This window comes from Canis lupus, chromosome 28 (genome assembly GCF_011100685.1).
Source record: "Canis lupus familiaris isolate Mischka breed German Shepherd chromosome 28, alternate assembly UU_Cfam_GSD_1.0, whole genome shotgun sequence".
Lineage (NCBI taxonomy): Eukaryota > Metazoa > Chordata > Mammalia > Carnivora > Canidae > Canis > Canis lupus.
The window spans coordinates 28,019,990-28,308,347 of record NC_049249.1 but is presented as its reverse complement, the minus strand read 5'-3'; the positions used below and the strand labels follow the sequence as shown (position 1 = coordinate 28,308,347).

Here is a 288,358-nt window from a genome sequence, read left to right as displayed (position 1 = left end):
TACCCTTTGGGGCCCTGGCAGGGTGCTTCCTCGGGGCCAGGTGGCCCAGGGTGCACAGGGCCCCTGCTCCCTTGCCTTGGAGGGGACTCCCACCTCCTGCTGGGAAGCCAAAGTCTTACAAACCCTGGGAAACCCCTACAACAATAATAAGCAAGGTAAAATAAAAAGAGACAGGTCCCTGACTCCCTGTACCTAGCCAGTGCAGGGAAGACCTCGTTCCCTGCCGCAGCAGCTTTCTTGTGCAAGGCCCAATGTGCTTCCTATTTTGCCTGTTTCCGCAGCATTGCCTAAATATAGCGCCTCCTCTGCAAGGCCTCGGCCTGGGGTAGGCAGTCAGGATTTGCCTGAGCTTCCTCTTCCTTGCCCAGGACTCTTGCAGGTGAGCAGGAGTTGGGGGGTGCAGGAGTACTGGAAGAAGGCGAGGGGATGGTGGGATGCAGAGGCCTGGGGACCAACCCAGCTGTACATTTCCAGCTAGGAAAAGACGCTCAAAAGTGAAAGCTTCTGAAAGACCTTTGGATAAAGAGGAAGTGAGAGAGAAACTAAGAAAGAGGAGAGGAGAGGAGAGAAGAGATGGAGCACCCTCATCCCTCCCTTCCCCCCCCCCATCACCCCCAGGACCCACCAGGCCCAGGCTCCCACTCTGGTCACATCACTTCCCAGCAGAGTGGGGCTGGTGGCCTCATCTCCCCAGAGCAGCTGCTAAAGGTCTGGGGAGCAATGATGTGGGGCTGCGCTGCAATCCCCATCACCCCCTGGGAGAGCTGGGCAGCGAGTCCCCACTCAGCCACCAGAGGAGACACCAACGTTGTTGTCCCACCTTCCCACCAGTGTGGTACAGTGAGGGAAAAGCGGGTGACTGCACCTCCCCTGCCCCCAGGCCGTCCAGTCCCCAAAGCAGCAAGCAGCCCAGGCCCCTGAAGCCCTCGCCACTCCCTCCTTTTAGAAGGCCGGCCCAGGTCCCGGCTTGCTCTCCCCAATGCCCCAGTCCCCCAAAGTGCCCCATGAAAAAGCCGAGCTGGAACAAGGCTGAGTTTAATTTGCTTTGAGTTTGCTAATTGAGGGGGAGGACGGTTCATTTCTCCCCGGCGCTCGCCCAAGGCGCGCGTCGGTGCGCTCGGGGCTTGACACGCACACAAAGACTCCAGGCAGCGTGGGCAGCGAGGCGGACAAAGACCACCGCGGCCTCGGCTATCCAGGAGAAATCAGCCGGGCCGCGCCTTGTGCCGGGCCCCGCACCAACCCGCGAGGCCCTCCTCGGTTTTGTCCAGGGGGACGTTTTAAAACAAAAGCCTCGACCTCTTTGCGCCTCCCAGGAAAAGTGTTACAACTTAATCTGCCCCAAAACGTTACTGTTTGTCGGGAACTTTGACCCCGCCCTGCAGCTCCACGTACAGTAGCGCCTACTGTAGCCCTAAGCCCCCTCCCCGACCCCAGCAGGCCAGAGCCAGGCCCGCCTCCGAGCCCCGTGGCGCCGCAAGGATCTGTCCCCCGAGGCAGCCCTTCTCCACAGCCTTCAGCTCTGTTTCGTTGATTTAGGGACGCACCTAGGATGTCTGGCCTCTGCCTTCTGATTCTCTGATCCCCTCAAGGGGAGAAACCGGAGCCACCGGTGTGAACCTTGGGTCTGCAGTGGCACAAAACCCGCGCTTAACCCACTCGGAGACACCTCCAGATTTGAACCTCATGCATCCACTCCGCCACCGCCCCTCACCTCCTGCCTCTCCTTCTTCCAGTACTCAGCCGAGTCCCCAGACTTTAACTGAAAGTGTCACCAAAAGTGCACAGGTGCCTTAGCCAGGAACTGTAAGTCATGCCCAGTGGACAGAAGGAGCTACTCCGCCTGTCTCCCCAGAGCCTGGGGTAGGTCGGCTCCTGCAGTCCCTTGCTGGAGCCCAGGGAAGCCAGGCGCCTCCAAACTTCTACATTATGAACTCCAGCGTGCAGCCAGCTCCCCGGCTCTTCGCCAAAGGCCCTCTCCGAGCTCCGCACTTGTGTGCTAGCTGCGTGGGGCCAGAGTTGTGGGCTGGGTTCGCAGGGTGCACGCCTCGCTCACCTGAGTTTCCGTGAGGCTGAGGCTGTGCGCCAGCTGCTTCCTCTCGGCGCCCACCACGTAGTGGTTCTTCTCGAAGGCGTGTTCCAGCCTCAGAAGCTGGGACGGGGAAAAGGCGGTTCGGATCCGCTTCGGCTTTCGGGCCAGCGCGTTGTGCAAAAGGAAGCTCTCCGGGCTTGTGTCGTTCCCTGCCGGGGACATAGCAGAAGTCCCGTTAGAGGGGGCCGTCCTGGCCCGGGCCTCGCGCTTCTCCCGAGCCGGGCTGGTGGGGCACAGCGCTCGTGGCCTTCGCGCAGCCGATGCGACACGGCCCGTGGGGACCCGGGGGTGCGGGAGGAGGACGACGGCCCAGCCTCCCTGCGCGGAACACCGAGCCTCTACCTGTGCGGCACCCACCCAGCAGCTGCCTGGCGGGCCAAGTCCCCAGGCTCCTGACCTCCGCGGGCTTTGCAGCCGCCCTGGCGCCACGGTCCTCACCACCTCGGTGCCGCGCTCTCCAGGCAGAGGAGGGGCAGCAGATCCAGGCCCGAAACTTTCTCCTCTTTCTAACCCCGGGGAACTTTAACCCTTGGGTGGGGTGGGGGGTGGCCCGCTATCCAGAGTTTTCTCGGGGACTTAATTTTAAATTATTTAAGGCTCTTCCCCTCCAGGAAAGTGCAGCAACCGGGCGCGTGCTTGCGGCCCGGCCGGGACCGAAATTTCGCCGGCGGGTGCGCGGGTTTGCCGGGGCCACCGCGGCCCGAGGACCCGGCTTCCTCACTGCCCCGCTCCAGAGAACTAGCAGACGCGAGCGAAGGGATCGGAACCCGGGGCTGCCGAGCCGCGGGCGCCCTATGGGACTGTCCGCGGTCCCAGAAGATCCCGGCTACTTCGGGCCTGCTGGGGGCACCAAGAGCGAAGCCGGCAGAGAAGGAGGAGAGGAGCCAGAAACTTTGTGGGCAGAGCTAGAGTAGTTTCGGGTTCACTCTGGAGGGTGGCTAATCGATTCGCTAAAAACCCAAAGAAAAACAAACGGACAGTTTAGGCGAGAAGGGAGGCAAATCCGGCCCCAAAATTAGGATGAAAGGTCGTTTTTGTTTTTGTTTTGTTTTGTTTGTAATTGGGGGGTGGAAGTGGCATCTCCCGGATTCTAGGCTCTGGCAGGAACGCAAAGGGTTAATGGATGGACCAGCCGCGGAGTATTGATCGGCTGTCGCGGGGAGGAAGGTCTCTTCCCGGTGCTCCGACCGCTAAACTAATTACTCTTCCCCTTTTCTGGAGTTTTAACTTTTCTCCTACCTCCACCCAGAGAAAGAATAAATAAAATTTAAAAAAAATAGCAGGAAGGGAAAACACCCAAAGAGATCTTTTTTGTCCAGCCCGTCTCCCGATCCGGTTCGTTTCTTTTAAAACAAAAACAAAATCAGAAACAAAACCCAGAGCGAACCCGCCTCCCCGCCGCGGGCGCCCCGCGCCGCGTTCGAGCCGCCGAGGTCACTACCCGCGAGGGTTCCAGGGCCCTCCCCGGGCCGACAAAAAAAAGGGGGGAAGAACCCCCTTAGACTTCGCCCTGTGGGCGCGGGGGTCTCCTCGCCGCCCGAAGAGGGTCGGAAGCCGAGAAGTCGCAGGGCTGGGCTCGAAGGCGCGAGGAGTGGGTGACAAACTGGGTCTTGCGCAGGCGACGGCGAACCTGGCGGCCGGGCCGTGGCCGTGCGCCCTCGGCGCGAGGGCAGCCCGGGCGCCGCGGAGGAGGCGGAGAGCCTGGGTACCCCGCGGGCTCCGGGACTGCGCGGAGGCCGGCGCTCCGGGAAGGCTGCCCAGCCTGTCCCCAACGCGAGGGCGCCCCGGGGACAGCTCCTCCGTCTGCGCCCCCTCTCTAAGGGGTCCAGCGGCCCCAGGCCGGCCCCCCAGCGCGGCCGCAGCTCCGGAGACCGCGGCAGGCGCACCGGGCCCGGCCCCTCGCCGCCCAGCTCCCGCACCGGGGCGCGCGGGCCCGCAAGCTGCAGGCACCTCCTCCCAGGCCTTGCCAAGCGCCCACCCGGCGCAGGCCGAGGGCAGCGCAGGACGCGGCGCGCTGCAGCCCCGCGACGTGGCACGTACCTTGGAAGCGATGGCCCAGATACCGGTAGCGGTGGATGAGCCAGGGGTAGAAGGTGGACGGGTCCCGCTGCTGCGAGGCGAAGAGGGGGTGTGGCGAGTGCGAGGAGGGCAGGGGGTGGGCGGCCAGGGCGTGCGGCGGCGGCACCGGGTGCACGGGCACCGCGGGGTTGGGCGGGTGCGAGACCGCCTCGGCGAACACCAAGTCCGGGTTGGAGTAGACGCCCCTGCCGGCGGCGGCGGCGGCGGCGGCCGAGTGGAAGCCGTTGAGGAACGGGTTTATGGGGCTGGAGTTGGCGTAGCTGAGCGCCGCGGGACGGATGGGGTCCTCGGAGCGCGAGGCGGGCAGGGGACTGTCCTTGGCCACCAGCGACTCGATGGTGAAGCAGCGCTTGGGCGCCGGCTGGAACATGCTGCGCCGAGGAGCGGGCGCCCGAGGCTCCCGGCTCCCGGCGACCGCGGCGCGCTGCCTCCGCCGCCCGCTGCCCGCGGCGAGCACGGACGGGAATTGGGGACTTGTTTGTTTGGGGTGGGGGTGGGGGGAGGAAAGGAAGAAAGAAAGGAAAGGAAAAGGAAAGGAGGGGGGAGGGGGGAGGGAGAGGAGGCAACGCCGAGGATCCCGAGAATCTTGCACCAAACGCGCCCAACCTGGAGAGAGGGGGGAAAAAAATCCTTCCAGAAGAATTTGCAGGCGCGGATTGGGGTAATTTTTTTTTTTTTTTTTTTTTTTTTTTTTTTTTTGGCGAGATGGCGTGGGGGGATCGGAGTTACAGGCAGGGAGGAGGGGGGGGAAAGTTTCTCGGGGGAGGCAAAAAAAAAAGTTTTCTCTCCTCTGCAAAAGGCGGGCAGGGCGCCCTAAGTCCAAGGACAATCCATGGAAGTGTTCGCTTCTTCACAAGTTGTGCAAACGATTTGTTAGTTCATGAGCCTAATTAGTGCGGGGATCACATAAACAGCTTCCTCCGAAGCCTGGTAAATGGCTTGATGATTGGTCGCTATTACTCGCCCTGAGGTGGAAGGGGGGAGACTCTTTAAAGTGCGTCAGAGGGAGGCGAGCGCCTGGGAACCCGGAGGCCTGGATCCCGGCCGAGAGTGGAACGGAGTCGGCGCCGCGGCCTCGGCCGAGCTCCCGCGCCCGCCAGGCCGCCCGCTCGCCGCGCCTTCGCCCCGCGCTCCTGGCCCCGCGCTCCGCGGCGCCCGCTGCGGCTTCGCCTCCTCCTCTTTCGCCTCCTCCTCTTCCTCCGGCCTCCTCTCCTCCTTCTCCTCCTCCTCCTCCTCCTCCTCTTCCTCCTTCTCCTCCTCCTCCTCTCCTTCCTCCTCCTCTTTCCCCACCTCCTCCCCCTCTGCCACCGCCTCCTCCTTCGCCACCACCACTCCCTCCGGGGCACCCCGGTCCCTGCAGAGTCCCCGGCCCGCGCCGCCTCTGCCGCGGCCCCCTGGATCCCGAGCCGGTGGGACGCACGGACGCACGGACGGACCCGCGGGTCCCTGCGCCCAGCTCTCGGCCGCCGCCCCCCGCGGCCCCGCGTCGGGGAAGCGGGGATCGCCCCCGGAGCCCCGCGAGGGTAAGCAAGGCAGGGGAGGATTCCGGGCGAGGGCTAACGGGGCCGCTCGGCTTCCCCAGTCCCCACCCCCCGGCAGAACGCGGGGCGGTCTCCCAGGTGAGGAGGGCGCCCGGGCTCGGGGGTGGGGGCGGAGGGGGTCCTGCAACCGCGCCTAGCCTTGGGGTCCCAGGGTCGCCGCGTCCGCGATCCTCCACCGGGTTCCTTCGTTTGCAACTTGAGACACGAGTCAGCGACCCTGCCCGGGGGACGCGCTTCCCACCGGCCCCACGGGCTCCCGGCTTCTTTCTCTCTGGGAGGGTGCTCCCCTCCTTCCCCCAAACTGTTCCTTTCTGTAATATGTGGGACCAAGGGGTCCAAGGTCAGGGGAAAGACGGATGTGGTGTTACTCTTATCGTTACGCTGTCGGTATCACTTGCGTTAGTTTTGGCATTATTATTATTGCTGCTGCTGTTGCTGTTGTTGTTGTTTTATTATTATTATTATTATTATTATTTCTATTATTATTCCGCCATCTGTCGTCCCAGGGGCGGGTTGCTGAGCAGGGTTTGCAGCTAGGGACTGCAGATCGCGTCTCCGGTCCCGGGCCGTGTCCGCATTTTCGAGCTCGCCTTCGGTTTTGGGATGATTTTAGGGCCGAGTTCCCTCGTCCCCATTGGCTCGCGCCGCGGCATAATTATGATCACATCCCCCAGGCTGCTGGCGCTGCTCTCTGTTTATTGGTGGTTAAAGATCTATTATCTATTCATCAGCCGCTTCTTTTTTTTTTCCTTTTTTTTTTTCTTCTTGCCAATTGCATTCTTCCTAAGTGAAGTACCAGCAGGTATTTTGCACGTTTACAATTAATGAGGGAAAAAATCCGGCATCCTTTAAATCTATCACTTAGAGGTCCGTGCCATTTCTCTTAAGGAGGAAGAAATGCCAGTGTTTGGTGACTAGGTTGCCGTGAGACCCAGGAAAAGTCGATTTGGGAGGGGGAAGAAGAGCAAAGTCCTGAGAGGGAGATGGCTACCACCACCAGCTTCATCAGTGGAGGGTCTGGGTCTTTGCACTTAGCCCCCTGCTTGCCCAACCACCCATCTCCCTGCCCTGGGATCTCCCTTGACCCTCTCTGGTTTCATCTGATGTATTTTTATGTTCACATCAATCTCTTGACTTCTTTATTCCAGGCATAATTTGTTTCGGGGTAGGGAGGGAAAACCCTTTAGGAAAACTCTCCAGGCAACAGAAGTTAGAAGTGTGTTTTCTGGGGTTGTCTGGGCACCTGACCTTAACTAGCAGAGATCATCTGCCGCACTCCCCACCACCACCACCAATTTTCCCAGAGCATGCACACATGCACACATTCACACACAAGACAGGTGTGGGCCTTGGCTTTGCCCTCATGCCCTGAGAAACCTGACCCTGTCTCAGACTTCAGACCTCTGACGCCAGCTCTGGGCTGGGGTGGTGGCTGGGTTTTCACCCTTACCAGGTTCCTGTGGTTTTGCTTTGCAGCATCCCCCTATCCTTTTCCCCAGGCCCAAGGATGCAGGGTGTTCAGTCCAGCCTCTTGTAATGGGGTACATTTGGAGATGTACCTGCCTGCCTGTGGCGTGAACCACCGACCTCCTCCAGAAATATCCTCTCCTCCAGAAATATCGTCTCCAGTTCAGAAATCTCTCCCTCAGTTAAGCTGTAGGGACACAAACCCCACCATGCCCAGGCCAGCAGGGAACCTGAAGCCACCTGAAAAGGCAGTTGGCTCTTGCTAGCCAGAAGCCTGGGGGTGGAGGGTAGAGGTCAGCCCTCCATTTCTAAAGCCAGAAAAGGACACCCAATTTAGGTGGGCTTACATCATGGATCCTGGAACCAGGGGGAAAGGTCCTCCTTCTCCTGGGCAGGCTCTCCAGGAAAGACGAGGGTCCGAACTAGGGGCACTTAGAAGCCCTGCCCTGGCTGCAGGGTGGGGAATGACAATTTATTCCACAGTATTCGTGATCTTGGCTAGGGGCATGAGAGTAGATGACCTTGAGGGCAGATGGGTTCCAGTTAGTGTCTGGGAGGTGGAGTGAGGCCGCAGTGGCGTGTGAAACGTAGGGCGTTTGACCTTTTTTAAAAGTCAGAGGCTAGGCGCTCAAGTATTGGTGGTACTCCCTTAAACTCTTTCCTACCTTTGGCTAGAAGCAACCAGAGTGCCGAAGGGAGTGAACCACAGTCTGGAGCCCAGACCCCTCCTCTTCCTGCCGCCGGAGGCAGGAACGTTTAGCCCTGGGGCAAAGGGCCCAGATTGCTTGGAGCCTCCTCTCTGGTCACGGTCACGCAATATCCTCTGCAGGCCACCCGCCTCTTGCAAAGTGCCCAGAGATTTGCCTCAGGGTCTCTTGTGGCGGCAGGTGGGCAAGGGTGGAGGAGCAGCAGGGTCCGTTTCCTCTGGCCCAAGTGCTGGGGGCCCCAAGTCTCACTCAGACCCACAGGAGGGACAAATGAGTTTGAGCCTCGTAGAAGCCGGGGAAGCCAGATAATCTATGCTAATTCATGCGGCCAGAGACCTGAGGAACTCGGGAAGGTTCGAAAGGCGGCCCGACATACAGGAGAATTAACGAGGACAGTAACTCATTAACCAAGACCAGTGGGAGAGGCTCAACAGGGCACTGGACACTCTGATCTGGACTCGGACCCTGGGCCAACTCTACCCCTGCTCCTTGCACCGCGGCTGCCACTTACTTTCCTCGAGCCTTAGGCCTTTGCAGAATCCGGCCCCTCTTTGTTCCCTAGCTGCCCTAGCAGGATGGGGGTTTGGTGAGGTATTGGAGTATGCAGTGAGCCATGAGGGGATTTCTGAGGCTCCCTCTTAGGGCAAGGGGCTCTTTTTCCTACATGCCCCAAACCACCTCAAGTGGGACTCTGTAGATTCAGGAATCTCCACTAAACAGGCAGTGGGACTAAGAGACACAAGATGAAGGTTCGAATCTGAGATGTGTCACTTACTGTCTGATGAGGGATCTGGGGCAGACACCCAACCTCTCCCGACCTCCATCTTGTCATCTGTAAAAATATGGCCAATGCTGCCCCCAAGACAGTGGAGCCTAGAAGTCAGGCTTGTTTTGAAGAGTGATAGAACCCTTCTATTTCTTGATGATGGTGGCAATTACAACTCTAGGAGCATTTTCCAAAACTCATAGAGCTCTACACCATAAAGGGTGAATTTCACTAGATGTTAGACCTTAATGAATCTGCCCCACCCCAAAACAGCAGTCAGATCTGGGTGACCTTGAGCAAATTACCTGACCTCTCCGTGCCTTTCTCTCCTGTGAACTGGAGATAAATAATAGTATCTTGGCCCTTGGGGTTGTTTAAGGAGATAAGCCAAGCAAAGTGCTTAGGCTGTGATTAGCACATCATGAGCTGTAATAAAAGTTAGCTCCTGTTCCTGCGTTGCTGTTATTATTACCTGCCATCTCCAGGGCTTGTTCCTGGGCTTCAAAACTGAACAATATAGTTGTGCAAGCATAAGCCATTGCTGGTCTCACACTCTTGCCACTAGCTTCTCCATGCTCCCCCAAAAGGCCAAGGACTTCCCTGGGCTGGTGCTGAGGTGAGAGAAGCCTGGATTCCTGGCTAGTGGGAGGTATCAAAGGGCAGAAATGTGTGTGTGTGTGTGTGTGTGTGTGTGTGTGTGTGTGGAGAGGGGAATCTCCCACAGCTCTCTGCCCTGAGTTTCCTCCCTGGGGTGTATTCACCGCCTCCTGCAATTCAGGATAGACGCCCAGGTGCTGCCTGGGATCACTACATTTGCGACCACCTTCTCGAGGAGTCTCGGTTGGTTTTCTTATCCGTGAACAGGAGATAGCATTATCCTAACAGTTGTTGAGGGGTATGTGAGCTAATGTTTGGCGTAGTCACCGTTCGTCAAATATTATTGTTAGGTCATGGCTTGGGGTGGTCCAGCCGGCCTCGTGCACCCCGCGATGTCCAGGGCCCTCCCTGGGAGCCGGTCGGGGGTCCGTGAGCCCTCCAGGAAGCATGAACGTCGGCGAAGGGTGAGCCCCTTCCCCGGAGAGCCCCTTCCCGGGCCCAACACAAGCAAAAGGTACCTGGGGATGGTCAGGGCCTCGGGCTCCGTTAACAACTCCTCCCACCCACCGTGATTCCCAGTAACCCGGCCTCTTCGAACGCGCAGGGAGAGGGTGGGAAGACGAAAAGAATTCATACCTTTAAAAACATGTTTTTTAAAAATTGTTATTAGAGCAAAATCCCTCCCTGGCGTCCTCCCCAGGCTGCTCCCTGGGCCGGGATCCGCGTGCGCGCAGCGGCGCCTAGTGGCGAGGGCCGGAGCGGGCTGCATAGCCGCGGCGCCCTGAGCCCCGCGCGCCCTGGGGAGTGCTGGGGTGCGCCCCACTGCCAAGCTCCTGCGGGGCCCGCCATCAGGGCCGGGAGAGGCGGTCTATGGAGGCTCACTGACTACACAGTAGACAGGACGACGTGGAAATGGGTCCCTCCTCCCTCCATCAGCTCCAGCTCTTGCAATCTCAGCTCCTGGAGGAGTCGGGCTTCTTTCCGAAGAGTGCAAGGAAGGGGGAACGGGTTCAGTTCTCAAAAGGACCAGGAGGGCCGTGATCACCTGGGCCAGGGCGATGGCCAACTACTGCGCAAATGCACCCACAAACCCGTGCCTGAGGTCCCAGATCCCGCTGCCCAACTGCGGTGGTTCAGAGAATGGACCCCTGTTCCCCAGCGCTGGCCCCACGCGCGGTGGAGTCGGAGGAGCTAGGGGCGCGGGGCGCGGCTCTTCCGGCTTCGCGCCCCCTCGTGGGCGGCCAATGATCGCTCGAGACTGGGGTCCTGGTGATTATAGCCCAGGCGGCGATTGGTCATCAGACGAAATTAGGTGGCCCCGCCGCCGCGGGCCGGGTGACAGGCTCCTTCTTCTTGGAGCCCGGGGACCTCCTCTTGTCTCCGGGGCAGGCTAGCCTCTCCGGTGAGGTGAAGCCGTGGCATCCTCGCGGGGGTCTCTGGAAATGCGAGAGGCACTCCCCAGGTAACTGTTCAATGCGTCCACCTGGGGGCCAAGCCCTCACCGCAGTGTCTGGACCCTGGCCTCGGCCTCTGCTGTCCCGGGCGACTGCAGGAAACTGGTGCTGCCCTTCTCTGGATGTTAGCAGGGGCTTGTGAACCCCTGGGGCTCCAGAGATCTATCCAATTTTAGATCTAACATTTCACAGCCAGGAACTCCGCACTGGTTGGAGCTACAGGCAGGACCTGACCCTAGAGATTTACCTCACTCATCAATCCCTCAACACACAGGCTGTCTGGACTCACTACTGAAAGCAAAGAAACAGAATCAGAGGAGATGCCGGTCTCTGTCTCCCTCAGCTGCCTTCAAATGAGTCTAAGGCCAAGCAAAGAAGCGTGAGGGACAGACTTATGGACACAGACTGGCAAGCGGGGATTAGGAACCACTGGCCTTGCTCTAGGGACTGCTCCGCAGGGGTGGAGATAGTCCTGTCTCTCCTGCACTGCCCCCTCCCTGTGTAGATAGAGTTGTCACACTCCCCTCCTCCCACCCCTATAACTATGTCTCTTTTGGGACTCAAGGGCACCAACTGTTGCCAGGTGCTCCAGGAAGCTGGACAAGATGTCCAAAAGGCCACGGGGCCAGCATGGAAGGTGGGGGACACACCTTCTAACTCCTCTACTGCCTTCTTTGGCATCTTTTGCTTTGAGACTCTGCTCTTGCCACCTGTGACCGACCTCGTAAATTGGGGTTCGGTCCTTTTAGGAGCTCCTTGAGATTGTCAGCACTAAGGAACCATCAGACCTGGGGATGGCTTCTGAAACACTGGAGCCCCACCAGACCCTCTTTCAGGAATTTGTGTCTTCTCTCGGTATCTCTCCACTTTTTTTGGACTCTAGGGGCCTGCGGTAGGGCTGAGAAAGGGATCCTGCCATTTGAGGAAAGAGGTAGACTGGAAACTTTCTCTTGAAGGCTGCAGCTCTCCTTGAAACCTGGAGGGGATGCCTGGAAGGTTTAGAAGTTGTAGCATTTAAAAGCCCGTTTTCTCACATTGGTAATCTCAGTGAACTTCAGAATCTGATGTGGAAGGAGCCATAATACCCGTTTTCCAGATAAGAAAACTGAGGCTCAGCGCAGCTCTGGTGGCTCAGCGGTTTAGCACTACCTTCAGCCTAGGGTGTGATCCGGAGGTCCCTGGATCGAGTCCCACATCAGGCTCCCTGCATGGAGCCTGCTTCTCCCTCTGCCTGTGTGTGTCTCTCTCTGTGTGTCTCTTATAAATAAATAAAATCTTTAAAAAAAAAAAAGAAAGAAAGAAAGAAAAGAAAACTGAGGCTCAAAGAGGTGACACAAAGCATTCTCACCTCCTAGCCGACCATGCTGTGGCCCTTCCAAGAGGGGCCCTGGGACCGACCCGTCCACCCCCACCCCCCAGTGTTGCCAGACACCTACATTCAAGCCAATGAGAAAAGAAAGCGAAGAGCCCCACCCCCACCCCCGCTGGCAGACCGGGGGCGCCCCAACCGTGGCGGCAGGGAGGTTCATCCAGGCTCCAGTTGGCGGAACTCTGGCGCCTGCCTGGAAGCCACTTGCCCACCGTTGTCATCCAGGCCACCTTTTCAGGCCTCGCCCACACACCCTCTTTCTCTTTCCCTGGTCCCTTCTGGCGATCCAAGCTCAGGGCCGATATCGGCCTCACTGCAGCCGGGGAGCCGGAGAGCTGTCAGGGCAACGCTGGTGGCCCGGCGGCGGCGGAGACTCCGTGCGCCCCGCACCCTGGGGTGGCTCTCGTGGGGGACTCGGAGAGGCCCTGCGCCTACAGAGCAGCGCCTGCGGTCGGAAAGGGCAGAGCGTGGTCCCAGCTCCCCTCCCAGGCAGCAGGGCGGCCTGAAGGCCCCTCATCCAGCTACCCCTGCCTCCCTAGCTCCTCCGGCGAGCGCGGACCCGGCTAGGGGACAGAAGAGTGCCCAGGGACAGGGAGCTTCCGAGGAGGCCCGCAGAGACGGCCTCCCCCCACCCAGCCCGGGTCCTGATGAGACCCACTCCTGGAGCCTGGGCCCCCGCGGCCTTTAATTACAGGCGGCGGCCAGGCTGCCCCCAGGACTGGTGGGAGGGAGCCCCTCCAGCTGGGGCCCCGCAGCTGCACCCCTGCCCACCACATTCACATTCCGGGACTCCTAGCGCCCGGGGGTTGGACGCATCGGGCCCGGCTCCCCCGTTTGCGTCCGCTCCGCGTCCGAGCGCGGGGACCGGCTGTGCGCCCAGCATCCGCGCGGCCGGGTGGCCAGCCAGCCCCTGGCGGCAGGCGGAGTGGCGCCCGAGGAGACCTCCGGGGCGGGCTCCGGGGCCTCCGCGCGGGGTCCGCCCGTCTGCCCCACCCGGGCGGGGACGGGGAGAGGCCGGAGCGCAGCCGCCCTCCGCTTAGCCGGCCGCCCGCGGCTCGCCGGGAGCAGCGCAACAAAGGGTGGCATCGCGGCGGCGCGGGCAGGGACCTCATTGGTTCAATATTAGCTTTTCATTCCAGTCTATTGTGCCCATCTGAGATAATATTGACTCTGAGGTGAGAGCCCACAGACGACAGAGCTTGCCTGACGCTCCGCGGCAGGGCGCTCGAAGGGAAGAGAATCAGAAATGGAAAGTTAAAGGGACGGCAAACAGAAGCCGCCGGCGCGGCGGCGCGCCCCGGGACGGAGGACAAGCCCGCAGCCGGGCGCTCTCCGCGGCGCGCCCCGGGCCTCCGACCCCGGAGCCGGGGTTCGGGAGGCCGCGCCTGGGGCCCGGCCCGCCCTGGGGAGAGCGCTGCGCCTTCCCACCAGAACCACCCTCGCTTAGCACACGCTCCCACCTCCCAGACGCTGGATTTTGAGGTGCCGCCTCTAGGTAACTGGAGAAAAACTGGCTCCCATTCACACGGCTTTGGCTTGCCAGGAAGCCAACGTCGGCCTGTAAGATATTTTCCCCTTTTAAAAGATGTAACTCTTCAGGGTAAACTTCTCTGTCAAAGCGTTTCTCCTATTTCTCCGGCATGAGAAGAGTAAACACTCGCAGCAATTATCATTAAGCTGCATTACTTGGAAGTGCGCGGTTAATATCAAATTTCTAACTGTGCGTTTTGCTTTGCTTTGAATCGTCTCCTTGCAGCCCATCCACGGGTTTCTTAGCTGCCTTTCTGACCGCAGCTTTAAAGGGCCTCCGAAACGTCAAGTCTTGCATATAAAGATTCGTTTCAATTTCCAAATTGCCTCTAAATGCCGACATTCGAAAATGGCACTTTAAGTTCTTACGTGTCTGAGACAGAACACTTAGGTTGACGCTGGGGGGACCGAATGCCAAGTGCTCAGGGCTTTCAGGCGACGTAAGGAAGGATGCCCTAGGGTCTCATTTACGGAATTTGTGTCGCCCCACCCCCCTCATTGGAGACTGACCTCTATAAGAGATAATCTGTTAACTCCATTACTCCAATAAGGAGCTAGTCATCTGAAATCTTTATGTCCACCCCAAGACACGTGGGCTGGTGGGGAACTGGGATGCGGCAAAGACTGGGGCTGGTGCCACCAGCATCCAGAACCATTGTACACCTGCCTCCTTCTCAGGCTTCCTGGGGGCTCTGGGATATTTCAGAGGAGGACATTCTGTTTAATCTATGTGACCCATCATGTATTACATTGTATCTGGTCCGTTTGGATTATGCATCATTCCTATTATTATATATAATATATAAATCATGTGCTATATATTACATATTATTTAACATAACATGGATTATATGGTTTCATCATATTACATGCTGTTTGACGTATATTTAACATCTAGTTCTTATGTTACATTATATTACTTATTAACGTGTGTTTAATTACACAGTATGTATTGTATGCTGTATACAGTTCTGGATGTATAGGCACATATACATACATTTATTATATATGTGTCGTGTGTGCAAAAAGTACTTGGGGGAGCCTTATAATCTCCCTGAAAGCGTATATTTGATTGTTTAATGCAACGTTACAGAGTTCTGATCGAAACCACCTTGACGCCAGCTCTGTCTTTATGACAAATACCCGGGGGTCCAATTTTGGCCCTGGGGACGGGAGGGAGGACGGTCCCTCTCTGGAGCGCGCTTTTCCAAACGCCCCGTTCCCCCGGGGGACGGAGGAGACTGACGTTCTGGACCTTGCATTTGCGTGGCGGTGGCTGTTTTGGTTTTGAGAGAGGCCGTTTAGAGGCTCGGACGGTCCCTAACCTGATGTCATGAATTAAAAATGAATTTGGGGAGTGCGGCAGATGCTCCGCCGAGGCCTGGCGGAGGTTCGGGGCTGCAGACGCCGCAGCGGCGGGCTCGGGCCTCGCGGGGGGTGCGGCGGCGCGGGGCGCTCTGGCTCCGGCGGGTCCCGGCCTCGGCCGCCTGCGGGCCGCCGCCCTCCGGGGCCCGCGCTCCGAGCAGCTGCCCGGGGCTCGAGCGCCCGCCCGGCCGGTGCTGCCCGCGGCCGCCCGCTTCTTCTAGGGGCCGGGGTGAGCGGGAGTCGCCAGCTCCCGCAGGACGGCGGCGGCGGCGTGGGCCGGGGAGAACCGGGTCGGGCATCTCACAGGTCGCACGCGTGCGCCCCTGGAAGAGGCAGGAACCGCACCCGAGCCCCACGTCGTGGTGGGAGGGGGCGCGGACAGAAAGGAAAGGAAGAGACTGTGGAAGCCAGGTATGGCCAAGACAGCTTCAGACCTGAGAAACGCCCGAACTTTCCAGCTGGGGAAGCGGCAGGCGGCTCCTTCCACTCCCAGGCCTGGGAGTCCGGGAGAGGGGCTGGGTTGGGTTGGGGTGTGGGGGGAGCAAGAAGACCTAGCGGCCAGACGGAGGTTCCGAGGCTGCCAGGGTGCGTGGGCCATTTCTTAAAAAGAGCCCCCACCCCCACCCCCAATGGCTACCTGGTCTTGTGAAATAAAGCAGTGAAAGTTGTAATCACACACACACACACACACACACACACACACACACAGCTCACCAAGAGATTTGGGTTTCCCATTTCCAACAAAAACCTGAGCTCTGCGAGACCGAGCCCAACTCTGATCTGGGTCCAAACCCCAGCCTTCGGGAAAGGTTTTGGTGGAAGTCACAGGGGTGGAAGATTGCAGGTTGGGGCCTCCCTGCTCGGTCCCTGAGGGGGCTCCTAGGACGAGCTGGGGACCGGGAGTGGGAGAAAGTCTTCATGTTGCTAAAAATAAAACAGCCGACCTTCCCCCTCCCCAGTGGTTGCAGTCTCCAGGCCTGGCTGCATGGCGAGGCGTCTGAACACGCAGGGGATGCCAAGCCTTCCAGATGAAGAGTGGATCACAGTGCCAACCATGTGGACGTGGATCTCCCCCAGATGGGCTTCAGCACATCTGGCCCATCTGTAGCATTTTCTCCATCCAGGTGATCCATCTTGCCTCTGCCCAGCGTGGTGGAAAACTTGATTCTCATTGTGTAAGCATGAGAGTTCCATATTTCTGCCCCTTGCTCTGAGCCCTGCTGACTGATTCAAGGGGCAGCTGCTCAGGTGTGCTGGGAACAAGATAGGGTCTATTTCATTGCTCATTTGCTGCGGGGGCATCTTGCATGAGAAAGTCCACTTCTATCACTGATGGCACCTGTATAGATGCTGTGCTACGCATCCATTACAAGGTTCTATCTTATCCAGTCTTCTCAGAAATTCATGGAAATATCAGTCTATTCCCACTCTCCAGATGTGAAAACTGAGACTTCAAAAGAAAGGGATTCACCCCCAAGATCACACACACACACACACACACACACACACACACACACAGTTAGTTAGTAAATGAAGTTAGTAAATGAAGGGGTTTGGATTCTAACCCAGGGCTGTGTGATTCCAACAATTTGTCCTCCTCCCCCTAGCCCCTGCATCCTAACATAATGCTCCTCTTCTCCCCAGTGAGGAAATCAGGATAACACTTTGTGAGAAAAGGGAGAACACTTTGCTCCGAGTCCCCCAGTAAGTGAATTATCACAAAATACAGATCCTAGATCCCACATTCTCTCCGGAGCATTTATTCCAGATCTGGAACAGACAAGAGAGATGGCATATGGGTAGCATATATGGCTTGCAGACAGCCTGCTCACACCTTGCTTCAGCCACCTTCCCACATGCCCAGCGAGGTGGATACTGCTGTTACTAGCCAGTTAGAGAGGCTCAGTGAAGTTGAACAACGTGTTCACTGCCCAGGCAGTTCACGCAGAGCCCTGGCACTGGCCCGGGCCAGCCCATTCCAAGCCTCCCAGCTCCGCACACCACATATGGGACCATTTAACCAACAGAGTCAGGCCTTGCATTCTGTTGTGAAATTGCTAGGTTGTTTTCTCTTTAAGTGTTCCTGCAAATATTATTTGGGGGATTCAAAACTTTCTCTTCATTTATGCCTCTCTTGTACTCATTCCTTCTCCATGTGTGTACCCGGCTGTGTCACAGAGCCATCAAAGAAACAAAACAGGGAATTGCTTCTTGCCTGTGTTCAATGATATTCAGAGATGACCATGTATAGATTTTACCTACACTTATATATTTTGCTCTATAATCATTTGCCCTATGCTCATCACTGAAGCTCAGATGTATCATAAAAATTCAAATTTACGTATGTGTGTATTTTTCATGATTTTAATGGAATTTTTAAACCTTGGTTTAGACAGTGTTTCCTATTTGCTAAGATCCAAAGGGAAGAGTTTAAAGGAGGAATCTTTTGGTCAAATGATTCCGTATCCAAAAGCATAACCAAGAATCCAGACAGGAAATTACTTGAGAGGTCTCTAACCTGGAGGGGATGTACCAAGTACCCTGCCACCAGGAAGAGCCTTGCCAGGGAATGGCATAAGCCTGCAGACAGCCAGGGCTCCATCTCCATGCCCATCTGAACCTCACTTCCGCAATTCTCCAGGAGCCATGTCCTTCCATTCCATGGAAGAGCTTTGTCTCATTATTTATTATAAAATTACATGAATATTTTCATACAAGAACAGAATGTGTGAAGAAGTAAATAAGAGCACTTGAATTTCCCCTAGCCAGAGGCCACCACTGTCAAACATTTGGGGATGTTAACTTTTGACACCTTGAAAAAGAAAAGAAATTTGATTATGTCTACACATTTTCATTATTGCTGTTCCAGTAAATAAAGAAAGAAAAGAAACACGCCATGTAGTTCTGTTTTTATGAAATGCATAACTGGATGTAGAAGTCAGAACAGTGGTTGCCTCTGGCAGAGGTCTGGGTACAAAGAGGCACAAGGAAACTTTGAGGGGTGTTAGATATGTCCTCTTTCTTGACTTGGGTGATGGTAACATGTATGTATATAATTGCCAGAACTCATTGAACTTAAGACTTGTGGACTTTACTATAGAATTTTATACCTCAATAAAGAAAAAAGAAAGAAAAGGAAGAATCTTGGGCAAATATCATAGCCAAAGACCAAGCTGGGGAGGTAAAGGAAAAAAAGCATAAGATGCTCAGCTAAGACATACCATACACAGAACCTGGACCTTTACAGAAAGGAATACCAGACTTGGCCCCATAAAGCAGCCGCCCCCAGCAGCCCCCTTTTGCAGGCCCACGGCTAAATCCAAGAGGACCGGATCCTTAACAGGGTAAGCAATCTTAAGATCTTGCTGGGACCCACCATCTACCAAACTCTCTCTTCTTTGATGCTGTTTCTCCTCCATGTTTGTAGTCAGGAACTGCATTTCCTGATAGAGGCCTGGTGTCCCTTGGATCCTAACAAGAATCTGTGCTGAGTCAGGAAGGAAGCTGGAAGGCCTAAAGTTTCAAATAGATTATGTTCCAAAAGTTTCTCTCTTCATCACTGTCTAGGACTCAGAATGTTGTCCCTCACAGCAACAGTGTTAAAAATGGTAAACAATAGTCAAGGTTTCAAGTTTCTCCACCCCTCAAAAATCTATTGGCTGCCTACTCCTAAGATAAAGGATTGTAGGCTGGGTAGGAATAGAAGTGTGTTGAATTGTACTGGTTGTACTGCTATGAAAAGCAAATTCCTTCCCCCTCTCCCCGCCAAAATGTGCCTGCTCTCTGCCAGACACTGTGTTAGCATTTGGGATTCAAAAATGAAAAATCTCATGATCTTTCCCCTTAAAGCAGTTCACTGTCTAGTAGAGGAAGATGACCTTGTAAATAAATAAGATTCATAGATGTGGTGACAGAGGTTGTCATAATTAAAGAAAACAAAAATAGAAGTGAATGCTAGTTGGCAGAGGAGAACACATTTTGAAGCAGTGTGAGTTGTTGGGACAAGGAATTAGATGAAGCTCTGTAGGGACACCCTTCAGGTCCTGGGGCACTTTGAAGGGTTGTGGTCCTAGATCTGATTCTACTTCAAAATATATGTCTTTCCTTCTCTTGGCAGAGCATGACAGTTGGACCTCTCAGTCATGTTTGGGGTTGGTTGGTTTTGACTTTCAAATTAGAAGGGAGCAGAGGTGGGCAATACCTAATATTCCAAAGAGAAAAGTAATGGGAATTTAGAAGATGTGTAAACCTCGGAAAAGGATTGTCACAGGTAAAACTTGACCCAGTGGTGAAACAGGTAAAAGCATCAACCCCAACACAGGGGAAGAAGGAAAGGCCATTCCCCATACCAGCCACCAGGGGGTGAAGTTGGGCCAGGATAGCTTGGTTGCTGTGTTGAAAACAAAGTGGGTTAGTAGACTGTGCCCACAGATGTATGGCACCACTTAAAATCACATATTTAGGGGCACCTGGATGGCTCAGTCGGTTAAACATCTGCCTTCAACTCAGGTCACAATCCCAGTTCCTGTGATCAAGCCCCACATGGGGCTCCCTGCTCAGCAAAACCTGCTTCTCCCTCAAAAATCAATCAATCAATCAATCAATCAATCAATCAATCATGTATTTATAGTATTTGGGAATCATTTAGTCATTCAATCAATATAGCGCATTTACCATTTATAAGGAAATTTGCACCTGACCAGCAATTAACAGGGCTTAAACAATTTAGTGGATCATGATTCTTGCTCTCAAAGATTATTTGGGAAACTAGATAACTACTATTTAGTGTGCCCAGATATAAAATCCCCTATGTTTTTTTCCTCCTGATGCTGTTCTATCACCAAGTTGGGGGTAACAACAATGTAGGATCTACTGACTTCACACAGTTGTTCCAAGGACAGAATGTGATTAGGAAGCAAACATGCCTCTGTAAAGTTCCAGCATTAGACAAGCATTAATGTTAAAATGGTTTGCAGCTATGTCCTTCTCTTGCTGGTCAGTTTTTCATCCAACAAATATATACTGTGCACGGCTGCCGAGCAAGCACTGGGATGGGCGCCGAGGACATAGAAGTAAAGAAAATACAAAATCTCTGCCCTTGTGGAGCTGACATTCCCCAATAGGACAATCTGCTGACATGAATAAAAAGATTCATCAGCCACGTGATAGAGGCAGAAAGCTTAAGGCTGAACAAAGCTGAGAATATATATATATTCTGTCGTATATATACCTGCCCCTGTCGTAGGGCAGGTCTATTTTTAACTCTGAGGAACCTCCACAGTTTTCCAGAGTGGCTGCACCAGTTCACATTCCCACCAACAGTGCTAGAAGGTTCCCCTCTCTCCGCATCCTCTCCAACATTTGTGGTTTCCTGCTTTGTTAATTTTCCCATTCTCACTGGTGTGAGGTGGTATCTATGTAGGATATTGAAAAATTGGAAGAAACCCATGTGTCCTTCAGTGGAGGCCTAGTAAAAAATTGTGTTGCTTCCATACTACAGAAAATCATGTTACCATTAAAAAGATGGGAGTAGCTATCTATATGTAGTATTATAAGAACATCTCCAAGACCTGTTACAGGGGGATAAAGCACATTCCAGAACAATACATAATATGATCCCATTAATGTTTTAAAAAACATTTACCTAATATACAGTTACATGTATATACTCAAATGAGATCTTAGAGAAAAATTCTGGAAAGATACACAAATGACAACAGTGCTACTTCAAGGGAAGAAAGGGGAACAGGTGGGGGAATGGTGTGCACCAGGCACGATTACTGACTCCAATGTATGTATACAACTATACAATGTATACTTCTTGATGGTTTCGCTTCTGACAATGAAAGTACATTGGTGTATGGCCTGTGTAATTAAATAAAGTGTATGCATGTGGGTACAACTGAGTTATAGCAATATGATTATGGATGACAATTGTTGCTCTTTTAATCTCCTTTAATGTTGTTTTAATATGTCTATAGAGAGATATATACACGTAGATGAGATGATGCCAAAACATAAAAGGTGGAATTAAAACATGGTGCCCTGGCTCAGAAATCTTGCCTCTCCCCACCCCACCTGCAGTTTATAGTGAAACCTTTTTTTTAAGAGCATCATGGGATGTTGGATAAAAATCCTTGATCTCCTAGTTCTGAGGCACATGTAATTATTTCACAGGTAAGTAGCCTCAAGGATCTTTTCGATAGATATGACTTCATTATGAGAGCATCATGCCTCTCCCAGCAGTAATTGAGCTTTGGCTGGAGCCAATGTGGGGGTTCTGGTATGTGCTGGGTGACTCCCAATCAGGTTCCCCTGGCTCCCAACCCAAGCCAAGTGAGCTGGCCTTGGCTTTGGCTGATCTCTGAAAATCAGCTTGTTCATCCTGCCCAGATCTCCTCCATTGCTTCCCTCTCCTTCTCTCTCTGGGATCGTCGGCAAATCTGGGTTCCAATGGAGGGAGCTGGCCTGTGTAGCCTATAGTGTCATTTATACTCCCAAACTTTATACTACCCAAATTCATTTCTACTGTGGCAGATTGTTACAAGAGCCCACATTCATTCACATGCACCTGCCATGCGCTGAGGACAAACAGAAGCAGAAAAGCAAGGTCTCTGATTTTAAGGGGCTGCTCTTGGTGGAGTCAAATTCTGGGGAAGTTGAAGCCAATGAAACTACTAGAAAGGTGGGCTCGGAATAGCTCTCTGGATACCCTCCTGCCATTCTCTGCAGCCTCTGGCTCTATGTCTCTTGCACAGAGCTGGCCTCTGCTCCTCCAACCCCTTTGTTCTGAATGTAAGCTCGTAGTGTCCCTTAGCCATGTGGCATTGCTTCAAGTCCCAGAGACTGGCCCACACCCATGCTATATTGGGGGAAGAAGAGTCTCAGGGTGGGGACAGGGATAGCCTGAGGTCAGGGTGAGATCCAAAAACCTGGAGTGGGTACCCAGGATCTTACCAATCTACTGATTCAGCAAACCTTTCCTGAGCACTTGCTGTATGGCAGGCATTATTCTAGATTGATGTAGCACAAGTGGGAACCAATGCCTCTTGGGGCTCCCAGACCAGGTTCTGGTGGTTAGAAGCCTTTCCTGGGCAATGATAACCTCTGTTGGAGAATGTTCAGATCTGTGCACTTCTCCTGGGCCCCTTAAACAGTCAACTCAACCAGTCTTAGCTGCCAAGGAGAAAAATGCTGGCAGAGAAGACCCAGGCATGCTAGGCACTGGGGTAGGGGCTGGGGCCAGAAGTCATCCTAGACCACGCAGAAAACTCCACAGTGTCCATGGTCAAGGCCAATCTCCAGCAAGGGGAACTTGCTTCCAGGCACCGAGGGTGGGTGGGTGTTTTTCCAGAAGAGAAGCAGCAGTGTGGCAGGAGCAGGGAATGAAGGCCAAGCTGACCCAACCTCTCATTCCTTCTTCCCCACCTCCCGGCTGTATGACCTGGCCAGTGGCTCAGCCTCCTGAGTCTCAGTGGTTTCCTCTGGAATGGGAATAACAGTCCGCTGATTCTTCTTTCAGGAGATGATTCTGGAAATCAAATGAGGTAATCGATGGAAAAGCACATTATAAAGCACTTTACAGTACAAGCTGACATCATGGACTTTGAGGCCCACCTCCACCACCCCACCAGGAATGCCCTGTGCCACCAGCTTTGTGAGGTCTCCCCATATAGCAAATCCAGGAACATTCGTGTGGGTGGCAGAAGGAATCCCTAGCCGACTCACCACTCCTCAGCTCAGAGAGTCCTTCTATTTTTTTTAAATAATAAATTTATTTTCTATTGGTGTTCAATTTGCCAACATACAGAATAACACCCAGTGCTCATCCCATCAGGTGCCCCCCTCAGTGCCCATCACCCATTCAACCCCACCCCCCGCCCTCCTCCCCTTTCACCACCCCTAGTTCGTTTCCCAGTTAGGAGTCTTTATGTTCTGTCTCCCTTTCTGATATTTCCTACCCATTTCTTCTCCCTTCCCTTCTATTCCCTTTCACTATTATTTATATTCCCCAAATGAATGAGAACATTTAATGTTTGTCCTTCTCCGATTGACTTACTTCACTCAGCGTAATACCCTCCAGTTCCATCCAAGTTGAAGCAAATGGTGGGTATTTGTCGTTTCTAATGGCTGAGGAATATTCCATTGTATACATAAACCACATCTTCTTTATCCATTCATCTTTCTAAGGACACCGAGGCTCCTTCCACAGTTTGGCTATTGTGGACATTGCTACTATAAACATCGGGGTGCAGGTGTCCCGGCGTTTCATTGCATCTGTATCTTTGGGGTAAATCCCCAGCAGGGCAATTGCTGGGTCGTAGGGCAGATCTATTTTTAACTCTTTGAGGAACCTCCACAGTTTTCCAGAGTGGCTGCACCAGTTCACATTCCCACCAACAGTGCAAGAAGGTTCCCCTCTCTCCACATCCTCTCCAACATTTGTGGTTTCCTGTCTTGTTAATTTTCCCCATTCTCACTGGTGTGAGGTGGTATCTCATTGTGGTTTTGATTTGTATTTCTCAGGGGGTCCTTCTAGAACCACAGACGGCCTCACAGGATTTCCTTAGGAGGCAAGTGGGCAAACTGGCCCTGGCACTGACTGAGCTGTCCCATTACAACGTCCGGCTCATGGCCCCACTTGAAACCCATTAAGCCAATGCCATGCATGGCCGACAGGTGGCGACAAATGGCATTTTTCAGGGTGCTTCATGGGTTCCATGGGGGTGAAGCTCTTCCTCAGCAGGAAGAAGGAACCTTGGGGGCAGTGGGAGCCTGGGCATTGGGACACCCAGAGCCGCTGGTCTTCACGTACTGTCCACCTTGGGCAAGTTGCCTCACCCCTCTGGGCAGAGCTGTCAGATGCGCGTTGCTTTTTATTATAAAAGCGATACATGATCATAAAAAATGTAAATGTGACAGAAGAGGAAAGAGTCAATGAAGACGCCTCCCCCATTCCACTGCCACTGAGAGTCCGCTGTAGAAATTCTTCTCAATACACCAATAGTTTTGCCTACTTCTTTTTTTTTTTTTTTTTTGCCTACTTCTTAAACAGAAATTGAGATCACAAGGATATTGTCTCTTGGACTTTTTTTTAATCTTCACATAGGTAGGTCTGCCTCTTTCCTTCGACCAACTGCAGAATGTTCTACATCTCTTGGGCCATTTTGTAATATTTCCATTGGATCAGTTCCCTGTCATGGGTCAAAAATATTTCTCCGCATCCTCAATACGTTGAGTACTCTCTTCCTTTTTAAGACTTTGATAGTGATGAGGGAAAATATTATTGTCTTCTCATTTTAAACTGCTAGTTAATGAGGTTGAGCTTCTTTTTTTTTTTTTTTTTTTGGTACATTTAGTGGCTATTTGTATTTCTTCTTCTGTAAAATGTTCATTTCTGTCTCCTGATCTTTTTATTGATGTGATGGTCTTTTTCTTATTGTAATGCAGCCCTTTATATAGTAAAGCTTTTAACCAATTGCTTGTCATATCAGTTATAGTATGTCCCTAGTTTGTCTTGTGTTTATAGTGTGTATCTCCCATACCAAAGATTTGAATATTTATGCAGGTAAAATTGTTAGTTTCTTTTCTTTTCTTTTTTCTTTTTTTTAAGATTTTATTTATTTATTCATGAGAGACACACACAGAGAGAGAGAGAGAGAGAGAGAGAGAGGCAGAGACACAGGCAGAGGAAGAAGCAGGCTCCATGCAGGGAGCCTGATGTGGGACTCGATTCCGGGTCTCCAGGATCACGCCCTGGCCTGAAGGCGGGCACTAAACCTCTATGCCACCCAGGGATTCCCCTAGTTTCTTTTCTTTATGGATTCTGAGGCTTGTCTATTTTCAAGGAAGGCTTTTCACATTTTTAAGATTATGGAATTATTTTTATCTTGTTTCTTTTGCAACTTTTATAATTTTGAAAAATGTGTGCATCTTTAAAACATTAGGAATTTTTTTTCTGTAAATGTGACATGAGGTGAAAACCTATTTTTTTCCCCTCTTGAATGGGTAACTGATTATTCCAGCACCATCGATGCACCGAATGTAGCCTTTCTCCACAAATACAAATTACAATCTCTTTCACATCACTTACATTTTATTCCATTAGCCTATTTTATTCTAGTCTACATTCTGTTTTATTTCTTTATCTATTTGATATTTGTACATTAGCATACTGCTTAATTATTCTGACTTTTGTAGTATCTTTTCAAGTCCAATGGGGCAAGCCCCGTCTCATTTTTCTTCTTTTACAAAAATTGTCTATCCTCATGTATCTGCCCTCTGTAGGCAGATAATACTAGATAATATTGCGAGTCAACTTGCCAGTTATTTTAATCAGAAACTTTATTGAAGTTGCATAAAATTTATAAATGAGTTAACTTGGGGGGAGAACTGAGATCTTAACAATATTTCGACATTCCAAGCAGAAACATATTTTATTTAGATTTTCCTTTTGTTTAAGATTTCATTTATTTATTTAAGAAATCGAAAACAATGAGAGCATGAGGCGGGGGAGAGGCATATAGAAAGGAAGAAGCAGACCCCTGCTGAGCAGGGAGCCAGATGTAGGGCTAGATTCCAGGACCCTGGGATCATGACCTGGGCTGAAGGCAGATTCTTAACCGACTGAGCCACCCAGGTGCTCTATTTAGATTTTCTTCAGTATATTCAAACTTGCTTCTAAACAGGTCTAAGGCATTTCTTACACAAATTAGGGTATTTCCAATTTTTTGGTGATTTATGCTTTGTTTTGTTTTTGCTGTAGCGAAAGGAACAATTTTTATATTTTCAACTGGCTATTTCTATTATATGAGAAAACTGTTTAGTTTGTGTCTGGGAATCCTTGCAAATTCTCTTATTGTTTCTATTAAGTAATCTGTTGAGTCTCTTGGATTTTCCACTTAATAGCTGCTTTACTTATTACGAAAGGGAAACATATCTATTGTAGAACATGAAAACACACAAAAGGAGAGGGACAAACAGGACCTGTAAAATCTACTCCTTAGGAAAAGTTATTCTTAGCACTTGATGAATGTCTCACCCCCCAAAAAGATACACTATACACATATACTGTATATATTATATACATTTATGTATATGTATATATATATATACATAAAATAGTATAACATATATGACATTGCACATATGTCTACTGAAGTGTATAATGCATAGGTCTAAGAATTAAGTAGGTATATGTATGCAGAGTTGTTCAAATAGCATCATACTATGCATAACATTTTCTAACCCACTATTCCTATTTAATAAACTATCACGAAACTTTTTCCACAGTGTTGTTATTCTACATTACCATGTCAACAGCTGCATTAAATGCATGAATTTATTTAAGTAACCCCCAACTGCAGACATTTAGAGAGTCAATTTCTTTAATTTTAGAAATCTATAGAGAACATCTTAATTACTGCAAACTCTCTGAGTATTCATGATTGTTTCTTTAGGAGAACTTTCTAGGAGTGGATTTCTGGGTCCACAGGCATGCAGAAATCTAAGGCTTTGGTGACAAGTTGACAAATTGCCCTCCAGAAAGCTTGTACCAATTTATTCTTCTACCTCCACTTTTCAATACATATTTCTTCTTCAGATCCCACTTTCTTCTGTAAACATTTGTACCGTAGGCATTTCCTAAGTCTTAAACTCCCAGGCAACGTCATTTTAATGGTAACAGAGTGTTTTGTCAGCCACCAACCCTCTGTTGGAACCCCCACAGTTCTGCTTCTGGGATAAACCCCTAGAGTTCCCAAATTCCAGACCAAGCAGCTTCTTTTGAGAATGGAGAACCACAACTTTGGGCTCCAGTTTCCAGAGGAGAAATAAAATGGTTAAATCAGCCTCAATTTCCTTTGCGCTCTGCTGCAGGAAGGTGGCCAGGAGGCTCCATGAAATGTTAATCATTCTGAGAGATCACTAGCTACAAGTAGCAGAAGACCCATTTGTGCCTGAAATAAAAATGCCCCTTCCCTGTCGTTTTTTATCAGTGAAAAAGGTGTCATATTTCTCCCCATCAGGTGTTCACTTGGCAAGAAACTCCTAATTCAGAAACCCTTCCAGCAAGGGGATAAGTTTTTCTAAGCAGCAAGTGACTACAAACACATCTGCATTGACAAGTCACAACTTATATCCTTCTATGGTGTTTCTGCTCTTTTGAAAATGTTAATAAAAACTTAATGTGGAAAAAAAACAACTTTTTCCAAATATGTGTACCAATGAGCCCGAGGCAACTCATACTTTCTTATAAAATAAAGTAGGTCACTCACATCAATCATGTTGTCTTAGCACATTTTTTCCAAATTAGGAATTCTCAATCCATCATACCACATTATGGCATCTCTTTTCCAAACATTTCCTTTTAATATGCTCTTTAACATGATAAGCAAATCTAATAGAATACATTAGTGTCACTCCTCAGTGATGGAGTGTTTCCTCCTGTTGCAATTCACGATGGGTTCAGGGGAACATTTTTACTAGCTCACCCTCTAACAGCAATCACTTGTTGAAAATAGGACGGTGTCCCCAGAGCTGCCAAGGCCACACTTGGGTGTTGGTCCACAGACTCCTACCTCACTTCTGCACATGTTATATATGTAGAAAACCCCAAAGATGTGTGTGTCCCAAAGCAAAGTAATAAACCCAGATTCTGTATGGGAAAGAAGCATTCAGTTAGCCTGTCGATTCAGGAGGGTTGCACATGCACACATACTGTCCTATATAGATCAAAAGCTTGTACTGGGCTTCGTTTTAAAACCACATTGCTCACAGCACAGTGCCAAATCTCCTGGATCACACAGAAAGGGAGGATCCTTGGCTTCATGTGTACGAGATTCTCCAAAACCAGTTACCATCTTTTTGTAAGTGAACTTGGACCTCGAGGGAGATGCATGCTTTGTTTACAACCCACTTGAGATAAATATATTTGCATGTTCCTATATTTGACAACATCTACCTGGCAAAGACAGGGTATTTATTTCCACTCGGATCTCTGGTTCTTGGACTCATGTGTTCAGTGTTAGCACTTGAGTTTCTTTAGGGATTTTTTATTTGGACAGAGTTTTGGAATAAAATATTTGGGAAAGTTGGGGATGGGAGAGGTTTGTAGAGCGCCCAGGAATTCAGCTGTTTCAGGCTTTTGGCCACCCAACAGGAAAACATCTGAGTAGAAAGGGGAAAGTTCAGTTTGTTTTCTGGACCCTTCGTCTGGACACGTAGAATCCTGTGGACACTGGTTTAGATTCCCCAAACTCTAAGCCACAGCACTCCCTCCTCATGTCTTGGGGAGGGAGAAGTTAAGTTTTGGATTCTGCTCAGCATAGCTTCCTGACCGTGCCCCATTCTTGGGCAGAGCTCATGACATGAGGCTGTGTGTGCCCAGGAAACGTCATGAACTCATTTATTGCAGAAAATGAGGCACAGCTCCTGCCCTTATGGAGCATGAAGTCAGGCTTGATATCAAGTCTAACATGATGAGGAAAAGAAAAAAAAAATGCCCAGGTTGTTTGGAGGAGGTAGAGATCACTGCCAGGTGGGGGTAGACGTAATAAAAGTCTGACAAGGAGATAATCTTTGAACCCAGCCCTGACTGGTGAGTAGGCTTTGAATCTATAAGGTGAGGGAGGGGCATTTTAGGTCAAGGGCTTCTTGAGAGTAAAGGGACAGGCATAGGGAAAGCATGCAGGGAATGGGATGCATGAGAAATAGTTTGGGACCAATGGGACGCAGGCTGCATAAAAAGAGGCAGGAGGAGAACTCGAAGGAGGAGTTTAAAGCAAGTGTGTGAGGAGTCTTGAGTGCCAAGCTAGGATGCAAAGGCTCTGGGCAATGCTCCCTCTCCCATGCCTCAAAATCATTCTCACTACATCAGCACATTTACCAGGAACAGCATGTGATTATTAGGGTGACAATATTGACATTGGCACATTGGAACCCCCTCAACCTTCCGTCTCTTTCACACGTCTCCTGCTATACGTAAGCAGTAGCTACAGCAAATTAAAGTTTCCGATTGTTGGAGACCCTGAGCAAAAGCATTGCTCACAGAGGTTTAGGATTCTCCCCAGTTTCAGTGTTTTCCATGAGTTGATTAAAATGTGTAGAAGTGGCCTGTTTCCTGCTGGCCCATGGACCCAGAGGGGACTCTGCAATGCCAGGCTTCAGTTGCCTTGGAAAATTCGTTACTTTGTTCCACAGACACCTACGGGGCAACTACCATGTGCCCTGACATTGCTCTATTAGCTGGGGACAAAGTGAGTAAATGGCACCAACGGGGTCCCTGTCTTCATGGGGCTTACTTTCTGGTGGGAAAGACAAAAAGTGAATGGTAATTTCAAAGTGAGGAGGAAAGAAAGGAAATCGGCCCCAGCCACTGGAGGGTGGAGGAGCGCACCCATGTCAGAGAAGGTGGTCAGAGCAGGCTGAGAAGGAACCAGCTAGATGGGGAGAAACAGGCAGGCAGAGGATGCAGCAAGTGCAAATGTGTGGAGCTGGAAGCAGCCAGTAGGCAGGGGAGAGGCAGCAGGTGAGGCTGGAGGGCAGCAGGAGCCGATCTGGGATTCGAGGTGCAGTGTTTTAAGCTGGAGGGTGGCCAGGCTGTGAATGTTGGGGGACCCACTGTAGAGCCCCCATCCAACCACCATCTGCTCCGGCCCCGCCGTCGCTGACTTTCCCTACAAAGTCAAAACAAGCGCTCGGAGTGCATCAGCTTTTATTTTTACAGCAATCTTTGTACCCAAACCACCGTAGCATTTTTAATAACAAACTGGCAGGGAGTCAGACATCTGTACTTGAAAAAAACAGCACAAGCCAAGTATTTCTAAATGTTTTATATTTACTTGTAACATTAGAATAACCATGAGGTTGCTTTTTGCATAATCGGAACCATTCTCATTAGGGTTCGACAGATCTCGTCCTTCATGGGCTTGGGTGGTGGTTTTCATTAGGGCACTGACATTGATCTGATGGGAGTGAATCTTTCCTTGAACGTTTATGGAAAAAGGGAAGAAGTTGAGAGAAGCCAGGACAAGCTAGGAAAATAAGAACTCCGCAAAGATAACAATTGGCTTGGAATTGGGGTGCCATGGAAAAAGGCCAGGCTGGGCAACCTTGGGCAGGTCACTTAACCTCTCTGAGCTTCCATCCATTTGTAGGCAAAATGAGAATAATAACAGAACCCATTTCATGGAGTCGTGGTAGGGTCTAGATGAAATAGCACGGGTAAAGGGGCCTGAGCAAGGCTGTGTTCTGGTTGCCTATCTTCAAAATCAGTATTTAACATGCAAGACGGAAATGCTACCCTCTACGGATTTGTGTCGTTTTTCTAATTAAGGTTGTAAGATTCATCAAATAAAAATACACCATGCCCAGTTGAATTCAAACTTCAGGTAAACAACAGTTAGGCAGTAAAAGGATGGCCCATGCAATATTTGGAACATACTTACAGTACATAAGTATTTGTTATTTATCTGAAATTAAAATGTAAGCATTCTGTATTTTATCTGGCAACCCTGTTCTAAAGATTTAATGGTCCTAAGAAGGGAATAAAGGGGAAAGGAGAAAAAATGAGTGGGAAATATCAGAAAGTGAGACAGAACATGAGAGACTCCTAACTCTGGGAAACGAACAAGGGGTGGTAGAAAGGGAGATGGGCAGGGGGGTGAGGGTGACTGGGTGATGGGCACTGAGGGGGGCACTTGATGGGATGAGCACTGGGTGTTATTCTATATGTTGGCAAATTGAACACCAATAAAAAACATAACTAACTAACTAACTAAATAAATAAATACCTTAAGAAAAAGTGTTTTTGAGACCCGGTCCAGGGTTGGTACCCTAAAGGAGCACCTGTATCGGAAGTGGTTTAATATCCTTGCCAAGACTGTGTCTTTCTTGCTCACTGAATCCCCAGCACCTACAACAGAACCTGCCACACAGTGGGTCCCCAATAAAGACATACTGAATGAGCCGCTGAAAGACTGTGAGACCTTGTTGTAAGTCAGACTGGGTAAGAAGGTATATTTTAAACATGTCTGTGGATCAAGCATGTGCTTTACCTGAAGGAGGTTAGAAGACAGACCCTGCAGCTGCTCCAGCCCTCACTCCCCACCTCCAGAGTAGACCTGGAATGGGAAAGGAGGCCAGGCTCCATGCTCTCGTCTTCCCTTTCAGCGACCTGCGACCAACATGAAGCCAGATCTGTGCAGCATACTTCTCGGCCCCTGCCCTGAACCCCCCTCCAGGGCTCCCCGCAAAACAACGTGGGCTACAAGAATATTTCACACCAAACTCACTTCATACTTCATTTATTTTATTAAAAAAAGAAGATGAAACGTTGGGTTCAGCGTCCGTTCTTTTCTCCCTCTTCCTTCTGGCGACCAAAAAACATCTGGGCTGGGAACTGGGGAATGGTGGGCTTTCAGGCTGGGAGAGGCTGCGGGGTGGTGGCGAGGGGGGCAGGTAGTCAGGTGTGGCCCCTCCTGGGCTTCCCAGGCCCGGGAATGTCTGCATTCCCTGGGAAGTCATGAGTGCAGAGGATTTCCCCAGGAATCTGGGCTGGGCTTGTAAAGATATGATCCCAACATCAAGAAAAGAAACCAGCCAGTAAATTCCTGGTTAGTTCATTTTCTAAGACTTCTGAATGTGTTTTGAATTTTCTCTAAATTAAGATAATCATAAAAGGTTAAGATATTTAAACAGAGCCCCACCTGATCCCAGGGCTTGATTTGTATGCTTAATTAGTTCCCGAACATATGGTTCAGAGCTTCTTATAAAAACAGGGTAATGACTCGAGGTATATTTGGGTATTAGATTGAACGATGTTAAAGGGACATTCAGACCCATCTCAAAGGCCTTAACCTGCCCTTGATCTGTGCTGGAAGCTTTTGTTGACATCTGTTTCAAAGAGATATCTAAAAAACTTTCCAGTGGCCTCATGATAAAACAAAAATCCATACGGAGATAGGTATCAGGCATTAAAATACTTAGGATTCAGCATGGCCTGAGGAATGTGCGGCCCCAGAATATAACAGTGGGGTGGGGGGAGCGTCGAGGAGGGGCTCATGCAAAGAGGCGACAGGGCCTCTGGGAACTATTGACAGTGCAGTGCCTGGGCTCAGTATGGAGACAGAGCAGCTGAGTCACAAATGTCCCCAGGGCCCTTTGTTCTTTCCTGGGTTTCACTCCCTGATAATAAATCAGGTGCTCCTGTGTATGGCGCATAATTCAGGTCACCCCCAGCTCCCAGGCAGTCCGGCTGTTCCCCACTCCCTCCCAGAAAGATACTTTTAGAGACACCCCATCCCTCAGGCGTAGAAGCGAGGTGTGGCACGGACTCATCCCCAGCCCCTGGTCTAGTTGTATGGCCAGGCCCGCCCTTCACCCGCATGGTCAATAAGGGGAGATCTCTCTGTATATTTGCTCTGCATGACACGGCTTCCAGACAAGTCCCAGCCCCAGCCACCACTCAGATTTCTGCCCTCAGCCCTTCCTAAATAGGCACCCTGGGTCCATTCTGTTTGTGAAAATGTGGGCCCATGGAGGAAATGGCTGTCTGGGCTGGACAGAGCCAACTGGGACCATCCCTTGGCTGCATGGATGGGGCCCATCTCCGACCTCAGGGCTCCGTGACTCTGCCCAAATGCGTGCATTCGTTCATACAATCACCTGCCCCCTCAACGAACACACATCGAGCACCCAGTGTGGGGGGCTAGGTGGAAGACCAGAGCTGATTCCAAGGTAGCCTTGGCCTCCAGGAGTCCAAGGAGACATACGGCAGATGTTGGAAGACGGGGATGATGTGAGGCTGTGCCCGGTACCCTGTTACCCTGCAGAGACGTGTAAGCAACACGACACAGAAAAGCCGAGACAAGAGATCAGCTCAGGCAGGGCGGCAAGGGCAGCTTCACAGGGGACGTGGCGTTTGCCTGGGCTCCAAACACGTACCCATTTGGACGATGCTAAGCGGGGGGTGGGGTGGGGGGGGGGTGGGGACGAGGCAGACCGGAGGGTGGAGGGAATGGTGAGAGCAAAGCCCCAGGGAAAGGAAACCATCGTGCAGCCCCCAAACAGCGAGTTGCTTTCCAGGTGGACACACGCCACGCATCTGACCCTCAGACATCCTTGTGAAGTCGAGAAGGCAGGTGCAATCATCCCTGCTTTACAGGTAAGGAAACCCAGGTGCGGAGAGGTTCTATACACGTGCCAAGGGTTCACAGCTCGGATGCAGTAGAGCCCGACCGCATTCAACCTCAGGCTGAGACTCCCCAAGTCCATCTCTGGCCGGAAGGTTCAGGAAGGGTCAGATGGCCAAGGGTCTGAAAAGCTGCAGAGAGCTGAGCAGACTGCCCTTTCCCCCTGCAGTCTCGGGGGGCCGCGGAGGACTTGCCACAGGGCTGGGACATCCTCGGGGCAGCCGGGGGCAGGAGGAGCCAGAGCAGAGACAGGCTGGGTCCGGAAGGTGAAGGAAGGGCCAGTTCCCTAGAGGCCATTCCATCCAACCCGGACCGGGAGCCAGAAGAGAGAGGACAACAAGGATTTGAGAAAGAGGAGTTACACTTTTTTCATGCAGAAGGCAGGTTAAGAGGCTCCAAGGACCAGTGCAGCTCTGTATCCAGAGGGCTGGCTCCGATTCCCCCGCAGTCGGCTGAGACGGAGACCTCAGTGACAGCTAGGGTACAGTGTCTACCATGAGCCACCTGCCGTCACATACATCCCTTCATTCCATCCCCATAACAAACCATGGGAAGTGGTTTATCCTCCCAACTCCATTTTACAGATGAGCAAACTGAGGCACACAGTGGTTAAGGAATGTGGCCACAGTTGCTCAGGGAGGAAATGGCTTAGACTGGTGTGTGAACACGTCTCCCCCTTGTTCAGGCATCTCTGAGCCTGAACCCCTGACGACTACCCCTCCACCCCTGAGCCTGAACTCTTACTACCCACGAGCTTCCCCACTGGGTCTTACATGCCACTCGGATGGTCATGAATGGGGGGGCTCTCATTGCCCATGGAAGTACGTCTGCTTAGCAATCCTCAGCCTGCAAAACCCTCTCCAGTCTGGCCCTAGGTTCCGTGTCCCCCCTGTTACCTTCCCCTGGGTCCCCAGGGATCCTGCTGCCACAGCCCAGCCGGCAGGAGGCCAGATCCAGGCTATGATATAGACAAACAGAGAGAGTCCCTGTGAGCTGGAGACCCCGCCTGGGGCGTCACAGCAGGAGACCTCAAAGCTGGTCCAAGCTCCCTGGGACCTAGATCAAAGCCAGACGGGGGGGGGGGGGGTGCCACAGCGGCGAGGAACAGAAATGAGCAGGGGTGGGACTGGTCCGATATCATTCCTGTGGCTGCATCCAGCTGGGCTGGGGCTTCTTTGAAGGCCTGGGACACCCCCGACTCAGGGTACAAGGCAAAGGCCCCCTCTCCTCCCTGGGGTCCCACGTTAGGGATGGGGGGACCCATGACCTGGGGGTTGAGAAGTTGTCTGTGAATAAGTGAGAGTACAGTCTCCCGGCCTGGCTTCGTTGACCTCTCCTCCTGGTCCCTTCAACATGCTACCTGTTGGTGGCACCTCTGGAGGCTGTGTCCCCATTCAAGCTCTTGGGTGTAGCTGCTTCCATTTTTCTGCATGGGTGTGGATCCCTCGTGGCTCAATCTGTTAGGCTTATCATGGCTGTGAGCACAGCACCGGGCACATTGTAGGCCTTCCATGAATCCCTGGGAGCTGCCTGCTGGAGAGACACAGGCTTTGTGTGGCCCTAGGTCTGTAAAAGCACTCGGAAGGGGCCTTTACTGAGAGCCAGAGTGAGACACAGCAGGGGAAGAGCACTGTCCAGGGAGTCCATACCCAAGGCTCTACCCCGGCTTTGCTACCAGCTTCCAGAACAAATCACATCAACTCAGCTTTCCTAAAGAAAGGCTAGCTGGTCCTAAAGTTTCCCCAGAGCTCTGACCTGCCAAGTTGAGGCATCTATCTATGCACCCTCATCTTTACCTTGTCCTTGAAAGATGGTCAAATGCAGCTCCTCCTCAGCTTCACCCACTGGCCACCTCTTGACCAGGTCTTAATCCTGGGTCACCTCCTCTGAGAAGCCCTCCTTGACCACTCAGCCCACAGCATCCCCCCTGCCCCAGGCAGTCTCTACTATCACCCTGTTTGTTGTCTCCATCTGATCTTTTCCTGTCTGGATGTTTTTCCACTAGTTTATTAACTGTCTCCCTGAGGAGGATATAAGTTCTAGAACATCCGGGAGCCTGTCTGAGCTTTGCCTCTGCTGCTCCCTGCCCAGGAAAGAACCTGCCAGAGTAGGTACTCAACTGATGTTTGCTGAACAAGTGAATCAACCATGAGCACTTTTCTGTGTCATTAGCTATTCTTCAAAACCATGTTTAAAATGGTTATAAAATACCTGCAAGTGTGGGCGCATTAAAATCTATTAAACCAATCCTCTATTGTGGGACATTTAAATTGTTTCTAATTAATAACTACCACTTATTAAGCACTGAGAGAGTCCCTTTCGTTTCCCTACTTACTGTCCCTCTCCTGTGGTAAGCACGTCAGCTCCGTGGGAGCAGGGACCCTCTCTTCTTGTGCGTCACTGTCCCCACCCCCAAGGACATGACCCGACATGCTGTGCCATGCAAAGATATTTTTATTAAATTAAGGGCTTTCCTCCCACCAAGAACACTTTCAATTATTTTCTTCTCCCTACAGTTCTGCACTTTGAAAACTGTTTGCCAAACTAATGTGTTTTATTAGGTACGAATCGCTTCCCTATTTTAAAAAGTCCGTTCTAGCTGCAATCCTGCCATTAGGGCAGCTTCCGATCACCACGAGAGAATCAGCGTCTCTGTGTCCAGCTGATGTCATTCCAGATCACTGCAAAGGAATGTGAAGCGTCACTCAGCCCGAGTGACTTTGTTGGGAGTCACTACACCGGTCCATGAGACTCTTAGAAATTGCAAAAATGCTCAGGAATCCACAGAACAATCTCTGCTAACCCTGGAGCCCTGGAATCACCAAATTGTCCATCCTCGGGCCCACCAGGGGTGCTGTGGTGTCCTAGGGACTGGCCAGCTTTGATCTCTGCCCCTTTACCCCACTGCGGGCCATTGAGGAGACCTACAGACCAAGTACTGAGACCAAGCAGGGAGGGAAAATAGGACAGCTTCTGGGGAGTGGTCTGGCCCCCAAAACCATGGAGGGCAGAAACCTGGCTGCACATAGAGGCCTCTCTGCAACTGTATGAAGCAAGTCCAGATGGCACAAGATACCAAGAAACCCTGGGGGTGCCCCTCTAAGGGCAGCCAGAGTGAGGAGGGCACGGTGCCCTTCTGGATGGATGGCCGGATGAGCACAGAACCACCAACCTGTAAAGAAGGTATGCTTTAAAAAGAAAAAAGAAAAAAGAAGGTATGCTTAAGACTGTTACATTATGGTAACCTGAATGTGCTTCCATAGTAGTAATAGCACGTCTTGGAGGTACCCTCTGACTTTTCAAAGGCTTCCCAGAGACAGTATCTCTTTAAGCCTTATTCAGGAGGAAGAAAGATATGGTGACAAATTTGAAGCTAACCAGCAAGGTAGGGGTGGAGAGGCCAGGATGGGAGTCTATTCACATCAGGCTTCCTCCCAAGGATGCAGATGGGGACTGTGTACCGTGAAGGGGCTGTCAGAAGTTAGGACCAGGATCACCCCATCCAGTTGGGCAGATTGTGCACTGCGTCAGGGCGGCCTCACTAAAGGAGTACCAGGCACATCTTGCAGAGCGTAGATCTGTCTATTTATTCCATTTCTCTGGATTGCAATAAAGTGTCTATTCTAAATAAAATCAGTTTATTATGACACTTTTCCAAAAGACAGAAGCAACATGTTTTGAGGAAGCGGCCCTTTTCCAAAGACGCTCAGAGGTACCGTATAATTGACAGCAATCCCGAGAGAAGCCACTTAACTTTGGGAAGCCTCTTCCTCTCCGGGCAAACAGAAAGGAAGAGTGGTGGTCTCACCACGCCCAGAAAAAAAGCTGCCCTAATGGCAGAGGGGATCTGGGAAAGGGAGTGTGCAGGTTAAAGGAATCTCCAAATAAATATGACAAAAGACAAGCTGAGAGGATAATGGATGAAGAGCATGATCCACTGATTGACAGATGCAGAAAGGGGCATTGACCGTACGAAGGTGGGTTGTGGACACTTGTCATTGTTCCCACACAGCATCCCAACCCCATTCCTCCTGACCCCCGGCTGATCTTTCAGGGCACTGTGGCCTTTCTCCACTGCAAGGTATCATGGGGAGACCCAGGCTCCCCCCCTACTATGGAAAGCTGAGGAGGCAATTCCTGCTTCTTCGCACCCCTGCGGCCACGGGGCCGGGCATAGGAATGTGCTGGGCCTTTGGAAATTGGGCTAGCTGACAGATTCCAGAGATGGCACGCAGATGCAATGCTCAACTTCATGTAATCAAGGGAACATGAATGAAATCAGCACAGATTATTTTTGAACCCACGGGAATCACAAACTGATAGTAGGCACTGCGGTGAGGTTGCAGAGAAACGCATACTGTCAGGTGCCCACCGTGACATGTCAATGGCAAAGCCTCTTTGGAGAAGAATTTGACAGCATTTCTTACTTTTTTTTTTTAAGATTTTATTTATTTATTCATTCATTCATTCATTCATTCATTCATTCATAAGAGACACAGAAAGAGAGGCAGAGACACAGGCAGAGGGAGAAGCAGGCTCCCTGCGGGGAGCCCCATGTGGGACTCGATCCTAGGACCCCGGGATCACAACCTGAGCCGAAGCCAGATGCTCAGCCACTGAGGCACCCAGGTGCCCGAGGGAGGAGAAAATAGCACAGCTTCTGGGGGGTGGTGTGGCCCCAGGTGCCCGACAGCATTTCTTAAAAAGCACCTATTCTCTCAGTACTCATTTCCAGGGATCCGCCCCAGAGAAGAGGTCACAGGTGCACAAAGACACAGATACAGAAATATTCATCATAAGAGTGAAAATTTATAAATGAACCCAAGGTTGAGAAACAGGGCCAGGAGATGTAAACAGGAGTAGCTGGCCGGCCCATGGGGTAGCCGGGCAGGGGGTAGAGACACAAGTGGTGCTGTGTGCACGGACATAAAAGTACGACAGAGACACATCTGTAAATGACACCGGAAAAGGCAGATCCCTTTTATGTTTCACCTCCGATGAGCATAAACACAAAAGAGGATCTTATTCCAACTGTATCCGTGTTCTGAATACAGGGAGAAAGGTCTGAATAGACATTTTACAAACCGTTGACAGTAGTTGAGCCAAGGAGGAAAAGTGCAATTTTGCTGGATTTTTACAAATGCTCACAAACGAGCCTCCCCTCCCTCTATCTGTAGGTTCCTGGAAAGCCAAATGGGTAAGCCCATTGACTCTGCGGTTGAGCTGTCTTGAGTTCAAATCCTTCTCTGCTTTCTCTTAGCCCCCCATCTCTCAAAGCCATAGGAGATGTTAATAAATGTTTGCTGGGTGAATACTTTTGCTGATGACTGTCTTTCTGAGGTCTGCAAATATGAAAGAGTGTAGGCTAGGGACCAGACCTTACTATTTTCACATTTCCTCCAAGTCAGTGTTTTTCAAACTCTAGGTCATAATCAACTAGTGGATCATAAGTCAATTTAGGGGGTAGCAACCATCATTTTAAAAATATAGAACAGAAAATATCCAAGTATAGGTAAGAACAAGCATTGTTTCATGACATTCATTTCAGGGATGTGGGTATGAGGTTGCAATGTAAAATGTCTTTCTTACTGTTGAGCACAGTCAAGATTACATGGGGAAACCCTGTGTCAAATGCAGCCTTCCTGAATAGTCTGGGCGTATGGTACCCAGCCCATTGCTGCCCGATTCCATGCTCAGCGTCATGGGCCAGGGAGAGGCAGTCTCCTGCAGCAGCCTCATGAGCCTCTATGGTGGGACAAAGTGGGACCACATGGTAGCCGCCTTCTTCCCTCCCTTCCGGGAGTCTTTCTTGAATCAAGATGGTTCTGATGCTTGGGAGACCAGAAGCCTCATGCCCTCTATTAGATTCCCAGGGCTGCCGTAACAAAGTACCACAAACTGGATGGCTTAACACAGAGGAATTTATATTCTCTCACTTTTTAGGAAGCTAGAAGTCCAAGATTGAGGTGTCATCAGGATTGGTTCCTTCTGGAAGCTCCAAGGGAGAGTCTGCTATGCTTCCCTCAAAGCCACTGGTGGCTGCTATAAATCCTAGGCATCCCTTGGTTGATGGCAGTAAAACTCCGATGTCTGCCTCTTTATATCGCTAGGTGTCTGTTTCCAAATTTCCTTCATCTTATAAGGACATTGGATTAGGGCCACCCTAGTCCAGTATGACCTTGTCTTAACTTGATTATATCTCCAAAGACCCTATTTTTTTTTTTTTTTGAGAGAGAGAGAGCACATGAGCAGGAGGAGGAGGGAGAAGCAAAGGGAGAAGGAGAATCCCAAACAGGTTCCACGCTCAGTGCAGAGCCTGACACTGGGCTCAATCTCACAACCCTGGGATCATGACCTGAGCCAAAATCAAGATCATGACCAGAGCTCAACCAACTGAGCCACCGAGGCACCCCTCCAAAGACCCTATTTTTGGGGCTCCTGGGTGGCTCAGTGGTTGAGCATCTGCCGTGGCTCGGGTGGTGATCCTGGGGTCCTGGGATTGGGTCTCAATCGGGCTCCCTGCATGGAGCCTGCTTCTCCCTCTGCCTGTGTCTCTGCCTCTCTCTGTGTGTCTCTCATGAATAAATAAATAAAATCTTTTTAAAAAAGACCTTGTTCTCAAGTAAAGTTGCATTCATAGGTTCTGATAGATATGAGATTTTTGTTTGTTTTTCTTTTTTTGGAGGGGGGCAGGGAACAAGAGCCAACCCTGGGCCTCCAGGTCCAGAGAGTGATTAAGGAACCACATTGATGCTTCAGTCAGGGAGGAATCAAGATAGGGGCGCTAGCGAGGTTCTTCTCTGGCCCGGGTGCTGTGAGCTTCAGCTCAGGATTCTAAACTCGAGACCCTTGGACTAGAAAGGATAAGCTCCAGGCTTGTTGAGCCTGTGTCCACACTTTTGGAAAAGCCAGAGTGGCTTACCTAGCTGACAATAAGGCCTGGGCCATTATTATGGACACTGAAGTGTTTTGCTCGAAAGATAGCAATTAAACCCACTACCTTCTCAGTTTTTAATGGAAAAATGTGAAGTTTAATTATTTTCCTTAAGTCTGACAGTTGAGATCAGCTGGGTCAATCCTAGATTCCAGCACTGGACTCTGTTCAGTGTTCTTTGTACATGGCCTTGGTCTTAAATACCTACTTCTAACAACGGTAGCAGGTGGGGGGCTTGCAGGAATGAGGGAGACTCCAATTCCTCTATAATCTTCATCAGCCTCCCCTCAAGGATACTTCAAATTTAACAATAATAATGTTGTTATTTGGTATAGACAAGCCCTCAACCTTACGAAAGTGTGAATATGAGCATCTTTAGAAAACTTTGCAAATATCTTGATGCTGTAGGGCATGACCAAAGCAGAGGCAGTAGGCTTGACATGCAAAGGTTGCGGCGTCAGTACATGACCCCTAGGCACCCCTCTTTCCAACCAGATTGTCCCCCCCACCCCTTCCAGCATGGAATTCTAGACGCTAATGGAATAGTGGCAATGCCCACTGCTGTCTCCTCAGCGCCTAGGACATGCTAAGCACAATACACGGATCGCCTCATTTTTCCTCCTAACAGCCCTTTGAGGGGAGGGGGGAGCTTCTATCTCTTCCAACAGATGGGGAAGCTGAGGTCAAGGCCGGCCTCCAGGCATGTTTTGGGTCTCTTTAACCTGAATGTCTCTGGCAAGGCAAGGAGTCCCCTGCTGTCTCAGGCACTGCCATTTTCTGTTATAACCACATTCACTCAAACACACTCGTAAGACAGGTTTCTTCTTCCCAGCAGCATTGTTGAGATATAAGTCACACACCGAATAATTTGCTCACGTAAAGTGTACAATTCAGTGGTTTTCAGTATATTCGCAGCTATGGGCAACCAGCACCAAGGTCTGTTTTAGAACATTTTCATCATCTCATAAAGAAACCCTGAATCCTTTTAATGATTAGGTTATTAATGATCAGACCTTTCTATCACCTCGACCCCCCAACCAGCCTGCGACAGTCATGACTCTACTTCTGATCTCTATAGATTTTCCCCTTCTGGGCTTTTCTTATCAATGGGACCATGCTGTGTATGGCCTTCGTGTTTGACTTCTTTCACTCAGCATCATGTTTTCCAGGTCTTTCGACACAGTCCCATGTATCGGTGCTACGTTTCTTTTTAGGGGTGAATAATATTCCACTGAATGGTTGGATATACCACGTTTTGTCTGTCCGTTCATCAGCGTGGGAGATACAATTTTCTTGCTACTATGCTGTCAATCCCCGTTATAAGTGCTTCATCTTTACTTAATCCTCACAACAACCCTATGAGTCAAGTGCTGTTATTACCTTTATTTTATAAAGAAAGAAATTAAAGTGCAGAGAGATTACCTGGTTTGCCCAAAGTTGCACAAGTAGTGAATCCCTGCTTGGCCACTGAGTTGGTTTGTAATTTCCAGCGGTACCTGATTCTCCTTTGTGTTGGGGTCTTCAGAGGCAACTCACACATGCCTCCGCTCACTCACGTATCCCTTCATGGAATCCAAAATTGTGCACCACATGCCTCCCCTCCTCACTGCCTACCTGCCCACTCCTCACCCTCATGCCTATCTTGAACCCCACCCAAACTGTTCAATCACTCCCTCAGTCAGGAACATTCCGGAAAACTACTGTGCAATACAGACAAACACCTTTATTCAACAAATGACGTTTGGTCAACAAACCCCTTCAAGGCGTGTCATTTGAGTCCTGTAAAATCCTCATTATTCGGGACCTCACTAATTCAATATTTGTGATCTTTTCAAGAGCCTCTGCTGGGCTAGAGTATGATTCAGTTAGCAAACTTTTCTTCACTATGAATTCCAAATTCATAGTGTAAACAAGATGGTAGGAGGTATGTTTAAACAAGGTGTTTTCAAACCTCTTCAGAAATTGCAGAAACATCCAAGAGCCACCCAATAGGTGAGATGCAAGTCACATACAACTGTTACCCACTCTTTAAGCAGGTCCCTTAAAGATCCAATAGCCAGCCTTGCTAAATGGGATAGTGGTGAGACTCTCAGTATTCAACACACTGTGACTGCCTCCCATGAAAATATGTGGTGTATCAGACTCATTCTGATTCTCTGAACCAGTCCTGGTCCTCAGCCTCACTTCTCTCATGGAAAATCAGACTCAGCAGAACAAGGAGAGAGCCCCAAATTCCCTCTTGGGCCACACTGGGCCCAAGAGATACATTTAAGATGGGTCTGGGGAAGGACCAGCAGGAAAGGGGTTTTGGAGAGAACTTCCAAACTTGGAGATGCCTCCTCCCCTTCACCAAAGCATTATTCTTCCTACTGAAAATTCCACTTAGCTGAAAAGTCTTAGGAAGGTGTGACCACCACCTGAGACAAGCACTGTATGCCTTCAGCCTGCTGAGTGCTGGTGCCTTTGATGTAGGCATTTCCTGCAGTCCAGCAAGCAAAGAGAAGTGGGAGAGGCCAGAGTGGGGCATGTCTGCTGACCAGAGTGTTTCCAGAATGAAACCTTCTACTTCTTTCTCTGGACTGTGAGATATTGTGGGTTCAGGTTGGCCCCACCGTATCCCAGTTTGGGAGTTAACCATTTTAAAGTAAGAGAGAGATTTCAATCTTCCGCAGCCTTCTAGGGGACACCTTTTATCCTGTTTGCAGAGCAGCATCTGTGACATTCTTGAGGGTGGCGGGGTGAGGGTGAGAGCATACCCAGCAAAACACAGGTTTATGACCCACTGTGCCATGGCTTCCAGCAGCCCCATTAGTGTGGATTCAAGGACCAGTGGGCAGGCAAGTCAGGGAACTGTCTCCCTAACTGGCTTTGTAGCTGACTTCTCTCTGGGCCCCTGTCTCTCCTGCCGCAAAAGTGAAACATTTGGCTAGAAGGGACTGCAAATAGCTTTCAACTCCTTCCCTAATTCTGATATTTTGGTAGAGGCTGCCTGGAGAACTGTGCTCAGAAGGATTTTGAGGGTTTGAAGGAGAGCAAGGACTGGGATCAATTAGCAATGTCTGCTACGACCACGGGAATGAGGGTGGTGGTACCATTTCTTTGCCATACATTTGCCACTGATATCCAAAGTCTTTTGGCTCCAAACTTTTAGAAAATCCAAAAATTTTAGGATTCCTCTTGACTGTGCTATTTTCTTTGCCTTCTCCAAGGATCTCTTTCAAAGGGCCATTCCCACTCCCTGGGAACTAACTATTAGTCTTCAGCCAATTGCTTGAAGAGTTAGGCCATGCAAGTTTGGGACAACTGAGGCCAGAAGAGGCCAGTTTCCTGAGACTAGAAATAAGCCCCCAAAAGAGTCTTTCTCTGTCAACACTGAACTGGAACCCACAGAGCAGCGAGCACAGCCAAAGCAGATGACCTCTTCCCAGGTGATGCTCTACGAAACCAATGTAGAATTGTAGCCTCTATCTACATGGTTTAGGCATGGAGGACTAAGAAAGCCAAATACCATCTGTAAAAAGTGAACATAATTTTGAACAAGGACCTGCTCGGAATGGGGTATCTTTCCGTCTGTAAGGCAGAGGGGTCGTTGCAACAGTGCAATGAGGTAATGCGTGCCAAGTGCTCAGCACGGAGCCTGGTACCAGTAACCAATACCTAATAAAAGCGATCCAGCATTCATGGGATTATTCTCTAAGATCACTCTTTGGTGGCATTGGGTCTGAGGATATTAAATCTATTCTGAAACCAGCCCTCCCATCGGCAGGGCGGGAGCCTGCTATCTCACCACCGGGGCCCCGCGTTGGCCAGTTCCAATAACACGATTAGTCATTTTTCATTCCTGAGATGTCTACCCATGGGTGGGTGCATGTGTGCATGTGTGAGTGCGTATGTGCCTTTCAGAGCAGGGGAAAATCCATATTCTCTCTCTTCTGACCGAATTAATCAAATAAATCTTCTGTAAGGAGCTGCTAAATGAATCACAGATGGCTCTGCCCTTTTACAGGTTGCAGAAAGCACCCGTTACAGTTCTTTTAATTTATCAGAGGAAAAAAGATGCCCTCGTGTGCCCCTTCCCACTTGCAATAATAATCAGAACCAGTCTATTTTCCGAGGGTCCGAGACTCATTTTCCAAAAATGTGTATCAATAGATGTAACAGCGGGAAGATTATTTTGCCAAGTTCCAGCCTCCAGCACAGCAAAGGTGCCCTGGCTGGGGAGAGCGTTTATAAAACCACATTTAATAAAAGAGAGTGTTATATTAAGTATGTTTGCTAGTGTATTTAAGCATATGGTTTCCATATCAGGCGTAAAGATGGCAAACACATGCTTTACCTTCTTTCTAACCTTTCCTGGAGACGTCCTTTCCAGGGGGTGGTGGGATGGGAGGATTTGGGGTGGATGTGAGCGTGTGTTTTGTTTTGCTTTTTACAACGCAGGCTCACATGGAAAAGCACCAAGGAATGTTCAGAAAACATGTGAAGACTCTGCCTTTTCTATTTATGTAATTAGCCCAAGAAACTTGCTTTGCGTACTTTCTTCAACTGCCCCAACATTCTCCCAGAGCTCTGTTGCCTCCTCCAAGGCGCTGGGGTCTGGCTGACTTGAAAGTGTGAATCAATTTCAGCTGCAAAGATCTTGAGCTCCTGGATTTTAAGCGTGAACCCCTTGGTGAAGCAAGAGCTCCAGGATGGCTGCCCGGCTTCGTGTCCACGCGTCCCTGTTCACCAGTGAGCCTTCCGACGCCAGGATTCGTCTGCCCAAAGATCCCCATTTGGTACTTGGGTTGGGTACTGGGGATTTTACCTCTTTCCTTTATTTACATCAGAGGCAACAGGCTGTGGCCTGTAGGCCTGGGGTCCGCAGAAAGGCAGCTGGGAAAGGTCTCCATGGCCCACCACCTTAAAACAATCTAAACAATCCTCCGATTCAGAGACAATCCCAGAAGCCAAAATGCCAAACTAAGAAGGGGATTGGGTGGGGGCATCTGCACCGGGGCCGCCCTGCCCACCCCCACCGGCCGAACAGATTTGCCTGAGCGAGTTATAAATCTACTAGTACCATTTCTTTTTCGTCACTTGCCTAATCCTGTGCCCTTCGTTTCATGTGCTGTAATTATTAACATCTGCTTTCTGAGCCTGGGCCGCGTGGAGTTTGCAAAGGCAGTTTTCAGGCTAGAACAATGGTGACAGCTGTTTCATTTAGCCTAGGGCCAGCACTTCCTGTTCAGTCTACATCTGCCCTCCTGTGTCCAATTTCTGTTTCGGGGTTTTGTGTTTTGTTTTCTGGGTGTGTTTTTTTTTTTTCCCTTCATCTGACCTTACTATAAGTTTAAGAAGCATTTCTAACTTAGCACTCCAGCTAGTATTTCTAGCACATATGCTTATTAGATCGGCGACAGCCAGAGAAAGATAGGAGAAAGCCAGGATTGTGTCCAGCAGCTAACACGGTGGAGGGGAGAGGCAGAAAAGACGGCTGACCAGGGATGCGGGGAACCAGACTTGAAGGAATTCCTGGGCCTTATGGTTGTGGAATAGGCTGACCTCTCTGGAACTTAGACACAGGGAAAATGGGCTTAGCTCATCCGTCCCCTGGCTGGGTGTGATCTCCACAGCTTATTAGGTAAGGGGTTACCCAAATATCCTCCTGAGGGAGCCGTGTGTCTGGGTGGCCATCAACCCTCAGCGGCCCTTCTCCTTTGGGAACCAAGCAAACTCATCAGATGAGGCAAGATTCTGAGGCCCCACATTCACTTTTTCCCACTGAGTCACCAGCATTGAAAAAAAATCCTTTTAATTTGCAAGGGGAGGTCCGTGGGGGTGGGGAAAGGACGTGCTGTGGATAAGAGAATGAAGGAATCCAGCTTTGGATGATCCGCCTGGGCCCTCTGAGCATATATATGGCTGTGTGTGACAAAAGGGAGTGGAGAATGTGTCCTGCTCCTGCCCTTCCATCCTCTCCCCCTCCTAGTTCCATCTGATGCACGTTTGGGGTCCCCAGCTCGGCTGAAACGCAGATGTCAAGTTATAATCTGAGATCTTACCCCAAGCATGGGGTTAGAGACCTCAAGCTTGGGGAAAGCTGCTCTCAGGCATTACTGGATCTGATCACCAAATCGGGTGGAAAGCAGTCTCTGTATGGGTAAGAACTTGGAGCGATGAGTCCGTGTCCTGTGGGTGCCCAGGGCAGAGCGCAGGTGCCAGGGGGCCAGTGTGACCTCTCCAATCAGGACTTCCCAAGGCTGCCTGTGCTCCCACCCATCTCAGGGCCTCAGGACTGGCAAAGGCCCTAGAGATCTGCTGCCCACACCCTCATCTTTATTTTTCTCAACAGAGGAAGAAATTGAGCGGCAGAGGGTGGAAGTGCCTCCTATGGTTGCAGCTTGGCCACGCCTGAGTCTATCGATAGAGAAACAAATAAAGGTAAATCCATGTTGCTTCTGGGAGATTGTGGCATTTTCCACATTTCTATGTGAAATGTCTCTTTCAATCCCAGACCCCCTCTGCCTTCCCAAGTGGCTCACATCAAAATAACTGGAGGCCGACTCCCAGACGAGAACCGCAAGCGAGTTAGAGACCCCAGCTGCGGCACCCCTGCTCCAGCACCGGTGCTTCTGGCTGCCAGGGGAGGGGACAGCTGACCCCGGTAGCTCTGGAAGTTTGTGCTGACTTGGCACATGGGGTCACGGAGGTTCCTGGCACTCAGTCGAGGGCCCCATCTCTTCGCAGGGGTAAGTGGGCAGAAGGAAGAGCTCGGGTGTGAAAGAGATGCACCTGAGATAGGATCCATCCCCCCAGCATCCCTGCCAAGTATGGGGGTGCAGAAGGGAGGAGGCCCAGGCCCGAGGATACCCACCACTCCCGACCCTCTACCCGAGCCTGGAGGAGCCGAGAGGCCTGACCCAGGCAGGCAGAGGGGTTACAAGGGACTTCTCCTAAGCTCTGGAACCCAAAATAGTGGAGGGGCCAGATGGGGCTGGGCCTGGGCCCCTCGGCCCTGCAGGAGAGCCTCCCTCTTGCACCCACTCTTCCTGCCCACCAGCCCAGCCCCTTCCCCGCCCCCCTCCTTTCTCACTCACTCCTTTTCTTCTTAAAGTTAATTGCAACTTTTTTCTCAGCGCTCTGATCTGGATAAGCCACATCTCATTAGAAAAAGATTTAGCGGGAGCCAAAGCAGGCTGGAGAAGGAATCCCTAATCAACAGAGAAAAGATTTGGGTGTAAATGCTCTCTCCCGCCACTCTCTGCCCCCCCTCGATCTGTCTCTGCTCATTAATCTGAAAAGAAAGTCGAAGCGCAGCGTCTTGGTGTTCAAGTATCTGCTGCGGCGGCAAACAAATCAAAGTGTTTGGGGGGGTTTTCTTTTGCGGGGGCGGGGGTGTCTGTACAGAGTGCTGTGGTCGTGGGGGTATCTGCCTAAGGCATTTTGGTTGTTGGAAGGAGTGGATGAAGCACCTTGGTTGGGAGAATATAACTCTTTGAAGGTGTGTGTGTGTCTGTGCCTCTGTGTGTGTCTCCGTGTGTGTCGGTGTCCGTATAAAGTGCCTTGGTTGTTGGGGAAGGTGTGAGTGAACCCTTTGTGTGTGTGAACCCTTTGGTTGTTGGGGTGTGTATGTGTATGAAGCTCTTCACTTATTGGTGTGTGTATACGCTTTGATACTGGGTGGCCACGTGAAGCCCTTTTGATTATTGAGGAGTGTGTGTGTGTGTGTGTGTGTGTGTGTGCGCGCGCGCTTCGGAAGCACATTGCTTGTTGGGTGTGTGTGTTTGTGGACGGGAAATGCTTTGGGGTTGGGATGTGGTCAGCTGGCCTGGAGGGAACCCTCCAGCTGTCTGCACGAGGGTGTGCAGTGTTGGGGCTGCTGAGGGCTACGTGTGTAGGAGCCCTTCAGAGTGCGTGTAGGTGTATGTGCCATATGTGCCATGCTTCTGTGTCGCACCCCAGACCATTGGTCAGGAATTACCAAATGGAGGTACTGGCCTCAGAGGTGGAGCGCCCGGGTAAAGACAGCATTTCTTTTTTCTTTTTCTTCTTTTTCATTTTCTTTTTTTTCACAATTTTGTATTTTTTTATTTATAAATTTATTTTTTATTGGAGTTCAATTTGCCAACATATAGCATAACACCCAGTGCTCATCCCGCCAAGTGCCCCCCTCAGTGCCCGTCACCCAGTGACCCCCACCCCCGCCCACATCCTCTTCCACCACCCCTAGTTCGTTTCCCAGAGTTAGGAGCCTCTCGTGTTCTAAAGGCAGCCTTTCTGTTCAGGCCACGGAGTTGAGCCAGGTACGATGAGGCAACTTTCTACGCTGGGAAGCAAGGACGGCACCCCGGGGGCCCTGGTGACCAGAGCCCCGGGCCCCAGACCCCCCAGGAAAGGGAGTGCACAGTTCCTCCAGCTTCCCTCTCACCTTGCTCTCCTCTCCCCTCTTGGCCCTGATTGGCCTTCAGTCTATCGTGCAGTTGTTATGAACACTCCCACCACCCCAAGGACAAGGTGGACACAAATATTTGCAGAGCATGCAAAAGCTCCGTGTGTGACCCTGGAGGAAATGAATCTGGGGAGGGAGAGTTTTCAAAGGCAGCCAGTGACCCGCTCGGGGCAGGGAGGAACTGGGGATTTATCACCTCCACCGCTGAGCCCGAAGGCAGACCCTCCAGACCCGTCAGGGTCCCAGCAGATTATCTTCAGGCTGCACGTAGATGGTCTGCCCCAGAGCAGCAGTAAACAGACCTAAAAACACAGGGCCGTGTGCTCAGAATGCTTAGCAGGGCCTAGTACGGGGCCTTCCACTACGGTAGCCACTTGCCCCGCGTGGCCAGGGGGCCCTTGAGACGTGGCTAGTCCACACTGAGATCACCTCTAACAGAATCCACACCAGAGTTTGAAGACTCGGAGTGAAAATCATGTGTGACGTATCTCATTAACAGTTGTATGGGCAGCCCGGGGGGCTCAGTGGTTTAGCGCCACCTTCGGTCCAGGGTGTGATCCTGGAGACCCGGGATCGAGTCCCACGTCGGGCTCCCTGCATGGAGCCTGCTTCTCCCTCTGCCTGTGTCTCTGCCTCTCTCGCTTTCTCTCTCTGTGTCTCTCATGAATAAATAAATAAAATCTTTAAAAAACATTAAAAATGGTGCACACGCATATGTCAAGTACTTTGACGCACCTGATTCCTTTATCTTTTTTTAAAAGTGACCACTAAGAATGTTTCAGATTACATATGTGACTTGCATTTGCGGGCCCTATCCTATCTGTGTTAGCACGAGCCTCTGATGTCATACCCTCTTTCACGAATATTGTAATTCCCATTTTACTGATGAGTAAACCTGCCCAGCGGTTGAGTGACCAGACCAAGAACACCAGCTAATGAGCCAAGGAAGCCAGAATTCACATCAGGAGAGACCAGTGACCCTGGCCCGAGAGTCTCCTACTTGCTGAGACTCCTAAAACGACACGTACTGTTGTTTTGACAAGATCTTCTGCAGAAGTGTCTAGTGCCAGCGAGGGCCGCAGGAGATCTGGAATCTGGGAAGGCAAACCAAAAGCCTGGGACTTGGCGATGAGGTGGGGGGGGTCTCCCAACACTAGCCAGGGAGGGTAAAGTGCAGGACAATTCTTGGTGCCCGGTGCCTGGATGGGCTTTTCAGTTCTCCGAGGGAACTTGGGCTGGCCCCTTCCCCTCTCTGGGCCTCAGCGTCTCCATCTGTGAACAGAAGGGGCTGGATTAAATGTTCTCTGAGGTTTGTCAGGATCTGTGGTGCATCTCAGCAGATTCCTCCCTCAAGCTGGTTGAGAGGGAGCTTGAGAGCAACGTGCCGGGTCCTTGGGCAAGTGACACCTCTCTTGTGCCATCTGTGAGATGGGGACCAGAACAGTGTGGACGTGGGGATGCTGCTGGGAGGGCCGACGAGGTAAGGTGGCCGGCGGCCTCAGCCCAGGCCTGGCACACAGAGGGCACCGGATAAATGCAGCTCTTGTCGTCCCCGTGCCAGTCAGTACCCAGGCTGACCGGCTGGCTCGGAGAGTTCTGGGTCAGTAGACTCGGGTTCACAAGCAGCATCTGCCTTGGAGCCTCCCCCTAACCTGACTCACTCAAATGCTGGATTTGATCGAAGGCAGGCTCACCTCCTGCACTTGGCTTCTGAAGGCTTGGTTACAGCTGCAACTCCATTCCCTGATTACAGGAGTAACAGAAGCACCCAGAAAGAGGGCGGCTTGGCCGGGGCCCAGGCCACCGTACTGCAGCGGGAGCCTCAAGGTTCTTGGAATAGAGCATCTTCTGGCACGTTCGGAGGAAGGCGGGGAAACTTCCACCCATCTCCCCACCCCACCCCAGGTCGTGTGTTCATGTGTAGTCCCCTCGGATGTCGTGGTCAGATGTCACTTTTCCAGCCTTTGGAGGAGAGATGCAGATCCGGGGCCACGAACCTTCTTCACCCCCTGTCTCCCACCTCCCTCGCCCTGGGAGGACTCTGACCTTGGTTCTTCGCAGACAGCTGTTTTCAGTTTTTCACCCCTGAAGCGTGTGGGTAAACACCCTCCTTTATTAGATAAAAGCTTTATCGGCTCAGCCGCCTCATCTTCTACATACAACCTCTTTCTCACAAATGCAAGTCTGCATTAAGAGTCAGTCCAACCGGATTTTGTACCCTGGGTGGTGATGCTGGAATTCTTTTTTTCTTTTTTTTTTTCTTAATTGAAGTTCGATTTGCCAACATACAGTATAACACCCAGTGCTCATCCCATCAAGCGATGCTGGGATTCACTGGGGGGAACCTGGAATTCCCGGCCTAGGCGCCCAGCTGTCTCTGGCGTTCGCCGGCTGCCATCTGCTGGGCAATGCTGGTATGACATGGACCCCAAGGCGGGACCGTCTCTCCAGGGGTGAAGAGGTTCATCCCTTCAATTGAAAAATACTGATTGAGGGGAAACTGTGTGCCAGGCATAGTTCTAGGCGCTTGGGGTTCATCGGTGAGCAAAACTGGCAAGTATCTCTATTTTTCTGGAGCTTACGTTCTTGCAGGGAGTGACAGGCAGTCCAGGAGAAGCAATAGAGAATTCCGTTAAGCTAGAGTGTGATCAGTGGGGCGCCTGGGTGGCTCAGCTGGTTAAGCATCAGACTCTTGGTTTCTGCCCGGGTCATGATCCCAGGATCCATTCTCAGTGGGGAGTCTTTCCTCTCTCTCTCACTCTCTCTCTCTCTCTCTCTCTCTTCCCTCTGCTCCTCCAGCAGCTCATGCACTCTCTTTCTCTAAAGTAAATAAATAAATCTTTTTTTAAGTTATCAGTGCATTAAAAAAATTACAAAGTAGAACATGTAAGGGGGATGGATGGGAAGTGCTGGGTGGGGAAGGTGAGTTGCCACTTTAAATAGTTTTCGGGTCAGCCTATTGAAGGTGACTTTTGAATAAAGGATTGGAAGAAAGGAAGGCCTTTGGGGAAGGGGAAAAAAAACATACCTGGCGGAATGGATGGGAATGCAAAGGTCCTGGCTAGGACTGTGCTTTGTGCATTTAGGGAGTAGCCAGGAGGCCAGGGTAGCTGAATAAGAGTGAGCCAGGGAAGAGGAGTCAGAGAAGTGATCAGAATGAGGGAAGAAGGCCAGATAGTGCAGGGTCTTGTGGGCTGTTGGCTGTCTTGATTGACTTGGGCTGCCATAATAATGTATCATGGTGGCTTACACAATAGATATTTACTTCTTAACAGTTCTAGAGGCTGAGAAGTCCAAGAACAAGGTAACAGCCAATTCAGTTTCTGGTGAGGGTCCTCTTCTGGGCTGTGAAGGGTGACTTGCCCACTGTGCTCATGTGGACTTTTCTCAGTTCCCTGCTGTCTTCTTATAAGGCACTGACCCCACCAGGAGAGCCCATCCTCATGACCCAGTTTAACCCTAGATACCCCCCAAAGTCTCCAAATGCCAGCACAGTGAGCATAAGGGCTTCCACATGTGAATGGGGGGTGAGGAAACAAACATTCAATCCTTATGGATTGGCTTTACTATTGGCTTTTACTTCAGAGATGCCATGAATGGTGGCGTGTTGGGGTGTGTGTGGGGAAGTCAGGTCTGTAGCATCACGATGCCAAGACATATGGAAAATGCTCTCAAACACACAAGCCACTCTGCTAATTCTCTTCATTCATTCAGTGCATGAGATGGGGAAAATTAAGTCAAGCCATGTGTGTTGAGGTGATGTGTGCATGTAGCCTGTCAGTATGTGCATGGGAGTAAGTGTGTGAGTGTGTGTGTTTGTTGTGTGTGGGTATGTGTGTGTAATATGGAGCAGCTACTCATTGAGTGACTAAATGCTTCATTCTTCATTTTGGTACCTACTCAAACAAAAAAAAAATCAATGTGTACCACAAACATGCTTTCTTTTTTTTATTTTTAAAGATTTAATTATTATTATTTTTTAATTTAGAGGGAGTGAGATTGGGAGAGGGGCAGAGGGAAAGAAAGAGAGGATCTCCAGCAGACTCTGCACTGAGAGGGAGCCCACCTTGGGCTCAATCCCATGACCCTGAGATCATGACCCAAGCCGAATCAAGAATTGGATGCTCAACCTACTGAGCCACCCAGACATCCCAAGCAGGCTTTCTAAGTATCTGCTTGCTGAGACAAATGAGGCTTTCATTAGGGCCCCTCACTTTCCTTCCCCATAAGCTCTGCCCCAGACCCTATAACACACCCTCTTGGCATATTTACCTACAGTAGGTTGACTTGCTCTTCCCTCAGTCCTGAAAATGTATCTAGATATCTTTCCTTCTGCAATCTTTGCTGCTTGCCCCTCTTCTTGGGAGTGGAGCCCACCCTTCTGCTAGCTTCCTATGGAGGGTACAGAGTTGGGTAAGACCTGCCACAGCCCTGCCCGAAGGAAATGACCTTTTCCTGGAACCCCAAAGTCATGACTGATCTCAATTGCCCAGTGTAGAGAGGTCAGAAGTGTTTGAACTCTGGGGGCCAATCTGGGTGACCCTAACCATGGATTTGCTACTTCCCAACTTGGGGATGGGGGGTGAATTATTTCATGTCTCCCAGCTTCTGCTCCAATGAGCAGATCAATACCCATCTCATGGAATAGTTGAGGGGACTGTCATTCACGTCCCTCATATTTACTGAGTACCTACTATGTGTCAGGTGTTGGTCTAGGTGCTGGGGGCACAGTAATGAACCCCATGGAGTATATGTTCTAGCAGGATATAATGTTAACTGGTGTAAGATGTCAAACTTGCAAAAGCAGGTGTTCAAGTTTCTAAAAGCACATATTCAGTACACTCCCAGGTGTTGTGTGTGTGTGTGTATGGAGGATACCAAGAGATAGGTACTGGAGATACTGTATAACATCATTTATATTTACTTAAAAAGTACAAATCATGGTGTATAAATATTTTAACATATATCTATTTTTTTAAAGATTTTATTCATTTATTTACAAGAGACACACAGAGAGAGAGAGAGAGAGGCAGAGACACAGGCAGAGGGAGAAGCAGGCTCCATGCAGGGAGCCTGATGTGGGACTCGATCCCGCGTCTCCAGGATCAGGCCCTGGGCTGAAGGCAGATGCTCAACCGCTGAGCTACCTAGGGATCCCTAACATATATCTAAATAGTAATATTATTAAAACATTTACCAGAAATATAAATATTAACAACTTCCAGATAATGTTCTCTGGTGAGGGAGAGAGAGAGAGAGAGAGGGAGGGTGAGAGAGACCAGAGAATGGAATTTGGAACTACGCGTTAACTACCTCTGTAATATTTTATTTCTCCGTAAGAAAAAACCTGAAGCAAATATGGCAAAATAATAACTTCCATTGAATATTGTTAGATTTATTATTTCAGCTACTAAATGCAAATATGAGTCCTAAATTATATGTATTATTTCTGATTTACCTATCAGCAAACTGAGCTCAGTGAGTTATTTTACCAAACAGGAAGTTGGTAATGGAAAGTAAGTATAACTAAATGTGAAGTCTTAGCTCATTTCATTAAACCATCCAGACTTCTGAATGTGGGTTAATACATAACTAGATACTATTTGTTAATATTTTGTGGAGGATTTATGCATCTAAATTTATGAAAGATTTTGGACTACAGATTTCCCTTTTTATTACTCAACTTCATTTTTTAGAGCAGTTCTCGGTCCACAGCAAAATTAAATGGGAAATACAGAGAGTTTTCATATAACCCCTACCCTAACATATCCATGACCTCCCACTGATCTTTTCACTGTTTCCACAGTTTTGTTTTTTCAAGAAGGTGATGTAGTTGGAATCATACGATGCGTAGCCTTTTTCACATTGGCTTCTTTCACTTAAAATATGCATTTACGTTTCCTCCGTGTCTTTTCACGGCTTGATAGCTCATTTCTTTATAGTGCTGAAGAGTATTCCATTGTCTGGATGGCCCACAGTTTCTTTATTCATCCCCCTGAGGGCTCTCTTGGTTGTTTCCAATTTGGGCAATTATGAATAAAGCTGCTATAGACATCTGCATGCAAGTTTTTGTGTGTGTAAGTTGTCGGTTCATGTGGGTAAATACCAAGGAGGGCAATTGCTGGATCATATGGTAAGGGTATGTTTAGTTTTGGAAGAAACAAACTCTCTGTCTTCCAAAGAGCCTGCCCTGTTTTTCATTCCCACTGGCAGTAAAAGAGAGTTCCTATTGCTCCACAATACTTCTCAGCATTTGGTGTTGTCAGTGTTTTGGGTTTGGGCCATTCCAATAGGTGTGTCGTGGCATCTTGTTTTAAATTGCTTTCGTGTGGTGATATATAATGTGGAGGTTAATTTCATAAGCTTCTTTTTGCCATATATGTATCTTCTTTGGGAAGTTCTATTCAGATCTTTTGCCAGTTTCTAAAATCAGGTTGTTTGTCTTCTTATTGTTGAGTGTTAGAGTTCTTCGTATACTTTGGGTAGTAGTCCCTTATCAAATGTGTCTTACACAAATATTTTTTCCTGGTCTGAAGTTTGTCTTCCCATTTTCCTGACATGGTCATTTGCAGAGCAGAAAGTTTTAATTTTAATGAAGTCTAGGTTACCAATGACTTCTTTCATGAATGGTGTCTTTAGTGTCGTATCTAAAATGTCATTTCCATACCCAAGATCCCCTAGGTTTTCTCCTATGTTAATTTGCTCTTCTCTTTCTAGTTTCCTAATGTGGAGACTTAAATTATTGATTTTTAGATATTTCTTCTTTTCTAATACATGTATTTAATATTATGAATTCTCTACTGAGCACTGTGCTTTCACTGCAGCCCACAGATTTGGATAAGTTGCATTTTCATTTTCATTTAGTTCAAAATATTTGAAAATTTCTCAGGAGATGTCTCACTTGACCCATGTGTTATTTACAAGTGTGTTGTTTAATCTCCCAGTGTTTGGGGATTTTCCAGCTATCTGTCTGTTATTGATTTCTAATTTAATTCCATTGTGGTCTGAGAGCAGACATTGTATGATTTATTTTCTCTTAAATTTGTTAAAGTATATTTTATGACCCAAGAACATGGTCTGTCTTGGTGAATGTTCTATGTGAGCTTGAAAAGAATGTATTCTGCTGCCGTTGGAAGACCTTCTTCTATTAAAGCCCTTAGCATATTACTCAGTTTTTAAAAAATTCCTCATCTGATTATTCAAACATTCCTTCTATATCTGATCTGGTGCTGATGCTTGTTCAGTCTCTTCAAACTGTGTTTTTGCCTTTTAGCATGCCATATAATTAAAAAAAAATCAAAGATGATGTACCAAGTGAAAGGAACTGCTATAAATAGGCCTTTCGGGATATAGTGTTAAGCTGGGGTGGCTGGCGGTGGGGGTGGGGGTGGGGAACCGTTCCTTAGTCCTACAATTAGCTCTCAGTCTTTTGTTTTTTTAAAAATATTATTTATTTATTTATTTATTTGAAAGAGAGAGGAGAGCAAGTGGTGGAGGGAGGGGCAGAAGGAGAGAGAGAGAGTCTTACGCAGACTCCATGCTGAGTGTGAAGTCCAACTCAGAGCTTGAACTCATGACCCTGAGATGATGACCTGAGCCATAACCAAGTGTCAGAAGCTTGGTCAGGTGCCCCTGGGTGAGTCTATGCTCCTGGACTGTGAACTCCACTTCACCAGTACCTCTGTTCCCCATCTGCCCTCAACTTAGGTGGGAAAGGATGGCTGGTCAGGGCTGGAGTTGGTATTTCCCCTCCTTCACATGAAAGACTGAAGCAGGCTGGAGCTGAGTATTTCTCCTTCCCTGGGTCGATTAGGCTCTGATAAAACAATAACAGGTTAATCTCAAGGAAATAGCTTCTCTTCAAGGTAAGTATTGTTGAAGAGAGAATTGTCTTTAGAATGTTCCTTTTTCCATCCCCTTGCTGAAAGCACAAGGATATTTTCTCCGATGTTTACTGTGAGAACCTGGTGGAGTTCCTGAAAATAAAAGTCACAAAAACATGCCTCCCTCATAACTGGGCTCCCTGGTTTTTGTTTTGTTTTTGTTTAAAGATTTTATTTATGTATTAGAGACACACAGAAAGAGACAGAGACATAGGCAGAGGGAGAAGCAGACTCCCTGCGGGGAGCCCAATATGGACTTGATCCCAAGACCCCAGGATCACAACCTGAGCCAAAGACACTCAACCACTGAGCCCCCAAGGTGTCCCCCTCTGGGGTTTTTATTCACAGAAAATGGTTCAAGATAATGACAGGAACTGGACTTGACCAGAAAACTGTGAGAGCTGAAGTTCCTGGACAGCATGGTGGAAGACAGATGAGGCAGGATGACTAAAGTTGGAAGCATGGGAAAGAGTCTGTGCAGAGATTTTGGAAGTGGAGTGAGTGTGGGCCTACATTGTAGAATCACAGATTAGATGTAGGGATGAACAGCAAGACTGGGACAGGACACCACCCCTAGTTTGAAGTTTGCAGAGGTGCAATATCCAAAAATGACCATCCTCCAATTGAGAAGGATTAGAAAAAAGTAAATATTACCCATATGTAACACAAACAATATTTCAAAACAATTATCCCAATCTATAATTCCTTTCTATATTGGTATTAAATGTCCCCTTTGTCCTACAATATTTAAACTGTTTATTTACTTTAAAAAATTTTATTGATGTTTTTGAAGAACCAAGTTTTCGTTTGATCTTTCTCTATTGTTTTTCCATTTACAATTCCAAGGATTTTGGCTCCTACCTTTATTATTTCCTTCCTTCCGCTTACTTTGGGCTTAGGTTTGGTCTTCTTTCTCTAGTTTCTTTTTTTTTTTAAAGACTTTATTTATTTATTCATGAGAATACACAGAGAGGAGAGAGAGAGAGAGAGAGGCAGAGATACAGGCAGAGGGAGAAGCAGGCTCCATGCAGGGAGCCTGACACGGGACTCGATCCCAGGTCTCCAGGATCAGGCCCTGGGCTAAAGGCAGCGCTAAACCACTGAGCCGCCCCGGGCTGCCCGTTTCTCTAGTTTCTTGAAGGGAGAACTTAGATTGTTAATTTGAGACATTTTTCTTTTTTCTACTATAAGAATTTAAGGTTTTAAATCTCCCTCCTGCTCTAGCTGCACCCCACATATTTTGATATTATATTTTAATTTTCACTTATGATCTATGATTTTTATATTTCCTTTGACATTTCTCTTTAACCCAGGAGCTATTGAGAAGCATATAGCTTAATTTCCAAGTATTTGAAGATTTTCTTGTTGGCTTTCCACTCACTGAATTTTAACAACTGTGTCCAATATTATTTTATCTTCATGAGAACAGGATTTTGTCTATTTATTCTGCTGTTGTATTACTAATGCTGAGAACAGGATGATAGCATGTGCTTAAAAAATAAGGATGAATGAATGATGGAAATATTTAACTTAAAAGTCAATAAAGAAAAAACTAATTTGTAAAGACATATGCACCCCTATGTCAGCACAGAGTTATTTACAAAAGCCAAGGCATGGAAGCTACCTAAATATCCATTGATCAATGAATGGATGAAGATGGATATACACACGTATACATACAATGGAATATTACTCAGCCATAAAAAAGATGAAACCTTGTCATTTGTGATGATATGGAGGGACCTGGTGGGTATTATGCTAAGTAAAGTAAATCAGACAGAGAAAGACAAATATTACATGATTTCACATATATGTGGAATCTCAAAAACAAACAAAAAATAAAAAACGAATAGAAATAGTCTCATAGATACAGAGAACAAATTGATGACTGCCAGAGGAGAGAGGTTGGAGGGATGGACAAAATAGGTGAAGGGGATTAAGAGGTCCAGTGTTGCAGTTATAAAATAAATAAGACGTGGGGATATAATGTACAGTACAGGGAATATCATCAATAATACTGTAACAATTTTGTACAGTGACAGATGGTAACTAGATGTATTATGGGGACTAACGGGTAATGTATATAAATAACAAAATACTACTTTGGACACCTGAAACTAACACATGGTTGTATGTCAACTAGTCTTCAATTAAAAAAAAATCAATAAAGAGAAAACTAGAAGCTACAGAGAGAAAGAGAGGTATCAGAACATTGATGGTGATTCTCACTGGCTAGGGAAATATGGTTTTCTTTATTCTTTCTATGTTTCATATTTTTCAGATTCTCCGCAGGGAGCATATACTACTTTATAATCAGGTAAAAGAATTCTAAAAGTGGGAGCTCCTATTTCTGATCATTTTCACCCCCTCTCTGAACAGGCTATATCAGAATTTGAATTGCTGAAAAAGCTGAAGATGAGAGGCAGGGCTAAAAAGACCCTGAAGAAGGTCCCAGAGCTGGCCTGAGCCAGACTCCCTCCCGCACACAGGTAAGGACCCTGCCAGCCATCACTTTTGTTGGCTTCTGGGATTCCTGCTACAATCACTGTATCATGTGCATTTCATGTGATAAGGGTCAATTTCATCCTTCTCACTGCTCAGAGGCCCCTAGAGAGCTCGTGAATTAATGTTCATTCCAGGAGATCTGGTTTGCCCTTGTAAATAAAACATCCATCTGCCTAGGTCCAGCCATAAAAATCCTTTAACAATTTACTTTAAGGAAGCGGTATTTGTGTTTGCTTTCAGGACTCATGGTGTGCAAAAGATTACAGAAAAAAAAAAATAGGAGGGAGCAGAGAAGAGACGCTACAGCGTCTACAGTGTTGTTTTTTGGGGTTTTAGGCTTTTTTTTTTTTTTTAACGTAACTGTCTTTTACACCTTTGGTCACAGCCTCTTCATGTTTTTTTTTTTTCAAGGCAATTTCTTTGGGAAGACAAATAGATGAGACACTCATGGTGACCCCAGCTGGCCAAGGTCATCACCCTAACAGTTATTAGGTGTGGACAATTTCTGAAGATGATTGAATATGCTTTTCTACTTCTGAAGATAATGCTGAAACCCTGGTTTAAAATTATAAAATACATCCATTCAACGGAGAGGTTGCCCAGATCTGGACATTTGTATTCATTCTTCCCTAGTTTTGAGGTGAAGGGTCTTGCTAGAAGGTTCAGGGATTTCCTCGGGGCCCAGGATTGGGCAGGTATGGAACCTGATATCTGGGGATGGCCCAGAGTACCATTCCCGGGGCACAGGCCACACACAGTGGGAAGCAGTGTGGCAGCAGCTACCTTGTCCTTGGAGTGGAGCCAAAGAAACCATCGAGATCAATAGGCATAGCCGTACCGAATTGTTGGAGTTTTAAAGGATAGCCAAGGACATGACAATCCGGAAAATAATGACATAACCTGATGGGGGAAAATGAAGATCCACATGTCAGAAATAGTTCACATCAAACAAAACAGGCTCTGCTAAAACTGGCCAGAAATAGAATATTTTTATTAATTTATTTCCATTAATATAAGCCAGTTTGCCCATTCCTACAATTCCTAGGCCCCTGACCTGTTTATCCATTTGATTTTTATTGACACCTACTATTCAATTAAATTTTTAAAAACTTCAATTATTCCTCTATGGCTCCCTGGTGCAGACCATCTTTGCTCATGGTGGGGACCATTCACCAAATATTTCTGACTCTCCACTTTCTGAAAGTGTAAGGATTTTGCCTTCCTGGCCTGTAAGTGTTAGGCATGGCCATGAGACCTGCTCTGGCCACTGACATTTGTGCAGAGGGACACTTTGGGCAGAAGCTGCAGCCAGTACATTATTCATTCCATCTTCCTCTCTCTTCTGCCGTGATTGTGGATGCGTGTGTGTCAAGAGGAAGGTATCCTGGGTCCCAAAGTATCCAGAGCACTCGTTGCTGACCTGTGTTGGACCGGCAGCATGAACAAGAGAAAGCATTTATTGTGCAAAGCTGCCAAGATCTGGTGGTCATTGCTGCTGCATAACCTAGCCTGTCACTGATGTGCACACACACACACACACACACACACACACTTACTGAGTACCTATGTGTGCAAGAGATGGACCCAGGGCCAAACGGGGAAATGTGAGGTAAGATGTAATCTCTATCCTCAAAGTTTACAAGCTGGCTTGGGAGAAAAAATATCGAGACAATGTGTAATGATAACAATATGAGAGTGGACGGGTCAAGAGCAAAAGGACAAGATGTTTGTGTAGCTGTCGCCTTAGAAGGAAGGAATCAGGTGGGGTCCAGGCTGAATGCCCCCCCCCCAGTTGCGCTCTTTACCCTCTGCACCCTGCTTTCTGCCCCATGAGACTGACCTCCCTGTATTACATTAAGAGGCTCCTTTCTCTGTGGCTACTGACCGGGTTGGGTGAGTGTGGAGGAGGATAGGATGAGGGTGCGGGAGAAGAGGCGACAGAAGGAGGAGACTGAAGCTGGAATATTCATTCCTCTGGCTTCCTTGTCGTGGGATTACCTAGGCTGGCTACGCCCCTGGCTGCCAGGCCCAGCTCCTCTCACAATGATCCTCTCCTCCTGACTGTCTCTTTCCAGATTCCCATACTGTTCTCTCCCCTTACCCCTTAGGCCCACGGGTGGCAAGAGCCCCGCAATCAGATATTAGCCCCATAGCCTGTACTATCCCATTTGGTTTCCCTATACCTTTTGTAAATAGTTCTTTTTCTTTTTAAGGATTTGTTAAATTATCCTATCTTGAGCATGCTGTCTGTTTCCTGATAGACCCTGACTAATAGATCTTTCTTTGGAGAGCCAGCAGGAAATGATCATGCTTGGTCTAATTATAGGGTCAGCTGGTAAAAGAGGCAGGAGGCTTTAAAAAATGATTAACTCTTCATTAAGAAGTGAATTATTAACTGGCTTTTCTTCTCCCACCCAAACTGCAAGATTCTGCTCTAAAGAATAAAAGGATTGGAAGCAAAGCACTGTCCCCTTTGTACCTCTGAGGAGCACAAGTAGACCATTGCAAAGCCTTTCTCTTATAAAGCGCTTTGCAAGTGCCAGGGCCACAGGAACTAGCTAGGAATCATGTCATCTCCAAAATGCTTCCCCAATCCCACTTCTCTGAATTATTGATGCCAGAATTCCAACCACTGTTTTCAACTTGAATCTGAGGATAGAAACCTAAGGTACTCAAGGAAAATCCTAGACCTTTCTTTTGAGTTCCCACATACAGCATAGAGCTGCTTGGGATAGAGATACCAGCTCTTTGTCACAACCTTACTGACTGGGAGTTCTTTTTTATCTACCTTGGACTTCCTGGCGCAAATTCGCTGGGTCTATTTATTGGTTGTTTGGCCAATTGGTTGGTTGGCTGGTTGGTTTTCCCTGGGAGAAGCCAAAGGAAGCTTTGAGAAAGTTGGATTTGAGAGAGTTCTGGGCTCCTTCTCTGTTCCCCACCCCAAGGGACTCTGCTTCTTAGCTGCACCCCACTCCGGGAAAAGATCGGAAGAGGTTGGTCCCTGGAGCCCCAGCAGTTCTCAAAGCATCTGGAATGAGCAGACACTTGCTTGCAGCTGCTGGGGCTGGGGCTGGGCCCGGAGGGGCAGGCTTGCTGAGGCATGCAGGGATGTAAAGTTAGAGGAAGTGTAGCCAGCAATTTGGAAAATTTAGGAGTTCCTGGGCTGTCATTGCGTTTTTCTGGTTGTCATTGACTTGCGTCTGTATTCTCCCCCAGAGTAGGTAAGAGGTGGGGAGGGTGGAGGGAGGGCATTCCTGTGTGCCAGGCCCGCACATCTGAGCAGATGAAGAAAGAGCAGAGGAGGGGGGCAGGGATTGTCTGGAAGTGTAAGGGTCCTATTCGCTCCCAAGCGCCAGAGGGTGTGTGCCAGGGCCTGGAGCCGTACCCGCCAGGTGCAACAGAGCACCGCCATGGGAAAGCCTCATCAACAACTCCCTTGAAATAAAAACATGCTTTTCAGGGAAACAAACACTGATTCGGTGGGCGGGTAGCAGAGGATTCACGTTATAATCATAAAGAAAGGCAGGGCTGCTGAGCAGTGTATGTGTGTCAGAAAAGAAGAGGGGAGATGAGGCGGGAAGGAGTGCAAGCCCTGGAGAGCCTCGAACTGCTGGTCAGACCCCGGGGTGCACATTTTGGAGGGGGAAGAAGAGGCAACTCCTAGATGCTGGGTTTTCTTCTAGAGGTCACTGGAGAGCTCATCACATCTCCATGGAAGTTGCACCGGAGCAGCACTCTCTCACTCTGACACACACACACACACACATACACACACACGATCATGCACGATCACACAAGCTCACACGTTCACACACATGCTAACACTCACCACACTCACATATATATGCACAGAATCATGCACAACACACACTCTCCCTCTTACACACACACGATCATGCACCATCACACAAGCTCACACACACACTCACCTCTGATGACCACATTCTCTTTTAGATAATACTGCAAATCAAGTGAAACAATGTCTTCGCTATTCTCTGCTCTGACCTATTTTGTTTGTTTTATAGTTTAACTCTCAGAAGATTGCTTTATTTCTCTGAATCCAGGCGCCGTGGGGCCCCTCACTATGGCCCAGAACTCCTTCCTGCTTCTAAAGCTCCCAGATGGTTCTGCCCAGCTCCTCCTTTGACATCCCAAACAGATAGGAGTCTTAAATGGTCCAGAGTGTTGATGGTTCCTTTATTTTTTCTTTAAACTGCTCCCTTAAAGCAAGATCAGACAACTTTGCATCCAGTTTCCATCCATCTTGGGTTTAAGGGCTGCTGTTTGTTTCTTATGTGGGGGAATCTCTCCTAGCCAAATTCCGTTTAACCGACGCAGTGGCTAACCTCTGCTTTCTATTCCTGCAAACAGCTGCTGCCCACCGCATGCTGGGCCTGCGTTGCTAGCAAGCCTTCCACTGGCGTTCTTTTCGGCTTTTCAATTTACCACCTAACCACCAGTCTCAATAACCTCAGATAAGCAAGTTTCTGCTGTGCTGTGCTTGTTTTCAAAAACTGAAAATGTTATCAACCCGGAGTCAAGTCCAGCCTTAGACAGACTGTAAATACCCAAGGGGGCCAGACACACCCAAGGCCACTGAGTTTGCAGTAATTCCAGGAAGGGGCATTGCATGAGCCTGTGGGGTGCAGAAGGCTTCCTGGAGGAGGTGAGATTGCTGATGAGCCTTTGTTATGGATTGAATGCTGCCCCCCCCCATTCATATGTTGAAGTCCTAGCCCTTGGTACCTTAGAACAGGACCCTACTTGGAAACAGACTTATTACAGATATAACTAGTCCCACTGGAGTAGGCAGGCCCCTAATCAACAGAGCTGATGTTCTTACCCAGAGGAAATCTGAAGACAGGTGCACACGAGAACGCCATGCGAAATGGAAGTGATGAGTCTATAAGCTGAAGATGGCCAGCAAACCAGCACAAGCCAGGAGAGAGGCCTGGAACAGTCTCCCTCACAGGAAGAGGGAAGGACAGAGCCTCAAGAGGGACCGACTCTGCTAACTCCTTAATCTCAGACTTCCAGCTTCCAGAACTATGAGACAACACACTCCCATCATTGAAGCCACATAGTTAGGGGTCTTCTGCTACAGCAGCCTGGCAAGTGAACACAACCCAAAGGACAGGTAGGAATTTGCGATGTACAGAGAAGGTACCTGGCCACCATTTGTCGAAAATAATAAATCTGAGCAATTCCTACCCCTATCCCTCCTGTCACTTACAGAGCTGTTAAAAATTATGCATCTCCGGGAAAGAATCTCTGAGCCTGAGGACAGGTCACTAGAAACCTACAAAACTGAAAAGCAAATAGAGCAAAGACTGGAAAAACCAGAACAGAACAACCTGGGACTGTAGGACAGCTACCGAGCTGTAGCGTATGTGTATGGGAATAGCAGAGGAGAGGAGAGGGCCTCTGGGCCTCAGCTCCTGCCGCTGGGTGGGGACGAGGGGGCCTCGAGGTGTGTCCTGGGGTTCCAACCCTAACAGGGCCATTTCCAGCTAACCCTGGGTTACTCCGCAAGGGGTGTGGAGGCTGAGAGCTGCGGGAGCAGGATCCCCACCCAGCCGGGCCTCCGCCCACCCACCCAGCCCTGGGAGTCCAGGTGCGGGGCCCTGCCAGGGCGGAGCAGCGAACTGGCTTCATGTCCTTCCTGTTCACGGAGAACTCTGCAAAGACTCGGGCATTTTTTAACAGTCCGGCCTTCTCCTGTTGCCCCGATGCCTCCCACCCCCTGTCTCACGCGTACACAGATTTTTAAAGATTTTTGATGGTAGTAAACTTGGCCCATCGCCTCAACCTCCAAGTGGAGACCACAGGTGGAGTCCCACCCGCCACCAGGACCCAGGGGAGCCCCACCCTACCCCATGTTAAGGACACATCTGGGGACAGCCACTGTGACAACATGTCAGGGGGCCCAGCCGGGGCTCAGCTTGGTCCTCAGCACTGGACAGCGCTCCCCTGGGGGGCTCTGGCCCACGTGCTGTGACCCCTGAAGAAGAATCAGCTCAGGATCAGAACCCCGTTCAGGGAGCTGGGCCTTTGTACCTAGCGAGGAGGCAGATGCCAGGAGTCAGGCGGCTGAGGTCCACTGCCAGGTGGGAGCCACAGTCTGGAAGGCTGCTGACTGGCAGCTCTGACGGACCCTCGGGGTTCCTAAATTCCTCTGTCTGCGCAGGAGCCTTGGTTCTTTGGGCTCGGCCTGGAGAGGTGGGAGCAGTGAGCACTCTCCAGGGGTGAGCGGCACCGCGGAAGGGGTAAGATTCCTAAAGGCAAGCTTACCGGGCCTGGGAGGTCATGCCTGGCCAGCAGGGGGAGATGCTGCAGTTAGAGGCAGCTGGGATGCAGTGGGCCAGCCTTGTGCCAACCTCCGGTTCTTCGGCTCCAAACTGGAGAGAACCTTCCTGGGGCTGCCATCGAGGGAATGGGCTAACTCGGGAGAGGGCGCTCACTACCTGCAGAGCACACGCATGCTTCGTTCAGCCTCCTGCTCGGCACCTGGCATCCGGGTGCCCAAGTTCTGGATTCAGAGGGGCCTCTGCTCACCCCCCAGCCCCTGCAGGCACAAGCTGTGTGGCCTTGGGCAAGTCTGTACGTCTTTGAGCCTGTTTCCCCATCTGTAAAATGGGCGCAATTATAGTGCCTACCCCACCGGCAGGCTTGCGCGGTTGTCTCCTTGCCCTTCCAGCCTCTATTTGCCGGGGTGATGTTTATTGAGCATGTCTGGTAACCCAGACACGGTGGGGGGATGAGGACAGTATCTTCAGGAAGGATGTGGTCTTAGCTGGGGTCACGTCCTCAGAGAGAGAAGCAGATAACGCACCACAAAGCAGGCACCTGCTCTTCAGCAAACACAGCAAAACTCCCCAACTTTAAGTCCCAGGAGCCAAGGCCACAAAAATGAACAAGATACGGTGCCTATCCTCAAAATGTCCAATAACGTCTGATAATATCGTTCCCACCAGCAATTAGCTGAGTACTTCCGGGGGCTTTGCATGCTTCATTTCGTTCACAATCCTCCTCCCACCCCATGCAGGAAGCCCTGATATCCCCATTTTACAGACAACGATCCTGAGGCTCTAGAAGATTCACGCGCCCAAGGTCTGCATGACGGCCACTCAGTGTCCCAAGTGCTCTAACCAGAGCCTGGGAGCCTGGGGACCCCTCTGCAAAGCAGCGCAGGCTGTAGTGCAGGAAGAACAGTACCGGGGCTGCTTCTCGAAGGCCTCAGAGATTCTCCAACAGGCAGAGCCAAAGGGAAAGGAATTCCTGGAGCAGAAAGAGCGTGTACAGAAAGCACCTGGATATGAAAGAGAACGGTTAGTGGGCATGTGCCAGGTGTTTAATTCTGGAATCTAAGAGGCGTTCAAGGTCGTGGCCCCTTCAGCTGTGAAGGGAGGCAGGGGCGAGATTATAAGGAGTTTTGAATGGCAAGCTAAAAGGTGGAACTTCGGGAAGCCATAGGGAGCCATTGAAGGTTGCTAAGCAGGGGGAGGGAGCATCTAAAAGACCACAGGCCAGTAGAAGTGAGTCATGCTGTCGCCAGCTGTCCAGAGGGAGAAGAGCATGGGTGCGGTGCTCTGAATAGATTCCCGGAGGTAGGGCCCTCTGTTGGGGAGGAGGATCCAACTGGGCCCAACATTGCAGTGAAGGCAGCAGGTTGAGAGGGAAAAACAGTTGTCAAATTAGGACGTGGGCAGAGCCCGTGGAACCTGGAGCCGGGGGTTAGATCAGCCCCGAGTCTCCCCTCTCCCGCTGTAGCACGGGGAACTAAAGAAACAGCTACGAAAGTGTCTGATTTATTGAGCTGAGATCCTACCTCTCTCCGGCCCCCTGGCTCCGACTTTCCCACTCTATTGAGATGTTCCAGAATTCTCCGCCTGCTCAGGCATTCTGCACATACCCACGCACACAAAGATGAGCCCGTTTCCTGCCCCCGTGTCCACTGCCGACCCCGCTCCGCTGCCCACCCATCCCAAGGCTCCGGCTCCGGCTCCGGCAGGAGTCGCAGGGGCCCCAGGTGTCACAGCCTTGATTCTGCGAAGAACCGCCCAGAGCCCGCTGTTATTCTCCTATTGAAGAAAAGTCTAGAGAAATTCATTCTTTGGCTGGGTTTTTCACCATGACTGGTTTCCATTAGCTTCTCAAGTGGAAAATAAATGCTACCCGGTGGAAAGCTGCCACTTATGTGCAGGGAGTCATTGTTCACTGAATATGTTTCATGCCGAGTGACCCAAACCCCCAGGCTGCTGCGGCTCTGGCCAGGGCCCGCGGGGAGCGTGTTCTGGAAAGCCTCGTGGCAGGCCCCGCTGGACGAGCCAGTGGCCGGTCACCTCTTGGTAAACCTTCAGGCTTGGGCAAGCCGGAGAGACTTGAATATCCGCTCTCTGCACCAGTCTGCAGAGCCTGGACCCCCTCCTCAGCCTCTTGCTTGCCAGCCTTGCAGAGAAGCTTCTCGAAGCCTCCTAGCCTCTCCTCACCCTGCAGCTAAAAACGAGGGTTGGAGGGGCAGGGGTAGAAAATGAAGCCAGGAAAGGAGCCCGGCTGATACAACTCCAAGCCGGGCAGCTCTGTGGGGCCCCAGGGGGCCCTCCTCCTGGACACAGTTCTTCCCATGGGGGGCCAGCTCTGGGGGGGGGGGGGGTGAGGCCAAGAAAGGTGTGGGCTTCCCAGGCCAGCCCCGGGGCACTGAGTGACAGGGCAAGGCACACCTAAGGAAACAACAGGTTCCAGGAAGTGGAGACAGAGGAAGCAAGTAAGGGGACCAGAAGCGGGCAGAGAGCAGAGCCAGAGAGACCGGAAGTGGACAGGCTTGGCCGGTGCAAGCGGCTGTGGCCTGCAGGGGCCAATGTTGCTCGGCACTCCTTTGCCAGCTGGACTCTCCCTGCAAGGAGACGGGAGGACTGAAGTCTCTACCAGGAAAAATTCAAGCCTGGAGATAATTTAAGCTTTCCTGGGACTTTGCCAGCCATCTCCAGGGTTTTGTCAAAATTTCCACCTACTCCCTTTGCTGTGGAAGCCCAGACTCCACCTTAGAAACCCCATCCTCAACACGGGCTTTTGGGCCTTTTTTTTTTTTTTTTTTTTTTTTACTTTTTTGGTTATTCAGAATGGTTTATGGATGAAGATGTGGGGGATAAGGAGTTTATAGGAACTGGCTAGCCCTATAGGCCTCTCCCCTGCCTCCCCTCAAGGCCCCCTCCCCACGTACACACACGCTTGTGCAGGAGGCACTTCTTGGGGTAGAGGCAGAGAATCCGGAACTGGGATGTCCTGCTTTGACCCCCTCTCCCCCCAACCCAGAAAAACACCAGGCATCCAGAGAGGACACGCTCCCCACTGCTTGGAGTGGCAGTTCCTCCAAGGAGTAGGTCAGGATTTTTCTTCCCTACTTTATTGGGTAAATATAGAACCCGATTACACAATATATAAAGTACTAATAGGTAAATATATATTTATGTTCTCTCCTTCCAACCCCTCTCTTCTGGGGATTACTATTTAGATGGGTATCATTGATTTTTTTTTTTTTAATGCCTATAAAAACATATTGACCTACTGGCTTTTTTCTCCCCAGACAAAAACTAGGACACATATTTCTAAACTTGCTTTTAAAAAAGAATTTAGTGCTACACCGACGTATTGTTCCAGCTCATGAGATATGGGACTGACTCCTTATGTTTTAACCACCGCATTGTATCCCATTGTGCGGATGTACCATTGTCTTAATCCGTGCAGGCTGCTCCAGCAAAAATAACATAGACTCGGTAGCTTATAAACAATAGGGATTTATTTCTCACAGTCCTGGAGGCTGGGAAGTTCAAGATCAAGATGCTGGCAGGTGCAGTATCTGGTGAACCCGTGCTTCTACGTTCAAGGGTGCCTGCCTTCCGGATCTCTGGGTGGCTCAGTGGTTTAGCACCTGCCCTTCAGCCTAGGGCGGAATCCTGGAGACCTGGGATCGAGTCCCACATCGGGCTCCCTGCATGGAGCCTGCTTCTCCCTCTGCCTGTGTCTCTGCCTCTCTCTCTCGTGTCTCTCACGAATAAATAAATAAAATATTAAAAAGAAAAAAAAAAAAGGTGCCTGTCTTCTCACTGTGTCCTCACGTGGTAGAAGGGGCAAGGGAGCTCCCCGTGTGGTCTCTTTGATAAGAACACGAATACTGTTAGTGTTGTCACCTCGAGAGAGGACCGTTGCAGGGGCGCCTGGGTGGCTCAGTCAGGTGAGCGTCTGCCTTTGGCTCAGGTCAGGTCCCGGGGTCCTGGGATCGAGTCCCGCATGGGGCCCCCTGCTCCGTGGGGAGCCTGCTCTCGCTCCGCCTCTGCCCGCGGCTCCCCCTGCCTGTGCACATGCTCACTGTCTCTCAAATAAAACAAAAAGTCTAAAAGGGGTGGGGGGGAGAGACAGAGAGAGAGAGAGCCATTGCAGCACAATGCACAGACCAAGAGTTCAGGGTTTGAAAACCGGGGTTCGAGTCTGGATCAAAAGATCTAGAAACTGTGATTGATCGATTGGAGCCAGTTCCCTGCCCCGGGAGGCTGTCCCGGGGGCCCCAGCGGGCCGGCCCAGGGGCTGGCGGCACCAGAGGCCTTACTCCTGTGGGCTCCTCCTAACCCCAGGGACTTCCAGTCTGTTAAAGAGGGGGGGCGGGGGGAGGAGGGAAGGGGATACAGCAGAACCTTAAAATAAGCTTGGAGAGCTGAGTGCAGAAATGGCTGCGTGCAGGACACAGACGCAGGAAAGGGTGCCCAGGAGAGCCTTCCCATTCTACTCTAATGGCGCTGGGAGGCTGGAGGGGAAGGGGGGAGGCTGGAGGGGAAGGGGGGAGGCTGGGGGGATGGAGGGGAAGGGGGAGGCTGGCGGGGATGGAGGGAGGCTGGTGGGGATGGAGGGAGGCTGGTGGGGATGGAGGGGGCTGGCTGGTGGGGAAGGGGGGAGGCTGGCGGGGAATGGGGGAGGCTGGAGGGGAAGGGGGAGACTGGGGGCGATGAAGGGGAAGGGGGGAGGCTGGCGGGGATGGAGGGAGGCTGGTGGGGATGGAGGGGGCTGGCTGGTGGGGAAGGGGGGAGGCTGGCGGGGAATGGGGGAGGCTGGAGGGGAAGGGGGAGACTGGGGGCGATGAAGGGGAAGGGGGGAGGCTGGCGGGGATGGAGGGAGGCTGGTGGGGATGGAGGGGGCTGGCTGGTGGGGAAGGGGGGAGGCTGGCGGGGAAGGGGGGAGGCTGGCGGGGAAGGGGGAAGCTGGAGGCAAGTGGGGAGGCTGGAGGGGATGGGGGGAGGCTGGCGGGGATGGAGGGAGACTGGGGGCGATGGAGCAGGGCTCTGAGATAATCTGACTTAGGTTTTTTTAAAGAAGTCTCGGCTCAGGGTGAAGAATGGATTAAAGGAGTGAACGGAAGTGCTTGGTGTGGAAAAGGGTGAAAACCCTTAGCGGCTCACAGGCCCCCTTTGTAAGGAGGGTGGGTCCCCTGGTCTGAAAGGCCCCTTCTGGGCGTCCTCCTGCCCAACACGGAGGAGCCCTGAATTTTGGTGTATCCTAAAAGGGAAGGATTATTATTATTATTATTATTATTATTATTATTATTTGGGCAGTTGTTTTTCTGAGAGCGAGCAGAAATACAGGGATAGAGAGAGATGGGTCAAGTAAAAAATCCAAAGGACCAGAGCCCCCATTTTGAAAAAGTTTGGGGGAAGTTTTATAGTAATGCGGGTATCGAACTTTGAAATGTTATTTCAGTGTATCCAAAGGTGTAAATCCTTCCGGTTCTCCTAAGGTTCCCTGAGTCTGTGGCATATGAATAAGAGTGTGTGAGGGGTGTGTGGGGGTGCATGTGAGGGTGTGTGTGAGAGTGTGTGTGTGTGTGTGTGTGTGTGTGTGTGTGAGGCGGTGTGAGGGGTGCATGTGCTACAGAAAAGGGCTCAGTCCCAATGTGACTGAATGAGGCGTGGGACAGCACAGCACGCATGGGATTACAAAATGATCCCAAATAAAATGATTTCAGGGTTGCTCAGAGTGAGGAATTGGAGGGAACCCTAAAATTGCCAACTCCTCCCCCCACTCCAAGAACTCCCGGGAAACCTGGCTGGGCCCTGACTTGGGAAAATCTGCCGGAGGGAGGGGATGGGAAGCACCATTATTGAGACTACAGGGAGCAAGTCATCACCAGCTGGCATCTGAGCTGCAAAGACCGTAGAGCGTACAAAGGAATCTCACATGTTTTACCTAAAAGTGAAATGAAATAGAAAAAAAAAAAGGCTTTCCCCAAGAAATGATCACCCTTTGGTTTGCGGGTTGAAGATGATTAGAAGAGCATGAATTTCAAGGTCTTTTTGAGATGCCGTCTGGCGGGGCCTCCTCTAATGGAAACGCACATTTCCTCTGGCTCAGCAAGCCACCCCGGACCCCTGGCTGCCATCAGACCCCAGGGGAGGGCCACCGTGATCATCTCTAATCTATAATAATAGAGTAATCATCTATAATAATAGACTAATAGGTATTAGTCTCTAATAATAGCAACATCAAACCAAACTGAGCCAACAACAAGACCAAGTGAAGCCTGCTTGGAAATGACCTCAATGTCCATCACCTGGAGGCTGGTGAATAAAATCACGGTTACTACAGAGTGAACTGGTATGTCCCCCAAATTCACTTGTTGATAACTAACCTTCAATGTAATGGCATTTGGGGGTAGGGCCTTTGACAGGTGATTGCAGCTAAACAGTGGGGCCTTCCCCACCAATGACATCATGATGTAACGAGTACTAATATGGGGCTCCCAAAGAGGGACACAGGACAACAGAAACCAGGAGAATCAAACATTTTAATGAAGACATCAGCTCATATTCTCTTAGCAGAGATGCTCTCACAAGACAGCAGCTTCTTTCCAGAGAACACTGTTCAGTTCTTGCACATGGAGGGGTGAGGAGGGGGTGGCCCAAGGGGCACGCCTGAGGGGCGAGGGTAGTTTCTAGCCAGCTAACCACTTGACCTGTGTTAAGACAGGTGCGAGCATGGAGGGCAGATGTGGGATTGCTCAAGATAAGTAAGATGTTTTTGGAGACTGTAGATTAGAAAAAAGAGGAAATATGAAGCAGGGAAGAGAAACTTCAAGGAAAGAGCAAAGATATTTCAAGGGGATTTCTATAGCATTTTGCTGCATCATGACATCTCAGCTTCTTTCTAGGCTACTGGGACTGTGTCCTCACTGGCCTCCCCCTGGGCCCCTCCAGTGCATTCTCCCCACACACTGACAGTGACCAATCTGAAATGCAACTCTGATTGTCCCTTTTCTGTCTAAAGCCTTTCATGGCTCCCCACTGCCTTCATAACAAAGCCCAATCTTTCCAAGTAGTCATGAGACCCTTCATGGTGTGGCAACTCAGGGCCTCTCTCTCTCTGCTCACCTTCTACCCTACACTTGGAGAAGTGAGCTGCCGCCCTTTCCAACCTCCCCAGCTCTCCCTGTGCCAGCTGCTCCCTCACCACTGGGCCTTTGCACAACCATAGACCCACTGAACTCCCTGCCTTTTCCCCCATGATCTCTTTCTAATCCTCACAACTACCCTGGGAGGAGGGCATCGTTATCCTAGTTTCAGAGAGGAGACTGACTCTTGGAGCCCTGAAGTCCCCTACCAAGACCACATGGCTTTCAAAGCAGAGGAGCCAGGTGTTTTTTGTTTTTTTTTTTAAGATTTTATTTATTCATAGAGACACACAGAGAGAGAGAGGGGGGCAGAGGCACAGGCAGAGGGAGAAGCAGGCTCCATTCAGGGAGCCCGACATGGGAGTTGATCCAGAGTCCCCAGGATCAAACCCCGGGCTGCAGGCGGCGCTAAACCACTGAGCCACCTGGGGCTGCCCAGGAGCCAGGTTTTTAAAACTAGGCCTCTCTGATGTCTGTGCCCCATCCAGAGATGACTGTCACCAGGGCTGGCAGTCTCAACATGATGTGAACATATACTCAGCACAGGAACGACTTATCCAATTATTGCACCACCTTACAGAACCCTGATGCCAGGTAGTTTTCTCATGGGAAAGAATCAAGAAGGATCTAGAAAGACAAATACTGGGGCAGCCTGGGTGGTTCAGCCCTTTAGTGCTGCCTTCAGCCCAGGGCGTGATCTTGGAGATCCAAGATCGAGTCCCACATCCTGCTCCCTGCAGGAAGCCTGCTTCTCCCTCTGCCTGTGTCTCTGCCTTTCTCTCTCTCTCTCTCTCTCTCTCTCTCATAAATAAATAAAATCTTAAAAAAATAAAGACAAATACTGTAGGATTCCACTTATATGAGGTCCCTAGAGGAATCAAATTCAGAGACAGAAAGAATGGATGTTGCCAGGGGTCGGGGGTGGGGAGTGAGGGGGGTAGCGTTTAGCATTTCATAGGTGAGAGCTTCAATTTTGCAAGACAGAAGTAGTTCTGGAGATGTGTGGTGAGTGGGTGATGGCTGTGCAACAACGTGAACACACTGGACACCACTGAATCGTAAGCCTAGAAATCATTACGATGTTAAATTTCGTGATGTGTATTTTACCACAATTTTTAAAAAATTAATTACATAATAAAAGTTACCAAGTTAGTAGGAAAAAGTAAAGTTGGGGCCTAACACTCAGAAATTTGGTCAATCATGCATTTAAAAGAGAGATAGGAACCTAAGAAAAATGATAGCATGGTCTTACATGGTGATGGTTAAAAATACACAAATACTAAATAAATACAGAACCTCACTTTGGGGACGCCTGGGTGGCTCAGCGGTTGAGTACCTGCCTTCAGCTCAGGGCGTGATCCCGGGATCCGGGATCGAGTGCTGCATTGGGTCCCTGCAGGAGCCTCCTTCTTCCTCTGCCTGTGTCTCTGCCTCTCTCTCTTTCTCATGAATAAATAAATTATGTAGATATAGATATAGATGATATAGATATAGATATAGATATAGATATAGATATAGACATAGACATAGATATAGACATAGATAACCTCACTCTGAAGGAGAAAAAGAAAGATCCAGAATGGAGGTGCTCAAACTTCTTGGTTTCAAGACCCCTTTATACTCTTAAAGCAGTAGGAACTCCAAAGAACTTGCATTCATATGCCTTCTATTTTCTGCATCCAAAATCAAAAAGGAGAAACATTTAACAAACTAGCAGGCACAAGCACACATTCACCAGCCATCAGGGTGATGATGTCATCACAGGTCATAAAGCTTCTGAAAAAGTCCACTACACACTAGTGAGAGAACGAAAGGGGAAAAGGCCAACAGTGTCACAATGTTCTAGTGTGCAAATAGTTTTGACCTTGCGGATCTCCTGAGAGGGTCCAGCAGATTTGCAAACATTCCCAGGACCGGCTTGGAAGATTTATGATCTCTTCTAGAACTAACGTAGGGTCTTCAGTGGGGCTGTGGAGAGGACGGGTAAGGGGGCGGTGAGGTTATCCCAATGCACAGTCAGGAAGGACCCCTGAGGAACTCCAGGGAGGCTGGTGGATGCGGAGAACCGCTGGCGAGGCTCAGCCATGCCCATGTGACCGGTGCACCGCGTCCCCTGTCGCTCAGCAGCTGGATGCAGGCTGCCCACACTCAGGTGCTTCCTGGGAGGACACACACCTTCTGGATCCTACCCAGGCCTCTGGGCAGCTGCCAATCTCCCCAGCTTACTCCCATAGTTACAGCAGGAAGGGGCAGTTGTCTGAAAGTGGCTTTGCAAAGCCTTGCCCTGCGATGCTCCCGCAGATCCCACACGAGCCGCAGCCAGTTTAATAAGGCTGATTTAAAAACAAAAACAAATCAGCTTATTGTCAGTGTGAAATGAGTTGTGTTCGGCCTTAATCCCCTGTGGTCAGCCGGCACTCAGAGGCTACCCCAGCTGTCCCGGTCCCCGCAGACCGCCTTAGTGAAGGTTACGTCCTCTTTTTAATGACAAGAAGCAGAAATCCAGTAATGCATTCAGTGCAGTGAAGACTTAATCCCAAATATCATTTTTACTCATATGAGGAAAGTTAACTCGCTGAAGATTCAATTCAACAAACACCGTCTCCGAATTGAGGTCATCCATTTACTTAATTGTAACATTGCTCCGTCCTATACCAGCTTCTGACCAACCCCCAGGTCGAGGCTCTCTGTTGGGTTTTATTCACCAGACTTTCTGGTCGCCTTCTGGTAAGTGAAGTCAGGGCAGGGAAGGCACTGGCAGGGTGCCCCCGCTGATGCCAAGTGGAGCTCCCTGCACACCCAGGCATTTATGGGTCGGGAGGGGGGTCACAGGCATGGGGAAATCAAAGACATGCCCTTTTGGGAATGCTAGGGGGGTCCAGGACCATATGGGGGGAGATGGTGGAAGGGCCATGGAGCATAAAAGGAGGAGCCCTACACTGCAGAGTGGGCGCTGTGCTAGGGTTCTCCAGAAACAGAACCAATAGGAAGTACCCATAGAGAGAGATTCGTTATGATAAGGAATTGGCTCATAGGATGATGGAGGCTGACAAGTCCCAAGACCTGCACATTGGGTGGGCAAGCTAGAGACCAAAGAAAGCCAAAGGTGGAGTCCAGTCCAAGTTGGAAGGCCTCAGAACCAATGATGTAAGTTCCAATCCAAAGGCTGGCAGGCTCACGACCCAGGAAGAGCCAGTGTTTCAGTTGGAGTCTGAAGACAGACAGACACTGCTGTCCCAGTTTGATGGCAGTCAGGCAGGAGGAATTCTCTCTTGCTCAGAGGAGGGTCAACCTTTTGTTCTACTCAGCCCTTCAACTGATTGGATAAGGCTCACCCACATTAAGGAGAACCATCTTTGCTTTATTTAGGCTACTGATTTAAATATGTTAATCTCATCCAAACACATCCTCACAGAAATACCCAGAATGGTATTTGACCAAATATCTGGGCACCCTGTGGCCCAGTCTATTTGATACATAAATTAACAATCACAGGCACTCAAAGAAAAAGAGACAAAGATTATCTCTGAATCATGAGGGATAGGGTGGTGCTCTCTCCGAAGCACAGGAGAGCTGAAAACTGGGTGCTCTATCTCAGAATGGTGGTGTTTCTGAGGCTGGGACTCTCTCAAGTCCTGTAGCCTGGGGGGGCATGATATGAAGATGAGCTAACTTTGTAGCATCTACAGGGCCTGGACCATTAGACGACCATTAGAGGACCATTGTTCCTCTGGGCAACAATCACCACTCCCAACGCTGGGATCAAGGAGGATCTGTCCCCAGCTGCGAGGCCTTTCAAGACAAGGCAACATTTTTTTTTTAATTGGAGTTCAATTTGCCAACATTTAGCATAACACCCCGTGCTCATCCCACCAAGTGCCCCCCTCAGTGCCCATCACCCAGTCACCTCATCCCCCCGCCCACCTCCCCTTCCACTACCCCTTGTTCGTTTCCCAGAGTTAGGTGTCTCTCATGTTCTGTCACCCTCACTGATATTTTCACTCATTTTCTCTCCTTTCCCTTTATTCCCTTTCACTAATTTTTATATTCCCCAAATGAATGAGAACATTTAATGTTTGTCCTTCTCCAATTGACTTACTTCACTCAGCATAATACCCTCCAGTTCCATCCACATTGAAGCAAATGGTGGGTATTTGTTGTTTCTAATGGCTGAGGAATATTCCATTGTATACATAAACCACATCTTCTTTATCCATTCATCTTTCGATGGACACCGAGGCTCCTTCCACAGTTTAGCGATTGTGGACATTGCTGCTAGAAACATCAGGGTGCAGGTGTCCCGGTGTTTCATTGCATCTGTATCTTTGGGGTAAATCCCCAACAGTGCAATTGCTGGGTTGTAGGGCAGGTCTATTTTTAACTCTTTGAGGAACCTCCACACAGTTTTCCAGAGTGGCTGCACCAATTCCCATTCCCACCAACAGTGCACGAGAGTTCCCCTTTCTCCACATCCTCTCCAACATTTGTGGTTTCCTGTCTTGTTTATTTTCCCCATTCTCACTGGAGTGAGGTGGTATCTCATTGTGGTTTTGGTTTGTATTTCCCTGATGGCCAGTGATGCGGAGCATTTTCTCATGTGCGTGTTGGCCATGTGTATGTCTTCCTCTGTGAGATTTCTGTTCAAGTCTTTTGCCCATTTCATGATTGGATTGCTTGTTTCTTTGCTGTTGAGTTTAATAAGTTCTTTATAGATCTTGGATACCAGCCCTTTATCTGATACGTCATTTGCAAGTACCTTCTCCCATTCTGTAGGGTGTCTTGTAGTTTTGTTGACTGTTTCTTTTGCTGTGCAGAAGCTTTTTATACAAGGCAACATTTTAGAGCAAAGCTTCTCCACTCCGGATTACATCTCTGTGGCTTTATTGATTAATGCTGAGTCTCCAGACAACAACGAGAGTAAAGAACATTCACCAAGAAGAAAAGAAAGGAATGAGAATTCAGAGAGCTTGCTAGGAACCAGGTTCCAGGAAACACTCTGCAAGTATCTTGTTTAACAGATGGAGAAGCCCATGGCGGCCCTCCTGTAATTAGCTAGGATTAATGGTTAATCAACATTACTGCAGACTGTGATAAGCCTGACCCTGTGCTCTATAGTCTTAACTCATTTAATCCATTAATAACATTAATTAGAATAACCCGAAGGTAGGAACCATATCCTTCCCATTCTACAGTTGAAGTAAGTGAGCCTCACAGGCATGAACGGACATGGGGTCATGCAGCTACAGAGAGGTGGAGCTGGGGCTCAAGTCCAGATGGTCCCTCCAGAATTAACCACTTTGCTACGCCCCCTCTGCCTATAAGTGGGGCCCCCATATGGGGCCCCCTAGGTTTGAATTATACAATGGGCACATAGGGAACATGGCTGGGGGCTGGCCTGAGAGCACAGCTGAGTGGAGTGAAAAGCAGCCTTCCTGAGGGATAAGGAGAAGCAGAGCAGCATTCCAGCCTGGACCTCGCTGGCTCCCACCTTCCTCTTGCTATGGCCACAGACAGCCTCTGGAAGAGGATTACTAGAAGCTGAGGAGAAAAACAGCCCCTCAAGCTAGGCCTAGAGGGCAGTGGCAGCCCTGAGGGCAGGAGTATGGGTGCCCCCGCCTGCAGGGAGAGTTGCCATGCAGAACAGGTGGGCAGGAGGCTGTTTCCTGTCTAAGGGTCTGTTAGCCTCTTGTGTCCCACTCCAGACTCCCCTATTACATCTTAAACAATGTGGTGACAGGGACTCTGTCCTGTCTCAACACATAGCAGACAGGCCACCAAGCAGCAGCCCCTGTGCTCCAAACCGCCACAGCGATGCTCCTCAAGCCAGCTTTTTCCCCGAGGAGAATAGCTAAGTCTCCCCTTCAAGTCCAGAACAAGTGCTGAATTTTAATTCTGGATTTAATTCCATCTGGATTGAGCCAGGAGCCATTCGGAGGCGGATTAGTAGCCCTGACATTCAGCCCCTGGTCTTTGGGAAAAGTGACATAAATCACTAAGCCTGGCCCCTGTGGAGGACTCCCTATGACTCAGGTAATGCTTTTAGGGAATGACCCCTCTGGGCCAGTTTAATGTATTTTGCAGATCACTTTGCCTCCCCCCTGCTCCCTGCCCTCCCCGCCAGGAGCAGGACTCAGCAACATGATGGGGAGGCAGCCAGAGAGGAAGGACACAGCAGAATAAGAGGTTTAATACCAATTACCACAGATTCCTAAAGTGGGAAGTTTTTCTCCTCAGGGCGCTTGCTAGGCCCCAGCATATGCCCAAAGTGAAGAGTAAAGAGAGTCTGAGGAATTGGGGCTTGTGTTAGTCAGGGTTCTCTGGAAAAAACAGAACCAAGGTCTGAGAACCAGGAGAGCTGATGGTGTAAGTTCCAGGGCAAAAGTCAGCAGGCTTGATCCCCAAGAAGAGCTAATGTTTCCATTTGTTTGTTTGTTTTTTAAAGATTTTATTTATTTATTCATGAGAGACAGAGAGAGAGAGACAGACAGACAGAGAGAGAGAGAGAGAGAGATGGAGACATAGGCAGAGGGAGAAGCAGGCTCCATGCAGGGAGCCCAATGTAGGACTTGATCCCGGGACTCCAGGATCACGCCCTGAGCCTAAGGCAGATGTTTAACCGCCGAGCCACCCAGGCATCCCTAATGTTTCAGTTTGGATCAAAAAAAGGCAGAAGGAATTTTTTCTTTCTTGCAGGAGGATGAGCATTTTGTTCTATTTGGGCCTTCAACTGATCGGATGAGGCCCACCCACCGTAGGGAGGGCAATCTGCTTTCCACAGTCTGTAGATTCAAATGTTATTTCATCCAAAATCATATTCACAGACATACCCAGAATAATGTTTGACCAAATATCTGAGCCCACTCAAGTCTACACATAAAATTAACCATCATAGGGCTCGAGGTAAAAAAAAAAAAAAAAGAGGAAACATAGAATAAACACCTAAGTGCTAAGCAAGAGAAGTCACCTCTGACCCAGGAAAAGGCCTACTTATCTTGCAGCTGCTTCAGCCTGAGGCCAGAGCAGGTGTAAAGCCAAGTAGCGCCGAGTGACTGCAGAAGTGAAGAGGAGCCTGGGGAGGGACCAGGTGAGGGGATGTACAAACTATGTACAACCTGGCCCATAATCAATCAACTAATTAATTAATATGTAAATTTGATTACCTTCTATTCTTTAAAAACTATACTGAAATTTCTCTTTAGGGACAAACATTGGATTATACATCATTCATTCAACCCTTCTAATAATTCCAATTCATTTGTGGGATGATATTTTTTCCCCTTTGTTGGTGCCACCAGCTAGAAAACCCCTGTCTGAGCCATGGTTGCCTACAGGGTCTGCCTCAAACTCTTCCAAGAATGATGGTCACTAGGGTCTCTGGCACCCAGTGTTCATCACAGCCAGGCTGTAAGGTGTCCTACCCACACATCATGGCCAGGAACACACCTACCACATGGCCTGGATGTAGACAGCATCTGTCACGTGGCTGCCTGGCCTGCCCCCTACTTTGCTGCGTTACCAAAGCTGGCTGCTCTACAGTGGTGGCAGGCGTGGTACTAACCCTCACTGCCCTTATTTACTTGATGCTACCAATGGCTTCTAGCATCCTCTCCAGTATCCCCCTTAGTCCTGGTAACCTCCTCTGGACTGCCAGGGCCAAGGTTATCTGTTGGTTTATAATCTCATCAACTAGTATTTTTTATCATCCTGTATGAGAGGATTTCAATATTTTAACTACAATGAGACCTCACCAGTAAGTCCTCACTAAATCACAACCCTAAGTCAGAAGGACCTGGAGAGCATAAAGAAGTGGGTGGTAATAGAATGGGACCAAATAGGAAGGGTTTCCCTACTGACTAGACAAGAGCAGCTGAGTGGGGCAGCCCAGGAATCTAGAACAAACACCCCCCAATCTCCACTGTGGAGATGAGGAACTAACTGGAAAGAGAATCTAGAAGTACAGGTCTGCTTTGAAAATCTTCTAGACTCTGTGCACTTAGCCACCGAATGGTAAGAATTAAGGATAGAGCACTGGACATATATACCATGTACCATGCACCCATACCACGCTAGCACCCATGGAAGGCATTCTTCCAATAGTTTCCTCTACAATTCTCAAAAAAAAAAAAAAACTATTTAAAGAACATATTATTAGCTCATATTTCACAAGAGGGTGATAAAACTCCAGGAGTTTGAATTCACTTACTCATTTATCCCATAGATAAACATACCAAGTACTGTACCAAGCACTAGGTAGTAACCAACCTCAACAGACCCCAACAGCCTTCATGGAGTTTACAGTCTGGGGGGCATTAAAGAAATGAGCCCACATATAAATATACAATTGCATGTCACCGTAAAATACAATCAAGGAAGGGCCAAGAGGGCCATGAGAGGGTGACATGGGAGACCTAATATAGAACGACCACCCAGGGAAAGCAGCCTTCTGGAACCTATAGTCACCCAGCCAGTAGCGGAACCAGGATTCTAACCTAAAGCCATGTTCTCCCCCACCAGTTCCCTATCACTAAGCAAATGGGAACAGAGGGAGCATCAACTGTTCCTTTGATGTCAGTCCACATGTCTGGGACATATCTGGGGCCACTGGGGCCTGAGGTTGCCACTTTTAGATTCATACTTCTTATCCTACCTCCCCTCTTCAGTGTAAGGGGTCAGGCTAGGTCATGGGAGGCTGGTGATGGGACCATCTGGAAAATGCTGAATGGTAGCAAGATGGTTCAAGGCCCAGATTCCATTCCTGACTTTGCTACCAGCCAAGGATGAGACTGAGACATTTTGCTTTAAGTGAACTATAAGGAGTCATGCAACGATCATTGTTGCCATTTACTAAGCACCTACCACATGTCAGGAGCTAAATAGCTGCACTGAAGGAGCATTGTCATCTGTGGTTGATTGAATGACAAGCCCTGTTCTTCACTCCTCCTCGCTCCCACGCTCTTGCCATGGACTAATTGTGGGCAGACTGCTTCCTACCCCTGTCACTGGGCTCAGCCTGTGACTTACTTTAGTCACTGGATGTTTGTAGATGAGATGCAAGCAGGGCCTGAAATGGGCTTGAGCAGTCTTGTCCTGTGCTCTGCCATTGTTATGAGAAGAGATTTTCCCCAGACGGCTGCTGCCACTTTAGCTGGGCCCACAGCGAGATTCACAGAGTAGACTTGAGTCAGCCAGAGCTGCCACTTGAAGCTGAGCTGCCCAGTGCACCCAGCTACAATGATTGGCCTGGCCAGCCCTCGGAAACATTTATTGTGTATGTCACTGAAATATGGTGGTTGATTGTTACACAGCAGTGGCTAGCTGATACAGCACTTCAATCTCACTGCAACTCTATGAAATAAGTATGATTCTCTACCACTTTATAAATGAAAAAAACTAGCATTGAGGCTTCTACGTTGGCCTGTGTCATAAAATCAGCAAGTGGCAGAGTTCAGATTTAAACCTTGGACTTTCTGGAGCTAAAGTCCAAAATGTAGGTATTGGTACCTGTGCAGTAGAACCCTGCAGGGATGCGCTCCTGTGATGACAGATTCGGATATAGTATAACTGATAATAGAGCTTGGCCAATAGAGCCTGGAGCTGCCCAGGGCACAAGCTTATCCCAGTCATTTTATAAACTTATCCGTGATGTTGCCCTGCATTTCGTGTGTGTGAGTTTTTCCTCCTTTAACAGCATTATGGTGGGTCTCACAGTATTATAATTAACTAGAGATCAGGAGCAATTTCTATTTTTTATTTTATACTTTACTGTTTTTTAAGAGAGAGAGTGCATGTGAACAGGAAAGTGGAGGGGTAAAGGGAGAGGGAGAGAATCTTAAGCAGGCTCCACACCCAGCATGGAGCTGGACATGGGGCTCATTCTTGACCCTGAGATCATGTCCTGCACAGAAACCAAGAGTCAGATAGAGGGCAGGGCTGAGCCCGGACACTTAACTGACCGAGCCACCCAGACGCCCAAGAGCAATTTTTAAAATAAAACTCCAGTGCATGTGTGGGAAAGAAAGAAAGAAAGAAAGAAAGAAAGAAAGAAAGAAAGAAAGAAAGAAAGAAAGAAATAAAGAAAGACCTAGCCTCCATCCCTCCCACTCCTTCCCTCATCCCTCCCTCCTTCCTTCTTCCTTCCGTCCTTCCTTCCTTCCTTCCTTCTTCCCTTCCTTCCTTCCTTCCTTCCTGCCTTCCTTCCTCCCCTCCTCCCTCCCTCCCCCTCCCCCCTCCCTCCCTCCTCCCCCCTCCCCTTCCCTCCCTCCTTCCTCCCTCCTTCCTTCCTTCCTTCTTCCTTCTCCCTCCCCTCCCTCCCTCCCTCATCCCTCCCTCCCTCCCTCCCTCCCTCCCTCCCTCCCTCCCTCCCCTCCCTCCCCCCCGCAGCGACGCGTGAGGGATGTTTTACTTCAGAGATAAAATTCCAGGGGGGGAAGAGAATAAAAATAATAACTATTATTCATTACAGGAGCTGGAATGGAGCTGTCATTCCAACCAGGACATCATTCCAACCAGTCTAGCAGTTATAATCAGGCAAGTGGCAATGGTGACTTGATCCAGGGGTATAAGAGTTAAATGAGCAGCAGGAGAATGAGAGCAGATGCTATGACCCAAGTGCCCTAAAGCCACGCTGCAAAGAAGATAGACAAGTAAGCCAACTCAAGTCCAGTGGATTCCTCCAAATTCTTTCCTCTCATCCAAATCTCTGAGCCACAAGCACTGGATCTGAGACAGTTTGTAGTTAACTTGGCACCTCACCTCTTTTCTTGCCTGGGGAGGCGGCCCTAACTGAGCTGGAGGGAGGGTCACCAGCAGAGGCCTGTGTCCTTACAGCAGGAAGGGAGGCTCCAAGGTTAGGGCTCCTCAGTCCCCCTGGGGCTCTCCATGCAAGCTGGGCCCAGGTATGCTCCCCTCCACCTGGGTCTGGACCAGCTCCGGGTAGATGAAGGGCTGCAGACCTGGTACGAGCTTAGAGAGAATCTGGAGAGGCTTCTGGTTTTAATAGAGGCCACGCTGGGTTGGTGATGGGGGTGGAGAAACATCAGGAATTGGAATCCAGGGTAGGATTGATTTGGGTCAGAGTTTGGGCTTCCATCTTCAGCATGTAAACTGAAAGCCAAGAGAGGGGTTGATTTGTCTGCCAGGGGATGTACCAACTCTGTCCCCTTCATCCCTTCAGGCTCAGCTCTCAAGGAAGGCCTGGGGACAGGATCAGATGCCCTTGACAAGTGTCAGGCTGTCACTGATGGCAGCAGCATCTGCTTCCTACCCCCTGAAAACTCAGGAATGGACACTTGGGGAAAATAAAGGACAACCATGCAGGTCACCGAAACACACCAGGACCCCAGGCTCATTGCCCCAGACTTGGCTCCGGAGGCCAGTTCCACAGGGGTGGGGCGTGCCTCTCCCCACCCAACCATCTGGGTCACAGCTTTGTTAAGTGTTTGTTTCTGAACAGGCTGACTTAAGCAGTGACTAAGCTTGGGAGTCATAAAAGCTGGTAATAAACCTGTCAGTGAGGCTGTGGGCCAGGCCAGGATGCGGACCTCGGGTGTCTTTGCAGCTGGGCAAGGCCCCCAGGCAGTCCCTGCCTCAAATGTGCTGAAACCCACAGAGCTTGCCAGGTCCTTTCTGGTGGGCCAGGATCATCCAGCTGGGGTCCACCTTGGATAGAGGGCAAGGCTGAGCCCGGACAGGAAGAGGGGCCAAGATCAGTGTGACCGGATGACCTGGGCTCGAGCATCCTCTGAAGCCCTGTCTGAATCTATGGGCAAGAAGCCCTGGGAATTGAGGAAGGAGGTGTCTCCCTGGGGATTTCCAACTCAGCTTGTTGCAACACCTTCTGTTCCCTGTCACGGTTTTCACAAACAGTGGCCGTGAAACCCACAGTCTGAAGAGCCTGACCTCAGCTCAGTTCAGCTCAGTTCAGCCGTGTGACTGGGGCAGGAAGCATCACCTCCGTAAGCCTCAATTTTGGGCAGCTGTAAAATGGGAATGATAGTACCACCAAGCCCTGCCTGCCCCACAGGCATCTGCCAGGCTCCAATGGCAGAAAATATTCAGAGGATTCGAAGAAGGACAAAGTGCCACAGAACAGTAAGGAAAAATCTCTGAATTCAACCCATCAGACCTTTACCAAGTGCCAGCTTCATGCCAGACAATGTCTGGGCCCTGGAGAGGCAGAGACGAGGGACAGCTCTGGTTCCTGCCCTCCTCCAGCCTAGCACTCGGGGGAAGCTCGGAGGCGACAAAAATGTACTCTAGTAGCAGCACAGTAATAATATAGCTCATCAGTGCGTGCTCACCGTGGCCCCGGCTTGAGCTGACTCCTTCATCCACATCTCATCCTTGAAGAGTTACGCAGGACATGCATCGTTATTTTCATTTTGCAGGTGAGGAAATTGCTGGTGAGGTCAGGTGGGGTGAAGTCATTTGCCCAAGCTCACTCAGCTAAGAGTTGTCTGATTTCAAAATCGTTCCTCTCCGGGGGGTACACCTTTCTAGCACACACGTTTTACCTAGTGCTGCTGCTGCTTCTGCTTCTTAGGTTTTATTTATTTATTCATGAGAGACCCACAAAGAGAGGCAGAGGGAGAAGGAGGCTCCCCACAAGGAACCCGATGTGGGACTCGATCCCAGGACCCCGGGATCACACCCTGAGCCTAAGGCAGATGCTCAACTGCTGAGCCAGAGCCACCCAGGTGCCCCTTACCTAGTGTTTCCGTTTGCAGCCTTTTGCAGCAGAACTAAAGAGCTTTGTGCTCTATTATATTCGTATAGAGGGAGCATGTCTATAAGGGTCTAGAGAGAGCCCTGGTTCTGGAAGTGTGTCCTCGCCTGCTCTCCTGCCCAGGTGGGCCCCATCTCGCAGATGCGTGAGCAGCCTCCCTGTCATGTTGGTTTCCAGAAGTGGAGGTCACAGCACAGCCTGGCCCAACCTGCTCTGTATTTAAAAACAAACAGACTGGCCTCCTTTTCTTGCTATGGGATCTGGAGCAAGTTCACGCTCTTGACCACACTCTAGTGGCCTCTGGGAGAATAGTGACACCCACGTTGAGGTGCTTTCATGGGGAGGAAAGAGAAGACTGCTGCATTATGAAGCACATGGCTTCTGGAAAACCTTCACCAGCTGGTCTTCCCCTTTTCCACCCTCCTTTCTGCCTTCTCTCCTCCACACTGGTTTCCAGGTCGTCAAGGAACAGGCTGCGCTCAGCCTTCCCAGCACACTAAGCTCCTGCTCTGGAAGCTTCTCCTGCTTCTTAGAGGGCTCAGCTCAGCAGAGGCTAGCTTTTTGTACTTGTTAGAGTCAAAACATAGTGGTGATGGGGCAAGACTCATTTCCCCTGGGCTTTGGCTGCCAGGAAGGTGGAGAGACTCCTGACACTTGAGGTATCTTAGATACGGCTCCACATAGATCTCCAGGCCAAACATCGTTCATTCATTCCATCAACAAGCACCTGATGGGCCCCTGCTGCTCCGAAGGCTCAGGTTATAGAGTGAAGGCTTCCTTGCCCAAGGGGCTCCAAAAGAGACACGTGCTCCTCTGCATGCAAAAAAAGGGCTGAAAGCACTTCCAGGGAAGTCTTCGTGAGGTGCCATCGGGGTGCCAACATAGGAGAGGGAGTTCTGCATTGGCAGGAGGGAGGAGGGAGATCAGGACTGGCTTCCTGAACCGGCTCCTCAATGTATGAATTAGAGAACAAGATCTGAGTTTGCCGGTGGGGGCTTTGCAAGGTGGGGGGGAACCCACAGGTGTTCAGTGTGAGGAAGCAAAGGAGCAAGCAGAGAGGCAACTGGCTAGAGAGGTAGAAGGGGACAGATACCGAAGGATCTGTGGCTGTTCTGGGGGGTGGGGAGCCAAGACATGGGGACATGGCATGGTGAGATTCATCCCTCGTGCACCAAAGACCAGGAGGGAGGCCGGAGGTCTTGAAGCCTGGGAGCCACAGCTGGGAAGGCCTGCCCTGGAAAGTCATGCTGGTTCCCATTTCACTGGTTCCAGGCTAAGAATCCATTCATCAAGGAATAGGACTAATTAATATTACTTCCAGTATTTCACGAGAACCTTGAAGGACCAATCTCCCTACGTACACATGTGCACAGCCTGCTCAAAACTGCCAATAGCACCCCCAGAGAGCAGCTGTGTAGCCTCCTCTGGGGGGCATGCCTTGCTGCCCCTCTTTCCAGCACAGAGTGGCTTCCCCAGCTGGAAAATGGGCCTGTCGCTGAGGCCACCTCTGAGCTGCTGAGATTGCAGCTCAGCAACCCTCCCCACCTTCCTCTTCAGCACTTGGCTCCAAGATCCAACTTTCAGGTTCACATTTGTCATCTTCCCAAATCACTGGGACCCAAAAGAGAATAATAAGAAAACTAATACTCAAGTGGCGTCTTCCTGGAGAAAGGGAAAACCTGGACCCCTTGTACTTTGTTTCTGCTGCATCTAATTCAGTGGTTCTTCAACATGAGAGTGTACAGGAGACCGCTATGGGGGGGGGGGGGGCGTTGTTGCAATGCCAGTCCCCAGGTCCTACCTTCAGATATCCTAGTTCCGCCAGTCTGGAGTGGAGCCCAGACTGCATTTTAAGTTGTCCTGGGGTCAAAGGCCACACTTCGGGAAACCCGATTGTATCAGTGAAAGCATCTGATGGCCAGAAGAGAAGAACTCTGAGTTTGCCTTAACTCTGCCGGAATCCCGGCCTCCAGCAAGGGAGGGCGGGCCGATTATGGCTGCCTCTCCAACAGCCATCCCCATCCCTGGTCCACCACCCCACCTTCTTTCTTGCTACCTAGAAGCCCAGCTCTGTTCAGGAACCAGGCAACCATGTGTTTCATGGCAGGCCACCCCCTTCCTGCTCTAGCTCCAGAGCCCCAGAGAAGAAACCTGGTTGGTCTACATGAAGGGTTTTCAACCCTGACTGTGCAGTAGAGTGCCTGGGGAGATTTTAAAGGTACCCCTGGGTGGATCTGAGATCAGGTAAAACAAGAGTCTCTAGAACTGGGACCTGGATATAGGTACTTTTTTTTTTTATTTTTAACTCTCCAGGTGATTCTAATGTGCAGCCTTTGTTAACCACCAAACCAATCACAGTAGCAATTCCATTCTCCCTGCTGGTGATTGACTTAAGAATGCACACATGGCACAGTTATGGCATAAAAGGAGACGTGGAAGGAAGTCTGCTCCATATTCTTCAAAAGGGATGTGAGGAAAAGGTATGTCTTCTGACCTTGTGGCCTTTGGACATGGTTGTGTGAGATTGATGGCAACCATCTTGTGACCGCGAGGGACAAGCTTGCAAAGGTCAATACTGTAGTTCCGCTTTATCTGCAGTTGTACCTTCTGTGGCTTCGGTTACTCACAGTTAACCACAGTCTGGAGGCAGATGATCCTCCTCCTGACATATTGTCAGCAGGTCCATAGTAGCCTGACACCGTTCCAATGTCTGTGTCGCTCACCTCACTCCATCTCAGCACATGGGCATTTTATCATCTCAAACCATCGCAAGAAGAAGGTGGTGGTAGTTCAATAAGATACTTTGAGAGGGACAGGCTACACTCACATAGCTTTTATTACAGCATATTTTTATAATTCTAGTTTATTATTAGCCGTGTTATTCTCTTACTGTGCCGAGTTTATGAGCCTTGTCATAAGCTGATAGGGAAAAACCTTGTTATATAGTATTCAGGACCATCTGTGATTTCAGGGATCCACTGAGGCCTTGCAATTATCCCCCATGGGCAAAGTGGGGATACAGTACACTGAGGATGGATTAGCAAAAATACGGTGAGAACCTAGGTCTTGCATTTGCCATTGAAGCATTGCATTTGATATTGAACTGTGAAGTCAACCAGCCCTGGAGCTGCTCCATCTCTGGACCTCGGGTTATGTGAGAGAGTTAATATTCCTTATTGGTTAAATCACTGGCTAGATCATTCTGTTGTTGGTTTTTTCATTGTTTTGTTTTGTTGTTTTGCTAGCAAATAGCGTTTTAGATGACACAAAAAAGACAAGATTTTCTTTTTGTTTTTTTTTTAAAGGTTGTATTTATTTGAGGGAGAGAGAGCACACACGCCCAAGAGTGGGAAGAGGGGCAGAGGCGGAGGGAGAGGGAAAGGGAAAGTCAGAAATCTTAAGCAGACTCTACATGCAGTGCAGAGCCCAACACGGGACTTGATCCCACAACCCTGAGCTCACAACCTAAGCTGCAACCAAGAGTCAACGTTCAACCAATTGAGCCACCAGGTGCCCTGACAAAATAGTCTTTAGATGACACAAAAAGACCAAGATGTTCTTGGTTCCGATTGCCCTTACAATGATGCCTTTCTGATCTTTTGGTGATGAATATCCAAATGGCCTTTCCGCAGCATCTACACTGAATTTGGCTTCCTTAGCGTTCCAGAGAGAACCCAACACCTTGTTGATTAAGCCTATGGGGTCTGGCCCTGAAGTCAGCTTGAGTTCAGGTATGTGCTCCATCATTAATCAGCTACGTGACTTCTGAAATTTCTGAAATTATGTAAGCTTCCTCAGCCTCAGTTTGCTCATCTGTAATTTGGGGATCATCTTACCTATTACCTTTTTCGGGTTTGACATATGGATTTAATGAGATAATATTGCAAAATAAAATGCAAAAATCCATTTAACAACAATATTGGTGCCTATAAGTGTTACTACTCAGTATTGAGTCAGACACAGGGAGTCTGAATTATGAGAACACTCCTGACTTCTCTGTAAAGATAACTCAGTAGTAAAACTAGCTGCCTTTGTATGTTTATAATTGTTAAAGTCAAGAGAAAGCCTTTGCCAAGCTCTCTCGATTCTTATCTCAAGCAATGTGGTCTCCATGGCTCTTCCAGGGAACGGAACTAGCATAACTTGCTACATCCTCTAACAAAAAAGAGACGAGGGATGATCCATGGTACAGTTACCTGGGCACAGCATCCATATACGTGTCACCACAAGCCGTTCTTGCTGCTGCAAACTTGAATACTCAGAGGTCTAGGGTGCCTGTTTCCTGACACATGATTCATCAGGCTCAAGATATCCCACAAAGATGCCTGTCTATCCATGTGTGTCTGTGATGTCTGTCACCATGGTACTCAGGAATGCTTGGAGCTGCTGCCATTTTTTCAAATGTGGGTGAAAGTGGCTTCCTGGGCTCGGGGGCCTCTCCTGGTAACGTGTGGCTGATAGGCTTAGGACCAGTCAAGGCAAGAAGTAGGTCTTCCTCTTCTGGAACATCCTGATCCCAGGCATGCACCCGAGTTACACATTCAAGGAGTTCCTAGGCCTACCCTACCTGCTCAGGAGCAGAGCCCTTTCCCCAGCCCCCATCGCCTGCAGTAGGTGTGAGCAGTATCCAGGCAGAGGGCCCCCCGGTGCTGAAGATATCCGCCTGGGCTCCCTGGGGCTCCAGCCTTTACGTTGGCCTTGCCAACAACCACATGCTCACTACACTGTTCAGCATGGCTGGTTCTGAGGGGTAAGATGAGATCTGAGGAGGCGAGTATGTTCATGTTTTACTTTAATCACATCTGGTCGAATTTCTTGCGGTGAAAATGTGTTCTGTGGGGGCGTCTGGCTGGCTTAGTCGTTAAAGCATATGATTCTTGATCTCAGGATTGTGAGTTCGAGCCCCATGTTGGGTGTAGAGCTTACTTGGAAAAAAAGAAAAGAAAGAAGAAAGAAAAGAAAAGAAAAGAAAAGAAAAGAAAAGAAAAGAAAAGAAAAGAAAAGAAAAGAAAAAAGAAAAGAAAGAAAAGAAAAGATGTCTGTGAAATACTTCTTTTCTTCCCTTAAAATGAAGGTAGGTGGGGCCAAGGGACCCTTCCATGCCTGGTCTACAATGAGAGTTTCCTGTTGACCTAACTCAGACGGGCACTTGGCAGCTTGGGGGAGGGAGTGGTACCCAGTCGCCTTCTTCTCCTTCCCTTCTTGCTTCCAGACACTGGATCTGTACCCACAGGCTGAACTCACCTTTGCCCTTACAAGTCTTGTTTATTCTATGAGGCTTGTTCCGAGGCTACACTCAGACCCTGACACCAAAGCTAATCCAGACATAGCAGCTGGATGAAGCCAAAAGTTGCCACCAGTTGATTCTCTTTTCTATGTGTCTCCTGGCCTTGCTTCAACACCATTCCTGCCAGTGCCTTTTAAGAAGATTGCACTTAAAGAAATAAAATAAAATAAAATAAAATAAAATAAATAAAAGATTGCGCTTATGATATTCCAATAACCCCCCTGAATAATAAGATATAATTATTAACACCTGTATGCCCACCACTCAGCTTAAGAAACTAAGGTTTAACCAATAATATTGAAGATGATCATACTCTCTCCTCCTCCTCAAAGTAACCTGAATTTGGTGCCCCCCATACATCAATTGAGATTAAATCTGACTACAAATAACAGAAACCATGAAACAGGGGCTTAAGGGAGGGAGAAGTATATTTACCTTTGTAAAAAGATCTGGAGGGAATCAGCCCACGGCTGCTGTGGGAGCTCCGTGAAGTTCAAGAAGCAGCCAGCCTAAGTGCCACAGCTTGCAGCGGGGATTCTTCCTCCCAGACCAAGATAGCTGCCAAGCTCCAGCCGTCTTGTCTACTCCTGAGCCAGTTGGAAGGAGAGGAGAAGGAAAGAAGGGCATGTCACCTGCCTGAAGCAGCTTCTTGAAAGTTTGCCAGCTATCATTCCTTTACATCCCCCTGGCCGGGCTTAGTCACGAAACCATACGCACAAAAGAAGCTGGAAGCTGTAGTTTTTATTCTAGCTGGCCCTGTGCCCAAACAAATGTCAAAAGTCTCCTTCTAAAAGGGAAACAGTGAAATTAGGAGATACCTAGGGGTCCCTGCCTCATCATAGCCTTATCCATATGCCAGCTAAGGACCTTAAATTATTGAAGATGCCTTTAAAAAAAAAAAAAAAAAGAACTCTTCTATATCTTTAGTGTACTTCAATAAAAAGTATGCAAATAAGAGGCACTTGGGTGGCTCAGCCAGCTTAGCGTCTGACTCTTGGTTTTGGCTCAGGTCATGGTTTCAGGTTTGTGAGATCAAGTCCCACATTGGGCTCCGCACGGAACGTGGAGTCTGCTTGAGATTTTCTGCCCTCCTCTGCCCCCTCCTCCCCCGGCCACTCGTACACTCTCTCTCTCTCTCTCTCAAATAAATAAGTTTTTTATTTTTTTAATATTTTATTTATTTATTCATAGAGATGCAGAGAGAGAGAGGCAGAGATACAGGCAGAGGGAGAAGCGGGCTCCATGCAGGGAGCCCGACGTGGGACTCGATCCCGGGTCTCCAGGATCACGCTCTGGTCTGTAGGCGGTGCTAAACCGCTGTGCCACCCGGGCTGCCCTAAATAAGTTTTTTAAAGTATGCAAATAGGTAAGCTCAATGAATTTCACAAATGGATCCAGATGTAGAATGTTACCGACACCCCAGGTAGCCTCCCCCCCATAACAAAAACATAAAGTCCATTATTAAATAAAATCCCAGGTTAGAAGCTCTCTCATTCAGTGCGGGCTCGTGAGCAATGAGTCTGCGTTACCCCTCAGTCTCAGAGGGCTATGTTCCACTTTCTCATCAGTAAGTATTTCCCCTGTTGAATGAACAGAAACAGAAGTTGAACTTCCCCGAAGAGAGATCCTGACTAGAATGTGTCCATGGGTTTGGTTACAGCAAGCATGTTAGATACATGGCACCTAGCACACATGGTGACGGCATCGAGTCACAAAGCCACTCGTGCTGCCCTCCCCGTGCCTGGATCTGCCCCTGATGGGAGGCGTGTGATAACACCCGAACATGGCCCTTGAACCAGCTCTGCTTTAGGTTTCTCGTCCGCAAAATGAGGATAATATTGTTGCCGTGACCAAAGAGGAAGATGTGGCCAAGGTGGTCTGTAAACACAAAGTTCTATGGAAAGACATTGCCCATTCCTCTCTGAGTTCTGCCTCTACGGCCATCCCCCCACAAGTGCTCCATCTCTGTTGGTACCCCAGACTCCCAAGGAGGAGACACCGCCACCCCCATCGCAGAGCTGAAGAAACAGCCGGTTGATGGAGCCAAGGGCTTGTTATTTTCCCGTTCTCAACTGGATCTGAGTCCTGACCCCTTCGGCCCGTGTTGCAGCAGCCCTCCCCCGGATTTCTGGAACACTCGGGCTTGATTCCATCTTTCACTTTTGCGCAGCCTTTCTCCCTCCTGTTCTCCCTCCTCGTACTGTGCCTGCCCATATATATTTAGCTCTTTTAACCCTGCTCCATTAATCATTCGTGCAAGTTGAGTCCCTGAAAATGTTTCCCCTGAACTCCTTCCAAACTGTATCTAAAATACTTACCTTGCAGTAAATGTATCATCCAGGGTGTCCCGGCTGCCTCCATTACCAGGAGGAGACAGTAGGGACACTGCGAGGAGCAGAAAAGGCGGGGCCCTGGCACTCTGTGTAGAGTCCTCTGTGTCCCCCTGGCCCCCTCCCCAGCTTCTTTTTCTAAAGATGCTGACACAGCATTGAAGGCCTAACGTGTAATTTATTCCCAGTCTTCACCATAGCAGTATAATCTGGTGATGAAGGGTTTGGACTGTAGCATCTGAGAGCCTGGGTTCATATCCCGGCAGCTTCATCATGTCTCTGCCTTGGGATCTTGGCCAAGTCACTTAATTTTCTGAGCCTCCACATCCTCAGCTACAAAATGGGGATGATAAGCATTGATTGACCTCCCTGGGCAGTAATGAGAAGTAAAAGGGCTAAAGCCTACGCAGTTCTCAGCAAGGTGCCTGGTACTTGGTAAGTGCTCGGTAGACTGAGCTGCGGTGGCTGTATTTCCTGCGGCCTACCCTGTATCCATTCTTTTTGTTGTCATTATTAGCAGAGCCCTGGTTTTATGCCAGGTGCCAATACACCTCAATTTAAAAAATACTGATGCTAGCTTTTTCTGGCTTCCCTTGAAGCCAGATAGTCATGTGACTTGGTTCTTTTTTTTTTTTTTTAAGATTTTATTTATTTATTCATGAGAGACACAGAGAGAGGCAGAGACACAGGCAGAGGGACAAGGAGGCTCCCTGCGGGAAGCCCGACGTAGAACTCGATCTCAGGACCCCAGGATCACGCCCTGAGCCAAAGGCAGACGCTCAATCACTGAGTCACCCAGGTGCCCCACATGATGTGGTTCTTGCCAGGGAGACAGCCACTGGAATCCCAGCTGGTGCTCCCAGGAAAGGTTTTGAAAGGGAACAGATAGAATTGGTGTGTGCCTATCTGCCTTTCTCCCCTTCCTTCTTTTTCTTGTTTAGAGTACAAATGTGATGTCTGGCACTTCAGCAGCCATGTTTTGACTAGGAGCCAAATTTGAGAATGGCAACCATGAGTTTGGAATGATAGAATAGAAAGAGGAAAGGAGCCTGGGTCTCTTCTCCCAGATAATGCCACGGAGCTGCCACATTAGCCCTGCAGTGCCTGCCTATGGACTTTGTTACCAAATCAATGAATAAATAAATAACCCCCAATCTCCTTAAGCCCTTATTTGTCAGGTTCTCATTACTAGCAGCCGTACACTATTCCTAGCTGCTGCAAGCGTTAAACTCCTTCAGATGAGGGGTAATTCCAGTCAGAGACTGATGGGTAGTTGTCAACTGTGTGCTGCAGAAGCCAGGGGTTCTACAGAGTGACGCCCTCTCAGACCCAAGACTGGGCAGGGGGTGGGGGGCAGTATGGTACCATGCTGCTTTTCCCTACCCCATCTTTTTTTCCAACTTTCTTTTAATATATTATACAGGGAGAGAAGCGAAGCGGCCTAGTTCATTTTTGTGTAAAGGACCAATTCCAGGGCAAAAAGTAATAATAATAATAAAAAGTTTGGAAACCTCTGTTCCTGTCCAACCCCTTCATTTTACAGATGAGTGATCTGAGGCTCCAAAAGTGAGGTCATTTGCCCAGTCAAGCTCAGCCAAGCAAAGCCAAGAGGAGAACCTAAGTTTTCTGCTCTTTCCGGGGCCCCTGCCAAGGGCTGGACCTGCCATAAAAAAACCCAAAACAAAACAAAAGGCAGATTCGAAGAGTTTACAACCACTCACAAAGCCCCCACCACCTGAGCCCTGATGGGCTGTCCACTCTGGGGGGAATGGACAGACCAGCCAGTTAAAACTGGTGAAGGCTGGGAATGCCCTTTCAGGGCCTTGGGCAGCCAGTCCGCCCTCCTGCCGAGACAAAATTGGACCCAGTTCCTCTTCTCTCTCCACAGAAGTTTGTTTATTTTCTTAAAAGCACCCCCACACTAGATGTGTGGAGCGAAGGGGGTGAATGGATGGTGTGAAATTCTCAGGACTTGGGGTTCTTCATCCCATTCTTACAGTTTTCCTTTTCACAATGCTAGCTTAATCAACTCCAGATCAATGGCTGTGAAGTTGCAGCTGGAACCACCTCCTCATTCAAGGTCAACCCAGTTCTACAGCTGGGTTAACTGTGGGAGGGCGGGGAGAGAGAGCATTTATCATGGAGCCCATAAAATAAGTGTTTAGAGGCCCCATCATTTGGTTTGCCATTTGGGCACACTTGAGTGGAATAACCAGATGTAAAAACAATTCAAAATATCTCATTCTAGGACTTGAACTAGAAACTCTTTTTCTCATCCTTTCATCTGATCTCTCCTTCCATCTACCCACCCAAGAAATATGTATTGAGCACCTCCTCATGCATCTAGCACCGGCTCAGAGGAAAACAGGGGGGTGACTGAAAATTAGCCAAGTATATAAACAAGTATACAAAGAGCCTGTGGAGCAGCCCGGAGGAGGCCCCCTGCACCGCCTCCAGGGGTAGACAGGACAATGCAGCCCCACCCCCAGCCCCAATTTATCGGATGTTTGCTTGTTATTAAGTGCCCAGCGTTCAGTGCTCAACACTGGATTCTCTTGCTTAACTCTTTTTGGAAACAAGCTTTCTTCTGTCCCTCAAGTTCCAAGCACCCAGTGGCAGAGAGGAGCCCCACAAGCTCTCAGGGAAATCCCCATTATCAGAGAGAGCTCAGCAGCACTTCCCTGGGCAAGACCCAAGGCTGCTTAAAGACTCTTATTTGTAAACTGGGAAGATTTCAGAACAGCTGTAGATCCAAAAGAAATCAGCACGATTCGATCTTTCATAAACTCATTTGGCAACTATTCTAAAAGACAGTGGAGGGGAACCAGAATTGACACTCTCCTTAGAATCAGAGACCTAAATTCAAATACTCCTTCAACCACCCCTGCCTCCCTTCGCAAAGCCCTTCACTTACTGAGCTTCATTTCCTAGTGATAACACTATTCCACTCATGGAATTGTTAGGAGGATTAAAAAAACAAAACAAAACAAAACAAAAAAAAACCAACCCTGATGCTCAGCACATTTCTGGCATAGAGCAGGGGCTCCACGGACAATGACTGAATCTGCCTTGGGGCACAGTGGCTTAGGCCAGAGGCACTGAGGGTCTGCCCTGAGGGTAGGCATTAAGGATGGAAACAAGGGCTGTGAAAGACAGTGAAGTGCTAAGATTGGTGGGACTTGGCCAAGTACCCAGATAGAGCAGGAACAACCATCGCAAGGGGAAGGAACTAGGAAAAGCTTGGGAGACTTGCTGGGGTGGTGCCATTAATAAAGACTGGGACACCAGAGAGGCTTAGCTCGGGGGTGCCGGTGGGCCGACTAGGTAGACATCGGTAGGCATCTGGCTACTGGGGACGGTAGAAATTATCCACGCAGTGGTGGAGTCGAAGCAGTGGGTGTGGGTGATCTCTTGTAGGAGACATCTCCCATTTTTCACTATCCAGCATATACACACACACATCACTTTGAAGAACTGCTCCTCCTCCTCTCCCATCATGGGCATCTGGCAGGACCACCATCACTGCACTCTGTGCCACCATGGACAAGAGTAGACAACAGGCCTGGGTCTACTTGATCCTGGCACACTGCTGCATGACTGTGCCCATGTTGAGTGTTCAACCCAACACAGGGTGCTCAGAGTCCTTCCTCAGGACTTTTAATTTGGAATTAGAAAAGAGCTTTGTCTTTGGGTCCCAAGTAGGAAGAAGTTGAGAGCTGCCAGGTGCCATCTTCTGTGGTATGTGAAGACAGCTAAGGTGCTGGAGAGAATAAGCCAAGCAGAAGCCAACAGAATCGAGGAATCGAGAGAAGGAAAATCCTGACCACAATGTGTTCCTGATTCCAGCCCCCAAAATCTCCAGAGCTGCTGTGCTTCCTTCAGTTCTTTGAGCTACTCCAGGCATGGAAGTTGTGCAATTCCCTGTTCATTCAACTCACCTTAAGCTAGGTTTCTGTCTCTTGCAACCCAAAGAGCCTTGGTTAATTTGGCTCTCAAAGACAGAAAGACCACATAGCTGTGTCTTTTAACACTTTACCACTCATAGACCCATTTGCGAAGCTGACGAAAGATATGATGTGTATAAAGTGTTGTCTATGGTCTTAGGGAGGGCCCATCCAGGAGCCTGCCCATCTAGGAGCCTACTAGAACCCCTGGGATGGAGGAAACAGCAGAGAGCCTAGGACTGAACACTGGAGAGCAGATCCTTTCAGAAGACAAGGAGAGACTAGGACCAGAGGAAAAGAAGCAAGTGCACAGAGGCAGAAGGAGAACCGAGAAGGAGTATCGTGATGGAAGCCAAGGATGAAATGCCCTGAGGACAGATACCACCAGTGGACTCACTGAGGGTCAAGAAAGGCTGTGGAATGTTGGGGGCTGCCTCATGGAAGCCTGGGGGAGCTCCGCAAGTGAAGCATGGGGCAGGTCCATGGAAGCCAGGCCACAGGTGTTTAAGTGTGAGTGAACCTTGAAAACATGATGCTGAGTGAAAGAAGCCAGACACGAAAGGTCACATATCCTGTGATTACATCTACATGAAATGTCCAGGGTAGAATCAGTAAATCCATATAGATAGAAAGTAGTTTTGTGGTTGACAGAGCCTGAAGAATGGAGGGAATGGGGTATGACTGCTAATTGGTATAGGCTTCCTTTTTAGGATAATGACAGTGTTCTGGAATTATATAGTGTTGCTGGTTGCATATCTAATGAATACACAAAAAAACTGCTAAATTATACTCTTATTTATCTTTTAGAGAGAATGAGAGTGTATGAGCAGTGCAGAGATAGGCAGAGGCAGGAAGGGAGAGAATCTTAGGTAGACTCCATGCCCAGCACAGAGCCTGACATGGGGCTCAATCTCATAGCCCTGAGATCATGACCGGAGCCAAAATCAAGAGGTGGATGCCTAACCAACTGAGCCACCCAGGTGCCCTAAATTATATACTTTAAAAGAGTGAATATTATGGTAAGTGAATAATACATCAAATTTTTTTTAAAGAGCAGCTAATGAGGGACAGGAAGTAGTGAGAATAGACCCTCCTCTGAGGAGTTTAGCATGGACTCCAACAGGAGGACTGAGTAGCACTTGGAGGCAAGTGACAAGTTCAAAGAAATGATTTTTTAGGATGAGAAACCCTGACCTTAGAACATGGGTGTGAAGAGCAAAATAATGGCCCCCAAAGATGTTTCTGTCCTAAATCCCTGGAAACTCTGACTGCCCCCTTCCATGGCAAAGGGGAATTAAGGTTAAAGACAGAATTAAGGCTGTCAGTCAGCTGACGTTAAAATAGTGAGATTATCCTGGATTATCTGGTTGGTTCAATGTAATCCCAAGGGTACTTAAAAGTAAAGGGAAGCAGAACAGTCAGTGTCACAGTGATGTGAGGACTCAACTGGCCATTGCTGGCTTTGATAATGAACAAAGGAAGCCATAAACCAAGGAATGGGAGCGGCCTCTAGAAGCCAGAGAAGACAAGGAAATTATTTTCCCCTCCAGAAGGGAAAGCCACCGGCTGACACTTTGACTTTGGCCCAGTGGGACCTATGTTGGACTTTTGACCTATAGAATTCTAGAATAAATTTGTATTCTTGTAAGCTATTGAGTTTTCGGTAATTTGTTACAACAACCATTGTGGGTATTCTAAAGGTGGGGTGACTAAAAGTGGAGAGGGAACTGAGTAGATGTGAGATGGTAGGGAGATAAGAGGAACGCTGGCCAAGAACCAACTAGTATGTGAAACCACAAACTGCCACTAAATGGACTGCAGAGCCTGGGACAAATCATTATTTTTCTTTCTAGGCCTCAGTTTTCCCATCTGTGAAATGAGACTATTGGAGTGGATTTCCCCTGATACTCTGACTCCAGAGGCAGGGCCCTGGGCTTTGCAGCTGCAGTCACTGGGCAGCTCACACCGTGTCTCTCTGTGCTGGGTCTCATAAGGGAGACTGATCTTATCTTTGGTTTTACACTGTGGTTTGTCAGGAAGGCTGTCCTGCCAAAGGATGGTGACAAAGGAAGTTCAGCTGCCTTCCACCAAAGCAGGAGAGTTGAGGGGATCTGGGACACTCCACCACCAGCACCACAAAATATATCCCCCCAAGCCCTTAAAACTCCCCCTTTGAGTTTAGGCATGGGAAACAAATACTTGGTAAGAGCACTACCACTCTCTACCCTCTCCCCATTGGCAGACCCCACTAATGAGTTTGCGCCTCAGAATCCTCCTCAACACAGTGCCTCATGTTGCCACTACCAATTGAGCAGAGCTGGCAGGTGAGGTGATAAGTGTATGGTGGCCTTGGGTTGAGGTATCCCTGATGCTAGCATCCTTTTTGAAAACGTGGAAACCTTTTTGGGATTAGATAAGACCTTAAAATGGCTTCAAATCATAAACAGCAAACTGCAGGGTAATTAGTTCATCAAGATTCTGATTAAGATTCCTGGTGGCAAGCAATAAAAATCAACTCTGGCCAACTAAAGAGAAAACACCAAATCTGAAGGTACCGGGTTGTTCGCAAAATTGAACCAGAGGCAGAGAAAAGAGGCGAGACCACAGACATTAACAGTGAGAACACAGTCATATTTGTGCCACAGGAGCTTGATTGAGGCGCTACCAGCACAGTTGGTGCCGGGCATTCCTCACCATGGCCACTGTGTTGGCAACTCCACTGCCAGCCTCGATAACCTCTACCTGAGCCCATGTCTTTGGATCACGCTCCAGGTCCCAAGTCCCAGGGGAGAAAGCCAGTTGCTTGAGCACAGGTTAGGTGCTGTCTCCGGTAGGTGAGAACAGAGGGAAGGCCTCTGCCCAAGGATTTGGGGGCCCTGCCTCCCAACTTACCCCACACTCTGGAAAAATGCCCCTAGTACCAAGCAGTTTCACCTACTAAATCCCCTTCAAAGGGTCTAAAACCTTCTGCATTCAGATAATTTACCATGGAATGTTCCTGCCAGTAAAGACTTGATGTCAGCAGTTCAACTCCTGTTTCAGAAACTCAAGTGGCTGCTTAGCCTTAGCATCAGAGCTGGGACTAGAACACTGACCTCCCAGCCCCCCCAACTCCAAGTGGTCTTTCTGCCCCACTGCACTCTCCTCCAGCCCGCCACTGGTCTAGTCCAGAAGGTGGGCATTGCCATGGCGGCAGGAGGTCACAGCTCTTCCAAGCTTGGATTAAGTTCTTGAGGGGTCCTAACTCTTTAAGAAGGGATGAGCAGTAGCTCTATATAATTTAATCTTAACTTTGTAAACACAACTTTCAGGTGAATGCATTTATAATTCAGTGAAACACCACTTCTCCGGTTTCTGCAAGCTTCTGTATATTTCTTCTGAGAAAATGATTGCTCCAGGGACAAGTTCCTAAACACCACAGCAAGGACCTCTGGGAAGCAGGACAACAGGATGCATAGTGCTGGCGGTGAGAGGAGGAAGAGGAAAGACAGACAGGGAGGAAGCTGGCACTTCCAGTGACTTCATTATTTTTCATCAAGTGGCAGCACTGCATCTTGGTTGGACAGGGCAATTAACAGCTCCCCAAGTTCCTAATGAGCACTGTTCCTGAGATGAGAGCTTCCTGCAGGGTTTCCCAAGGGAATTTATTCCTGGAAGCTAACTTCTCAAAAGTGGCCTCCTCTGGGTGCACCTGGGTCCGGGGCTACTGGATTTGGCCAATTGGTTAGAAACAGGAATTCTGGAGCCAGAGCCACCATGGAAATTTGTGAAGGAAGATCAGTAGCACAGCTCAGCCCGGACTCCAGCACTCATAATTGTGCCCAACAAGGACACTTAACCCTTCCCTAGGAGCTTATGGGTCCTGCTTTCTTGCAAGCCTCTTCTGAGACACTTTTTTTTCCGCAGGGGTCCACCATGCTTTGTACCTTAGCTTACTTGGGCATGGATACAGCCCCCAAAGGAGAGTTTATGGTTGGCCAGGAGCCAAAGCTTTGTCCTAGAGCAGAACCTAACCAACCAGACTCTCTCCTGGGGAACTTGAACTAGAGACTTACAAAGAATTTATTACTAACTATTAGCAAGAATAGTAGAACTTGAAGCTCAGAGACACTGAGTCTCTGAGGGAAAGAGGAAGGCTCTTGCAGCATGGCTGCTTGAAAGAATGCAGAGAACAATATGCCCTGTGATTTGAGATCATCGGAATTCCAGATCTCTGTGACCCAAAAGATCCTCATTCACACACCCAAACACATGGTCACATAGCCAAGTGGACAATGAAACATTTTTATCCAACTGACTCAAGCCTAAAGGAGTCCACTTTTGCCTCACACTGAGAAGACATGTGGGATTCAGCCAAGTTTTAAAAATGACTTCAGTCCTAATCTTAGTTTGTTAGTGAAACATGGACAGGGTTAAAATCTAGGAGCAATTGGTTCCTTAACAAGGAGAAATATTCTCAGTGGAACATAATCCTCTAAAACCCCAAGATCTAGCCTTTAATAGCCATTAGCCATCTAGAAACAATGGAAAATGGTGGGAGGCCTTTGGTTCAGTGGAAAGCACTGACCATAGGTAAATTATGGAGGTTCCCAGGGCCACAGTCATCTGATCTGTAAAGCGTGGCCTGCAAAGTATGGGCTGACCCTTATGCCTCTTCAGCTCCCACTCACCTTCTATGAACAGCTCTAGCCATACTCATCGCTTCCATGGTACTGTTCCATGCCTCCATGCAAAGAGTACGTCTATTTAAAATGCCTTCCCAAGACTTATTTGCGTAGCAAACTCTATTCCAACCTTCAATACTATAGGAACTAAATCCCTTGGGTTGTAGGATATGAAAACTGACACTGAATGATTAGAAGGCTCTGGGATGCCTTGCAGATTTAAAAAAAAAAAGAGTTTAACTACCATATTTCAATATGGACAGTGATAAGAAAGCTCATGAATTGAGGAGTGTCACTCCAAAGAAGTGGTTCTCAATTGGGAGTGATTTTTGCCCCCCAGGGGACATTTGGCAATGTCTGGAAATGTTTTTGTTTGTCATGACTGGGATATGGGGTGTTAGAGGCATCTACTGGATGGAGCCAGGGCTGATGCTAACTACCTTACGATGCACAGGACAACTCCTCTCACCTCAGCAAAAAAATCAATCAGCCCAAAATGCCAATGGTGTCAAGATCGAGAAACCATGCTCTAGAGGAATGCTATCAGCATGATTCAGTTCCAATGATGCCCTGCCTGTAAGACTCTCCACTCTAGTGTTCAGTTTACTGTGAGAGGGAACCTGATTGGCTCACCTTGAGAACTTGTCTACCCCTGAATCTATCAACTATGGCCAGGGAAGCAGAATCACCTAATATAGACTTGGCCACTGGAGACCCTTCTCTCTGTATTGGGAATATTTCCAGAAAAAAATGACTTCTTGTAAGCTGTGCATCCCAAGAGCAACGGGACCAGAGCCCAAAAAGACATTACCCTTTGGGAAGCCTTCCTACCCTCTTTAAGATAGAGTTACCTATCTGCACTCTTGGCTCTCACTTTATCTGGTACATGCTTAATTTCACCGAATTCTGATTAGTTTGTCCATGTCTCTCTCTCTCAAGAGACTCAGAATTCTCTATAGATTGAAACTGGAGATTCCTCATCTCTGGAAGCTCAGTGTCAATGTTCTTATTGAATTCCTCATCTCTGGAAGCTCAGTGTCAATACCTGTTGCTATGTAACAAAATACCCAAAACTTAGTCACTTAACAACCATTTCACCTCATGATTTTGTGAGTCAAGAATTTAGGCAGGGCTCAGTTTAGTGATTCTTCTGTTGCACACAAGCTCAAATGGGGTAATCAGGAGTATCCAGCTGGGAATTGGGCTAGTCTAGAGGAGTCCAAGATGGCTCCTTGTATAATTGGTACCTTAGTAGGACAGCTGGAAAGCTGGGTTCAGCCTTTGTCTGGGCTCAATCTCACGCTCCTGAGACCATGATCTGAGCTGAAGCCAAGAGTTGGCTGCTTAACTGACTGAGCCACCAAGGCAGCCCAGGGTAGCCACATTTCTTATGTGGCAGACCAGGGCTCAAAAAGCAAATGTTTCAAGAAGATGTAGGCTGAAACTGAACGGCTCTTAAGACCTATCATTAGAAGTCCCAGAACATCATTCAGCTGGGTCCTCTGAGCCAAGCAAGTCACTAAGAACTGCCCAGATTCAAGGGGAAGAGAAATGGATTCCACTTCTGGATGAGGGACAACATGCCAGAACAGAAAGGGAAGGAACTAGTGGTCATCATCCTTACGGATGATCTACCACAGGCTAGACTGGTAATGGCTCAATAAGCGTTTAATGGGCAGGTTAATCAATATGAAGATAGATTAACCCTCCTGAGTTCACACAGTTGATAGAATGGTTAGAAAACAAAGCAAATGAAAAATGCTTTTGAAACTATCAAGTGCTATCAAGATGTAAGGGGGTTCCTGTTGGGAGAAATAGTGCCAAGCTCAGTCCAGTTTTTAAGTGGATGTTTGCAGGGTTCCCTCTGGGCTCTCTTTTCTTTCATTGCAGAGATTCATGATGGCCGTTACTAATCAATCTCTGTTCTTTTCTGCTGGCATTGCACATGGTCTCAGAATCATTCTCCACACAGCACTCCTGTCATCCAGCACAAATTGGTCAGAATTGACGTAGACATCAAAAACCTCTTTGCTCTCTTGCCTAAATTCGTATTGCTAAGCCATCCCCCAAAACCCAGGTCCTTAGTTTCTTAAACCATATACACAAATTGCTTCCTTATTTTTTTTAAAAGAGAAAAATATAAAGTTTAAACCCTGAGGAAGATGAAATGACCCTCCAAAATTGGATTTATAATGGAAATACAAACTGATTATGGTACTGAGCTATGCCATTACAAATTATTTTTTAAAAATAACTGTATGCAAGAATAGTCATATGACATCTCATAAAGGAGAAAATCTGTTTACCTTGACATATTTTCCTCTGTGAAAACTCCATTTTAAGGTGAGGCAAGCCAAAACTTGTATATCTAGATGAAAGCAAGCCTTGCTGGCTGGCCACCATCTGCTTCCATCCTCCTCACCCACCCAGATTCCCCTAACACCCACTCTGCTGACTACTCAGCTGTTTAGGGAATTTGGAAAATACGTTTTGACTCTTCAACTAAAGACCTTAAGGGAAACCGAGAAAACAACACCATACAACCTCTAGCTCTAGTGTGACTTTCTGCCATTTAATCATACCTTTGACAGGGTGCATAGCCCTGAAATCTTTCTCTTCCTTTCTCAGCCTCTAGGCTCCCACCACTGTCCTCAGGCAAGAAAACAGGCTGAAAACAAGTAAGAGAAGTTGGAGGGCCACCTACGTGTCTCAGGACTCTGAGCCCATTTACTTACCTGTATAATAGGAACAATCAAAGCAGCCTTGAGAGACCAAGAGAGTTCAAAGGCAGTGGTGGATGGGAACCTGGGGGTTCTCTTTTCAACTATGCCAGGAACTACCAGCAAAATATGAACAGAACAATCAGACAGTTAGCTTTCCAAATGTCAGCTTCCCAGCTTCCTCAAATGTGGGCAATTCCAGGATGTGTAGCTATCCTTCCAGGTGGCAGGAATCAGGCCCTACTGACTGGGGCATTGCTTCATGGAGCCATGTTCTATACTGTCTTCTTAGAAACAACCCAAGTAGAGTAATAGCAAACCCTACGAGTACTGTGCTATACACCAGCTCCTACACCCAGTGTTTACAAGCAAGTCTGTGAAGTAGGTGTTATTGTTCTCATGTTACAGATGAGCAAATGGGGGCACAGAGTGGTAAGTAGCTCACTCAGCATTTCCCAGCTAGTAAATGGCAAAGTCTGGCTCCAGTAGCTTTAACCTCTAGGCTATGCCAGCTTTCCAGAAGATGCAGATGGTTGGAAAGAAGATAGGGCCAAGCAGGTCAGCTGGAAAGAGTTTCTCCTTCCACTTCTTATGCCTCACAAGTAGCATTTTCAGCTTTACACCACAAGGCAAATAAACAAACCAGAGCTGCGTGTAAAAACGTGGGCAATTCTCATGTTTGGTGTCAAGCATTGTGTTAAGCAAAAAAAAAAAAGCAGAAGGATGATACACTATGATTTCATTTATATAAAGTTTTAAAACATACAGAAGGTGACATATTATCTGGAGATGAGATATGATCTAGAGATTTGTACATATACAGCAACTGCACCAAGACGTTCCCTGGAATGAGAAACCTTGCTTTCAAGATTCACCTTGGGGACAGGTGCCTCCTGGGACAGTACCCAAAAGCCTTCACGTATATCTGCTATTTTGAAAATTGAGTTCAATGGTGGGAGCATGAATGTCCAGTAAACTTCTGTGCCTTTCTGGATGTCTGAAATATTCCCTGATTTAAAAAAAAAATTTTTTTTCTACCTTAGAATACTGACATCTCAATGTGGACATCCGGTTCATCTGTTGCCCTTTAGTTTATATCTGCTTCTACCTCTTTACATTAATTATCAGATGGTCCGAGTTCTTCTAATAATGCCAGTGTAATATTAACAGCTCACATTCTGGGGGAGCTTAGTATGAACCAGCACTTATATAAAAACACCAACTCACTTAGATTCAAAGGAACTCTAAGGTGGGGACTGTTAGCTCCTTTTTGCAGATTCAGGAACTCAGGTTTAAAGGAGCTGGGGACTTTCTGCGGTTCCTCAGCTACTATGTGGCAGAGCTGGGATTTGAATCTGTGTGGGTCAGACCACAGGGCCTAAATTTGAGCAAAAGTCAGGTGCCAGGGGGAGGAGCGAGACAAACGGGAAGGATGACACGGCCCCGACCTCCAGGGGCCTCTGCTCCATCGTGGATGGCTTGTGCCCTCATTTTTCCAGCTGCTGGGAGTGCTGCCGGCTGAGCTCTCAGCTGAGTCTCTCCCTAGGACTTACCCTTGGCTGAAGAAAATCCAAAGATGCACCCTCTTCCTGGAGCAGCAGCTTCCTATGCCTGTTGATTTGGGATTATAAAGGCCAGCCTTTGGCCAACTCAGAAGGGCCTCCCAGTTTGGAGCTCCTGGGGGTGAGGACCTCAGCTCTGACTGCACTGCAGCTCCACTTCTCCCTCTGCCTGCTCCTGAGCCATCATTCCCCCATGAGGTTAACCCCAAGAGCATCCCCCAGTTACTGTCTTGCACACAAATCTCCATCCCAGAACCTGCTTTCCAGGGAACTGGCCTGCTACGGTCCCATGGGGGAAGGATGGCTATCACATAAGACACTGGAATGATCCCAGGCTACACCGTGAATATCCCAGGGAGAGGTCAGGAGAGCCCAAGGAGTTTACAGACAACTTCCTACAGGAGGTGGGGACCAACCTGAACCTTGAAAGATGGGGAAAATTAGACTATTATTTGACTGTCAGAAGGCATGAAGTACTGATGCACACTACAACATGGATGAACCTTGAAAATACTCTGCTAAGTGGAAGAAGCAGACACAAAAGACCACATGTGCAATTCCACTCATGTGAGACATCCAGAGCAGGGAAATCTATACAGAAAGAAAGCAGATTGCTGTTTTCCTGGGTCTGATAGCCGGGGCTGGGGACTGGGAGGTGAGAGCTAAGGGATGTGGGGTTTCATTTTGAGGTGATGAAAATGTTCTAAAATTAACTGGAAAGGTTGCACATATCTGTGAATGTACTAAAAACCATTGAATCTTACACTTTAAACTGATGACTTGTGCGGTGTGTGAATTGTATCTCAATAAAGCTGTTAAAAAGAAAAAAGACAGAGGAGGGGGGTCTGGTTGGCTCAATCAGTTAAGTGTCCAATTCTTGATTTCTGCTCAGGTCATGATCTCACGACATCGAGCCCTGCGTCAGGCTGCACACTCAGGGGGGAGTCCGCTTAAGATTTTCACTCCCTCTGCCCCTCCCCCTACTCTCTCTCTCTTTCTCAAAAAAAAAAAAAAAAAAAGACAACGTGCATGGGTTGACAGGAAGCTGAGAGAACTGCACATGGGCCACCATGTGAGCAAGGTGTGGCAACCTGAGTGTGTGGGTGTGTGCAGGTGAGACAGGAAGTAGAAAACAATAAAGACAGTCGGGAGGCTTTGGCCACATAGGGAAGGCCTATGCCCACACAGGAGGAAGCTTGTCCCGGGAGATCTGGGTGTAGTCAGGTGGAAATGGTGCTTTACTTTAGGCTGATCAGTCTATACCGAAAGGACAGTGAGTCAGTGGAGGCCGAGAGACCAGTCAGGGGACCCTTGAGGCAATCCCGTATGTGGGCTGGGGGACAGTGTCTTTGCTGCAGCAAGATATTACCTCATTTAAGGCACGTGCACACGCACACACATCCACACACACATGCACGTGAATGCACAGGCATATACACACATGCACACACTAGAGTTACATGTCCTTTTGTGTCTTTCTCGACTCACTGGGCTCATCCCTGTATCTCTCCTACCAGTCCACCTGTGTCCCACACCACACGCTCAACCACATCAATATCCACCATGACTGCCTTCCTAAAAATGCTCTCTGCCAGGCTCTAGAATTTCCTTTGAGATGGGAGTGAGCTTACAACAGTGTGCAGCCTCCCTATGAATCTTGTCAGTTACCTCAACAACGCTTTCTCACCTCCTAAAACCAAAGCTATAATTTGGGCAGGGATTTTTGTTTGGCTGAAGATAAAAGTAATCTTGCCCTTCCCCCAGGACCTCACCCATCGGCCATCTGGGACTTCATTAAATCACTCTTATCTACTCCCAAGAGTGAGCTGAGAGTCTGTTCACCCAGCTCATCGTGAATGAGGTCAGCCAAGTGAGATGACTCAGGCCATGCCCCCAACCCAACTACCCTAAGAAACACAGAACATTAGAGGCAGATGGACCTGAAAGGTCCTCCAGCCCCACTTGGCCATTTGACAGGGGAGGACCCTGGGGCCCTCCACCTATCACTCACTGGAGGAGGCAGAGGGGCTTCCCCTCCCTCTTAGTTTCACCACTGAACAAGTCTGACCTGACATTCCACCCCTGACATGTGGGGAACAAGTCAGTGTGTCTTCTTCCCCTCCCCAGGGGAGTGGGCAAGAGTTCTTGAAGAGGCTTTTCTCCTGGGTGTCCCTTCTTTCTGAAAACACAGACCTTCCCATACAGACTCTGTGAAAGTCCCTACACTCACCAAGCAGCCACTGGGATCTGGGGTCAAATATCAGCTGAGGACCCCAGCAAATCAACCCTACCTAAAACTGAATCTGTGTCTCTGCTTTCTTATGGTGTAACCCCAACCTCACCAGCCTGAAGATACAGAAGTGGTAATAGGAATGTACATAACAGGAACGACACTGGAGCAATGTCACTGCTCCTGGCACCTTTCTGCCTGGCTTAAGAAAGTCATGTGCACATGGGGCATCTGACTCTTGATTTTGGCTCAGGTTATGATCCCAGGGTTCAAGGATCAAGCCCTGCATCGGGCTCCTTGCTCAGTTGGGGGGAGTGTGCTTCTCCCTCTCCCTCTGCGGCTCCCTCAGCTCCTATGAGCTCTCACTCACTCCCTCCTTCACTTACTTGCTCTCTCTCTCTCTCAAATAAATTAAATCTTTAAAGAAAAATGATTCTCTCTCTCTTCCTCTGCCCCTCCCCTCCCCTGCTCACACACGTGTTCTCTCTCTCTCCAATAAAAAAAAAAAAAGAGGGATGCCTGGATGACTCAGTGGTTGAGTGTCTGCCTTCAGCTCAGGGCATGATCCTGGGGTCCTGGGATCGAGTCCCACATCAGGCTCCCTGCAGGAAGCCTGCTTCTCCCTCTGCCTGTTTCTGCCTCTCTCTGCATCTCTCATGCTATAAAATCTTAAAAAAATAAAATAAGAAAGAAAACTTTCTTGATACTGTGCACAGTATCAACTCCAAAGGGCAGGGACCAACTCTGTTTTCTTCTTTGCTTTTTCCCCAGAACCTAGATAAGAGCAGTTCAAAAAATAAATTTTATGACAAAGGAGCAAAGACATATGGAGATGATGGAGAAAAGATCGACTTCAACAAATGGTGCTGGAACAACTGGACATCCACATACAAAAAAAGGATCTAGACACAGATCTTATGCAAAATTAACCCAAGATGGGTCATAGATCTAAATATAAATGTAAACTATAAAACTGCTAGAAGATAACAGAAAAAAACATAGATGACCTCGGGTTGGCATCATCTTTTTAGATACAACACCAAAGGCACAATCCACCAAAAAAAAGAAAAATTTCAACTGGACTTCATGAAAATTAAAACTTCTGTTCTGCAAAAGACATTGTCAAGAGAATGAGAAGACAAGCCACAGACTAGCATAAAATTTTTGCAAAAGACACATTTGATAAAGGACTCTTATCAAAGATAAAAAAAGAACTCTTAAAGCTTAATAAGAAGACAAGCTGATTTTTAAATTGGCAAAAGACCTAAAAAGAACTCACCAAAATTGATGATCAGGTAGTAAAAAAAAAAAGCTTATAAAACTATGCCCTGCATTATATGTCATCAGGGAAATGCAAATTAAAACAACAGTGAGATACCATTATGCACCTTTTGAAATGGACAAAAAACTGACACCACCAAATGCTGGCAAGGATGCGGAGCAACAGGAACTCTCAATCATTGTTGGTGAGAATGCAAAATGGTACAGCCACTTTGCAAGATAGTTGGGAAGTTTCTTACAGAGCTCAGTTTATTCTTATCTAGCAACCACATTCCTTGGTGTTTATCCGAATGAGCTGAAAACTTATGTCTGCACAAAAAGCTGCACGTGTACGCTTATAGCAGCTTAATTCATAATTGCCAAGACTTGGAAGCAATCAAGACGTTTCTCAGTAGGTGAATGGGTACACTACACCATAGTACACTATCGTGTACACTATAGTACATCCAAACAATGAAATATTATTAAGCCCTAAAAAGAAAAGAGCTATCGCACCATGAAAAGGCATGTAGGAAACTTAAATGTATTTTACTAAGTAAAGGAAGCCAATGGTAAGAAGCTACATGCTGTATGATTCCAACTATACGATGTTCCAGAAACAACAAAACTATTGCTGTTTACTGAAGACAGTAAAAAGATCAGTGGTTGCCAGGGGTTCAGAGGGAGGCAGGATGGATAGGTAGAGCACAGAGGCTATTTTTAGGGCAGTAAAACTACTCCGTGTGCTATTGTAATGATAGAAACACGTCATTATACATTTGTCCATAGAATTCACACCACCAAGAGTGATCTCTAAACTATGGACTTTGAGTGACAATCGTGTCAGTGTAGGTTATTGAATGTAACAAAGGTACTACTGTGGTGTGGAAGATTTTTAGTAGGGGAGGCTGTGCATGTCTAGGGGCAGGAGGGAAATGAGAACTCGCTGTACTTTGCACTCAATTTTTCAGTGAACCTAAAATTGCTTTAAAAAATAAATTCTATTAAAAATACATTTGGAATCAATATTTCCATTTTTCCTCATAATTCCAAGGTTCACAATGGTGCGTAAATGTACCCATGAATCAGCCCTGCTCAGCTTGCCTCAGAGTCCAGGACTGTACAGCCTTGTCACAGACCCTCTGAGGGTGCCTCTCTGAGGCTCAAATTGTCTCTAGCAAGGGTAGAAACCCACACCATATGCCTAATGAAATAAGAGAGAAAAACACACTCCCTCTGGGTTATTTTCATTCTACAGATGACCCACAGCAAGGGTTTCTGGGCCCCAGAACCTCACATGTCCACCCAAATTTTATTTTAAGTCATGTCAGTCCGTGCCCTGGGTGGCCAGGTCAGAATGTACTTGACCACTAGTCACCGAGATCCACCCTTGATGTGTAGACACTGTTGCTAGGTTTCCATGTATGAGAAAAGGCCCTGACAATATGTGCACCAGATTGAGAGGACTGGAAGGCCACTTTGAACTAAAAACAGCTCCCAGGGGCTGGGAGTAAGAGGGATGGGGGAGATCAGGGTCATCTGTCAGTTTGGAGAGAACAAAGTAAGTCAGGTGTACAGGCTGCCCCAGCAAAGGCAGGGAGGGTCCCAGGAAATGTGAGTTATCTATTGGGCTGGCTCAGAGCTGTGCTCTTGTGGGCTGTTGAATCTACCTTCCCACTCCAAGGCCATCTGTGCCAGTCGCCAAGATGCAAAGCTCCTGGGCCTCCCCTGCCCCTAGACACAGACATTTGGGTAAGCCCCAGAGGGACCATGGAAAAATATTAGAGACAGTCAGGAAACCCCAATATTCTGGAGTAGAAAGGCCCACTCCACGTTCCCTAGCTCCAAACATTGTGCGATCTTGGACAAATCACACAGAGCTGCTGGGTGATAGTAACAGAAGGTGCTAACAGAACAGTTAAGAGCATGAGTTCTAGAATCCATCAGGCCTGGGTTTGAAGTCTAATTCTACCACTGGCTCCTCAGACACCTTATTTCGCCTCTGTAAACCTCCATTTCCTCCCCTGCTAGTAGCTCATAGCGTTGCTCTAGGGCCCAAAGAGAAGTGACTGAGTTCATGCAGGGAGAGCACTTGGTCCAGGGTCACTGAGACTGTAGCACCTAATACCACTGGGGCCAGGTCCTAAGCCGATCGCACCTTTTCTTCTCTCCCCTTCCTCCTCATTTAGTGGCTGCTCCATAACACTTTCTTGTTTCTATTGTTATTCAAGCTACTCACTTGCATAAAGAGTCATAGTTTTTTGAGGCTCTCCCCATCTCAGTTTTTCTCATCTCAAAGACATCCACTTCAATCATTTGCGTTATAATACTTTTGATACACCTGCAGTTGTACTGTCCTTGAGAAGGGAATGAATCAGCCAACAGAGATGTTCTAAGCCCCTGCTTAGAAGGCTGATTGTTCTCTTGCTCTTGCTAGATCAGATCCAGAAGAGCTAGGCTCAAACAGCATAGACGAGGGATCCAAGGACAGCAGCCTGTCAGCAATGGGGCTTCAGAAACCCAACCGTTTGGTTAAAATAACATAGTCACCGTACACTTTGCTTTTAATCAACATACTTCCTCCTGTTCCATTTTAAATCCTGGTGCTGGTGGCTCTCCTTGGCCTGGGAAAAGATTCGGTTATCAGGCATAGATCAGTACTGACATCCAGTGGTCACAGAAAATTGTCTGCCTGAAGCTCTCCATCTCTCTCTGTCCAGAATCCAGTGCGTGTTCACAGGGAGGAGTGATAGAGGATGTCGGCTATCAGTGGGTGCTGTTAACTTGGGAGAACCCTGTGATTTGCAGTCGGAGGCCATGTAACCCCCGCCAGGACCTTGGCAGTTTGCAAGAGGCCCATGGGATATTTGAATACTGATCCCAGAATCACAGGGACAAATGGGGACCATCACTGGCAATGTGGTTAAGACCATAAAAAATAAAATGTCAGTGGCTACACAGGCCTTTAAGTTAAAAACCTTGGTTTAAGACCTGCTGTTTCTCTGTCACCCTGGGCAAGTCCCTTAAACTCTCTGTTCATCAGCTGCCTCATGATTGAAGTTCAATTTGCCAACATATAATATAACACCCAGTGCTCATCCCATCAAGTGCCGCTCTCAGTACCCGTCACTCAGTCACCCCATTCCCCCCCACCTCCCCTTCTACTACCCCTTGTTCGTTTCCCAGAGTTAGGAGTCTTTCATGTTTTGTCATCCTCTCTGATATTTTCCACTCATTTTCTCTTCTTTCCCCTATAATCCCTTCCACTATTTTTTATATTTTCCATATCAGTGAAACCATATAATGCTTGTCCTTCTCCGATTGACTTACTTCACTCATCATAATACCCTCCAGTTCCATCCACGTCAAGCAAATGATGGGTATTTGTCATCTCTAATGGCTGAGTAATATTCCATTGGATACATAGACCACAGCTTCTGTAACCATTCATCTTTTGATGGACACTGAGGCTCCTTCCACAGTTTGGCGATTGTGGACATTGCTGCTATAAACATCGGGGTGCAGGTGTCCCAGCGTTTCATTGCATCTGTATCTTTGGGGTAAATCCCCAGTAGTGCAATTGCTGTGTCAAAGGGTAGCTCTATTTTTAACTCTTTGAGGAACCTCCACAGTTTTCCAGAGTGGCTGCACCAGTTCTCATCCCCACCAACAGTGCAAGAGGGTTCCCCTTTCTCCACATCCTCTCCAACATTTGTTGTTTCCTGTCTTGTTCATTTTCCCCATTCTCACTGGTGTGAGGGGGTATCTCCTTGTGGTTTTGTAGTCCCCTGATCATCTGCCTCATCTTTGAAGTGAGGCTGATGCAGCCCGCTGAGCCAGCCTCACAGGGTTGTGGTAAATGTCCAATGGGAATGTATGCAAAGTGGTTTGTAAATTGCAAGCACTGCGTGGCTGGACCACCAAGATGAAGGTGGTGATGGAGAGGACAAAGGGGAGCTGGTAAGGAGGTACCAGGAAGGACTAGGACTCTGGGGGCGTGGCCACATGACAACTCTTCCAATTTCCAATGTCACTGAAGCTCTGGAGACTCAGCCTTGGACTGACAGCGTGGCCTCATCAGAAAAGCATTTCCTCTAACTTTTCCTCTGGACTCAAGCATTGAGATAAGCATTGGTGAGTAATTTTAAGAACCACCTACCTTCAACAATTACATCTTAAAAAGATTTTATAACATCAAGACATAACTCAAATGAAAACTTTGAGGCACTACTTAGACTTACGTCAGAGGGAGCTCCCATTAATATCAGCTGGACTAGTAGACCACACCCTTGTTCATTTCCTTATCATTTTTTTCTTGTGTCTCCATTTGTCTTTGGCCTAGGGCTTTGCCTACGGAGACTAGTCTCTCAAAGTAGCTCTAAATGAAATTATGAGGTGACCAGCAATAGAGAAATAGTGTGTACGTAAGAGAAAATGTAAAGAGGTGATTTTTGAGACTCAAAGACCACAGTCCTTACTCAGTTTGTGCCATCAAATTTCATAACTTATTAGAATGTAACTTTAAGAAGTTGTCTTCCTACTGAGCTTTATTTAAAAGAAACAACCAATTCTCTCATTCTTCCTTAAGTTATCAGAGGGCTTTGAACCCAAAGAAATACCATGCTGCCTTTTCCAGATTTCTATATAAGTGTATCTGTAGAGGAAAAAGAAAATCCATTCTAGCCCCTAGAATAGTGTTTTTCACAATTTATAGAATTATAGGAAGGGCTGAAAAAAAATACAGTTCCAGTTACACAGCAAAATCAGGCCACAGGGGAGCAGCTGACTCTTCTAACACCAGGAAGCTACCTGCTGAACTGGGAGGCTTCCATCCTGAGCTGCAGAGACATACCACAGTTGCTCCAACCCAGACCAGCAAGTAGTGCCCCACACCTTGTCCCCCACAAAGTGAGCAGGTGATTGGACATTAAGATTTCCTCTAACACTGCCCCAATAGAGCCCTGTCCCTCCTCGTCAGTCCTTGTCAGAGCCAGCAGCATCAGAGCAGCCTCTACTTCATGTCCACTTCCCAAATCTCTCTGACTGGCTAAATAGAAGTCACACCCAGAATCCTAGCTACAAGGGATCCCGGGAGATGCTGTTTTACCGTTTCTGGTTTCTGCATGACACCAGGAGAGCAGAATAAATGGTGAGCACCAACCCACTGTGCACGCCACAATGGCTTATTTTAATTTTCTTTTAGAGTTATTTTCTTTTTTATATTAATCTTTTTAAAATTACAACAGTACTACATGCTCTACCGCCAAAGATAACAAACAATATAAAAATGAAGTAAAAAAGTGCCCTGCCCCAACCCCATTTTCCAAAGGCAATCACTGTTCACAGTTTGGTTTCTATACATTGGAGGGGGTGGGAGGGAGTAGTACCACGTACTGCTCTGTAATTTGCTTTGTCACTTGAACGCATATCCTGGACATCTTGACCATGAAAGGACATGTGATTCTAACTCATGCTTTAAAAAGAGACACCGAGCATCCCATCAGAGAAGTTTGCTACAGATGGACATTAAAGTCGTCACTAATTATTCCCTATTATACATAATTCAAAAGGAACTGCTGTTCAAGCATTTGGAAAGGTCAGTTTTCCAGAAGTGATAAACCTGTACCATATTTTGAAGCTGTGTCTTCCTAATCACCACACAGTCAGGAGATTTAGTTCAGCCAGCCAGAATTTAAGATTCAAAAAAATTTGGTTAAGCCCTGAAAATTTTTGAGCAGATATTGCTGGAACCTCAGGGGTAAGCATGAGCGGTTCACAAACGTGCCCCCCCTTCTTATTCCTAAGGTGCCTGCCCTCTGCCAGGAACACACAGGTCTATGCACAGCTGGTTGGTACATGGCCCAGGGGGTGAGACACAGAGGGCTGGGAGAGCAGGAGTGAGGACATGGTGTTGACCTTGATGGACAGTGGTTGAGAGTGCCAAAAGCTAAGATTAAGAGTCCTCCACCATGGGCAGCCTGGGTGGCTCAGGGGTTTAGCGCCACCTTTGGCCCAGGGTGTGATCCTAGAGACCTGGGATGGAGTCCCACATGGGGCTCCCTACATGGAGCCTGCTTCTCCCTCTGCCTGTGTCTCTGCCTCCCTCTCTCTCTGTGTCTCTCATGAATAAATAAATAAAATCTTTAAAAAGGAATCCTCCACCACGTGAGTATCAAGGGGTCAGAAGGAAGTCTGGGTCATGCATCATCTGCTGAGTCCCCAGACGGCCAACCATGACATGTGACATTGCTTGGCAAACTGGGCACCAGCTGCTACAGATCACCTCAAAATGTGTTTCCCCTGCAGTTGTTCTTAAAACCTTCACTTCCCCTTGTCTCTACATGAGCTAGGCTTCCCCCAGCATCTCAGCCAACCACAGTCTAAGCCTGTATAACACAGTGGCCTCAGTGATAAGGGTCACGGTGAGCATGTGCTGCTCTGTACATGACATCCATGCCTGCTTCTCTCCCCGACAGATTAGAGAATATGTTCTCCTCCATTCTCTGCCCTGGAATCTGGACAGAATTGTTTCCTACCCTCTCCACAACATGTCCCCCTTCCAAGACCAGTGGCTGATTTTAAGGATCGGATGCAGCCTGAGTCATCAAGGAAGAGTAAATCCTAGCACTTCTACAAAATCTGTGGCAAAAAAAAAAAAATCTGTGGCAAAAAATATCCTATCTTTCTCAGAAGGTCTGAAACTGAGGCATGTTGCTACTACAAGGGAATGGCTAAGGCTTGAATATCCGGAGGTCATTCTGTGAAACCCGAGGAAGGCAGATTAGAAAAGTAAAGAAATGATTTCAGAGACTTCATTAGAGCCTGGATCAAGCATCACCTGAAGGCAGGCTTTTCTTTAGACTTCTAAATTACATTAGCTAGTGTATCTACTTTATTGTCTGAACCAGTTTAGGTTGGAATTTTCTGTCATTTGCATCATCCAGAGATAGACACTTTTTTACATATCACCCACAGGGGCATTTCCTTTACATCGCCTCTAAAAACAACCTATGTGCAACCTCTATCACTGCACCCAATTGCTGCCCCAGAAACCTCTCCTGCTGGCTTCTCAGTGAGAGCTCTTTGAATCCACGTCCTAGAAACTTAACTCAAACTGGCTTAGATGAAAAAGAATCATTTTGGCAGAGAAAGGAGGAAGAAGCAGAACAAGGACCTTCAAGACTTCAAGATTCAATATCTCTCCTTGGCCTCCGGGATCATTCCTCAAATCTTTTTTCTCTAAGAGGTTAGAATGTGGATACCCTCAGCTCTAGGCTCAGACACACATAGTTACCACCCAAGAGGGAAAGGTTTACTCCTCCAGCTGAAAACAAAACTCCTGGAGAGCTCGAACTAGCCCATCTGGGGTCACATGGCCATCCTCGGGCCAATCAGTGCAGCCAGCAGAACGAGGTACAATGACTGGCCCAGCTTTCTCATTTGTTTGTTTGATTTGGGTTTTTGGTTGGGGGTAGGGTCTACTGGCCTGACCCTAGACCCCATTCACTGTATAGAAGAAGGTGTGGTTCCTTGAAAAAAAGGGAGCAAAGCTGAGAAAGAGGTTGAGGGATGCTGCAAGTCATGATAAAAATGTTCGCAAAACCCTAGAGTTTTTGTGCTGATCCACTGAAAATGGGTGCAAAAGAGCTTTTGTAAAATGGGCTTTGTTTAAAGCTGGTGGTCGTTTGTGGACAGAATCACCCGTAGAGCTGAGAGGCCAGGAGGTGGGGTGACCGAGCCAGGACGTGAAGGCAGGCCTGATGGTTTGCAACTAGTATTGCGACCTATGGCGAGTCACGCAATGTGGCCAAGCTCAGTCCTAGAAGGATTAAGTAATGTCATGTGCCTCGCACAATGTCTAAGGCTTTAGTACCTTCCTCCTAGCATTTAGAATCATCATGGAAGCCCAACTGTGAAAGTCTTTTTCTAAAGATGTCGGTAGCAGGAAACTTCAAAATGTTGGGCCCCAGACCGAGTGGGGCCCAAACAACCAAGGGAAAAAAAACAAACTGATGGCAAATCAGCCTTGACCTGAAAAGGTTTCAAGATCTAAACCATAACAAAGAAATGCCAAAGGAAGGAAGCGAAGGAAATGTGAGCTCGGGTGGGCACTTTTTCCTGGTCAAGCCATTGTAATGCACCCAATCAGCATCCACTCTGGTCTGGCATCTGGTCCTGTTGATTTCTATGTTGCCTCTTCAGTTAAATGCTATGAGGTTCATACTCTTCTTAAATTAAAACAAAAACATCCAACTTTCAGGGACTCCTGGGTGGCTCAGCAGTAGAGCAATCTGTCTTCAGCTCAGAGCATGATCCCAGGGTCCTGGGATCTGCTTCTCCCTCTGCCTCTGTCTCTGCCTCTCTTTCTGTATGTCTCTCATGAATAAATAAAATCTTTAAAAAAAATTAAAACCAAACCATCCAGCTTTCAGTTATTAAGTGGCAAGACAGTGATGGGGCTGATTGACCCTACAAGTCCCTGCTGACAGTCTGCCCGTGGCTTCCCGATGGCAATCTCTCTCCAGTCCCAAAAATCTTCCTGACCTGAGCATCCCTCTGCTCACTCTTTCCATCTGGGGGGCCCAATGGCTGGAGAATACACTTGTACAGTTGGCTGCAGAGGATGGACTCGGATGCAGAGTGTGCCGTGCAAGGAAACCACCGCCTGCAGATGCAGCCCGCTGTGGTTCTCGGGGCCACTGGGAGAGGGACCCACTGTGCTTCTGGGCCACTGTCCTCTGACTCCAACCCACTCACTCACCAGGGCCCTCACAGAAGCCAGCTGCCTGGCAAGGTGAGAGATTAGACTTTGACATGTGGAACATGAACACGAGATCAGCCCAACCCAGGAGATGGCAGCTAGCAGCTCAGAAGCTGGCTGGGGTTCATCAGCCCCAAGTCAGAGCCGCTGGTGCTAGGCCGAGATTAGAAAAGACGGGACCCTTTTGGCCCAGTGAGGCCTCCAGGGCCAGGCCCAGGACCACAGAGGGTTTATCACACCTGGATCAGGGGAAGTTCCTTGTCTACAGGGTGTGCACTTCCCCGGTGGGGAGGAGAGATCAGTGTGGTCAGAGCGGCGAGCACGCAGGCAGCCTGGGGAGCCACGTGGCCGCTTCCTTTGCTCCTGGGAGCTGTGGGGGCCCAAGAGCCACGGCTCAAAATCAACAGGAGCTGGTCGTGGTGGTTGTACCCTCGCTCTTGCACTTTCTCCCCACCCCCGCCCTCTCATGAAAGGCAACTCTTCTGATTAATTTCTGGTTTCCTGTCATTGTTCCTGACTTGTCATCAATCTCAAGGTGTGCCGGGATGCTTTATATTTACTTGGAATAGCTTGCCTAGGCCTGCTGAGTTGGCAATCCTATTAGCAAGATTTTTTTTTTTTCATTGTGTTTGTGAAATGAAATAAAATAAAAGGCCCTGTCTCCAGAGAATTCTTCATGCCCCATTTCTCTGCATGCCATCAGTTTCTGGGGGAGATCATGAGGTCTTCTTGGGGAGCGGGGAGCAATGATGCTTCTCGACCTTGGTGCCAAGAAGGCCTGGGAGGAGGTATTGCTGGTCCAGCCAGGGGCAGGTGGATCGAAGTCCTGCCTGCCTTTGCTGCACACAGAATCATGGTGAGGGGGGAGGGACAGGCCAAAGCAAAGAAGTCATGCAGCTGAAATCAAGGCCAAGAGGCTGGCGTGCGAGCCAGGGGCCCCAAAGCAGGAAGGTGGGTTCCTAGTTCTTGAGCAAGTAATTCAAGCTCCCTCTAAGGCTCACTTTCCTCATTTGCAAAGTGGACAGAACAATTCCTGCCTCATAAGGTGGCCAGGAGGATTAAATAAAATCTCATATGTATAATGCCTTGGCACAATGCCTTGTGCAGGGATGGTGTCCAACAACTATTTCAGTCATTCCTTTTTTGGCATTACATTCCATAGTGCTGTATATTAGAACATGGATTCTGGTGGCTCAGGGAGAGGCAGGAACCCTTTTGGGGAAGGGTGGGATAAGAAAGGTTTGGGAAAGGCTCGAGAGCCCGTAGCACACATATGACTAATGAGGGGAGAGGGCAGTAAGCCTGAACCTGCTCCCAGGAGGTGATGTATTGCAAAGAAGCAAGAGGCAGAGATATTTCTGCACCACTAAATGGGGAGAACTCAAGAGTACGTCTCTGGGTCACAGAGCTCAGCCTTGCACTTGCTGCACTCCACATGAATAGTCCTTGTGTTAGAATTTATAATAAGTCCATTCTTAGCTGGTATTTTTTGTGGCTGGCTCCTCCATCATGGTGAGCATGGGCTATGTCTAAAATGTAAGCACTCCTTGATTCCTGTCAGAGAGAGAGAGAGAGGAGAGAGTTCTCTGGTGAAAGGTTAAGAATAGTTGAAAGACATTTTTATAGGAAAGGAAATCTTCCTACAAAGTCCCACTTGGGTGGAAATTTGACACAATCCAACAATGGAATATTACACAGTCAGTAAAAATGCTTGTATTTGAAAAGAGCAGAGTACAAAGGTGTACATACTGTGTGACCTAAGCTATGTCAAAATGCATTTTTAAATTTTGAAGATGAAAATATACCTCCTTACCTGTAGGCAGTGGGTGATGAAAGCTTTTTGGTCTCCACTTTTCTGTATTTTATCCACTTTTCTGTATTTTACTAATTTTCCAAACAGCATGTATTTTGTAATAATAATGAGGACAAGGGGAAGTAGTTGGAGGAGATAAAGAACTTTTTATGGCCTCTCAAGCCTCCATGTATTGCTAGTTCCCATTTAAAATTGCACTTTCCCTCTCAGGATACTCAAGAAGTCACGGGGAATGGGGAAGGGAGAAAACAGCACCAGGTGACACGTGCATGAGCATCAGACCCCAATCTACAATTGTAGGACCCAGGGCCCCTTCCCAGCCCTACAGGGTGCTGACAATGTAGGTAATGATACATCCTTGTGGTGATTTCCTTAGCACCTCACGTGCCAGAAAAAGAGAGGACCCATGAGGCCAGTGGTTTTCCAAAAGCAATCTTATATAGAAGTTTAGTATGTAAAACAAGTTATGAAGGAGCTTCATGTGAGGAAGGGATGCTGAGTTTCAATCATCCCCTCTAGCCCCCTCCCCACATCCCATCCCTCAGTCCTTCTTTTGAACTCTGTATCTAGAAAAGAAACACAGTTAGAAAACCTTGTACTTCACTGGCCCATAATGTGGAGAACAGACAAGATCATGATGGGGGAGTTGAGGATTCTAAGTAACTGATAAATGCATTTCTGCAGAAAATTCATATCCATTTAAATAGCTCCATACAGCTCTGTTTTAGGAACAAACAATAAGGCTGTTTTTACCAATACGTCCTCTGGGAAGGACATAGGGTTTGAGTTGTGAGAACATTGAAGTCTGGCTTCCCTAGTTGCTACGCGGACCCTACAGTTTATGAGATTGAATAAAATCCTAATTACTAGGAGTTGATTCAGGCTTACAGTAAGTTGTTTGCTCCTGGTGAGTTCTTTGCTTGGTTTCAGGGCGGGGAAGGGAGGAGGTATGTGGAAATACTCTTAGATTTGCCTCCTGAAGGAACAGATTGCTGTGGGTTCTAGTTGTTATTGTTATTGTTGTTGTTGTTGCTGTATTATCCATGTGAGTTTGTGAATTACGAGAACTTGTTTGCAAATATGATCTGAAATCTTAAAGGCAGGGGTCTTTTCTGCATTTTGATTATTTAGCTTAATGTAGCCCCTTTCAGAGGTCTAGATCCTGGCGAATGGGAAGCTCTCAGTGGCTTTTGAACACTTCTGCCTCTGAGTATGTGTAGCCACTGGAGGCCTGAGCGGTCCCTTCCCTCTGTCTCTAAAGAGGGGAAGCCAGAGGCTACAGGCAGCCTTTGTAAAACACACTGGTGTGAGTTTGTATGCGGGTAGGTGTGCTCAAAGGGTCACTGGGTGTGCATTTCTGGACAGCCATGTGCTGGGGGGGCCCGAAAGAAAGGGTCCAGCCTTTCTTGTTCCCCAGAGGCAGCAAGCTCCTTTGCTGGGGTCCTATACTGGGCCAACAGACTGCCCCCTCCACCAGCTACTTCCTGGGTGGTGACTGACCTTAGGCAAATTTTCCCACCTCCTTGAGTCTAAGCACTCACCTGTGAAACCGAGATAATCACAGCCACTTATTATGAAGACTTTTTACATAATCTCATTGGCTTTGTGATTATGTAAGAAAATGCTTTCAGAGATACTTACAAATCATGTAGAGACGAAGTAACATAAGATCTGGGGTTTGCTTTAAAATAATTCAGCAAAAATAGAGTGGGGGGAGGAGTCCATGGGCATCAGTTTCAAGAACAGGCAAAACTAATCTGTGGTGATAAAAATAAGAATGGAAATTGAAATGAATAAAAACAAGTGAAAAATGACAAGTGGAAAAGAGCACCAGGAAACTTTCTAGAGTACTGAAAATGTTCTGTAACTTGATTTGAGTGGCGATTCCATGGGTGTAATTTTGGGCAAAACTCATTGACCTACCAATGGTTCTCTATATACATTATACACCAAATAAAAGTTAAAAATCATATTTAGCAAGATCTTTATAAACGTTGAATCCAAGTGAGGTGTATGGAGGTTCGTTATACTATTATTTCTACTTTGTGTATGTTTGACTATTTTTATAACGCAAAAAAAAAAAAAATTAAACATTAAAAACAACCAAAATAGGGGCACCTGGGTGGCTCAGTGTTTGAGCATCTGCCGTTGGCTCAGGGCGTGATCCTGGGATTCCTGGGATCGAGTCCCGCATCAGGCTTTCCACAGGGAGCCTGCTTCTCTCTGTCTATGTCACTGCCTCTCTCTGTGTCTCCCATGAATAAATAAATAAAATCTTAAAACACACACACACACACACACACACACACACACACACAACCAAAATAGCTGTCAAGTTCCTGGTCCTGTGCCCAGCACGGGGTGGCCTCCCGCTCTGAGAACGGCCCCATCAGAGCCACCCTGAGCCCTCCTTCCTGGGTGATGTGGAAATTACATTATGTCATAAACAGATGCTGGCCTTGCCTGTGAGTGTGCTTGACAAGACTGATTTTCTCTGTCCTTCAACTGAAATGAGGTGAAACAAATAGCCAGACAGTATTGGAGATACACGCCTTTTCCAAGCTCCCATTCAATGTGACATTCAATGTGAACCCCTCCGCACAAGGGTCTTCCTCCCCACACAGAAGCTGTGCTCAAAGTAGCCCCAGTGAGGGCCAAGCCAAGAGGAAGTCACAGAGGCCAAAGCTGAAGACGTGTAGACCTTGTAAGACAAGCAGGAACCACTCTGGATCTAATTTCACTTTTGCAGGGTAAACATTGGCTGTGGCCAAATCAGAGGGGGAAAAGTGAGCACCAGTGACCTTTGAAGTGAATCAAACACATCTCTTAAGAAAGCCTTCATTTTTATGAGGGTGGTGGTTGCTTGTTCCCACGGGCTGAGCAAGAGCACTGACCCAGGAGGATGGAGAGGGGAGCAGGGGAGTGGGGGGGGACTGCTCCCAGCTGTCTCACTGATGATCCACATGACCCTCGGTGAGTCACTACCTCTTTCATGGGCTGCTTTCCTCCCTCCACAAAGGAGGGTTTGAACCTAAGGAGCCCTTGGATATGTTCCAGCTTTGTGATTCTTAAAAACAAACAGTGAGCCTGAGGTGGAGAAGGACTCCAGGTCAGGGAACAAGCTTTGCATTGCTTCCAGGCAGGAGACACATAAGGACACAGGTGGGACAGAGATTGTAGGAAAGATACGGGGTGTGGCCAAATCTTCCCAAGTTTTCAGAGACACTGAAAATCTGGATTTTTATGTCCTATCTCCTGATTTTCAAGTGATAGCAATTAATTCAAAATTAAAAAAATTTATTTGTGAATGGCATTAAGTCCCCGGTCAGCAGAATGGGCCTTCGGTGTGATGTCATACCTCCTGGCTAGATCTCCGTCTCCAATCTTTCAACATTAGGGTCTCATGGCTCCTTAAGTCTCAGAGCTCACCTCCTCAAGGCTGAAGGTAATTGTTAATGACAAACATTTCCAGCATTTTTTAACCATAACTTATTGTAAAATATTTGTTACATCTACCGGTGGTTGTATATGTGCACAGGCATACATAAAACCAAAAGAAAAGATTTACAAAATAAAATTTACCCCTACTACAAGCAATGCCCTTAGATATTTTCTATTCCATTTTTGAACATTTTGGTGGGAACGCATTAAACTGACCTCATGGGTCTTGTTGGGAAAACACTGCTTTAGGCTCCATGTTTACTAATTCTCATTTAATTTTCTTTCTTACCTTATGAGGTAGGAATTATAGGAATTATTATTACATCCATTTTACGGAATGGAAAAATGAATCTCGAGTTTCACACAGCAGATCTAACTTTCTTTCCTCAATTAATCGAGAAAGGCAAGAATGAGATGAATTGGAGGACTCCAAAGGGCAAGGTTAGAGAGGAAAAGTTCAGAGGCACAGCAATCCAGGAAGATCTTGAGGAGAACAGAAAAGTAAAGCAGAAAGATGAAACCTGAACATGGTGGGGCATGCAATTTATAGGCTCTCTTTTGTCTATACTATGGAATCCACAGGAAAATATGCATGGCTCCTTGAGCCATGGGTAAGTGGCTTCTTCAAGGAAGAGCCGGGTTGGTCATCCAGGTGGCTCCTGCAGATTTAAGGGGGTGGTGTGACAAGGTTGCTAATGTCTAGGTCACATTTATGCACTTGAAATTCCATCTCCAGACTTGTAAGGGCAGGTGATTGGTAGCTACAGTGGGAGAGAGTATGAGTAGCATTCAAATCCAGATCCATGTGACCACCAAGGCTGCCTGGGAAACCTTACCACTCAACTCGACCCATCTCCCAGTTCATATGAATAAACTGACAAAAGTTCCATGCTTTCTCCATAGGCAAGGGTTAGAGAAGACAAGAGACAGAAGTGTAGCCTAGGGATGTCAGTGGGGAAGATTTAGTTTCTTTTTTTTTTTTTTTTAAGATTTAATTTATTTACTTGAGAATGCACATACAAGTGGGGGGAGGGGCAGAGGGAAAGGGAGAAGTAGACTCCTCGGTGAGCAGGGAATCCAATGCGGAGCTCAATCCCCAGGATCCCAAGATCATGACCTGAGCCAAAGTCAGACGCTTAACCTACTAAGCCACTGAGGTGCACCAGAGATTTGGTTTTTTAAGGCTGATGAACTTGGCTCCCAGCTAGACCAGTCAGCCAAGCCTAATACTACTTTTTCTCTTCAAACTTTGCAGCGATCTAGGCTGGGGCAGGAAGGCCAACAAAACCCTGCCCAGCCTGGCCTAGCTCAGCATGGCTCTGCACAGCCTGGCCTTCCTTCACCTGTAGCACGTCTGGGCTGTTGAATCTAGGATGGCTGAGTCTCTCCCCATCTCTTTGTCTCTTTCCTTTGTGTCCCGAATCCCCAGATTCCTCAAGAGAACCAGTGGAGTTGAGTGTCTTGTTGATAAAGTCCAGGGGCAATGATTTTAGACATTGCATTGGGTGGCTTTCTGCTTTCTCCAAAGTGTGCAGTACAAGCACTACTGCTGGGTAATATTTAAGCCAAGGAGTCTTAGATTAGCATCTCAAAAGTCAATTAAGAAGGCAATTTCTTCCCTTGGATTGTATTTGTATATTATTAATGAACTACAAGGCCTCCTTGTGTGGTAAATTAGCCTAGGTAACTAGGGAGCAGAGTACAAATATTTTTTCCCCTTAATGGCCCCAAACATTTATCTCATAGAGAAAGCTATATACAAGCACAAGGAGGGCTCCCTGTTCCGGCAGCTGAGGAAGCACACCAGAGCAGCTCTGATAAATATTGATGTTTGTTTATCCAAATGTCACAGACCATCTTGGCAAGCTGCCACCCTCTCCCACCCTATACAGCCGTAACTGTCAGCACTTATTATGCAAGAAGGAGATATAGGAACCCCAACGGCCTTCGTTGAATGACTTTCAGCCTTTGTTTCCTGAACACACACAAACACACACACACATGCACACGTGCACACGTGCACGCATGCACGCATGCATGCATATGCACATGTAGAGAAACCAGTTGTCTCAACCTATAAGTGTTAGGAATGGGACCAAAAAAACTTATGTTCTATCTTTAATCGAAGGGCAGAAGAACATACTCCTCTGAATAAAGCAAATGGCAATTGGAAGATCTGGACCTCATTGAAAGAACTAGTTCAGGGACATGTGAATGCTACCCCCAAGGGTTGCTTTGTCACAAAACCAATGCCATTAAGAAATAAGCTATGCTACCTGTAAGTCCCAGAGCACTAACGCAGAGCTGTTTATAACCACCTACCTGGTAAGTCACCATTGAGTTCGTGAGCACCTACCAAGTCCAAGGCAGTGTGAACATTACCTCTCATTGAACCCCACTCATCTATTTCTTTTAAGATTTTTATTTATTCATTTGAGAGAGAGAGAGAGAGAGAGAGAGAGTGAGCACAAGGGTGTGTGCATGAGCTGGGGGTGGCAAGGAGCAGAGGGGAGGAAGAGGGAAAGGGAGAGAATCCCAAGCAGACTCCGTGCTGAGCAGGATCCCACAACACTGAGATCATGACCTGAGCCAAAATCAAGAGTTGGATGCTTCACCAACTGAGCCACCCAGGCGCTGCCCGGCTCCCCACTGCCACCCCCATCTATTTCTAAGCAACATGATTCTGCTTCAACATGTTTAAGGACTAAAGCTAAGAGTAAATTAATAATGTCCATGTATTCATTCTTTTAATAAATATGTATTGAATATTTAGCATATAAATGCCAGGTGCTAGGCACAAAACAAACACTGAAAAGACCCGGGCCCTCGAGAAGCCCAGCAACTACTGGGCAGACAGACAAGCAGTGAAGCCCTCTGAAGCAGGCCATGAGAGAAAGAAACACCCCAGGCTCCCTGGACACACAGGAGCAAGTGGTCCATGAGGAGCGGTCAAGACAGCATCCTGGGGAGAAGCCAAGGGCTCCCTACTCATGTCCTCTGCTTTTGCCCACGTACTTCCTGCTCCTGGGGTGCTAGACTCACTCCTCCAGGTGGCCTGCTCAGGACAACTGGTGGAATTGAGATGAGAAAATCCCAGGCAGGCATCTCCCCATGCCCCCAGATTCCCAGCTTCTCCCTCTAGAGACAAGACAGAGGAAAACAAAATAGCTCCTCTTTTCAGCATGTTCTTTCTTACAAAACCTCCTGTTTTGTGTGTCTAGGCTCCTTTACATTGCGAGCTCCTTGCCACACTCAAATGATGTGGACACAGAGAGCCCCGAGGGCACTCACACCACCCTAGGGAGATCTGCATGGGGTCAGAGACGTGAGAGAAAACCTCGTGCAGCCTCTGGCACCTGCAGGTGGCAAAGAATTAGAGCATAACTGCCTGACGTCTCCTTCCTCAGGAGTCTGTGTCCGCGTGTGTACACAGATCTCTAATTTACATTTTATGGGTTTCTACCTGGATGGCATAATGAATATCTGCATGCAGTGTTCTCTCTCCTGGAATATCGCCCACCTCCCCACCCCCGTCAGCTTCATCTAGTTAACCACCTACTCACCCTTCAGATCTCAGGAAATGTGCCTCCCCTGGAGAAGCCTTTCCTGACCCCTTGGGCTAATTGCCTGAGTTATTCACTCTCCTGAGCCAGGTACCTCTTCTCCATGACCTTTGGATGGTTTGCAATTATGCACTCATCTGTATCACTTCCTTTTATCTCTGTCTACCCATGGCCATGGGCTCCATGTGAGAAGCACAACGTCCAGTGCACTCCCCTCTGTAATCCTAGCTCTGGCTCAACGTCCAGCATCTAGTATGCACTCACCGAATTCCCTTTGATTAGTGAATGAAGTTCAAGGAATGGGACTCTCCCCAGAACCCGTTTCTCCTGTTATGCCTTACTTCTGCCTGGCTCAGAGGTCTGATTGGTTTGAAGCTTTGCTTTGGTGATCAAAAGCATTCTAGGCCAAGTCCTTCAACCTCCAAATGTCTCCGGTGCCACTTAGCCTAGAGGAGGCTTTAGAAGGCAACATGAGAAAAATAATAAGCAGGAATTTTTAAAACTGGATATTTGAGTCCAAAACAAGCCAAATATTTCACCAGTAGTAACACACATTCATTGTGTCAGGAGAAGACTACAATAGATTAAAATCAATAATGCTTTTGTTCCAGAAGATTAACCTCATGTTTCAAGCAGGAAGGGGATCTAATGGACAGCTTTTCCCCTGCTTTTCTCCCTTCTGTAATATGATGTGGTTACACCAGAGAGAGGGGTCTGAGGAGACAGAAGGTTAAAAGGCTTAGGACATTGTCTAATGCAGAAAGGAAGATCTGGAAAGGTCAGAACCTCCCTGATCTATCAAGGTGGCGGATGGATGGAGGTTGTGTGACCTTCAAACTATCTTTGGCATTCAAATAAAAACCTTCCAGGATATCTGCTAGCAGCCCCCTCACCCTCAAACGAAGGCCCTCAGACATAAGAGCCCACTCCTGGGCAAGAGCTGATTGGACCCAGGCTGAGAGATCTTGCCCCCTGGAATTTAGAATCAAGCCACAAAGCCACCCATTGGTCCATTAGGTGCTTCAAATGTGATGTGAGGACAGGTCAGGTTAACAGTGACAATTTTGGCCATGTGCCGGAAGAACCAGAGAGAGGCAGCCTGCAGGCGGAGAGCCAAGAGTGACAGGAGAGGAGAGGTCAAGGACCACAAACAAGACAGCCACCCCACTTCCAACTTTCTGCCTTCTGGTCCTTGTTCCTCATGAGGCCAGCCTGAACTTGATGTCCTCGGGACCCACAATAGCACTTGTGTCCCCCTGGAATATGCCCTCTCTCCTCTTTCCTGTTGCCAAAGTTAGCCTGAGTGCATTTCTGTTCTCTATGTTCGTCTTCTGTGGCTGCTGGAACAAATTACCACTAACTGGGTGGCTTAGAGCAACAGAAATTTATTCTCACACAATCTTGGGAGCCAAAGTCTAAAACTAAGGTGTCGGCAGGGCCCCACTCCCTCCAAGCCCAGAGGGAAGCATCTTTGCTTCCTCCAGCGTCTGGTGGCCCCTGACATTCCTTGGCTTGTAGCTGTATCCTCCTAACCTCTGCCTCTACTTTTCCCAGGTTTTCTTCCTTTCTCCCTGTGTCTTTTCCTCTTCCATTTCTCCTAAGGACAATTGTCGTTGGATTTGGGGCACACTTGTTTAATCCAGGATGATCTCATCCCAAGATCCTTAACTTAATTCCACCTGCAAAGACCCTTTTTCTAAATGTGGTCACATTTGTAGGCACCAGGAGTTAGGACTTGGACATATCTTTTGAGGGGGCCACCGTTCACCTCACTCTAGCTGTGGCTTGCTAAGCTCTAAGATAAGTTTGCCAGCTATTCCTGATTAGCCTTGCAAATTGTGAGTGACCAGCTGATGTAGAGCCCACAACACAAACTATTTATAGAGCCTAAAGGATAGATACGTGAAGGAAAAGCAATTTACATTTTTTTGTGTGTGCGAAAAATGTTTCACAGCATTTTGGTTTTGAATATTTGGAGTTAAGCCTAGTCCATCACTTCTGAAGTCACTGTCTTCTCTAGCCTTTTTTGGACTTTAATAATGATAACATAGTTAATATAAATAATGATAACATAAATGATTACTGTCATCTATTGAACACTTGTTAGGTACCCGGCACTGTCCTTGGTTCTTTATAAGGAATCACACTGAATCTTCACAACAGTGCTCTGAGGGCAGACCCCAGGAGTCATACCCGAGTTGGTCTGGTACCAAGCCAATGTTTTTCACCATTAAGATGACACTTGTGGTGACCTGGAGCACTTGAGGGCTGTGTGTATCAGAAGGAAGAGGAGGACTTAACATAGGCATCACCTACTCTCTACCAAGCAGTGTGTTTACTGCTTCACATTTGTCATCCCATTTGATTTTTATAGCTCCTCCGTGAGAGACAGAGTGCAGACATGAGAAGAAGGCTACTCACACTTAGCTGGGGCTTCCTGTGGACATAACCTGCTGAGTCAGTGGAACAGCATGTTCCCAGATGTTCCTGCCTGTCAGGGCCAAGAGGCATCAGCCCCTACAGATCTGCTCCTAATAACTTCAGGAAAGAGGACACAGGTAGACACTGGAGGGGCAGGTACAAACATAACATCAGAAAGTACTTCCTGAATTAGAATATCTTTTTTTATTTTTCAAAGATTTTATTCCTACTTTTAAGAGAGAGAGAGAAGGAGAGAGAGAGAGAGAGAGGCAACACAAACTGGGGGGAGGGGCTGAGGGAGAGAGAGCAGCAGGGTCCCTGCTAAACAGAGAGGGCCTGATGCACAGCTCAAACCCAGGACCCCGAGATCATGACCTAAGCTGAAGGCAGGTATTTAACCTATCGAGCCACCCAGGCACCCCTAGAATCTCTTCTTGCTTGTGAAGCTGCTAATAGCACCTCCCCAGCTATGGGCCTGGGTGGGAACTGAAGTGAAGAAGCATCCAAGGGCAAGACCCAAAAAGGAGGCTTCTCTTGGCACACGTTTTGTCTTCACATTTTTCTGCCCCAATCCCAGGAAAGGATTTCCTTTCCAAAGCCTCACTGTAGACTCAGAGTTGACCTCCTTCTTATTCCTCCTCTTCTCCTCTAAGTTGAGGACAGGCAACTCAGCTAAAGATCACAATTGACTCCCCCCCCCCACCCCAGTTATTACTCTTCATTCAGCTCCATCTACACGGTCACTTAAGGTGGCCACGAAGATGTCATCCTCAGCTCCCCTCTGCCCAGGGCCATCAGCCATCAAGTCCTGCCCATCTTTCTACACCCTTCATGACTTCCTCTCTCCCCTAATCATCACTACCCTAGGTCAGGTCCCCAGCATGTCTTCCTTGGGCTCATCAGGTTTCCCTGCCTCCATCAGCTCTTGATTTGATCTTGCTCTTCTTTTGCTTTCAACTCTGCGATGGTCCCCCGTTAACCTACAGCAGTGGTTTTCAAACTGTGTCTGGAGAGACCCCAGTTTAATGAGTCTTGTTAGGGTTTTAATGAATCCAGAAAATGAAATTCTGTCTGAGTCTTGAGCACATTGAGAGATACAGGATTCCAACAGATAGAAATGAAAATATCACCTTTATGGGAACCTGGGTGGCTCAGTCAGTTAAATATCTGCCTTTGGCTCAAGTCAATGATCCAGGGTCCTGGGATCAAGTCTCACCTCGGGCTCCCTGCTCAGTAGGGAACCTGCTTCTCCCACTCATGCTCTCTCTCTCTCTCTCTCTCTCTCTCTCTCAGATAAAATCTTTTTTTTAAAAAAAGAAAGAAAATATCACCTATATTACCTAGTAAAGCTACGTTGAAGGATATGGCTTAGCTCTGGCCAAACAGCATGGCAACACTTCCCTGAATGAAACCCCAGATGCCCTGAGCAGCACAAACATCCCTCCTTCTTGTGGAGTGATTGTTCTCTGAGAGAAGGGTTCCCGTGTATGGATAAGGGAGTATGAGCTAATGTGCGAACCCAGAATCAGACTCTTGTAAAAGCTGTCAGGCAGTTTTACAAAGCGTGCCCATGGAACACTAACCAGGAAAAGAAAGGGTCTGGAAAGGGGATCCCTGGGTGGCTCAGTGGTTTAGTGCCTGCCTTCGGCCTAGGGTGTGATCCTGGAGTCCCAGGATCGAGTCCTGCATTGGGCTCCCTGCATGGAGCCTGCTTCTCCTTCTGCCTGTGTCTCTGCCTCTCCCTCTCCCTCTCTCTCCCTCTGTGTGTGTGTGTGTATGTGTGTGTGCGCGTGTGTGTGTCTCATGAATAAATAAATAAAATATTAAAAAAAAAAGAGGGTCTGGAAAGAAAGTGTTCCATGATCAAATGCCTTTAGAAAAGTCTGCGCACCACGTTTTCCATTGAGAATCACAGCACACGTGAGTATATTAGAGGTTTCCAGGTCTACAGTGAGGAAATTAGACTGATTTTGTTCATCAGAGGTCAGCCCATTGTTTCCTGAAATTATTTTATGATAAAGCCCTTTGGAAATGGTGACTCTCTCTATATTTCCATGTGAAAGAAAGTTCATCAGAGTAAGGCTGCTGGCTTCTCTCTGCCCCCTTGGGAGGAGGAAGAGGTGACTGGTTGGAGAATAGAGCAGGATGGAGTGCAACTCAGGTCTTTCTCCTCTTCTCTTCAAGTAGGGTTTTCCACTGTGAACCTTTTTGTTCATTTTTGTTGCTTCTAAAGTCTTCTGAAACCTTGTGGTTTTGACAGTAGAATGAACAGTTAAGGATGCTTTCATTAAAATGTTTATGACTGAAGTAGAGAGTATGAGAATTCTCCATTTCACAAACTGAGTGCAGTTTGTTCAAGCTTTCTTATGACCTCTGAACTGTGAAACAAAGGGGGCTCTGCACAACCATTTGGAGTGGCTTTGTGGTTAAAAGAAATATGAAATCCTTTGAAGACTCCTCTGCAAAGCAGAGGCATGTGGAACAGTTTCAAAGTAGAGGATTCCTAACCTTCACATTACTTTCTAAGTATATGTTGGTTTTGTTCATTAGAATATGTGAATGGAGTACGAAATGTTATGGTGGGAAACTGGTCTTGGTCACGCACAATTTGCCTTCTCTGCTTTAAGAAAGGGATCCACCCGGACCCCCACCCCCATAAAACTTTGAGGTAACTGAAGAACATGGAAAAAGAAAGGTCAGCCTAGCTAAGCAATTCTGTGGCAAGAACCATATACTCATCAGTCTAGAGTCTTAATTACTCTCACTCTGAGGGGAACAACTGTAAAAAGACACGTGGTCTAAACAGGGCAGGATTGATGTTTTCAGCCAGCTCATGAATTGTCTTCAGTCCAAAGATATTTTGGTCTGAGACAGGAAATGAGACAGTGAGGGTAAAAACATCTGAAACATATGAGTATCTTGCACCTATTGATCTAAAGGTATTAGAGGATGTAATGAGTCCAAGTGTGGTTTGAGGAAAAAGGCTTTAGCACAAATGAGAACAGAATTTCCTGGGGGCTGAATGAGCGTCTAGGTCAATTCCTATAGAGTTCCAGGAAAAGAGGAGTTTTGACAACCATCGGTTTATTTGATCAATGCATTCAGGCCCTCAAATGGACTTCCTTTAAATATGTCTGTATAAACCTGACAAGGCTCTTAATAAACCAATACTTGTCAATGAATCCAACAACTGTCAAAGCTCCTGTTTAGTTAGGAAAGGCATGCCTGCAGGTGTACCTTTCAGGGTTAACGGTTGTAAAATTTGGAGTGTGCCTTTCTACCCACAGGAGTTCACATATACCAAATGCATGTAAATCAGTCATTCAACACACTTTGAATTCCTGTGTCTGGAGTTTTAAAAACCAAACAAGAACTAAGATAGAGTCCCTGCCCTCGAGAAGCATAGTCTAGTTGGAGTGACAGGCATATTGGCTAATTGACACTGTGGAGTGACAGAGTCAAGGACAGAAGTAAGTACTAAGAACACTGAGGTCCAAAGGACGGGATGTCAGAATGCCTAGGGAGGAGATAGAGAGTCTTCAGAAATAAAGGACGAGTCTAGCAGGAAGGCAAGGGCACTCCATTATGAAAGAACTGCTTATGCAAAGGCCCTGTAATATAAAGTCTTAGTGTTCAGGAGACTGCTAATGGTTAGGCATGATGAGTATAGGAACAGAGAGGGAAGACATGTAAAGATGAAGGTGAAGAAATATAGGAAGAGCCCAGATCTTTCACTCATTGATTCAGATAATGTTATTGAGTACCTATTATATATCTGGTAGATACTGCTTTTTGCAGCAGTGAACAAGACAGAAGCAGTTCCTGCCCTCATGGACTAAGTTTGCATTCTGGTAGAAGACATGGAGAATAAATAAGTTGATAAATCATTTCAGAAAGTGATGAGGGCCATGAAGGAAACAATCAGGGAGATGAGACACAGTGATGGGGTCAGGGAGCAGCTCAGAAAGCATGGTGTTGGAAGACTAGCTAGAGATGATAGCTTTGGAAACCCTGAAGGACGGAAAGGCCCGAGATGAGTACTGAGGACCAAAATCTGAAGGTCCTTGTCATTTAGAGGACACAGAGAGAGGAAGAGGAGGCAGCAAAGAAAACCAAGAATAAAGATTTAAGACATAAGTTGGGAGGCAGCAGAGTAATGAAATCCGAAGAAAAGAAGGAGTATGACGAGAAGATAAGCCTCCATTACTCTTATTCACTTTTCATTCGGTGTTTGAAAAATAAATAGTTGTCAGATTCCCAGGTCCACAGATAGTGGACTTACCCCCAAGCATCTAATTTGCTTCCTTTCCAAACCTCATTTAAAACTTTGTTAAGGGAATTAATTTGTAAGACCTAAACCCACAAGGACAGGGAGAGTAGGCTGGGAGACAACATAAAAATTCTGGAAAGCAGACAGATGAGTGTCAGCTGACTTAACAGACTGTGCCAAGTCTCAAACTGGCAGTGGGAAAAGGTATGAGCCAACCTGATAGAACGGAATATATGTACAAAATTCAAAAGACTCAGCAAATGGTGGCACCAATGGCACCAGAAACGAGACTAAAGGTGGGAAATTAATGCTCAATCAATGGTTGAGCATCCACCTTTGGCTCAGGTCATGATCCCCAGGTCCTGGGATCAAGTCCTGCATCAGGCTCCCTGTAAGGAACCTGCTTCTCCCTCTGCCTCTCAGTCTGTGTCTCTCATAAATAAATAAATAAATAAATAAATAAATAAATAAATAAATAAATAAATAAAATCTTTTTTTAAAACATTAGAGGGACTAGTTGAAAGCTGTTTGAGAGATAGTTAGATTCTGCTACCACTCCACGTTACTGCCAACTGCCTCCCAATCCATGCTGGCAGAAGGCTGGAGGTATAGTATTTGAAAAAGTAAAACATAGCAGAGGGCAGGAGTGCTGTAGTAAAAACACAGAATACTAATAAATGTGTGCATACCAATTTATGAGATTGCCCCTGATTTCTGCCCTCATTCAGCTCCCAGAACCCTGACATTCTGGTCTTTACCTCCAAGGCAGGAAAATCAGAGTATTCTCTGAGGAATCTGACTCACCCCAGACAAAATGTCTAAGGAAACAACATAAGCGGGGCACCTGAGTGACTCAGTTCATTGGGTATCTGACTCTTGGTTTCAGCTCAGGTCATGATCTCAGGGTTGTGAGATCAAGCCCCATGTCAGGCTCTGTGCTGGGAATGGAACCTGCTTAGGATTCTTTCTCTTTCCCTTTCACTCTGCTCCTGTCCCCAGCCCCAGTTCATGTGTTCTCTCTCTCTCTCTCTCTCTCTCAGAAAAAGAAAGAAATGAACATTGGGTGCAGGTGTCCTGCCATTTCACTGCATCTGTATCTTTGGGGTAAATCCCCAGCAGTGCAATTGCTCAGTTGTAGGGTAGCTCTATTTTTAACTCTTTGAAGAACATCCAAACATCCAACTCTTTGAGGACACAGTTTTCCAGAGCAGCAATGTCCACAGTAGCCAAACTGTGGAAGGAGTCTCGCTGTCCATCGAAAGATGAAGGGATAAAGAAGATGTGGTCTATATATACAACGGAATATGACTCAGCCATCAGAAACGACGAATACCCACCATTTGCTTCGACGTGGATGGAACTGGAGGGTATTATGCTGAGTGAAATAAGTCAATTGGAGAAGGACAATCATCACATGGTTTAACTCATATGAGGAATATAAAAAATCGTGAAAGGAATTAAAGGGGAAAGGAGACAAAATTAATGGTAAATATCAGAGAGGGAGATAGAACATGAGAGACTCCTAACTCTGGGAAACGAACATGGAGTAGTGGAAGGGGAGGTGGGCAGGGGGTTGGGGTGACTGAGTGACAGGCACTGAGGGGGGCCCTTGACAGGATGAGCACTGGGTGTTATGCTATATGTTGGCAAATCGAACTCCAATAAAAAAATATACAAAAAAAAAAAGAAAAAGAAAGAAATGAAAACAAAAAGAAACAACATAAGCAATTACCCTAAGAATGGCTGATTCAGATAATCCTATAGCATAGCTCAAAATCTACAAGGCCCCCAGCACACTCAAAGATCTCATTAACTTTTTTTCCCTGCCTCTCTTAAATATGTGCAGACAACCAAGGATTACCACTGCTGAGAAAAGGCTTTAATATAAAAGTAGGACCTAAAACAAAGAATAATAAAGAAAAAAAACAACCTAGAGGAAACTATGAAAAGAGAAGACAACTTCAAAAATGACCCTATCTCAGAGAGCAAGAAAACATTGCATCCGTGATATAAAAGCTGGATTCTATTAAAATGGGGGAGAAGAAGCATTCAAAGAACGGGGGGAAAATATCTCTGAGAAATTAAGAGCATTGAGTCAGAAATTAAGAACTCAGCAGAAAGGTTGGAAGATAAAGTTGAGAAGCACTCCTAGGGGGAAAAAGCAAAAAGAACTAAAAAGTTAAAGAGAAAGGGGGAGAAAATTAGTAGAGCAAACAAGGAACTCCAATTTCTGAATAACAAGAGTTCCAGGAAGAGAAACCAAGAAACTTAAGGGAAGGAAGCAATCATACATAAGATATGCTTTTGGTTGAAAGCCTATGAATAGGGATCCCTGGGTGGGGCAGCGGTTTGGCGCCTGCCTTTGGCCCAGGGCGTGATCCCGGAGACCCGGGATCGAATCCCACATCAGGCTCCCGGTGCATGGAGCCTGCTTCTCCCTCTGCCTGTGTCTCTGCCTCCCTCTCTCTCTCTCTGTAACTATCATAAATAAATTTTAAAAAAAAATTAAAAAAGAAAGCCTATGAATACTGAGCACAAAGGGTGAAAATGACTCTTACTGAGCACATTAGTGTAACATTTCAGAACTCCAGGAACAGAGAGAAGATCCTATAGGCTCTCAGGGGCAAAAACAGGTCACACACAAAGAAACAATAAAAATAGCTTCAAACTTCCCAATAACAACGCTATAAAGTGGTGGGGCAATGTCTTCAAAATTCTGAAGGAAAATTATTTCTCTACTCAGTCAAAATATTAATCAAATATGAGGACAAAAATATAGACATTTTCATATATGGGAATTCTCAAAATTTTATAACCCACACATTTCTTTGGAAGGTCCTAGAAAATGTGCTTCATCAAAATGAGGGAGTAGAGAGGAAGACCTAAAAGATAAGAAAAAGGAGATCCAAAGTAGGAGAAAGGTGAAGGCAATCCAAGATGGTGGTTGAGGGAGACCCTGGGTGACACTATGGACTGGATGTAGAGGATGACTAGTTCTGATCAGAGCCCATCAGAAGGCTCTGATGGGATATTTTCAAGAAGGTGATGTGAATGAATGTACTGAGAGGCAGTGGACATAACTGGCAGAGAGATATGGGTTGAATGAGTATTAAATACCTAGGAAACTAAGGAAACGATAAAACAAAAGAGTTACTCCCAATGAATATAAAAAGTTTTTTACTGTATGAGTCCACTCAAAAAAATTATATATGATCTCATTAATATTAAAGCTGAATATTGACCTAACCAAAGTAGATTATAATTTTAGTGTGTGAAAAGGACTGTGGGAGAAGAAAAGTGTGAAATCTTCTTCTATATGAAGACCTTAATAGATAATGCCTAAAACTGAAAAAAAAATTAAAGTAGCAATATAAGCATATTCTTAGAAATATGGAAGTAAATACTAAAAGTATCAATATACTACTAGGAATAGAAAATAACTTTCTTAGTCGGATAAAGGGCATCTACCAAAGACCCACAAGTAATATACTTCATGAGGAAAGACTAAATGCTTTCCTCCTAAGATTAGGGAGAAAAAAAAGGTGTCTGCCCTTGCCATGTCTATTCAACACAGTACTAGATATTCCAGCTTAGCCAATTAGACAACAAAAACAAAAACAAAAAAGGAATTGAGATAGAAAAGAAGTAAAATATATCTGCAGATGGCATGATTGTGTACATACAAAATGAGAAGGAATACAGGGCACATGGGTGGCTCAGTTGGTTAAGCATCTGCTCTCAGCTCAGGTCATGATCCCAGAGTCCTGGGATCAAGTCCCACATTAGGCTCTCCCTGCTCAATGAAGAGTCTGTTTCTCACTCTCCCTCTGCTCCTCTCCCTGCTTGTGCTCTCTCTCTCTGTCAAATAAATCAAATCTTTAAAAAAAAAGAAAAGAAGAAGGAATCCACTAAAGACCACATTTGAATTAATGATCAAATTCAGCAATATGGTAGGATACAAGATCAATATACAAAAATTAGTTGTATCTCTGTACACTAGCAAGAACAAACTGAAAATGAAATAAAGAAAACAATCCCATTTATAATAACACAAAAAGAATGAAATACTTAGGAATAAATTGAACAGGAAAGTACAATATAGGCACATTGGAAAACAGAGCATTATTGAAAGAAATCAAAGAAAATCTAAATAAATGGGAAGATGTACCATATCCATTTAACACTGTTAAGATGGCAATTCTCCCAAAATGCAATCCCTATCAAAATCCCAGTTGCCTTCTTGGCAGAAATTGACAAGCTGATCCTAAATTCACATGAAAAAACAAAGGACCCAGAATAGTCAAAGTGATCTTGAAAGAGATCAGTTAACCGGAGGACTCACACTTCCCGATTTCAAAATCAGCAAAACTACAGCAATCAAGACAGGGTGGTACTTGCATAAGAATAGACATATAGATCAATAGAATAGAATTTAACATCCAGAAATAAACTTCCACATTTATGGTCAATTGATTTTTTTAAAAAGAATACAGGACAGTTTTGTGGGGAAAGGATAGTCTTTCCAACAAATGGTCTGGGACAACTCATATCTACATGCAAAAGAATGAAATTGGACAACTACCTCACACCTTCTCCAAAAATTAACTCAAGATGGATTGTAGACCTAAATATAAGAGTTAAAATTACAAAATTCCTAGAAGAAAACATAGGACTAAATCTTCATGACCTTGGGATAGGGAATGATTTTTTATATATGATATCAAAAGCATAAGCAACAACAACAAAAAATGGACAAATTCAACTTCACCAGAATTAGAAACTTTTGTGGTTCAAAGGACACCATCAAGAAAGTGAAAAGAAAACTCAGAGAATGAGAGAAAAAATATTTGCAAATCATATATCTGGGGAAAAGACTGGTATCCAGAATATATAAAGAACTCTTACAACTTAATAATAAAAAAAAAAAGATAAGTAGCCCAATTTAAAAATAGGCAAAAAAAATTGAATTGACATTTCTCCAAAGAAGATCATCATTAGACATTAAGGAAATGCACATAAGAACCATAATGAGGTTGCTCAGCCGTTTAGCGCCTGCCTTTGGCCCAGGGCGCGATCTTGGAGTCCCGGGATCGAGTCCCGCGTTGGGCTCCCGGCATGGAGCCTGCTTCTCCCTCCTCCTGTGTCTCTGCCTCTCTCTCTCTCTATGTCTATCATGAATAAATAAATAAACAAATCTTTTTTTAAAAAAGGACCATAATGAGATACTACTTCACACCCATTAGGATGACTAAAATCAAGACAAGTAATGGTGAACAGGTAGAGAAATTGGAACCCTCATACACTGCTGTTGGGAATGTAAAATGGCGCAATTGCTTTACAAAGAGTCTAGCCATTCCTCAAAAGGTTAAACATAGAATATGACCCAGCTATTGAACTCTTAGGCATATATCTAAGAGAAATGGAAGCATATGCTCACACAAAAACTTGTACACAAATGTTCATAGCAGCATTATTCATCATACCAAAAAGTGAAATAGATCTAAAGGTCTAACAGTGGATAAATGCATAAAACAAAGTGTATATCCATATAACAGGATATTATTTGACCATAAAAAAGGAATAGAGTACTGAGCCATAACATAGGTGAACCTGGAAAACATCATGCCGAGTGCAAGAAGCCAGTAACAACAACAACAACAAAAACCACATATGATTCATTTTGCTTGAAATACTGAGATTAAGCAAATACATAAAAACAGAAAGGGATTAATTAATACTTGTCTAGGGCAGAGATGGGAGGAAATGGGGAATAATTGGTAATGGGTATGGGGTTTCGTTTTAGGGTATTGGAATGTCCTAAAATTATATTGCTGCAATGGTAACCCAACTCTGAATATATTAAAACTAATCAGCCATACACTTTCGACAGGTGAATTTTAGGGTATGTGGAAAATATCTCCATCAAGCCATTAAAATCTCGTTAATCATAATGATATTGGCAAAACACAAACGTATTGTAAACATCTTCATAGCACTATAATATGTTTCCTCATCTTACTACACAAGGCCCCGTTGGCACTTTTTCAACTTGTAGTGACCTTATAAATTTTGTTGGTCTTCCAAAGTAAGATAAGTCAACATTCTGTAATTGGAGGGAAAAGGTACTTCAGAGTTCAGTGGTCAGGTGTTACCCAATAGGAAAATATAAGTCAGCAGGTGTTGCTTCACATCTTACAACCTAACACTCTAACACATCCTTAACTGTTGGGCAGTCATAATAAAACTTGTCTTTGGGAGGAACCTGAAGAGTAAGCTGAAGAATGGTGCTTGGTCAGGAGGGGCCCTCCTGAATTTCTCTTGCTGATGTTGATTATTTGGTTCTTCTGGGTGTGAGGTGACCAATATGGCATGGTGGTCACCAGGTCAGAATCTGGACAGAGATGAACCTGGCTTGGAATACTACCGCTGCCACTTAGTAGCTGTGGGACTTTGTGCAAGATGCTTAGCCTTTCTGGACCTCCATTTCCTTCCTGTAAAATGGGAATTCTGTGCTTACTTCTGTTTTTATTTGAAAGCTTATTCTAGAGTAGGGTGCCTACTAAGAAAGAGTATCTTTATTTTAAAAGACTCTTAATGGGCACTTATGAGCAATACCTCTTGGCAATATTTTCCTGACTTGAAAAAAAAATAGTGATGTCATGTTTTGTAGATCAGTATCTTATCCACTCATTAGTTCTGTTTTGATTTGCTAGAGGAAGAAAAATTCTTCTTCTACCCTTCATGCTCTTCCAGCCCAATTAAGGATTAAATTTACATTAAACATTAACAGGAGAAAAAAGTTTCATTCCAAGTGCATGGAGGCCCAATAACAAAATTGAGACCTAAAGAAATGACCAACACAAAGCAGTTTTTTTTTACTTTTCAGACAAAGAGATAATATCTCTGTGAGGAACTGACAGGACAAAGAATACTTCCGGAGCTGCAATTAGTAAGGAATTTTAAACGGAATTTGGGCTGGGGTAGTAAATTAGTGAAAAGTAACAAAGTTTGTTTATATAGTCTTCTCAGCTCTAAATTCCCTATCTCTGGTGATCAGGATGGCTCTTTACCTCCCATTTGCAGGGAGGGGACCTTTCACAGGGGAAATTTATTTCCTGCTTTCAGTGGGATAGAGGTAGGTCTGAGTGTCCTTACACAGGCTGCCTCTTAAGTAACTTTTATGTAAAATAATCAGTATATGGGGCGCCTGGGTGGTTCAGTTGGTTAACTGTCTGCCTTGGGTTCAGGTAGTGATCCTGGGGTCCTGGGATCGAGCCCAGAATTGGGCTCCCGTTCAGCCAGGAGTCTGCTTCTCCCTCTGCCTAACACCACCCCAGCGCCTGTTCATGTTGTGCGTGCTCTCTCTTTCTCTCTCTCTCTCAAATAAGTCTTTAATAAAAATTTTTTTAAAAATAGTCAGTATGCAAAAGTATCACATTTTGGGTCACCATGCCCTTGTCCCCTATAGTTACTCGTCAAAGTTTTTGTGTGAAACTCAGCTATCAATCAGGAAATAATTAAAACATTTTATTTTGTTTTTTATGATTTATTTATTTATTTTAGAGAGAGAGAGAGAGAATCCCAAGCAGACTCCCTGCTGAGCATGGAGCCAGATACAGGGCTCCATCTCACAACCCTGAGATCATCATCTGAGCCAAAACCAAGAGTTGGATGCTCAACCAACTGAGCCACCCAGGCACCCCAAAACATTTGATTCCTAAGTATTTTGTTACTCAACAATTGAGGCTGTACTGCTGCCTAGCAAGAGTACACGGAGTGCCAAGTCATATTGGGAATGCCTAACTGAAGAATCCCACTCTTCTCAGGTGTGGTGGGCAAGAAGGGCCAGGATAGGCAAGAGGTGTTATATCTGTCCTTGGCTCAAGATGGCCTTCTAAGGCACCATTCATCTGAGGGATTCTTTGGGAACCCCAAATGACCTATCAGTCAACCATCCAAGGAATTCCTTTTCATACCATTTTTAGACCTGGGCAGGAGAAGAGGCCTCTGCCCCAGAGGACCCCACATTGTTTCACACACACACACACACACACACACACACACACACACACACACACGAGCATATATGTGACTCTGTCACTTGGGGCCTGGTGCTCAACACAAGTATATCACTATCCCTAATTGTAGATATCCATCCTCAGGATCAATTCTGTACAGGTCTGTGGGAAAGTTTTTTTTACAATTTTGCCTTTGTCCTCAAAACAAAGGCAACTGGGTCCAAATGCTATGAAGGTTTTAAGTTGCTGCTGCCAGCAGCAGAAATGGATACTGCTTCAGCCAAAGGAGAGGACTGAAGTGGTAGGAGCCCTCAGCAACAGAAAGGCAGATTAATTAACTTGTCGATTTCTTCCTCTTAGCATGAATTAAGTAGATTTTTGTATAGTACAGGGTCATTCCTTTTAACAATGAGTATCTTTCTTTCTTTCTTTTTTTTAAAGATTTTATTTACTTATTTTAGAGAGAGAGAGACTGAAGAGAGGGAAAGAGGGAGAGGAGGAGGATGGCAAAGGGAAAGGCACAAGCAGACTTTGCACAGATTGCAGCCCTGAGACAGTGACCTGAGCCGAAACTAAGAGCCGGCCACTTAACCCACTGAGCCACCCAGGTGCCCATCTTTTTTTTTTCTTTTAGCTGTGTCTTATTTGCAGTTCCTAGAGAACTCAAGAATTAGCAAAATCACAACAAAAGTGTGCATGGGCAGTGGAGAAACATACTATCATATTAAACAATTTATATTATTCAAACATATTTGTAAGTCTAGGCGTTAACATGAGAGAAGGATGATACCAATTATTTAGATCATCAACTAAGAGAATGGAGATTAGATTTGTGATTAGTTTTATTTTTGTAAAAATACTGAGATGTTATTCCATTTTTGAAACATCACATAAAAACTGCAACTTTAAACAATTTTATTCACAATTCTTGTTCATTATTATAATTTCTACTTTGCCTTTTAATGTTACTATTTTTGTGCTTTAAGAAATAAATTGTCAGGGATCCCTGGGTGGCCCAGTGGTTTAGCACCTGCCTTTGGCCCAGGGCGCGATCCTGGAGTCCCGGGATGGAGTCCCACGTCGGGCTCCTTGCATGGAGCCTGCTTCTCCCTCCTCCTGTGTCTCTGCCTCTCTCTCTATGTCTATCATAAATAAATAAATAAATAAATCTTTAAAAAAAAAGAAATAAATTGTCTTTTAAAATATTCAATTCTTATTTTTACATTTATCTTCATTTACATTTTTGATGGAAAAGAAATAAATTTTCTTTTAAAATATTCAATTCTTATTTTTACATTTACCTTAATTTACATTTTTGATGGAAAAGAGATAAATTTTATTTTAAAATATTCTATTCTTATTTTTACATTTACCTTCATTTACATTTTTGATAGAAATGTATTCAATTGGATACTCTGACTATAATTTCATGTTCTTTTTAATCCTTTAGATCATTATTGTCAATGGCACATAAATTATGTGTATATTTTGATATAATTACCTAACTAGAGATTTTTTCCTATCATGAAAGCACAAAAAACAGGTTTTATGGAATACATGATAATTCCTAAAATGGGACTTTATTTTATCGCTTATCCAGATATTTCTGGGCTATCAATAGCACATACATAATAATAATTAAATTCAGTTATCTTATTATTTTGCCAGTTTTTAATCATATAAAAACTATAGTTTTCCAATTTAAAAAAAATTGCCAAAATGAGGCTAGATTTGTTCATGTGGAGGAAGAAGATAAATTCTACTTTACAGCTTGATTTATAATTTTTAAACATTTAGGCCATTTGTACTCTAGCCCTGATCCCTGCATATTCGAAGCTTCTGCAGCACTTGACCTGGGACTCATCATCACCTCAAGAACCATCCCTTCATTTGCTTCTCATCTTTGCTTGATTATACTTAGCTTCTTGCACAAACAAGTATTCTCTACGGGGCAACTCCAGATTCATGTTCTCCCAAGGTTAGCCATCCAACAACAAAAAAAGGGTCTATTCCTATAGTCTACATATTCTTCTTGGAGTCAGGTTCTAATGGGCTCTGCTTAAATCCATGCCCACCCTTTATAGAACAATTGCTGTTGTCAGAGGGATTGACTCCTACAAATGGGCCAGACATGGGTCATGTGCCTAGCCTTGAGACTAGCGGTTAGGAATAGAGAACTCCAGGAGAACAACCCAAAAGTAGGAGTTCCCAAAAGAAAAGAGTGCTGGGCAAACAAAAACAAAACCCAAACAGTATAATAGGCCTGTTATATCTGCCTATGTAGTACCCACAACTTTGTAGGGAAGTTGCCTCCCCTCTTGTGGCCAAAGCTGACTGGACCAGAGATCAGCCTCAGAGCAGCAGCCTGCAATATGTATTGCCTGGACATGAGGAAACAGATAAGCTCTGAGGTGACTCAGCACAGCTGACCAGTGGAGGCCCTTCACTAGGTGGCTACAGGCTAACCAATCAAACTTCCTCACTTGGAACTGTAAATGCCAGGCTGGCAAAAAAGGAAGGCCATTTCGCTCTCAGATTGAGATTGCCAACAACACTTAGCAATTTGTCCAGATTTCCACGAAGCTCCTCTGCATCCCCGGGCATAAACAGGACTCCACGTAGTAAACCTAGTTAGCTGAAGGAAAACCAGGACTGTTGTTTTCTCCTAAGAAAATTGCCTATATTGATCAGTACAATCTGATGTCCTGGGCATTTCTTTTTCTGCCTTTTAAACGGAAAATGTTTTTGTTGCTGAATTTCACACAGCAAAAAATGAGCTACTCTTCTGGCAAAGGAACAATATGGCCAGCATAAAGCTTCTCTCGTTGGAAGGGATTTAAACACTTTGGTAGGTGGCCAGAGGAGATTTAACCACAAGACTTTCTGGGGGAGGAAGCCAAAGTAAAAGCTAAGCACAAAGAAATAGTACCCTGCTGGTAGTTGGGCTGGTGTCCTGGGTTCAAGTCCCTGCTGGGGCACTGTGAACAAGCTGCCTCTCTTCTCTTTCTTCTGGAAAACGAGGAATTTCAAAATCATTCATTCATTCTACAAAGCTGTGCAAGAGGGAAGTGTGGCTGAACAGTGAGTAAGGTAGAAAGTGCGAGACGAGGCCTGAGAGGTAACAGGGACCAGGTCATTAGAAACCTTGGACTAAGGCTTTATTTACCTTGTGTGAGAGAGGAAACTGAATTCGTTTCTTATGGCTGCTATAACAAATTACCATGAATGTATGGATCAAAACAACACAAATTTATTATCTTAGAGTTCTGGAGGTCAAAAGCCTGACTTCCAGCAGATCTCATTGGACTGAGATAAAGGTGTTGGCAGGGCTGTTTCTTTCTGGAAACTCTATGGGATAAACTTTTTTTTTTTTCCCATCTTTTCTAGCTTCTAGAGGCTGTCCGCATCCCTTGCTCCTAGCCCAATTCCATTTTCCAAGCCAGTACTGGTGGTTGAGTCTTTGTCATATCACATCACTTCGATTTCCCTTCTGCCTCCCTCTTTCACTTTGGAAAACTCTTGTGATTACATTCAGCACAACTGGATAATCCAGAATAATCTCCCTATTTGAAGGTCAGCTGGTTAGCAATCTTAATTTCAGCTACAACATGAATTCTCCTTTGCCATGTAACACAACATACAGGTTGTGTTACATCTTTGGGGAGGCCATTATTCTGCCAACACAGGAAGCACTGGTGCTTTTGAACATATTAGTGGCACAATCAGACTGGTACTTTACCATAGTCCCTCTGGCTCCAGTGTTTGCACAGACATTGAGGTGCCAAGGGCAGAAACAAACAGGTAGTTACGAGAACACTTCAATAATCCAGGCCCCAGATAATGATTGAACCAGGATGGCAAATGTATTAAGAAGTGGTTAGGTTCTGGGGCACTTGAGTGGGTCAGTTAGAAGCATCAGCTCTTGATTTCGGCTCAGGTTATGATCTCAGGGTCCTGAGATCCAGCCCTGTGTGGGGCTCTGTGCTCAGTGGCGAGTCTTCCACAGCTTCTCCCCGTCTCCCTCTGTCCTTACCCTTGCTCACACACACACTCTATTTCTAAAATAAATAAATATCTTTAAAAAAAAGAAGTGGTTAAGTTCCAAATATATTTTGAAGGTAGAACCAAGAGATTTTAACAGAGCACATGTAGATACAAAGGAAAGGTGTCGAGGACAACATAAGGTTTTTGCCTGAGCAACTGGAAGAACAGAGGTGCCATTAACTAAAATAGTGAGGACTGCCCAAGGAACTAGTGTAGAGTGAGCATCAGCTCAGTTTTACACACAGTGAGTTATCCACAGCCACGCCCAAGTGGAGGTATCTGCTAGGCTGTTGGACATATGGGTTTCCTAAAGGAGTTCAGTGGAGAGGTCCAGATTGAATCAATACATCTGGAAGCATAAGCATATGGATAATATTAAAATCCATGAGGCTGATTAAATCACCTAAGGAATGAATGTAAACAGAGAAGAGGCGAATGAGCCTGGGGGCCTCAGCAGTTACAATGATCTCCAGTCAATCTGGCTCTACTGGCAGATCTCAAGAATTTACCATCACTAAGCCTATTGGTGCTACTACCTGTTATTTTCTCCCACGGTTACCTTCTCCTGTTTTGCCAAAGGAGCACAGCCAACAGCTCCTATTTGCAAGGCAGGTTGGGAAATGTCATTTTTTCAAGCTGAACAATTTGCTGCTCTTGGATCTTCTGGATTTTTTAAAAAGTACTTATTTATGTAAGTAATCTCTGCACCCAATGTGGGGCTCAAACTCACAACCCCAAGATCAAGACTTGCATGCTCTTTGGACTGGATCAGCCAGGCACCCCTCAAATTCTTTGGAATGAAAGGCGGAATGAGTGGACCCTGGAGAGGCAGCAAGCAGTTTCTGCCACAAGCATCAGCATAAGGCAAGAACAGGGTGTTATAGGAGCATACAGCAGGGGGCCAAGCCTAGGCTAGGGCCAGAGAAAGTCTCCTAGAGAGGAATGTTAAAGTCTAGACGTGAAAGGTACTGGTGGCGCACAAAGAGAAGAGGGAGAGAGCTTCAGGTAGAAGAAGTAGCATGTGCAAAGGCCAAGAGATAAGAGAAAGAACAAGGCACAAGAACAAATCACAGAAAGGGTGGGAAGCCTGGGGCACAGCCATGAGCAGAGAGAGTGTTAGGGATGGTATGGCTAGATTGAGACAGGCTTGTGGGATTGCACACAGGAATTAGCACTTCATCCAGAAGCCCATGGGGAGCTGTTGAAAGATTTTAAGCAGGGAGTAGCTTAATTTGGCATGGCTGCAGTGGTAAATGAAGTAAGATGAGTAAAGTTGAAGGTGGGTAGACCAATTAGGAGGCAGTGGCAGGAATTCAGGTGAGAGATGACAGTGGCCCAGACTGGAGAAGTGTCAGGTGATAGAAGTGGAATGGGTTAGAGAACAATTTAGTGGGGTATAAATGCTGATGAAGTCCTCATCTATCTAATAAGAATCTAATAATAGGCAATCTCTCCGTTCTCTGGGCCAGTGCCCTAGAGGAGTGACAGACCTCCAGTTTACTCCTGCATTACCTGTCCATTCCCGGAATCCACATCTCCTTACTCACTCAACTGTAAAACGTCATTTGCTTTTGAGTACTTCCCCATTCACTTAATTTCCAACCAAATTCCATTGACTCTTCGTCTAAAAATGTCTCTTAAATCCAATGTACTATGATGGCCTTAGTTTAGTCCCTGTTCAACTCTTACCTGGATTCAGGCAAAAGTTCCTCATAAGTCTTGCACTCTTTCAATATAAACCCCCTTGCAGTCTGTTACCAGTAATGTCTTAAAAAGGATTGCATTCATTCAACCATTCTTCTATTCCTCCTGCCCTCCCTCCATCCTATGAGCATGCTCTCTCATAGGTGCTTTGGGGGCTGAGGATACAGAGACCAAAAAAAAAAAAAAAAAAATCCATGGTCTTTACTCTCAAAAGCTCACTAGTGGCCTTTGATTCCAAGCCAGTAACTCACAACATGGTAAGAAATGCTATTTCCATGCTGACCTCCAAGTGCACTGAGGGCCGTGGAGAAGCTCCTAACCAGATTTAGAGGAGGTCAGGAGGGAAGGGGGCATGGACAGTAAGAGAAAGCTTCCTGGTAGAGGTAATACTCTAGTTCAGTCTAAAAAGAGCCCAAGTTATTCAGGCAATGCGCAGGCAGACCAAAGGACGTGAAGGAAAAGCATTAATTCACCTGCCCATAAATATTTACTGAGTACCTACTATGTGCTAGGCAAGAATGACAAAACTAAGGGAATTAAGATCATTGTGCATTCAGGAGCCTGTAAATGGGATTCCATATGGTTAATGAGCAGAGCCAGGATTAGTATGACCTGAGTGAGGCACTTGCCTTGGGCACAAAATTTAAGGGGGTGTCAAAAGCCCAATCATCAAGATAAATAACATTTAATACAACATCTAAAAGTTAAAATTAATATGAAATCTATGATTAGCAAAATATCAAGATTTTAAATAAAGACAGCTTCTGATAGTGCCATGCCAAGAAATATTGGAGCTTAAGACGAAAGGAAAAATGTGAATCCCTATATATACATTTTTATGTCTTTTGTTTTTTAAGTAGGTTCTATGCCCAGCATGGAGCCCAACGCTGGGCTTGAAGTCACAACCATGAGATCAAGACCTGAGCTGAGATCAAGAGTCAGACACTTAACCAACTGAGCCACCCAGTTGCTCCCATTTTCACATATTTTTAGTGGCTAATTTATTCCAGAACATTAAACTAGTTGAAAATATATCAAAAGTTTGAAAGGTAGGTACATTGAAGTTCACATTAGGTCTAAATAATTTGTGCCCCAAATAGAGTTTATTATAATTTTACTTTCCTGGCTTTAATAGAACCAAATTTGTCGATAACATCTTCAAAATCACTTCTGAAGTAGTGAAAAAAAGAAGCTGAAGTGTAAGCAAAGGCCATATCACAAAAGCCATTGTTTGCCTTGCTAATGAGTCTGGATGGCATCCTAAAGGGATGCTGCCCTAAAATGAAAGGCTGTGGGTTAAACAGCTTGTCCAAATCTCTGCTCCTCTACTTATTAACCTAGTAAGCCTTGGTACATTATCTGCATTAAGCATCTGTTTTCTCACCCATAAATTGGAGATGATAGTACCTACCCCAAAGGGCAATTGAGAGAATGTAAATGCTTCTAAAGTACTTAGCACAATGCTTCCCAGTTATAATGTTCCTGATGTTTGAGATATATAATTATTAATATGGCTGTGGAGAGCCATTGGAGAAATTTTAGCAGCAAATGACAGGATCAGATTTGTCCTAGAAAAGATTACTCTAGCAACAATGTGTAGAATGGTTATAGGAGACACAATGGGCAGAGTGACTAGGTAGGATGTAATTGAAGAAGTCAAGTCGTTGCAAGTGAGAGGAAGAGGCCCTGAAATAGGCTCTAGTGATAGGGAGACAGAAGTGGAGACACATTTGAGATATACTGAGGAGTATAAAGAATGTGGGGGAGTAAGAAGGGCAAGCAAAGTTTGGACAGGTGGATGACTGGTAGGAAACACAGAGGATGAGCCAGCTTGAAAAGGCTGGTTGTAAGGTGAAACAATTAGATTACTGAATGTAATTTGACTGAATGTAACAGAAAATCCAGGGCCACTACAGTAGCTCTAACAAGTCATCAAGGATCCAGGTGTCTGTCTGCTTTGCCATCTTGAGCATATGGCTTCCATCATCAAACTTACCTCAAAGTCCAAAATAACTACTGGAGCTCCAAAAATCCTGATTTTATTTCAGACAGCTGGAAGAAGGACCAAAAGAGGAGAGCAAAATGGTATGGCTTACAGCTGGGTCAATTCCCTTTGAGACACTTCCAGAAGGTTCTAGACAATTCTTCACACAGATCAGAAGCCAGTCACGTGGATATAAGGATAATGGAGACTGGGGAATATGAATCTTTTATCTAGGTGCATTGCCATTTGTGATAAAATTAGAGTTCTCTTATTGAGAAAGAGTGGGAGAATAGCCAAGAGGCAGGCAACCAACAGGGTCTGTCAAAAGGGAGACGTTCAGTGTAGGTCAGGTTGAGTTGAAGATGTCTTCAGAATAGGCAGAAATGTAGCTGGAGAGGTGTGAGTTGAAGCCTCCAGAATCAGTCATTATCCAGGTAAAAGATCTGGAGTAAAAAAAGAAGGCCAGGTCAAGAATTGTGGAATCATTCAAAATTGTATGGGCTTGTGGAGGAGGAGAAGCCTTAAAAATCAAACCCAAACAAACAAAAACAGAGAAAGGGAAGCACAGGAAGGATTAATTTCAGTATTGTTGAATCACTTGGGGTCCAAAATAATGTAGAGTTTTTAGAGATCAATCAACAACATTCTTCTTCTTCTTCTTCTTTTTTAAAGATTTTATTTATTTATTCATGAGAGACACAGAGAGAGAGAAGAGGTACAGACACAGGCAGAGGGAGAAAGCAGGCTCCATGTAGCAAGCCCGACATGAGACTGGATCCTGGGGTCTCCAGGACCACACCCTAGGCCAAAGGCAGCACTAAACCACTGAGCCACCTGAGCTGCCCCACTCTTCTTCTTTACCTGAGTTCTGAGCCAACTGAAAATGAATATTGGCATCAAGTAGATACTGGCTAGGGTGATGGAGAAAAATGCCTGGTTGCTTTGAGGGTCCAAATGAGAACGAAGAGCATGAATGTATAGATGCAGAGGGGAGGAAGTAAATAGTTGAATTGGGTGAAGTTTTGCAGGTAGAGATAATGGAAGGAAAAGAGATAAGACCATGGCCTTGGCATGAAAATCTTTGGAGACTTTACAAAGACTATAAAACAGAATCTAAACTTGCCTTGACAAACTCTCCCTAATTCAGCTCAAGCCCACTTTACCTAATCTTACCTCCATCTCTCCTCCCTCCTCCCTACACCAAAGTTATTTATTTATTTATACCACCCTCTATTCATCCTGGTCACAATTTCTCTAAACTGCTGGATTTCCAACTTCTGGACTTTGGCCTCCTTCTGATTAAAATGCCCTTCTAGTCATCAAAGGCCAACAGAAATTCCATTCACCCCAAGAAGTTCCTCAACCTCCTCAGCCAGAATTAACTCTTTGCCCACTATGGGACTAGAATTGCCCACTTATGCTCTTTCTCAACCCTCTCCCCATCCTTGGCAAAGTTGCTCCATATACCAGCAACCAGAAGAGACAAGTTCCTTGAGCGTAAATGATTGGATTAGTAGAGCCCACCCTGGGTTTCTCTCCCAGCACTTGAAATTGAAATAGCAGGTCCCATTAGGCACCAAGAACACAGGACCCTCTAGATTTTGGTGCAGAGCTGGTGCCTTCTAAAGCTGTCTATTTGCTGAGGCCATGAGGCAGTAGGAACCTTAGGCACAGACTTGCAAAAAGGTGTAGCAACAAGATACTAGGTCAGGATGGGGCCAGAGGAAACAAGCGAGAGCAACAGCTCTCTCAGTCCTAGGTTTCTGAGAGCCCCAGCTGAATATCTTGCAGCTGAGTTCCTGGAAAGACCCCAGTATCTTTAACATGAATCCAACTTCAGTTAAGTGAGCTTGAAGCAGTTTGTGTTCCTTGCCATGTACTGTCCCTATCCCTGAACCAGCAAGACTCTGTTCTAACAGTACACTGGGTGCTATCTCTTAACATCAGTTATGTAGGTGTGTGTCTGCCACACCTTGGCAGCCCTGGAGGGCAGGGACTCTGTCCTATTCATTCCACATCCCCGAGCCTGGCACACACTGGATGCTGAAAAATACTCATTGAATTTGAATTCTCACAGTTCACAAAATGGTGCGATGTATCATTTGTTAGATTTGTTATCATTCTAAATTTTTCTGGGCTTTGCCCCATATTTTGTGATATTTGTGTCATTTTATATCATTTTTATCAAATTGGTTTTCATGCTACTCACAAACTCTCTATATTCACATGCTTTGGCTTTCTCATCCTAGGTAGTGGTCGGGAGAAACGATTTAGACTTTAACAGCAAAAGTGGTCCATGCCTGTCTCTAGTTGGTGAGGATGCTAGTCTTTATAAGCATCCCATCTTGCATTATTCAACCGCCTTTACCCATGAAATAGATACTTCCCATGAAGGGTGTTGGGGCAGCTTAATTTCAATGATGTCATTTAAAACTCATTAAAAAGTCAGCAGGCAGGCTAAATGCAACTTCTTCCTTCGAAAACCTACTTAGAATCATAGATTTTCAGAGCTGGGGCCAAAGGTTTTTAGACTTTTGAGTTTCTATGAACTAGGATTGATTTTTTTTTTTTTTAAAAAGGTCGCTGAATTTATATTCTTCCAGGGAATGGAAGAATAATAAGCTTCTATAAACATAACATCACCTCCTGCAAGGCACAGGACAGCCCCTATAACAGAGAACCGTCTCACTCCAAATGGCAATAGTGCGGAGGTTAAGAAAACTTGGGTTGGCTGAATGACATAGTAAAAGGCAAAAGAAACAAAGGTCCCAAGTTGGTGAATGTTTGCAAGTAGCATTATGGAGTGGGTTGGCCAGGTGGGTTGTGATGAGGTCAGCCAGTCAGGGGCTGGACTCATTACCTGAGGCCTGAATGGGGCCAACACTTATAAGCATTTTGATTTTTTTTTTTTTTTAAGAAAGAGAGAGCATGAGAGTGAGCATACACAGTGGGGGGAGGGTCAGAGACAGAGGGAGAGAGAGATGCTTAAGCAGGCTCCACACCCAGTCCAGAGACCCCTGATCTCAGGATGCTGAGATATGACCTGAGCAGAAATCAAGAACTGGACGCTTAACAACTGAGTCACCTAGGCATCCCAGACATTTTGATAGTTTTAAAGGGAATAAGGCACATAAGATGTTTAACACTGTGCCTGGTACATAGTCAATTCTCTATAAATACTATTATTTACAATAATATTATAATTACTAAAATCATATGTGTATAATAAATGTCAGCCATTTTTAACACCAGGGAAATTTTTTTTTTTTTTTATCTTCCCAAAAGGTGTGCTGAGCTCCTTCATGGATTTGGAGTGACTAGTTTTGCTGGGGAAGGGAGTAAATCTGTATAATGGATTGAGAAGATTCAGGATTCCCAGAGGCAATCTGAGGAGTGAGGCAGGACGAAGGAGGAGAGGAGAGGAGAGAGGAGCCTGTGAGATGGAGTGCCACACTGTGGACTCACTCCCAGGAAGATCACCAACTTTCCTTGTGGAGGTGGCTAAGGAATACTTTAAGATGCTGGATGGGTCAATGTACACTTTGAGGATTTTGGATCTCAGTAATAGATAAGAACCACTACTTTTGTCCACCCCCACTTCCAGCTTCTCGGACATTTCTTAAAGTGGTGCATGAGTTATGGATCAGGTTTTCGGCTGAAATTGAGGAAGAGCCTACACTTCCCATTTGGATTGAAACTATGTAGGTCTAAGACAGCAGTCCTGAAGCAGAGGCCAGGAGCCCAAGGTGACCACGAGAAAAGAAGTTGCCAGAGTTCTCAGAAATCCTGACAGGACTTTGGGCTTCCATATATGTGGAATATGGGGTTTAAGTCTGGCTCCTCAGCAAGCACCTATCTTACAGGAGCCATTCTGGTCTCACACCTGGACTTGAGTAAGTTAAGACAGGCCTGGTTCCAAAGCTCTGTACTTGCTCCAGGTGGGTCAAAATGAGGCGGAACTCTGGTTTTTTGTTTTAGCATCACCCAGATTCGAGACAATCACTTGCTTGAAGATCTTCCAGGGCTAGAGAGAGGGGCCATGCCCTGACCCCTAGGGCCACCCAGAGCCGTCCTGACTTTAGAGTATGGAATATCTGACCCCTGTAGGACTAGGGGCAGAATTGCTGTGGTGTCAATGTGGCAGGAGCCACATAAGCCTTTATGATATAACAACCAAGTAGCCAGAGGACATGATGAGTAACACTGTTCTGGGCAACCTGGCTTCCTTAAAACTCTAGGGCTTCGGTCAACGTGCTACCCTGTGCAAAACTCCAAGTCCTTCCTGACCCTCCTCCCCAACTCCCCCTTTCTGTGCAGCAGGGAGGGAACCCGTAAACCCCCTTCCAACCCTAGCAATTTGGTTATCATGGTACAGATCAGTGACCAAGGGCTCCAGAGTTAGTTTTAGCCAAACCAGCCTCCCTGCGTGACCCTAGGCCAAGTTCCTTTGCCTCTCTGAGCCAGCGTTTACACCTGTGAAATGGGTGGGAGCTAACAATAACTTCTTCCATGGGCTAAACGTGGTAACACACACGGAGCTTAACACACGACAAGAGCTTGACAGTGAGCCACTCTTCATCATCTGATCCTCAGGCGAATTCATCATCACCATCCTCATCACCATCATCATCATCATCACCATCATCATCACCATCATCCCGGCTCATCCTGGCTCTTCTGCGTCCTTCTCATTTAAATCCCGAATCTTCACCTTGGTGGTAAAGTTCGTTTGCATCTTCCGCGTTTTTCTCCGTCCCTCCTTCCCAGGCCCACCCTTCGCAGACGCAGAGCGTCTGCTGGTTGGATTGACGGTCAGCGACGGCGGTGACTGAGGCAGTTCAGCCCTGTCTTGTTCCCGGGCTTGGGAAGTCTCGGAACGGCCAGCTCGGATCCGCTGCGGCGCTGGCCCCGCAGGGAAAGCCGCGCCAGCCCGGGTGTCAGGGGCGCAAATGGAAGCAGCACACTGCAGCAGAGGTAACAGGCAGGGACCGCGGCCAAAGGGGGAGGGGGGGCTGGGCGCCTCCGAGGGTAACGGGAGGACCGGGATCAAGAACGCGCCACGCCACCTCCGCCCGGCCTGCTTATGCTGCACCGGTGGTCCCAGTTATGTCCCCGGATCGCGCCCGCGGCTCCAGAAGTGACAGCCACGTGGACCACGCGGGAATGGAATGTTGGCGAGGGGGGCGGGGCTGGAAGGGCGCCCGGGAGGTGAAGAGGGACCCGCGTGCGCGCGCCCGGGCGCCGGCTGCCAGGCGACGCCGTCGGGAGCGAGCACGCCCCCGACGTCACACGCCGCTCGTCCAATGACCGCGGGCCGGAGGGAGTGCCGCCCCGCCCCCTCCGCGCCGCCGCCGCCGCCGCCGCGGCCGCCGCCGCCACAGCAGCCGCCTCCGGGAGCGTCTGAGGAGCCGCGCGGGCCGCCGCAGGCTCGGGCGCCGCCGCACCGCGCCTGCCGGAGCCGCCGGACGAGGCCCAGGGAGCCGCTCGCCCCGACCCCGCCGCCCGATGTCCTCAAGATGGAGGCAGCGGGGGCGGCGACGTGAAGAGCGCGGCGCTGTGGGCGCGGGAGCCGCGGCCGGGGCGGCCCGGGCGGAGGCGGCGCCGGGATGGGGCTGCTGCTCATGATTCTGGCGTCGGCCGTGCTGGGCTCCTTCCTCACGCTCCTCACCCAGTTCCTGCTGCTGTACCGCAGGCAGCCCGAGCCGCCGCCGGACGAGGCGGCCCGCGCGGGCGACGGCTTCCGCTACATCAAGCCGGTGCCGGGCCTGGCCCTGAGGGAGTACCTTTATGGCGGCGGCGGCGGCGGCGGCGGCGGCGGCGGCGGGGCTGAGGAGCCCTCCGGCGGGCCCCCCGACGGCGGCGCGGCCCCGGCCCCGGCCCCGGCCCCTGCCCCGGGCCCCGAGACCCCCGCCCCGCCGACGCGGGAGACCTGCTACTTCCTCAACGCCACCATCCTGTTCCTGTTCCGGGAGCTGCGGGACACCGCGCTGGCCCGCCGCTGGGTCACCAAGAAGATCAAGGTGGAGTTCGAGGAGCTGCTGCAGACCAAGACGGCCGGGCGCCTGCTGGAGGGGCTGAGCCTGCGGGACGTGTTCCTGGGCGAGACCGTGCCCTTCATCAAGACCATACGGCTCCTCCGGCCCGTGGCGCCCTCGGCCGGCGGGGAGTCGGACGGCCCCGAGGGGGAGACGCTGCCCGCCACCTCCCCCGAGGAGCTGGCCTTCGAGGCGGAGGTGGAGTACAGCGGGGGCTTCCACCTGGCCATCGACGTGGACTTGGTCTTCGGCAAGTCCGCCTACCTGTTCGTCAAGCTGTCCCGGGTGGTGGGCAGGCTGCGCTTCGTCTTCACCCGCGTGCCCTTCACCCACTGGTTCTTCTCCTTCGTGGAGGACCCGCTCATCGACTTCGAGGTGCGCTCCCAGTTCGAAGGGCGGCCGATGCCCCAGCTCACCTCCATCATCGTCAACCAGCTCAAGAAAATCATCAAGCGCAAGCACACTCTCCCGAGTTACAAGATCAGGTGAGAGGGAGGGAGGGAGGGAAGGAGGGAGGTGGGGGTGTGGGGGGGGTGTGGGGAAGATCCCCCCGCAGGCGCGGGGGCCTAAGCTGCGGGGAATCCGGGCCTGGGCGGGATGCTGCTGCCTGCGTGGAATGGGAAGGGCAGAGGCTCCTTCCCAGCCCCTGCTTTTCCAGGGATCTCCCTCCCCAACCCTTGGCTGGACAGCACCCTGGAGGAAGGCAGGAAGTGCACACACGTCTCTGCTTCCAGAGGGCATCGGCGTGAGCCAGAAGCCTCCTCGCGTGTTGGTGGGCACGCAGGGTGCTGCCATCGTGGCTAGGAGCAGCATGTTGAAAATGGCAGGGCAGTCAGTCACCCTCCCTGATCCCCCAGGTGTAGGCTTCGGGGACCGGTGAGGAACTGTTCCCCTACGCGCTTGCTGCATCGAGGGCAGTTTTGCAGCATCACCTTGACCACGTTGAGAAATTGTTCCTGGACAGGAAGCACAAGGCATGAGAAAGAAGCGTGCCGACAGCCCGAGGCTGGTCTGTTTTGCAACTGCCAGCCACTTTTGTAATGGCGCTTTGGCAACTTTAAGGGCAGAAGCGTAATATGTGTTGTAGAGGAATAAATACACTCCCACGGCACTTTGGAAGCCCGTTGGGAGCCTATACATACTGTAGTTCTCTGTAGATTTTGTGTTAAGGTCATGTCTTCCTTTGGGGTAGGTTCTGTAGCCCAGACCTAGACTTTGCTCTTCCTGTGTCAACTATGGCTCTAAGTTTCCCACGCAGTACCTGAGATCATCCTGCAGATGGGATTTTAATGATAGGGAGTGATTTTAACCTTTCAAAGCTTTCCTGTATGTGGTGGCTTAATTTTGTGTAGTATGCTTTTTTTTGATTAATGGACGGGGTTTTTTTGTTTTGTTTTGTTTTGTTTTCTAATGCCATAGAAGAAATGGAAGGCGAAAGGAAGTTTTGTAGGGATGGGGGGCTTCACCTACTTTGGCCTGACTTGTTGGAGTGGAAAGGGTCACACATGGCTATAATCAGCTGATTTGTTTAATGTCACTTTCTGTCCTCTAAATTTCTGTTCATTAAAATGTTTGACTCTTGGATTTTGTCCTTCCTTATAAAACGGTGTCAGTCTGGTATTTGCCTTACCAGTGCCTTTGAGTTGCATATTTCTAGATCACTAATTTTCTACCAAAGTGTCCAGCGAACCAGTAATCCAGGTAATCCAGAGATATTTTGTTTGGGTGTTGTTGGATTATTGATTTGTGTATGTGGCAGATATGCCTTACTAATTATGTTTTATTTAAGGGAATAGCATAGAGTGACAGCTTTAAACTGTTGGGTGGCAGGAGAAATTTACTTCATAATGGGTATGTTTCCATAGATTTGCAGAAGGTGGTGAACCGTTTGTTGTTCACTGTGTTTGATTTCCTATTCTGTGAAGTAGAACATACTTTATGAAATCTACTCTTTAAGTTTTTTTTTTTTTTAACTTTTATTTATTTATGATAGTCACACACACACAGAGAGAGAGAGAGAGAGAGAGAGAGGCAGAGACATAGGCAGAGGGAGAAGCAGGCTCCATGCACCGGGAGCCGGACATGGGATTCGATCCTGGGTCTCCAGGATCTCGCCCTGGGCTAAAGGCAGGCGCTAAACCACTGCGCCACCCAGGGATCCCAACTCTTTAAGTTTTGGAATGAAAGTGACTAAATTCTAGTGTTTAACCAGTGACATGTTTATTTATAGCAGTGTGTTGCTAAGAAAGTAATGAGAAAAAGTTACAGATTTTGGTATTCTATCTCAGCTTCAATTCTGATGTTTTCAGAGTAACTTTCAGATAATAAAATTTGACTAAGTTATTATTTGAGGGTTGCTTGCAGAATAGCTAGTGGCAATGAGGTTGGATATCATTTTGACAGTTTTTTGTTTTTTAATGTAGACTTGGAATTCAGTTAAATCTGAAGGAAATTATGAATAGCAGTAATGGCAGCATTAGTAGCTTTTATTGCTTTGAAGGACCTTTATCATCCATATCATTGAATAGCATCACTGTTTAAAGTACAGCAAAATTGCTCTCCTTCACTGTATCCAAAGGGATTTTTTTAAACAAAGCACGTGTTTGATTATGTATGATAATTCAAATTTTAAACTTTGCACATTATGTGATCGCCTCCAGAAATATACACATTTTTATTTGTACTCTTTATATGAGAAGGCATTTCAGTGGTCAATCAGTAAATACTAACAGAACTTATCACTCAGTCTGCAAATGTTTGTTGTACATGGGCTATGTGCTTATCATTGTTTGTTGGTGCTTCAATACTGAACAGCTTCAAACATTGTAGATCTTAAAGTTTAATGAGAACTGAATTAGCAATACTTAATATGATTTAGCTAGAACACGATTGATGGAGAGTTGAAGTAAGTAGGCAGCTGATTGTAGTTTTGTAAATAATAGAAATGTGAGGATGAAACAGGCAGCTCCAGAAGTGTGTGTAGAGTTCTCTTGTCTACGTAGCTCTCATGCCAGAATATCTTAAACTACTGATGTTGTTGAGCGGATTCAGATTTCAGTGAAAAGAATGAAGTAAAATATATTTAAGAGGTATCACGATTCTCATAGTGAGAATTAGAGTACCTAGTGTTTACCCTTTTATATAGATGAGGGAGTAGTAAAAAAAACTTGCTTAAAGTCACACAACTTTTTTTTTTTTTTAAGATTTATTTATTTATTTATGATAGAGAGAGAAAGAGAGAGAGAGACAGAAACACAGGAGGAGGGAGAAGCAGGCTCCATGCCGGGAGCCCGATGTGGGACTCGATCTCGGGACTCCAGGATCGCGCCCTTGTCCAAAGGCAGGCGCTAAACCGCTCAGCCACCCAGGGATCCCCACACAACTGTTATGTAGTGAAATCCAGCCCTGATAAAGCCAGAGCTGCCTTTTTTTCTTCAACTCGGTCACCTTATTCTTAAAGTTTTGGTTTTTTGTTTAAGTATGCTATCAATATGACATATATATGGCGATATCGTTACAAAAATCAACTGAGAACTCTGAGAAAAGTGTTAACTAAAGATTTTTTTTTTTCTTAAATTGAAAATTTTGAGAGTGGGTCCTTTAAAGGTGAAGTCTTTGGGTGCTGCCCCACATTGTATTTCTTTTTTTAATCCAGCAGATTTTGTTTCCAAATAGAAGGTCTGCTAGTTTATCCTTTTTAGCCATCTAATCTACTTAGAGCTAAAGCAGTAAAGAAAATTGTATTGAGTCTTAGGATCCTTTGGCTCTTTAATTATTATATAACAGAAATACCTTGCCAATTAACATTGTTGTCACTTCTCCCCATCCTTTATTTGTTTTTCCATTTCATGTTGCTAAAGTGAAGGTGGCTTGTCAGGAATGCCAGTTCCTGATGTCTCAATCTAGAGATTTGAAGTTCACGTGGTTGCTTTCTAAGGATTGCCATTATTAACACTTCATTTTACCCAATTAACACAGTTTATAAAACATAATATTTTCAAAAAATGAGTTATAATATGTATACGTTTTTTACATATTCTAGTTTTACTAATATTAATTCTAAGTTCATCTCCCTCAAATGTTGTTTTGAATATTTTTCCTAAAATGTATGCCTTAAAACAGTAAATTAAAGGGGCACCTTTCATGAGTAGCTCAGTCCATTAAATGTGTGCCTTAGGCTAGGGTATGATCCCAGGACCCTGGGATCCAGCCCTGCATTAGGTTTCCTGCTCAATGGGGAGTCTGCTTTTCCCTCTCCCTCTGCCTACAGCTTCCCCTGCTTGTTCTCCATCTCTTTCTCTCTCTCTGTCAAATAATAAAATCTTAAAAAAAGAATAAAATAGTTAATTAAAGTACTAGTATTTGGGGAGGGGTGCCAAGTATTTTTTTTAATTAACCCCAAAATTAGTCTTCAGGAGAGAAAGATTACCACTAAGATTTTTAACCACATGGAGAATCCATCTTCAACGTGAAATCTGAGTAATAATCTGGGGAGTTTAGAATTTGAAAGTTAAATACTTGAGATTCTTACTGGCTTCTTTTCCTAGACTATTACTGCTGTATTTTAGCAGTAGTTACATACTAAAAGGCCAAATTCTGTTTGTAGGTACTTTTTATTCAGCCTCACGGTATTTTTTTTAATTGCCAATATTTAAAAATGGAAGATTTTGCATGATTTGGATTTCTGACTTCTCTTAGGAAACATTGGAAGATCTTGTTGCACCAGGCCTGCATTTCTCACAGCAATAACAGGATGGAGAGATGGATCTGGTAGCAGCTGCAGGAAGTTCTTATGCATAGATTATAGTCCCCCTACTTGCTAATGGTCCTTGTCTGGCCTGTCATCATATGAATTTGAGATCCTTCCTAAACAAGGAGTAATACTCTTGCTAATCAGTGAAAATGGGGAGAGTTAATAGCTGGATAGTAAAGGGTGATAATTACTATCCTTCTTTAAACATTATTATCTTTCAAGGGACTTTCATTGACCAATTTTATTTTGTAAAAGATGTCATAATGTTGAATTAAAAAAATCATTCTACCAGAATTTTTTAAAAAATCCCTTGAAACACTTTCCATTCTCTGCAGTACAATGATAGTAAGTACATAGTAGCTGCTTTTCACTGGAGTGTGGTGGGTTTTTGCTTGAGTGTGAAGTGGGTCATTAACTATAAGCATATACTTCTCTGATCTACAAATAACATGAAGTAGCTTCTGAATAGAACTATTTTTGTAATAACTGTTCTGTCCTTTTACTCCTGAAAAGAATTCTGCTATATACATTTGTGGAAATTCTTCACATATTCCTACTGACTAGAGATCAGGGAGGACCACTGTTCCACCAAAGGCAAGAACTGCGCAGCATTTACTTAAGTAGAGTTTTTTGGCATATTTTTATTTACCTGTATCTTCTCTAAGTATACCATAAATTTTAGAGAACTAAATTAGACTTGGTCTGGAAAGTCTCTTACTCTATAATGTGGTTTGTAATTGAATTATTTTTTCTTTGTCTTCTGAGATGAGAAGAAAAACATTTACTCTTCCCGTTAATTACAGCTTTTTCATTTTACTGACTATTCAGGGTAAAGATGTTTTTTTAAAGATTTATTTATTAGAGCGAGTACACGAGTGGGGGGAGGGGGTGGGGGAGCGCAGAATCTCAAGCAGACCCAGCAGTGAGTGCAAGCCTAACGCAGGGCTTGGTTTTGTGAACCTGAGATCATGACCTGAGTCAAAACCAAGAGCTGGATGCTTAACTGACTGCACCATCCAGACACCTGATAAAGATGGTTTGAGTAATCGTGTCTTAAAAACTTTCAAAGTAAATTTACTGAAAGCTGACAAAATGATTTGTAAAGTGTCATGTATTTATTCACTTACTCTTTCATATACTTTATATGGACAACTTTTAAAAGGTGTCTCAGGCTGGAGAATACTTTACGGTAGCTTGTGAAATTCCCTAGTATTTGTAGGAGTTGTAGTTTTACTTACTAAGGATAGTAGGAAATAGAATCTTCGATACTTTGGGAGAGTATGGATAAGGACATTATTGTATCATTGTAGCTGTTCTAGAGTAATGATGTAGTTAGTAATAGCTAATTTTTTATTTGTTGTGCTTTCGCTTTTTCTTCTGTTCAGGTGAATATAGAAATAGAATTGAAAGATCATTGTCTTAGATAAATAAAATCATTTTTTAAATACTTATTTTCAGTAACAGTTTCCTAAAGACTACCATACCTAGTGCTGTGGTGAGTATGTAAAAGGTAAAAATGATTAGTCTTCGGGAGAGAAAGAGTAGTTCATCTTTCTGGAGAAAACAGAACAATTGAATCTCATTATAATGACATCTTGGATATATTTGAGACCTTCCATTTTGTGAGGAATAGGAAGAGGATAGATCAGTATCTCTGCTGATGACTTTGTGTTGTATAATATTTTGTGACCTAAGGTCCTTGGTTCAATGAAGTATACAGCCATTAATGCTGGTTTTACTTTTTGCAAGTTGGATTTTCTTAAGATTTTTTGAATTATTGTGATTTGGGCTTTATAACATGTTAAATGGAAAATAATATATTGATAAATTAAATCTTCGCTCTAGAAATTTGACTCCTACATTAAATGGAAAGAAGTAATTATGAGGAAGAAGACTGTAACATGACTAACATGCATGTATGCTAGCTGTCCAGGAAAACTCGTTAGTTCCTGGCAATAGCTGAAGCAGATCATTATAAAGTAGATTGTATAAGAGTAGCATACCTGCTGATCGAACACTTAATATTGACTTATAAATATTACTAATCTATCATATGAGGCAGAGGCAAGGATAATAAAATCAGTTTGCTAACTATATGCCAGGCACTGTGTGGGAAGTTCTAAACACTTGCTGCTTCAGTAGTTAAAACTACTGTGTGGGAGAGTTTAATGTCTCATTTTTACAGATGTGGAAACTTCAGACTTAGAGGGAGCTACTGACTTTCTCAAAAAAAGAGTCTGGATTCCCAAACTCAGGCTGTGTTATTTCTGTAGAGGGCTAAACCAGCTGTTACTCTAAAACAAGCTGGTGTTTGGCCCTTGAGTTAAAAATGGTTTTTACATTTTTAAACTTTACATTTAAAGTTGCTTGAAGAAGAAGAATATGAGACATCATATACACCCACAGATTCTAAAATATTTACTATCTGGTTCTTAATTAAAAAAATTGCTCTAAACGTTTAAACAAAACCCCTAAAAAACAAGACAAAAACTATGCTTAAATGCCTACAAAAACAGAGCAGATGTACATGCATGTTGAAAGGTATCTTTAAGCCTTTTTTTGAGGGTTTCATCTTTTTTGATTTTGGAAAGCTAATGAGAACTTTGGCTCTCTGCAGAAAAATGCGTAAACAAATTTTCATGAAATTTATGGTCCCATCAAAACCTGTCTAGGATGCTTAGACTCCAGGTTGAGCAGTAAGCAAGACCGAGGGATACAACTTTGTTGCCATAAGTATAACTAAAATTAAAGTGGTTAATTATTAAGCACTTTAATAATTTTGTTGGCCTTCTTAGAAGGTATATAGGACTTATATGGCTCAGGTATTTCAAAAATCTGTATCCAAGGCAGTGTAACCAGTCTCTCTCTTCTTTTCCCTCTTAGTAAGATTGCCGATAGCAGAGTGAGGCTTTTTGAATCACTTGTTCAGTAAGAATATCTGAAATTAAAAAAAAAATATATCTGAAATTTAAAGTTAGAGTTTCTATCACTCAATACCATGTTTAGAAGTTAAATATTGACCTAACATTCCTTCCTATCAGATTCTCCATTTTCTTAGAACACTGTCACCAGGAAACAAGTGCTATTAAATCCTTTTGTTCCCTTTCTAGAGTCATAGGACCTGCCGACACTTTTGGCATGGCATTGGAGCACATCATACTTCACTAGAAAGTCATAAACAACCACCTAGTTATTAGTAGAAGGTTTACAAAAGTTTGGTTTGAAAATGTGTCTTGCCAAATTGCTAAGACTTACGTAAAACCACATACTTACTATACTTCCACCAAGGAAAAATGGAGGAATAGTTGTTAATTATTTATCTTCAGATTGAGTAGAACTGCAGGTGCTAAGTAGAGACTGTCACTACTTATTGGAATTATTTTATTCTGTTGGGTTGAGGCTCTAGAGAAGTACTTAAATTATCTTTTCCAGTCGATAGAGCTTTGGGGTAATATGTACCTGACTTCAGCACTCTCTCAAACGAGAGCCCTTGAACAAGAGGCCTTATCTTCCCTAGTCTCAATTTCCATATCTGTAAAATGGAAATGGAAGTAATATCTATCCAATTATAGATATTAAATATCACATGTCGTATCTACTGAATAAACACGTAACTTCCCTTTAGTAACTAATTGAATATACACATTTATTGATTAACCTACATCTGTCGGACATTATATTCGAGATATGTCAGACCTTTGCTAGGTGACACAATAAACTTGTTTCCCTTTTCAAAGGAATAAGCTCATTGTAAAAATTCAAACAAAATATGAAATATCAAAGTGAAAAACCTCCTGCAATATCCTAAAATGGTTAAATTTGGGGACTATTCTTCCATACTTTTTCCTAAATGTATTCTAATTTATTATTAATTAATAAAAACAGAATCACCCCACTCTTAACATTTTGCTTTTTTCTTTTTTAAGCTATACCTCAGCTTTCCTAAATATTCCTACTTCATTTGTTTTAATAGGTTCTTAGAATTACATTGATCAGAATTACTATAAGCAATTCCTTATTGATTTTTTCATTTTTCTAACTAATATAAATAATGATACCATGAACATCTTGCTACCTATATCTTTGTAGATCTTAGTGGGGTTTTTTTCTGATGTTTCTTCAGGTTTTTTGTTGTTGTTGTTGTTGTTGTTGTTAGCCATAACTTTTGCAAATGCTCAGACAGTATTTAGGAACACAAGTTGAAAATGTACTCCTCTCCCTTTTAATTTCATCCTCCAATGTATCCAGTGTTAAGTTTGAAGTGTATACCTAACTATACTCAGACACATACTCAAACCTCTTGCATTCTGGGGAGGTTCCTCTCTCCCCTTTTCTTCCTCTCCCATCTATCTTCCCCTCCCTTTTTCCTTAACAATAAAATGGGGGAGTATATATAAATGTGACCCTGCAAATTGGTTTGTAAGTATAGCATGGCTGTCCCTCTAGGCGGTACATATGGATCTAACTCCTTCACCACTTTACTTCACTTCTGACCATGTCTCCAGCTCTGACCTTATCTTCTATAACTCTTCCTTTCACTTAGTCTGTTCGGACCTCCTGGCTCTTCTCACACTCCAACCATGCGCCCATCACAAGGACTTTCCTAGTCTTTAGGAATGTTTTTCCCACAGATAGCCAGAGAGCTCACACCATCATTTTTCACATCCCTGCTGAAATACCATCTTTTGACTATTTTGTATGAAAAAGCACATTAGTCCTTTAAATGCCAGAACATTTTCTTGGTACAAACTTCTTATGACATATATATGCATTTGTGTGTGTGTCTGTGTGTGTGTGTCGGCCTGATAGATAGAAACTGCCCAAATCCTGAGTGTATGCTTGATAAATTTTCACAAAGTGAACTCAGCTATGTAACTGAAGTGCTGGAATTTTGAATTCAGTCTAAAGAACTCTGTATTTGAATTTCATAACCAGATGTAAATAAGAACATATATTAACTTTTTTTTAATGGTGGAGGTCATTATTATAAATACAGTTTGCTGCTGTGTAACCTAATTCTGATTATAAAATTAGTTTTAAAGAGGATTGCCTCCTCTCTTTGCGCACACACACACACATACACACATACATTGTGCTGATTGAAGTCTCCAGCAGTTCACAGTGCTGAGGTAAGGTCAGCTCTCCTCTCATTTCCATAAAAACAAAACGCAAATGTGTTTGCAACCTTCTCTGACACTTCAGAAGCTGTGGCTTTTAATTTCACATTCTTAGAAAAGGTCACTATAGAGAAACGGTAGATGATCCTTTCCTTGGACTGATACAGAATAACAGTAAAACTAATTTTCACTGGTCTGGTGCATAATTACCAATTTTCATGAAACCAGCAGAACGCTTTAGTACATATATTTCTTTTTTCTCTGGTCAACACATTGAGTATTTATGCCCATGAATTCTTCACGTACTTTTGGGAGAATGGAGGTGATGATATGGTGGTTGGAGTACTGAGATGTCTGTGTTTTGGTTTGCATAGCTTTGAGAAAAGAGCTAGAAAATGTCCCACTGCACAGCATAATTAGTTCTTGTTGGTGTGTACTTAAAAACAAGAATACTGTGGGGATGGGTGGGTAGCTTAGTTGGTTAACCCATCTGACTCTGAATCTCAGCTCAGGTCTTGATCTCAGGGTCCTGACTCTAAGCCCCGTTTTACTGAAAAAACAAACAGACAAGAATACTATGATTAGCACAGTAAAAATGTTTTGGTTGGGTTTTTTCCTATGTATTAAGTACCTGTATACTTGGTTCATTGGTAAGGTACATGCCAGTTAAACAGGTATCTGTGACCTCTGTATGTTTAGAAACAGTGTTTCTTATAGGATCCACTCCCATATTCTACCTTGTATAATCTGCAATTATAAGCAACTATTGTTTTTTACTGTAAAATCTTTAATAATGATGAAGACATATTTGTATTTAGTAGCTGGCTATAAAAATCTGTATTTTAAAAAATAACTATGTTCTGTTTTTAAATACAGCCATTTCATTTAGACATCAATATCTACTAAGTAGCGCATCTAATGTTTGTGTTGTATGCTTATTGTCCTCTTCACACAATAGTCTTTCATGTAAACTGGATTATACTCCTCCTCATTACTAAGGATGATTGTGGTTGCTGATTGTATAGCCTTGCTACCTTAGTTTTTGGTCAAGCAAGTAAAAAAGTTCTGTGGCTGAAGTAAGAGACTATTTTATTATAGCTAATTTCACTGTATGGTAATCATTTTTATAATGTACTGAAAACCTCATTTTGTTCTTTATAATATTCTGTAAGATTTAGGACAGGTGATGTCTGGTCTGTTTTAATATTTGGAAAGTCATTAGTTCTCAACATTTAACTTTGGGTTTTAAATGGGACTAAAGTGCAAACTTTTGACATGGAAGAATTTAAATGCTTGTAGCAAACAACATGTGCTTCATTTTCTAATACTGGAGTGGTAGATAGTACAGATTGAATTTAGTTCAGGTGTTTTGAAATTAGTCAAGTGTAAGGAAAAAATTTCCGAGAGTCTTAGTCTGTAATAAAGCCCACAAATACAATTTATCTAAATTAGAGGCCTTTTTTTTTTTTTTTAGTAAATAGTTTATTTAAAATATTTGAATAAATTATTCAAAATGTTTGGAATTTTTAGTGCTCTAGATTTAGGATTTGGAATTGTTATTCTGAGAATCATCCCAGTCAACAAGCATTTATTAGACCAGACTCTGGTAATAATTGTTGGAGCCTTGGGGATAATCTGTGCTCTTAAGGTTTCTCTCTTGAAAGTAACTCCGCCTCTTTGTCCTGAAACAATAGGATTAGATGACTGGGAATTTCTGTTTTACTTCTGGAATTACTGTTGATTTGTTGATTTAATGTATCTTTAGGGAAGTCCTGCAACTTGTTATTTTTAAAACTGAGTGAAATAAAAATTAAGGTTTTAAAAATTCTTCGAAAAAAGAATTATGTAATTATGAGGTAGCATTGTTATTCACCTGTTATTTTTGCGGAGGTCTCATGTAAGGACTTCTCTTAAATATGCAGGTGCAAATCATCTTAAAAATAATAAGTAAAAATTTAATAAGTTCCAACTTTAGGTAAGAGAAACAGAGATACAGATAATATTAAAGCCATTTATGTTTCAGAATATACTTTACTACTTTTATTTGGATGGTGGAAAAATTAGGAGAAAGCTAGACAGTTATAATCTTAAAGTATTGACTTTCTCCTCATTTCTCTTGTTCAGAAAATTTGCTGTTCCTTTGTGTCTTGAATGGAGTTTTGTCTTGAATACATCTAACAGGCTTAATATCAGACATCTGTATTATATACTTCACTGCTTATGTCTTTACCATAGTAGGGAAGTGATAATTTTGCTTTAAGATGTTTTCTCTTTCCCCAGCCACTAGACTTAAGTATAATAGATTTAAGAGATTGTTTACTCCATAAGTGTTTGTTTGCATCTATACACTGTAAAGAGAATTAGTGCTAAGAGGGAATAAATAAAACAGCTCTTCCTTTGAGATTTTTTATTTTTTAAATCTAGCACTGAGAAACAATTTACTTTTTTTTTTAATATATTTATTTGAGAATGCATGAGCAAGAGGGAGAGAGAGGGAGAAGCAGACTCCCCACTGAGCAGAGAGCCCAACTCAGGGCTGGAGCCCCAGACCCTGGGATCATGACCTGAGCCAAAGCCAGGTGACCTACAGAGTCACCCAGGTACCCTGAAACAGTGTACTTAGAGTAGGATAATGGGTTAGAACTTAGAATTTAAGAATTGCCATGATACTCTTAACCTTCTTACTCGAGTGGTTTTCATAGTGTGGTTTGGGTACCACTTTGGATCTCCAACACCCTTACAGGAGTCCACCATTTCAAAACCATTCTAACCATTCTCATAATTATACCAAAATGCTATGTGCCTTTTTCAGTCTCACTCTTTCACAAGTGTACAGTGGTATTTTCTAGGAATTACATGATGTGTGGTGACATCTCATCACCCTGACAGTTAATGGATTGTGAGCTTTATATATTCTTGTGTTTAAAAGTGTTATTTTTAAAAATATTTTATTTATTTACTTGAGAGAGAGAGGATTGAAAGGGACGGTTGGTTGGGGGGTAGAGGGCGAGGGAAAAGAGAAGCAGCCTCCCTGATGAGCAGAAAACCTGACACGGGGCTCTGGGATCATAAATCCCAGGATCATGAGCCAAAGGCAGATGCTTAACCAATTAAGCCACCAAGGCACCCCTAAAAGTGTTATTTTTAATTTCTAATGTGGTAAATGTATCTATAAACCACATCAACAATGGGTCTTTGGATTCCTTAATTTTCAGAAATATGTAGGGATCCTGTGAACAAAATATTTGAGAACTGCTGATCTAATCTCGTTTATTTTCACCATATGGAAAGGAGGTACCCCCGTTGCCTCACTTTCTGAGTCAGCTTTAGTGAATGTTACACGCATACATTATTCAGTTGATTTATAGTATTTACATCTTGGTGTTTGTTGTAAGGAGGATAGGTTTGAGTGGATTTGCTGCAGATATGATTATGAAAACCACTTGAACTTCCTCATCCTTAGTTTCTTCATATCTAAGTAAGACTTACAATACCATTGTTATGAGAATCAAGGATATGTGTGAAAGTATTATATCATTTGCAGATGTGCTAGAAATCAAAGTAATAATTGTTCTATTCTCTTATTCAAAGGTATGTGTTGGAGCTGGTAGAGAGGAGGAGGAATTTGGATTTGAGGACAGTTCTCATGGTTCTTGCCTTCCCCCTCCCCGCCCCCCCAGCTTTGTGGAAGCTGAGAATTTCAATTTTATTGATGCTAGGCTTTCGTCAGAGACCCCCACATGTGAGTTGTGATGAACATAAAAAGACATGGTCGAGGGTTACTTGGTTCCCTGAGTGTTCATCTCATTTGATACTGTATCTCTGGTGCATAGGATATCAGTTAACAGTGACTCAAAGGTGAGTTCTATTATGAGGGACCTGCAGCCTCTGTGATCACTCTTTTGTTTGGTGTATACAGTGTATATATAAAACCAAGTCAGAATATTGTAAAGCATTTTAGATCTTGATTCTTTTATGCAGAATTAGGATATTGAATAAAAGTGAATATTTCATATTTAGTAGTGGGCATGTAGGTGATGGGGGAGAAGTTTTTATAATGGTGTTTGTTGTTCTTATTCTTACTAGTTTCATAACTATTCATGGATACTTTTTTTCTCCTTACGAGTAGAGGAATTAAAATCATTTTCCCAAGTATAGACTCTGTTAGCATGGTACACACCCAGGAACTCATAAATAGAACAATTCTCCATAGGTTTCCATAAGTCAGTGGCTTCATATAATCAGTTTTAATACATGCTTTAGTTATAAAGCTTAGTGATGCAGAGGTAGAAAAGCAACACCTAAGGTAGGGAGGCATACTGATTATTATTATTTTCCCTGCAACTGCAAGTTGATATACTCACAAAAAACACTATTTTTAAAAAATCAGTCAGTGTAGTGACTGAAATCATGGTCACATGGAATCTAAAATCCAAGAAAGACCAAAAGCTATGACCTTGAACATCATACTTGGTGAATACTGACTCCTTTAGTGGTTGTTTGTGGAGGGGAAGGACTTTGCTCTGTAGTATGTCTCTAGGAGACCAGCCTTAAAATAATAATAGAAAGTTTTGGGAAATAACTTCTAGAGCACTTCCTTGTGCCTAATGCTTTATGTGAACCTTGTCATGTAATCCTTACGATAACCCTATAAGATACGTAATATTAATTATCTTTTACAGATGAAGAACTGTGGTTCTCAGAGTTGAAGTAGTTTGTCAGATCTTCAAGCTAGCAGATGTAAGAACCGAAATTCAAAACCAAGCACTGACTCTAAAACTTGTGTACTTATACTGCTTTAAATTGCTTTGTCAAAAAGAAGCTGCGTGAGGCATGCTCAGTGCTTTTTATTATTTCATGTAATTATCATCCTCCTTTTTCATGAGGAAACTGAGGCTTAAAGTCAGAGTATGCCCAAGGTTATGTTACTAGAAAGTGGCAGAACAGGATTCCAAGCGAAGCTCCTCAAGCTTCAGGGTCTGCTCTTACCCTGTTCTCTAATAGCTGTCATGTATGTTTGTTTTCTTCAGGCAACTCACAGTTTATTGGGAGGAGGGGATGGAGTGAGGGAGAGCTAGAAACATGTAAACAGGATGATCAGTTCATAATAGAAGTGTGTGTAAAGTGCTTTTAGAATACAGGTAAGGAAGCAGTACCAAGTGGAGAGGGGCACTTTACAGAGAGGAGGTGACTTTGAAGTAGAATTTGAAGGGTGGAAAGGAGCTTACCATGTGGGACTAGTTATGGAATCACAGTGGTTAGCAGACAGTCTCTCAGGAAAAGTAATATGGCAGTACTAACCTTGGTAAGCATGGAGGAGTTTGGTGCATGAATTGTCTCTTAAATGTAGTATCAATCAAGTTATCCAAGTAAAATAGAAAATTTACAATTTAGGTTCGTGGTTTACTAATATAGAAAATTAAGAGTATTTTGAACCACTCGTGCTTTGTTTTCTCTCTTGCTTGTATGTAGTTATACATTAGTGTGCCATGCTTTGTATAATAATGTGTGCCAGAAAAGTTATGGCCAGTTGAGGTTTTGTAATGATACTTAAATGCAGCAGGGAACTCACCATTTAAAGGAATACTAAGGTACCTCTGAAGAATGATAAATGAAAAAACAGCTTGAAATGATTACCCCTCCTTTATCTAGTTTATGTATTTGGTTTGGAAGAATTTGGAGCACACTTAGATTTAGATTTTCTAGTTCCTAATGTGAGAGAGCCAAGACTGTCAGCCTGAAAGGCAAAAACCACACAGAACTCCAATTGCTTCTTCTACTCTCTTTCTTAGGCAGGATGTAGTGTTGTTTGTATTCCTCAGCCTGAAATAAAACTAAAGTTTCTGCATGTCTAACTTTGGTCTCTGTGTCCTCAAGTAAGCCCATTTGTGGAAAGGGATGAGATGACATTTGAGCTGACCAGTTAAAGGATAGTTTTATCTTTAGACACAGGGAGATGGGCTGGAGGGTATAGTGTTGGTGGGAGAAATAACAAAGGAACTGAATCAGAACATTCTGTGGTTATCTTTAGGGATTCAGTGAGGCAAGGGGGAAGCCGGTTCGATAAGACTCTAGCATAGAGAAGGAAGAAAACCAGAGTGTGTGTGTCTGTTACATGCCAGGAACTCCTCCACTAGGTGTTTCACATGTGTGAACTCTCTTAAGTCTTTGTAAATAATCGTGTGAGGTAGCTTTTTATTTAAAGAAACAGCAGGCTTGTGTTTTGGATTAAAAGATACTTTAAAAAAAATACTCTTATTAAGAAGAGGAAACCTAATTTCAGAAATCATAACCTTCTAAGTAGTGAAAATCTAAAGCAGGCTGGTGGGCAACATAAAACAACAGTGGAAGAGACATTTTTAGCAATAAAATAGAGGGGATTGGAAGTGAAACTGATTAGATGTGAGAAGGGAAAGAGTAAAAGGTAACTACAGGTTCCCAAGTGTGTATTTAATCTTCAGTGCCAGTAAGAAAATAGGAGAAGAGGAGCAAGTTTGAAGAAAAGGTGTCTAATTTACTTTTAGGCATCAATATATAGAACTTGTAAAAGCAGTGAGAGCAAATGATGTTGCTAAAGAAAGTATAAAGAGAAGGGAGAAACGAAGGGAGAACTGAATTTGTTTTAGTGTACAGAACAAACCTCTTCTAGTTCTTCATTATGGAAAATTTCAAACTTGCTTAGAAGTTAAAAGAATAGTTCAGTAAACCCCCATAATCCATAGCAGACCGTCATTAATTTGTGGCCACTTTTGATTCCCTGTCCCCCCATACTCCCCTCCCCAGATTATTTTGAAACAAATCTCTAGGAGTTGGGATTGTAGGATTCTAACTTTGGTGTTCTTTTCATGACACCCTCCCTCCTTGACAAAGTCTCGTCCAACTTCTGCCTATTTCTAGAGATACAGTGCATGGAGATAGCTGTCTTTTTTTGACTTGCTCCAATTGTTAGTATGTTTTCCCTTTTATTGAGCTGAAAACTTGAGCAGATTTATTACTTTGGCAAAGACATACAAGCCCATGCTGAAGTCAAGAGTAGATTTAGACCTCAGACTATTTTTATATCGGGTTTGTAGTAAACCCTCTTTCTCTAAAGATCACAGTGTTTGCAAACAGTTTTACTGCTGCCATGTGATGGAGATGTCACCAGCTGGCATTCAGGGTGCTCTATAAGAGCATTCTTGAAGAAGCATCTTAGAGAAAAAACATATTTTAGACCTTAAAAAAAGATTCAGATCCACATACAAGAAGAAGGCTTGGCTTCACTTGTACGTCTAAAATTTAAATACTATGTATTTTTAAAATGTTACCAAAGTAATGTACATTTTTAAATTAAACATGGTTTTTCTTTTAAATTTTTACTAAAATACAACTCCTTACTTAAAATGTGCACTAATTATAAAATTCAGTTTAATGCATTTTTACAAAGTGAACAGAAGAGCATTCAGAACAAGCAATAGAATATTACCAGCAGCCAGGAACTCCCGTGTATGCCCCCCAGTCACTGCCCTCCCTGCTCTGCCTGATTTCTACCACCATTGTTTTGGGGTTGGTCTTTATTATTTTATCTGTTTTTGAACTTCATATAAATCAAGTCATATTGTACCACTCATTGTTTTTCTAGATTCTTTATGTAGCTCAGCAGTATGTTTGTAAAATTAATCCATGTTATTGTATATGGATATAGTTCATTGTATTTGCTGTGGAGTATTCCACTGTGTGATTGTACCTCAATTTATCCCTTCTTTTGTTGGACCATTGGATAGCACTGTTGTGAATATTCTTATACATGTCTTGCGGGGAGCATTTTTACCCATTTCTGTTGTGTATATCTAGGAGTAGGTTTGCTGGGTCACAGGTTATGCATTTCTTCAGGTTTAGTAAATACTGCCGCTGGGTTTTCAAAGTAGTTCTAATAGTCTGCATTAGTAGTTTCACATCTCTAGCATTTGCTATTGTCTTTTCACTTTAGTTAATGTACATAATTTAAAAATCAAATAAAAAATCAAATATAACAGAAGGACTTATAATGAAAGTCAGCAATCACTTCCCTAAATCCTCTGCCTTCATCACCTGTAAGACATACTCTTCAGAAGCAACCATTTGTAACTGTTTCTGTTTTTAACAGCTTTTAAGAGGCACTGATTAAGAACATAGATTTGGGAGCCTGACTGCTTAGATTTTTATCTTGGCCACACTGCTTACTAGCTGTATAACCTTGAGCAAACTGTGTAACTTCTGTGTCTGTTTCCTCATCTACAAAATGGAAATTGTAGTACTCATCTTCTAAAACTGTTGTGAGAATTGATAAATGTCATGCTTTTTATACAGTAAGTACTTAGTAAAATTAGCTTTGCTAATTAATTGCAGTGTTACTTCTGTGGTGCTCAACAATGTCATATTGTGATACTTATTTTAATAATTTCAGACATTGTCTATTGATTGACTTCTTTCTGAGGTAGGTAGGATTTAGCTAGGTGATAACCCTCTCTCTCCTTCCCTCTGCCTTCTTCAGGTCTAGTTATATCACTGTCTTCATTCATTGAACTATGTCCTTATTTATATATAACTGATAGCACTTATGTTTTGTTCAGAGTTGTCTTCCTTGACTGGTCTATGTGTTTACATTGTTACTATGTCTGTATAATTTTTCTTTATTGCAGAGCTACCTAATATGCAAGTTTATGTTTCCTTCTCTATATTCCAATTTCAGAATCTTTGTATCATTCAAGGCAGTGTGTCCCTATGATCAAGTTTGAATTCTTTATTTCTTACCTAATTGCCTTAACCAGATTTTCAAGATTTAAATGAAAAATTAACCTCTCGCTTCTCATTCCTTCTGCTTATCTTATTCATTGCCCTTATTTCCTACTTGTTCTAGAACAAGTTCTTGTCCCATTACCTTATTTCTTCTTGTTCTAGAACACCAGCATGGACCTCAACTCCAAACAAAGGGCCTCACAATGTATCATCAGGGAACAAGAACTCTGGGCACAAATGCCCAGTGTCTCCTGGTACAATCAAATATGACAGCACTCCGAAGATCGAGGAGATGGAGCTGAGAGCCATCTTTCACTTGGGAACCTGACCCATCCCCCTTCTGGGCCTGCAGTGTGGGCCTTGCCCTTCATACATCATAACTGTGTGCTCACTAGGACAGGACACTGCTAGAATCCTCTGTAGATGAAGTTAAAAAAAAAAAAAAAGGAGCCTTCTTCACCTATTCCTTACTAGGCTTCTCTCTTGGCTTGACATACCTGTCCTCTGGGTGTAGGGTATCATTGCTTTTTGGACTTGGAGTCACTGTTTTCTGGACCATTTTCTTCTTTCTTGCTTTATGCCCTCATTTTGCTGGCATTTATTTTCATGTAACTTCTTTTTTTTTTTTTTTCTTTTTTTTTAAGATTTTATTTATTTATGAGAGACACACAGAGAGAGAGGCAGAGACACAGGCAGAGAGAGAAGCAGGCTCCATGCAGGGAGCCTGATGTGGGACTCCATCCCGGGTCTCCAGGATCAGGCCCTGGGCTGAAGGCAGTGCTAAACCGCCGAGCCACCCAGGCTGCCCTATTTTCATGTAACTTCGTAATAAAAGATTTAGTCTCCAGCAGTCTGTTTTCTTCTGAACCTGTTTCCTTATCTGCGTGAAATGAAGAAATGATTTGCAACTATACTTCGTCATGTTACTTTATGGATCAAAAACAATAATATATGTGAAACCATGAGCATCCTTGCTGGGTACCTTCAGGCCAAGTTTAGTGCATTACTCCTGCAGAAAACTGTGTGGCAATCAAATCAATCTCAGGGACTATTGACCAGGCTCTGGAGTTACATTTGAGTTTTGTTGTGGACTGAGTTGTGTACTCCGGAATTCATATGTTGAAGCCCTAACTCTCAGCGTAATGGTGTTTGAGATAGGGCCTTTAATGAGGTAATTAAGGTTAAGTGAGGTCAGAAGGATGGAGGCTTAATCCAGTAGGAATCAATGTTCTTACAAGAAGAGAAAGAAGCATGAGTATGTGTGCAGATAGAAAAAGCCCTGAGAGGATACAGCAAGAAGGTGCCTGTCTGCAAGCCAAGCTGAGAGGTCTTACCAGAAACTAAACCTCTTGATACTTTAATGTTGGACTTGTAGCCTCCAGAACCATGAAAGATAAATTTCTGTTTTTTAAGCCACACAGTTTGTGATTTTCTGTTTCAGCAGGCCTAGCAGACTAATATAAGTTCTGGTATTGAATTCAGTATCTGTACAACTTCTAAATGCATAGTATCTGTAAGACTTCTAAGATCTGGTTAGACCTGCTAAAGCCCAGTTTCAGGGTAGTTGTAAGGATTAAGTGAGCAAATAAGTGGTTTTTAGTCAGTACCTGGTTTGGTAACTGTTTAATAAGTCTTTGTTTTTCATAAGCCTTAAAGGAGACTATAGGTTACTTTTTTATTTTTTTACTATAGGTTATTTTTATGGAGCTGTCATTTATGGTTTTGTTTCTCATTTAGTCAGATTTTTTTTTTTTTAAGATTTTATTTATTTATTCATGAGAGACACAGAGAGAGACAGAAAGGCAGAGACACAGGCAGAGGGAGAAGCAGGTTCCATGCACGGAGCCCGACGTGGGACTCGATCCCGGGTCTCCAGGATCACGCCCTGGACTAAAGGCAGTGCTAACCCTCTGAGACACCCGGGCTGCCCAAATCAGATAATTCTAACCAAACATTTATGTATCAAAACAACAAGAGAATTATTTCCGGGTAAACTGGGTTGGGATTTTTCTTAAAAGTTTTATTCAGATATAATTCATGTTCCATAAAATTCACTTACTTAAAGCTTACAATTCAACAAATTTTAGTATATTCACAGATATGTACCATCATCACCACAGTACAGTTTTACCACCTCAAAAAGAAAAACCCCCTACCCTTCAGCTGTCTTTCTCCTGATCTTCCTACCACCCCAACCCTAAGTACAAATGTACTTTCTGTCTCTATAGATTTCTCTATTCTGGATTTTCATATGAATGGAATCATCTAATTTGTGGCTTTAGGGCTTACTGGCTGCCTTGGATATTTCTTTCACTATTTTTTCTGCTCCCCTCTCTCCTCTCCTCCTCGTCCTTCCCTTTGGCACTCCCATTATGTGTGTGTGGTGTTCTTAATGGTTTCCCACATTTCTCTAAGGTTCAGTTAATTTTTCTTTATTCTTTTTTCTCTCTGTTCTTTGGCTTGCATAACCTCTGTTGCTCTGTCTTCAAATTCACTACTTCTTTTCTTCTGCCAGTTCATATTTATGGTTGAGAGCCCTTTTGGTGAATTTTTTATTTCAATTATCAGTTTTCAACTCTGGAATTCCCATTTGATTTTTTTTAATATGCACAATTCCTATATTTTTATTAATATTCTGTCTTTGATGTGACATTGTCATAATACCTACTTTTACCTCTGTAATCATGCTTTTAAAAAAATTTCTGTGAACATATTTGTAATAGCTATTTTGAAACCTTTCCTGTTAAATCCAACACCTGCTGATTCTCAGTGGTGGTTTGTGTTGCCCGCTTTCTGCTTTATGGGTCAGAAGTAAATCTGCTTTCCTGATTCTTTGCATGCTTCACAATTTTTGTTGGAAGTTAAACATTTTAGGTAATATTTTGTAGCAGCTTTGAGCCCTGGTCCCCCTCTCCCAGGGCTTATTTTTTGTTTGGCTTTTAGTGATTGGTGGGTTTAGTGAAGTCTACCCTCTACCCCCATTTTGCCTATTGTTTTCACCAGTACCCTGAGGCATACATTGTTCTACCAACTAATCCAGTCAAATTGTGGCTTCTTTGAAGGAATAATTTCTGAGGTCAGTGTTTGATATTTGTCCTGACCTGGGAGAGATTCCCCTAGCTGTCTTATTTCCTGTAAACTATTAGGCAGTCTTTTTTATAAGCTATATCTTCATTAAATCCATGAATCTCCTCCCAATTGCCTTATGTCACAACCTCCATTGTTCTTGAGAGCACATTTACGTTTGAGCTTCTCCATGTTTTATGGTAAATGAAATTAGTTCTTTTGTGAAGAGACTGGGAATTTTTTTTATGGCCTGCCTTTCCTTTTCCAACCAACTTAGCAAAAATTTTGAGCCAGAGCTCTGGAGCTGGGGGTGGAAACAATGGCAGGCTTCTTTGTGAGTGACACCCCCAACTCCCCAAGCTAGGTGTGAGGTTGGGTAGGGGAGGCAGAAGCCCGAGGTCCTTTAGGCAAGCCTCTCTTGGCATAGAGCCATTGATTGCATCATGAGCCAGAGCAAAGACATCAGGGCACTGTACCCAAGGTGAAACCTCCATTCCACAGATGGGGGCGGGGTCAAGGAAGGGAGCTCCCATCTCTTTGACTACACCTGCCTGGAATTTAGCCCGAGTCCTAGGTAGTAAAGGGCTGAATGAGAAACACTGCCATCCTGCTCCTCTCAGGAAGAAAGCCGTTTGTGAGCTGGAAGTGAGACCACTTGTGTTCTTGGCTGCGGCAGTCTAGAGTGGAATCTCTTGCTGACCTTGTTGGAGGGAAGTAGTCTTGGTTTAGGCACCACAGACTCTCACCTTTCTTACCAAATTTTTGTAGATTTTCTTGAATATACGTTTCTTCATTGCTGTTTACCCTTAGGCCATTTCAGAGGCTTTAATTATTTTGTTTCTGTTATTTTTGTTTTAATAATTTCTACCAGTTTTATTGTGGAGAGGGTCAGTGGAGCTTTTCCTGCTGTCATTTCAGAAGTTAATCTTTCTGGGTTGCTTTTTAAGGCTTCTGCAGGAAGAAGTGCAAGTAGTTTGTTCACTTGAAAGACAAAACAGTAACATTTTTAGGGTGATTGGTTAACAGAAGAAAAAGGCTCACAAATTCTGAAGAAGGATAATGTAGGATAGGAAGGTAAAACGGAGGGGCAGAAGTAGCCTGCTTCATAGTTTAGATTTTTTTATGAGTTTGGGATACTTAAAGCCTTGCACATAAAACCTTAGAAAACCAGATGTCCTTAGAGGATATGAATGTGTGGATTCTGTTTATTAGCTTGGTGAACAAATAGCTTTACCCCACTGTTCAGTGTGCTATATTTAAATGGAATTCAGTTTTGTGATTTTAGTGTATTTTTGTGCATAAACACTTTAGCAAACTCTGCTAGCAGCATTAATAAACCAAATAAGATTTTGTTTCATAGAACATTGAAGTCACACACCTGTGGGAAATGTTTTTATTGAATTTTAAGTTTATACATGGCAAGAAAAGTTTATTCATAGAACAGCTGTGACTTAGCTGGATTGTTATATTCAAAGTTGATTGTGTACCAGTATAGTGATCTTTGTAAAGATAAAGACAGTGGTGTGTCCTACAGGAACCATAAGGCTTGCATGTTAAAAGCACTCAATTACATTAATGTATTAACATAATAAGACTTAGTTCCTAATTTTTTTTCTTTTCAAAAATGTGGTGCCAGTTTGAATTAAATTGGTGGGAATGTGAACTGGTGCAGCCACTCTGGAAAACTGTGTGGAGGTTCCTCAAACAGTTAAAAATAGACCTGCCCTACGACCCAGCAATTGCACTGCTGGGGATTTACCCCAAAGATACAGATGCAGTGAAACGCCGGGACACCTGCACCCCGATGTTTATAGCAGCAATGGCCACGATAGCCAAACTGTGGAAGGAGCCTCGGTGTCCAACGAAAGATGAATGGATAAAGAAGATGTGGTTTATGTATACAATGGAATATTACTCAGCTATTAGAAATGACAAATACCCACCATTTGCTTCAACGTGGATGGAACTGGAGGGTATTATGCTGAGTGAAGTAAGCCAGTCGGAGAAGGACAAACATTATATGTTCTCATTCATTTGGGGAATATAAATAATAGTGAAAGGGAATATAAGGGAAGGGGGAAGAAATGTGTGGGAAATATCAGAAAGGGAGACAGAACGTAAAGACTGCTAACTCTGGGAAACGAACTAGGGGTGTTGGAAGGGGAGGAGGGCAGGGGGTGGGAGTGAATGGGTGATGGGCACTGGGGGTTATTCTGTATGTTAGTAAATTGAACACCAATAAAAAAATAAATAAAAAATAAATAAATGACTTCAAATGCAAATTAAGGAACTGAGAGGACTCTGCCTCCCTCCTAGTTCAGAAGCAGGAGAAAAGCACTGAGCATTATTTGTATACCTACGTATCTTTCCCTAAAAAGTTTTTCCTTTGATCCTGTTTGATTGGGAAAACCATAAAACAGTATTTCTCTCCATCAGTATCTTTCAATATTAGCTATAGTGGGCTATTAATATTTTCTAAATGTTTATTTCATTTTTAGTGTGGGATTTCCATAAATCAGCTCAACACATACTTGAGCCCTGATTGTGTGCATGAGGGGTACAAACAGTGTGAGACCAGGTCACATATAGGCATAAATCATGGCAATTTAAGTAACTCAAAATAAAGAGGAGTGAAAGCAGTGTGTGTGCTCTGCTGTGATCTAGGACCTAAAGCTGATTTTAGAAAGTGTTTAGGATTTGGCTAGGCTTTGAGATGTAGGGGAAACATCCAGTTAGTTCAAAAAGCCTGAAAACAGGAATGTGTATGGTATCTTCTGGGTACGTGAGGTGACTACACTTTCTAGATAGGAAGGTTTCTAATAAGAAAAAATGTCATTGGAAAGATTAATTGTGGTGGACCTTGGATGTGAAATCAAGAACTTTTGACTATCTTTTCGTGTGGGGTTAATAAGAAGCCATTGAAGCTTCAAGCAGACAAATGCCATGTCTAGTGGCAGTGTATAAAGTGAATTGAGAACTTTAGGTCGCTGAGCCCAATTTTCTCTTCATTTTCTTTGTCCGTTGCTTTAATGAAGACATGAATTTGTGTTTCAAATTAGAGTTTTTAAAGCCTACAGTTCATAACACAGCATAAGTTTCTCCATGAAAACCAGAGTATTAAAGAATATGCACATAGAGGCCTGAATTATTCATGGGTAACTGAAGTGTTTGGATTTTGATGCAGTCAGACTACCTTGAATTCTGGTTTTGCCACCCACCATGTAACATTGAGCAAATCCTTCAACCTCTAAGACTCACTATTCTCATCTGGAAAGGGAAGCTAGTTATAGCATCCTTTCAAGCATTGTAAGCATTATATGAGAGAAAGCTTGGAAAGCTCTTAGCATACTGCCTGGCAAATAGTAAACAATTCTAATGAGTACCTTTACCACCATTAATTGTTATTATTAATCATTGCCATGTACTAATTACTATCAATTATATTGTTTCCAGGAACAGTGCATTCTGAATTTTGATCTTGTACAATAGGAACACTCTTCCCATCTGGTCCAGAAAGAATATCTATCCTGCCCCACCCAAGTTTCAGGGCCTAATGGTGGTCTTTAGATTTTTGTTTCCTTTTTTCTAAGTGTCCTACCTTATCAATGAGGGCATGCCAAAAAAAAAAAAAAAAGAAAGAAAAAAAGAAAACAGGAGTTCTGGGTGCCACAGAGAAGGCACCATCTGCTGCCATTGTAGGAGAGTATATGATAAGCTTTGGGTTTTTAGGGTACATGCAGTATTAGGTGTTTTCTGTTGTTTTCCTATAGGTAAGTTTTGTTATTACTCTTCAAACTGTGGTGTTTATTGCCCCAAAATTTAGTATTATCTTTACTTTTCTCAGGTTTAAGCCGTTTTTTCCATTCCAAACTTCGCAAGGATTTGAAGAAGATGAAGAAGAGCATATCCATATACAACAATGGGCACTTACTGAAGGCCGCCTTAAAGTTACATTGTTAGAGTGTAGCAGGTATGTTCTTTGTTTCATCTTTGCTACATTATGAGAAAGAAAGTGCAGTGAAAATATACTTAACTATATTTGTGTTTGTTCCCCCTTTGGGTTAATTTATATTTTATGATCTGTAAATCTTTAATCATAAATTTCCTAAAACTAATCCTTTCCAGCTTGCAAAAAATATATACCATATTTTAGAAAGTATTCTAATGGAGAGGATCATTTATTCTTCAGTAATTCCCAGACTTTTTAGATGCTTGATGCTCTTTTGGCATATTTCTAATTTACTGACTTTTGGAGAGCTGTTTTGGTACAACATTCTCCAGACTTGTATGTGATAATCATAAATACCCTGGAAAGTTGCAAATCCAGATTTAGAAAGCCCTGCGATTCTTAACATTTTAGAGCTGAAAAGGGATCTCCAAAATAATCTTGTCCAGCCTCCTTATTTTACTTTGCATGCCCCATGGTCTAAACTGTGTTCATATCTTGCTTAAACTAGTACACTAACCTCCTTACTTTTCTCCTAATACTGATTACAGATGTAACCACCAGAATGAGCTTTTTAAAATGCAAATCTTCTTGTCACTTTCCTACTTAAAATTCTTTAATGGCTTCCCTGTTACTAGAATATAGACCCAAATCCTTGCTGTGGCCTACATGCGTCTCTTGCTTCTCTAGCTTCTTTCACTTCTTAGCTCCTCACTCATAATGTCTCAGCCACATAGGCTTTCTTTCTTAAAGCAGGAGGTTGGCAAACTTTCTCTCTCAAGGGCCAGATAGTAAATATTTTAGGCTTCATGATTCACATGGTCTCTGTTGCCATTACTCAGCTCAGCCTTATAGGATGAAAGCAGTCATAGACAGCAGGTAAACGAATGGGCATAGTATGGCTGTGTGCCCATAAAACTCTACATATGAATTTCATAATTTTCATGTGTCCTGAAATACTCTTAATTTTTTTCTATCATTTAAAAAATGTAAAATCCTTTGGTAGTTTATAGGCTACACAAAAACAAGCAGGGACTGGATTTGGCCCATGGACATAGTTCACTATTCCCTGCCTTAGATATTTTAAAGTACTATGCTTCTTGTGTTGATTCTCCACTGAAGGCCTTACCCTGTTTTCTGCTCCTTGAAACCAGACTTCCTTGATCCACTTCAGCAACTGCCTCTTTAATTGTTCTGTTTATTTCAAGTACAAGAATATTGTCCTTATGCTACATTTATATGACACTTATTTGTACCCTTACTTGGTACTTATCACTTCTATTTTTATTTCTAGCTCATAAAAACAAGAAGTGCCGGGGTACAGAGTTATATTTTGTACCTAATGTATTTGTGTCCTTGCTAATATGTTAATTTTGAGTATACTGATAATGTGCTAAACACTTCTTTTGTTTTGTCTTGGAGTGATTCAATACTGTACATCATTATGTCAGAAAGACTGGTTGAAAAGGAATTCTTTTATCAAGGAAAGACTAAATATAGTGTAGATTTTGTAAAAGGGACCACAGTGTACAGTAAAAGACATATACAGTTAAAAACCCAGCTTTTTGAAATGAGTAAACTAAATATGATATGGTAAGCGGGAGTATTAGATACCTAATTTTAATTTGGGCTTGTCCTATTAAGATTAGGAAGGACATTTTTTTGTTTTTTGTTTTTTTTGGAAGGACATTTTTTAAGTGACCTATGACTAAGGAAATTTTGACCAGATGTTTCTTTTTTTTTTGTTCTACTGAATTTTCTTGTAGATTCACATTTCTTGTAGATTCAGAATCATACCATTGGATTAACTTTTCCAAAATAGTATAGCAACTTTAAGACATTAGAAGGGCAGTTTTGGACAAAATTTCTTGCCCCTCCTGTATCTGGCTGCTCATCTACCCTTTCCCAAACCTACAAAGACAGCCTTGAAGGAGATTTATTATTCATTTATTCAACATACATTTGTTTACTATGATGTAGGTGATGTGTAATAAGGAGATACTGTTATAGGAATTTATAAAAACTAGTTCTTTTGCCTTAATGTTGCTGGTGGGAGTATAGATTGATTATATTGGTTGTGGCTGTTCAACTACTAGCTGTTGGTGTCACCGGTGCTCACCATTCTTTTGCTTTATCTGAGGTACTGCTTGTTAAAGCCTTGCTGTCAGCCATGAATCAAAGACTTCATGAAGGCACTGAGCCAAGTATAGTCAGGCATTATTTAGGTCACATTGGATTGAGATAAGTGATAAGCATTACAATTTGTGAGTGTGTCTGTCCTACTTTATTTTAATAAAGAACTATATAATGAATTTCTGAAAGAACTTGAAAGAAAACTTTCTTAAGGGGTATAGGAGAGGGAACTGGGTTGATGATGGACTGGGGGTAAAGGTGAGAGGCAAACTTTTCACTATAAACTTTTTTATATTGTTTGATTTTTGTTACTGTATCACTGGTCAAAAAAATTAAAAAATAAGGATCAGCATTTCTAGGGATTTGATATGGAAAGCATGGACAGTAGTTCGTTGTTAACTCACATTTTTAGAAGTTGAAGAGGAAAGTAGAGACAATAGCCTGTAAACTTGGGTTATATTGCCATCACCTTCCTCCAGGTGACAGCTTCTTCTTGGGAGAAAGCACACACCTGTCTAGAGCATTTTCTAGTCACTATCTTTATAAACCCAACCATGTTTTTTTAAAAAGATTTTATTTATTTATTCATGAGAGACACAGAGAGAAAGAGGCAGAGACACAGGTAGAGGGAGAAGCAGGCTCCATGCCAGGAGCCCGACGCAGGACTCGATCCCGGGTCTCCAGGATCACACCCTGGGCTGAAGGCGGCGCTAAACCGCTGAGCCACCCGGGCTGCCCTAAACCCAACCATATTAAAGTTACCTAGTGTTGTGGTGCTGTGTTATTTTCACATAAGTTAAGGATTACTTAAAATTGTTTATGATGTAAAGAATAAATTACATTTCTATTCATCCTTGCCTTTTTGTCTTCAAATTGAATTCTAAACATTCTTTTCATATTTTTTTCATTAAAATCTTACATTACTTTTCTTCTAAACTTTTTTCTTAGTATAAAAAGTAGAACTCTCAGGTAAGATAGATTCCAAGTTTGTAGGATTCAGACTAAAGAGGATATATATATTACTGTAATCTAGGCATTTATATTTTAATAATTTTTCCTGGTCTTGAATAAACTCATGTCCTGTGATATACTGTAAACTCTAAAGCAGAAAGAAAGCGACACTGTAGAAAAAAATGGAAGAAAAATAAGTGCCCTTTTTGGAGGAAGGAGGAATGCTTGCTTCAATTTTGGAAACTTAAAGGTTTTCTTGAGAGATTTTTTTTTGCCATGACGACTTCATTTAATGATATAAAGGTTTGAGCAAATAGAATAAAATTATTGAACAAATTTTTAAGAGAACATAAACATTTTTTAAAGATTTATTTATTTACTTTAGAAGCAGAGCATGTGGGGGGGTGCATAGGGAGAGAATCTTCAAGTGGACTCCCAGCTGAGTGTGGAGCCCGACACAGGATTCTATCCCATGACCCATGAGATCATGGCCTGAGGCTTAACCGAGCCACCCAGCTGCCCCTGCCCCAAGAACATAAGATTTAAAATTAAAACATATCTGTGGACTGACCATTTGTATGTGGCTAAAATTGTTTTGAATTAGCATGCTGTCATGAGTTATTTTAGCATTTAGACATGCATATTCACGTTTATCTTGCTCAAAAGAGACCTACAGATTCTAGTTGGTATAATGTCATTTGTATCATTTACTATTGTTAATAGTTTTAGGTTAACATTCTTAGGAATACTAAGAATTATTTCTTAGGCTTTTTAGGACTTGACCTTGAATCTGGTAAAAATAATGAACTTTAGTTAATTCTTTCCCAGGTCCATAAACAGAACATCAAATTCATTATCCCCCAGAAAACTATAGTTCTGTATGAAGATTTCTTTTTATTTCTTAAACTACTTAATTTGAAATAATGGCTGTGTTGTGAGGACTTTTTTTTAAGTTTATTTTGATATAGTTTCACACAAATCTGTGTGAAGATTTTTTTCAGATTTATCTGTTGTAAGTCTTTAAGAGTGTATTTTGCCAATGAGGAAACAAATCCCAAGTATTCATAGAAAACAAACTTTACTGAAAGTATTGGAGTTGTACAACTGGAAACTTTATGCTTCAAAGGCAACATGAAGTGGTAGTAATACTGGCATTTGAGTTACAGAGTGCCGTGTTCATATCCTAGCCATGTGCTCTTACTATTATATGTCTTTAAACAAGTTCCATATCCATAGAATGGGCAAGGATGCTTGCTGCCTTGCTGGTAATTGTGATAAGAGATAGATACATAACCCTCAAGTGCTTGCTGCATAGCCCTTTTTTTTTTAAGATTTAAAAAATTTTATTTGAGAAAGATTGTGCAAGCGGGGTGGGGGGGGTGGCGGCGAGGAGAAACAGAGGAAGAGGGACTCCATGCTGAGTGAAGAGCCCAGCGCGTGGCTCCATCCCATGACCCTGAGATCATGCTCTGAGCCAAAATCAAGAGTTGGATGCTCAAACCAGGTGCCCCAGTAATCTCTCTTATTATGCCTTAATGTAATAATCATAGTATTAAGAAGAAAACAAATCTTTAAACAAAAATATCTTCTTTACGTATTTGGTTGTAAGAACTGGAATTTGAATTTTATTACTTTAAAAGGGTCTCACAGTGTAAAAGGAAGTTATTTTCTAATTATTTGCAATATAGTTTTGAATTCCCCAATTAACTTGCATGTAGAAACACAAGTTTGCTTGTAAAATTGGTTCTAATACTTTGTGTCAAATTTTTTTTGCATTGACTAAAGCTGACTTTTTAAAAAAAAATTTTTTTAAGATTTTATTTATTCATGAGAGAGAGAGAGAGAGAGAGAGAGAGGGAGAGACAGAGAGAGAGGCAGAGACACAGGCAGAAGGAGAAGCAGGCTCCAATGCAGGGAGCCCAACGTGGGACTTTGATCCCAGGTCTCCAGGACCACGCCCTGGGCTGAAGACAGCGCTAAACCAATGAGCCACCAGGCTGCCCTAAAGCTGACTTTTTAAACCACAGATGAACTCAATTGCTGTATTCGTAGCACTGCTATTAGAAAACTAAATTATTTCACATTAGTATTGCAGTCATATTGTTAAGATTATTTTTTGATTTATAAATTTTCTCATAAATTATATTTCATTTTAGGATTTGAGGTATTTTGCAGAGAAAATATTTGCCCATATGCAGTTAAATAGAAGATAAAGTATATAAAAAAACAACCATATAGAGAAGAAAAGATCAGTTTTCTGGCAACAAAGGAAACTTGATGGATTACGTAGCTTTTATTTTCTGGTATACTGTGCATGTTCTTCAGGGGAAAAGAAATTCTGGCACCAAATTCTAGGAGGAATTTGTCATATACATCTTTATATTTTAAAAACATTGATGTAATAGATATATTTTATTTTGTTTGTCTGGTTTTATCAACCAGTTATGTTTTAAACAAACTAAGATTATAGTTTGTAAAGGCAGAGACTCTGAAATTTTGTTGTGTGAGAGTTCTGTACTCTAAAGCAGTATATTTAGGATAACGTACTAATTATAGATAGGAGATTTTAATTAAGGTCAATTCTTCACTGAGTCACACTGTTCTGAAGACTATTTTGTCAGTAGCTTCTAAAGTGTTTTACTGGATTCCAAAAATAACGTCATTTAAAAAATTTTCAAATGTTAGCACAAAAACAGAAAACTACAGCAGTTAACATTTTACTCAGTTACCACAAGTCTTCCCTTATTCCTATTATCTGCACGGATTCATGGATTCCTGTTTTATTTTTCTTTACTATTTTTAATATTTTGGTACCTAAATTGTCCCATATTTGGCCTCTAGGAACCCCTTCAAACTGGCTCATGTATGCTGCATCTGACATAATCCTGTCTTTTTTTTTTTTAAGGTCTTTATCATTTTGTGGTGTAACAGCTATTCTGGGTTCGTTTTGTATCTTCTCTGTCACAGTTCTATAATCAGTTATTTTTCCAGAGCCATGGTTCCTTTTAGTTGAAAATGATATTAAAATCAAGATCTGGGTTTTGGGTATTGTATTCATTGCTGCTCATATATAATCATAGGCCCCATTAGTGGATGGTTAGCAAATACATACATGTATAGACACTTATAGGTATATAATACATATAAAATATACATAATTTAGAAATCATTAATTTACCTAGTTCTCCCAATTTCAGTTCATTCTCTTAGCATTGTTCTTTGCCTTGGTTCTTTGCCCTTTCATATTTTTGTACCTTAAATCCTGGTTCCCAGTAACATCAGCAATTTACTTATTTGCTTAATCCTGTAATACATCTCAAATAGTTTCAGAATTGCTTTGTCCCTAGAAGTAGAGAAAATGTACTTACAAAAAGGAATTCAGGATTTATTTGTAGTTCCCCCCACTCCCACTCTACCCAAGATAAGGGTCATATGGTCAAGTACTGTATTCATAAATTAGATTAATTTTCCCCCTTCACTGTGTTATGTTTTCATTTGAAATATAGCTGGGTTTATTTTTTTTCTGTTTGCTTTCAGTTTTGGTTTTCCTCCCTCCCACCTCTGCCTTTCTATCCTTATTGATTCTTATTTTAATATGTAGAGCATTAACATACTTCCAAAACCCAAAACTATATAAAAACATATACAAATAGTCCTCACTCAGCATGGAACTATGTTAACCAAAACCTTGCATATCAGAACAGTATAAAGCAGGGACAGAGTTCTCATTTGCAGTAACTCAAAGTAAGGACTGCCAGTAAAGTGATTCAGATCTTCTGTGTACTTACTGATGTTTTTATTCTAGTTCTGTCAATTGCTGAATGAAAGTGTGTTTAAATCTTCAAGCATGACTATGAATTTATCTCTTTTTTTGTAGTTTCGTTATTAGGTGCATATTTCTTCATGATATATTGGCCCTTTTACCATTTACAAAGGGTCCCTTTTTTGTATCATAATATTTCTTGTTTTGATATTTATTTTGTGTAGTATTGATAAAGCTGCTACAGTTTTCTTATGCTTATTTATATCGTTTCTATGTTTTTTCTACAGTCTTTCACTTTCAGACTTTTTGTGTTTTCTGGTTTAAGTCTACATTACAAACAGTTGATTCTTTTACGTGTAGTCTGACAATCTACCTTTTCATTGGAGTGTTTAGTTCATTTACATTTAATGTAATGATTAAGTTGTATTTAGGTCTGTCATTTTGCCATTTATTAATTTATTAATGAGATGTATTACAGGATTAAGCAAATAAGTAAATTGCTGATGTTACTGGGAACCAGGATTTAAGGTACAAAAATATGAAAGGGCAAAGAACCAAGGCAAAGAACAATGCTAAGAGAATGAACTGAAATTGGGAGAACTAGGTAAATTAATGATTTCTAAATTATGTATATTTTATATGTATTATATACCTATAAGTGTCTATACATATATGTATTTGCTAACCATCCACTAATGGGGCCTATGATTATTTATTAATTAAATAAAAATACATAATGTAGATGATTGGGAAAAGAGCCAATAAGACAAAAGTAAGGGCAGCCCGGGGTGGCTCGGGGGTTTAGCGCCGCCTCCGGCCCAGGGTGTGATCCTGGAGACTGGGGATCGAGTCCCATGTCAAGCTCCCTGCATGGAGCCTGCTTCTCCCTCTGCCTGTGTCTCTGCCGCCCCCCCCCCCCCCCATGTATTCTCATGAATAAATAAAATCTTTAAAAAAAAAAAAAAAGGGGGATCCCTGGGTGGCACAGCGGTTTGGCGCCTGCCTTTGGCCCAGGGCGCGATCCTGGAGACCCGGGATCGAGTCCCACGTTGGGCTCCCGGTGCGTGGAGCCTGCTTCTCCCTCTGCCTGTGTCTCTGCGCCTCTCTCTCTCTCTGTGACTATCATAAATAAATAAAAATTAAAAAAAAAAAAAAGACAAAAGTGAGAATTTTTGAAGTATTTTCAGAGACCTGTCTGAACTATCGATGTTTAGATGAAAGGTCAGGGCCAAATTTGCTAGCAGAAGTCCAAGATAGTTATCCTTTAATCAGAGGTAAGTTATTGAAAGTGTCTGAAGATGACATTAAGAAACACTTGTTTAAAAAAAAAAAAAAAAAAAAAGAAACACTTGTTTTAAGACGATTGCTGTTTATAAGGTAGATTGCATAGAGAGGTAAAGCCCCAGAGACTAATTAAGAGGTGTTACAGGTTAAAGGTGAAAAGGTAAGCACTTGAAAGATACTTGAAATCAATAGGAACAGAAAGAAGGGGACAAATAAGATAACTAGGACAAGATTTCTTGAGTGGCTGAATATGTGATGGGTATAGGTGGGAGAAGCAAATGACTATTAAGGATTTGAGTTGAGTAGAATTATGGCAAATTGACTTTGATTTGGTCATCAGATATTATTTTTCCAGATATTAGTCGTTATAAAAAGCAAGACACAGTTTCTGCCTTTCATCACTAGTAAGAGAAATAGAGGTGCTTATTTTAGAGGGAGGTAAACATGATTTTATATATTCTTTAGTAGTAGGGCATGGTTAGATTTCCCTCTACAGATATTCTGTAAACTTGGGGTTTTCGAAACAAAACAGGAGAGGGGCACCTGGGTGGCTCAGTTGGTTGAGCCTCCAATTCTTGATTTTAGCCTGGGTCGTAGTCCTGGGGTCTTGGGATCAAACCCTGTGTTGGGTTCCTCACTCAGTGGGGAGTCAACTTGGGATTCTCTCTTCTATCTGCCCCTCCTCCCATTCGCTTGTGTGCTTGCTCTCCCCTTCTCAAAATAAGTAAATCTTAAAAAAAAAAAGAAGAAGAAGGAGCAAAGCAGGAACAGAACTAGACATTAGGTTGGAAGTCTTTGTCATAGACAAGAGAGTTAAATTCTGAGTGGGATGGTTTCCAGGGGAAGGGAAGTGATGGTATAGGCCCTAAGCATGTATAGGAGGAGGTCAGCTACATTCGATTCTTTTCACAACCCATGAGTTGATATTTGACTCCCTACAGGTGTAAGACTCCTTTGAAATTACGTTTAATCTTTTTTTTTTTTTAAGAGGATTTCTGTTTTTCACTTTAGGTATAAAATGAGCTTCTACTAAAAGGGCGCATTGGGAATTTCCTGTTCTCAGTGGTTTGGCCTTGAGTCTTATAAATTGTCTCTTCTTGATAAGTAGTGTTTGTGTTGTTAACATGAGGTTTTAATATACTTTTGCCATTAAGAAAATTAACCTTTTGAACTTAGAACTTTCATAGAACTAACAATAGCTCTTTCAGGAGACAGAGGGGTCTAAAGGCAATTTCCTTTGCCATTTTGTTCAGTAGTATGGACTCTTCCCCCTTTCAAAGTAGTATAGTTAAAAATTTTTCATACCATTTCTCGGTCATTCAGCATATACTGAGTGTTCATTTGACTCAAAATATGTATTAGCCAGTGATTGTTACCACCTATTTATGGTGATTATATAATTTAAAGCCTTTAATTCAAGATTGAATTGTAAGTACATAGGCATGTAGGATGAAAAATGGATTCTTGTTTCAAATGTTCTGCCTAAGCTAAAGCAAATGCTTTCTAAATTCACCTGACTGGTACTTGTGTTTCCAGTAGGAAATTCTTCCTGGCATCTCTCCAAAAATTTACATGTTAGGAGATACCAGTCAAAAAGTGGAAAGAAATATTATAATTCTTCTTTCAACGTAGAGTCATTATTGAGTGAAGAAATTCACTGACTACACGTCAAAAGCAGGCACAGGAAACACTGACATAGGAAGTATGTCCTGGGGATCAGATATGGGACTTGTAGAGAGGAACAGTCATGGTCTCAACAGTCAGTCTTTAAAAAAAAAAAAAAAAAAAAAAGATTTTATCCATTCATTCATGAGAGACACACAGAGAGAGGCAGAAACACAGGCAGAGGGAGATGCAGGCTCCATGCAGGGAGCCCAATGCGGGACTCAATCCTGGAACTCCAGGATCATGCCCTGGGCCGAAGCTAGGCCCTACACCACCAAACCACCCAGGAATCCTAACAATCAGTCTTGAGTGTAACTTTTGCCCTGTCTGCTAATGGGAGTCATTCTTACAAACTAAATGAATATTAATAAATTTATATGCGTAGTATATACAAACCCTAAGAAATAATACTTCATTTTTTTCAAAAAAGAAGTTTTCCAAGCAAAATAAATCTTTAAAATAGCAGTATGAGACATGCTTCTGTGTTGTGTTAACTTTTCTGGGAGAAACTAAAGTTACTTTGTTAGAGTACTAATAATGTTTGCAGGCTTTTTCTAATAATTGAATATTCACTATAGGCTACAGTTCTTTGTAAGCGCTTTAATGGAAGAAACGTAAAGAGAATATGTCAATGTTGTGGTATGCTCTGAGGTAGAATCAGAAGTTGATCTAAAATCAGAATTAATAGAGGCACCTGGTTAGCTCAGTTGGTTAAGCTTAAGTCTGCCTTCAGCTCAGGTGGTGCAGGGTCCTGGGATGAAGCCCTGAGTTGGGTTCCCTGCTCAGTGGGGAGACTATTTCCCTCTCTACCCCTCTTGCCTGATTATGCTCTTTCTCTCTCTCACTTAAATAAATAAATAAAAATTAAAATCAGAATGAATAAAAGCAGTATCTATTTCAATGGCAAAACCTGTTCTGGACAATCCAGCAAAATATTTTTATTATTAAAAAAAGAAATTAAGTTATCTGAGACATAATGAACCCTAACATCCAGTCTGGAGGTGTTTTTGGAAGTACTTTTAACAGTTGGACCAATTAGTGCAAAATGAAAATTTTCTATATCTGGAATATTTGTCACAAAACAAAGATCAGGATTATCAGAGCAACTAATGCTTTGTGTACTTTAAAATTTCATTGTTAAGAAAAACTATTGAATGTTAAATATTTGTGGTATTTCAATATTTTAAACAATTTTCATTTGGAATTTATTTTGTTTCAAAAGGTTTTCTGTTTTTTAATGTTTTCTGTTATCAAATACCAGATAAAAATCAGGCTTATGTTTTATTGAAATGTGCATCTTTTCACAGTATATTGATTCATAGTAATGATAAATCAAGGATTTATCATATCTTTTTGTAGCAAATGTTTAAAAGTTTTAGTGTAACCCTAATGATTTTACTCTTTGTTATGATCATTCATTATTCTTTTTTTCTTTAATCAGCTTTATTGAGATATAACTCACAAACCATACAATTCATCCATGTAAAGTATAGGATTCATTGTGTTTGAGTACATTCACAGGGTTGTGCAACCATCATCACAATCTAATTTTAGAATATTTTTGTCCCTCCTAAAGAAACTATACCCATTAGTATTCAATCCCTAGTCCCCCTAACCCTCCTCCCTGGCCCAGAGTAACCACTGATATACTTTCTGTCTCTAAATTTACCTACTCCAAGCCTTTCATATAAAGGTGGATTCATATAGTACGTGGTCTTTTGTGACCGGCTTTTTTCACTGAGCATTTTTTTGAGGTTCATTCATATTGTTGCATGTATTATTACTTCATTTCCTCTTATTGCCAAATAATATTCCATTTTGTGTATCTGCCACATTCTATTTACCTCTTCATCAGTTGTTTGGTATATAGGTTGTTTTTATGTTTTGGCTATTAAAAATAATGCTGCTTTGAACATGCATATTAAGATTTTGTGTGAATGTATGCTTTCATTCCTCTTGGTTATATACCCAGGAGTGGAAGTGCTGTGTGATATGTTAACTTTTTAAGGAACTGCCAAACTATTTTTCAAAGTGGCTGCACCATTTTACTTCCTTCCAGCAAAGTACAAAGATTTGTTTCTCTACATCCTCACTAGTATGTGTTTCCTTTTTTGATCTCTAGTGAGTGTGAAGTGGCATCTCATTGTGATTTTGATTGTCATTTCCCTGATGGCTAATGGTGTTGAGCCTGTTTTCATGTGCTTATTGGCTATTTGCCTATCTTCTATGGAGAAATGTCCAAGTCCTAATTGAAAATATTTTCTCCCATTCTGTGAATTGTCTTTTCACTTACTTGGTGATGTCCTTTGAAACACAAAAATTTTAATTTCGTTGAAGTCTCATTTTTCTTTTTCTTTTTCCTTTGGTACTTACACTTTTGCTGTCCTGTCTTAAGAAAATCATTGCGTAAATCAAGGTTACAAAGATTTGCTTTTATGTTTTCTTTTCTTACCTTCAGGTCTGTGACTCAAATTTTAAGTTAATCATTGTTAAGCTTTGTGTGATTCTCTTCAAAAACATTAAGAAGATGTTATGAAAAATATAAAAATATGATTAAAGTGTTATGCTTTCAAGGAAGGATTCTTGAGAATTGTGCTTCAAAAGATGTTATGAAAAATATAAAAATATGATTAAAGTGTTACGCTTTCAAGGAAGGATTCTTGAGGGCAGCCCTGGTGGCGCAGCAGTTTAGCGCCGCCTGCAGCCCAGGGCATGATCCTGGAGACCCAGGATTGAGTCCCATGTCAGGCTTTCTGTGTGGTGCCTGCTTCTCCCTCTGCCTGTGTCTCTGCCTCTCTCTCTCTCTCTCTGTCTCTATGAATAAATAAAATAAAAATCTTAAAAAAAGGAAGGATTCTTGAGAATTGTAATTGTGCTTCAATCCTGAAGATTAATATCTCCTGAGAATTTGGGAGCATTAGCTGGTGCATAGCCTATACGTGACAGTAAAGACCTGCAGGTAGTAGTTTACTCTTTTGAGCAGATGGTGGCAGCAGAGCTTTGATGAAAATTCTCATTTTTCTAAACTTAGTATTTTATGAATAATTATGAATCTTCTTAATTTTTTGTCAGTAGGCTGTTAGGCACAAAGTTTAAATTTACTTTTATGATTAAAAAATAAATATAGGATTGTTTTTGTTTTGCCATGAAGTTTATTCAGGCTTTTTGGTTTATGAAACCAGTTTGTGAAGTATGGACATAATTTGCTTGAGATCTCCAACCTTAGGACACAGTTTTCTCATATTACTCTAATATGTTATATCCACCTTTTCTTTTTAAATCTCACTTCTACCCCCATGATCTTTGTGTAGACATAAAGTAATAAGAGTAGCAGACAAAACGCTAATTAATGCTAAAGCTATTCCCAAACTTATTCCTGAAATACACTGGTAGGCTTATGCTCTGATTTAGAAGACAGGTAATATGGAAGCTAGACATGTGGGTAATATTTTTTTCCTTCAAGAGTAAAACTGCCTTATATCATCTCGAGATTGGGCCTGAGATTTCCTTTTCAGATCTGAATATTAAACAGTAAAATTAGATGATAGTTAATCTTTGACAGCTGTTTTTAAAATAATAGAAATAAACAACAGGACACTTAGTGTTTGCTAGGTGCTATACTAAATGCCTTGGATGCATTGTCTTCTTTTGTTTTCACAACAGTCTAAGTGGTATTATTTTTGCTCTAAATTTTAGAGACACAGATGGGTTTTGAGAAGTTAAATATTTTGCCTAGAGTCACACTGTTAGATGGTGAAGTGTGGGTGTGTTCATAAACAACTATATTGTACTATTTTATGTGTGTGTAATTTTCACAGAGGTGGTATCCTATTCTATGTATCACTCTGCAACTTATTTTTTAAATTCAGTCTAATTTGAAGATATCTGATCAGTGTGTTTCCCTCATGAATATATATTTATTTTTTCCCATTTAGTATAGTTAATTGTTTTAAATTTAAAATCAATTAGCCAAAATATAGCACATTAGTTTTATTTTTTTATTTTTATTTTTTTTAAGATTGTATTTATTTATTATGAGAGACACAGAGAGAGAGAGAGGCAGAGACACAGACAGAGGGAGAAGCAGGCTCCATGCAGGGAGCCCGATGTAGGACTCTATCCCGGGACTCCAGGAATACACGCTGGGCCAGAAGGCAGACGCTTAACCACTGAGCCACCCAGGCATCCCAAGTCCGTTAGTTTTAGATGTAGAATTCAATAATTCACTAGTTGTATGTAACACCCAGTGCTTTTCTCCTAAGGTCAGGAACATGTCAGGGATGTCCACTCTCACCACTGTTGTTCAACATAGTACTAGAAGTCCTTGCCTCAGCAGTCAGATAACAAAAAGAAATAAAAGGTATTCAAATTGGCAAAAAAAGTCAAACTCTCATTCTTCACAGATGACATGATACTTTATATGGAAAACTCAAAAGACTCCACCCAAAATTGCTAGAACCCATACAGCAATTCAGCACAGCAGGATATAAAATCAACGCACAGATATCAGTTGCATTTCTATACATTAACAATGAGACAGAAGAAAGAGAAATTAAGGGACGCCTGGGTGGCTCAGCAGTTGGGCATCTGCCTTCGGCTCAGGGTGTGACCCTGGAGTCCAGGGATCGAGTCCCACATCGGGCTCCCTGCATGGAGCCTGCTTCTCCCTCTGTGTCTCTGCCTCTCTCTCTGTGTAGCTCATGAATAAATAAATAAGTAAAATCTTTAAAGAAATAAAAGAGAAATTAAGGAATTGATCCTATTTATAATTGCACCAAAAGCCATCATATACCTAAGAATAAACCTAACCAAAGATGTGAAGTATTTGTATTCTAAAAACTACAGAACACTTAGGAATATATACTACTTTCTATTTATCTGCTAAGAAACAGCTTGTCCTTGAATTTCACCTAATTTTAGCTTTACTTCACTTTTCCACTAGAGGGTGTACTAAGTATTTGACTTAATTTTTTTTTCTGTTACCAAAGTTATAAATAGTAATAATTTATTACTTCTTAGTATAATCAGAAAGAAAAATTTCATTGTGTATAACTGGTATAATAGTCTCCTTGTTTTATTTTTATACTGCAGGTTACTCATTTTTGGATCCTATGACAGAGAGGCAAATATTCATTGTACACTCGAGTTGAGCAGTGGTGTTTGGGAAGAAAAACAAAGGAGTTCTATTAAGACGGTACAGTGGATTTACATAGTGTTTTACTCTTTATAAAGTTTATATTCTATAAGCATACCTTTAATAATGTTTTTATATTTATAGAGTTATTTTTGATCCTGTACACATAATTATGAACAACTGTTATTCTGTTGCAGCACAACATCAGTAATAAAATGAATCACATAAAACTGTGATACTCAGATTACTTGCTTGCATAAGAAACCTAGTCTAATTTTCCTTTTAGAACTTGAAAATTATTTCACGAGGATGGAATTAGAAATCATTCTAAATACCTTAGAAAGCAAGTAAATTCTTTCATTCAGTAGATGTTTTATGAGTGAGTGCTTGCTTTGTACCAGGCACTGTGTTAGATGCAGGAAACTGTTCAGAACAAAAAAGGACCTTTTTTTTTGGTGCTAACATGGGCGTAGAAGTTCGATGTGAGGGTTAGAAGAGAGATGGGAGAGGTAAACTACCTTACAGGATGGTGGTAGAACATGACAATAAATGGGTAAACAAAAGAAGTAAACATGGTAAATTTCCAGAGATTGACAGATACTATGAAGAAAATAGGATTATGACAGAGGAGATTCTTTAGATCTGATAACAGGGAAAACTCTTAGAGAGATGGCACTTGAGCAAGATGCCCAATTCAGTTAGAATTTCAGATAAACTAATTTTTTTTGTTATTATAAATATTTACCCAATTTTTATATGCTAACTCTGACAACGCTACACTGGAGACTTGAATCCTGAAAAGGAGCAAGCCACCTGGAGAGTCTGGGGGAATGAGGGAGTGGAAGTGCATTTCCTGCAAAGGGAGCAGCACCTGTGTGAGGGTGGGTGGGTTTGAAGAACAAAAAGAAGGCTAGTATAGCTAGTGCATGGTATGAAAGCTAAAGAGTCACGCTTAATCTCATACAGAATTTGAATTTCATTATTTGTGGTGGGAGAGTTTTAAAATGACAAGTGACATGATCTTTTGTATATTTTGCACAAAACTTTCTGCTTCTGTGGACAAAGGATTGTAGGAGGGCAAGAGTAAACCTGAGAGATTGGTTAGGAGGCAGTTAGGGGAAATGTTGGTTACTTTAGCTACTACCTGAGGAAATAGGAAAAAAAAAAAAGACAGTGGATTTGGGCTGTACTTTTGGTGTATGAAGGACTTAGAGTTCTGTTTTCTTTTTTGATTAAAAAAACCCCTCGCTACTATTACCTAAATTGCAAGACTGAAAAAATTATAAAGGTTTTTAAAATATTTTTTTTAAAGATTTTATTTATTTATTCACGAGAGACAGAGAAAGGCAGAGACACAGGCAGATGGAGGAGAAGCAGGCTTCGTGCAGGGAGCCTGATGTGGGACTAGATCCCGGGACTCAGGGATCATGCCCTGAGTCGAAGGCAGACACTCAACCACCCAGCCAGTCAGGGTCCCTGCTTTTAAAATATTTTAAATGCTAGAATTAAAAATAAACAAAAGTAGTGCTTTCCTTCAACATATTTAAGTGAACTTGTTGGATTCTTTGTGTTCTTAAATGAATAAAAATTGTCACTAGTTATTGGTTAATTTGTTTCCAAAGTGAGTTGGTATTTTCTGAATATTCTGAGTAGCAGTTTTAATAGCAGTTATTATGTGCTTCTTGCATTTTGCATAAATCTAGTAGTCTCTTTAAGATTTAGAGCGTTTATCCAAATTATCCATAGAATTTCTGTATTAAGCCCATGAAATTTCACAATGGAAACAGAATTCCAGAATTTTATGGCTAAAATGGAGGAGGGAGTCTATGCCTTAAAGGAACCATTGCCCCTCTTTTAGAGACAATTTATTTCATTTACTAAGTATATACTGAAATATTATGGGTTTGATAGTAATAAAATTCCAAGAGTGCTTTTTGGAACCCCTAAACCTCTCTGGAGTTACTTTTAGTCTTTTGAAAGATAAGATCCATTTAGCATGTCAAAAGTTTTTTGCAAGAATAAGTTATAGTTGTATTCTTTAAAAATGTAATACTTAATAACTTAGATATTTAGCTGTTTCTAATACATTTAATTCTTGGTGGCAATATAGCCAATCCTGTGATTATTTGTAGCCAGTATTTAGGAAAACAATTTCCCTGTTACATCTTCATTATGGTGAATAGGTACTTCTGCACTATGCTACTTAGCTATTTTATAGTAGTAATGATGTGCTTTTGGTATTTCTAGAGTAATCTGTTATTCTTTGTAGCATTTTAAAAAATAGTTACAGTTCTCAATTTTTATAAAAGATCTATAAGCATATCTCCATGCTCTTGAGAGCATGACTTTTTTTAATGGAAATATGGTATGCTTTAGACGTTCTTTTGACTCGAATTATTTCTAAATTACATAATTTCTTTAAGTAATAAGTGTTGTGAATATCCTTACATAAAGATTGAATATATGAAATTCTTTTGGAATAAATAGAATAATTTTGACCCGAGTGGGAAAATAGGAGTAAAGCTGGAAAGGGAGGATGGGCCAAAGGGTTTTAATTTGGAAAGTAGTAGGGAGCTATTGAAGATTTTGAGCACCTGAATGACATGGTCAAAATAGTGGTTTCTAGGAAGGTCCCATTTCTTTGGTGGTTGTTCATACCCCAGCTTTCTTTTAAGTTATGTTTCAAACAATTTGAAGCAACTCTTCAGAGGAATAAAATAACCAGTTTGTTCTGAATTACATGAATACATGAAAAAGCATTATTGTTTTATCTGGGTATAAAATGATCATAATTTGCCATTGCTAATGGCATTTTCAGTTTCTTTTATTATATTTGCAAAAATATGAGATTAGACAGCTTTAATATTTTACAGCAAAGGTTAATAAGATCTTAATCTTGAGTTACAATTTTAGGTCTTCACATATGCCATAGGTAGTTTTGGAGAAAGATTTCTGGGTTACTAATTACATCAGGTATCAAAAATGTCAGCAGCAGTTAAGTGTCTCCAGGCATTAAATTACATATGTCTGAATTTAATAACTAGAGAGGAGAATTTATTGTTCTTTAGGACTACATAAAAGATTGCAGAATTGGATTTGATCATTTGCAATATATTGCAAATTGGGATTAAAAAAACGAATATCATTTAAAAATATATGAGAGTACTTGATGAGTTTAGAAGCTATCTTTGTATAAATACAGTTTTCAGGTTTAAATTAGTTTTTTAAATGTTGAAATTTATTCAATGAAGAGAGCCACTTGTTTCAGTGACTATTAGAATAATAGAAACTTGTTTCTTTCCATAATTTAAATGTGTCTTTGTGTCTTTAAAGCATTATAATGTACCTTATCATCTTGCTGATAGTGGAAGATCATTAGTAATAATAATGATGATAATAATAATAATGGGGCACCTGGGTGGCTCACTCAGTTAAGTGTCTGCCTTTGCTTCAAGTCATGGTCCCAGGATCCTGGGATCAAGCCCCTAATTTGGCTCCTTGCTCAATGGGGAGCCTGCTTCTCCCTTTCCCTCTCCCTCTGTCCCTCCCCTGGCTCATTCCCTTTCTCTTTCAAATAAATAAATAGAACCTTTAAAAATAATAATGATAGACGAAAAGCTCTAGATTTGTAGTGTTTGCACAAGTGTTGGGAGGTGGAACTGGAACAGTCATAATGCATTAGTTCCATATTAGCAAAATAAAATGAATAATGGCTTAAGCAAGAAAAAGACTTGCCTTGTGTGAAAAGCTGTGGGTCAGTATGGCAGCTCAGTGATACTGTAAGTACAGAGCCTGGCTCTTGACTGACTTCTCCTCCATCATCCTTAGTATGAGATTTTTATCCTCATGGCTGCAAGATGTCTAATGCCCACCCCCTGGGTATCCACCTTTCAAGAAAAAGAGTGAGGTCTTAAAAAAAAAAAAAAAAAAAAAAAGTGAGGTCTAAAGCATGCCATAAGCACATGTCAGCCAGGTTTTGTCCTTTTTAATTGCTTTCCTGGAATCTCCTCCCATGGATTTCCACTTACATCATTTGGATAGAACTGAGTCACTCGGTGTTTCCAACAGCAAGGAACTATGGCGAATCATTTTAGTTTTTCAGCCTTTGTAGAGTAGAAGGCAAGGGTGAAGGGTTATGAATGCATTTTAGGTGCCTAATCCATAGTCTTATGATAAGGAAATATTCCAGTCTGCCTGAGGACTTATTTTTAAGGAAATTTTTATTATATTGGGATATAAGCAAGTAATTGAAAAGAATATGGATTTCCTCCTATTTGAAACGGACAAGGAAATAGAAAGGAATCTTCTGGGTCCCTGAATTTACAGTAGGTGGACAGAAGGGAGATACTGGAGCAGTCATACATTCAGTATAAATAGAAGCACGTCATGTCTTACAGAGCCCAATATGCAGGTATCTGAGGGAACTATGGTTCAAGGCATTAGGAGATGTCATAGTATTTCAGATTTGCCTGAAAGATAAGAAATAACAAATCCCTGAAGAGCGTTCAGCTAATGGTTGGAAAGAATCCATAAATGATCATTTGGAACTCTTAATCAGAATGAGTATATTCCTATCAGAAGGTTATGTGGTGTCAACTGGCAACTTGCAGTTGGCAGCTGCTGTAAGAAAGGCTTTAGATAGGGTCAGCCATACCATAGATTATGAAGAATTCACCTCCTGGATTCTAGACTTTATCTCTCTGTTTTGACTTGAGTGGTACTTTTCTTTCTCTTCACTGCTACTTCCCAGTCAAAACCTCATTTTCTGAAAGATAAATAATTTGTATCAGGTTTCCTCAATTTTCTTTTTAAACATACCCTTAAAATTAAAGAGGCACTTTGAAAATAAAATAACCCTATTTTCAAAGAACTGTCAGTATAAGAAAAGAGGCATGGAAACCAAATGTGTAACACTGGAAACTCGTGTAACACGAGTCTATGAAATACTTTGCTCATACACAGAGAGCCAAAGCCTTTTGCATATAGGATCTATACTTGTTCCATTAAATCCCACTACTCTAACAAATACTGGACCGAGTGGTATTCTAATAATTAGAAGACAATTTGAGAGTAGTGGTACTGGAATCAGTTTAGAGCAGAGGCAAGGATAGCTCTGAAACTATAGGGATATGGGATCTGAATGGAAGGATGACCTTCATAATAAGATCAGCCATGCTCAACTTCTAAAATTGAGCCTGATTCAGAGGCAGTGTGCCTTATTACAGAACCTAGTGAGTCTCCCTACACTTTCAGAGTAAAGGTTGGAGCAACTGAATGCAGGAAACACTTGGTGGAGGGCAGATAATGTTGGAAGAAAGTACAATATATAGAGAACTCATTCCCTGTCTAATATTGCAGTGCTAAACAAGCATATAGAAGAAATGGAAACAGTCAACTTTCAGAGTTTGTTTTTTTTTTTTTTTTAAGATTTTATTTATTCATGAGAGACAGAGAGAGAGAGAGAGGCAGAGACACAGGCAGAGGGAGAAGCAGGCTCCATGCGGGAGCCCGACATGGGACTCGATCCCAAGTCCCCAGGATCACACTCTGGACCGAAGGTAGCGCTAAACCTCTGAGCCAGCCAGGCTGCCCCAGAGTTTTTGATGAAGAACCATACCAAAGGTTCCCAAATCATTTCATTAGCAGGATAATATTTTGTCATAGAACTGCCTTAAGGATAAAGATGACCAAGCATAATATCCTGAATGATTGAGTCCAGGACTTGGATCAGTTTCTACAAATGATCTGAAACCACACTGTTCAATGGAAATCAAATGTATGCCATTTAGGTGATTTTAAATTTTTCTTGTAGCCACATTTTAAAAAGCTAAACAAGTGAACTTATTTTTAGTAATGTTTTATTTGAGCCATGTACCCAAAACATCGTTATTTCAACATGTGATCAATATTAAAAATGAGAGTGTTTTTTTCCTTTAAAGTCTTTGAAATCTGGTGCGTATTTTACAATTATAGCACATTACAATTCATCCTAACCACATTTCAAGTGCTCAGTAGCCACATGTGCTAGTAGCTACTATGTTGGACAGCACAGATCAAGAAGAAGGATGGACAACAGAATCAGATTTGCACATGGCACTAAACTTTTCTAAGATGCTCCAAGTTAAGAGGAACAAAATGAAGAAAAAGCTCTTAGGACAATTACATAAGAATTCAAAACTATGTTTAAAATAATTGAGATCTAGGATCGTTATAGAAATAAATACATCTTTGTGCCTGTAAAGCAAGAAATTTCAGCTTTTCATGAGAGTAATGTCACTAAATGAATACACTTATTTAAAAACCATGAAATTCTCACAGAATTAATTATTTGTGCATTTCTGGTTTCTATAATACAAGAAATTTATGAGAGCTAGATAAACTAGATAACATCGGGAGAAAAGTAAAATTAAAATGGCAGCGAGATAGTGATATGTAGTAAATGAATGGGGAAAAGTGATCTTCAGCTCAAAATACAAAGATGGGTAAATGATTAATGGAAGCATATAAATACAAAAAGTAAACAGCAGAATGATCAACAAATATACTGAACAAGGAACTAAGTCTGAGGGGCAATGAAGATAAATCTTATGTCCCTGATGATTGATGATCAGATGACATAAATGCTAAAAGAAAGATACTTAAAAGGTGTTTGACAATTCTGCATACTACATACTTGCTAATATACTTCATAGATAAATATGCTGTATTCTTTTTGTGTTTATGTGTACTGTACCTAGTAGAAACCCTGGTATGTTCCAGTTGTGCAGTTAGTGTCTTAGGAGGGTGAAGGAGGATAAGTGATCATTTTGAAATACAAATCTGGGATAGGCCCACTATATTTCCTGCTTATGCTGGATGCTGTAGCCCCTGGCCTACAAATATCAATTCCTCCCTTGTCCTTCCAGCCTAAGGTTGATGGTGACTTGTGACTTTTGCTAGTATTTAAGTTGCTCCACTGTCTCCCTGTTTGATTTTCAGTTCTATCATTGAGTAGCCATTCCCCATTTTTGAAGTATGTCTGCTTCAAATACTTAGATGTTTTCTGTTTCCTTATTAGACTGTGACTGATATATCAACCAATCATCGTTCCTCTAAAAAAAACTTTGCCTAATGAGCATGAAATGCCTTGGGAATATTTCTCATAGTTGGGAATTCATATTTATATTTGTGTGACAATTTTATTGGTGTTAACTTCACCAGTGTCTTTCTTTACAGACACTGTGATTGTTTTTGCTTTTAGCACTTGGCATTTAGTGGGTATTCAGTAAATGTTTCCAGGAATACTAAATATGACTGACTAGCTGGGAGCTTCTATTTACCCTCAACCTTTTTGCTTCTAGACTTGTAGATTTCAGCATAACTTAGTCGCAAAATGAGATTTACTGCTCAGTATTCCTTCTGTTAAAAGCCTGGTATTTACAGTAAGAGTTTTAGTTTACAAATGTGGTACATAATGGTTTAATGGCATTATTAAAAGCATTAAAAGAATTTCTTATTCTAAGTGTATATGTATAGTTCAGTGTAGCCTAAATAAAATAACTGTGATCTTAAAATTTATTTGTCCTACTTCCTTTTTGGTTTTGGAGAGTTTTAGAAGTCTTGCTGAATGATAGCTATCCAGATCTATCTGCAAGTTGTTGAATATACACACACAAAGAGTCAAAAAGAGTTACCCTAAAGAACTGTGATTTCAAGTAGGAACTGAGACAGACAAATGTATAAATACATTAGACTAGATGCTTCAGAGTTGGCATTTTGGTGTGTTTGCTTAAGGCCAGATGCCTTGCAGATAGCATTTTGGTGTTCCTATTTAACCATTTGCCATTTACAGTCTTCTTAATCTTATCAAAAGGAAGAAAAAGATTAGAGCAAATAAAGCTTTTTTGAAAATGCCAGTTTTTATGAAACCTCTGGTTTAGTTCAATTTGATAATATTTGTGAATACAGGAGAGACTCAGTGGAATTTTAACCATATGTAATGTTCTATAATTTGGCTTCTTAAGTAAACCAGATGCCTTTTAAGCTTTAGGAGTAAATCCTATGGAGCATTTCCACTCTTAAAGTTCATTTTGGTTAAAAATGAGGGATGCAGTTATCTGTTTCATATTTTCTTAGTGTGTTTAATATGATTGTGAAATACTGTGAAAAGAGTAGGAACTTAGGTTAAAATATAGAAACATCAACTCTCCAAATCAGTATAAGGCACCATGTGAATATGAAATAGAAGCTGAATATGAGGCGTAAGCAATGAGAATATGGTCTTCTCTTTAAAGGAAGATAAGCAGTGAGGAAATAAGATCAACAGTATGGTGAACATCAGTACTAACAGCATTTGAATGCTCTAAGAGAGTTTCAAAACTAAATATTATGAGGGGAGATGGTATTCTAGGACAACTGGGAAAGAATAGGAGGTGACAGTTGAGCCAAGCTTTCCAGGTATATGTAGTATTTTGAGATAGTAAGAGGAGGACATGAGGTAAAAACAAAGAATGAGAATGTTTGAGTATGTTCAGAATACATGTTGTCCAGATTAAATAAAGACTATGGTAGTACAGGAAAATTATATAAAACAACAATAAAAAGATTGGACCATATTATAGAAATGCTTTAAATACCAGACCAAGAAGTTTAGCTGTTACTTTCCAAGACAGTAGGAGCTATGGAAGCTTTTAGAATGAAAGCAATCTCATCAGAATCTTGCTTTAAGGCGGACTGGCTCTGAATTTGAGTCTTAGCTAGGTCACTTATTGGCAGCATGATCCTAGTCAAAGCCCTCAAACCCATCTCGTCCACAAATACTTTATTTCTCTATAAAATGGGACTGATCATGCTTCACATGGTTGTAGGAGGGATAAATGAAATTCTCTATATTAAAATGTCTAGTTCAGTACCTGGCATATAGCACATAGTAACTACTAAATCTGGCAACAAATAGGTAAAGGTAAAGTCAAGGATGACTTGACAAAGGAAGGGTATGAAAAGTAGAAGTGAGGGACAGTGAAAGGCTGAACCAGAATGGCGGTAATGAAAATGGAAAATAGGATCAATATGGCTTGGATACCACTGGAAATAAAGAGTGGATTTGGGGAGAGTGAGAGACAAAGCCAGAAAGATGAGCCATGAGTTAGGAAGAAGAGAAATAATGTCTCATTTTGTTTGTGTTGGGTTTGAGGTACGGTGGTTATCAAAGGTCAATAGAGAGATGGAATTTTTTTCATGTGCTGCTTTGATCTATTTTTTTGTTTGTTTTTATATTTTCGATGCTGTCATATAAGGCCTTAACACACTTTAGTTAGGGTTATATGCTCTGTTTTTAGACCTCTTTTTTTAAATAGGATAAAGAGAAGCAGAATGGTTTCACAAAGAAGTAAGAATCTATTTTTTAAAAGAGTTTTTGAGAATAAGTTAAAATAATATTAATAAAACTTTTAACACTGTTTTTGAATTGTTTCTCAAGACCCTCTAGTTTACTGTGGTCCAAGTAACACTCATTTACTCAGTCCATACTTTGTCATGAACTAAAGCATCCCATTCTAGACACAGTAGCACCTGCCCACAGAAGCCCACTTAGCCAAGTAGCTCATTTCCTGAGTCATAGCCTTGGGTGCAGGATGCAGAGCTAGGAAATAAACAATTAGAAAAGCGTTGGGTGTTACCAGAGATCCTGCAGTAGCATATACCTCCCTGCCCACATGTGTTCAGTCTCATGGTCATTAGGAGCAATTTCTTGTGCCAGTCATGATTGTAAGACTCTGTATGCAACAACTATTTAAATTTCTTAGCAGCCCCATGAGAATAGGCTGTCATCTCCATTTTATATAGGAGGAAACAGACACAGAGAGAAAGTAACTTACCCAGATCCCCCAGGTAGCAGCAAGTGGTGAAGACAGTCTGCACACCCCAGGCAGTGAGGCTCCAGAGTTGGTGTTCTTAATTACTGTACCATTCTCACCACTGTTGGGTTCAGATCTGGCCTCTTTGACTCTAGTTCTCTGCCTTTGGAACAAGTTATTCCCTCGTCTCTAAAATAGATTTAAAATAGTAATAGTACAAGGTTTAAATATCTGTAAAACATTTGGCACAGTATCCAGCCCATAATAACTATACTAGTAACTATTATCAAACTGGACCTAAAATGCCAACTCCTTTGCTCCTATGTTTTTAATGCTGACATTTTATGTATTCTTTTAAATCCTTCCTATAACAACATGGAAAAGGACAGGGGAATCGCTTCTTCAGTTGTGGGATAGTGTTTTTTGTTTATTTTTTAAGACTTAAGGGCCAAACAGTGACTTTTAAGAACATTAGCAAGTTTAAAAAAAAAATGTGTCTAATAAGGGCTCTTGTAAGAGATCAGCCAGCTGCTGCCCATCTCATGTGAGGATAAAACATGGACAAGCATTTAAATTTCAGGAAGGTTTAAGATAAACCAAGAACCTGTAAGGAATAAACAGCGTTAATATCATAGCATAGGAAAAAGTCTAGGTATCTGTAATTAACAGCATAGTTTTAGAACATTTAGAAAGTAGTAATATCTGGGGCTAAATAGATCTCTAGCACTCATTTTTTACATTTTACTGTAAATGTGAAGTTCTATTGTTTAGTAATTTAAAATGAGTAGGCTAAAAGTAAAACTAGGTTGAAGTTTTTGTTCTTCAAACGGGCAAGGGCAAAGGGCAACAATGATCACACTTAACTCCTTTGTCCTGTTAAGTCAGTCTTTTTTTTAGTATTTCCATAAGGTGCTATGTATTTCTCCATATAAATACTGAACATGACTAGTTCAAAGCGGGTTTGGGACAGCTGTGTTTCTCATTTGTAAGCATGTTAATTTACATGGACATTGAATCATACTAGACAAATAAGTGGTTATATTTAAAAGCTGCTTATATATAAACAGTATGCTCTATACTGGAAAAGATAAGAATGTTTTACTAATCATTGTAAATAAGACTACCTCTGGGTAATTCGTTATATTTCTTTAAAGGTTATCAAGTGACTCGTAGACTATGGACAGATGGCTCGTTTTCTAAATGAATGATGTGTGAATTATCTTTCGTAAATTCGTCAATACTGAGAATGTTGTTAGAAGTCTGAGTGGGAAGCCATTGAGCATAAGGAAGTGTAGGTATCATGAAGCAGAATTTTAATTCCTGTGTAATACATTATGTGTGAAATTTGAGGAAATACATATTTAAGAATAAAATCAACAGTTTCTGTAAGATAAAATTGATATCTTTGGAAATTGGTATGAGCTATATTTCTTACCCATATAAAAAAATCAGAAGGCTATAAAGAAAACAACGAAAGCCAACCATAATCCCATTACCCAAGAAGACCACTGTTAACTTTTTAGAAGAACTTTATAAACACAAGCATATACACACTATTCACAGGTTATGTTTATGGTTCCTTAAAAATGAGATCAGGTGGCGCCTGGCTGGCTCAGTGGTTGAGCATCTGCCTTTAGCTCAGGTCATGATCCCAGTATCCTGGGATCAAATCTTAGATCAGGATCCGCACAGGGAGCCTGCTTCTCCCTCTGCCTATGTCTCTGCCTCTCTCTGTGTGTCTCTCATGAATAAATAAAATCTTTTTTAAAAAATGAAATCACGTCTTTCATAATCACCTTTTTTTCCTGCTTAATAATGGTATGCTGAGAGCCTATTTTTATTTCCATATACATGTCTTACTGTTTTTATTTCTGCCTGATACACCACTATGTGTGTTTATCTAACCGGTGTCATTTATTGATGAATGTGTGGACTTTTCCAATTTTTTGATGTTGTAAAGAAATCTGTAATGACATTCTGAGTATATCCATGCACATCCATTCTTTAAGTCATGATTTGGCATACTTTTTCTATAAAAAGCCAGACAGTAAATATTTTAGACTTTGCAAGTCAGATAGTTACAGTCACAGCTACTCAACTCTGCTGTTCTAACCTGAAAGCAGCTACAGACAATAATTAAATAATATGGCTGTTTTTTAGTAAAACTTCTTTAAAAACAGTCCCCAGGTTACAGTTTGCTGGCCCTTGATCTAAGTGATTCTTTGGTCAGACTACCAAAAAAAAAAGGCTATTGGTACACAGTTGCAGTCCACCTAGAATATAGTCCGTAGATTGTATGTGTTAATTTTTCTGACTTTGATCTCTGTACTGTGGTTATAAGAAAATGTCCTTGTTAGGAAACACTCAAATATTTAGGGGCAAAGGAGGCATTATGTCTGCATCTTATTTTCAGATGGCTCAGAAAAAAAAATATGCAGAGAGAACCAAATGTGGCAAAATGTTAACAACTGGGAAGTCTGGATTCAGGATAAAGTGGAAATCTTTTGTACTATTTTTGCATCTTTCATCAAGTTGGAAATTATTTCAAGATAAAAGTCAAAAAAAAAAATCTGACTCTTTAATAGTTCCTTAGTAAGATGTAAATCCCCCTGCAGAAGTACAGTGATAGTATATGAAGCTGAAGGTAGACTTGGTGATCTGAATCGGAGCTATTTGACAGAGAAATTTAAATGGGCAACAATGTTCCACTCTGTTGTTTCCATAATAACTCAGACTCTGCATACTTCTCAGAGGTTTTTATTTCACCGGAATGGTTATATAAAATTTAAATTAGTTCCAAATCATAGCATTAATGGAGACTTCAATCAGATTTAGAAAGAGAGAGAAGAAACCTAAGTACATTGCAGGTAGTTATTTTGATATGATTTCTTTCCTAACAGCCTTTGAACTTAGAGGATCATTTTTAATTTTTGTTCTTAGATCTCTGTTTTTGTATAATGGACTTTACTTTTTCAGCACATTTTCTATATCTTTGTTGTCTCTTAGATGAGATGACCAAAGGATGCAGTTCTAATTTACCATCCAGTTGCTTGAGACCAGGTTATCAGAGAAGTTTCCAAGCTGGCATTCTGTTTTGAAGATTGAGGGGCCTCGTTGTATTTTTATTTTCACTCCCAAAAGGAGTCTTCCTGTTCTAGCCGAGGAGAGACCATGGAAGTGCCTAGATTATTCTAGTCATTTATTCCTATAGTTTCTTTAATTTTGACAACCAGTGTGATAGATGCTAGTATTCACTGTATACACATAAGACCCACAGAGGCTAAGTCACTCATCTGAGATCTCCAAACTAATGCACATTAGAAACCCAGCACTGAATACATGCCATCCCAGACATTGCAGTTTTTCTTCAAAAAAGACTTTTGAAACCACCCTAGTGCTAAGGAGGGGCTGATTCCAGTGTTGCTTTGTTAACTATCCATTAAGAGCTGGTTACTAAAAATTGAGGCATTCTACTGACAAACTGTTCACATGTAAAAATCAAAGTGAGAGAATTTAGGATTTATTCACTGTACTATTCAAATATGCCCCTTTAAGAATTCTTTTTTTTAAATAATTTTTGTGTATTGGGATCCCTGGGTGGCGCAGTGGTTTGGCGCCTGCCTTTGGCCCAGGGCGCGATCCTGGAGACCCGGCATCGAATCCGACGTCGGGCTCCCAATGCATGGAGCCTGCTTCTCCCTCTGCCTGTGTCTCTGCCTCTCTCTCTCTCTCTCTCTCTCTGTGACTATCATAAAATAAAAATAAATAAAAATAAAAAAATAAAAAATAAAATAAAATAATTTTTGTTCTCATTTGGGACAGGAGCATGAAAATTTAGTTCTGCAGTAGCACTTCTTTACCTGACAGATTCTTTTTCGTTTATCTGGCTTATAAGTTTAAGAACTGTTCTAATTTAAATCTTTATGAAGTAAATTTTAACTACACGTCTTTGAAAAGTTCTTTAGGAGTTGATAGTAATTTTAATGCCAAGAGATAAAAACAAGATATTTGCCGTATTTGTTTCCAGAGTTATATACCTTCTTTGAAAAAGATAGTATGATTATGTACAAATTGTGAATCCTCTTTACTCATACGAGACAGTTTCAGAAAAGACTGCTGATAGATATGGTGCCTCCTCTTTCCTGTTAGATGAGGGTGGACCTAAATAGAAGGTGGCTGAGAATGTAGTTGAGTTCTCAGGAGCAGCACACAATTGCTCAGTAGTTGAGGGTCCCATGCAGTATTTCAGTTTGCATCTTCTGTGTTGTCAAACCTGTTTGTGCTTAAAAGTAGGTTGGATCGGGCAGCCCAGCTGGCTCAGCGGTTTGATGCCACCTTCAGTCCAGGGCATGGTCCTGGAGACCTAGGATGAAGTCCCACATCGGGTTCCCTGTATGGAGCCTGCTTCTCCCTCTGTCTGTGTCTCCGTCTCTGTCTCTCTGTCTGTCTCTCTCTCTCATGAATAAATAAAAAAAAAAAAAAAGTAGGTTGGATTGATATAGAATGACCCTTTAGGAACTCTCTATTTTCTTTCTTCCCGTATGTGTCCATTTTCATTCTAGAACCTAGAAATTGTTTTATTAACTTCTCAGAATTCTAATTTATCAAAATGTGCTTTATAAGCAGCTGTCGAGTAATAGTACTCTAGTTCTAGCTCTGTCACTTCAGAATTGAGCGAAATGTTACTTGTGTTACTTAACTCAAAGAGAGAAAATGGCTGTGAACATGAGCATATGCTTCTCCTTGTGGTAGGATCGTCACTTATTGTTGTGATTTTTAAAAGTGATGGGTGGTAAAATATGAAATCTGGCCCAAGATCTTCCACAGCATGTTGTTGCTACTTCTAATTGAGATGGACGCTAAGCTGTTGGTTTCTAGCCTGGCAGTAATTTGTGCCCTGTAACCATAAGCAGATTGGTCTGACATCTGGTATTCAAAGAAATGACCAGAATGTTACACCTCTGCCACATTCTGTGCTGAGTATGTAGTACATAACGTTACCCTTGCATACAGCTCAGTAATTTAATATAAAAGTTCTAGTTTTAGAAATCCTGACTTCTCAATTGTAATTCAGAGTTTAGGGAATAAATCTTCAGTACTGTAATCATAATTTCCTAGATCTCTGATACTCAGAATTCAATTGCCAGAGCCATAAGCAAGCCACCTAAAGTAGTCTAGATAACGGCCCATCAAAAAAGGAGATTTTTAGTTACCTTCTGAAAATCTTCACATCAGAGTTTGGGCTACTTTGACCAAAGGATCTGTATTATATTCTCATGAACATGGGGACCAGATTTTTCAAACTCAAGTGACTTTCTGACAGAAATGTTTGCTGTATTAGTAGAAGAGTTTCTGAAGAAAAGTTTTCGAATTTGAATGATTGCAGAAGATCCAGGGTATTCAATTGGCATAAACAAAATAGTTCTACTTTCAGGCATGTATTTTCAAAAACTTACAAAATTTATAAGCTAATTGTTTTTAGAGTCTCTGCACTTGTTATTCTAATTTTATCCCTGCTTAGGATGTGTACCCAAACCAGAGGGCACATCAATAAGAATAGTGCACTTTTCTGGGGTAATAGGAATTAGGAAGCCAGGCTGAACCCTAGGTGATGGCAGTTTTTTAAAGGAGAGGAAAACAGGTCAAATCTCTGTGATCTGTGAGGAAGTAGGTGAAGCTAGAGAACTGGGATGGTACAGAAAAGAGTCCTGGAGGAGGGTAGAGGTGTTGCTAGAAACATGAGTATCCCACATCAATTTGTGCTGTAGAGGCTCTTAGCCAGTCTTCAGAAACTCATAGTATAGTTGAAAGAATGTATGTTTTCAGTTTTTAAAAAACAGTAGGCAACAAAACCACTGCAAATCAGTACAGCAATAGTTGAATACTGCAGTAAGTAGGAAATTCCCATCCAAAAAATATTTAATGTAGACAGCTCCTCCTTCAGAGGCCTCCTCTTGTAGAGCCAGATGCTTGTCACTTAGCTGTCTCCCATCAACATGCTTCTAAAAAAAAAAAAAAAAAAAAAAAAAATTCCTATAGGAAGCTCTTCCTGTTCCAGACCATCACAGCCCTGACATAATCCACTCTCTGGCCATCTGGGAAGAGCCGAATTAAGTGTAGTTTGTCTTCCTTGTTTAATCTTGTTGTCCTGGGTCTTTGGTGGCTGACTCAGGGTCCTTACCACCCCCCCCCCCATCCCTCACCCCCACCCCCGTACAGAAAGAAAGGGAGAAAAGGAAATTAAGTTTCAAACCACCCAGATAGGTGGGAAAGAAGTAGTTCATAGACCTTTCCACTTGGATGCTGGCCCTGCAGCCAGGCAAGCAACACCGCTAGGCTGAGCTCACCTGGAAACTTAGAGCTAACGGTTGTGTCGCCCAAGTCAGACCTGTTTCTGTGCTTCTCACCATTTTGTCCATCACATGTAGACATTCTCTTTCCTAACTACCCACTAGGGAGTCTGTCAGAACAATCACTCTAAGTCACAAGTTCCTCATCTCAATGGCAGATTGCCCTGAGAAAAGCAAGAACTGTATGATTTTTTTTAGAGCCTCAGTCTTCATTTAGTAATTTATGAAGTGCCTCTTTCTCAGCATTCACATTTTGGTTAAGTAAATAAAGTGTGTCCATGGAAGAATTCTATTTTCAAACTACTTTGGTTTGTGTTTTATGGCCTTGAGCTTTAAGTTTAGAGTACCTGAGTTCAGAATTCAAAATTTGGATAATTTGGAAATTTGGATAATCTACATCAGTGACCGATAGAAGGAGAAGCTCTTAATGGTTTACAAATATATGTATATTTATAAAACATTTTTGTGAATAGTATATCTTATAACAAATAATCAAACTTTGAAACAATTTGAAACCTCTTTTGAACATTTGACTTTTTAGATTTTTTTTTTTTAGATAAACCTTCCCCTTTGTTCAAGTATTTGTAAAATTGGGCGTTTTTTCAAGGTGCATGAATGATCAGTGTGGATTAAATATTATTCAAGTTTGCAGTCACATTATAGTGTTGATTAGCACATCCAAATGCTTCTTATACCATAGTTATTATTTATTAACGTTTGAATATCTTGGGCATAACATTGGTGGTGGAATTGATTCTCTTCCTTTCGAAAGATCATTTAGTTGAATGAAACAAGGTTTCCTCCCTCTTCACATGGGAACTTGTCAAAGAGCTGTAATACTAAACTTCCTTCATTTCTTCAAATATGCCATACTAGCTTTCATCTCCTCCCTTCAGACCCACTGCTCTCATTGTTAGACACATTGCCTCTACTCCTGACCTGGCTTCCTGATAAACGTACTGCTCCTTCAAGTGCCAAATTAAATTTGTCTTTTGTCCCCGTTACTTTCTTCCTTGGTAGCTTTGCTGTAAGTTTTGTTAAATGTCTATTTCTTAGATCACCATTGATTTTTTTCTGAAAATGTTAACACCATTTCATTTTGGGAAGGAGTTACAGAATACATGCTCTGAAGACCATGAGCATCTTTTTAAATTGTAATGAGAACTCTGGTAGAAAAGGTATTGGTTTACATTATGGACCAGGGAGACTAGGAATGATTATTTGCAGGACACCTGAGTGGCTCAGTGGTTGAGCATCTGCCTTGGGCTCTGGGTGTGATCCTAGAGTCCTGGGATCGAGTCCCACATCAAACTCCCCATGGGGAGCCTGCTTCTCCTTCTGCCTATGTCTCTGCCTCTCTGTGTGTGTCTCTCATGAATGAATGAATAAAATCTTTTTAAAAAGGGAATGATTATTTGCATTGAAAAGCCTGCTGATAGAAGTTCCATTATATACTGGCGTTGTGACATATATGTGTACAGATTGTTGTGTCATTTCTCCCATCCCTGCCCCACTACTCTACTAGAAAAAGCTGGGAAATAATTCTCAGATGTCTTTTTCAGAAACATATTTGATGAAAGAATACTCCAAAGAATACCTGGTCACAGTAAATTAGGGTCTTTGACTTAGTGATCCTTTTTCTTGTACTTCTGGGGGTTTTTTCCCCCTCAATGTTAAAAGCTTGTATAAAACAGAACTTCTAGTTTGTAAAAGAGCTATATTGATGTGTTATTAAAATATACCCTTTTCTTATCCATTGTATAAAATTATGTGCATATAAGGAAGAAATTTAAAATCAATATGTTGTTTTCCCCCCAGGTGAAAATACAGCATCCCAGCTGAGTCCAAGAAAGGCTAAAAGGATGTCAGAGTATGAGAGCTCTTAAAGGTTATCTTGGTGTTTTTACTAAATTGCTCTCCACAAGATAGATGCACATACAGCTAGAATTTTTTAACCTGTGTCTGACATTATTGGTGAAGTTAAATGCAGGCTGTCTGCAATCTTGTATATATTGACTTGTGATTCACTGCATGTAATTGCTGTTTAGTTAGTATGTGTCAGTAGTTCTTGACAATTGATAAACTTTTTTTGTATGTAATTCAGAAAATACTAGAAATAATATTTCTCCTCCAGTTAAAATCTTTTTGGTTTTAACGAAATTCAGGCCAGTTGACACAGGCTAAGCCACAGAGGAAGGTTTTCTAACTTTTATGATGTATTTGTAGCTTTCCAGTTTAGTAAATACAGCACTTTGAGCTTAATCAGATATTGTCTATAACACAGTGTTTGTTAAGTTAGAACTTGTTTGCAACAAATACCTACTAAAACTAGCTAAAGTAAAAAAGGGGTACATTTTTGGTGTTGCATAGATGCCACAGGTGGATATAAGGGCCACTGTTCATGGTTTTGTGGGTTAGATTTGGCTTAGCTCTTAGCAGGAGTGCAGCTAGGCCTTAGAAACAAACTGGAACCAGAAACTAAACCACTGTCAGGCCTGTCTTTCCTCTCTGCTTCTGGTTGTTTATATACCTTATTCACTCTGCAGACTGGATTTGTTTCTTAGTTCATAGGAAGATTCACAGATGGCCTATAGCAACACTTATGTTTGTCCCATTCAAGGAATCTCTGAATCTGCATTCCCACCATCCAGGAAGGAACTCTGATTGGTCCAACTTGGGTCAAGTATGTGCCCTGGCCCATATAATGAGGCAGAGCAGTAGGACCATATTATATAAGCATGGCCATTTCCCACCATAACCATACTGGGAATTAGAGAGTTGCAGAGATAGACCCAGAGCAAGGGAGAACATGACAAACATTAGTATCTGCTAAGCACATAGTAAGCATTTAATATGTACTAACTTACTAATTCTTACTTCTCTTGTAAAATATCAGTCATGCCACAAAATACAGGTTTAAGGGAGCTATTTATTTATTTATTTATTTATTTATTTATTTATTTATTTTAAAGATTTTTTTTTTAATTTATTCATGAGAGAGAGAGGCTCAGAGACACAGGCAGAGAGAGAAGCAGACTCCATGCAGGGAGCCCGATGTGAGACTCGATCCCGGGACTCCAGGACCATGCCCTAGGCCGAAGGCAGGCACTAAACCTCTGAGCCACCCAGGGATCCCCTAAGGGACATATTTATAACAAATAATAAAATAGGGATGCCTAGGTGGCTCAGCAGTTAAGCATTTGCCTTCGGCTCAGGGCATGATCCTGGAGTCCCCCCACCTTAATGTCTACCTAGATTTGTTACCACAGACATTTCCCCTCTACTTTCATCCCCCTTTTCTTTTTTTAATAAAGATTTCCTGACCAAGGGTACCTGGGTGGTTCAGTCAGTTAAGCATCTGACTCTTGGTTTTGGCTTATCCTGAGATTAAGTCCCATATTGGACTCCATGCTGAGTGTGGAGCCTGCTTAAGATTCTCTCTCTCCCTCTACCCCCCCTCCTAAAATGGATTTCATGCTCAGCAGCCCAAAGGACAATATAATACTGTTCCATGTTCATTTTTTCTCCATAATACTTTATTTGGTCATAAGAAATACAGTTTTTTCTCTCCCTATAAGATGAAAACTTACAATTTTGTGAAAAAGTAGATAAATACTACCATTTAGGCCATAATTCCTACCTTTTTGGAAGTAAGCCCACTGCTTGAGCCCATTGTATTTTTTTAAATTTATTTATTCATGAGAGACACAGAGAGAGAGGCAGAGACATAGAGGGAGAAGCTCCCCTGTGTGGAGTGTGGGCCTCAGTCCCAGGACCCCAGGATCATGACCTGAGACAAAGGCTGATGCTCAACCACTGAGCCACCCAGGTGCCTCTAGCCATTGTATTTCTAATGGGTTTGAACTGGCTATTGTTCTTTTACTAACTGTTGACACCAGTCACCATCTTTGTCTTTTTTAATAAGACAGTTTTTTAAATTATTATAAACTTAGCTTCTCAGTCTTGATCCTATAAAACTAAATTAATGTTTGCCCAATATAAGATAGTTTCATATTCTAATGTCCTGAATTGATGTTTGTGTCATAATAGTTTGCCCTTGTTTCCTTAGCTACGATATTGAATTCATTCACAACAGAATGGTTTTTAAAAAATTTCCTTTTGTACTCCCATTTTTAACTAGCAGTACTAAGTTTTGCTAATAACAATAATAATAACTGAGCCTTTTCAGAGCCCCGCATTTGAGATGGAGATTTCATTTTACCAATGACATTCAGTTACATTTTTGTTGTTGTTTCTATCTAGCATTCTTTAAAAAAAAAAAAAAAAAAATTTATTTATGAGAGAGAGAGGCAGAGACAGGCAGAAAAAGGAGAAGCAGGCTTTGTGCAGGGAGCCCGATGTGGGACTCGATCTTGGGACTCCGGGATCACGACGTGAGCCAAAGGCAGACGCTCAACCACTGAGCCACCCAGGCATCCCAGTTACTTATTTTTTTTTTTTTTTTGTAACTGTAACCACTATCACACATAAGAAAATTATTAATTCTTTAATTTTACCTAATAATCTATATTAAAGTGCCCCCAATGTCCCATAAATATTTTTATAGCCTTTTTTTCTTTCAAAACTGATATCTGATCAGTATTCATAGATAATATTGGGTTGTTGCATCTTTAGTCCCTGTGTCCTGTTTTGTTTTGTTTTAATCTAAAACTAAAACAGTCTCTACCATTGAGGGGGGGACAGTGTTGCAAGAAGTTGATTTCTCTAGTATTATCATTTCTTCTGCATTTATTAACTGGCTTCTTTTTGGCAGAAGGCAAAGGGTGGGTATTCTTCAGCTGGGTACTAAATAATATGTAAACAAATGGATAGATGAATTTAAGAGCTAGCCGCCCAAGCCATACTTACATAAATTCTGCATTTACAGTGAAAGCTATGTTGTTGAAAAAAAAAAAAAAAAAAAACTCCAAAGAAAATCAAAAGGCTTGAGATACCTGGGTGGCTCAGCGGTTGAGCGTCTGCCTGCCTTCAGCCCAGGGCGTGATCCTGGAGTCCCAGGATTGAGTCCCACATTGGGCTCCCTGCATGGAGCTTACTTCTTTCTCTGCCTGTCTCTACCTCTCTCTCTCTCTCTCTCATAAATAAATAAAAATTTTAAAAAAGAAAAGCTCTACAAGACAAAAAATATAGTAATAAATGTTCGCTTTACAATAAACATTTATTTAGTTACAATAATTGTAAGCAGTACTGCTCGGTAGCTTTTAGAATCAAACTTGATACCTTAATTTGAGTTAGAAAATTAATAGTTAACACCTCTGATGGTAGAGTTTAGAAGGTAAAGAGCAGAGGTGAAGGTGATATTAGAGTCCTAATATCAAGAAAAATGAAATAAATAGAAATATAAGTGTATTAATTAAAATTATAAAGAGGATATTTAGAGCAGCTAAAAATAGTGATGTAACTCTACTATAATTTTGAGAAAGAAAGGTGGAGCTAACATCCTTGTCTGTTACAGTGGGAAGTCAGCAGATTGTCTAAAATTTGATACATTGGGCAATAACGTATTCTCTAGGGGAAGAAAAGATAATCCCTAAACAACTACAAAAGTTTAAGGGTAGTTTCTATAGTGTGGGAGTAAGGGGCTTAAAAAGAAAGGACTGTTTCTTTTTAGTATGTTATTTTATGTATTTGATTTTTTTTTAACCACATGCAAGTATTTGATAAAAATTAAAAGTGTATTCATATTCTTTGGTGATTTAACAGTACATAAAATTAAAATGGGTTACATTTTCAAGTGTTGGGTTTTTTTTTCAGATACAGTTTGTTCTTATAGTTATGTCTAGTTTAATTCTGTATTCGCAGTGTAGTATTTCCAGTTATCTGTACATTTGATTGACATAAGTTAAACGGAAAAACTATCTAAATGTTGTTCTCCTTCCTGATTGACTTAAGGACCATCCAAATTCATCCCAAGTTGTTTTTATTAAATTAATCAATTTGGAAAACTAAGGGCTATTTGAATGCATTATCAGTAGTCTATATATTTAAGCATCTTACAACAAAAATGGCACATTGAGGATTTGTTTTTTGCTTTATTTTTAATAGTGAATTTATTGCATTTAAATTATACTGTAATAAAGCTGAGTGTACAGTTGATAAATTTTGGTAATTGTATGCAGTCATGTAATCTTTACCCCAGTCAGGATATAGAATATTTCCATTCCCTGAAAATTTTATTTCTGCTACTATATGCCCTCAATCTGCTGTCTCTGACCCCCCTGTCCTTGACAAGTACTAATCTGTTTTCTGTCACTCTAATTTTGCATTTCCTAGAATTTCATACAAATTGAATCATCATGAGCATATGGTCTTTTGTGTTTGACTCCTCTTATTCCACATGTCTTTGAGATTTATCTATGTTGTATGTGCTGTATACAGTAAGCCTTGAAATCAGAGTATAGTCCTATATCCCTGTTCTATTTAAGGATGGGTTTGAATATTCTAGGACCTTTACTTGCCTTTGACTGTGCCTCTCCAGAGGCCTGCAGAGATTTCTGTTCAAATCTGTAGATAAATTTGGGGAGAATTGGCATCTTAACAGTAATGAGTTTTCCAGTCTGTGATCATGGTATCATTCTCCATTTATTTTGGTTTTCTTTCATTTTCCGTTGCAGTGTTTTATAGTTTTCAGCATACAGGTTCTACACATCTTTCATTAAATTTTTTTAAAATAAATTTTTTATTGGTGTTCAATTTACCAACATGCAGAATAACACCCAGTGCTCATCCTGTCAAGTGCCCACCCCCCCAGTGCCCGTCACCCATTCACCCCCACCCCCTGCCCTCCTCCCCTTCCACCACCCCTAGTTCGTTTCCCAGAGTTAGGAGTCTTTATGTTCTGTCTCCCTTTCTGATATTTCCCACACATTTCTTCTCCCTTCCCTTATATTCCCTTTCACTATTATTTATATTCCCCAAATGAATGAGAACATTTAATGTTTGTCCTTCTCCAATTGACTTACTTCATTCAGCATAATACCCTCCAGTTCCATCCACGTTGAAGGAAATGGTGGGTATTTGTCATTTCTAATGGCTGAGTAATATTCCATTGTATACATAAACCACATCTTCTTTATCCATTCATCTTTAGATGGACACCGAGGCTCCTTCCACAGTTTGGCTATTGTGGCCATTGCTGCTATAAACATCGGGGTGCAGGTGTCCCGGCGTTTCATTGCATCTGTATCTTTGGGGTAAATCCCCAACAGTGCAATTGCTGGGTTGTAGGGCAGGTCTATTTTTAACTCTTTGAGGAACCTCCACACAGTTTTCCAGAGTGGCTGCACCAGTTCACATTCCCACCAACAGTGTAAGAGGGTTCCCTTTTCTCCGCATCCTCTCCAACATTTGTGGTTTCCTGCCTTGTTAATTTTCCCCATTCTCACTGGTGTGAGGTGCTATCTCATTGTGGTTTTGATTTGTATTTCCCTGATGGCAAGTGATGCAGAGCATTTTCCCATGTGCATGTTGGCCATGTCTATGTCTTCCTCTGTGAGATTTCTCTTCATGTCTTTTGCCCATTTCATGATTGGATTGTTTGTTTCTTTGGTGTTGAGTTTAATAAGTTCTTTATAGATCTTGGAAACTAGCCCTTTATCTGATATCTCATTTGCAAATATCTTCTCCCATTCTGTAGGTTGTCTTTTAGTTTTGCTGCTGTATCCTTTGCTGTGTAAAAGCTTCTTATCTTGATGAAGTCCCAATAGTTCATTTTTGCTTTTGTTTCTTTTGCCTTCGTGAAGTTACTGTGGCTGAGTTCAAAAAGGGTGTTGCCTGTGTTCTCCTCTAGGATTTTGATGGAATCTTGTCTCACATTTAGATCTTTCATCCATTTTGAGTTTATCTTTGTGTATGGTGAAAGAGAGTGGTCTAGTTTCATTCTTCTGCAGGTGGATGTCCAGTTTTCCCAGCACCATTTATTGAAGAGACTGTCTTTCTTCCAATGGATAGTCTTTCCTCCTTTATCGAATATTAGTTGACCATAAAGTTGAGGGTCCACTTCTGGTTCTCTATTCTGTATCATTGATCTATGTGTCTGTATTTGTGCCAGTACCACACTGTCTTGATGACCACAGCTTTGTAGTACAACCTGAAATCTGGCATTGTGATGCCGCCAGCTATGGTTTTCTTTTTTAAAATTCCCCTGGCTATTCAGGGTCTTTTCTGATTCCACACAAATCTTAAAATAATTTGTTCTAACTCTCTGAAGAAAGTCCATGGTATTTTGATAGGGATTGCATTAAACGTGTAAATTGCCCTGGGTAACATTGACATTTTCACATTGTTAATTCTGCCAATCCATGAGCATGGAATATTTTTCCATCTCTTTGTGTCTTCCTCAATTTCTTTCAGAAGTGTTCTATAGTTTTTAGGGTATAGATCCTTTACCTCTTTGGTTAGGTTTATTCCTAGGTATCTTATGCTTTTGGGTGCAATTGTAAATGGGATTGACTCCTTAATTTCTCTTTCTTCAGTCTCATTGTTAGTGTATAGAAATGCCACTGATTTCTGGGCATTGATTTTGTATCCTGCCACGCTACCAAATTGCTGTATGAGTTCTAGCAATCTTGGGGTGGAGGCTTTGGGTTTTCTATGTAGAGTATCATGTCATCGGCGAAGAGGGAGAGTTTGACTTCTTCTTTGCCAATTTGAATGCCTTTAATGCCTTTTTGTTGTCTGATTGCTGAGGCTAGGACTTCCAGTACTATGTTGAATAGCAATGGTGAGAGTGGACATCCCTGTCTTGTTCCTGATCTTAGGGGAAAGGCTCCCAGTGCTTCCCCATTGAGAATGATATTTGCTGTGGGCTTTTTGTAGATGGCTTTTAAGATGTTGAGGAATGTTCTCTCTATCCCTACACTCTGAAGAGTTTTGATCAGGAATGGATGCTGTATTTTGTCAAATGTTTTCTCTGCATCTAATGAGAGGATCATATGGTTCTCGGTTTTTCTCTTGCTGATATGATGAATCACATTGATTGTTTTACAAGTGTTGAACCAGCCTTGTGTCCGGGGATAAATCCTACTTGGTCATGGTGAATAATTTTCTTAATGTACTGTTGGATCCTATTGGTTAGTATCTTGTTGAGAATTTTTGCATCCATGCTCATCAGGGATATTGGTCTGTAATTCTCCTTTTTGGTGGGGTCTTTGTCTGGTTTTGGAATTAAGGTGATGCTGGCCTCATAGAACGAATTTGGAAGTACTCCATCTCTTTCTATCTTTCCAAACAGCTTTAGTAGAATAGGTATGGTTTCTTCTTTAAACGTTTGATAGAATTTCCCTGGGAAGCCATCTGGCCCTGGACTTTTGTGTCTTGGGAGGTTTTTGATGACTGCTTCAATTTCCTCCCTGGTTATTGGCCTGTTCAGGTTTTCTATTTCTTCCTGTTCCAGTTTTGGTAGTTTGTGGCTTTCCAGGAATGCGTCCACTTCTTCTAGATTGCCTAATTTATTGGTGTATAGCTGTTCATAATATGTTTTAAAAATCATTTGTATTCCTTGGTGTTGGTAGTGATCTCTCCTTTCTCATTCATGATTTTATTAATTTGAGTCTTCTCTCTCTTCTTTTTAATAAGGCTGGCTAATGGTTTATCTATCTTATTAATTCTTTCAAAGAACCAACTCCTGGTTCTGTTGATCTGTTCCACAGTTCTTCTGGTCTCGATTTCGTTGAGTTCTGCTCGAATCTTTATTAACTCTCTTCTTCTGCTGGGTGTAGGATCTATTTGCTGTTTTTTCTCTAGCTCCTTTATGTGTAAGGTTAGCTTTTATATTTGAGTTCTTTCCAGTTTTTGAATGGATGCTTGTATTGTGATGTATTTCCCCCTTAGGACTGCTTTTGCTGCATCCCAAAGATTTTGAACAGTTGTATCTTCATTCTCATTAGTTTCCATGAATCTTTTTAATTCTTCCTTAATTTCCTGGTTGACCCTTTCATCTTTTAGCAGGATGGTCCTTAACCTCCACGTGTTTGAGGTCCTTCCAAACTTCTTGTTGTGATTTAGTTCTAATTTCAAGGCATTATGGTCTGAGAATATGCAGGGGACGATCCCAGTCTTTTGGTATCGGTTCAGACCCGATTTGTGACCCAGTATGTGGTCTATTCTGGAGAAAGTTCCATGTACACTTGAAAAGAATGTGTATTCAGTTGAGTTTGGATGTAAAGTTCTGTAGATATCTGTGAAATCCATCTGATCCAGTGTATCATTTAAAGCTTTTGTTTCTTTGGAGATGTTGTGCTTAGAAGACCTATCGAGTATAGAAAGAGCTAGATTGAAGTCACAAAGTATAAGTACATTATTATCTAAGTATTTCTTCACTTTGGTTATTAATTGATTTATATATTTGGCAGCTCCCACATTCGGGGCATATTTATTGAGGATTGTTAAGTCCTCTTGTTGGATAGACCCTTTAAGTATGTTATATTGCCCCTCTTCATCCCTCACTACAGTCTTTGGGGTAAATTTTAGTTTATCTGATATAAGGATGGCTACCCCTGCTTTCTTTTGAGGACCATTCGAATGGTAAATGGTTCTCCAACCTTTTATTTTCAGGCTGTAGGTGTCCTTCTGTCTAAAATGAGTCTCTTGTAGACAGCAAATAGATGGGTCCTGCTTTTTTATCCAGTCTGAAACCCTGCGCCTTTTGATGGGGTCATTAAGCCCATTCACGTTCAGAGTTACTATTGAGAGATATGAGTTTAGTGTCATCATGATATCTATTCAGTCCTTGTTTTTGTGGATTGTTCCACTGAACTTCTTCTTAAAGGGGAATTTTAAGAGTCCCCCTTAAAATTTCTTGCAGAGCTGGTTTGGAGGTCACATACTCTTTCAGTTCCTGCCTGTCTTGGAAGCTCTTTATCTCTCCTTCCATTTTGAATGAGAGCCTTGCTGGATAAAGTATTCTTGGTTGCATTTTCTTCTCATTTAGGACCCTGAATATATCCTGCCAGCCCTTTCTGGCCTGCCAGGTCTCTGTGGAGAGGTCTGCTGTTACCCTAATACTCCTCCCCATAAAAGTCAGGGATTTCTTGTCTGTTGCTGCTTTAAGGATCTTCTCTTTATCTTTGAAATTTGCAAGCTTAACTATTTAAATGTCGAGGTGTTGAACGTTTTTTATTGATTTTAGGGGGGGGATCTCTCTATTTCCTGGATCTGAATGCCTGTTTCCCTTCCCAGATTAGGAAAGTCTTCAGCTAGGATTTGTTAAAATACATATTCTGCCCTCTGTCCCTTTTGGCGCCCTCGGGAACCCCAATTAAACATAGGTTTTTCTTCCTCAGGCTGTCGTTTATTTCCCTTAATCTATCTTCATGGTCTTTTAATTGTTTGTCTCTTTTTTCCTCAGTTTCCCTCTTTGCCATCAACTTGTCTTCTATGTCACTCACTCGTTCTTCCACCTCGTTAACCCTCGTCGTTAGGACTTCTAGTTGGATTGCATCTCATTCAATTGATTTTTAATTTCTGCCTGATTAGCTCTAAATTCTGCAGTCATGAAGTCTCTTGAGTCCTTTATGCTTTTTTTCTAGAGCCACCAGTAGCTGTATAATAGTGCTTCTGAATTGGCTTTCTGACATTGAATTGTAATCCATATTTTGTAACTCTGTGGGAGAGAGGACTGTTTCTGATTCTTTCTTTTGAGGTGAGGTTTTCCTTCTAGTTATTTTGCTCAGTGCAGAGTGGCCAAAAGCAAGTTGTATAGGGAAAAGGAGAAAAAGAGAGGAGAGAAAGAAGGGAAAAAAAGAGAAAAAGGAAAAAAAAGGATGAAAAAAAGAAAAAAGTGAAGAAAAAAAGAAAGAAGGGAAAAAAGGGTGGGGGAAGGAAACAAATCAAAAAGCAAAACAAAAAACAAAAAAACAACAAACAAAAAAAAAACTCGGGGGAGTATCTTCTGATTCTATATACTTTAAGTCCCTTGACTTCCCCTGGAACTTGTCCATCTAGTTGGTCTTCTGGGGGAGGGGCCTGTTGTGCTGATTTTCAGTTGTTAGCACTTGGGGGAGCTGCTCTGCCCCCTGCCTGGTGCAGGGCTCAGTGGGGGTTGTTTACCCCGTGAGGCCCCAGGAGGAACAACCGCAGTGGCAGCGGCCAGCTCTGGAGCCCTGGATTCAGCTCCCACAGTCACTACGGAGCTCTCTGCAGGGCCTGGATGCTCAGCTCGCGGCAGGAGCGTCCTTGCTGTCCTGGGCCCTTCCGGCCTCTGCCTGTCCCGGGGGGAGGCCGGATCCTGGGCTGTGTCCCGGTGCCCTGTGCTCTAGGGCCTGCGCTGTTGGATTCATGCTCCCGGCCGCGCAGCCCCCTCCGGAGCCGCCGCCCAAGCCCCTCCGAGCTGCTCCTGGAGCCACGCAGCCCCCTCCGCACGGAGCCTCTTCCTCTGCCCGAGCCCCTCCGAGCTGCTCCCGGGTCCCGCCGTGCGCGCTGCAGCCCTCCAGGGAGCTCGGTGCACTCTCCCCGGCGGGCAGGTGTCTGTTAGTGTCCCCGGGAGCCCAAGGGCGTACCCGCCCTCCTGGGGTCCTGCACCAACTCCCTGCGAGGCCTTTCCGCCCGGGAAGATTGGTGCAGCTCCTGCTTCTCCGGGACGGGGCTCTCCTGTCCTGGGGACACTCGCCCCAGCCTTAACCGGGCTCCTTGCGGGGCCCCTCGCCCTTGGATGCCTTTTGTTTCTTTATTTTTTTTTCCCCCGTCTTCCTACCTTGATAGAAGCACGAACTCTTCTCACTGTAGCATTCCAGCTGTTCTCTCTTTAAATCTCAGGCCGAATTCATAGATTTTAAGGATAATTTGAAGGTTATCTAAGTAATTTGGTGGGGACAGGTGATTTGGAGACCCTACTCTTCCGCCATATTGCCCCTCCTCCCTCCAATTTCTCTTTCATTAAATTTAACCCTAAATATTTTTTATGCTATTGTAAATGAATTTGTAGTCTATGACCTAATTTCACTTATTAGTTCTAATAGTTGTTTTGTAGATTTCATAGGATTATTCATGTATAAGATTATGTTATCTGTAAATGACCATTTTTTTCTCCTCTCTTTCCAGTCGTTATGCCTTCCTTTTTTCTTGTGTTATTACCCTGACTGTACCTACCCTCCAATGTAATACTGAATTGAAATGGTAAAACATAAATCCTTCCTTGTTCCTGATCTTAGGTAGAAAACATTTGAGTATTATGTTACCTGTAGATTTTTGTAGATGCTTATAATCAGGTTTAAGTGTCCCCTTGTATTTTTAGTTTATTCAAGGACTTTGATCATGAGTAGATGTTGGAGGTTTTTCCTTTTGTTTTTTGTTTTTGTTTTCTTAATATGGTAAATTATATTGATTCCTGGCTGCTTAAATCAAACTTAAATTCCTGGAAATCAACTCCACTTGGTTCTGATTATTATCCTTTTTATATATTGTTCAGTTGAATTTCCTAAAAATTTTTTTAGGAAATTTTTTATGTGTTTGAACATTAGAATATTAATCTATAGTTCTGCTTTCTTGTTTTGTGTTTGTTTGGATTTGGGATAGCATTGGCCTTACATATGATTTGGGAAGATTCTAGGCAAGATTGGTATTATTTCTTCCTTGAGAATTCACCAACAAAGCAGTCTAGACTGGGAGTTTGGGGTTTTTTAGGGGCAAGGAGGGAGATTTATGAATTTTATATATTTAGTTAAATATGGCAGTTTTCAAAATTTCTGTCTTGGGGTTTTGTCATTTGTATCTTTTGAGGAAATTTTTCCAGTGCATCTTTCTAAGTTGTCAACTGTATTGGCATAAAATTGTCCAAAATATGGCCTAATTCTCTTAATGTCTGTAGATTTTATAGTGATAGTCCCTCTTAATTGATTTTAATAGATGTCTTTTCTTTTTTTCTTTATGAGTCTAGCCTAGAGGGTTATCAGTTTTATTATTTCATTAATCAGCTCTCATGATTGGTTTCTCTATTTTTATATTTCATTGATTTCTGCTGTTTGTTCTAGCTTGAGATTTCTGATTTAAGATAGGAAGTAAGATCACTAATTTTGGATTTTTTGAAAAGCTGAAATGTATCATTTCCTAGTAAACACAGCTTTAGTTGCATCCTACAGATTTTAATAATTTATAATTTCATCATTCCATTCAGAAATGTTTTTTTCTTTTTATTCCTTCTTTGACCATGAATTATTTAGAAATGTATTACTTTACTTTCCAAATATTTGGGGTTTTCCTAGTTATCTTATTTTTAGTTGATTTCTAATTTAATTCCATCCAGAGAATGTATCTTGAATTTCAGTCTTTTAAATTTATTGACACTTGTTTTATGACCTAGCACATCCTGGTGAACTTAACACATGCACTTGAATGTGTGTTTATCATTATTAGGTATCATGTTCTTTAAATGTCACTTATATCAGGGATGATGTTCAGATCGTCTTTGCTTATTTTTTCCTGGTTATATTGGTTGCTGAGAGAAGGGTGGAGAAACAGGTTACAACTCTGATAGCTGGTCAGGTATAGGAATAATTGCATAGGGACATGCATATGAGGTTAGGAGTAATTGTGACCATACTTAAAACCTACCACAGGGTTCATTTTATCTATTATGTTTTTGTATATATTTAAAATTTTCCATAATAAAAATTTCAAAACTAAAACCTCTCAGGGTAATGAGATGTCACATATTTCAGATATATTCATGCAGATGTATAGAAAATATTTGGAATTTCTAGTTTATTTTTACCTCATCATTTAAAGAACTGTATTTTGACGTTTTACAGTTACATGGTATATTTAATTTTAAAATATAGATACATGTGGGGGGGGACAATTATATATTTTTGGCTATTTTGTTTAAAAATAGTTTCATCCCAATGAACATGTCAGTTTTGTTCCAGAAGTCATGATATCATTTGGATAGTCTTATATAAAAAGACTTGTAAATTTATGAAGTAGAAATTTCACATAAAAATTTTTTGTATGATATTCATTTGTAAATGCTTTGTTTCGTCAGGTTTTTAATTAGGAGGTGTTTTTATAATCTTGCTGTTAGAACTTAAATTTTTAAGTTACTGTTTCAGAGAAGGCTATACCTATAATCCCAAAATTAGATAGGTCAGCACTGTGAGTTTAGAAGGAAACAAAACAATCTTAACAAGAAAAGAGGCAAAAAAAAATAGTATCCTTCATTCAGTTCCCTTCATAAGTTATGAAATCAATAGCATCAGTAGTAAAAAGGGGGACAGGCAGTAATGTACTATCTACACCTATTGTTACTCCTGAAAACCTTATTCTTTTCCATCTGGAATGTTCACTTCAAGAATCATTTGAAATAAGAAAAGCAAAGGGAATAATATGATTGATATATAGAAAATAAGTCAGTTATACAGAACCTATACTGGCTTCAATTCCTTCTCAACCCCATCCACCCAACCTCTATTCCATGTTAAGAACAAGGCGTAAATCACGAAGAACACATTCCAGGTGTTTTTAAAATTTATAGTTCTCAGACTCCTACAGTTTAGCTTTTTTGCCCATTTGGTACTATTAACTTTCTCAGAGCATTTTACATTGTAAATTCTTTAGCTTCATTCAGTACTCTGTATATTAAGAATATATTTAGGGGTGCCCGGGTGGCTCAGCTCGTTAAGTGTTTGCCTTCTGCTCAGGTCATGATCTCAAAGTCAAGCTCACATTGGGCTCCCTGCTCAGTGGGGATCCTGCTTCTCCCTCTCCCTGCTGCTCCCCTGCTTGTGCTCTTCTTCTGTCAAATAAATAAAATCTTTTAAAAATGAAAGAATATGTTTGTGGATCTGAAAGAATGTATTCTTAAGGGGTTTTTTAAAAGTAAGAACCACTATTAACATTATAAGGTGATTATTTACCATATCATAAGGCAAGAATTAAATGTTTTTTGGAGGCTTAAACACATATGTTTTTTGGAAAGGTTGTTCTTTGTTCGTAAACCTTTAGATAATCAAAAACTTAACTACATTTCCTATTTCTTGAGCATAATGTGATTAAGATTTTCCTTAATCTAAAAGCAACTTTACAAAATCTAGTAACATATTTAAAAAACAATGCCCAGTTAGGTCTCTTTTACTGGTCAACACCATTAGGTTGGAGAATTGAATTTCTGGTTTTTAAAGTGGGGTTTATTTATTAAAGCAGTACAGACAGTAATATATTTGGATATTAGCAGGTTATTTGGCAGTCCGTCATGAGACCTCTTGAAGACCAGAACTAAGAAACATGGGCTGAATGATAATACAATTAGACTGATTTGTAACTTATTTAACTCAATTAACACAGATTGAATTCTTGTCCTCTAGAAGGATATAGCTAGCATTCAGTCCTTTTCTTTTTTTTAAGCGTAATTTAAATGACATAACATGTTGTATTGTCTTTCTAGTTCACAGACGTGAATCTGGGACACATATTCTGATAAATCAGGTGACATTTGTTTAGAAAAATGATGTTGATAAGTTAGAAAAGGATCTCATTAATAAGATACCTGTTACTAAACAAATGTAAACTCTTTTCCTTTGTCCCCCCAAAAAGATAATTTAACAATACATCATAAAAAAAGAGGTTCCAAAGCACATCTAATGACGTAGAACGTATTTCCCATTATATATCAGAAAAGCAAGATTCAGAATTATATTCATAATGGGATCTCAATTTTGTGTTAAAATATATATATTAGAAAGTATACAACAATTCTGGATGGTATGCTTAGGAGAAGTTTTCCAAAAGGAAATTTTGGAAAAAGGAAAAATTTTGCCTATTTTCCAAATTTTCTACAGTGAGTCTAGAGACACATTGGAGATAAAGTGTTTAATGTTTGAACCACAAATTTGCAGTCTGTGCATGTTAACTTATATTGTCACAATAAAGATCTCCTCTTTTATTTGTCTCTAAAAATAGTCGCCTTGGTACAAAAGTCAGCCTTAGCTACAGAGGACTAATATTTTCTCACTCCTCTATCATGAATCCATTTACTGTTTTCATTTTTTTCTCTTTTATCAAAGGTTGAATTAATAAAAGGGAATTTACAAAGTGTCGGACTTACACTTCGTCTTGTCCAGTCAACTGACGGGTACGCTGGGCATGTCATAATTGAGACTGTGGCCCCAAACTCGCCTGCTGCACTTGCAGATCTTCAACGGGGAGACCGGCTGATTGCTATTGGAGGTAATTATGCTAATATGTGATACACTTTACATTTATGGAAAAATTAGAGAGCAAATGTGGGAGTTTTCCTTATCTCATTCTTTCTGTGAGCACATGTTACTTTTATAATGAATAGAGAATAACTTTATTAAAAATAAAAATCTGAAGGAACCCTTAATTTAAAACACCAATTCCATTTTAGTCCTAATGTATAAATCTTTAAAATACTTCATCTTTAGACCACTCTTTGGTAAACTTCTCTAATTTTCCTTTCTGTCCCACCTTTTTTTCCTCTAGTATGGAAGAAAGGGCAGGTCAGTAGTTCCTTCTGTATAACTACCACCATAACTAGTCTGGCCCTAAAATTGATGGTATTAGCACTATGACATAGGACTAGATAATGAGCATGAGAGGGACTAATATTTTTTGTCGAAGGGGGCATACTTGAACTGTCCTGTGGCCCCATATTGATGGCTCTGTATTGTCCCTGATCGGCCAGCCATTTATTAATATGCAGTCATTAGGATACAGCCCAAATCACTATTGCTGGTGGAAGAATGTGTCACCTGCATGCCTTCCTATCAGTTGGATTGATAACTACATAAACTCTGTTGATAGGCAGATTATTTGCTTGGATATTTATGAACAAGCAGTAGGACTCCCTATAAGCACCAATGGGGAAAAAGTCCAAAACTTTGCAGACCTTTGTAGTACCTGGCACCCCCTTCTAGACTTGTCAAGAGATTTATTGAATACATGGTTGGTCATGGCTGTGCTTCCAAAGACAATGTGATATATTCTCTCACAGCTAAGATAATAAATAACAAGGTAGATCAGTTCCTAAAGTAGAGTTTTTCCTTAGTTACATGTTAAACTTTTGATTCAAACCCTCATGACAGTAAAATAATGAAAATAATTTAGTGCACACTTAGAAGCCCAACTAAGTCCTTATTTTCACATGGAAATCCCTCTGATATGTCATAGTGCTTCTCAAACCTTCTATGTATTCTAGTCACCCAGACATGGTGATGAAATATGGATTCTATTTCAGTAGACCTGGACAGAGGCCCAAGATTCTGCATTTCTAACAAGCCCCCAGATGCTGCTGCTGTTCATAGATACTTAGGATAGCAAACCCATGAAATAGACCACCTCTGTTACATGTTTTTTTCTGCTGTTCATAGATACTTAGGATAGCAAACCCATGAAATAGACCACCTCTGTTACATGGTTTTTTAACATAAACATAGCAGTTACTCTCCCTCAACTAAATACTATAATTCAGTATAAATTTTTTATATCTACACCTACTCTTGTTCTGGTTTCACCTACAGGATATAATTTTTTTCTTTTTTATGTTCTTTTACGAATTTTTTTGTTTTCAGTTACATGTGTAGTAAATATTCTCAAAAATAGATATTCCCCCCAAAAAAAGCATAATAAATGTCTACAGAGTGGAAAAAGTAAAATGCCACTTTGTGGCTAACATTTATAAAAACAAAATATTTACTGAGATAACGGACAAATACATATTTATTTTTAGAGCTGTAATTTGTTTATATGGGTGTATAATTTTTTAAATAATCCATAATGAGATTGGTGGTAGCTGAAATAAGATTGACAAAATGCTTAATATATTTGAAGCTCAGTGATGGAATTAATTTTTCTATTTCCTCTACTTTTGTGTTTATTTGTAACATTGCAAAGAAAAGGAATCCACATTTGGCCAACTAGCCCTAAGAAAGACAGTGATGGTCTCCACAAAGCTCCTGGTGATTAGGGAAGAGATGAGGGCAGGTGTTAAGTCCCAAAGAATGAGTTTAGATTGAGTTGAAGTTTTCCCTACTACAGCTCAGTAGACGGACTTATTTTTCATTTGTACATATGTCAGACTATAATTTTGCTGGAATATAGTGTGGCTAGAGGGAAAGAGCAGGCTGGATGAATCATGGAGAGAGCCACATTAGAAAGCTCTGGCTTTCAGTGTAATGAGTTTGTACACTAAAGGTTTTCAAGTCAAAGCTTTAGGAAAACTGGGGAGCAGTATGTTTGGTGATTAAAACAGGGAAGGGGTCTGAGGGGTCACAGCAAGGTGCTGTTGATTCTTGTAATTGAAGCCAATGACCAGGTGAATCGGAACAGGAGAGGAAAAGGACTTAAAACTGATAGAACAAAGAGCTGCTTAGATCTGGGGGTCAGGGATCCCTGGGTGGCGCAGCGGTTTAGCGCCTGCCTTTGGCCCAGGGCATGATCCTGGTGACCTGGGATCGAATCCCACGTCGGGCTCCCGGTGCATGGAGCCTGCTTCTCCCTCTGCCTGTGTCTCTGCCTCTCTCTCTCTCTCTCTCTTTGTGACTATCATAAATAAATAAAAAAAAATTTTAAAAATAAAAAGATCTGGGGGTCAGCGGTCTCTGAGGTGCAAATTGGGTTAATTGGGAGGATGGCAAGTTAATTCACATAGTGAGGGCCAGAGAGTGAAGCTCAGAGATGGGTCTTAACTACGCTGAATTTGTTAGGTTGAAGAAACATCTTAAGTGCTGATCTCGGGAAGTAGTTATGGATGTAGGACTAGGATGAAGAAGAGGGGAAACCAACCAAAGGAAACATTGAACATTGCTGCCACTGAGGTGGATGTGATCCAGGGAGAAAGCAAAAAGGGAGAGAATTACAAGAACAGGACATACAAAACTATAAGGACGTTTGCATACAAGGAGCAGATATAGGTGGAGAAAAAGGAGAGGTGGTCAGAACCAAATTAGTACAGTGTTGTGAAAACCTAGAAAAGGGCTTTAAAGGGGAAGAAGGAAGAGAATAAAAATATGAGCCAGGATAGCTTATGGAGCAAAGTCCTGAAGGAGATGGGGAGTAGGATCCAAAATACAAGCAAAAGGCTACGTCGTCCTGAGATAGGTTCATACTAAAAACGGCCAGGAGGAAAGTGGTGGCTGCTTGGTGATCTCTTCAGTCAATAAGGACATATCACCCGCAGAATAAAAGCCAGCAGGGAGGATAGGCTTCAGGGGAACAGGGAGTTTTTGAAGCTGGGGTTTTGGAGACTTAGTTGTTTAGAGACCAGAAATAATTCAGAAGAATGCTCCTGCAGCATTGAATGCCTTTCTGAAGATGGTCAGCACTAGATCCCCGTGGTACTCCCAGGAGCAGAAAAGTGAGATGGGGCTAGCAAGCTGGGATCAGAAAGCCAGTTAGACACATGAGGAAAAAGGGCCAGGGCAAAAGAATCTGAAATATTGATGTGAACATCAGTGAAATCTTGAGACCAAGGTTGGGGAGAAAATCGAGTGATATCAGACCAGGAATAATTGGGCCTGGAAACTACCACAAAACAACCAGTTAGCAGAAAGCATTGTGCAAAGTGGGAAATAGACCATGAGCAGGGATGAATTGTGAGTAAAAGACCTTGGTGGAGAGAATTGTAAGTGATAACCAAGTCTAAAGCATGATCTTGCCTCAACCACTGAGGTAGCAGAAGATAAACGTTGAGGAACTCTGAAGTCAGTTGGGGAGATGGGGCTGATGTTTCTCTGTTTGACTGATTGACTTAGACCTTTGGAAAGCAAAGACCCTTTCTTACCTTTTTCTAAGTCCTACTTCGGTAAGGACTGTTTGGGGAGGGGTAAGGAGCAGGCAGGAAACAAATAGAGCCTATAAAGATAACACTTAGAGTCTCTCTGGAAGACTCCACCAGAAACTGCTAGCTTGGATTGCCTCAGGGAAGGGACTGTGTGGTTGGGAAATAGGGGTGGAAGGGAGATTTTACACTCTATATTTTTCTGTACCTTTTGAATTTCACACTGTGTTAATGTAGCCACCTATTAGAACATTATAAAATGAAAATTAAGCTGTTATTATCGATGCAGATAGTAACCAGCTTTAAATTGCTGTTTAAAGCAATTTATGCTTTCCTTGTTCTTTCTGATCCTGATAAAAGGATTAGTTTGATGAGTAGGGCTAATAAAAAAATATGTAAAAGAGTCCACTATTTATAATACAGTATTTTGCTAAGTTTACTTCAAGCATCAGTCTCTGAATTTGATCATTCACCACATTTCTGTATTGCTTTTCCATAATCATGAACTAATGGCAGTTACATTCAGCAAATTCAGGTGATTTTCATGGCAGTTACATTCAGCAAATTCAAGTGATTTTCATGGCAGTACTTCACATGTTTTTCCTCTTAAAACCTTCAACAGGTGTGAAAATCACATCTACCCTACAAGTGTTAAAGCTGATCAAGCAGGCCGGGGACCGGGTCCTGGTGTATTATGAGAGGCCTGTCGGCCAGAGCAATCAAGGTGCAGCACTGCAAGATAATTTTGGACAGTTGGAAGAAAACTTTCTATCAAGCTCATGCCAACCAAACTATGAAGAAGAAAGCACTGGGTTGGCAGTAGATGCTGAAAATAGAGATTTGGATTCTGAATTTGAAGACCTGGCAAGTGATGTAAGAACACAGAATGAGCTCAAAGACGAGGTTCCATCAGTAAGTCACAGCCCCAAACGTACGCCAACAACACTTTCTGTTAAACCCCTTGGAACAATATCACCAGTTTTAAACCGTAAATTAGTTGTAGGAAGTCACCTACCACCACCAAAACCTCCATGTAAAGAGGGAAATAAACCCTTGGCCCTAAAAGCTTCTGAGATAACAGATCCAACACAAGTGTCAAAACCCACCCAAGGATCCACTTTCAAACCACCCGTGCCACCACGACCACAAGTGAAAGTTCCTTTGCCTTCTGCTGACCCCCCAAATCAGACAGAACCAGATGTTCTCACTGAAAAGCCAGAAAAGGTGCTGCCTCCTCCTCCTGCAGATAAACCTGCTGAAAAGCAAGCAAAAACTATGGATCACACAGAAGATGTAGCTGCATCTAAGCAATTTTTAGCAAAGCAAGAAGTAACAAGAGATTTTACTTCAGAAAGTTCCTGCCCTCCTAAGGACGGTTCGGATGACCCTCAAATGTGGGAATCCTCAGAAATTCCTTACCGTAATAAGCTAGGGAAATGGACAAGAACCAGAGCAACCTGTTTCTTTGACATAGAAGCCTGCCACAGATACTTAAACATTGCATTGTGGTGCAGAGATCCTTTCAAGTTAGGGGGTCTTATCTGTTTGGGGCATGTTAGCTTAAAACTTGAAGAGGTGGCTTTAGGATGCCTGGCTACATCAAACATGGAATACTTTTCAAAATTCAGATTGGAAGCCCCATCACCTAAGGCAATGGTCACAAGAACCGCACTACGCAATCTGAGTATGCAGAAGGGATTCAATGACAAATTTTGCTTTGGTGACATTACCATTCACTTCAAATATTTGAAAGAAGGAGAACCAGACCAACATGTAGTTACTAACGTAGAGAAAGAAAAAGAACTCCATTTGGTCGAAGAGGTTTCTGCCCTACCTAAAGAGGAGCATTTTGTTGGACAGATGGGTTTAACAGAAAATAAACATAGTTTCCAGGATACTCAGTTCCAGAACCCAACTTGGTGTGATTACTGTAAGAAAAAAGTGTGGACTAAAGCTGCTTCCCAGTGTATGTACTGTGCTTATGTTTGCCATAAAAAATGTCAGGAAAAGTGTCTAGCGGAGACTCCTCTCTGTGGAGCAACTGATAGGCGGATAGACCGGACCCTGAAAAACCTCAGGCTGGAAGGACAAGAAACCTTCTTAGGCCTGCCTCCTCGTGTTGATGCTGAAGCTAGCAAGTCCGTCAATAAAACAACAGGTTTGACAAGACACATTATCAACACAAGCTCTCGTTTGTTAAATTTGCGCCAAGTCTCTAAAACTCGCCTTTCTGAACCAGGAACTGATCTAGTGGAACCTTCACCAAAACACACACCCAACACATCTGACAATGAAGGCAGTGACACAGAAGTCTGTGGTCCAAACAGTCCTTCTAAACGAGGAAACAACACAGGAATAAAGTTGGTGAGAAAGGAGGGTGGTCTGGACGACAGCGTTTTCATTGCAGTTAAAGAAATTGGCCGTGATCTGTACAGGGGCCTGCCTACAGAGGAGAGGATCCAGAAACTAGAGTTCATGCTGGATAAACTGCAGAATGAAATTGACCAGGAGCTGGAACATAATAATTCCCTTGTTAGAGAAGAAAAAGAAACAACTGAATCAAGGAAAAAATCCCTTCTTTCTGCTGCTTTATCTAAATCAGGTGAAAGACTACAAGCTCTAACACTTCTCATGATCCACTACAGAGCAGGCATTGAAGATCTTGAATCTTTAGAAAGTCTGTCTTTAGACCAGCACTCAAAAAAAATAAGCAAGTACACAGATGATACAGAAGAAGATCTTGATAATGAGATAACCCAACTAATAGACTCCCAGCCGTTCAGCAGCATATCAGAGGATTTGTTTGGCCCATCTGAGTCTGTTTAACAAACCGCTGATTTAAACTTTCGAGTGATTGGGGGAAAGTTGCATCTTAAGTACCATGTGTAAGCCCTCTTCTAATGCACTTCAGCCTGCTTCTCCACAGCAATTTGCTTGTGTAAGAACAAGAGTGAAAAAGGTTGTTTTTCAGGAAAAACATGACCAGCTCACTAAATTGGTTGTTTCAGATTGCATTTATAGCTATGCTTTTTTGGGTTTATACTGGGAATTTATTTTTACTAATTTATTTTTAACTTTTTCTAATTATGTAATTATGTAAGCTAACTTTTCATGTTTATGTACATGTGATGTCTCATTGTGTTATTTTCCTTCATCTTAGTTTTTGAATGAGTGTTAAATAGGATACTGTCCAAATTCTTGAAGATTTTCATTTCCATCACGGTTATAACAAGTTTGCTGCATGCCCAAATCGACAACAGCAATCATTGAGGGAACAGGTTTTGAGTCTTTGTGTTAGGAAGTTTGTCATCTCTACTTGCTTGAGATTTTTGATATTTTGGGGCTTGGGGGCGGTTTTTTTGTTTTTGCCAAATGTGACATAAAAGCAGATGCTGCGGCTTTAGTCAGTTACACTGATTTAGTAAAAAAAAAAAAAAATAAGTTACATATAGTGCTTGCTTTCTATCCTTCTGTGAATTTTTTTCTAGTTTTTGTGCAGTTTTAGTGAGAATACAGTTATTAATTTGAAGAGGTTGCATTGAAAAAATGTAATAGGGAATAGAGAATGCAGTTGGTCAGTTTTGTAGAGAAGATTACTAAAAACACAGTAACCAGTAGGATTTTGAAATATAATCTTTCAATATATTGATGCTTTCTCCTTTTAAATGGAAGTTCTGAATATTTATGATTTTCATCTTCAGTTCTCCCATGGGAAATAAAGCATGTCAAGGATAGAGTTTCAGAGAACTGTTCTTAAAATGACCGTGTTGATAACTGGGTTTGGCTCTTTTGTTTTAGGAACATATTCATGCAGGAGGGTGTTATGAAAGAAAGGAATCATGCAGGATAGATTTATTGCTTTTCTGACATGCTGCCCGTTGAAGGAATGGTGGTCATTCTGAACACTTCTGTAGTTCAGATGGTCTTTTGTTTAAAAAAAGAAAATAAAAATTAACAGTATAGATACATAGGAATTGGGATCAGTTCTTTGATAATGAAGATCTGTTCTGATACTCCGTCCATTGTATGGACTCCAGGAACACATGACTGAGGGAAAACATGAGAGCATGACCTCTGTGTTGGTATACCATACAAGTTTTGGCCTTTTACATGTCTATTTTCCTTTTGTAGGTAACTACTATGATAATTGACATATAGTAAAGACTGACATGAATTTAAAGCTAGGTGGGACAGTTTTGATGGACAGCAGAAAGAAGCATAGTAGAAGAGTAAGGGTTCCAGCCCAGGACTCCAGACAAGAGCTTAAGATCAAGCTCTTCCACTGGCCATTAATGAACTCTGTAACCACAAGAGGGTTCCGTGCGGCAGTCTCCCCAGCTCCAAAGTAGGAATAAACAATACTTTAACTACCTCACAGGATTGTTGTGAGGAGAAAACAGAACTGCGAAAGTGCTCTAAACAGTCAAAAGCTATTCAAAAAAAGGTATGACTCATATGGGGGGGAGGGGACAAAAACAATTTTGAGGGCAGAAAAGTTATTCCACTTTTAAAATCAATAGCCAGTTCTCATTCTTGCTGTTTTATTGAGTGAAATGTTAGGAAGAACCTTTATTGGCCAAGTTGATAACAAAACTATATCTGTGTATCCCCTTTTTTTGTTGCTAAGCATGCTTGCATTTTAAAAGAACACTGCTGTAGAAGTCTTTATATACCAACTTCTCTGAAAGCTAAAAAAAAAAAAAAAAGGTTCTGTAACGTGCTTGAAACAATCTGCCCAATGGAATAACCAACTTTTATCTTATGAAAAATAACTTACCAATGATGACCTGGAAGGCCAATGTCTGTAAGTGGCTGGTGTGTATGGATGGATGACACCACAGAAGTTTTAGTGACATCCAAGCATGCTGCTGAAACCGATGCATTTGAAAGAGCTGCAGAAATAACGCAAAATTTTGGTTTCATAAAAATCTACTCCTGTTTTAAAAGTATTTAACTCTGTAGAACCACAATTATGAAAAGCTCAGTAATGCTGCTAATGATATTTGTAAAATCTACCTTTAATGTAGTGCAATATTTTTATATCTACTGGGACAGGCAGTAGAGGCATCACAGTTGTGCTTTAGTGCAGGGGAGGGGGGGGAAATCACTCCAAACAGCCTAGGGGATAGTGAGGTGTAAGGCTTCCATGAAAACAGTTGTATTCTATTACATTCCTGATGTAATCTTGCTGCCATGCTATGTTATCAATAGCTAAAAAATAATAAAAAAAACTACCACAGAAAACAAGAATATCTTCATTTGCTGACATCTGAAAGAGGTGATTGCTGCATCTCTCTGGAATTACTGCCTGGTTGAATTTGGCAATCAAGCTCTTCACAAAATGCCCTTTTGCTAAACAAAATTGCTATTTTGAAATTTGCCTAAAAGCATTAAGTTCTGGTTTTATGGTTGTTTTTGTAAGCTGTTAAATATCAGATGTATGGATTGGCCCTGCTATTTATTAGGAATTAGACTGCTTTCTGTATTTCTGGTATTTAGGTGAAGAACTAGATTAGACAATCAAGCTGAACAACATTTTGGCATTATTTTGATAGCAGAATTAATATGCTACATTTCCTAATATCAAACCCTGTACTCTTGAGTATCAGAGTATCTGAGATCCTATTGGCCACTTTATGATTTTGAGAGAGAAAAAAAAAGCTGAAAATTGGAGGGTACTGTCAAGTTCTAAATTTATCTGGATTTTTTGAAAGGCAGTTTGAAAATAACTTGGCTATTGCTTATAAAGATAAGATCTTAATTTCCCTAAAAGTGAATAAATTTAAAATCACTTTAATTTAAAAATGTATTGTCTTTCTTTCTAAATTGAGATAATAACTTTCCTTTATTTAAAAGGGTTGGGGAAGGTTTAGAGCCCCTCTGAGTAAAACTGCCATTCTTTCTCACACCTGTGAATCTCATGCCTGAAAGTACACACCCTGAGTTGTGTAGATTCCAGGGCCCTGTGGGCTCACCTTGTGGAAGAGCTTAGTTACTTCTGTCAGAGTTATTTGTTCACAACAGTCAGGAAAACAGTCTAACTTGAGAAATGCAAGAATAACTTACTGGGCTTTTCCACATTGACACCATGGGACTAGTTACAGATTTCAATTTAAAGCCAAAAAGTAGGGTTCAGACTAACCTGAATTTTAACTGATGCCTGCAAGCAGAGAAGAATAGTTTTTAATTAGATATTCACAGTCAAAACAATACCTCATGCATGTTATTCCATTGATCATGTCTGGCTTATAAAGGAATACAAACAGGCACAGTAGTGTTCAGAAGATTTATTAAGGAAACTAGCTAAAACATGTAAGCACATACACTTAGCAGTTGAAAGAATTGAATATTCTTTGCTACCTCATTTATGTTTTTGTATCTATTTTGGTAGGTACAAACATAACCCACCGCTGCTCAAGAAAACATTCAGGGAGCTGTATGTTCACAGTTCTGATACACACATTAAAAGAAAAAAAGCCTCACTTCACAGTCTTGCTAACCTCAGAATATTAGTCATATAAAAGACCTTGCAATTTTTTCCCCTCTCAAATAAAAATGATACTTTTGCTCCCAAAACAGTTCTGAAAAACTCATGTCTTTTACGTTCTCTCTAGAGATCAACAGTGGGCATGCCTCTACCAGTCATTCTTGAAGAACTGAAGGCAAGAATGAGATTGGAATAAATCATTCAGTATTGTATACTGGTCAGGGGGATCCATGAACCCTCTTAAGAGAACTGATCTGTAGCACGTTCTTTAAGGGTCTCCCCAGTGGGAATAGAAAACAGTCCTGCCGTCATACATTAGCCATATGAGAGTGCTTCTAGAGACATCTTACAAAGTCACAGATTTGTGTAAATTGCCCAGTGCAAATATGTGAGTAGGAAACTTCCTTTCTTCCACCACGCTGCACTTGAAAGCCAGATTTCAAATGCTTCGAAGCCCCACATAAAATTTCATAAAGCAAATGGAAACAAAGTACTAGCTAGTCTAAAGTTCTTTGCTCCTTGTCCAAGTTAACAGAAACACAATTTTAACTTAACAAAGTACAGACATTAGGTAATTTTTGTTGATTGCAAAGCTACAGAATTAACAAGTATTAACAAATATCTGAGACATTCTACACTATCTGCACACTCCAATCACATCTCATACAAAACCTGATGTCAACGGACAGTGCTAACACAGTATTTGCTGTTAAATTGAAAAGGCACGTCAATGTTGTCATGCTTAGAAAAACCACATTACACAGCACTAGATGATATAATAATAGACAGTTCTAGATGTTTCTAGGATTTTTCTGAAAGGGAATGTGTCCTGACCTATTATTTTTACCTGTTTTCCTAACGTAATTCAAGATAATTTCATTCCTCCTCCATCTTTACTTAAAATTTGTTTTCACATTGATGTGAACAACCTTCAGAAGTCTAAAAAATAATAATTGCAATTCAAAATTTAATTGGTTCCTAGAAAACACTTGGATGACCTCATAACAGGTCAAGAATGTAGTCTAATTTTTTTGACATAGCAGCTATTAGCCTTTTAAATTTCTAAAAGTTGATGGTATAAGGTATTATCTACCCTCAATTTTCTTTCATTCTAAGACAAGTATATATTTTAAAGGGAACACTAGTTCATAACTTATACTTTTGGGTGCTTTTCTCTGCTTTCAGAACATTTACTATTTTTTCCTATTGGCTTTAGTGTCTGCTGCCAGCCACATGACCTGTAAACATATAATTTACAACCATCTGTTTCCAGGTAGATGATTCCGTAGAAAATTAATGCCAGCTACGATTTATGGGTAAGTCCAAAAAATGACGGCTCAAGTTCCTGTCCTCTGCCTTTGAGATAACTAGACTTTAGCTCATAAATATATTGATAGTAATTACAAGTTAACCCCACTCAATGTCACTACATCATATGCTGTCTTATTTAATTCTATTTTTCAGACTTCCTTCTAGTTTCTCAGCGTTGGAAGTGTCTCGGAGATAATGTGTGCTTTAATTTTAAACACTCATTACCAGTATTCAGAAAAAAATATAAGATTTTTTTGCCCAAGTGTTCATGAATGTAAGTTTTTTAAAAATTATATTTGATTTGGATTCAAATATTTATAGATTTACACTATATCTATTTCGTCAAAATATATTGTATAATATTTAATAAAATCAAATACATAAAATAAAGTTTTCAACACTATTTATACAAACCCCTAGAAAAGCTGCTTTTTCTTTATAAGGCTGTTGGCAATCAATCACAACCACGGAGAAGACTGAATAACCTCTGGTTGTTTTGCTTTCACCAGGGGTGAATGGTATGACTAAGACAGTTCTGGAGGAGTCGTTTCACCGGAAACACGGTTTTATACAATTAAATACTTTGATGACTTTTGAGGATCTCAGTCACTTTCAGATTCTTCATCATCACCGATCGGATACGACTGGATATTATTCTGGGTGTACATTTTGGTCTTAATGGGGCAGTTGTGATCCATGAGAATAGCCTGGAAGAGAGCAAAGTGCAGATACATTAACCCTGTTTCACAAAGATAAAATAACCTACTATTTTCAAGGATTACTAGAGTTGGAAAGCTATAGATTATGCCACCCACTGTCAATCAGTCCGGTGCAACTGCCAGGTGCCTGCAGTGCAACTGCCAGGTGTCTGTCCCAGAAGCCCTGGAGTTCCACATTCCACAGTCTGTGAGGATTCCAGATAACAGAAGGTAGTATAGAAGGGGGTCTCTGCCAGGGGCTACATCATGTAGTCCAGTTAGGGCAACTTGTAAGCTATGAGGCGAGGGCTATGCAGGCTACATTTAGGAAGAGTTCTATTTAGCATCTTGGAATTGGGATGGAGGAGGGGGTCCTGGAGGTCACCCAGTCCAACTGCTGCTCACGGATTTCATGGTGGCAACACCCTTAATAAGATGAACTACACCCTTAACGAGATGAACTTCTGTTGGAAATGGACCTGAGGCTAACTCCCTCCATTGTTTCTATATCTGGAGCCAGTTCCAATTCCAGGCATTTTCACAAAGACCATTGCCACGGCCCCTTAAGTTTTCCTACACTAAACGTCACGTCTTTTTCATAAGTGGCATTTCCACAGCGCCTCTCCCTAAATCCTGAATGTCTTCCCCTAGCTCAAATGTAGAATTTAAAACCAACCAACTCTTAGGAACATAAAAATCTTGTGTCTTCTCGTTACTGAAAACTAAACAGTCCATTGATCCTCAATTGATAAACATCCTCAAAACATACTTGTAATCATTACTCCTCTTGAAAAACGTGCAGACCAAGCATGCTGTCTGCAAATACAGCAGCCCCTTATCATGCCAGGACCACGCAGAGGGTTCTTACTGCAATACCTCAGCTTCATGAGAACTCTATGTGGGAGGCTGATAACTGTCTGTGTAGGCACAGAGGTTAAACAACACGGCCATGGGCATACAGCTAAAATGGGGCAGCGATGCGCCAGCCAGCCTTATGCCAAAGTCGGTTCCCACACTGCTCCATGGTAGAGGCAGAGGAATACAAAACACCATACAACAGGACACTGGTACAACTAAAGGAGATTCTCCTATGAGGTGTGTCTTTTGGAGTTTCCGCTACATAAACTATTCCCCCAATACCTTTTAATGCAGTGTGAAAATCTACATGGAAACCTTTATCTGTTAAAATTTATCTTATGTTAACCTCTTACAACCTATCTTGGTGTTTGTCAGTTACTCCCCGCCCAGGTCTTGTCCCACACATTTGATAACTTCTCTGACTCCACTCAGTGCTAACCCATTTATCGCTTACCAAGAAATTCTAAAATCTGCTTGGGTGATATGTTAAGATAACGACTTCCTTGACCCTCTAAGTCAGGCTGTCAGCTCAGCTTGTCAGCTGCAAATTTAACTTTTTTTTTTTAAATGCTTCGTGCCAAGTGAATTAATATATGTATTTAATAAAGAGCTCAATTTCTAAAACTCAATAACTGAGGCAACAGATGCTGTACACCAGGACCATTCTCCCCATATGGATGTGTCCTTGTTACACAAAAGGTTTAACCCCCGAAGAGATCAACGTCTTACCTCCCCAGGGTAGTGATCCTCAAAGAAACCTAGGAATCACTTGGCGGGGGAGGGGAAGTTAAACATGAAATCCCAGGCCCCTAACCTTTCATGCCAGTGGTGTGTGTCTGTCTACATGCCATGAGAAGCACTGCCTCAGTGAGATGGTATTATCTAGAAGTATAGCAGAGCGGTATGGCTGCCAACAGCTTGCTGGGCACCTGCTCCCATGCCCCTAAGCTCCTATACGAGCAACTCAGTGACTTCATGGCGAGAGAAGGACAGGTGCCACAGCACTTACAGGTGGAATGCTCGCTGTGGGTGAAGTGCTCAAGGACAGCTGTACGGAGGAGATAGGATATAGGCTGAACCTTGAAGGATGGGAAGGATGTCCACAGCAAGAATCATCCACTCAGTGAACCACTATGTAGAACAGGGACATGGGCGCTGCAGTGGTTCCATCAGTTAAGTGGCTGACTTGATTTCAGTTCAGGTCATGATCTCAGGGTTATGAGATCGAGCCCCACAGTGGGCTCCATGCTCACCAGGGACTCTACCTGTAATTCTCTCTCCCTCAGCCTCTGACCCCTCTCCTCTCACCCGCTAGCACACTTGCTCACTCTCAGTCTCTCTCTAAAAAACAAATATAAAATAAAAACCAGGGACACTAAGCCAGCCTGGCTGCCGCAGATGTGGTGATGATGAGGCACACAGTGAGATATTATTAGAAAGCCCAACCAGAGCCAGATTGCAGGGCCAAGTAAGGGGCCTTGATCACTGGCCCATGCACAGCAATACAGCCTTGGGAGGGATAGCCATCAGTCTACCCTACTCATAACTGCCTTCTCTCGCCCTGAGACCTAACTCTGTATAACATGTAGACTTCTTAAGGACCCCGAAACTTAACACTGGGCAGGCACGTAGTATGGATTCAAAAAGCTGTGTTGCAAGGGAAGAAGTTCAGTCAGACTGGTGATGGCATCAAACAGACTTCAGTGGTCAGAAGTTATCAATGCAGCCAAACCACATTTGTACACAAAGCCTATCTCAGATAAATAAGTTTTTGGTTTTTTTTTTTGTTTTTTTTTTTTGAAATACTGTTTTGTAGCTTTTAAAACCTAGTTTACTGGCTCCTGAACCTCTTGAAAGATTATGTGACAGTTCTGCTTTTTATAACAAGTTATAAGCCAGACAGCAGATGTAATATTCCCAAAGTGCCAGGAACAAAGAGGAGTGAAGGTCAAGTGGGTAAGTCAAGTGCACAAGGGCCAGGAAGAACCCGGTTCAGGGAGCCGCCAGGTAATTGAAGCCAGCCCTCTGCTGGGCACGTCTGACTCTACTGAAGACCAGAGAGAAAGTAGGAGAGTGTTTGAATCCAGAGCACAGTCCAGTTACTGAGAGTTAAACCCCTGCCAAATGCTTGGCTTCCTATCAGACACCGAGCAGAGTGAGGATCTCCAAAGTGGTAAAACCGTTGTTGGACTAAATGAAGTATACAAATTAGGCAAACACACAGCTGGGATACAGTACAAGCACTGAGTAAAGCCCTCCAGACTTCAAGATTATGAGATGCCAGTTTGAATGCTTGAAAGTTTTATTTACCATATCTAAAAAAAAAAAAAAAATCGTGATCTTTTTACATATCTACTGTGTAAATGCCCTGCAAAGGGACACATTTCTATAAATAGATTATAACATGCAGGTCCTTGCCTGGCTCCCTGCATTCAGAAAAGAGTCTCTAGAACAACTATTGAGAGAGCCCAGAGTCACCCAGGAAAAGCAAGCTGCAATCTCAAACACCGACTTTCCTGTCTGGGCCACAACTAGAAACTTCAGGAGTAAGATATAAAAAAATGTGCCCTATCTTCAAAAATAATTCTTCAAATCTGAAAAAAAAATCCCTATCAGCACACAGCTAATTCTCAACTGGATGTTCTGAGAGTCATGGGCTGCTTGTCATTGTGTGCAACTAAACCACAGCTGGCCTCAAATGGCAGGATGGGCATTTCTTAACTTGCAGAGGGACCTGAGTAACAAACAGGCTTTTTCCTCCGTACTGATTATTTCAAAATAAACAAACAGGGGCGCCTGGGAGGCTCAGTCAGTTAAGTGTCTGCCTTCAGTTCCAGTCATGATCTCAGGGTTCCTGGGACCAAGCCCCATATCGGGCTCCCTGCTGCGGGGAGTCTGCTTCTCCCTCTCCCTCCGCCCCTCCCCCTGCACATGTGTGCTCTCTCTCACTCTGATGAATGGATAAAATCTTAAAAAAGAAAAAAGTACCAAACAGAAGAAAAGCTCAAGTGCTGCCACACCAGTTGATGCTTCTACAGTTGCGGCCCCATGAAAACAGTATTTGATCTTTAATATAAAAGAGCTTAAGTCCAAACACGGCATTTTCAGAATGCTGCTTAATGAAAGAATTGTTTTTTATGGTTTATAGGTCTTATTCCAGCTTTCCTGTCCCCCTGCATTTGGTAACTGCTCATCCTGAAGGCCAGCACCGGTCAGTATTGGATTTTCTCAAGTGAGCAGTAATCAATTCTTTCCTACATGGCACACTGCTGTCCCCGCCTCGCACCCCTTGATCATTAGGACCCCGAAACTGCTCCGCTTGCTCCATGAGAAGGCAGCAGCCGCTGGCCATCCTCAGACGTTACCATTACACTGGGCAAATGGAACCCAGTGAGATACCTGCCATCATGGGCAGCAATTATGGGCAGCGAGATGCACATTTTCTCAAGTTTTTAATGATTCCTCTTGCTAGGCATTTATTAAGGATTTTGACATTTTATAGTGAAAGTGGCTTTCCGGAAGCCTGCAATTGTTGCTTTGGCTTTACATTGTCTCTTCCACTTCCTTTGGCATTTTTAAGTGAACTAAAGCCCTGATTTACAAGAGGGAAGAGAAGACACACCAGGGCCTGCCTCCTGCCCCTGCCAGGGGGGACCCCCCCTGCTCATCCTCAGCCCTCACTCATTTCCTCCAACACCTCAGATAAGCCATCATGCTGCTGCTGACACACAGATAACACAACAGCTGCTAACGTCTGCTGCTTGGCTACGGAAGCCCGTTCAGCAGTTCTGGGGTCTCAGGAGCAAAAGGAAGCTCTCGCCTCACAGAGGGGCCTTGGGTGGATACAGGGGACCTCTGGGCTGACAGTAAATGAGAGTATTAGGTAAAAGCTAGAAACAAGTGTGGGGTGGTAGTAGAAATGGTAACACATTTACTGAGCATTTACTGTGTGCTAAGCTCGGGGCTAAGCACTCTGTGGGATTCTCCTCTGAGTCCACCGAGCAACCCAATGAGGCAGGTGCTCTCATTTCCCCAGCTGACAGTTTTGGTGCCAAGGCCATGCTAGCCCTTCACTATCTCCCAAGAATCTTAAACAGTCTCCTGGGTGGCAGGAGCATCTGTAGATGATTTATCTTTTTTTGGTAGAGAGAGTTGGGAGTAACCTTCATTTGGCCTTAATCAAATTGATATGATGGCAAGGAATGACAGTTTTTAGTCATTGCACTGAGAATTTTCTGACTCTGATTTGGGCAAGGTACCCTGTGGGGGTCAGGCTGAAAGACAAGTCGGATGAACAATAAAAGCACTATGGTTGCTCAGAACTAGAGGCATTTAAGCAAGAGGAAGGAAAAAAAGGGTGGTTTTCATTGGAACATTTCCACAACACCTTTCACTCCTTTTCTTTCAGTTGAATGGATCATAAGTAATTCAAAATTACCTAGTTACACCCTATATAATAAAGGGCATAAGACCAGTGCTCCATACTGAATATATTTTTAAAATATATTGAAGGAATTGATGAATGCAAAGAATGCACCAAATAAATAAATGGCTGCACATAACCTAAACTTTACAGTCTGTGATTGTTTTTGAACCCACTTTTGGGGGAAAATCATAAAAGGGCAGTTCAAGAAATGCCAAAGCACCAAGACCCATTTCAGTTCAACCATCAGAACTTCTGATATACCCCCAAGAGAACATTACAACATTACATAGCCACTCATAATCACAAAATACTGTCTCTCCTCACCTGGTTATCTTATTCATTCTTAATCTAAATCACTCTTCTTCCAGCTAGATGAGTACCCATCACCATGTGAGGTTTTAAAAACTTCACTACAAGGTATCAATACTTAGAATCAGTAAGTAAATCTGTTCAGAAGAGGAACGCCTTCTACTCATTAGTGTATCTTTCATCTAGTTATGATTCTGGTTATGAAATTGTTAATTTAAAGGTTACCTATGCTCACGTGTGCCCAAAGATACATATACAATAGTTTTCCAAAATGCTCTGTTATCTACACCAAAACCATCTCCAGAAGCTTATGTAGCAAGGACTAAAACACCATTACTAAAAGCAGTAAGGCTTAGGAGAAAAACACATAGCATCAAAAATGGCTAATCTTGGTGCAGGTGGAAAAAAAATCAAGATTTTCAAGAACTAAAGAAAATTACATCGAACTACCCCATGTCTGGCTGACAAAAGAGCTGTACAGACTGCCAACCTACAAACAAAAGTCATTTCATTCTTCATATTTATAAACATAATGCTTGATTAGTAAAGGAAGTATGGCCTAAGTGGTATAAACTCAAAAGGAACTGTTACCATTTATGTTTAGGGAGTTCTGCCCAAAAGGAGCAGAATATATTTTATAACTAAGTCATGGAGAAACTATCCAGAAGACCAAGAAACACTTGACTGCATCCTAAAATTTTCTTACCATCTTTTCTTCCTTGGCAGGTGGACTTCGAAGAAAAAAGCAGAGAGGAGCAAAAAGAATATCAATTATTCCAATAATGGTCATGAGCCATGGAAATCCAATTGCCTTTGCGATAGCCCCACCAGCAGAAGGACCTTTCAGGAAACAGAGAATTAGATCAAGCTCTCTCCAGATGTCTCATAGATAGAAAGATACAACAAGTTAAATAATTTTCAATCAGCATTACCATCCATTAAGCTAAACAGTTGTTTTGAAAGCCTGCATCCTTACCTATGGCATATCCCATACAGAACGCCACATCTGCAATGGCATACACACTGCCGTAGACAGACACATGCCGCAGGTCGACCAGGTAGCCCATGATGGGCATCATTGACGAATCCACCATTCCTGTGGACAGTTAGGGAACATGGTCTGTGGAAAACGGATGTAACCCGAAAATGCGGGGAATACCAGGGACTGTGTCCTAACCTCACAAGCCCACCAGCTCTTCCCCAATTGTCATCACCACCTGTGAGTCTCGAGGCAGGCTGCCTAAGGCATACCCTTCACTAAAGACAGACTGCAGGTCACTGAGCTGGGACTGGAACCCAGGCCACCTTACCCCATCTGGCCTCCACTGTCTGAAGGGCTCATCTTCCTGGGGAGGGCACCCAGCCCTCTGGTGACTCACAGACCAGGCTTCACATTGAGTGGAGCACTGGCTACTGGTTGTGTGGCACCCTCACTCACTTCGAGCTGCTGCTATCCAGATTAACTCTCTTCTAGTCGATAGGCCCCTTACCTTCACCCAGGGGGCACACCTATAAGCCTCATACACCCCCGTCCCCATCCACACGCCCTGGCCTCACATGTGGACCATAAGAAGCTGGAAAGTATCAGGGAAGACAGGAAGGAATTAGAATATGTAGGGGCCTTGTGGGGGGGTGACCCTGGCCTGCTCAGGAACAGATAAAGAGGTCTGCTAATCTGCGGCTCACACACACACACACACACACACACACCACCAAGGCCACATTAGAATCTCTTGTTCCTTCAACAGTCAGGGACAGGCAGCACAAAGAAAGAGCATGTGTGTTCAGAGTCCTGGGCTCAAGTCCCTGGCAGGGTGAGCATGGCCATTCCTCATCTCTCTGAACACTGGCTTACCCATCCATAAAATGGTGCAGATAATGATGGGCTAAGACAAGACTGTCTCTGTGGATAACACCTCCAGCAGAGTACTCAAATCTTAGTCCCCTCTTCTCCACCAACTAGATAGCAAGAAGAGGAGGGAAGTTTCTTTCATTCAATTCATATTTGGTGATCCCCTAATATGTGGAAGTTGCTGGGGACATGGGGTGAATAAAATGGACAGAAGAGTTGGATGGGCCCCAAAGAATTGAAAAATAAATTACAGCTGTCACTGACACCACTGGAGTAGGTAGGTGCTGTGGGGAGGATAAACCTAAGCCCACCTGGGGCTCCTTTCTCTCTTTCCACAGTACCCACTCAAAGATTCAATTCTTGCCTTTAGCCTGTGATAGATTTAGCATTGATTTCTAGTATGACCCATCTGTATATTACAAAAAAGAAACAAACGTAGACTTTTTACCCAAAATATTCACAAGTCTGTTCTTAACATATTCTTGTTCCTCGCATTTCAAATACTCATCCCTTTGCCAGTGATTCCGCAGCACACGTAATCATGAATACATCAGCCAACCTCTTCTATACCAAACCTTATAAAAAACTACATGTGCAGTCTCTGTCCCCCAGATTCACTGGAGCAGGTCTGTGCACAGATCTGAGCCCAAACACACGTGCTCTGGTTGAGGGATTCTCTTGTTTGCCCAAGGGCAGCAACGGAGTATCCGTTTGCTTCTGTAAATATCAGGCTTTTAAAAATACTGGTTTTCAGGAAATAAATGACTAGTACGGAGAAGCAAGGATCTGTCTGTAGACAATCAACAGGCTGTACTTGAGCTTGGCTGCCTACAGCCTCTGCTCAAGCTTCCAGAAATTTTAGGTTGAGGAACGACAGTCTGCCCAAATAAGAGGAAATCCTTCCCAGTAATGGGGGAAACAAAGTTTTAAATTTAGGCCTAAGGTTACATGACTTACCAATTGCAAAACCAACTCCAAAGTTGGGAGCTATGAGTCCATAGATGTTTTTGGCAAAAGGAATCTGTGAGAGGAAATAAACATTATACTAGAATCATGACATCCAATGGTAAATCTGGGAAAATATAAAAGACATAATTTCTCTAGCCTGGTGTGTGTATTCCCTTCTGAAGGAAATGGGGGGAAGGAGGTGGATGGAGTTTGGGGAGAATCAGGTTCTCCAAGTCTTTGAATTGAAGCTGAAAGGGATTTTGTGACCACCAAGAAAAACTCGCTAACTGCTATAGTTGAGGTTGGCCTTGACCACACTCCATTTCTGACAAGGACCAGAAGGCCTCACTTAAGGTAGATACTGGCCATTGGTAGAAGGTGTTTTATTCTAGAAAAACATCTTGCTATTGTTTCCGGCTAGTTATCTGAAAGTGTTTTAAGACACTGTAATGTTTAAGATGATGGGGGTGGAGTAGGTAGTGACATGCACACTATCCAACAAAACATACTAAATAACCTCCAGCTGACATAAAATGTAAATATCCCTTGGAGAATCTTGTCCAAAATGTGTCAGACGATAAAAAAAAGTTGAGGAAAATGGAAGACGTAATAAAAACAAATGTCAACAAATTTCAAACAGCTATAAAAGGTTTCCTGGGGATTCTTGCCCAAAGCAAAAGTTTTATTTACAGATCATTGCCGCTTGTCAAATACCATCTTTTACTCACACATAAAATGCTGATTCCAACAATTATCATTCCTAGAAGAGCACAAAGCCACCTATCAAAAAAAAACAACAACAAAAAAAAAAAACAGTGCCTTTAATAAATGACCACTTTAGGTTTTTTTCCCCAGGCCAAATTTTCAACAGAAATCAAAACAATTGCTTCTGATAACTAAGGTAGAAACATCTAGAATTTGCTTTAAAAAGCTACATTATTTTTTTTAAAGCTACATTATTATGACGGAGTGAGCGTTGTCCGCATTTCATCTTACCTCCCCATTTTGTGTGCGAGCATCCCAAAAATATTGGTTCCAATGAGATAAGAGATACTAGCTGGCAAGAAAGCAATGCCTGTAAATTTATGAAAAGGACACCTTATCAGTATTGATTATCAGTCAAGTGTTAGAAAAAGTAATAATTGTCAGACACCACGATGGTGATTAGAGCCGATGAGAGAAGCCCTGGGGCCTGCACCCAAGCAGCTAATATCCGGCGGCTGACGGGTCCAGACTGGACCCCACCTGCTTTATCCGGCCTCACAAAGCTGCTGAGACGCTCCAGAAATGAAATTCATTCCTCTATCAGCAGCTCCAATCTTGCCTGGTGGCAGCTTCACACACGGCCTGGTGTGGGCACTCTGCGCCGTAGGAGCTGGTCCCTGAGAGCCCCCATGGGCCATGAGCAGGGTGCCACCCACCCCCAGCCTCACCCCCGTGTTGCTTTACCAGAGAGGTAAGACACGAGCATTGAAAAAAAAAATGGGGAACATGAAGGACATAGAACAAAATTGAAATGATTCCAAACCCCATCACTCAGAAAATGACCATGGTGACCTCCTCCTGTAAGTTTATACACACAAGTTTACACACACAGATCAATGCATGTGCATGAGATTTTAAGAAAACAAAACAAAACATGGGTTTATACTATTGTTCTACATCCTGCTTCTTTCAACTAGCTTTATGAGCATCTTTCCATGCCTAAAAAAAATAATAATAAATGTCTATGTGGTCATTTTTGGGGTGGCCAAGTCATATGACTGGCATTGTCATGTCCAAGGTTCTATGCTCTCCCAGAGACCTGGCACCCCTGGGCCAAGCCTGGGCCAATTTCCAGCAGCTGGTGGAGTGGCTGCCTTGAAAGTCGTCTCTGCATTGAACAGAAAGCCCTCTTCGAGTCAGACCAGCCCAGCTGCCCCTGATAGGGACCTGTCCCTATCAGCTCCCTGTGGTCCCCATCTGCTATCAGGACAGTAGGACAATCTCTTCGAAAGACGGCTTTTCAAACTTCATACTTTTAGTGTTCTTCTTGAGCTCTGCTGTACCAGATTTGATTCTAAGCCTTGCCCACAAATGGTGAAGCTGCTTTGTCTGCGATCATAGGACTGCGTAAGCTAGACATGCACGCTAGCTACTAGAGGGTCAGGGCTACTCAAAGTGCACAGGGCCTGAGGCCCTGCCTGTCCCTGCTGCCCACCAGCATGCAGCTAAGGGTGATGTTGCCCCTTCAAGGATCCAGCAGCCTCCCTGTACCTCCGTACGTACTAATGCAAGCCATCAAGCCCTCCAGAGAGGTCGAGCCTTCCAGCACGGGAAGGACTTCAAACTGATTAGGTCCAGGAGCTAAATGCAAAACCAAATCATTCTAGGCTTAGTGATCTGGGAAATAATAATAAAGAGCAATCTCATCTCATGTTCCAGGAAACCGTTTCCATCACACTTGGCAATCTGGGTGGCCAAATAATTGTTGGGTGTAATCAGATTCAGCAAACAGTACTGATAGCGCGGCCCCGGCTCACTGCTACGGCAGAAGACAATGACCACAATGTGGCTCTGGTCACCATGAGAGCGTCTTCAAAGGAAGGAATCAGATGACGTCTGCACTGGGACGTGGCTACATTAGGGACGTTAACAAATGTATGAAGGCAGTGCTCTGGGAACCCAGGAGCTCCCCAAAGCAGCTGGTAATTAAGCCTCATCTCAACGCAACATAGTAGAGTCAGGAGACCTAAGAAATCATGAAGGCCTTTGTCCCAGGATGAGTATCTCTGGGGTTTAGGGAGGGGGTACATGAAAGGAGGAGGCAAAGTATAAGATCAAAACCAGCACAGGTACCGTGATAAAGAGCCACCGACACTGGGCCTCAGTGTCAGAGAAACAAAACGAAAATGGAGGGGGAGGGCCTTGACCCCATCTAGGAAGGCACCTGCTATTCCTCCCGGACAATTACTGCTCTTGAGGATGGAAGTCCCAGATTGGAAGATCCAGTTTTTCCAGAAAAGCTTGACCTCCATGTTCCTACATGAAACCTCTTGGGATTTGTAAATGCTGACAACTAATTTTTAAAAACATAAAGCTCTCGCAGGCTGACACCCAAAACCTACGTATGGGCTGAGCCCGGTCCACAGGCACCGCTGTCAACTGGGGCCAAAGAAAGTGATTGCCAAGAACCTGGCCAGGAGCCCTGCTTCCTGGTGAATCTCAGCACAGGATGAAGACAGAGCGTCGGCGCGGGGTTGCCAGAGTGCTCCAGGGGAAGCCGCAGACCAGCTACAGCCTCCTGACCTACAGGTGGGGCGCGGAGCTCACACGTGGGACCTGCCAGGGGGCTTGTGTTCCACAGACAGCAAATGCTCTCTCAGCAAATCCAGTTTCACGATCCTCCAGCACGGGGTGCAAGGCATGACAGTGGGTCACTGTAACCTCTTAGAGCCCGGGACGCCGCGCACATGGCGTAGGAAGGCTCGGAGGTTCAAGTGACAAACAGCCCTCCCGGGCTGACTCCCCTGCCTGGGCCCTCTGCGTGAGCTCCAGCTTACTCGCATCTCGCCCTGGCCCTTCCCCAGGCTGCACTGGGCCCCCAGGGGCAGGGACCACTTCACCTGTTCCCACGGCCCAGCTCCCAGTCCCCACGGCACAAAGGAGGTGCTCAGGACACGGCTGAGCACTTAGAGAAAACATCCTGGGTGAAGACATGCACATCACAGAACCAAACATGTTGAAGGAGGCCGCTGTCGCTTGAGGGCAGGCCCACGCGGTCTTTGGACCTCAGGCTCCAAGCTCCCGACTGCTGTTGTGACACAGCATCAGCATCCTCTGCATCGCCAGGGCCCCCGCTGCAGTACACAGCCCCCAGAACCTGTTCTAGGCACTCAGAGAAACTTCAGTGTGCCTCTTGCAGCAGAGGTGCAAGAGGAGTCCAGCTAGCTTTGCTGCCTGGTGTCCCAAGAGGAGCCCAGCTAGCTTTGCTCAGAGACCCACTGCTCTTCCAGGCAGCTCTTTAAAGGACGGCTGCTACTAGGGGCAGGTGTCTAAACACCAAGCCCTAAGGCTTCCCACCACTTCCCCCCACTGGTCCTGCTGTGCATTCCAGAGCCAAGAGAAGCCGCCTTCCCCCTCCTTCCCCAGTCCAGCCACCAGCTCAAGAGAATGCATCCCAGCCACAGTTTGGCTTCCCGGTGAACCACCACCAGGGCTTTGGGGCGCCCCTAGTGACTAGATATCTACTGCCACTCTTCTGTACAAGCTCCAAATTACCTCACCTTGAAACACGGCACCCAGAACCCACCCAGCCCAGCTCCATGCTGGGTGCCCAACACATGACCCCTGGCACCTCAGGGAAGAAGGACCAAGTGAATCTCAGGGCTGGCTCCACCGTCTGGCCCCTGGATCACTCCTGGCTCTGGAGGTAGTAGCATCCATTCTGCACCCCTGGGGCCCCGGCTCACACAGCTCCATGTGGCTCATGTCACCACGACCTGCGCTCCCTCCAGGTCCCCGCCTGCCGTCATGGGGCGTCTGCAACCGTAGGGCAGGACCCTATGTTCTCACCATAGGGATCCCTCCATGTCCCTTTCAGACCTTCATTGGAGCCTAGGGAGACCTTTGGGAATCTGTCACCAACTAGCCAACTTTGTCCCTCCAAAATCTGTATCACCTGCAAGTGCAACAGGAAGTCTTGTCCACCTTGGCCCGACACGACGGGAACAGTACTGACAGGATGGCCTGCACACAGTGCCTGCGGCCACACGTGTGAGCCTTTCCCTCTGCTGGGCTGCTGTCTCCTTCCAGGGGCGGCTGCACCCCTTCACGCACCTCTGCACATATGAGAAAGTTCACCCACAGGGATCATCTGCCCATCCCTGTGCTTTCATGGTAAGCCTGGCCTCGGCCACTGGCTTGACGGTACAAGAGGGCTCGAACCCCAACGAAGCCCACAAGGAGCCAATGTTGGACATGTAGCCCCAGAAGTGATGGTGGGATGGTCTTCTTCTGAGCTCTGGATGACTCATTCCTTAGGTCCCCAAGGGCTCGGTCAAGAACCAGAACAGGGCATGGTCCCAGTTTGCCCTATCCTAAGGGAGACGCAGGAGGCTGAAGTCCTCACATCCCAGAGCCACAGCATTCAGCAATCATCTTGCTCTTGGGGACCCCGCCAGGCTGGCACAGCACGTGCCCCAAGGTCATCGCTGGCTGGGAACCGAGTGATTCCCCTGCTGAGCAGGCAAGTATCCTATCCCCTCCGGCTGTACCAGCACATCTCCTTAAGGAGCCAGAAGAAAGAGTTCAGCTCCACTCTTCTCTGGGGCCCATTCCCCAGACCTTAAGTTCCGTTTTGGGGTTTGGAGGCCTTACCATGAACTGAGTTCCTAAGCCTCCTGGTGTCGAGGAAAGGTCATCTGACCCCAGACTGGAGTTGAAAGAGAGATGCCATGAAATGATTCTCTCCCCGCCAACCCCAAAGTCAGAGCCACCCCCAAGGGGCAGGGGTGTCTGGGGGACAGACTCACAAGGGAGCCCTCTGGAGTGTCGATGGGCTACCACCTACCTCCTCGAAAAACTATGGCCCAAAACGCAGCGTTCAACAAAAGCAATCATGTGTCACCCATGCAGCTGGTAAGACTGTTTTGCTTTGACTTCAAATCTTAGAGTTTTTTTTCCCAGAAAGGATGAGGGGCGTGTTCCCTTCACACTAAGGACAACATGGCAAAAGAGGCAGAGATAGGGAATCTCTTGTGTCTCTGTGGCAGGAAGGGAGTGATCTCACGGTGAGAGGTGTGGCCAGCAGGGCGGGGAGGGGGGGCTGGGGGGGGGACATCTGGCCTCAGAGATAAGCCCAAGGAGAGGATCTCCTGATAACATCGAGGTGGCCTGGGCCTGCCATCTACCCGGAAGGCCCAGGGACTGATGGACTTTGAGGACTTTAGAAAGCAAGCCTCGGGCTGCGTCTGGAGAGGGAGGGGGCATTGGGGCGGAGGTGCCTGGCTCATGGCCCAGATGCACCAAGCAGGAGAGGAAGTCAGGTGGGGGCATCGGAAACACTGCAAGAGTGGCTCGGCCCAAGAGCGCTTGCAAAGCGAATACGGGAGCTCTGGGGACGCGCGGCAGGTGCGGGCACCTTGTGGCCCGGGGTCAAGGGCCCCAGACCACCAGGGGGAGAAGCAGCGCCGCAGGGTTACCACCCTCAGCAGCAATGGGATGTGAAGAGCGGCATCTCATCTCTTGCAAAACTGCTTTTCATTAACTCCGGTTAGAAAAAGATCTTCCAGGGAGGGCCAGGGGCTCAATGGTGGATTGTTTGTCTTCAACTCAGGGTGTGATTGTGGGGTCCTGGGATTGAGTCCCACATGGGCTCTCTGCAGGGAGCCTGCTTCTCCCTCTGCCTGTGTCTCTGTGTCTCTCTGTGTGTCTCTCATGAATAAACAAATCAAATATTTAAACATGAAAGTATAGAGGATGAAGAGGAAGAAAGAAAGGAAAGAAGTATGAGAAAGAAAGAAAGGAAAGAAAAAGAACGAAAGATAGAAAGAAAAAGAAAGAAAGAAAGAAAGAAAGAAAGAAAACAAAGAAGAACAAAGACAGCGTCAGAGGAATTAAGGCAGGACTGGTCCTTAATCCGGACTAGGCCCCTGAAATGCCTAGCATCAGACAGCCTACGCCCGCCCAGAAAGAAAGAAAGAAAGTAAAAAAAAAAAAAAAAGAGTCTTTCCCTCTGCAAAGTGATGTGCTTTCTCTGGCAGCTTCCAGTCTTTGGGGTTTCTTCTTTGTCTCCCCTGCCAGGAGGTTCTGAGTTTTGATTTCTAAGAACTAGCCCTAGTTTTGTTCCAAGAATTCTTTCTCCTTCACGGAGAGACTCTTGCTGTTGGGGCTTGTTTTGGATTCTGCTTTGTGACATGACTTCTATACCCTAAAACTCACCCTGCTCAAGCATGCAGTTCAGTGGTTTTTAGCAGAGTCACAGGGTGTTGCAACCATCACCACTGTTTGATTCCAAAATACTTTATCACCCCAAAGAGAAACCCACCCATTGGCAGTCCCAGTCTCATCCTGCTCAATCCCAAGCAATCTGGGACTTTTTAATGAAGGATTATTTGGTGAAAGAAAACAGTGATTCAGTGCAGCGCCCCATAAGGACTGGGGTAGGGACAAGTCTGAAGGAGGAAGCAGGATCTGGTAAGACACCACTCCAGAGGGGATAGAAACTTGTTTGTGAGGGAAGGCGGGGGACACCAAAAATCGCAGCTTCACTTGCCAACCAAAGATGGCAATTTATAAGCCAAGAGAGCTAGGAAAAGAAAATAAGTCCCCGGGAAGGATCATCAATAAATTCTTAAAGAAAAAGGTATGTGGAAAAAAAAAAAAAGAAAAGAAAAAGAAAAAGGTATGTGTGCAGGGACAAGCTGTCAGACATTAAACAATGTTCTAAAATTCCAGGAATCAAATAGGAGGGTACTGACAGAGGAATTCATCTCCACACATGGAACAGAAAAGAGAACCCAAGAACAGACCCAAGAACACACAGTAAGTATGATAAAGGTGGGAAAAATCATGTGGGCTCCTAGGACAACTGGCTGGCCATACAGAAAAATGTTAACACCAAATCCTTAACACAACCCCGTACCTAAGTTAAGTCTATGTAAATCGAAGATGTTTATGTATAAAACATAAATTAGGGGAAAACATGGATGAAAAAAATAATCTCTACATGGGAAAGATCTCACCAGAGCTTCACTCCGATGACAAGGACATGAAGGGGCAAATTGCTAACCCTGACTAGTGGCATCTTAAATGTTCTGAGTGTGTGTGTGTAGGGGGGGAACCCATTCGTAAACTCAAAAGACATACAACAAAATGACGGCCATATTTGTAAAACATCTGATAAAGAATATCAATATATAAAGAATATTTAAAATCAGTAAGGACACATAACTCCACAGAAAAAAAGTTGGCAAAAAATATTAAGAAATCCACAATACAGGAAATAGAAATGGCTAAAACATGAAAAGATGCTCAATTGTACTCGAAGAATTTGTAAAAATAAATCAAAATGAGACACACACACACACCCCACCTCATATGCAACTGGGAAAAACTGACAGTACTGGTGTTAGTGCAATATTACCAATTACCAAACACCCATTGAACTTTCAGGATTTGCACACAGATACACTTCTAAACACGAACAGGAATATGTGTAAGAATATCTTGCTACAGTATGGTTTCTAAATGGCAAAAACCGGAACTAACCCAAATGTCCAACAATAGGACTTGGCAGAAAATTTATGGTATAACCTTAAAATAGAACAATATCCGAGTATTAAAAATGAATGATGGGCTTCCAGCTAAACAGGGCAGATGGAATCTAGAGGTTTTTCTCCATTCCCATTGCAAATTCTGTTTAAAATTTAGTAAAGGAACAACAACAAAAAACTCTACACCTTCCCCTCGAAGTCCAAAAACAGACAAAATATAAAAAGAGAAAAGGCAATGAGAAGGAAAAATAAGCAGAGGGAGAACAGTGAGGGATACAACAGAGAACACTGGAACCTTCCACCTGCACATGGAGCAGCCAACAGGAAGCAACAGCTTTTGTACCTCCAAACCTAGAACATTCAGGAACTGAAGGCTCCGGGTACTGTGAATGTAAGGCTGAGGCTATCAACTGGAAAGAGAGCTGAAAGGCTGTTTTATTTTTTATTTTTTTTTTTTATTTTTATTTTTTGAAAGGCTGTTTTAAAAGTACATGGACTCTCCAGCTCTCAATCACTCACCCTGGCAGGAGGCAGCTTCTTTAAAGAAACTAACTGAATTGGCCCAGAGACCCCAGGCAGCACAGAGACCAGAGATAACACAAGAGGCTGAGTTGGGAAGTGAGTGGAAGTCTTCCTACTAAACGGGAAGAGGTTGTTATTTCAACAACCCTTCCACACATACAAAACCACTCAGTAAATATGAAAGGGCTCTTCAAATTTATGAGGACACCAATTATAAAAATCCAATAGGCAGTTTAGAAAATGAAGAAATCAGTGGAAATAAGAAAAGGCAAGATAAGAAATCAAAAGGATAAAACACAGAGGGTCCAACATTGAACCAAGAGTAATAATAAAAGAAAATGGAGTACAGGAGAGGATTCATTAAAGAAATAATCAAAATGGTTTCCCAGGACTAAAAGGAACAGGTTCCCACATAAGCAGGCTAACCAAACACGTGCCCAGTAGAGTAGAAGAAAACAGACCTCACTGCAAAAACCATCATGGATGCTCATAACCTAAAGAGGAAGAGATCCTTCCAGCTCTTACAGAGGATGGGGAATGAGAAGGACACTAGCCTCCTCAATGGCAACCCTGAACACTAGAGCACAATAGGACAGAGGCCTTAAAACAGAAGAAAAATAATTTCCAATCCAAGACTCATATACTCAAATAGACTAAATCAACCAAAAATAGAGAATAGATATGTTTGTAGATATGCAGGATCTCTGAAAACTTTACCTGCCATGCACCATCTCTCAGAAAGCGGCTAGAGGGATGTGTTCCATCATAATGACAGAGTAAACCAAGAGAAAGGAACATAGAGGAGAAGGATACAGGAAACAGAAAAGAGGCAAAGATGTCCAGACAATGGAAGAAGAAAGTCCTAGGATGACCTAGTGAATAAGCCTAGACTGGAGCAAGACAGAGTAATGTGGGACAAATGTCCACAAACAAGCAAAAAGACAAATAGGTTAGGCTTGCCGGTGTACTTGGCCACATTTAGAAGGCCTTTCACCTCTGCCAGAGAATTTGAGAATATGTTCATAAATGCTACCTTGAAAACTAAGAAAATGGAAAAAAAACATGGCAATGACTAACTTTAGGAAAAATAGAAGTCCGTAAAAAGAAGTAATCACAAAACTCTATATATAGCTCTTCTTTGAACAATATTTGCATAGTCACAATGGCAATCTGAATACCATTGTAACCCGCAAACATAACTGTTTTAGGAAAACAGAAGTTGAGAAAACAGGTGAGTTGGTGGATATTTTCAGGTGGAATAATAATGGAATTAATCTCCATCTAACATATTAGGGAGCTGACAGAAAATGTCAGAAATTGGAGAACTTTAAAAAAACAGAAGTTACACATATTTAGAGACATAAATTAGCAGAAGAAACAACTAAAGGCATTAAAGAGGATCAAATCTGAGGAAGGGGGTTGGTGATGGGGAGGCATGGGATAAGGACTGTTGGCTTTCTCATTATAATTCTAGTCATAGTATTTAACTTAAACATTAAGTACATGTGTAATTGATTAAAATTCTAATTTAATTAATTTTGAAAATTAAATCTACCCATTCTGAAATGGACACATGAACAAACAAAAGGTCACACAGTGATACAACTGGCAAGATTCCACTTGGCTTCAACTTTTAAGCATGGCAATAAATGCAGAACCATCTAGAAAAAAAAACAGAACTATTAACAATGAATCTCATAGAGGACTGGGCTGGGAGGAAAAAGGTGAACACGAGATTTTAAGATTTACTTTCTGGATTTGTGTACTTTTGACTTTTTAAAAAATATTTTATTTATTTATTTGACACAGGGAGGGAGGGAGAGAGGGAGAGAGTGAGCCCAAGCAGGGAAAGCAGCAGAGGGAGAGGGAGAACAAGCTCTTCGCTGAGCAGGGAGCTGACCTGGGGCTTGATCTCAGGACCCCAGGATCATGACCTGAGCCAAAGGCAGATGCTTAACCAACTAAGCCTCCCAGGCACCCCAACTGTTTTTTTAATAATAAAGCATGTATTACTTGTAAATTAAAAATGTTAAAATTCACCCTCTTAAATCCTGTGTGTTGTTAGCCTCTTTCACATAAATTTTATTGCTGTCCACATACATTTAACATAACTAGTCTAATTCAGAAACATGGGAAGACAATGAATATATTTTTGCTCTCTCATTTCTGCCCAGGTGTGATGCCTCTATGTTAATTCTGTATCCCATCAGGGATAATTAAAAAAAAAAAAACTGGGGCCGAAACAGACCCCAAAGCTCATTGCTACCCTAAGCGCTGACCCCACTAAGTGTCAAACAGAAACAATCATTTTATTATCCTGGTACCTGCAGATTGGCTGGGCAACAATGATAGGATTCACCCCAAGGACAAAAGTTCTGGAATCAGAAGCTGCCCTAGTCCTTACCCAGCTGCCACTTTCGGGAACACATGGTCTCCATCATCCAGATGGGCAGGGCTGGCTCCAGCATGGCAATCCCCATGTTTGCAAAGCAGATGGACCCTTCAAGGGAGGAGGACGGTTAGTGTGCTTCTGTTTTGCTTCTTGAGCATCCCCTCCTGATTCCAAACACAGTTAAACCCGCATGCCCACAGCCAGAACAATCCACTTGGATGCTCAGAACTTCTCCTTTTGTGAGGAAAAGCTGTTATTCACAGGTCAAGGGGATAGTGAGGAGGCTGGGTTTATTATTACTATCATCATCATTGTTATTCTTATCAAAGAACAATTAAATATTATGCTAAATCCGTTAAAATGAAATACTAACAATTAAAATTAAATATTAAATTCAAACAAAGCATTAAGAAAAACTTTTTTCAAACTAGAATCCCAGAGTCATAAAGGAACTGGAGGGAGCTGTAGACGTTATTGGATGACCCATCCCAACCTATTAGCGAAGGAGTTCCAATTTATTAACGAAGTAACTTGCCTGAGGCCACCCACCAGTGTGGGCCACTTCCAGGCCACACACAGACCCCAGCAACTGGAGGCTCCTGCACCCAAGTTTTACTGTGCAAGGAACACAGACATTTCTAAAGATGCCCTGGGATGCCCCAAAACTCAGTGCTTTCGGTACAGGTGTGCTGTTGAGGGATATTTTTTTAATCCACTATACACATAGAGTATTTCTGCAAATATCCATTACCACCCTGTTAACCAGAAGGTAGAGCCATCGGGAAAGAAGATGCACAGAGCTGTTCCCCTCCGTGCTGGGAGCTTCCTGTGCTGTGTCCCCAAGAACCTCTAATTTGCCTGAATCCTGATTCAAACGACATTGTGCAATGGTGAGTAAGGTGGTCACATGACGAAGAAAGGTCTTCTCCATACTTTTTTTTTTTTTCATGCTTTGTGACATTACAGGTGGAACAGAGAAAGGATGCTGACGTGACTGGCTCCCCTCACCTGCCTGCTGTTTTCCCAGATTCGGTGTTTGTCTATTTGCCGTCTACTAACTAGGGCCAAACTGACACAGTTGTTCTATCTCCCCTGTGACCCGGGGCCCACACTCTGAACCCCTTCTGGTCCAACTCTCGCACAGCAAACTGACACCCCTGCCCTGAATCCACCCCGGGACCAGGCACCTGGCATGCAGGGACAGCCCCCAGGCCCCAAAGCCTGCCCATCCGAAGCTGCTCCCCCAGGCCTGCCTTGCCTTCCCCATGCAAACCTCTGACCTAGGAAACTTGCTGCTTCCTCAGGAGGCCCTGAGTGGCGTAGCATGCCTCCTTTTCACAGGAAATGTAATAAAATCTCCTTTCAATAGCACTGATCTCTCCGCGTTATCACTCAGTCACCTTCACCAGTTAAAATCCCACCACAACAAATAAGACACGTTGCCTGGCTCCCAATTCCCTGAGCCAAGGCTGCCTGGAAGTGTGACCGCCTGATGGTCAGTGCTGGGTGGATCTTTCCTCCCTGAGTCAGGGTGAGACGATGAGGGTCAAAGAAAGCCCGAGGCAGGGGGTGCTGGGCTTCAGGGAGTCCCACTCTCACCATACACCTCCTTACTCCCCCTCAGACAACCCGGGCTCCATGGGCACCTGGGTGTTGGAATTGTCCCTGCATCTTACTGGGGGCACCGAGAGGTCCCCCTGCATTAAGAGGTCACCACACCAGGTTTGCATTGCTTTGGCTGACAGGTATGATGGAGAGGGTCTAGACCAGGGTTACACAGGTGCCCCCCTGACCAAATCCAGCAGCGGGCGGCCAGCCTGGGGCATAAAAAGGCTACACTGGAATGCTCTGAGGTAGGGGCATGGATCCAGTTCAGCCAGACTCTCCCAGCCCGACCAGCGTTCATGACCACTGCTTAAACAAATCTACCACTAACTGCATCTGATGCCACACTTCAGGGCTGCCCTCTCCTGACCTGACCCCAGGCCCGGTGCTGACCAGTGTCCAGACCCAGGCAGCATAACCGGTCTCCTGTTCAGCAGCCCCAGGCCTACATCACCAAGCTGGTCTTGGAGAGACAGTCTCTTGGATGAATGACGCCCATTACCCTCCCACAAGCCATAGAACCAGGGCTTCCTCTGAGTCCATCTAGACCAAGAACCCAAAGATGGGACCTTCTGTAGACAAGGGCGGTTTCCCAGCAGCCTCTGGGGTACTGCACAGAGTGACCTCTCCACAGGAGGGAGCTGTCCTCTGGGGCTGTGCTGTCAGCCTGAATCCATGCATGCCCAGGTAACTCAGACCACCCACCTACGATGCCTGCAGTGAGGCCACGGACTCCTTCCAGAAGTTCACGGCCACACAGCGATGGCCACCGACACAAATAAACCTCTGTGTCAGGGCATCTCCGTGACCCGGATATCTCTGCCCCAAATGAAAACCGACAAAGGAACTTGGCTGAGTGTCAGAAATTAATGATGGAAGAAAGCCATTCCCTGTGGTGCATACGTAACCCCTCTGCTATTCGTGTTTCTCTACCGCCCAACGTTTCCAGCAGCCCAGCGAGCACTGGTTCTCGCCACCCAACCCCCATTTTTGGCTGAGAAGGAGCGGGGAGACTGAGGAGGGCCCCACCTGCAGCGATGAGGATGTACGGGTCCTTCAGCAGCGTGGTTAGCGGTGTCCCCTTCTGGCTCTGTCAGCAAAAATCAGGGGTTAAAAAGGTTGACGCGGCCACCGTGGCCCCCTCCTTCCCCAGGGGCTTACCTCTGGCTGGACCCGGGATGGCTGGAGCACACAGAGCTGAATAGCTACAAGAAAAAGGAAGGGAAAAAAGGTGCCCCAAGCACCTGCTGCAAACACCTGCTGACACGGATCACCTGCTGACACAGGTCACAGCCACCAAGAGCATGGCCAAGGTCCCCACATGGACTCACCTCCATCCAAGAGCACCAGGGCAGCCAGCACCAGGAACGGAGCTGTCTTCCCCACAAACTCATAGAGCACGCTCCCAAAGGGGGGGCCCACTGCAAGGAAGAGAAAGAGGAGCTGGTGCCAGGGCCTGGGACTGGTGCCCCCACCCCCAACTCCACTAGGACCGTCCATTTGTTCCTCGAGTTTGTACTTTGTTCCCAAAACTATTTGGGGGTGGCCACCCTACATTCTTCTCAGCTCAAGGTGCCCCAGCAACTCCCTCCAAGCAGTTTTCTACGCAAGGCATGGGCATGAGCATATGAGGGTCACCCCAAAAGTAAAGACCAGAGAGCAACCAGACCCAGGCCACACAACCGAGCTACTCAGGGAGCACAGGAAAATGGGTCAGCGCGGATCTTGTTCCTTCTAAACCAGCTCGGAGAGAACTTTGGGCTCCCCAGTGAAGGCTGGGGATGCAACAGGGAAAGGAGAGGACCCACATGTCCTCTCAAGGAAGGGATCTGTCCCTGGGGCAAGGGAGGTCAGCCAGGAGGAGGGGGGGAGGTCCGCGGGTGGGATGGTAATGTCCAAGAGAAGGGGTTCAGGCCTTCCTTTTACATCTGGACTCAGGAAGGTCTGGGTTGGTTTGTTTTGCCCAAGGTCACCCAGCAGGCTGGGGTGAGGCGGCAGGGGAGCCCACATCCTCCCAGGTCAGGAAGGTCCCACCGGTTTTCCAAGGGAGCAGTTATCATCACATGTCCTGTCCTCCCTCCGGTGCTGGGAGGTGGGCGCGGGGAATAAAAAGGGAACAGACTCAGAGTGGGCAGAGGGCAGGCTGTGGCCTCCAACGGCAGACAGGCCCTCCCCGCAGCCTGCTCCCGGAGGCCCTCACCCACCTAGCACCCCCATGGCCAGGCCTCCCAGGGCGATACCCATGGCGTTGCCTCTCTCTTCGTCGTCCGTGTACACGCTGGCCAGCATGCCCATCCCTAAACAGGAGAAGAAATGGTCAACAGCCGAGCTGTCAAGGGAGCACCAAGAGAATCATCAGTGACTCGCCTGCCCAACTCTGGCCCAGACCTGTGAGCTCCCAAACCTGTCAGATTCGCAGAAATATAAGGCCAACACGATAGCCAAACTGTGGAAGGAGCCTCGGTGTCCAACGAAAGATGAATGGATAAAGAAGATGTGGTTTATGTATACAATGGAATAGTACTCAGCTATTAGAAATGACAAATACCCACCATTTGCTTCAACGTGGATGGAACTGGAGGGTATTATGCTGAGTGAAGTAAGCCAGTCGGAGAAGGACAAACATTATATGTTCTCATTCATTTGGGGAATATAAATAATAGTGAAAGGGAATATAAGGGAAGGGGGAAGAAATGTGTGGGAAATATCAGAAAGGGAGACAGAACGTAAAGACTGCTAACTCTGGGAAACGAACTAGGGGTGTTGGAAGGGGAGGAGGGCGGGGGGTGGGAGTGAATGGGTGACGGGCACTGGGGGTTATTCTGTATGTTAGTAAATTGAACACCAATAAAAATAAAAAAATTAAAAAAAAAAAAAGAAATATAAGGCCAAGCCGAATCCAAGGGAGCAGTACCCTCCCGACGGACCCCCCCCAATACCACCACTGACCCGGGGAGTCCCTGCACTGTTCCAACTGACTCTGCAAGGGGCCACCAACCAAGGCAAGCCTGGGGACCCCTGCAACAGACCGAAGCTGTTCCCCCGGCCCCCCACCAGCCCCGGGCGCTGACTGATTGGGGTTTCGGGGCACCTACCAGCCACAGACGAACAGGAGGAGCCGATGCCCTGCAGCGACCTGGCGATGAGCAGGAAGGCGTAGCTGCTGGAGAAGGCGAACACTGCGGAGGGGGCGGCCGTGCCGCGCATCAGTGCCAGCCTGACGCGGGGCCACCGTCTCGCAGGGGCGCCTTGAGGCCATCCCTCGCCCCGACGGCGCATTTCCCTACTAACCGCGCTGTGCTCCTGTGCCGTGAACAGCTCCACCGACCCCCCTTCTGCAACCGCTGCCAGCACCCGGCCCGCCCCCCACCCCGGGGGACCCACGCTCAGCGCCCAGCGTGTGGTCCTCGGAGCCCACGCGGGGACCCACACGCAGCCGGAAACAGCAGACACTTACTGATCGTGGACACAAACATGATGCAGAATCCCGCAAACATTGGAATTGGGTAGCCAATTCTGCAAAAGAGAGCCACGGGGAACGTCTGGTGACTGCTCCGTATTTCCCTAAGGCTTTGTATGGAGCCTTACCTTTGGGATCAGATGGAGGAGGGTTTGGTCGACTTTTCTAAAAATTCATATAGTTGGTGCTTCCTATGTGACCTTTTCGTGTTTGACTGCCTTGGAACGTGAATACATTTAAGGATTGCCACTCTGGACAGAAATTTCTCCGGAATAAATGTTAACACAATATTGGCAAGTAACCCAGGGCATGTCTAAAATACACAACACCCCGGTTTCCATCTTTTTATTATTATTCTTTAATTACTGTCTTTGCTAGAGCTTCTCCAAAGGGACAATGGCAAGCCAATGAGTCCAGTGAAAGGTCATCAGGTGATTCATCAGTGCGGCAGCAGAGACAACGGCACTACGTCTGAGAGGCATCAGGATACAAGGGGATATTCAAGTCTCCCTACGCGTTGACCTCGATGAGGCCAGCCTAGAGAACTAGGCCTTGATTTTGGTGCAAAACTTCAACATCCTATTTGCTCTGAAAGACCACAGTCCCTACAGGGCTCTGCCCCCCCGGGTGGACAGGGGCAGTGGGAAGACCCCGGCCTCCTGGTATCGCATCCGGCCCTACCGTGTGAGCCAAGTAAGCCACAGGCCACCTCCCAGCACTGGAGGGAAGACAGGAGATGTGGGTGATAAACTGCTACCAGGCACCTGGGACGTAGAAGGTGCTTCAGAAAGGGTCTCCTCCCTCATCCTCTTTTCTTTCCTCTCTGTGCCTGCAGAGTATGCAGACTGCTTGGCTCCTGCTCTACGGATGGATGGGACAGGAGAGTGAAAGCAGCTTCCTGGCCCCTGCTGCCCTGGGTGGGAGGCCAATGCTGGCTGAGTGACTGACCATCCTCTAGCAGAACAGCCCAGAGCATCTCCAGGCTTTGTTTCCCTCCAGCCCTAGACCCTCGGGCTCCTGGATAGGAACCAAATGAGGACCAAGGAGTCCTGAGTCCCAGTCACTCAGCCTGGAAGTGAGTGACTGGGACTTCTAGTTTAGGCTTGACTAAAAAATCACGATAATGGGACACCTGGGTGGCTCAGCAGTTAAGTCTCTGTCTTCAGCCCAGGGCGTGATCCCGGGGTCCTGGGATCGAGTCCCACATCGGGCTCCCTGCATGGAGCCTGCTTCTCCCTCTGCCTGCATCTCTGTCTCTCTCTCTGTGTCTCTCTTGAATAAATAAATAAAATATTTTTTAAAAAATCACGATAACAATACCTTCACTTAAAGTTACATGCAGGGGCACCTGGGTGGCTCGGTGGGTTAAGCGGCTGTGTCAGCTCAGGTCATGACCCAGGGTCCTGGGATCAAGCCCTGCATTGGGCTCCCTGCTCAGTAAGGAGTCCGCTTCTCCTTTTTCCTCCCCACTCATGTTCTCTGTTGCTATCTCTGTCTCTCTAATAAATAAAATCTTTTTATTTATTTTTTTAAGATTGATTTATTTATTCATGATAGATGTAGAGAGACAAAGAGAGAGGCACAGGTACAGGAGAGAGAAGCAGGCTCCATGCTGGGAGCCCAAAGTGGGACTCGATCCCAGGACTCCAGGATCTCGCCCTGGGCCAAAGGCAGGCGCCAAACCGCTGAGCCACCCAGGGATCCCCAATAAAATCTTTTTAAAAAAATAAATAAGGGCAACCCGGGTGGCTCAGTGATTTAGCGCCACCTTCGGCCCAGGTTATGATCCTGGAGACCCGGGATCAAGTCCCACGTCAGGCTCTCTGCATGGAGCCTGCTTCTCCCTCTGCCTGTGTCTCTGCCTTTCTCTCTCTCTCTCTCTCTCTCTCTCTCTCTGTCTCTCATGAATAAATAAATAAAATCTTTAAAAAAATAAATTAATTAAATAAAATTAAAAAATGAATAAATAAAGTTCTACTCAATTCTCTAAGCACTTACAGCCATCAGCTCAACGATTTGACAAAGGCAGATGACCACCTCCCCATCTCACATGAGGAAACAGAGGCCACCAAAGTGACCTGTCAAATGCCCTCGGGCTAATTTCACTCAGGGCCATCCTGTCCAGCCCAGGGCTTTTCCCTGCAAACTTCACCACCTCCCCAGGAAGCCAAAAGACATATGTGGCTTTACACAGAATCTTTCCACAAGGTCCTCATCATACTCCCCCTCCTCTTTTTTTCTTTAACTGCTTCATGTGCTCCAGAAACTAGCAAAAATACAAATAACATCTCAAAATAGCATCATTTCAGACAGCCCTCCTCCCACTATCCCATGCAAAAGTCCCCCTACTGTGACCTGAGGTGAGCTTGCACTGCACCAGGTGGGGCTCAGAGCCAACCAGGCAAGTCAGGGCAGGATGCCAGGGTTCAAAACAGCACTTCAGATGGCCGTCAAATGACAGCTTCTCTAACCTCAGCTAGCCTGGAGCTGACTGCTCCATACTCTTTATTCACTTGGGCAAAAGAGCCCCACTCACAACACCAGGCCCTACACAGCACTGCAGGGTACTGAGGGAAGAAACTACCAGGAGGCTGAGAGCGAATTCATAGGCAATTCATTGCTTCTCAGCAACTCCTGCACATCTTGGGGGAAGAAGGAATTGTGGCGATGCCTGTAGCTGCCCTGCAATAAACCTAGGCTTCTCACCCCCTTTCAACATACTCCTTGGAAAACGATCTATTTGTCAAAGTTGTTGGAAATACCAGTGCAGCGATGCTCAGTCTGCAGCCGGATAAGTGGCCCGGGCCACCTGGCAGGACACATCCAGAGTAACTTCCTCTTACCAGGAGCCTCTAGCATTCCACAAGAACATTAATAGGAAACTAGGAAGGGGACCACTCGTGATTCTCACCCCAGCTCCGTGAGGCAGCTGGCATGATCCTCATTTTTCAGATGACTACATTGAGGGCCAGGGAAATTAAGTAACCTGCCCCTAATTCAGGATAACGGACCTATCTTGAGTGCCTAGGGCATGCCAGGTCCTGCTAGCATACATATTGGTGGGGGATCACACCGGGTGAGTGGAATGAATGCTCTATGGCTTAACGCCAGATGGCTCCATGCAGGGATGTGTACTTATATAGGATTCTTGTTATCAAGCCCAGGTCTTGTGTTTGCTTTAAAACCACTGCAGCTACTGTCTTTAAATCCCTTTGGGATTTTAATAAAGCATGTATGGAATAACCACATGGCCAAACACGAAGGAAACTCACAGGCTGGCCAGTCTAAACCTTCATGCTAAAAAAAAATAAAAATAAAAAATAAATAAATAAATAAACCTTCATGCTGGATGAGAACGTGGAGGTTCAAACACAGAGCGGCTCCCCCATGGTGCCAGAGCAAGCCCACCACTCTGGGGACCACGGGCTCACACCGCTTCTTCCTGTTACTGGACACGCACGTACTCTGGACTTTCAGCGCTGGCCAAGCTGCTGCCTGGGCTGCCCGGTGGAAAGTGCTGGGCAGCATCTTTCCCCCAGGGCTCAGCCCTAAGGCAACAGGGCACAAGGGGCAGATCCTGGAGCTCTCCGCCCTCAAATTCTTCTGTTCCCCCTCCCCCACCGAACACGCACCTCCGAAGGAAAGATGTCCAGTGCCCCAGGGTCACCGGGAGATGGGCAGATCACCAGTGCCCTTTCTCCTTCCTCACAGTATCTCCTAAATGGACAGAGGCTCAAGTGACATTAATCATGAACATGTGAGTCAGCCTCTTGTCTCAGTGCTAAGCGGAGCTAGATCTGATGCAGCCTTTAGCGAAATGTCCCATTTCTATCCCCTTAGGCATCATCCCAGCCCACGATCATCCTCTTTAAGAGCATCAGGGAGCAGTTAATCCAATTGAAAATAGACTAAAAGTCATATATTGAATCCCCAGAAAAAAAGTACAAAGCAATAAAAGTTATGTTCATTATATATACCTACACACCAGTGGAGAAACTCCGTATTCCCTAACTCATCACTGAAAATCAATACTTTTTTTTCCTTTAATAACTAGCTTATCTTTGCCATAGAGACCAATGCAAGCTCCCTTCTCAGGCCTGTTAAAACTCAGGCTCCCTCAGGGCACCTGGGCGGCTCAGAGGTTGAGCGTTTGCCTTTGCCTCAGGGCGTGATCCCGGGGTTCTGGGATGGAGTCCCACATGGGGTTCCCTGCAGGGAGCCTGCTTCTCCCTCTGCCTAAGTCTCCATCTCTGTCTCTCATGAATAAATAAATAATCTTTTTGAAAATAATCAGTAACAAAAAATAAAATAAAACTCAGGCTCCCTCTGCCCTGGGACATGACAACAGCAAGGACACACAGTAGAGGATCTGGAAGGGTACAAAGCTATCATCAGAGGAGACAAGACGTCAAGGGTGACATCACCCTTCTCAGTTATCTTCTAGAAGGTGGTACAGCAAGTGAACATCGGGAAATGGGATGACGCCTTACATTGCTGAGATGTACCAAGGAGCTGATGGTCCATCGTTTCGTATGTAAAACAAAATTCTTCGGTTTAGTGCTCAGGTCTGTCTTTTTTGGCTGGTAGCTGCCTGCGGGGGGTTGTGGAGCCCTGGACTCCTCAGTGTGTGGGGGCGACCCCTGCTCCCTGACACGAAGCTCAGGTGGGGGCTTTGCTCCCCCAAGAAGCGCCCCATCCCACTGCCAGCTTCTCTTCACTGCACAAGTGAGACTGTGTCACACCATCCTAATGACATCTAGGACGGGAGATCCCTTTCAGGAGGGGCTGGCTTCCCTGTCCGCAGAAAAACTGAAAAGGTCACTGCTTCTTCCCACAAAGCCTACTTCAGACCAACTGGCTGAAGCTAGAGGAAAAAAAAAAATCACGGCAGCCCATTCTGTAGAGATCCATGCCTTGCGGCTTCCTCCTTGTCATTCAGATGTGGATTAAGATTTGTGAGGACAAATAACCGGCTTTCAAATATAGGGGTAACTATGCAAATAAATTAAGCCACTGATGCTGGCTTGATAAAACGCAGACCTAGGAGACCACGAGGATGAGCGAAGGAGGGGGCCGAAGGTGCGGTCCCCCAGCACCCCAAGTGAACTCGTTCCCCGGCCATCCAAGGGCATCTGGAATAGTCTGGAATAGCTCCTGGTTCTCCAGATACAACCGCTACGGAAGCCCTGCGGTGAGCAAGTGAAGACCATGATGCCGCGTCCTTAACCTGATTCCTGGAGAGAAACCTAAAGGTGCCCTTCCATCGTCTGCCTGCCTGGGAACCCTTCCGTCAGGTGTACATAGGCCTCAAATTCACGTACAGGGCAGGTGGTAACAGACGCTGCTGGTCTAATGCCTCCTCCCCCTCCCTCTGACACACAGCTGCAGTCGTGAAATGAATAAACTGGGATTCTGAGTCACACGAGCCTCCAAGATAAAAGTCAAGCCAACCAAGGCACCTGCGGGCTTTGCAAAGTGTGTTGTTGTTTATGTGATCACTGCACTTGCTAAAATCAAAGGCTCTTCGCTCCCTCCTCTCTGGGCACCCCTTTGCAGTAAAAATATAGCCCCTGAAGAAGAAATGAAAACGGAAATAAAACAGGAATAAAACTCATATCATATTAGCCGCCCTGTGGGCACTTAAACATTTCTAGGGAATTGCCACTTTATACTCAGGGTCTGGAATGAGGGCTCTTATCCGGTATTTAGAACAGCAGATAGGCAGCCCGCCTCTTGTATCACCGGCCTGAAAGAGCCACTCGCAGCCGCAACTTGACCATGAACAGGAGGGTCTGGGCTGCGACGCATGTGATGATGAGTGGGTCCCACTTGCCGCAAATGGTTCTTGAAAGGAGTGGCTCCTACCAGCCTCCTGGGGGGGATGGAGAAGGCTTTTCCTCCCCAAGCGCTGCAGAGATGCTGGCAAGCAGGGCCAGATCACACCAGGGGCTAGACAAAGATATTTTCCGGGGGGCTGGGGAGGTGAGGGAGGGTGTGTCCAAAAAAACCACACTAGTTTTTTCTAAACTCCCTGCTCAATGATTATACATAGCAATTGGGGGCGCCTGCATGGCTCTGTTTGGTTAAGTGTCTGCCCCTTGATTTCAGCTCAGGTCATGATCTTAGGGTCGTGAGATCAAGCCCCACGGCGGGGCTCCATGCTTAGGAGGGAGTCTGCTTGAGATTCTCTCTCCCTCTCCCCCTTCCCCCCATTATGCATGCGCTCTCTCTAATAAATAAATCTCTAAAAAAAAAATAGCAATCAATAACTCACCGTTTGGGCTTTCACTCCACTAGTTCAGCCTGGTACAATGAGAGAGAGCCCAAACAGATGCAAGAAGGACAGATTTTGACCTGCGCCATTGATTCTAAGTAGCTAAATGTAAAAGCTGTAAAACACTAAGCAGGTGGAAAGCACAGGAAGGGAGGAAGACACCCAGACAGAGTCTGGACACTGGCTCTGGTCCTGCCTCTGCCCTGGGGCGGGTGCTTTCTCTTCCACTCAGGAAGGGAACTGAGTGGGCACCCGCTTTGCAGTAAAAATATAGCCCCTGAAGAAGAAATGAAAACTTCTTTGCCTACAAAACGGCAGGACTGGCCCCAAAGCCCTTGCTGAAGCCTCTTCAAGCTCTGATGCTCCATGCTTTTCACCGCCCTTCTTTAATCAGAAACTATTATCCAACTGCAAAATGCTGTTTTCAACACACTTGTTTACAACGCTGACAATGTGAGTCACACATCTTGTTCATAATTGAGGATGCGATTGGCACAAATTATATCAAAAGACTATATACAGCAGCTCACAAGGAAAGTCCTGTTAAGGAAAGCAGAATGTAGCCCTTCTCTAAGCAGAGCCATGGGGCGCCCAGAAATGCTGCCGGTCCCCCCAAATTCATGTCTATTGGGCTTGGAAAGTATTTAAAAATATACACAAAAATTACGAGCGTTTTGGAGGGACGACAGAGTTTACGCTACATCAGTATTAAAATTTGTTTGCATTTCCATAATACAAGGTGCCACTGGAGAGGCTTTTGAAATTTGCTGGGTACCTGGGGGAACCAGTTAGGGATGCCAATTTTGTTCTAAATTGCAAAGCGGATTACTTATAAGAAAAGATTGACTTTCACAAGTCACAAAACAAAACTAGGTTTCTCTTGGAAGATTCCCCTTTTTTGTGCCCCAAATAGTATTGGGTGACTACAAACGGTAAACTCTTTGGAGTGTTTCATAGGATAAAAGGTCCCACTGGCTTTAAACAAGCTTCTTCCCCATGGTGTGAGCAAAGCATTGAAAACGAGAGTGAGGTTTTTAAAAAAGCTTTTCATTTACCATTTGCATTTGGAAGATTGGAATACTCACACCATTTTGGCCAAGTCCCTAAGTGCTGTGTTAAGCATCTCAGCTAGGAACATCCGTGCCCAAGTGATTGAAGACATTACTGTTGTAACGCCTTGCCAATTTTCCTCATGTAGCGTTTGAGCTGTTTGCTTTCTCAGAATACAAAACCCAGAGACGTCTTCTGTAATTACACCAGATGCATTTAGAGAAGCACTCTTGGAGGCTGAGAACAACCCTACAACTACGGTTTGGTTTTCTTGCTGAAGAAGAGAGGAACCTGCAAATGGCACCTCAGTAACGATGCTTCGAGGTGGGGCTCCCAGTCACCCTGTCCTCATGAGGTTCATTTGCACTTAGCACACTTTACCCAGAAGCTTCATAATATTGCTTGACACAATATTGGGGGGCTGGACGTGGCTTGGGATTGTTAAAATGTCTTTGGTGGCCCCACTACCCGGTCCAGAGAGTCAAACTGCAGAAGTTTAAAAACATGCTTCCATCCAACTGGCCACAGGTATGTGACCAGTAACCCATGTGTGTCTCTGGGTAGCCTGTGCTGGGGGAGACCAGATCTGTCTCTCTGAGCCTCTGCCACCACCCCGGGCCCCCTCACTCAACAGACCTCCTCTTCTCTGCCCCAGAGCTGGCCCCACTCTCATAGGAGCCCTTTGCTTGCTTGAATGCTCTGCTGTTACGGTCTTGAAATGCTCAATGATGTTTGAACAAAGGACCCTGCAAATGACATAGCTGGGCCTGCTTCCCCTACCACAGGCCAAAGCCTGGGTAGAAGCAAAGATGTCCCTGCTCCCAGCCTACATGGGGTGCCAGGCTGACCTACTGAAAACCATGCTTGGCTCCCACCTCTTCAACTTGGCTCTAGAACCTCTAGTGGCTCCCAAGCACGCCCCTCACACCAACAAAACCCCTTCCTCTCCCAACCTGGCACTTGGGGCCACTTACAGCCTTGTCTTGGACCCTCCTTGTCACCTTGACTACCTTATTCAGACTCATTCCACCCACGGGCTCCTTGCCTACTGTAATCTTTGTCTCTGCTCATGTGTCTGGGGCTGGTTCACAAGTAGGACGCTGGGCACTCCCCTCTACCATTTTTTCTGCCTTTAGAGCTATCATGTTTGTAGAGCAACCCACCCCACCACTCACACTGCCCCAGCTCCCCCTCTTTGCAGCCACCACCTTCAGGGATTGCCTCTTCCTTTTCTCTGCAAGCCTCCTGTCCTATACTTTGATCCCCAAGGTACCAAGCAGAGCTAGGCCACCTCAGCTGTAGAAGAATACTTGCCGGATGGCCACTGACAGCAGAGATGCGAACAATTATTCAAAATTCAGAGGGGTCCAAAAAAAAAATCACCCAGAATATCCAGATTAACATAAAGCTGGCTTGGGGCATTATTCACTGGTTTGACTTCTCCAAAAAACAGCCTCACTTTTCTATTTGTGCACTGGGACGCAGCTCAGTAGCTGGCCAGGGAGCTGTTTACACTGCCCAGGGCCTCAGAGCCAGCTAAGAGGTCCATCTACTGGTCTTTCTCCACATTCCCCCCACCCCTCTCCAACTGCCATCTTGAGCCTTTACTACGCCAGCTTGAAAGCAAACCACCCTGGCTTTCTATAGGGAAGTGGATGACCCGGGGTAGAAGAAAAGACAGAGCTGTGTGACACACAGAATCCAATGCTGATGCCATGGTGGCTGCAGAGGTCTTGCTACCCAAGGGTGATTCTGACAAATGTACTACTGAAATCTGGCATTTAGACAGAACCTGAGTTCTCCCACTCGGGGAGGGACCCTTTACTCTGTTTCAATAGTTTCTTATTTTCTAAGTGATAGAAGGGGCAACCAAAAGGTTGAACAAAAGGGATATCACAATTAAGGAGAGAAACATGAGGAGGAGGAGGGTGAGGGTGCAGGGTTCTCCCCACCTCACCCACCACTGGTTTTCCACATTCTGATAAATGAACAAGAAACAGAATTCTAGGGAGAAAAGACCTTGCAACAATATAAATATAAAATTCCTAGGCCAGATGGCACCTGGATGGCTCAGTAGGTTGAGCCTCCAACTCTTGGTTTTAGCTCAGGTCACGATCTCAGGGTTGAGGGATCGAGCCCGGCATTGGGCTCCATACTCAGTGCAGAATTGGCTTCAGATTCCTTCTCCCAGGTCCCCCTCTGCCCCTCCCCATGTGCACTCACTTTATCTCTCTCTCTCTCTCTCAAATAAATAAACTCTTTTAAAAAGACACCAACCAAAAAAAACCCCTCCTTGGCCAAAATTTCAGCACCTACCCACCTGTTGGTCAACAACCCTATGAAGGGGTTGGTCAGGAGCTGGATGGTGGCTTTAGAGGCAAAAAGCAGGCCAACTTGCACATTTTCATTCAGGAGAGCTTTGTCTTCTCTGGGACAGTCAGGAGGCGCAGCAGATGTATTAGTCACCGGGTGCTGCGTGGTGGCCAGCTGCAGCAGCCCCTCGGGGGGTCCTTTGGGGCTGCTAGTCCCCAGGACCACAGTGGAGTTGTCATAATAAGAGAAGATGCTCTGGAAGCTGTCTGAGGTAGAGGTGGTGAGCACTGGCTTGGGAGTCTGGATTTCCGTGGCATTCTTCTCATGATTAATGCTGTACAAGTAACTTGGGATGATAGGGACTGCGGGCAAAAACACAACAGGGAGGCTGTGGCTATATGGGAGCCCACCCTGGGGCCAACGGCAGCAAAATGACGGTTGTGTCAGATGCCACCCGGGGCCCAGAGTGGTCTGCCCCTGGAATGGGATCCCTGGGCCCACACTGGAAGGGCCTCACGCGGCAGAGCTACTGGAGAGAACAAAGCCCCAGGAGGCCAGGAGAGCTCCAGCCGCCCTCAGAGCCAGCTACTGTGCAGGAGGGACCTGCCTGGGGTTCTGGGCCTCTGTGGGGTTGCTCATTCAGGGTTCCCTTACATTAGGAGAGCAAAATGTGGTCTGAAGTCTGTTCAGTGCTGACCTGGGGTCAACAGGAGCTCCCCAGAGAGAGAAACTCAGAAAGACCTTTAAGTGAATGAATCCAGGAAAGAGGCATCTCAATTTCATTACGGGTCTTAGGGGAAAAATAAACCCACAGGAAGTAATAACTCGGAAATCCTGCAACAGGCCCACTTCATCTTTCCATTACTTGAGTCGGAAGTCCCCCCAATGTTTCATGCAACCCGGAAAATGGAAAAACTCCTGAGACTTCTACAAAGGCAAAGAAAAACTCATGTAAAAGCAGCTCTGGGCCTGTGTGTGACAACAAAGCATTCCACACAAAGGAGAAGCATGGTCCTTGTTACTGAACTCTGATGAGATCCCTACCCAGGTAATCCTGGAGGTGAGAACCCGCAAATGCAGAGGAGGGGAATAACCCATCCCTGAGAATCCAATTTCTTTTAAAAAGCTATTCATTAAAATTTTGGAGATTTTTAAGAAAAGTACACCAAATACTGTGCTCTTAATGGGGCTTATTAGGAGCCCTGGATTTTAATTATTTAGTTCTTCAAAACTCCATTGTAGAGAAAAGACTAAAATCCAACACTGTTCAAACTGCTCTTGAAAAGGTCCCGAAACGTTTCCACCTGGAACCTTGCACACTAATACAACATATTTCCAGGTCACTTCCCTTTTGGGAGGGAGGGATGCTGACCCTTTCCTTTAAATGATAAGCCAAATTGTTAATAACTATTAACATAATTCCAGGTTAGCATAAAAATAATCATTTTTGCATAATAATTATTGTAATAATAATAAGGTTAGCATAATTTTTTTGCATAATAATAATAATTGTAACGTTATTTCGAACCCCGAGGGATTGCCGGTTCTTAGTAGAAATCTTTTCATCGCGGTCAAAGCAGGCAGGGGGAAGCAGGAAATTATCAGGAGGAAACACAAGTTCTGGTTCTCAACAGATGTCACATTTTTTGACCTGACCACCAGGAAAACGAAGCCACAAAACGCGGCTGCAACCAGCCCAGTGGGCAGACGTGGGGATGGGGGCGGGGGGCGCGGGGAGGAAGGAGGTGCTTTTGCAAAGTGTGTCCCCCAACCTTCCCGGGACGCGCTCCGGCAGGGGAGGTGGGGCGGCCGGGGACGGGGTCCCTACGTACCCACGACGGTGAGCAGCATGTTGTCCAGCAGCAGCGCCAGGAACACGATGAACAGGATGAGCTTCCTGGAGTGGCGGCTCTCCAGCAGCCAGCGGAGCAGCGCCGGCGCGCTCAGGGCCATGCTCGGCGGCTGGGCTGCGGGCGGGGGCGGGCGCGCTGAGGGGCGGCGGCCCGGGGGCTCCCCGCGCCCCGCACACCCCGGCCGGGTCCCCGCGCCCCCCGCTCTGCTCACCTGCGGCGGCTGCGCCCTCGGGGCACCTGCGCTCCGGCTCAGAGACGCGCGCCCGCGGCGTCGGGGCGCGAACCCGGGGCCCCGCGCCCCCCACTCCTCCCGCCCCGTGCGTCCTGCGGCCCCGCTCGCCCCGGGACCCCCGCGCGGCCCGGGCGCCCCTCCCCGCCGCCCCCGCCGGGCCCCCGGCTACCTCGAGGTCGCCTGCGGCTGCCTGCCCCGCGCCCCGGGCTCCGTCCGTCCGCGCGGCTCCACCCCAGCGCCCCGCCGCCGCCGCCGCCGCGCGCTTTACCCGGTCCGGCTCTGACGTCACGGCCGGCGGGGCGGGAGGGCGCCACCCCCAGTCCCGGCCTCGCCTCGGGGGGGCCCCCACCCTGCCGGGACCGGAGCCCGCCTCCCCGCCCTCCGCCGCGCCCCCGCGGCGACGGCGACCCAAGGGATGGAGAGGTCCAGGGCCCCGGTTCGCGCTTCCTCCTGGCCAGCTGCTCCCCGAGCCTCGCTGCCCCCTGACACTGGCCGTGAGGACAGGAAGGCTGCTGGGTGGGGGTCGCAGGGTGTCGGGAGGCAGGGACGGTCTCTTTCCCGGGGAAGGCGCGCTGCGCCCCACCGCTCCTCTCCTGTCGCCCCTCTGGAGCATGATGCAGGGTGCCGCTTGGGGTCTTTGACCAGCAGGTCCTTGGGTACCCTCACAGGGAAAGGGGACACCGATCCGTCACCCTCTAGTGGGAGAGGGGACGTGAGGACCCCAGGCCCTGGAGCCCAGGACTCCGAAAGTAGGAGCAGGGGCCTGGGCCTCTGGAGCCCCCAGGAGTAGGTCACCCTGGACAGGGGACACTAGAGACCAGGCAAGTACCTGGCACGTTAGCAAAAGGACTGAGGAGGCAGCTGGCCCAGACTCTGGATGCTGTCTGTAGTCCTCTGCTGGGTGCTGTGCCAGGTGGGGAGGTGGGGAGGGAACCTGGGGGGGGGGGGTTCAGGTTAGGACAGACACGGTGCCGTTTGTGGGTGCTCAGGAGCTGTAATCCTCACTACCAAGGGGTAAGGGCCCACTCTTGATTTCCAAGGTCCCTCCATTTTATAAGCAGCAGAGAAACAAACCGATGTCCCCCTGACACAGCTGGAGCTTTGGAGACCCTTCTAGGGGGTGGAAAGAACTGGAGCTATTTTCTTAGAAAGCCACTTAGAATAAATGTTACTCTGCTACAGTCTCCTAACCTGGAGCCCAGCCTTGTTTTATTAATGTTGGCTAATTGTCAGCTGGAAGCTGCCTACAGTGGGGGGGGGGGGGGGCATGGTGCTCCCCCCACCCTCTCACCTCCTTCCTTCCATACACCCCCATGCTCCCCCTGATGTGTGAGAAAGATGGTTGGATAAGTAAGTAGGTCAGTAACATGGGGACTCCGGGATGTCCCAGGATGTGTCAACTTAAATATTAAACAGGGAGAGAAGGAAAACCACTTAGGAGGAGAGGGCAGATGGCAGGGAGTCGTGTAGATGGCTGTGGAGGGTATCACCCCCGCGGAGTGCCCCCAAGAGCCCGGAGTTCCAGAACCCAAAGACACAGGCTCTGCTCCATGCTTCCTTGGGCAGAGAGGTGTCATGGTTAAGCGCTCTTGTCAGGATGCCTGCCTGGGTCCTGTTCTGCTACTTCCTTGATAGGTGACCTTGGGCAAATTACGTAGCCTCTCTGTGCCTTAGTTTCCCCCGTCTCTGAAATGAGGATACTAACTGCGACAACTGTGGGGTCGTGGTAAAGGTGAAATGGGAATCCCTTAACACAGTGCCCCGCGCAAAGCAAAAGCTTGGTGTATCCGCCATCCATTCCTCCAATAAATATTTATTGAGTGCTTACTATGTGCCAGGCGCTATGGTTGATGCTGGGGGACAGTAATGGCTCAAGCAGGCAAAAATCACCATTCTTGGGGTGCCTACACATTCTGGTAGCAGTGCCATACAGGTGAACACAGGAAGCCACACCAGCTCCAGCTCCAGCCCAGCCAGTGGGAGGAATCTGGAGCCCACGAAAAAGCCACTCTCCATGCTCCCTCCCTCTGATCTCTGCCACCACCCCTGGAGCATCGTGGCCACGACAGCGTCTTCACACTTTTCACTGATACCCACAAAAGAATGCTCTAAAAATCTGTATGCCCCACACATTTTTGAGTTGGCATCTAACATTTTTTTTAATAGATTTAAATGCTTTGGGGTATAGTGTATATGTGACCCTTATATATAAACCAGCCTAACTCTCACTTAAACGCACCCAATGGAATATAAATAGTACAAGAACGTAAAACCACCGTATTATACTAAAAAAAATACAATGAAGTTTTTCTTTAAGCCAAAAATTTTACATTATATTCTTTATGCCTTCAAAGTATATTTTCACTGCACTTCCAACAGAATTTGATCCAACTGTAATGTTTTTATCACTTCTTTATTTACCGCCTTGTCTATTACATAAACTGCAACAAATTATGAATATGCATCAGCTTTAAAATAGTTTTTTTTCTGGCTGTATGTTCTAAGTTTTAAAATTCCCTTTACAATCGTGTTATTGGAACAATCATTAAGGCATCATACACACATAAGAATTTTGATAAATGAATATTAAACATAGTAAGAAAAATTGTAGGGGTGCCTGGGTGGCTGTCAGCTAAGCATCTGCCTGCGGCTCACTCAGGTCATGATCCCAGCGTCTCAGGATTGAGCCCCACATTGCGCAGCTGCTCAGCAGGGAGTCTGCTTCTCCCTCTGCCCCTCACCCAGCTCATGCTCTCTCTCTCTCTCTCTCAAATATATAAAATAAAAAAAAAAGAAAAGAAAAGAAAGAAAGAAAGAGAAATTGTATTAGAAGTGCATGACTCAGTGAGATGGATCGGGGAAGGATTTTTTGAGCCTTGACAAAACAGACACTAACATTGCCTCTGGATGCTCTTGGTTTTGTGCCTCTGGACAATATAACACAGTAAGGTAGTAAGAATCAGGTTGGATGAGAGTTGAGCCTCTTCTCCGACCAGTGGGAGACAGGAGATTTAGTGAACGGGGAGGTGATATAGGAGCAACCTCATGTCTCTACCCGGGTCCATGTCAATCCTTTAAAATAGAGGACATGTGTAAATCGAGGGTCTCCCATGGCTTGGGACTGAGGAGGCAGCTGACACTGCCTCATATACCCAGCGTCCTGGCATTCCAGGTTGAAGATCCAGCCTGGGATGCCCAGTCTGGTCTGGATCTTTGGGACTCCATAACCTTCTCTTACCCCACTTAGCCCCTGCCTTCCCCTTCAGCCACCCTGGTTCCTCTCAGTGTTTCTCTGCCTCAGGGCCTTTGCACTGTTCCCTTTGCCTGAGAAGTTCTTCCCCTTCTTCTCCTAGCTATCACCTTCTCATTCTTCTTTATCAGCCCTAATGTCACTTCTTTTTTTTTTATATAAATTTTTTTAAAATTTTTATTTATTTATGATAGTCACAGAGAGAGAGAGAGGCAGAGACACAGGCAGAGGGAGAAGCAGGCTCCATGCACCGGGAGCCCGACGTGGGATTCGATCCCGGGTCTCCAGGATCGCGCCCTGGGCCAAAGGCAGGCGCCAAACCGCTGCGCCACCCAGGGATCCCCCTAATGTCACTTCTTAGGAGAAGCCATCCTTTCATGGAAACCCCCCCTCCATTATCAGACAGGGCCTTCTCTTTTAAACCCTCACGGAACAGTTACTTCCTCCAGAACTTGTCTGCCCATGAGGAATAATATTCCCATGAGTGTAATCAATTATCTCTGTCTCTCTAGGTTATAGGACAAGGGCCACTCTTTTTGATCATCACCAAGATTGCTGAACACAGTCGATGCTTATTAAGTGCCTGTAAAGAGTATGAGCACTGGGCAGGTAGGGTTCCCTTCTGATGCAGAGCCATGGGAACCAGAGAGAAATCACCTTTGCTCAAAATGGAAGATTCTATTTTTCTTTCTCTCTCCCCTGCTGGAGGCCACTCCTTGAAGACCAGGCTTCTGAGAAAGCCTCCTAGTGACACATTTGTTCTTACTGGGAACTAGGATCAGTGAGCTCAGCCACCGACCCCCCTGCCTCCACCCGCTCCCATCCTTTTCAAACACTAGGGACTGGAAAGGTACAAAGGTGCCACCAGGGTTGACTTTTTGCAGTAAATTTCAATATTTAGGAACGATAAGGCATGAATGATAGGGAGCTGCTTCGAACATAGCAGCTATTTGAAATAGGCGTTATTCGAGATAAACTAGAATGAATCCAAGCTATAAATAGCATCCTGCCTGGGTCACTTTTACAAGTTATATGACTTTGGGCTTTTACTAAGCTCCTTTGTGCCTTATTCCTCATCTGTCATTCAAGCATGATAAGAGGCCCCCTCCCAGAGCTGTTATGGGGATTCAAGGAGATGATGCTTGCCTAGTGCCAGGCACACAGCAGATGTTCACACTCATAAAATATTGTCTGGCATTGGAAAAAGACACATGAAAAGATGTTTAACATCGTTCATCATCAGGGAAATGCAAATCAAAACTACAATGAGATATCGCCTCACACCTGTCAGAATGGCTAAAATCAAAAACACTAAGTAGCGTGTTGGTGAGGATGTGTAGGAAAAGGACTCAACTGTACTGTTGATGGGAAGGCAAACTGGTGCAGCCACTGTTGAAAACAGTGTGGATGTTCCTCGAAAAGTTAAAAATGGAACTACTGTATAATCCAGGAATCATACTACTGGGTATTTACCCAGAAAATAAAAAAAAAAAAACATTAATTCAAAGGGATACATGCATCCCTATATTTGTAACAGCACTATTTACAGTAGCCAAACTATGAAAGCAGCCCAAGAGCCTGTGGATAGACAAATTGATAAAGAAGATTGAATGTGGATATGTGTATAGTGGAATATTATTCAGCCATAAAAAAAGAATGAGATCTTGCCATTTTGCAACAACATGGCTGGAGCTGTAGAGTATAATGCTGAGTGAAATAAGTCAGTCAGAGAAAGACAAATACCATATGATTTCACCCCGTGTGTGGAATTTAAGACACAAAACAAATGAACAAAGGGGGAGAGAAGAGAGGCAAATCAAGAAACAGAGTCTTCACTCTAGAGAACACACTGCTGTGGACCAAAGGGGAGATGGGTGCAGGAGGTGGCGGGAACAGGTGATGGGGATGAAGGACTGCACCTGTTGTGACAAGCCCTGGGTGATGTATGGAAGTGTTGCTTCACTATATTATTCACTTGAAACTAAATATAAATAATACCATTAACTATACTGGAATTAAAACAAAATGAAATCAAAATTTTAAAAAGTGTTCTCTGGCATTGGAAAAGTGAATGTGCTGAGTACCTGGAAGGTGTAGGTGGTCCGTGGGGAAAATTTTCAGGTACTCGCCCTATAAGAGAACTTGGAATTAAGGAAAAGATTCCACTCCCAGGCATTGAACTGGGAAAGGCAAATAGTGTTCGGAGGCATCTTCAAAAGACAGCATAGTTCTGAGCCTAGTGAAGCCCGATGTCAACATGGTGGGGGGGGGGGGAGGAGCCGGTGTGCCCCCCTGGAGAACCAGGCACAGGGCACCAGGTACGTCACCCAAGGGGAAGCCCGAATGGCTACCAAGCTCATGCCACTCAGGTATGCTAGTGATCAGAGAAATGCCAAAGACCATGAGAAACAACGAGACACCCATTGGCCCGGCAACAGTTAGGAAGTTGGTAAATGCCATTTGTTGGTGAAGATGTAAGGAAATGGGGATCCTGATCTTGGGGTGGGGTGGGGACTGGAGAGCCATCAGGACCGCTTGGGGGAATGAAGTGAACAGGGCCCCTCCGATCCAGCCTATGTCTCCCCCTGCCTGTGTCTCAGGGAAATCCCTACGAGGGCCAAAAACGGGTAGACCTTGCAGAGCCCTCGGCAGCAGTGGGCAGCTGGAGGCAAGCCTGGTTTCCATCATTAGAGAATAAAGAAGTGAAACTAGAAGGAGCATCCTGGAGCCCTTAGAAGTAGCACAGATTTCACAAAACGTTGAGTAGGAAAGGAGGAGGGGGCGGGGAAGAGCAAGTTCTACGGCATGATTGCATGTTGGTTCATCTAAAGCGCGCAGAGCACCCCATACATATCCAAGGCTGTGTACTGAGTGCACAGGAGCGGATGCCTTTGTCGGGGAGGGGCCCAGGAACAGGGGGATCTGGGGTGAGGTGGAAAGTGGAAAGAAGTGGGGATAAACCAAGAAATGGGCCTTGCAAGGACCAGTGACCATAGTGTGCACAGATGATCAGCTCTCTGTACACAAGGTTCCTTCCCAAAGACACTGTCAGCCATGGAAGCCTGGAAAAGACAAAGGCTTTCCGTGCAGAGTTGGCATATAAACCCACGTGGACCGTGTCTCCCAGGGACGGGCAGGGCTGTGCTGTGTCTCAAGCCCGACTGAAGGGAAATGACAGCAGATGGAAACCCAGATCCTCAGGAAAGAACGAAGAGCTGCAGAAAAGGTAAATAAATATCTGGCGAGATGCAAAAGACTCAGATGTTTTCTGCTTTTTCCCCTCTCTCTTATTTTAACCTTTTCCATTTACTTTATAAACCTTTAACTCTTTAAAAATATAACACTGTCAAAAAAAAAAAAAAAGTACAACACCGTTTTGATGGATTCCTGACCTGTGTGGCTGTATTACTTCTAACAACGATAACTTAAGGGGTGAGGGTGGTGAAGATGTTATAAAGTGACCAGACTTCTGTGTTTTGTGTGCAGTGGTATATTATTAACGATAAATGGACTGAAAAAATTAAAGGTGTGTATTGTAATCTCTCAGGCACCTGTAAAATATAATGCAAAGAATAGCAAAACAGCTAAACAGGAAATGAAAATTAAGTGGAATTCTATAAAGTGTTCGGATAATTTTAGAAGGTGGGGAAGGAGGAACAGATGAGCAAAAACACAGAGGAGTCAATAACATGATAGATAAAATCCAGCTATACCCCAAATTACATTAAGTGGTAATGGACACTATTATTGAAAGACAGAAATTGTCCGAATGGATTTTAAAAAATCGTCTGACCTCTACACTGCCTATAAGAGACTCTCTTTACGTATAAAGACACAGATGGGTTGAAAGTCAATGGGTGGGAAAAATATACCAGGCAAACCGTCACCATAAAAGGGTAGAATAATTGTATTAATGTCAGATCACATTGATTCCCAAACAAAATTTTAAACAGAGATAAAAAGAAGGTCCTCTCGTCATGACTAAAGTGATCAATGCCGTAGGAAGACATAGTCATCATAGTGGGTATGTTCATCATAATAGAGCTTCAAAACATATGAAACGAAGCCAGAAAAGGAGAAAAAAGACAATTTCACAATCCTAATTGAAGGATTTTTTTTTTTAAGATTTTATTTATTTATTCATGAGAGAAACAGGCTGAAGGAGAAGCAGGCTCCATGCAGGGAGCCCAACATGGGACTCGATCCCAGGTCTCTAGGATCACACCCCGGGCTGAAGGCGGTACTAAACCGCTGAGCCACCCAGACACCCCTAATTGAGGGATTTAACACTTCTTTCCCCTCAACTGATGGAACACCTGGACCAAAAGAATCAGCAGATATTTGAGATCAAAACAATACCAACAACCACATTGGCCTAATTGATATTTATTTACCCTGAACAATAGCGGGCTGCATTCTTTTCCGGTGATCATGGAAGGTCTCAGCCAGGCTTCATCACATTCAAAGGGTTTTTTTTTGTTTGGTTGGTTTTGGGGTTTCGGGTTTTTTTTCCCTTGAAGCCAGCTCGATCAGTTGCTGAGCATACATATAAATAATGAGGGTACGATCGGTGGGGGGAACAAGCGCATTTCATTTCCATTCCTTTCTGAGCTCTTCTGCATACTGCAAAAGAACATTTTCTGTTTAAAATTGAACCAAATCTGTTGTGGTTGAAGAGGGAACGGCAAAGCAAATGTCAATTCACTTGAAGGACGCCTTGCTGACTGCCGATAAAATTAAGTCATAGATGCTCTGACTTAATAATCCAATCACTGAATTAACTGGCTTCATGCGGCATTATCTGTAAAACGCAGGTCTCCAGGTTTGGCCACTTTAATAGAATCACCAACCTGTCTGAGGACATTCGCTGTAATTGAGGGCGGCAAGGAGCCAGCCAGCTGTGAAGAGCGGTGTTTCATTACCTTCATGCCTTGAATTTGCACCCTCACTTGCCGTCATCCCCAGTGGCTACCCCAACGGCCACCCAGGCCTCCCACAGTCCACCCTCCTCACCACCAGCTGGAGAGAGCTCCCAGACACCAGTGAGGTCATGCTCTTCCCTGTTCTAAGGCAGTGGCCTTCACTTGGGATAAGGTCAAATGTCTTCACTGTGGCTCATGGGACCCTGTCCAGCCTCAACCACCACGTCCATTTTTATTTGCCACATTGCCCTTGCCTCTGATCTAACACTGGATTCCCTTATGATTGGTTACCTGGGCTCTCACAAGGCTTCAGATGTCTTTGTGGGTCCCGAGGGTCCCAACATTGCAGCCTGAAGAGCTCTGGCCTGAAAGGCCCTCACCAGCCTGGCTCATGCAGCCTCCACACCTCTCTGATGCCACTCTGCCTTGCTGTCCCCCTCCAGCCACAAAGGGCTCCTTGGAAGCTGGCCTGTCCGCCTCAGGGCCTTTGCACTCTGCTTCTGCCTGCGAAGTTCTTCCTCTTCCTCTTTGCCTGATTATCTTTCTCATTCCAGTCTCCCATCTGTCTATGCACTCTGCACTCCTCACCCCAGAGCCCTCCCTCAGGCCATTTCTGCTGCCCAGAATGTCCTCCCTTCCTCCCCTTGATCTACTTAATTCCCCCTTAGCCTTTATGCCTCAGGTCAAGACACAAGTGAGTTAAAAGTAAATGGATGGACTTTTAACATAAGCCTCACCTTTCATTTTAAAGGTTTCCATAGAAATGTAGTTATTTTATCTTTCAGCCATATGCTAATTTTTTCCCTGCCTGCCAACAACAAGCATAAAAAGGGAAGCCAATTACAAGTGCGAATAATGTGGTCTTCTTTTGTAACTCAAGGCTTGAAATGTTCTGTTAAGCAAAGTCTCCTCTAGCTTGATACTAAATAAACTTTTGAAAGAAAGAGAGCAAGTGGATGGCAAAGTATTTCCTCTTGGGGAAGTCCTCACGGACCCTTACGCCTATGTCCCCCGAGCTATATTGATAGGACCCTAACCCTGTTATTCCTGGCACTTAGTATAATCACAATTTCACTGCGATTGTGATTAATGTCTGACTTTTGCATCCTTCTCCATGCAAGCTGAGGCCAGGTCCTCTGGTGTCTCACCACATCATCGCCCCCAGAGCCTCACACTGCCTGGCACAGAAAACGCTGCGTTTGGCTCACGGTCCCAGATAACCTAAGAAGTAAGTGCCATCTGAGGGTAACCAACTGAAGGGACCCGTGCCTTAACAGGTGTCTCCCCTCCCGCCCACTGACGTGCTAGGCCTATTCGGTCCCCTGCCTTTGCAAAAGCGATTCCCTGCACCTGCAGCGTGTACCCCCTTCCACCTAGCCAAGCCCTGTCTCCTCCTACCTGGTTTGGCATGAAAAACCTTTTTCCCACCATTCCACTGACTCACCAAAAGCCCATTCCGTTTATGATGCCATGAGGGATGGCTGTCTCTGCTTGTTAAATCTCAAGGAACCGAGTCATTCGTGCCCTCTCCCCTGCAGTCATCCGGGACCCCGGTCACCCCAACCTCTGCTCCTTCCTCTCTCCGAACTTTGCTTGGGCAGATCCGCTCACCTCAAATGACCTTCCTGCTCTTGGACAAGGGAGCCCAGGGAGAAGCAAAATGCCCAGATATCATCACCTGGGCACATTTTCACCATCGAAGCAGGGCCACGGGGCAGGCTTCCTCCAATTCCGTGGAATGGCTCCTCCTTCCTCTTAACGCCCAATCCCCATCACCAGCTCCTGCTCCAGCAGCCTCCTGACCAGGTTCCATCAGGAACCCAGCAGAAGCCATGAACCACGGCTTCCCGCGAGTCCCGCCCCAGCTCAAGAGCCCAAGGTGGCTCCCTGATACTCAAATCTAAACCCTTCTCTGCCTGGGACACCTGGGCGGCTCAGCGGTTGAGCGTCTGCCTTTGGCTCAGTCCCAGGATCGAGTCCCACAGGGGGCTCCCTGCATGGAGCCTGCTTCTCCCTCTGCCTGTGTCTCTGCCTCTCTCTGTGTGTCTCTCATAAATAAATAAATAAATAAATAAATAAATAAATAAATAAATAAATAAATAAAATCTTTAAAATAAATAAATAAACCCTTCAGCCTCGCTCTTCGGGTCGGCAGCAATTCCCCCACCGCACCCCCCAGCTCCCACCCTCTCCCCTCATCAGATTGGACCCCTCCAAGCCACAGACATGATTCACATTTTCCTCACGCCCCTTCCCAAATATTCTCGGCCCCAGAGCCCAGCTGAAGTCCTCTCTGCATAAGGCAGTCAAGCCTGGAGTGACCGCTGCCACCTTCTCTGGGTTTCTGCCTCTAAGAATGCTTACAGCCCTGTTAGTCTGCTCCCCACCAAAGCATTGCCAGAGTGTGGTGTGCCCCAACAGGTTCATCTGGGCTCGTTCTTTTTTTTTTTTTTAAATATTTTATTTATTTATTCATGAGAGACAGAGAGAGAGAGGCAGAGACACAGGCAGAGGGAGAAGCAGGCTCCATGCAGGGAGCCCGACATGGGACTTGATCCCAGGACCCCAGGATCATGTCCTGGGCCGAAGGCAGGCGCTAAACCGCTGAACCACCCAGGGATCCCTTGGGCTTGTTCTTTTTTTGTTTTTTGTTTTTTTTTCCAACTGGACCTTTAACTCCTTGACAGCAAAGGAAATGACCTCTTCCTCTTTAGTCTCCCCG

General features: G+C 44.5%; 3 protein-coding genes and 4 long non-coding RNA genes across 22 annotated transcripts in view; 3 read left to right on the top strand and 4 right to left on the bottom strand.

The window, feature by feature from the left end:
• Positions 1-5,293, bottom strand: part of EMX2 (empty spiracles homeobox 2) — a 6,996-nt gene extending 1,703 nt beyond the window's left edge. The window contains exons 1-2 of one of the 2 annotated variants that reach the window (XM_038578924.1): positions 4,133-5,286; positions 2,057-2,241 (exon numbers count right to left, since the gene is read on the bottom strand). In XM_038578924.1, the coding sequence (XP_038434852.1) occupies positions 2,057-2,241; positions 4,133-4,541 (594 nt within the window). In that variant the 5' untranslated portion in view covers positions 4,542-5,286. Of the gene's footprint in view, positions 1-2,056; positions 2,242-4,132 lie in introns of both variants that reach the window. The other variant, XM_038578925.1, reaches the window with a different exon arrangement.
• Positions 5,294-9,366: 4,073 nt separating this feature from the next.
• On the top strand, positions 9,367-20,866 carry LOC102156217. The gene is made up of 2 exons (XR_005380661.1): positions 9,367-9,763; positions 15,927-20,866. It is a non-coding gene; the product is annotated as an uncharacterized LOC102156217 (long non-coding RNA).
• Positions 20,867-83,516: 62,650 nt separating this feature from the next.
• On the top strand, positions 83,517-89,980 carry LOC111093058. 2 transcript variants are annotated; one of them, XR_005380660.1, is made up of 4 exons: positions 83,517-84,729; positions 87,381-87,547; positions 88,700-88,798; positions 89,192-89,980. It is a non-coding gene; the product is annotated as an uncharacterized LOC111093058 (long non-coding RNA). The 2 variants fall into 2 exon arrangements; XR_005380659.1 differs by having other exon boundaries at positions 88,700-89,980.
• Positions 89,981-119,022: 29,042 nt separating this feature from the next.
• On the bottom strand, positions 119,023-121,820 carry LOC111092950. Its single transcript, XR_005380292.1, has 3 exons — positions 121,757-121,820; positions 121,280-121,395; positions 119,023-119,379 (listed from the first exon to the last, which is right to left on the bottom strand). It is a non-coding gene; the product is annotated as an uncharacterized LOC111092950 (long non-coding RNA).
• A 20,641-nt stretch (positions 121,821-142,461) lies between these two features.
• Positions 142,462-154,326, bottom strand: LOC111093041. The gene is made up of 4 exons (XR_005380658.1): positions 153,557-154,326; positions 149,096-149,526; positions 144,281-144,360; positions 142,462-142,493 (listed from the first exon to the last, which is right to left on the bottom strand). It is a non-coding gene; the product is annotated as an uncharacterized LOC111093041 (long non-coding RNA).
• A 331-nt stretch (positions 154,327-154,657) lies between these two features.
• On the top strand, positions 154,658-249,663 carry PDZD8 (PDZ domain containing 8). 8 transcript variants are annotated; one of them, XR_005380657.1, is made up of 9 exons: positions 154,658-155,603; positions 180,656-180,781; positions 195,645-195,747; positions 228,886-229,048; positions 233,242-235,557; positions 236,751-237,063; positions 240,323-240,422; positions 240,571-240,691; positions 247,435-249,663. XR_005380657.1 is itself a non-coding variant. In XM_038578915.1 (5 exons), exons 1-5 carry the CDS (start codon positions 154,690-154,692, stop codon positions 235,443-235,445), a joined length of 3,510 nt encoding a protein of 1,169 aa, XP_038434843.1. In that variant the 5' UTR covers positions 154,658-154,689; the 3' UTR covers positions 235,446-238,424. The 8 variants fall into 8 exon arrangements, 1 of the variants encoding a protein (XP_038434843.1); XR_005380654.1 differs by having other exon boundaries at positions 233,242-237,063; positions 240,380-240,422; XR_005380653.1 differs by having other exon boundaries at positions 233,242-237,063.
• Positions 162,614-277,690, bottom strand: SLC18A2 (solute carrier family 18 member A2). Of its 7 annotated transcripts, none has more exons than XM_038578916.1 (21): positions 277,212-277,332; positions 275,387-275,741; positions 265,740-265,798; positions 265,378-265,461; positions 264,487-264,579; positions 263,614-263,703; positions 263,444-263,487; positions 263,312-263,372; positions 260,690-260,785; positions 250,505-250,583; positions 250,237-250,288; positions 249,518-249,581; positions 247,685-247,804; positions 247,415-247,548; positions 240,832-241,124; positions 238,762-238,779; positions 237,397-237,511; positions 228,927-229,039; positions 205,542-205,709; positions 200,342-200,452; positions 162,615-162,809 (listed from the first exon to the last, which is right to left on the bottom strand). In XM_038578916.1, the coding sequence occupies exons 1-15, from the start codon at positions 277,330-277,332 to the stop codon at positions 241,020-241,022; spliced, it is 1,557 nt and encodes a 518-aa protein (XP_038434844.1). In that variant the 3' UTR covers positions 162,615-162,809; positions 200,342-200,452; positions 205,542-205,709; positions 228,927-229,039; positions 237,397-237,511; positions 238,762-238,779; positions 240,832-241,019. The 7 variants fall into 7 exon arrangements, with proteins under 7 accessions (XP_038434848.1, XP_038434844.1, XP_038434846.1 ...); XM_038578918.1 differs by lacking the exon at positions 162,615-162,809 and adding an exon at positions 199,618-199,790; XM_038578917.1 differs by lacking the exon at positions 162,615-162,809 and adding an exon at positions 199,658-200,156.
• Between the last annotated feature and the right edge of the window lie 10,668 nt (positions 277,691-288,358).

Bases quoted from the DNA above. Each gene is read 5' to 3' on its own strand.
- PDZD8 (XM_038578915.1), top strand. From the start codon at position 154,690: ATGGGGCTGCTGCTCATGATTCTGGCGTCGGCCGTGCTGGGCTCCTTC. The intron at 155,604-180,655 runs GTGAGAGGGAGG...TACTTTTCTCAG, and splicing joins CTCCCGAGTTACAAGATCAG to GTTTAAGCCGTTTTTTCCAT. The intron at 195,748-228,885 runs GTACAGTGGATT...CTTTTATCAAAG, and splicing joins AAAGGAGTTCTATTAAGACG to GTTGAATTAATAAAAGGGAA.
- SLC18A2 (XM_038578921.1), bottom strand. From the start codon at position 277,332: ATGGCCCTGAGCGCGCCGGCGCTGCTCCGCTGGCTGCTGGAGAGCCGC. The intron at 263,488-263,613 runs GTGAGTCCATGT...TTTTTCTTGTAG, and splicing joins CCTGGTGCTCTTGGATGGAG to CTATTCAGCTCTGTGTGCTC. The intron at 249,582-250,236 runs GTGAGTAAAAGA...TTCCTCTCACAG, and splicing joins TTGGAATCAGCATTTTATGT to ATTCCTTTTGCCAAAAACAT.